This window comes from Genypterus blacodes, unplaced genomic scaffold (genome assembly GCF_046128005.1).
Source record: "Genypterus blacodes isolate CSIRO-AG114 ecotype Tasmania unplaced genomic scaffold, CSIRO-AGI_Gbla_v1 ptg000003l_1, whole genome shotgun sequence".
NCBI classification, from domain to species: domain Eukaryota; kingdom Metazoa; phylum Chordata; class Actinopteri; order Ophidiiformes; family Ophidiidae; genus Genypterus; species Genypterus blacodes.
Genome location: NW_027466817.1, coordinates 1,399,309 through 1,641,940, shown reverse-complemented (window position 1 = coordinate 1,641,940; position 242,632 = coordinate 1,399,309). Strand labels below are relative to the sequence as shown.

Here is a 242,632-nt window from a genome sequence, read left to right as displayed (position 1 = left end):
AATCATGTCAGTTTGACTTTTGGATTGGATGCTCGGTTAGAGGCACGACTGTGTCTGATGACACATAAAGGCACCACAGGCACTGAAACACAGCGTGCAGTTCTCTTTGTGCAGTACAACACCATGGTAACGGTGGGATCATGTGATCCGTACTGCAGTAAATGATCTGTCCACAAGGTGTCACTACACAACAAGGTATGTCTCGTTTCTACTGCAATATATAGAATGAAGAGGCCCCAAATTACTGTGCAGCATTATTGAATTCTTATCTGCTTATATTCCCACTCCAGCTCAGATAATATTTACAATATAGCAAAAAAGTAGTTAACAAGCACTTGGCTACAGGATGGAAGGAATTGACTACTTTCTAAGCCTGTTGTTATCTAAAACGATGCTTCCCCTACTATATTCCCACGGGAGCATTAGAAATTCATTGCAGTGGGTTTATTGTCTGCTTCAAACTCCACTGTAAGGATTTTTGTAATAATGATTTTTCGCAAAACATCACTTCACCAAGGTTAAGACCAACTTTTTGGAGTTTGAAGTTAAAGCAGGGGCACTATAAGAACTACATGCAGTTTGAAAAACACTATCTTAGACTTAGATGATAATGTCAGAATGTTGCTTCTGCTAATGAAAAGTGTAAAAGTAGTTCTCGCGATTTATTGGCGTTTGTCTTAGTGTATACTAGTGTGTAGAAGTGAACGGAACTTCAGTGTCAGCCTATGAATGTCCTCCTCCGCCAATGTCATGATACAGTTGATCTCTTGAAGGCTTTAAATAAACTCCACAGTTTATGATGGTAATTGGCACATTTGCTTTATTTTGAAAACAGACATTGAAACCATTTTTATTTTTTCATATTTTTTCTCACAAGTTTGAACTTCTTGATAAGGTTGAAACTGGACATTGCACTCACTGGAACATAGTAAAAGTATTTTTTGTTTCCTTGTTTTGTTTGAGTTTTCTTTTACTTTTTTCTTAACATCAGTGCAAGAGTAAATTTCCAATTCATATAAACTGTCATAACAACACCAAAGACATCAAAAAGAAGCCGCCACACCTCTTAAGTTTTTGTGACTGCAAAAAAGTTCCTCTCAGAGGGAGAGTTCCCATCATGCATTTGGTTCGATGGTTCATGCTACGGTTCTCACGATTGCTTGGCAGAACACAAATCATCATGTAAGAGAGCCAGTTATATCAATACAATAGCTGATTTCCATAATTTATTATATGATCATGTCACTTAAATGGCCACAGGTCCTTTACAGTATGTAAATGTGAGTAAACAGTTTGTAAAAAGGGTGTAAACCAAGCTTGAAAGACTCAAGCAGAATATAGAGAGTAATAGTCTTATTTATATGTTTTTGGGATTATTGACAAAGCTTCCCAACTGGAAATATTACACATTTATCAATACATTCTCTTCTCTATCCTGTGTGATGTCAGTACTCTACCTAATCGATGTGTTCTCAATACGCTTGTATGGTGTTGAAAACTAAAGTTGCATTTCAAAACCAGCTTGTGTTTGTGCGTGCATGTGCAGATATATACGGATTATATTTGCAAAATTATGGTGCATTGCAATGGCAATAAGGTACAGCGCATTCACAATGCATTTTAAATGTGTAAATATCCAGTTGGTAGCGTTCATTCCACCACTGATTCACTCACAATAAATAGCGACGGCATACCTAATCAATTTCTCCTCACCATTAATGTAACAATCATTTATCATCATCATCATCATCAACAACTATATCATCATCATCATCATCATCATCATCATCATCACCATCATCACCACCACCATATCCTCGTAGTATTAGCTTGAGCCAAAAAACTTCACGCTGGAAACTCCCCCAACATGAGAAAATCATTGCCACACAAAAAATGACAAACAAATAAAAACGGACCGCCTTCACATTGGGAAGGCAAAGAGCAATCTTTAGATTTTGTTTTTGTGTTTATTCTTCATACTCTTAATTTTGCTTTTTCTAGGTTAAACTTAGTCATCCTTGGACTCGGTGGCCTCCGCTGCAGCTTCAGGGGCGGCCTCCTCTGCTTTAGACTCCTCTGCAGCATCTAGAGGAGGGACAGGGGAGGTGAGGGGAGAGAGAGAGAGAGAGAGAGAGAGAGAGAGAGAGAGAGAGAGAGAGAGAGAGAGAGAGAGAGAGAGAGAGGCATAGAACAGGGGAGGGAAATGATGTCACAAAACAAAGATCATTAAAATGTGTGTGAAAAAGAAGAATTTCATATATTCTCGTTCAGAACATCAATCATGAGATCCAACCTGAAGTCCCATACTGCCTCTAAACCATAAAGGAAGAGAGTGCTCTTAATGGATCCATCAAGCGTACAGTATGACACACCTGATGCTGTGTGCTGCCCCCAGATACATACTGCAATAACATTCACAAGTTGCTTACTAAGAGGTAAATATTGCTGAATAATGATACTTGATATTTCACTGGGCAGGTTTTATTGAGTTACATTTATCTTCCAACTTCTCTGTGTTTTAATCTTCACTCTTTTATAATGCTATTTAGTGTATTATTATAATTATTATTATTATTTGTATTATTATTATTATTAGTAGTAGTAGTAGTAGTATCAGTATCATTAGTATTATTAGTATTGTTGTTGTTGTTGTTATCCTTATTACATTTGATCCATTTGGGATGACTGGCTGATCAAAGGCTTTGTTCCCTGAATGTGGTGATATCATCCCACCATGAGCTCATACTCTTTTAATAGAAAGAGTAGACATCAAAAAATGAGATCATTGCATTGGAGATGAGGGAGATGGAGTGCATGTATGTGTCTGTGTGAGAGCATGGGGAGGGGGTAGGGGGGAAGGGAGGATAAGAGGGGGCTTCACTATGGGGCTGCTTACGCTAATGTGTGCAGTGTGAGTGTGACTCAAAGCCGTGTGAGTCACACTGAGGCACTTAGCAGACATGTTGTCCGATTCAGGTAAGAGGTAATTAGCTTGCTCGCCACAGACTTGAGCATGAGCATGTCCCTCTGCACAGCCACTGAACTGTGTGAGGTAAATGCCCCTTCATCTTAATCACAGTACAAAGACAAAGTAGCACTTCACTGAGTCATACCACTGATTCAGAGTGTGTTTTTATCCCATATTTGACTCATTTTGAGGCAGAGGTGAAATTTGAAATAATTGGCAGCCTTTGTGTCATCTTCTCCCCACTGATTTGTAAATGTTTCATGAATGAATGGACTGGAACATGATCTGAATTTGAATTTGAAAGTTTTGCTCTGGCTCGACTTTGGCTTACATCGTTTCACCTAAACTGTGACTTCACTTAAAAGATGGACTCCTGAGTACTTCATTGGGCAAAGCCAGAGGATGGATTGTTCTTTGTGGCTGGTTGAATATGCGGCGAAGAGGGGAGGGGAGGGGCTACTCTCAGGACTGGGAGGAGAAACTATAGAAGGACCTTTTAGCAGTAGTTTTAGCATTTTACTGCAGGACTGGGAAAAGTAGGATCATAATATCCAATCGGTTTTTGAAATTATGAAACATCCATGCAATAAGAAATCAAAATCTGCTCCAAGAAAAATCTTGGAATTGAAGTGTGGATGCTGTTAGTCTGAATGTACATCCTAGCTGATTCCAACAAGTTGGGAATGTGAGCTGAGAGAGGACTATGGGGAGACTCTTATGATCTCAGAGTTTGCATCGGGCATATATGCTAAGATGCCATGACCTGGCACAAGCTGCACTGTGATGATGAAGTTGTACTGAACACATGACTTCTTCTGAAATGCATGATATCTTTAATGATGTTAATGATGCTCCCTTTAACTGCTTTAACTTCCCATAAGAATGCAATAGAGAGGCAATGAATATAAGGGAGGCCAGTTGCCTGTAAGCCATTGGCCTTGATAGTTCGCCCAAAGCCCCATAGACCATCATCCAAGGAAAAATTTGATTGAGTCAGAAGAATGCACAATATAATCGTAAAAGCATGCTACACCATTCCAGTGATCTAATAAATGAGACCAGCAGCCCAAATTGGAATAAGATCTTTCATCTAGAGAAATCTAGTCTTGCAAATTGGGCACTGATGGGCAATGTGAAGTTTTAATGCCAAAAGAGAGAGAGAGTAGCAGTTGCTCAGTGATTCTTTTTCCACTGACTGTGAAATTCTTCAACCAGCCAATTTTGCTACAGGCAATGCAGGTAAAACTGCTGGAGAAGCTCCAATGAGTACGACCAGTAATCATGCAGTTTGACTGTGAAATGGAGCTTTGTCTTATTGAAAGAATTTGTAATCTTATTTGAGATTTAGATTTCAAATATGGATCAATTTCTTGCCTCTGACCTGGGTCCACTGAGCAGACCCACCACTAATTCACATCTAGATCCGTGCGATGCTAGATGCAGATCCGCAGTCTTCAGAGGTTCAATCGAATGGAGGAAGGAGTTAAGTCAAGAGATCGGTGCAAAATGGAGGCCTGGGTAGCAAACAAGGGTAGCTGGGGATGAAGCCAGAGGGTTTTCTAGAGCCTGAAGGCAACCGTCAATAGCACTGAGCTAAGGTGATGCCAAGATGCTTTAGTGGAGAATCTAAGGCGTCTGAATGATCAGGAGTTGAGTTGCTGTAGACTGAGGTGTAGATCCCTTTCCAGGCAACAAAACGGTAATACAATCAGGAAACCCTGGGAGGAGACTGATTTCGGGAATCTGACTTCCATAACAGCGAGTCAGAATTGCATTTAAAACAGTTGGAAACAGAGCAGGGAGGAATATACTTAAAATTCAGACAGCAATATGATGATCAGTTAATGGAGGTCGTGGCTGTAACTGATTGGACACAGAGAATAGAGGGAACACCCAGGTCCTCCTCAACACCGATCCATATGCAGAGAGAGAAATGCACAGGAAAACTCAATCAATAGCCCTATGACCCTCGATTTTCTGTTGTGTATAGATTTATTTTTTCAGACTTTATTCTCTAGATATTATTTCACATCTACATTTACTCATTTGAGTTTGAACCAAAGCAACGTGCATAATTTATTGCTTTTATGAGTTGTATTTGTCGGATAAATACACTTTTCCCTGCTTTATTTAAATTTGTAATTTGGTTTGGCATAAGCTTTAGTCGCCATTACACTTCATCGGCTCACCTGTAACTAACTAATGGCTGTCACACAGACGATCTGTGGGGGAGAGCTGGATCACACCCTGGCTGCTTCATGCATTATTTAGTTTGATCAGAGTACCTGGTATCCTTGTGTGTGTGTGTGCGTGTGTGTGTGTGTGTGTGTGTGTGTGTGTGTGTGTGTGTGTGTGTGTGTGTGTGTGTGTGTGTGTGTGTGTGTGTGTGTGTGTGTGCAGCTCTGAGTTCTGGCTTTACCAAGTCATTTTAATATAGGTCATAAATATTCATTCGCTCTCTTGCCAGTTCAGTTAAAGCAAGTTGGTATTCCTAATTGGCAATTCTTAGTCAAGCAGTGTTTATTTATGACAGGCTTCCCTGGTGTGGTTCGTGACCAATGGGGATCATTAATCATTGATTTAAATCGGAGCACCTGTTATCCCCAGTCTGCCCCGAGCAGGCCAGCTAGCCCATGGAGTTGGTTACTATGACAACAGAGAGACAGAGCTTGCCTAGGTGACCTACTTTCCTTGTAGTTCTCCGATGGTTTGCCTACCTCACCCCCCACCTACTCGGCACTGAGCATGCTCCATTAAGTACCTGTCTGACCCAGGCTGAGAGTCCTTGGACTAGAAATATATGAGTTCATGTCAAGTGTGTGTTGTTAGAGTGTGTTCTATCAGAGTTATCGTGTAATTTCAAGGCCTTACAGTTTCATCTCAGGTTCACGTTTTATGCTGTAATTGGTTGTCAAACAGTGATTTGCTTTGAAATCTATTAGCTGTTATTTCACATTGAGGTGCAGTGTCAGGGCATGATTTAACATTTGACATGCTCTAATGTGTAACAGATTAAATAAAAACATCACCTTTTACAGTTAGTTTTGTTAGATAAAAAATACGGTAAAGGTTAACTATTGTGTAGGAATTACGAGTTCATCTGTCCTGTTCAAGAACAAGACTAAGATAGTGGTTCATCATACAGCTTTCCTCCTTGTTAATCAATGCTAATAATTTACATATCCAAAGAGCCAATCTTAACCACATCAGTATGACGTCTTCACCTAGCAGAGGCTGAGAAAAGGCCGTCTGATCTAATATCGAGCTGTGTCTCTGTTTCAACGGGGGAACAGTGGAGCTCTGCCAAACGCCTCTAAATCCCAAAGACTCGACAAAGACTGCGTGCTCTGCCAAGTCGACTCTACTAAGACTCACCTATTCTTCTTTATTAGTGATTTACATTAAGTTTGCGTCTTGATTGTGGAGAGTGTCTCAATTTTTGCGTCTGAACCCAGTGCCCTTGCAAACACGTGTCTGTCTAGGCGTTTCCATTCTACATCTTAAACTCCAAAGGTTTTGGGAGTTTATCCAAAGGAAAAGTTAGCTGTGTGCTTGTGTGCATGTAATGAATTTGCTTTTACTTTACATACCTTGTTTATCATTTGTTTGGTTAGGCTCCGCCTTCTCAGCTGTTGGGCTGGCAGCAGCAGGCACATCGGCTTGTCTAGCCTCATCCTTTTTCTCTTCACTCTTCTCCTCTTCCTTCTTCTCCTCAGCCGTGGCTGTGGTGGGACTCTTGGCTGCCGCCGCAGGGGCCTCCACCTCTTTGGGCTTCTCCTCAGCTTTCTCCTCTGCCTTTGGCTCCTCTTTCTGGGGTTCAGAGGGTGCTGTGGCGGCCATAGGAGAGGCGGCTGCAGGGGCTGCTGCTACAGGAGACATGGCTGCTCCTGCTGGAGAGGCAGCTGCAGGAGCCGGAGAGTTATCTGGCTTTTCTGCCACTGGGGTTTTGGCTTGGTTTGTCTCCTCCTCTTTCTTGACCGCCTCTCCTGCAGCTTCCTCCTCCTTTGCAGGTGCCTCCTCTGCCTCTGCTTTCTTTGCCTCCTCTCCACCTTCTGTTGCCTCCTCTTCCGCAGTGGGATTGTCTCCCTCCTTCTCTTCCTCTCCGTCTTTCATCTTTTTCCGGGTTATGTGTCCACGGAAGCTGGCCTGTATTTTAGTGGCAGCCTTGTGGGCCTTGTCCTCAGGTTTGTTGGTGGTGCCATCCTGTTCAATCTTCTGGTCTGCCTCCTCATTCTTCTCCACCTGCTATACAAGAGAAAGATACAGTGGGTTAAAGTCTATAAAGTCATGGTGAAGAATGACTGGAAAGCAGCTTGTTTTGCTAAAGACTATCAAAGCACCGTTCTTCTGTGGCGTCTTTATGTAGCTTGAGAACGGTCACATGGAGATGCTTTCTAGTCAAACTCAATCCTACAAAATGTCTTGAGTAGAAAGGTCAGAAAAAGATAAGATTATAAATAAACTATTTAGTTTATTTATATCTAGAAGTACTATAGGAGACAGGGGAAAGGCCAGGCTGGGTTAGGGTTTAAGTGAAGGACTGGATGAGGAACATCGTTAGGGAAGAGGACACAATGTAAAAGGGGGTCCATGTATTACCTTTTGTTACTGGTTCCATAGTTGTCCATCAAATTGTGGGTTGTGCTATGAGTGCTATAAATCTAATGAAAAGAAATCAAATCAAATAAAGAATGAATGATGAGCACAGAAAATGGCAAACAAAATGAACATTCAAAATGAATTGGCAAATAAATCAAGGTAGCATATTTATAGTCAACATCAACCTAATCCAATGCTTTAAAATGTGCACGTTAAATGAATGAATCAATATGAAGCAAAAACAAATTATCAAAGAGCATGCAAACAGCATTGACCAGGCTAAATGATAGAAATGTGAGAAAAACTGCAAAATGTGAACACGTGCTGAGTGTTTCTGTCCTGTCAGGCTTTGTGTGGAGAGAAGGATTCTTTCCAAATGTGTATAAATTAATCAACATTTCAACATTTAGTTGGTTGGAGAAGGCAGATTTAGAGCCATTGTATCACACAAAACAAGGAGAAACAGATGTGTAAGTGTGTGGGTCGATTGTCTCTATATAATGAATTGGATATAGTGGGATTTTAGGAGCGATAAATGACTCAAGGCGTTTATTGCATTTGCTCAATTCAGACAGGCAATTATTGTTCTCTTGATAATGTTGCAGAAAAAAAACTTTGTGAATAATTCAATCAAGCATCCATTAGTATTGTGCCCATTCTCTGCTAATGCTGTTTTATAAGTAGTGACCATAAATGTGAGCTTTTAAAAATTTAAGCTCTTTCTTCTAAATGATGAGCCAATCCCTATTCTCTGGGTAGCTTTCGGCAGCTCCATCTCTGGCTGCTAGGGAACAAGCTGCCTGCTACATTCTCCTCAGTATTCACTGCCATACCCCTCCCAACCATCAGAGGTTACCTTGACAACCAGAGTGCTAACTCATCATGGCACTGTCTGCTGGTTGGTGCTATGAAAGACTATATGTCACCCTGATTGGCAGTGCACCTGACCCCTCAGGGGAACGAGCCAATAGGAACTCATAAATCAGGTGGAGCAATCAGCATGGCTGAGGAGGGGCGAGTGTGGGTGATGGAGCAGAGGGTTGGTTTGGGGTGGGGGCTTGAGAGGTTATGTGTGTGTGTGTTAACGTTGACTGTGTCACTGAACAGGAGCATCTGGTTTAAGGTCAGTAGTTGTGAGTTGAAATGGTTTCAAGATGTGACTCAGTGGCTCTATCCATCAGTTTCTCACTCAATTGTGATTCCTTCTGGTTCTAATATGTCATTATATGGAGCATGGGGATGGACTGGACAGCTGCCTGTGTGAAGGTGTAACGTCTCTATGACATGATTTAAGAGCCACGAGCCTTAAACTAACACATCTTCTTCAGGGTCAGTGTGTCAGTCCAATATTGGAGTGGAGAGGCCAAGGTGCAGCCATATGGATATATCCAACGTCTCTGCCTTTATTCACATGCTGTCCCCGGGGTATTGGGTGTAAATCTTGCTCCAGGCCTTTCTGCTTTGCAATTTTTAATATCTACCTTCTTGTCGAGCAATATGATTTTTTTTTAAAGCCATGCTGCTATTGGCTGCACCTCGAAAGGGGATGGTTGGTTTTCAGTGGCTTTACACTGTTCCTCATTAATAAATGTAAGACTTTATGTATAAAACATGAGCCAGGGCTGTTTATATAAAGATTAAAAGACGGATTGCTTCCAAGCCTGGTGATGGATTGAAATGGGAGCGCGGCAGCATGTCACTGGATGTGAAATTATCCAGATATTAGAACAGAGAGTTAACATGGCGACAGACGGAGCACAATGACTCTGCCTATACTCTTAATATTATGCAAGTCCCTAGTGACTTATTGGGCTTTTATTATATCTGATCTCATGGGTGCTTACAATTGCCAAAATTTGACCCAAGCACTTAACTCTAAATAGAATTACTTGCTGGCTTCATGGAGTGAGTCAGAGAGAGTCAGAGCGATAGATGAGGGTGTTTGGGAATATGAGGGTATGACATCATTATTGGCGTAGAGGGGATGTCATTTACTTTAGAGAGCTGGGTGTGTGAGTGCAAATGTAATAAAATACCAGCAGAGTGCCAAGTGATCTCATATCAACGTATGATGAAGGAGGGGGAGAGAGATCTCCCAGAGGATTTGACCACAACTGAATCATCATCATTTAAAATATTGATATTTGTCTATCCATCCCCCCAAAAATGCTGTGCTGTGATTTATCTTAGGCTGACTGCTGTATTCTGTTTCCATGAACCATATGATTCACCAGTGATCTAATTTACATCATTTCATGCTGTACTGTATCATACTGATGGCTCATGTCTTATATTATGCCTACAACGCATTCACAGATTGTCACATAATCAAAGTGCTAACATTACTGCACAACCTATAAGAACTGCATCTTGAAGACACTGGGTTGTATTGAATCCCAGGTCACGTGCACGCCCACAGGCAGTCATTTGCTGTGCGGCAAACATTTTCATTCATAAATACAGCAGCACCTCCCAAAACTACAGCACACCACAAATTTCCCTCCCTTTACAAACCGAGATTCCATGTTCATTATCCACTTTGTATCCGTAATTAATTTGTGTTAAGACAACACATTTGTAATATCAGCTTAATCAAATGGTTCAATAGAATTAGCCCGCAGTTCTCTCCCTCCTTCTGGTTGCCATAGATACATCAACCCTCGAAAACCAGGTTTTCATTATTAAGCAAAAATGGAATGCTTAATATTTAAGTGTTATATATAACAGGGTAGAAAATCAATGTGCAGTCACCATAGCTACAGAACACTGAGACAGCTCAGCTTTATGTGCTGTAGCTCATTATACAGACTTTCACAAAACCTACTGCAGGTTGATGACAAATAATAACTCCTATCTTTGTGCTTTCCATACAGATGTACAATGGCTTGCAAGATGGCTTGATTAGATAGGAGAATGCCATTCACCAGAGGACAGAGTGCTGTCTGACGTTTTCTGTGTAAAGTAATAAATGGCCGTACTAACAGTGCATTATGTGATGACTGAATGTGTGTGTTACAGCTTTGCCTGTGAGCTGCAGTCTAGCCCTCTCCCCGTCTCTGTCCTTGGGTTGGCACCGACTGTCATGAGAACCACACCCCAGAGTCAATGGCTTTACCGACCGTTCCATAACCACACACACACACACACACACACCCCATCCCCCAATATGACACACATCGGCAATCCGCCACCTTCCCAGTGCCTCATTGCCAGTGCAATTAGAGGCTTGTTACAAGAGGGGGGATAGGGTGACACAGTGGATTGATGTGGTTACTACTAGTTGAATAACCACAGAACCACTACTCACACTAATGCACGCACCGGGCTTGCACATGATATATTTTTTTCATTCTGTTTCATTTAAGCAAGAGACTCGGTTTTCACCTCCTCTTCCTCCACTCTGCCCAGCCCTGAATCAAATGCGTTGCCTCTGGCAAGAGATGAGTAAAATATTAAAGATAATGTTTGAATTGCTAATGGTGGAGAGGTAGAACGCGCTGCTGAAGCTCTCATATTACAAAACCCAACAGGTGCGGCTGCTGCATTTATTTCATGTGTCACTTGAATGTGTAATAAAACACATTTTGTATATTTAAACAGATATTGTAGGTAATAAGGTGTAAAACATAGAGTACTGACTAATATGAAGAGGATGAATATATAACCTCCCAAACAGCTGTCATCAAATCACAGTTTCCAGACAGGTAGTGAGAATATTATCCATCCTACTTGTGGCACATATACTTCCTGCACTGACACAGCTCTCCTGAAAATCCCAGTATGCTTTCATCGGCTGTCTGCTTTTCTGCGGGAAGGAAAAATCAGCCAGACACCGGAAAGAAAAGACTGGCTGCAGTCTGCAACAGCTACATCTCTCCCTCGTTCTCTCTCTTTTTTTCTCTCCTTCTGCCGTCTTTCCCTCTCTTTTTTCACTGAGCAAACTGCTACCCACTCATTTGTTCTTTCTCTCCCTCACACACGCACAGACATAGCGACGCACCACACCCTTTTAGCCCACTATCTCCTGCAGAAGAGGAGAGGGGGGCTCAGGTGGTGACTGCCACAGCCCCCGCTCACATCGTTCGGCTTTGACGGCGAATTGATGAACGATGTTCAAGGATGCACCGTATTTCCTTTTTCTTTTACGATAGCCCGGGAAAGATGCTCGGCAACAACTAATAAGCGGCCATATGCCAGCATCATTACATCCTCTGGAGCGAGCTTTGATTCAATTACACCAGCTCTCTCCCTGAACAAAGGCTCCGCAATCGCCAGTGATCTCATAGGGTCCAGGGATGAGGATGAGGATGGGGCTGCAGAGTGGGACAAGAGAAAGGGGAGAGTGCTGAGGGATTTCAGTGGAAGCAGGAAGAGAAGGAGTGCATGAAATTGGGGCTATGGTTGAAGATGGACTCCGGGGACAGGGCTTTGGCTGCATGTTGAGCCACAGTATGAGTGGATGGAGCAGATCGCAGGCGGTCTGAAGGTCTGACTTTGGGATTGAAATCATGAGAAAAGACCTAATGAGACAGGAAAGCACCAAGATGGAGGTGCTGGGGAAAGAACTGACTGAATGGAGTCGGTGCTAGAGAACAGATTTGGATTTGGTTATCATATATCTGATTCAGGTTCTAGGCCAAGCAGAGAAAAAAGGCCTAAACTGAAGAAGATCTTTGATTTCCTGCAAACTGTAAGGATGAGGAAAAAAGGATGGCTGAGGATGGGGACCAATTTTGGTTTAGGAATAGAATAACCCAACTATGGCTCGACATATAGCTACAACTGCAGCTAACAGAGACTTGCATTAGGTGCTAGTGGCCACTCCCATAGTGTCGAGGTAACACTCCACAATGGCAGGGCCTAGAGCAATATTACCATGTTTTATGGCACAAATAATGTCCTCTGCTCATTCATGCGTGAAAGCCACAGTCTGCTAGGAGTCATTTGTGCATCTGCTCCTTTGGAGGATACGTATTTGTAGAGGATATATTCCCCACGGTGAGACATGCTTGTGTCAGCGGCAGCAAAAAGCCGGTGCCTCACCCACATGGCTGCAGTGTGCAGCATGCCGGCTCCTCTCCCTTCACGTTTCCCCCCCCCCCCCCTTGATCGTTCTCACCTTTGCGCCTGCTCACTTCCTCCAACCATCATCCCTCACTCCCCACCACATTTCCTCCCACCATCCAGTTTCGTTGCCACCCTAGTTTGCTTTACTGCCTCTCCCTACCTTCCCCCATACCTTACAGCCTCCCTCCCTCTCTTTGCACCAGTGCCCCACTCATACACCTACCCCTCTACCTCCTGCTCCATCACCCCCCGCCCCCCTTCCCCCTGCCTTCCCTTTTTTTCACTCCTCTGCCTCCATGTGCACAGGCTTACGCTCCACCCTGCCGCTCGCTCCCCGGCTGCCTCGCCTGCACCCTCGTCTTTCAACTGGCATGCCTTGCTTCCCTTCTCTTCCTTCCTCTCTGTCTGTCTCTCCCCATGCCTGCCAGAGCTAATATGACTCATCCAGGCTGACATTTAAGAAGCAATCAAGAGTGGTCACAATCCACAGCATTGTGAGTGCGATTAAAATCAAGATCAGGATGAGATATCAGCAGGAACCTGGCCATGATCACACACAAAATCTCCATCAAAGCTTAAAGAGTGCCACCTTCCCCTCGTGTACAGACCCACCCGGTTCCATGCAACACCTTTCCATTTTTCATTGTCTGCCATGGGTTATCATAGCCACCCAACGGCACCGTATCACACCCTTTAAATGAGTGCACACTTCATAGTAACCTCCATTGATAGCATCCACTTAAAATCCTAGAGGACTATGATAATCCATTTAGATTCATTTATTCCCATTGTATCCCCCTGAGGCCACTGACACGATGGTGCTGCTCACTCAATTCATACCCCACCCTTTTTTCTCACCGTGGAAATTTACTTTCCTGTGTCACCAATTTCTGCTCAAGATAACACAAATACAAAAGATATTAAGACGCCCTTTAGAAGCATCAATTAGAAGTGCTCTTCAGATTAGACTAATTACTCTGAATCTCATTAACAATAGTGGATTGCACCGACTTCAATGGGGGCACAGAACACCTTGGTTACAATAGCGATGCGATCGAAGAATATCAAAATACAGGACCTATCAAGTGTTTTACCAATAATCTCTCACTTTTTCAAGCGAGGGATCAATAGGAGGGAATACCCGTCTGCCCGAGATCGAGCCCCAGTCTTGTTCCTCTCTGCAAGTACAGTGTGAGGTCTGAGGGGTATTGTGGCAACATCCATTCATGCGGGATAATCACATTAACTAGGCGTGTCTGGGTTCAGTGGATAGACTTCTGTAAAGACAACCCAGAGCTCGAGTCAAAGGAAATCCCATCAACAATTCCTGTGATTATCCCTCAAGCAGGCAGATCTCACTATCAAAGAACAATTATAAAGTTTAAGAGTTGAAATACATCTTTTTAACATTTAAAAGAGGGTAAAATATGGATCAAACAAAGCAAAGCAAAGCAGGTTTACCGGTTTGGTTCTTCTTATGCAGCACAGCATAGTTGTAGTTGTAGTATCCTCCCTTTCCTTCTCTGCTTCTTTCTTTCCTTTTTTCTCCCTTTCACTTCTTTTCTCACACCCTCTCTCTCTTTCTCCCTCACTCTCTCACTGGCTTTCCTGCACACACACTCTCTCGCTCTTTCTCTCTTTCTCTTGCTCTCTCACTCTCTCTCTCGCTGGCTGTTTCAACAGCTAAGCCGCCCAGTGCATTTACTCATCCCAGTTTGCACACACTGCTCTTCAGTCGGTCTGCCTGGGCACACCTCACTCTGACTCGCTGCCTGACAATGACTACAAGCCCTCCCTTTAAACCCCTCCCTTCTTCTCACTCCCTCCATCCCTCTCTCCTCCCCTCTTCCCTTCACGTTAACCAACGCCTCTCATCCTCCTCCTCCTCCTCCTCCTCCTCCTCCTCCTGGTCTTTTCGTTCATAGTGATGAACCCCCCCACCCCTTCAGATCAGCACTCCTCTTCTCTACATTTTCTCACCCTTCTCCTCCCTCTTTCAGCCTGGCTCAAGCAAAAGCTGCGGCCCCACCCTGAAAAGGCTATTCCTCAAAGATGGACTGGATACCTCCAATCTTTCCTCAAATAGATCCTTTATTGTTCTGCTTTTTTTTTGTTTTGTGTCCCCATCATCACACCTCTCCACTATAATTTATCCCCTCCCTTTACACACAAAAGGAGGTGTCTTTAAAAGGCTTGTAAAGGGAGCCTACCTCCTCTGATTGCTCAGGCTCTCAGGCTCAGACTGTGTGTATTATACACTCTTTGGATCTCAAATCAGTGTTATCAGCCTGTGATCTCCATGCTCAAATTGCCACAGCGACACCAAAAGCATGTTTCCTGGCAGAGCTGGCAGCAGCTCTTGCCAGGAGGGACGTGTGAAAGAGAGCGGCAGCGATCAGAGATGCACAGGAGGATGCGTGCACATACACACACACACTCACACACTGTGCTCTTAGGACGCGTCACACACCACCACCCCACCGCCCGCCCCCCGCCCCCCATACCCAGCGCTCTCTGTTCTCATGGAAACACCAGTAGATAGACCAGAAGAGCAGAGGAGGTGGAGTGTGTGTGTGAGGGAGAGAGAAAGAGAGATGGAGGGAGAAAAAGGGATGAAGCACGGAGGAGGATGCTTGAGGTCGGGTGTGGCAGACAGGAAGGCGAAGCAAACTGCCTCACTTTTTCTCTCCCTCCTCCCTTTTCTCCCTCTGTGCCCACATTTGCACACAATCTTAATGACCGCGCACAATGCATGCATTCTTCCCACAACTACATTTATAACCATTAGCATACAGTGAGACGCACAGGCGCATGCTCACGCAAACACCCACACTCTGTATTTGTCTTTCATAACACACATACGCACACACGGAAACACAGACACACACGCGCACACATGCTCCCTGTGGTGTCAGAAGAGTCCCCACCCCCGCTCTGACACCAGTGAGCGCCAGCAGATGCTACAGACACAATGAGGATGGAGGGAGGGATGGAGAAGAGGAAAACAGAGGGATAGATTGGGGGTAGAGGAAAGAGTCCTGAGGGGTTGCAAAAACGCTCTTGCTATTCTTCTCTATTACAGGATTATTCTACATCCAGTTCACTGAGGGGAAATCATTACCCTACACCGAGCCATAGCCTTCCTGGAGGCCTCTCCTGCCGAACAGTCTAATCTATGACCATTACCTGGCTGCGCTACATCATCTCAATGTGTCATCATGCTCTATACTCAAATATATGACAGTATCACTGTAATGCAGGGTTGTGCTGAGTATGCATCATCGTTTTCTGCACTGACCTGCTTTACTCAGTCACATCCATACTGTAGAGCTGCAAGCTCAGACACCCACACAGTCCCACAGGGCCACACCACTGGGCGCAACTGGGAGCTAAGTGCCTCACTGAAGGTCAGTTACATACATTTGCTGTTAGGATTTACCAAAGTTGTCCAGGGTACAACTTTTCAAAGTTGCATGCCAAGAAAGTTTGATATTCTTGTATCTTTATGTGCTTTGTTGTTCCAGCAAAAATGTTCTCAATCTGGATCCTCTGAGCCCACAACTCCGCTTTTCCAATACTTGATCAGGTAAGAGAGTAGAGTTGATCATGAGTTGGCGCCTCCCAGAGATTGGTAAAACACACCTGATTAGTAGGTCGACCAGGGAGAGATGGAGAATATGCCGTGTTGAGGGTCCTGTGCTACAAGATTGAGAACTGTGGTTGTGTTCTATTTAGGTATTTGCTCATTTTCAATAAATGGCAAATGTTGCATAATGACAAAAAGGTTGGCAGCCTCCAAAGCTAAACAATAAGTGGCAAAATCCCATCCCATAATCAGCCACCCCTTCATACCTTTCTTCTCTAGCCACTTATCCCTCAATCATCACAGACGAATTATAACACAAATTGAAACCCTTTCCTGGGAGAATTGCTGAAAAACCTTTGAGAAAGGAACATTAAACAGCTGGGGGAATGCAGCCATAGTAATTGTCATTACTTCTCCCAGAAACACAGCGTGGCAGTGGCAGGTATGGGTGGCAGCACAAAGAGTGTGTGTGCAGAAAAGGAGAGTGTGTGGGAAGGTTCGGTCTGATGCATCTGTAGCAGGCAGGCCAGTATTTGATGATAAACTGACCCACTGCTCCTGATGATTTAGGTTGTCTAGCCAAAACAAGCTGCTTTATAGCTTAATGTCTCAGCATGTCAATCTTTGTCCGCTTATCTGACACTTCTGTCAGACAACATCTGCCACTGTACAAACCACAGAAATCAATCAATAACACCTCTCTAACTTGTCAGAATCCATCAGATTATATGTTTTGTCTTTTTGACACCATTAAGACCTGCTAATCGTGATTACAGGGTAAATTTTTTCCGATTACCATGTAATTCATTATTCACACATTGACACTACATTGTCTCTTTTCCATTCCTGCCAAGTCCAATACCTTTGTTTCTTTTTGAGTGTGTTTCATTCTAAGGCAGTTGTAGTTGTCTTGTATGAACCTTTACAAATTGTCCAAATTGTCATCTCTAAGAGCTTCCCATCCAAGCGACAGCAGGTTATCCAGGAATCTTAAAACCCCAAATACTGTCCCATTAGATTAACCGTAAGCAATCAATTGTTGAACTGGTATCAAGATGTGGAATGAAGCTCTTATCCCAGATCACAAGGTGAATCATGAATCCTGATGTCTTACAGGAAGTGGACATGGACAAGATGATTACACAAATCTCAAAATTTAGGCATTTGCCATAAGCGATGGCTGAGGGCCTCAGCGACAACATGCCACTGTTTAGAAGACATTTAAAACAGAAAGGAGCTTTAAAGAAAGATGGCTAAAATGGCTAATATAGGTATTTTCTCTTTGTTTTAACTCCAGTGTTGGCAAGTTTGTCTTTTATTTTAGCTCAGCTGGAGAATGTTGGCTGGTTAGTAAGCTAGGTAAGGTTAGTGAGCTTGTGTTAGCTGGCTAGCATGTGTAAGCTAGTCTAAATCCAAATCTGAAAGTGAATTGATACAAATGAAGTTGTAAATGTCCCCCCTTTACCATGGTTTAAAAGTTGGCTTGTTGTGTCTTGGTTTGTTTGTTGAACAACTTATCATATATATGAATACAAACAACAAACACTTGTCGTGCAGATATGAAGTTGCTTAAAGGAATCATCTTCAAAACTCTCTTGGTGATGCTGTCAGGACAGTCTGACATGCCAACATGCTGTGTGCTATACACACTACAAACTGATGGTCAGCTGCTGAAAAGAATAGAAATGACAGAAAAGCTTATTACAAAAACAAATCCAGACAAACAATAAGCACCTGGAATGGTCTTAAAAGTCACATTGCTATCTGAGTCTCAAAGAAGACTAAAATGGATGCTTTTGAAACATATAGATATATAGATAAGTGATTTAAAGACTATATGAAGTAAGTATATCATATTATTAAGTACGAATGAACCATAACAATAATAAGCACTATTGTTATTGTTGTTAAGTCTGAAGCTCAAACATCACACTTCTATGATGTTTGGAGACTAACATGACTCTGGTGTTAAACTCTGGGAGGAATGTGATTACAGTGTAGGACATAAAGAAAATGGTACATAGAGTTGTCTGTATGCTTCCCATTTGCAGTAAACAATATGATTATTCTCCATAAAGTGATGCCATTTTCAGTAGGAAGTGCATCAGAGGTATGATGATGGATGGATGATTCATTATTAACTGCACCAGGATGATGACCCTCTGTTCCTGTTTTTGTCTAAATGTTGGAACTGATCTCTGGTGATTTTCTCATCACTTTTACTTCATTCCATTTCCAAAATATAATGTATTGTAATTGTGAGGAAGAAAAACCGGTGTTTTCTTACATATTTCACCTTGTGTTGGATGTCTCCCAGCAACACCACAATGTTCCAAGAAAACTGTTCAGATTGTTCAAACCTGAAAGAAAGTCAGCAAAGAAGAAATAGCCTCGTATGGCAACAGCTGTGTTCGGATAGGCCAGCTGTGTCAGTAGAATCAAAATGTGCTTATATAGTTTTGTTGTTGATATAACTGTTACTGTGTTTCTCTCACTGTGAATGGAGAGAACTGTACTGGGAATGGGAATTGACAACTTTCCGTAAACAGGTGTCTGTTGATGGGACGCAGACAGTGACAGCCCTTGTAAGGAGACACCATCAGCAACTCTCCGTCTTTTTTTTGAACTGTCGAAGCTGATATGAATTTAAAGCGATATAAGAAAGAAATGATAACCATCTAAATATGGAGCTACTTAGCCAGACGTCAAACACATGAGGTCATCAGTTATCTAAATTTCCCCTGCTAGGGGTAAAGACACTTCTATGCCTCAGCAAATATTGGTGTTCTGCTTTCTCAGTCCACACTCTATGGTAGATGCTAGTTGAGTGTGTATTTCACTGTGAAGATTTGCTTCAACACTTATGTGGCACATTGCATTAAAAAGGAAAATACTGTATGGGACAGGCTCATAAAGCAGATATTTACTCACATGCCTGCATATGAAATGGTCATTATGTACAGTACTTTAGACCGAAGACTGGCATATCTCAGTCCCCCTCCCCATCATTCTATTTAGGAAATCTTGTCTTTTCCTTTATCTGTATTTTTTGCATTATTTCCCCATCTTTTCCCATGTGCTCATTGCAGCCTGACATGAGTAAGCCGTTGCCATGGTTGCTCAGCTGAAGCAAAAAATGATAATTGTTTTTCTCCGCAGCACTGTGTAAATTATTAAAACACAGAGGGCACAAATGAGCTGCATGTGAAATAGGAAAGAGGTCAGACAGAATGAGGACTGATGGTTTTCTATATGTTTCACAGGTGTTTTTTTTTATAGTACTGTGGGTGTGTACGAGTCAGATGCTCTAGCAACCTGCCCAGGAACCTCTGAGGCTGTATCCTGTTCTGGGAATCTTTTAAGGAATACTCAGCATTCAACATCAACAGTGGGAGAGACCCATTTATGGATAGTGCAAGACCAAACAGAGGTGAGAAAAGAGCAAGCAAAAGGCAAAATGGTTTAAGCAACAAATTGCCTCAGTTTGTAACAAAGACACATTACTTTGCCTATTATGGTCTTTATCTTCATATTTTTAAAAGGTCATGCTCTTCCCTTCCTGAAGCAAAGTGTAGACCAATGAGCAAAGCAATCATTTTATTTAGTAATACATGTAAAAAAGAAGCCAACTCTGTTATACATATCACACAAAATATCCACATCCATGGAAAAGCATCAGTATCGGGCAATCCAAAACTACGTATAGAAATGATACTGATTTTCAAAGTGATATGTACATATTTTACATTTATTTGCCGATGTTGCAAAAACAATGGATATATGCAAGAAATCTGTTAATTTCTGTGATGTAATGCCTGGAATCAATAGAAATAGTACAGTGCAGATGTACACTTTTCACAAATAATCTGTTGCATGCACCTTGTATCAATTCAAACGATTTGGATTAACCTCAAATGTAGATCCTGCTGATGAGGTTCGAAATGGGTCAGGAAGGCGCTTGAAAAACAAACAAGACCTCTGCATGGAAAAACAATGTAATGTACGCAGCACCTTTGGACTGTCAGGTGAGAGTGGTGAGTTGGGAGACATTAGTTATATACAAGGACACTCAATCTATGTAAATAACTAATCAGCCCAAACTTATCCTTATAGGATAGTGAGACCAAATCTGAACTCTTTTCCACCACAGCATAAAGAACACCATATTTAACGCCAGCAAGTTAGCAGCAGCAGCATCATTCTTTAGGGTTGCTTCTCATCAGGAGGGAGAGACGCAGAGGGTTAAAGATGAAGTAGAGCTGGAACTTCTAATGTGATGATAATATAAACCACCAACTGCATGGAGCTGATTCAGAGAAGGAAGACAAAAGAGCCTTAAAAAACCTGTGGGAGAACACTTGACTTATTCAGAAAGACTCCACTGGAGAAAAGAAAATCCTTTGCAAAGTTCTTGTTTTATTATTAGATATTTTTATATAATATTTTATTAAATATGTTAAATTTGTTTGTTGGTTTCAAATTCCCATTTATGGTGGAGAAGAATTCTGAGAGGACCGGATTTTTATTTCAGCATTCGCATTACAAAACTATCCACTGTGTATTAAATATATATATGTATATACACAACATCATTCTGTATAAATAGTACTAGTGATCGAAACTAATAAACAATTTATTTTCTGTCGAAATACAAAGAAAAAAACAAAGATTCCACTACAAGTCAACTAGACATTAACTGATTTCATAGCACATTGGCAATACATTAGGCACCAATAAGGCCATCCATCTCCTTCACAATAAAGTTCCAAAGTGACACATATACTATCGAAATGTGAAAAATATACGCGGCGTCAATCTGTGTGTGTGTGTGTCTGTCTAACATGATGGTACGGCATCATATAGCATAGACAGATTGGACAGTGGAGGTGCCTGTAAAAAAACAATAATAATCTGATCCAGACCACAACCATTAAACTCTGCTTTCTACCAGCTGCCTAACAATAGAACAAGCAGTAGACTGGTTGTTGTCAATGGTAGAGCGGATAGATTCTGATGATCATACAAGAAAAATATCACTTTTGTACAATACTCCAAAATGTCCACACGTTGCAATTACACATCACTGCCAGCAGGGTACTCTAGCATCGAGACTCCACATAGTCTTCATCTGCTGGAGGCCTGGTTTTTATATCGTAGTGCAAATCCTCCTCATCCGAGTCCTGAAACAAGACAGACAGACAATTAATCAGACAGCTGGAGTTGCACACAGATGCGCAAGTATCACGTATAGACAAGACGTACAGAAACCCCCTTTGAAAAACAAAAATCTATATTTTATAAACCCTCAAGTCGTGTTGTCAGACATGTAAAATTTACTTGGTGAAACAGATCTTGCAGACATGTCTCAATAAGTTATTCATAAAGAGGAAGAGACAGTGTGGTTTAATGCAGCGTGTACAGTACCATCAGATACAGCTCACAGCATGTCGCCCCCTTTTCCTTGGTCCTCGGTGGCACGTTGCCATATTCCTCTCTGGTGAATGCAGAAAGAACAGCGGAACAGGTTAGGGATGATAATAATCACACACTTGATCATTCTAATGGAATTCTGACACTGTTTTTAACATTTCGGGATTGGTCTGAATGTGAAAAAATAAATGGCGTACTATCGAAACTCATTTGAATTCAATTATGGAATGATGTTCCCATGCGTCATAGAGTTGATGTCAGACCTTGTTGGTCGTTATTCACAGTAGTTTTCTGAATTTCTCTTGTATTGAGTTTGAAGTGAACAAGCTCGTGATAGAAAAATGTGTATGATTCATTAGATTCATTGATCAGATTCAACAGAAAAAAACGTAAAACTACAGAATGTTAACTGTATTTTTTATGATATATGAGTTTACCTTTTAGTAATGCATTTTTTTATTATTAATTAATTAATTTTTGCTATTTTTTCAAATTCAAAAAATCTTAATTAAACATTACAAAATAAATTTAGTATGCTTTATACATTTATTTTACTTAATTAGCATCATTTCAGACTCCATATGCAGTGTTTCCTATGTATTATATTGTCCCAACAATGGGGATGTACTTTGTTTTTTCTCCGTATTATAACGGTGAAAAAGTCAATACAATTCCAACTATCCACCCAACGTCAAACCACAAGGTTAACCAAGAGCAAGCAGTTGATTAGAGTTGAAGTCTGCCACCCTATAAGCAGTTTTTACAGCTCAGCTGTGATCCTATTTGTATCCTCCAGTGCTGCCCTCCACACTGATTCATGGCACCTCTAGACTCTCCCAGAATCAAAGCCTTAACTCAAACTTAAATTCTTGTTTAAACCTCATCAAATTAGCAACAGAGGCAGATCTATAACCACCTAAAATCCTGCAATGACTATCATTAACCCCGAGAAAAACCACAGCAGTGATTGGATGAATAAATCTACTGACCCCTCGGTGACCTCTATGGGCGACCTGTAGGCCTTTGATTGGCTGCGTGGCTCCTTGTGACAGAACATTCGTCCAATCAGAATCAATGTGATGAGACCAGAGGGGAGGAGGATGAAAGCGAGGAGGACTGCAACATCAGAGAAGCGTACGCTGGGCGCTGAGGAGGAGTGACATTAGATACACATTAACAACTAACACACATACAAGATGCTCCCCTCACATACATTAGCTTTTATTCCACAAACAAGCGCATACACACCATTTAAGGACATATAATGGAAAGAGTGATTACTTCTTACAAATGTAATGGTGGGAACTATGACAACCACTGAGTAACAAAGGTTCTAACCCCTGAATGGAGGCATCTTCATTAATCTCACACTGGATAAACACCAGTGACTACATTGTGCAATGTGAATTTATGTCGCCAACATTTGCATCAGCTAATAAATTTGGGTAAAATCAAATTTAATGAAGCCCCTGCCTCTTACCGTTTACAGTCTGCTGACAGCAGAAGCAGGTTAACGCTGTATATGAATGAGTAATCGTGGCTCACATTAAGACGTGGCTTATACAAAACACAAAATAGATGTCTGGATTTAGCTGCCATCTAAAAATATGCATCCTGGAGCAGAATTTACAAGTGAGAATAAACGAAAGGAGAAGGCTCACATTCAGCCCCGCATCTACATATACACGTGTACAAATGGGCAAAGCTAGATGTGCGGGGTAAAAACAGGATACGTGCTGTGACGGAAGAGGGTTTCAAGTGTGGAGAAATTATACGCTGTATGTCTGAGGAGCTAAATTAGAAGGGAATGGATTGAGCAATCTGGGTTGAGATATGAGAAAAGACACATTAGTGCTCACTGTACTCGGATTTCTGTCTGTTCGGTGATTAAGGAGAAAATCTGAGAACAATATACACAATGTATAAATAGGATTCCATCACTCACAGAATAGACAGGACTCACTCAGTTGGAGCAGAAGAGGGGAGGGCGTTGCTTACACCCATTCTACAATACATGCTCGAGTAAATTCATTTGCAATAGCATAATGAAGTCCTGTTGCTCAGAGTATACCGGCGTTCATTATGTCAATTTCAATCCAATTATGATGTTTATGCAATTAATGCCTTAATTGGAGTAGAATCAAAGTGTATGTAAATGTACAATCTGTGAAGAGGTGTGTGTGTGTGTGTGTGCCCCGTCTTACCCTTGGGTGCGACGGTGAGTACGGTGTGTGAAGTTGGAGAACCGTGGACGTCAGGAGGGTTTCTGACCGAGCATGTGAACGTCCCGTTATCGTTCAGCGTGGCGTTTACCAGAGCGATGGAAGCGTCGCCACGTGCCGGTGTTCCCTGCCACCGGATACGACCACCAAACTGACCATCGGTGGGTGGGAATGCCCGTGAGGAGAAGTGGAAAAACTGTAAGGGGAAGAAGATAGGGTGGAAATAAGTTGCATTTTATTTTATGTAAGGCGAGCAATTGAAAGCAAAGCAGGACATCTCAGAGCATCTAGAGGAGCAGACTCTTCCCACTCAGAACACTCCTGTTATACCATCAAACGCAGCAATGGCGTCTATTCACTCACTAACTCATAGTGGTTAATGCAACACGGGTTTCTGTAAAAGCCGTGAGCTGCAGTCAGTGTTTTTTTTTAAAGTGAACATATACGTGATTAAATTTAATTTGACTTTGTACCCAATGACTCATTTCACACCCACAGCTGCTTTGATTTGCCTTATTAGACCTCTTCTCTGGTGTGTGTGTGTGGGTGTGTAACTAACTGTTGTACCTGTGAAGGTTGCATAACATATTGCCGTCAACGCTATTGATCATTTACTATCACTAACAAATGACTTTAGTAATATATGGGTACTGTTTCTTTGTCACACATAGAAGCTTTATGTGTGACTTGACTTTTTTCTCTTTATATATATTTATTCTCAGGCTGTGGTGTGACTGGGGAGGAACCCATGATCCTGGATGGCTTCAGTGATTGAAGTTAACAGAATAGGTGAGCTTTTCTGCCTCAGAGAGGAGAGTGTTAGGTTATGAAAATGGCAGTCCCACATCAATTGATGTTTAGTCACATCAGAGCCTCAGCAGCTCAATAAGGTGCTGCTGTAATTGACAGGTGTCTCCGAGGGGGCAGCATTACTCCCAAATCAGAGTTATCATTTTTGCTTCAGGCATCGTGTCTGAAGCAACAGGTGGTGGTGGATATAAGGCGGTAGGACATTTTCATGTGGAAATATTGTCTACAGCAGAGTGAAGCATAATCCATCTCTCAATATAACATTTGACTGAGTGAAAAGGCTAATAAGTATGTATGGATTAGTGTGTGGATACATTTTGTGTATGTGCACCGGTGTAATCAATAGGAAACACCCATTTGTTTGCAGTAGCAACTTCAATCCCTTCAGTACTCCTCACACACATCCTTCCAAGCACAGCATCAGGAGTTTAAATGTGCTTGTGTGATATGATTCAATATGCAATAAAGTCTGTTTCTCACAGAACGTGCACCAGGAGTGTGGAGTTTAAAACAAGGCTCTCCCTGAAGAAGCTACATCTATCATTGATCAGTGCTGGTAAAGTCAACCTGGTCAGTCTCTTTTCAAGAATATAAATCAAATATGGAAATTAATATTACATTATTCAATTATGCATTGCAGGTTAGAGTAGGCAGGAGAAACCAAGAGAGAGCCCCGCAGTACATGTAACTTAATCTGGACTCCTTCTAATATCCATTATAATGCACTAAATCAATACAAGGTAGCACCAATGTACCCTCTGGCAGAGGGTAATTTGAAGTGAGGGGGTGGGGCACGTGTGTGTATGTGTGTGTGAGGGAAGGTCCGTGACTGAGCAGTGTAAGTGTATATAAGCATTGTTCTTCAGACAGACATTGGATTTAAGGGTCCCAGGTTTGAGCCATTGTAAATAAGGCTAGTAGCATCTGTTGTGTTGCATCATCAGTAGCTTTTGATGCACATCCAGAGGAAGATGCACTGTGTAATGATGTCTTACACCAAAGAAGCTAAATTACTTTACTAATACTTATCATAATCATTTTCATTATATAGAACAAAGTGAAGTTATATTACAATAGGTTGTGTGTTTCCATAGCAAGAAGCTGATTGCAGAGATGAAGATCTGCTGAGCAGGGAGAGGCTGTGTCTGGTTATCTCGTTTCAAATTCAGATTCAGAAACACCTTAAACATTAAACCAAACAGGCACGAGTCCAAGTAAGATGGCCAATTATTACTCCACCTGACTGCATCTTTTTGGAGCTTCAAGAGCTAAAATGCCCACTGATCTAATCAAGAAGCCTAGTTTATACAATTTGCAGAATAAGATCAGCGCCATATCGGCATCACCCCGACACTAACAGCAGAGTAGAAGGCCCTTATCGATTTCACTGTGAAATGAATCCAACTAGTTCATCCCTTTCCTGGGTAACAGACCCAAATACTACAGGAGAGGAAGATAGTTAACTTTATACCTATTATTATTACTATTCCCTACACACACACACACACTCTTTCACTCACTCAAGATTCATTCTAAGATATCCTGCATACAGAAAAACGGGAAAGGAAAGATGTCCCCCCTCCAATTCCATTGTCTGATTTAAATGTAATCAATAAATCCATTCGTTAAAATTAAATATTGATAGACACCAATAATAAATTAACATCATCAATGCAGTACTAGTTTCTGATGCAGTTGCGTGACTTCTCCAACATTATACTGTATACAACCCAGTATGTACATTTATTGTAATGCTCAAACATAACAGAAATAGTATCGACACATTTGATAACTGCTGATTTATAAAAGAAGATAAATGTAAAATATGTACATTGTGACAATATATGTAAAAAGAGAATATAAATGCAAAATATGCAACGTTTGCAAAATACCTGTACAATGGAAATGTGGAAATGATGTATAGAATGTCAATTTGTTTTGTAAAATTTACAAAAGTAATAATCTAACACTTAATTACAAACATTTTGGCCTATATTTTGATCGGAAGAAAACTTGCATATGGTTTATAACCTTTACAGTTTACACACTAGTAACAATGTCAACAAGGCTTGCTTTATATAACCCCCAAATAAAAATCCTCACGTACAAATAGAATCACCTGAACAATCAGTGACTGCGATACCACTTTATGCTTTTACAGCCCAGATACTGTCTGGGTTGAATATTTGCGAGGGACTCAGGCAAGCTCGGCCTTTTCCCTCTCCACTGTGTTTCACCCACGAATGATCATTTAAGGAGTTGGCAAAGCTCTATTTACATAAACCAAGCTTGAAGTGGCAACTCCATTAGAGTCGGCACAGTCTGGAAACAAACCCAATGACACTGTTGAGCTCATGAGCAATAAAGCAACACTGCCAAGTTTTGTTTTAAAGCTACAAGAGAAGATTTTGAAAACACGAACTTTGACTGAATTGCATACGAAAACAAGCAAAGTTAACAACTCTAACCTAACTTATAGTTTAGATCTCTATCACAAGACAGCGTATTATTCCCCAAGAATTCAATTTCCAGATATTAAAATGATCCAATTACCACCGGCTTTCACTTCCTCTAAAAGTACAAGCTACGGAATTAATCCTCATCAAAACCGAGGTAATTATGCGAGCCACTGAAGCACTGCAGCAATTCTGACTGACACTAAAGCTTGGCAGCAAAATGATATTTCTGATGGAGCTTTTCACATGCTTATTCATGGTCTTCCCCCCCTCCCCCCCGGCTGATATACGGCCGGGGGACAGACAGGACAATAAACCAGCCAAAACTGCTAATGAAATTGGATGGAGAGTAAATGAAGCCTTCGAAAGAGAAATACAAACTCTCAATCTCAGTTCCGTCTATGGACCTAATCAAGAAACTGCTGCGTGTTATTATTTATGCGCGAGTTTTTTTTTTTGGGGGGGGGGGGGAACAAGTTTGGGCGGGCTGAGAGGGAAAATATGGGCCCTGCCTTGTTTCTCTCACGTTGTAGGTGACACACCTAACCCGAGTGGCTTTGTGTGACACGATATCTGCTGACTGGGACAGATTTGCATTATAACACTGAACACGCAACGTAACACACCCCGATTCCCGTCGCCCTCCCGCCCTCCCTCCCTCCCTCCCCTACTACAACTTAATGACTAAACCAACAGCACTCCATATCAGCAGAGCCACAAAACATTAGCTTCCACTTAACTCTGAGTGCTCCTATAGGAAATGATGGCATACAGTTGCAAATACCACACTCTATAGATTCCCATGCTACAAATGGGATTACATGCAACCACACTTGATGGCTATTTCCAAGTCCAAATGGAGCGGCTTAAATTATGTGGTAGATCTTAGTGGATTGGTCAGTGAAACTGGACCCAGAATGCACAGGGGTTAGAGGGCTGAGTGCAGTTATGGGTTGTGATACATACATTTAGAACAAGACCGCAATACCACCGGAGAGAAACAGCATTAAGGGTTCTGACCAAGCCAGGGTTTCCTCTGGATTTATACAAGAGCGGGGGTTCAAACGCAAAGGGGAAGACAAAAAGACGGGGTTTTTTGCAAGCTAAAAGTGGTTTTGAAGCTAGATTTTCCCACTCCATGACGATAGGTTTGCAGTTCCGTCCCTGTAACAATGTTATTCTAGTGGGTTGCACTGGCCGGGCAGTTCAGATAACAATGTTCAATATCCATGTAAAGCACAAAGATAAGCAAACATCTTGTGTTTGTACAGTTGGAGCAATAAAATGTCACCTGTGCAACGCCTACACTCTGATATCGAGCATTTCTAATACAATGCAAAGAATGTACTGATGCAACGAGTGCCATGCTATTGATTTAAACTTGCTCTTGTGTATTATTGATTCAGTAAGTATGTGGTACAGTCATGGGGTGAACATTGCTGTGTCAATAAGATTGACCAAAAAAAAGGTGAAAAGCCATAAATCTGCAACCAAAGCAAAGCCTCACTTTTGCAATTTAGCATTGGAGGAATGTATTAGTATTATTATTGATCCTGCAAATACCGGATAAACAAAGTAATCGATTTATATGCTTAAGTTCTATGTGAGAGTATAAAAAAATGAAATCCAGTTGTGAGAGTAGTGACGGATAAATGTGTACTCACAGTCTGTGGTGGTCCTCCAGTCTGTGGCCTGTAAGACCAGTCCACAGACATCTTGCTGGTGGGCCGACTGGTCGAGACAAATGTGCAGGACAGCGTGACAAGATCCCCTTTAGATGCATGGAGCTCTGCTGGGGTCGTCACTGTGATGGAGAGGACTGGGGAGGTGGCTGGATTTGAGAAGAGCAAGTGGTGATAGACAAGAGAGCAGAGTAACAGAAAAGGACAGAAAAGAGGAAATAAAAAGGTTTAATTGTACATTTAATTCTTACTTATTTGTAGTAAACAAAGCACATGATGACATCTGGACAGATAGTAAAGTGCAAAGTACTCAAAAAGGTGACTGGAGTAACTGGATTTGACGGATCTGTCCAGGTAGTTTGAGATAAAGAAGTATGTGTCCGTGTCCCTCCAGATGGTTTTAACTGTTATTGCTTTGTTGAGAATGCCAAGGGAGCAACGACATGGGGAAAGATATTTATGAGCTGCTCAGCTGTAGCCGCGAACAAAAACTGAACAGAGGGCTCATCTGTGGGGAGACATGTCATATCCTCAACTTAATTGGTAGAAGGGTTTCATTAAATAAATCCTTTCAATAAGCCAAAGTCTCTGTTGACTTCCATAACAACTCAGCAGAGATCTAAAGACACAGCCTGCCCGCACGCCAAGCTATCCCAATGCTCACAAACAAATCTCCCAAAGAGATTAACACACATCTATGCTGCTCTATTCCCTCTTTCAGCATTTATTTACGCCAACAAGGGTTGTATGTGTAAGTGTGTTGTCAGACACAGTTACTTAGGCCATTATGGCAGATTCATTACCTTGCACCTGTACCTGTATCAGTGTGTATCAGTAAACACAGCATGCAACAACTGTGCCAATTTGCCACAGAAGGTCAACATCAAAGTCTGTGACCAATCCATTATCTCTTAACACGCATAATATGTGAAACCTCCTGCATATGGAAACGCTGGAGACATTCAAATATTACATTACTGAAGCAAAGGCCTCAAAAAGCCTGACCATCAGCAAATATTACTGATCTTAGATCGACACTGTTGATTCCTTTAGAGAACCAAATAAGTATGAAAGGGTAATGTTTATCCCATAAAGTGATAGATTCTAATGGATTTAGCTTGGAAAGACCTTAGGTTGCGTATGTCAACAACATCAACATAGTGATTCCTTCATAAACGCAGTAGGTCTTGAAAGTTAAACTGAGCCGATAAATTAAAGTAGCAGCACAATAGCAGCCATCTTGATCATGATTCATGGATATTAAAGAGGAAGCTAATAGATTGGGTGTTGTCAATCAATGTGCACAGTGGTGCTGGCAGCTAAAGAAAAAGGTGAGTGGGTAAGCTTGTTTACAACATTAATAGTTGACATTAAAGGTTGCAAATGTTTCAACAAATACACCCTTACATGAAAATAACATGTTTTTGTCCCATTTAATTTCCCCTATTGGTCACAGTTCAACCAAAGCTAACAAGGAAAAGTCACCAACTGCAAAATGCCAAACATATAAACCACATGTTTTCATTCAGTAATTGATTTTAAAGTAAACTATTGTTCTTCTAGTGATGCAAATGAATTCACCAGCAAAACTGCTCTTATCTTTCCTCCTGCGGCAGAAGCTCAGTCTTTCACTGGGGCACAAAAGGAGCCATGTTTCTACTGCACCACAATAAGATAGTGCAATGAGCTGCCTGCGTTCCTGCACGCCTGTAGCCCTGGTTCGTCATGATTATGGTCTGTTCCTCTGTGCACTCAGGCAGCGAGCAGACTTGTAGGCTATTCTGCCTTTAAAAGCCGTAACCTGAAATAAAACCATTACTATCTCCATTTATTGTGGGATTAACTACGTGTCAGCAGAAATCGGTGAGGCGTTCACCGACTTCGGGGGTACTTTTTGTCCGAATAGTATCACTTCGTCTTCCTGGAAAGTTGATATTTATGTGTCCACCGAAACCAGGCGACATTGCAGACCGGTTTTGTTACAATTCTGGTAGATAAATAGACCGTGGAAAGTTATTGTTTGTCTTTGTAGAGAGCTGTGCTTATCTGTCTTGTTTGTTGAACTATGGTCGGACTTTTCACACACATCCAGTGGCTTTGAAAATGAAGCACGTTGACTGAAGAAATTGATTAAAACAATAAAACAACGCCGAATTAGGATGATTTTGTTATATTTCTGAATTAACATGCGTCTCTACTGTGTTTATTAGCTCACAAACATATTCGAGCAGACATATCTTTTTCTCCATTACCAAAGCGGAGCGGAGCGAGCTCAGGCCTGTTTACTCACCAAAACAAGCGACCCAGTACAGCAACAAAACGACATTCAGAGTTGTATTCCTGCGGTGCAATCCGAACATTTTCGACCTGAAAACTGGTTTGCGACGCAAACGATGAGGGAAAAAAAGAGGGTAATGTTACGTCAATATTTCGGTGAATTTCCTCCCATAGTCCGTTCTGGTCATGACTCAGTCTTTCCGTCTGCGTACAGGAGGCACTGAAATCCTACCTGACAAACAGGTGTATCAGGAAGTGGAGCTGCTGCTGCTGCTGGGAGCTCCAGTCTTAACTATGGCTACTTTAAATGTTACATAAAGTACAACATTAGAAATATAACCTAATGGAGGATCAACGTAATTATATCGAAAGACAATAAAGGTTATTTTACTGTAGGAGACAATAACGACTTTATAGTGGGATAGTGGTAAAATTGAAATGTGCCTTTTTAAAGAGGCACAGGTTGAAACAGACAAATAAAAAATCAATGATTGATTGATTGATTGATTGACTGACTGACTGATTGATTGATTGATTGATTGATTGAGGGTAGGGTGAGCCTAAAATTGCATATTCTGAATGTAGGTCATGTTTTAATTATGTTTTTACTTTAGTATATTTATAGTATAGTAGGAAATATAACACATTTAGGCCTCATATGACCTCTCTGTGTCAGGGCCCGTCTCCTAGATCTTTCCGTTATCTCTGCAGCCAGCTTCTGTATAAATCCATGGGTGTTCCATTGGGATTTTCCTGCTTTTCCAAGCGTATTCCTCCACCATCTCATCCCCAAAGGTCCTGTCTTTAATGTTGTAATTATCTCTAATGGGAGAGAGTATTTGTTTTTCCAGCCGTTGCTCTAGTTAAAATCTGGTGTAATGATTATCTCTCTCGCCACATGTTTGTGTAAAGTCCTTTGAAGTTTATTTATGCCTGTATTTGGTCTAGATTGTCAGTTACATCCTGACATCCATCTGGTCTGCCAGGAGCATTTCCGAAAAATTCAAAACAGCGATGTTGTAGTCATGTTGGAGGAGATCCCTAGGAGGAGTACCAGCGTTCTCTCTCACTCTGGGGTTTGGGAGCCGTGTGTCACTATATGATTCAGTGAGCTAACAGAAATAAAGGGTATATAGACATTTTATGGGTGTGCAAGCAGAGAGGCAAAGCAATATTAAAATTAAAAATTAAATGTACAAACTAAATGATCTCCTGTGTGTTCAAGAAATATAAATTATAATTTTGCCTTAAATATTGCTGCAAGAGTGTGAAAGCTTGACAGGAATGTTTATTCACTAAGGGCTGACTAAGGCGTTTCGGTATGAAAAGGAAAAAAAAAAGAAATTAACCGAAAAGGGAAAAGGGAATCAATTATAATAACATTTCTAATTTAATACAACTAATTTGTCTCAGATAGTACAAAGTCATGTTCACACATAAGATCTTCCCAGTAATTACTTTTGTCTAGTTAATTAACCCTTGACAGAGATCCAGAAGGGTTATTTTTACAGATATAAGGCTGCAGTTTTATATCTATTTATATTAATCGGCTGCCCGCTTTGTTTATATTAGATGAGATGCAAAATTAGATTTCATCGACATTCACTGACAGAATATAAGGATGTTGGAAATTATAGGTTTCATGTTCTCTGAGTCCATTCACAAGCACAGTGTTTGTATTGTTTCTGTACAATGTTGACAATATTATATAACAGTTCCCACCCAGAGGCAGGAATTCCCTTTCTTTGTCTAAATAGGCGCTGAGTTACAGTGCTTACCTGAGACGGTTCACAAATTCACCGTTTCACAGTGTTGCATTGCATTTACTACATTATATAATCTGCTTTACTTTGACAGAGATTCCAAATCCTCCATTGTAAGACTGTCAAAATCTTACATCCAACTTACCTGGGTACATTTGCACACACAGCAAGTTATTGTCTTATGTATTGTGTGTGTGAATACAGGACTCTCTGTGTAGCTCCGGTAATCTGGGTTGGGTTTCATCTAAAATCTTCACAGTGAATGCTCCCCGCTTACCGACTCTGCTTTTCTGGCGACATTAGTCAACAAGGGAATGGTTCTTCTGTTGTCAACACTGGTGGGAACTAATAAAGGTGATTTAAATTGGTAGGACCAGATGGTGTATCTAGACGTTATCCCTCAGCTGAGTACGTGAGAGGCCTTTTGGACATCTCATCGCTTTTTATGCGCTACATGTGTGCTGTTGAATAGTTGATGAAAGGTGGTGACTTATACAGTTCAATACCTTTGTCTCTTGAAGGTTACACATGTTGAGATACATATTTAACTGATACTCACAGACTTCGTATTAAGGTAGCTGGTTCTCACACCAGTGAAAGGAAAGTATGTCAACACTACTCGTCACTAGCAAGTATGGCCAACTCTCTATCTATAGAATGAATGGATGAACATATTGAGTTTCAGTGTAGATATTGTACAGCGTGTGTGTGTGTGTGTGTGTGTGTGTCTGTCTGTCTGTCTGTCTGTCTGTCTGTCTGTCTGTCTGTCTGTCTGTCTGTCTGTCTGTCTGTCTGTCTGTCTGAGGAGTTTTAGTACAATAGTTATGTCTAATGTACTGAAGTGCAGTCAAAAACTAAGGCGTATAATAACATTCCAGTAGAATGACTTGTTTTCTCCCTCTGTAACCTACTAAGCCAAGCCCATGTTTGTGTGAGTGAGTGAGTGTGTGTGCGCGTGATGAAATACAGTGCCTGGCCGAATTGCTGTGCCAAGTCAATCCCGTCTAAATGTGCGGAATGCAAACCACCACGAGACAGAGAGGGAGGAAGGCTGAGAACAAGTGAGAAAGATGAAGACAAAGAGAGAGGGCGGGAGGTGGAAGAGGTGACACATTATTTCCATTTCCATAATCAAGGCCCACGTTACATTATTTCTGAAATGCTTCACGTGAGAAGCAATAATAAATTGATCGTGGGAGATAATGGCTTATTCCGTTAGTCATTACCAGGGAGTGATTTAGAAAACCTGTCCCAAGAGTCTGGATCCCATAACCTGCTATCACTTGTACAGTGCATTACACGCTGATGAAGATCAACTCTATAGGTCTGCACTCACTCTGTTATAACACATTATATTATGTGATGAAGACGTTTTATTTATGTATTTATTGCCTTCCTGTCCCCTAAACCTGTGTTGTTCTCTAATGATTTTGATTTTCCTATCATTCCTATCATTCCTTTGGAAACCTCAAGAGCAGAACACACATGAACAGACATGAACCGAGACAAACCTGGACTTGTTCAAACACACAATTCACTGACATAGAGACTATAATTAATACAATATTTGTTCTGGATCTGGCCCTGCAATTATCAAAGATGTGTCAGTTACTCTACATGTTATGTTGATTTCAAGTATGTCTTCTACTTATCCATGCATATAATACTATACAGTGTTCAAAAGATTGATCACCAGTGGACTTTTTAGTTTTTTTTTTATGGTGAACCAAGGATTGTTGCAACAAAATTGAACAATCAGAGGAAGAGGCCCTGAACATGTTATGTGTTGGAGTCATTTGGAAGCTTATCTCTGAGCTCTGCAAGTGGATTTCCCTGCAGTCTTGTTAATAAATAGAGATTATCTGGAGAAACGGTTGTCCTGGAATTTGTTCATCATCAGCCTTTCTCTACAACAAAAATGTAATTATTTATCTTGTATAAATAGATTTGTCTCTCTCTCTGTCTCTCACCTACCTCCTCCCTCTTTTTAGTCTTATCCTCTGCACACATCCACAGAAACACACCCGCACAAAAGCTCTGTCAGTCAGTAACCAAAGCTACACCCAGTAGGGATAGACTTTGATCAATGCACACACACACACTCTCTCATACACACGCACACAAACACACACACAGAGCCTCACCATTAACAATGCTAACATATTCACAGTCATGACCAATCTCACCAAACACAAACATAGGTCACAAAGGCACGCATAACCATTTTTCGCCTGCAACCATTGAAACAATGCACATGCACATGATAACATACGAGAAAACAAACGGGGGCAGACACATTATGAGCATTGCAGGTAGTGCATTAAAGATAATGATGCATAATAAATGCTGGATAATAAGATTACTCTCTTACATAATAGATGAGTTATATCAAATCATGTCAAGTTGTGTGCGATTATTATTATTTTCTAAATGGGCCGACCTGTTTGCACCCAGATCCCATTTCAACTGAAGCTGATGCAACAAAATGCAGTCAAAATTTAAAGTTATTTTTATTAGAAAATCACTTTATAAAAGCTCTATAACAATACATACAAGAACATTTGAACAAAAGAATAAAATACTTCTGGCATATCTAAAAACATTAAAGAAAACAAACGAAGCAAATAAAAAACATTTCTCACTATAACATCATATGTAGACATTTCAATCAAAAAACTGAGAACACGTATTACAATCATATGTTAGTAGATGTGGTGCATTCACAGAAGTGTGGAGAAAAAATAAGGCTCTCAAGGACAATCCAGGGGTTTTCAGATCTGACTGTGCGCCTCACATGGTCTCTCTCTCATCCCAGACAGTCGTGACAGTGCGTGGAAGTGGTTGCTGATAAAAAATGTTTGGCCTTCATACTTAATAACAGCAACAACATGTTTATGTCTCTCATCTGAGCCATTTCAGTACTGATGGGGGATAAAACTGCTTTCAACAAGTGTTATCATAGTTATTATAATCTACTGAAATGTAAGATTTAACCAACTCCAAGGGATTTAACCAACAGGGCTGTTCTAAACTGCTGATCTTAACAACTTCAATACTATGTGTCTATACCATTAATATATCTTTTTTGTCCTGCTATTGACTTAACCCTGCGTTAACCTTGGACCAAACGTCAGGTTGTGGATGATTCATGTTTGGTTTGAACTGTGTTGAAACTTGTCATTTCAAACCTGCTCTCTTCAGTGTGAATGATTGATTACTTTTGCAGGAATTGCTCCAGGTTCGTTTGATTTCACCCAGGGCGAAAATTCCATGCAAACCCTTAACACATCGCCTAATGCCATGTGAGAACACTTGCCCATCTTGCCTCATTTTCATTTTCAAGTCACAACAGGAAGAAGTTAACCGTGCTAGGATTCCTTTGATAACATGGAACAACACTTGACACAGGTTCCCTATTTGTCCAATTTGTCCATACCAGCAAAACTAGCTGAATAGCTGGATTTGACTTCAAGATGATGTCAGGAAAACGGCACGTTGATTGACAACATAACGTGAAGAAGGCAGCTGGCTAGGAGAGTGGAGTGCATTCAATAACATGCCCACCTTTAAGATGTTAATCTGAAGATATGTTAGGTAAGCATGGTACATTGGGATCAATCAAAACATCACCATGTAGTTGGGTTAGAACTGTTTTGTTCTCATGCTCACACTACGAAAGAACAGGGTCCAGACCATGACCGCTTTCTCAGCAGGTTTTTGTCTGTACGACCTGCAAGTGGTGCGTTCCGATCTGCCCCAAACGAACTGCAGCAGGGGGGGGGGGGGGGGTATGTGTGTATGTGTGTATACCTTAGTGTAAAAATTGATCTCATAGGTTCAACATGATATATCAACTAGTATGTAAAAAAAAGTCAGCCCCTAAATGTCCATGTATGGCTGATTGGGGCCAAAGTATAACAATCTGACCGATACCTGCTTGCATGCCACTGGCGTGACGTCAATTGCATCTTGCGGGTGATTTGGGTATTGATTTCCTGACCTGTACATCACAAGATCCACATCTGAAACAGCAGACTCTAATTGAACATGAATTGATCTTCTGTCCATTCAGTTCTGTAACTATGGCTGCATCACAATAACATTGCCTCTTACCTCGACGGGCGTCCTTCTCCAATCACGTTTTATTCTTCCTCATATGAATGTTTCTGGAACAGACTCTCTATGGGGACAACTCTCACAAAGCAACAATCATCACAAGGGATGCTTTAATGTTCCTATTTTGACTCTTTGAAATCCAACTTTCCTGCAATCCTCCTTGCATTCTTGAACAATGTGCGTTCAAGATAGCTGCCTCTATTCCGCAGATGTATGGAACCTAATCCACATATGCCAACAGGCATCCCTCCAGCAATCTTACTGCCTGGCTTGCTATAGATGCTTCTGTCCCTCTGTATCCCGCTTCTCAGTCTGAGTCATCTTCTTCTTCTTCGTCTGAGCTCGCCTCCTCCTCCTCTGAGGAGCTGGGATCTTTGGTGCTGGCCTCTGAGATCATGCCATCTGAACTGTCAATCTCTATGGACGTCTGTGACATGTAGAGGTGGACGGCCCCGGATGGGTGGCTGGTACGCACAAGTGTACACACGGGGGACAAGGAGACACATTCAAGGGTAGAAGTAAGGGTAACATGCACGCGCACATGCATGCATGACAATCTCATGAATGATTTATGGTCATGCATGTCCACACGTATGTCACACACAATGTAAACAGGACAAATGCAAGCAGACAACATGAACACAGCAGTGGGGACATTGGGTTAGTCACACAGGGTTAACAAAAGTCATCCCAAGTTGTGAGTGGAGCTGTATCTTCAAGAGAAATCATTTCAAGAGGGAAAACTATTTCCTTCCTTTGCCAGATCGTTGATGAGAGATTGGGTTTGAAGTAAGAATAAATCTGATCATCCGAGATGAGTTGTCTTTTTCTTCATGCACCAGGAGTCTGGCACCAGGAGTCTGGTGCATGACTTATCGCACAGTTTATACTGTATGTTATTCATTTGAGCCATTAGTTACAGAGAGATCTGAAAACCCAAGAAAGAAGCTAAGACGTCCCAGAGATGATTTTGACAAAATAGCACATTGTTCAATACAGACAAGACAAGAAATAATTGTAGAATCTTCTACAAGCTATGAAGTTAAGCTGTTTTGTCATAGAAATTCAAATTGAATTATGCAATCAAATTGGATAAGTGTCTGTTTCCAACAAGTGCACCACATTTCAGATTCTAATTATTTGACAGCACCATTAGTATATCTGAAGGAATCACACAAGCAGGCTAACAACACCTGAGTCTCATTGGAGAAATACAGTGATACAACCTCAGCGATCAGTAGTGAAACAAACAAAAATGTACACCAGCATAATCCTGTGGATCCAGAATAACTGCAGTTAGGTGGATCAGACCACCAATACAACCATTCATTGATAAAAGCTTTGTCTGGGATTTTATAATATGATTTGGTAATTTGAGTTACACCAAGAATGTAACAGAAACAAGAAAAGGGATTTTTCATTGTTCCAAAGCTTTGTTAGAATATTACATCAAATATGTGGTTTGTATTGGGAGTTTGAAATGTATTAGTAAGGAAGTAAACAGCAGAAGAACACCATTATTCTACTGCTAGCTCATCAAAACATTTATTCTAAACAGGAAATGTGTTTGGAAGCCCATTTAGCTAAACAGGAAAAGACAAACAGATAACACAGTTTTGTGTTTCCAGTAAGGCACACAGTGACGTCATAAAAGATAAAGTTTCAGTTTTCTGGCTTAAGTATCTACAGCATTTTATACAACAACAAATTTTCATATAGTGTCTGGAGAATTACAGCTGATGATCAGCTGCTCCAAGTCTGGGCTCCAAAGACTGTGATTGGAGTGGAAGCAGGAAGTGGAAGTAGGAAATAGCACATTAGAGCCCCAGGCCCCCGAGAAGGACATGCCCCGATCCCCAGAGTTAGTCTGAGATGGAGAGAGAAAGTGTATAAATTCCACTCCTCTTTTCCTCTCTCTTTCACCCTCTTCTTCATTTCTCTTGGTCTTACCACACTGTCGGGTCTTTCCTCACTTTGCGGGGAGCCTCCTCGCCCCCCTCCTGGCCCTGTCTCTTCCTCTTGCACCTCCTGCAGGACACGATGATGACAAGGATGACGACCACAAAAGCGATACCGCCCCCGATGGCCAGCGCCAGAATAAGAAGGTCAGAGAAAGAGGCTGCAAGGAAGAAGAATGTAAGGAAAGTGTGCTCACTTGTTTGACAATGCAAAATCATCACAACCATTTCAGTGTGTAGATGTGTGTTCTGCAAGACACAGGTCTCAAGTAAAGACAGACTAGTCAAAGTGAAATCAATGGACCTAAACTTCGCGTTTCAAGTCTTAAACCATTTTTTCGTATTGCAGAATAATCCTTTTTACACAAACACATAGATGCTCTTTACAATATGTATGACTTTCTCGAAAAATGATATGAATTGATGTCTGTGAAGTGAAATCTCAGTCCTCCAGATGATACATTATTTGATGAAAATGGACATAGATGTGACTATGTGCTAAACTATATACTATAACTGTATTGGTATACTTTCTAATCTTTGGTTTGTGAAAGTATTTTCAAGTTAAAAGGCTGAAGTGGAACTGAGGTCACAATACAGTGAAGGTTTGTTATAAGAATCATATTTACATATATCATATTTACGTGAATCATCAGTTAAAACACTGATGCTATTTGCAGTACACATATATAAATATGTCTCTGAGCTGTATATGTCATCCAAACCCTCTGACCTGTGGTAACAACAAGGAGCCGAACCACTCCGGCATTGCCATGAACATCTGGCGGGTTCTTGACATGGCAGGTGAAGGTGCCGTTGTAGATGAATTTGACTTGGTGAATTATGATGGAGGCATCACGACCCATGATGTCACCAGCCCATGATACTTTCTTCCTGAAACGGCCCTCTACTGGCGGGTATGGTTTCTGCTGGTAGTAGAAGACCTAACGGAAGAGATTCATTAGTGTATTTGTTTGGGGGTGAAGATGGATTGCAACTGTCGGTGATACAGAAGGTCGCTCGAACTAAAGTGAGACTTGTGCTGGTGGGGAACGAAGGTAATTCAGATGGCGCTGTAACAAACTGCTGCTTCTCTCGCTCTCCTTTTCTCTCTGACACATATGCACATACACTCGCACACAGACTGTCTTAGGCGCTCCCTAGTGACTTGGATGACTCATCGACTCCTCTCTCACTTGGCTGTGGGGGTGGACGCTCCCTGATACAGTGAGATGGGGTTTGTGGTTTTATCTTGCTCATTTGCAAACAGGCACACACACACACACACACACACACTTGCTTAAACAAAGGCACACACTCACCGACTCGTCATGTCCAGGTCCGATGGGTCTAAAAGTCCATGACACAGTGAGGGTATTGGTGTTGATGGAGGCCAAACTCTGGAAAGTGCACTTTAGGCGGGCATCTGTCCCATTGACCGCCTCCACTTCATTGGACGTGTAGACACGCATCCCACTGACCTGCAGCATGCCTATATCACACACACACACACACACACACACAGCAGACTTTATTTAAAAGGTTGAACCCAGGGCATACAGAGCTAGATCAATACAGATACAAATAAATATGTTGTGCACGAAACACAGATGCAACATCAATAAATAAATAATACATAGAATAGATCACAATAACATATGTACTGTAACACACAAAACAACATAAATTCGCCCACACCACTGCCTTGTGCAAGTACGCATGCAGTGTACCACCCAGTGACCCCCTATCCTACGCGTTGACGCTGTAGGAAACAAAAACAACCTTTTATTTGTCACATAAGCATTTTAGAGCATTGTGCGCTGAAATACCAGAGTGGCAGATTGGATCTGAGATCATCTGATGGACTGCCTGCAAAAATGTAGATCTAGATTAGATCAAGACGCCAACTCTGTGACACTCTGTGACACACATGAATGATAGGCATGGATGGAATATGGAGTCTGATGTGTGTTCTGCGGATATGGCTACATCAATCTTTATGCGCTACGCTGAATGAATGGACTGGAAGAGTGGAAAGAGACATTAACAATGATTTGGTCCTTCCACATAATGATGGATGGAGCTCCACAGAAAGGGGTTGACACACATACACGGACACACACACATACACGGACACACACACACACACACACATCTACAGTATAATCGCACCATCACTATCCTGGGAAGTGACATACACGTCCTAGTGCCTGTCTGGCAGCCTGTCAACTTTAGGTCGCTGATCCTGTCTCTCTTTCCCCTGAGGTCAAAGAATTTTGTTTATCTGGGCACATCCACCCTGTAACTCTAACACACAGAGGAAAGGGCGTATATGCGGGCACGTGTATGTGAGGTTATGTTCACTTGTCTCAGTGATGGCTGGTCCCAGACACCTGATCACTCTGTATAATGTACTCTGTGTATATTAATACTGTCAGGAGCTGTGTGTGTCCTTATTAAAGTCAGTGCTCAATCACAGAGCAGACAGCATTGACAATACACTCAAAGTAGCCAAGAGGTGTCCCAATACTTTAAGCACCCACCCAGGATGACACCAAAACAAAACAAAACACTTGATAAGAGCTCTGACTATTAGAGGCACTTCAGTCTGACAGATGATCTAACTGACAAGCGTTACCTAAGTGCATGTGTTATCAGAGGACACAGTTTGTGTGTAAGTCAATTTGTTGTTGTAAATGAAAAGCCACATCCCCTTAGAATATTAATTATAAAAGCTAGATAACTATTCATTTGAATTCAAACCTTGTATTTTGAATATTCATTTAAATTGGAATTAATATATGCATATTATACACATATATATTTAACCTTTGCAATGGTCTAGTGTTCCTTTGTTGCTGTACCACCGAGCACACCGAGTGTAAACACGCTTTTAGGTACTGTCTTTATAATGCTCTCTCCCAAGATGCCTGCTCTGTTCTGATTTGCCATTGGTGTCAGGTCTGCGCTGGCAGCACACAGATTACAAAAACGTGTACTTAACAGAACAAAACAAAGCTTTGAAGGCAGTTCAGACCATAAACTAGAAACTCACACACACACACACGCACACACACGCACACACTATATTACAGTATAAAAATGTCAAAAAGCACAACAAAACCCCTTTTAATCTTGTTTCTACTGTTCAAAATGAGGATGGTGTAGTTTGTTTGTTTTCCCTATACTGAATAACAACACAAGGCTCCTGGCACTGAAATCAAACGAGTGTGTGGAGGTAAATTGAGCCATATTGTTGCTCCTGCCTTATAATCACAGTGAGTATTGAGGCAAGAGCTAGCTGGGAAAATGTCAGCGGGGGCTTGGTTCCTCAGGCAGCATGTTCTGTTCCTTATCAGGCTGGGGTGAGTTTCCTGTTGGCTTGGATGAGAGAGCGGGGCGACCAGACGGCCCCTGCACAGCATTAAACAGAGAGGCTTCTCTCTCATCGCCGGCACTGACAGAGCTCCAACAGCCTAATGTGTTTTAAATGAGCCTGATGAAACCTGGGAGGAGTGGGTACGAGTGCAATACAGGAAGAGTACACACTGCAAAAAATAACCATCACGTCAAATTAAAAAAAACCTCCTTCACACTCGTAATCTTGTTTTTTCCTGCCAGTAAAATGAGACTGATTCACTTTGTTCAATACAAAAGAAGCTTACTCTGGAATTTGCTGTATCATTCTTAATTTGCGAGCTTTCAACCTACATTAAGAGATTGCTGCTTAGGTAGAGGAAAATGTTGACGTTGTTAATTTGCAATGGAAACAAACGTATCTTCAGACACTGGCAGATATTTTCCCATTTTAAATACAAAATGCGACTCTAACATGATATCGATTGGCTCAGTTGGATTCTTTCTGCAGTGCAAAAAATGACCCTACCCTGCTCTTCTCTCCCTCTCTCTATCTGGTTTAACAGGTTGAGTGTATGGAAATGATGAAGCTGGAATATTAAACTGTATTTAGAGTATTCATTAAGCACACTGAATGAATCCCTGTTGGGCAGGACCGGAGGTGTGTATGCATGTGTGTGAGTTCTATCTACGAGGTGAAGGGTCTTTAAAACAGATTGATTCTATTTCAAGGTTGACAAAGAGGATCAAGTCTTGTTATTTTAATGCATGATTACCCAATTTTAAACAGAAATACATGTTTGTTCATATGCAGCATAGAAAGGAAACATGCATAAGTCACTCTGAGCAGCTACACTTCTGTAGCTGCACGCTTGTTTCAGGGTATACAACACATTTAGAATTCTAAAGCATCTGACGCATTTATTCGTCACACTTCATCTATCAGGACAAATCTAAAATCAGCCATGCTCTCAAATGTCATTTAGAATTTCTGATCTAACCAAAAATGACACATTGCTTCTCAATTTGCTGTACATGAATTCAAAACGGCGTGGCTAATCTAATTTGAGCAACAAAAAGTAAAAAGCTTTCAAACTAAAGCGTCTTTCAGCAGTTGTTAGATTAGGAATTTGGGTTAATTTGATCTATTTGAAGGTAAAAACAGCCTATATACAGTGCTTCAATTACAGTACTAATTTGTTCCGGAGGCTGTATGTAGAGTACATGATCAGGATTTAAGTGGTCAGGCACTAATTGGTGAGGAGGATACATGCCATTACATGAGTAAAGACATAAACAAGCTCATTTAGACCAAGATAAATAAGCAGAAATGAAAACGTAAAACCCTGTGAGTGAATAAGAGTAGGGTGATTAAGTAGGTGAGTGAGTGAGTGAGTGAGATAGTGAGTGAGCGAGTGGGAGACGTAGATGGAGAGACCGGATAAGAGAATGAGGGAAAATGTATTCTTTCCATAATTGCTGTCTGTAAGGAAGAGATAATAGCATTCGTTTGCTTGTTTGTCCATCCATCAGTCGCCCCATTCTTAAGCTCCAGAGCGTCTCTCTGTCCAGTCCAAGTCATTGTTTATGTCTGAGCATCCTGCCAGGCCAGTGCTGACCACACCCAGTATCCAGAGAGAGAGAGGGAGAGAGAGAGACCACGAGAGAGGGAGAGAGAGAGAGCTTTCACGGCTTATTAAGATGGAGCTATGCACCCCGCAGAAGAGGGCTGAGCCAGGGTGCAGTTTGAATATGAGTCCAACCTGATTATGTTTGAGATATATCTATAACAGTGTTAGACATACTTGATTTGCTGTGCAGACATTTAGTCTAAAATGTCCCCAAAATCACAAAATATGAGCAACAATTCAGAGCAACAAGTGTAACTCTACCCCCTTCTCTGTCTATGAAGGTTCTCAGTCATCCAATGTCACTGGATATCTTGTAGTTTAAAGCAACTAGACTTTGCTGTTTTGTCTCATTCACATCTTGAGCCACATGGTCACCTGGCCCAAGGTGTGAAAGATTCCCAAAGGATAAATACCAGTTTACTACCCACCTCTGATTGACGAAGCTACACAATTCATTCCATATATCCCTCTGAACATCAAAGTATCCATTAAATGATGTGAAAAAAAATGAAATGAAAGAGATATGTTCCTCTCTTCCCTCTAATTAAAAAGATCAAATTAGAGTCTTTGTGTAAAATGTGCTGCCACTTTACTATGTGATAGCCTGAAACTATCATAGGGATTATTAAACATTTCTCCCACATGGGATGTCACCTCAGGTCAGCATTTGGCAGCTATTGCACAAGCCGTAGGTATATGTGTGATGCGTGTGAGGAAGTCTGTCGATGTAAGTTCCAGCTGTTTCCATTCATTATCAGATACAGCATCGGGAACACAGTGGGTTTGCGTGCATTTGTGTATTGTGTGAGTGTGTCTCATTTTTAATTAGACGTACTAGTGTTGGTGTTGGTCCTTCAAATCTGCCAGTGCACCATTAAAAAACGAACTTGCTGAACCTTTAATCCACTTTATTCTACCTCTCAACATGTTGCACTGGTCCGCCGACTCGTCTGTAGCCAAAGAAGCCAAACCACTTTCCTTTACTGTAAAAGAATCAAACCAGGCCCACTTTACTGTGATTACGTCTGCTTTGCTTGGCAGTCACCCCAACACTGTGTGAGAGATGTTTAAAGAGGCAGGGAAATACCACAAGTGCTTCACATACCTGTATGACTTCACAGAAGGGTGTGTCTTTGTGTCCAAGGCCTGTGTGTGTTTTTTCCTAGATCACTCCAAACAAAAGGTTTTGCTTGATGTATTGAACTCTTGCCTTAACTGAACAGAAAATTGGTGTATAGAAGTAACATAGTCGACTCCTGAGCACCCACAGAAGCATTTAAGGTCAGGGTTTGAGCGTATACACACCATGATATCCCAGTGTACTTACACAATGTTTGTTATATATTAAAACCCAATGGGATTCACTCAGGACATATGTCTGTCATTATAATTATCACAGAAAGTGGATGTTTACTTGTTCACATGCATTACGGAGACTGCAGACATCATCATGATGTCATCGTCATGTCAAAACAGCTTTGTTCTTCAGAAACATCTGGCAAAAATATTAATGAATGTAATTAATTGTAATCAATGTAATGTAATTCATTCATTAGTTGATGTAAATGTGCTTAATATTGTAAGAATCTTACTCTCAACTCTTTGTGAAAAAGTGTGTATTAGGTGCTTTGGGACTGAAACTAAAGAAAGAACAAGTTTATCCAGATCTACCAGGGACAGTCCTTTCCTGCATTTTGATGATGCTTTCCCTTGCTACCCCCTTTCTACATTATGATTACGGAAGTCCTAGCTCTTCTAGGTGACGTCTTTGTCTATCTGAGCTATTTTGACTATTGCTATTAGATTTATATTGTATTTATTTCACAGTCTAAACATTTGAAAGTTCTGAAAATGCTTTTCACTTTTGTTTCAACGACTCCAAATCTCAAGAATTGCCTCCTTGTCTGTGCACAGTTTTGTGAAGTTACCATCTTCTACCAAAGTCTTGAAACCTCACTCTTGCTATTTCACACCACCTAGTGCTTACAGACAAGTATTAGAAGTATTAGGCTGCCCAGCAGTTTGGACAAGGGGAAGCTTGCATCTGACAAGCATTGCAAGCTCCAACCATCAGAGAATACTGGACCTGACTTAGAACAATGAGTCATACTACAATGGGTTATAGGTTTCTTGGCGATAAATGAAGGAAAGATGCTGAATTTCTGAAAAGGTTGACAACTCCCTGCTGTCTGTGAGGGTTCATCTCAAAATACTGGAGAACACAGCAGGGCCTGCCGATCTAGCAGATGTGGTAAAGGTCCAGTGTTCAGCTGTGTCCACATTCTCACAGTGGGAAGAGTTCTATCGTTCTAGTGATCAGGTTCTATATTGATCAGAACTGAGGAAGACTTTCGGAAGAACAACAAATCGTTAAAGTTAAATTCCCTGCTCTATCCCAGGTAGGGAGTCTATTCAACAGCCAATGAATGATCTATAACAAGTGGTTAAGGAGCGATGAGTTGATGGTAAAAGCCAAAACAAACCCTTGATCAAAAGGTTGTGGATACAAATTGAATGTTTTGGGCCATTTTTTTTGCAGGCTACAGTTTTGTTTTTGTTTTGTTTTTTTACAGTTTTACAGTTTTAGAGTCTGGGACATTTTTAGCATATGGATACCAGAGAAGTCTAAGGTTTTATCATAACCATGTACATGTTCAACGTTGGATAAATAAACATGAATCCAAGCTGACTTCTTCCAATCCTATAGCAGGTGGGGGTGTTTGATAGGGAAAAGACATTTGGGTGCCACTTTAAGAGAGGAGACAAAACTCTGTGGGAGAAATTGAGTAATTGATCCGACCCCTTGAATCAGGAAATTGCTTTCATTACATTATTTACTTGACAATGTGTTTGGGACCTTTCCTCTTTTCATTACAGCTCAGAAACAAAGGGACCATAGCAGGAAACCTGATTCTCTGTTGCACCGCTCTGAGAGGAAACACTCAGGACAGGACCTAGCACACAAAGAAGTCAGTGGATCACAAAGAGCCTCTTCTCTTCCTCTTTGTGAGGAAGAGGTTTCATAAGTCTAGGTTTGGCTTTTTTTCCCCTCTGTTTTTTTTAAAGGGCTCTCTTTCATGGAGGGGGGCATTGAGGGCTTGGAATAGCAGGTTCAGGTAACAGAGTGTTTGTGGAGCCGGAGCACACACATTTGAGGGAGATCAGAGCAACAGGGAAGCGAGAGGAAGAGGGTCGCTGTAATGGGAAGGAACTGCTGTGATCAACAACAGCAACTGTGTGTTCTACACATTTCCTCTCCTCCCTTCACTTTTTCTTGAACAAGCTCAAAGGACATGACTCTGTAGCAACAAAAGCATATATGACCATGACCTTAAACCACACACACACAGACACACACACACACACCTCAACATCAATGCTATACCACTCTCTCTCCTCTCTATGCTGTTTTCAGTGCTTCCTCTGTGAAATCCCATCATTAGCTCTGCCTCTGCGGTAATGTCTTTACCAGCATTTTGTCTGATTGTGAGCAAGATATCTCCAAACATAATGGTTGGAATGGATGATATTTTGTAGACAAATGGGGCTTAAATCCAGGCAGACTTGATTAGACTTTAAGACGGATCGAGACCAGGACTGGACAGTTTTCTTTTCCTTTCTATAACTTAACAATAAATTGAATTGGTGACATTCTTACTACTTAGCTTACAAAAACCAATGCACCCATCTTAATTCAGGCATGTGTGAGCGATGATGGACTATCAACAGATGCAGTATCACCCAGATAAAATGTAAGATCAGACAGAGGTCGCACTTTCAAGGCTAGAAACAAGATGATTGTTCCACCTGCAACGGAAAAAGAACATTTCATATTTTCTGCAGCTATAGAGTGAGTTTCTGTGCTCTTTACTACTTTACAGCATCACCACTCATGCTGACTATCTAGGTCTTTTGTGTGTCTTTTTCTGTCTTCTGAGTGCTCCAAATAACTCGGAAACAAAAATAATTTCATCAACAGAAAGACGTAAAGGTACCACAACAATGGATTTCACTGAAAGCATGTTAGTGTGAATCAAGTCAGTTGCCTAGAGACACACATAAAAGATTGATTTATAAAAAAAAAAAACACATCATGAACTGTGACAATGATTGTGCATTTGCCATGTTTATTCTGTGGTTCTCTCTATAGACGTATACAACACACACACACACACACACACACACACACACACACACACTGTCGTCTGAATACATCGCAAAGATCAGACCGACTGGACCCTGCGCATCTCTGCATCTCTCCATCTCTCCATCTCTCCCTCTTTCTCTCATTCTGTCTTTCTCCTCCTTTATTTAGCAGCGCCTGCTTCCTCCTGGCCAATTGTAATTCATCAGGCGGTGGCATACAGGAAACCAGGAGTGGGTGAAGGAGGATAGGGGGGTTTAATCCATCAAACCTCTTCCACTCCCACCACGCAGCTGACTCAACAACTTCTCCCCTGGTTTACAAACTCCTGGGGGGCCGTCTGTGGAGTACACTTCGATCTGGCTCACCACAGCCCACAGGCTCGTTCGTGTTGGACTGATGGCCCACTGCTCTAAACACTTTATGATAGTATTACTATCATGAAGCCAGACCTGTCTGTATGCTTGGTGAGTCCAAAGCTGATGATTGACGCATTATAAATGCAGATTAAAAGCCACACAGAGGAGCAGGGTCACACCTTTGGCCTTTTATTCTCAGGCTTTATTCTCGACCTTCAGCCGCACCTTCTCTCATTTAAAAGACTCAGTCAGTTATTTAACAGGCTGTGTGTCATGTGTAAGAAACATTGAGCACTGAGCAGTTAAGTAATAACATTTCAAACAATACCCTGGCTATTTGAGCTATAAGAAATATTTTTCTTCTCATTCGATTTTACTTTCCCTCAAATATTGATCTACATCGGATATCGATTGGCTTGTCTGTCTATCTGTCAGCCTTTATTACAGGGGATGTGCTGGAATCCATGGTCTGTTTTGAAACTTTGTAATGCTTTCGTTGATCCAAATCTTCTTTCCATTACTGTGTATGCACAATGATTGAAAACGGGCCCTTTCTCAGGAACAGGAACTCTCCTGTTGTTTTCTGATGGGTCAGCTGCCAGAAAGGGAAACTGTCGTCATTATTTTTGCAGCTTTCATCAGAAATCAGTTAACTTTTATCAACTTACGATGAATTTCCCGCACGCTGGTTGCTTCATCAAATGACTCAGACATTTTCTGGCAGTGCTATTTTTCCACTGAAACCCAGCGGAGGTGTTGCTTATACTGGAAGACCAGGTTGTTTACTGTATTTCTAAACACTTTTAAAGAGCGAGTGACCACATGACAGAAAGCATGCAAGAATGCAAATACACACACATACAAAGCAGGCTCACAAATCTGCTGTGTTTGTACACACAGATTGATGCACTGCCTATGCACACATGCACACGTAAATACATGCGCAGACACAAACACAGAATTCCTGAATGAATTTCCGCACAGATACTTTGTAATGAGTGGCAAATGAATTTCAAATCCCGGTTTAAGCTTGACAGCCTCATGATTTCAGTATTTTAGCTTGACGCTCCTACGCTGCACAGCTTCCTCCTAAAGCCTCACTGTCAGGGATCGATGCAACCACGTCATTATCATCTCTGTTCGCCTCCGGGCAATCCCATCAACAGACATAAAGGCCAGACGTCCTCATAGGTGCGTCAACACAGTGCACCACGCCAAAAACCACAGCCATTATTGGTTACATTCGCTATTACTGAGCAGAGATTACAGACGACACAATGGGAAATGGCTTTTATGTCCCAGTAAACCTGAAAACAATGAGCCGCTTGTCTACTGTAAACCTGAAAAAGTCTGACTGAAGCCTAAACAAGCGGTGTACGTGTCGCAGTCCACAAAAGCTGTGAGTGTGTGTGTGTGTGTGTCTGCTAGTGTGTTTCCCCCCTTTAAGTCTGAACAAGTTGCCGCACGTCAGCCAGGCAGCACGACAGACTTCTGGATGCTTCAGGAAGAAACGATTACCAGGAAGCAACAGGAGAAAACCTAAGACCAACAACAACAGCCATTTATCATCATCAACCACCACGGCAGATGAGCAGATAGTTTCATGGAAACGTTGCTTCTTGCTTCCTGTTTGTGTTTGGTCAAAGAAAGTGGAGGAATTAAGCACTCCTACTGTAAACAGGGAGAATCGTTTGTTTGCTTTGAGTGTGTTTCATTCACTAATTAGCCAATTAGAGAGTGTTAATGAGTAGTTTTGGCTCTTAGACACTCCTTGGTGGTCACACACACAGGCAAAATACTGTACATTGCAAATGTTTCATCAGCAACTAAGATCACATGCAAATTCTGCCATTTGTGACGTTTTAAACTTCAAAAACTGTTTTAAATCAAGGCTTACAGATGTGGCATCATTTGAGAAATACTGTATAATAATCTTTAGTGGTGTAATTAATTGACAATATTCATTTAAGAGTGGAATGATTGTGATTTGTTTGGAAGTGACACAAATCTTCAGTGGGGAAATCTGGATAAAAACAATCTATTTAGATAAATTAAGATGGGATGTGGATTCAAATTATACCGGAAACATCTTACAGATTTTGTTTATTTATGAGGGTTTAAAGGAGAAAGATTTAACTTTGGGTTCTTTTATCTTTTATCTTGGTGGTGGTGGGTGATTCTGTGCCTCCACATCCATTTGGGCAACGAAACACAAGAACTCTTTGTGACTTATCTTTGAAATTTCATCTCTCAAAGTGTGCTGAATGACGTCTCCGACTCCAACACTGAATTTACTCGTGATCTGACCTATTTTCTAAATAACGCAGTATTTAGGCTTTTTTTTTTTTTTCAAACATACTGCTTCCAAATGCATCTCATCACGTAACACTATCTCTGTTTTTTGTACAGGCACACAATGTAGGAGCAGCGTGTTTACAGTATCTGTGACAGCAATGACGGATTCCTACTCCTGCTTCATTTTGCGATTACATTTGCAACAAAGGGAGGAGAGGAAGATGATTAAATATGCTCTTTTTCATATCTTCTTGAAAATAAACTCTTGCCGCAACCTGCAAGTAGTGTATTTTGATGAGTGGCTATCATGTCAAAACAGTGCTGATGTGCTCGCAATAGTAAATGCTGCAGTCTTGATTTAACGTCAACACAGTGTTTCAGTTTACCTGAAGTGAGACGGGGGAATGAGAATTACATGAACATGAAGTTAAACAGGTTTGTTCCTAGTTGTACTCTTTTAAAGGCAGACGTGTGTGTGTGTGTGTGTGTGTGTGTGTGTGTGTGTGTGTGTGTGTGTGTGCGTGCCTGTGTGTGTGTGTGTGTGTGTGTGTGTGTGTGTGTGTGTGTGTGTGTGTGAGTGTGTGAGTGACAAAAGTGTGGTACCGCTGGGAGGCAATCAGCTCAAACATGTTATATCAGTCACATGCTGATACTTGTTTGTTCCACTACACCACCATCTGATTATGGAATGACAGATCCACACACACACACACATACACACACAAGAGCCATGAGTGGATCCAACACTGTCCACTGGCTGTATGATCAATATAATCCACTTATCTGAGCTGGACACAGATTACCTCAAGGTTAAACAGCCCTGATACCCAATTCATGATATTAAACACCTCCCCACTACTTAACTGTCTATTTATAGTGATTATTCCCAGTGGACTCTTGTTGTCTGCTTCTGGGCAAATTGTTTTGATCTATCTGACATACCCTGATTCTTCCCTCATACGGGAAACAGGTGGGACTTATCTGCTTTCCAGCGGGCAACACAATTGCCTCTGTGAACATAAGCACGGATGCGCATTCAAAAAGGCAGGAAAGGAATCATGTTGCTTGAAGACAAAACACAATGCGGGCCGCGGATTTAATACTGAAAAGTCATTAATTTGTCGGAACTGACCCCTGCTGTGCTTGTTGTTGTTGTAGAGCTTTCTCAGGATTTCTCCTCAGTAACCCACCCGGGGGTCTCATGTGCCAAGTTCTCCACTTCCCAATGACGCACGGCGGGTACTTGGAAGTGGAGGTCGGGGTTCCCTGTGGAGCTTTTGACTAATGGACCATCCCTGGTTTGCTCGTCTACTTTTACACTTATGGAAGGTCTCTTAAGGATCATCCTGTTTTGGCTGTTGGGACGTGGAAAACTACAGACAGTGAACTCGTGGGAAAAGCCGATCGGATATGCGGCGTATGTGTGTAAACTGAGCACAAAAAGCTATCAGGATCGAAATATGAATACGGAATTCAACTACAGAACAATCTAGAATCATACTGTCTCTCGGAATATAGGTTAAACTAAACTTGATCTCACCTGAGGCTGCTAGCCCGGACAGGATGACGAGGAAATGGAACCCTTTTACGCACATTGGATGGATAACAGGTTGTCCAATAAGTCCAAGAAGTCCAAGAAATCAGTCTCAGTCGAACCAAAGTGACTCGGCAACACAAACAACAACAACAACAACAGCCGAGAAAGTATGTTTTTTTTTAACTTCCTTTGAAAGAGACGAAAACGCGAACAAGTTCTACGCGGTCGTCTCCTTCACTTTGTCTGCCCCAAAGAACGCGTCCCAACTCGCCGCTGGCCGCATACACTTGCTTTCACGCCCTCCCACCTCCGTTTTCGGGCGGAGTAACACGTCTCGGCCTCTCTTATCTTCATCTCACATGTTCAACTCAACGCTGCCAAATTCTTAATGGTCACCCAACTGGTTCTGCCGCTGCGTAAAACACGCATATCCGAGGCGCCTGGCAGGACTGTTGCGCAAGATAATACTCTGAGATGTTTGAAGTTCCATGTTATTGGTAAGGTGTGTGTGTAGATAACATTCCTATATGATCAAGTTATGGTTCAGTAACTGTGTTTTTGATTCATTGTTTGTGTTTTAATGGGTTCCTCTGCCTCTATAAAGCAGCATTGACTTGCATTATGTTTGCTCATGGCGGCTAATTATCATAATTTAATTAATTTTCTCAATATTCATGCAATACTTGAAACTACATACGTTACACCTGACATGATCTAAGTGATTCTGATCAATGTCACTTGATCATATCAGATATGTTGCAACAGATATGTTTCATATGCATGTTATTCCTCGGGGGTTTGAAATGTTTGCATGGTATTCCAATTGAAACCTGAATGAAAGTAATAAACAGCTTTAAAGCGCAGTGAATTGACTTTATAGTAGAGCTAACACTTCAAGAATGAACAAACACATACCTAATTAGGCCATATGCAGATCAGTGGTTCTCAAACTGTGGTGCATGCATGATTGGTGGTACTTGAAGTTTCCCCTGATGCCATCCTAACTTTTTTTTTTTTTTATTGCGGACAATGATTTACAAATGTGATAATTATATTAAGAAGAAACATATCTAAATGTAATAAAAAGAAAAAATGTATGAAACACTTCTGGTTTGAGCCACTTGGGGGCAGAGCAGCACTTTGATGTGTGCTGCCTTCATGGTTCATGGTAACTTCTTGTTCTTCTTTTTATTTTATAGGAAAAGTGTCATACATTTGATTTTAAAAAGTTGACGTCTGCAGACATTATGACTCATCTGTACTAAATATGAAGATTACGAAGGTGCATTCTAATAATCTCAAACTGTAATAAGTAATTATAGTGTCACTAGTCTTCATTAGTCTAGGATATTATGACAAGTATCAATTTTCTCAAAATAAATATTTTCAGGTTAAGTTATGGGACAGTTACTTATCGTTCACATGTGAAAGAGCAACTAAAACGACTCACGGTTAATTGTACAGCAATAATATTGTACTGAAATTGCCAGATAACCTTTGTTTTGGAGTTAAAGTATATTTACTGTCTAACTATAAGACTAAGTACAAAATCAAATCAACAAACCAATTTAAAGAGCAGTCATATGAGAATTTACATTCAGTTTGACTTCATCTTGAGGTTTAACTATGAACACAGAGAAAAAAATGCTTCGTGTGTGTGTGTGTGTGTGTGTGTTTGTGTGTGTGTGTGTGTGTGTGTGTGTGTGTGTGTGTTTGTCTGATAGAGAGAGGGAGGGTGGAGAGAGAGAGAGAGAGAGAGAGAGAAATTCTTTGTCTACTGGAACCTTTTGACTTACTGAACAGTTATAAGAGAGAGTTTACTGTAATCAGCATTGAGTTGCATTTATTCATAAATCTTATCGATTTAGAGAAGAGACAGAGAAGGAAAATCAGGTAAAACAAACATAAAACAGAGGATCATATGAAGAAAATGAGGCGTTTGGGTGTCTGGGTCGTGTTTGCTGCCCTCCGGCTCATCTCTACTGTGAAATCTGATGATATCGGTAAATATAACGTTTTAAGTATTTGAAGATAATAATGTTATACTTGAAACAATGTGTTTGGATATATGAAGTATGAAATGTGGCATGTTTCCAAAGAGACTTGTTGGGTGTCCTGTTATTTCATTTACGCAGTGTGTAACTCTCTTTGTTAATGTGTTGTATTTTTCTCTGTATATTTCAGTCAGTGAGTTCAAATCACCATATCTTCCTTTATGCTTCTTTGTAATGTAATATTCAGTCATTTTTATTGTGTATGTTAAACACGGGGAGACTAATTAATTGAGCAAAACGTCTAACTGTGTGTTGTGTGTTAAAGGTGGTGTAACATTTGTGGGCGAACACTTCACAATGCGGTGTCCAGGAACAGAGGGCGTAATATGGTACAAGGATGAAACAAAAACAAGCGGTTCCGAACAGACATTGAATCACAAGTATGGTCAAAGCACTGAGGGCTCATATTTCTGTCAATACAACGAAACCACAGCAGATCCTATCAATCCTATCAAAATCAAAACCTATCATTTCTTTGTGAGAGGAAAGGGTGCGTATAAATCTTTACATTTCCAATTGCTGTTGGTCCGGTTTGTTGTTTTAACTGTTGACCTTCATCTTCCAGTCTGTGAGAATTGCTACGAGCTGAGTGGAACTCTAGTTGCTGGGGTCATTGCTGGAGACGTGGTACTGACAACAATGATGATACTGGCGATCTACAAGTGCCGCAAAACGAAAAACCCTACAGGATCAATGCAGGCTGCCAAAGGTAAGAACACACACCGTCACTTCTCATGAAGAATGTCTGACCTGCAAAGTATTGACTTATTCATGTTAGTGGAGCATGGCTATCACCTGATGTGTTCAACTAAACACTATGTTCAAACATTGTTTCCTTTTTTCTCACTTTTAGTTGCTGCTTAAATTTTGTCATTTGCCTGAAAATAAAATTGGCTTTTGAAATTCTGCCTGCAATCATCAAATGGGGCCTCAGAAATTATGCAAGGCCATTTAGGTTGATTACAGAGCGAGTGTTAAAGGAAACGGATTACGTCATAATTCTCTTGTAACTATTTTTATTTGTATTCCTCCAGAACCAACTTATAATTAAAATTTCATTTAATTTCATTTAAGATCAGTTTTTCAAGCCTTTTTCCGGTATTTGTAATTTTGTAGACAAACGTATTTCAAGAGTACTAGAATCAAAGGATCGGCACTGTATCTAGCCATGTATCTTTTTAGAGTCCAGATCTTCATAAATCAATTTCAAATCCATTGAAAAATGGAAGATAAATTACAGAAATAACTTTAAACTCCAGATGTAACAGATTATACTTAATATTTCCTGCAGTTGATAATTAGACCGAATTTGACGTGACCAAAAAAAAACTTTCACCTCAGCTGTGCGTCAATGACTGAGACTTCATTTAGATTTAAGTCTTCTGACTCAATAACATTACACAAGCCTTTTGGACTGCTTTGGACAATAAATACTTCAGGATTGACAGTGGAGGACAGGATTGTTTGGACTAGAACAGTCCTCAGTTGGCTCAGGATAATCTGGTTATCTGGAGGACAGAGGCGGCGTTGCTGCCAAGGTTGCTTGTACACCTGAGCAGATCACCATGGCATACGAAGTCCCACAGGGTTCAATTCTGGGTCCTCCATTCTTCTATGTCCTGTATATTCTATAGACTGATATAATTCTCTCTCTGATTTTGGCAATAAAGAGGAGAGATTCAAACGTTACTGCTCACCTTCATTACATGGACATAAAGATTAAAGACCAGATTAGAAACCGTTGTGTTCTAATAGACTCTGGTCCTACCTTAGCCAGTAAAAAAACAAATGATTTTACACACCCAGCAGGTCTGATCTTAAGTCCCTTTTTATTCTAAATGGAAAAACTCTCTTACTGGCCTCGGCCTTTGATGGATTGCGGCCGTGTAATCCGTTTCTTTGCTATTTCACTGTTATCTGACTTTTTTGACATTAAAAAATAATTATCATTAAGTATGTTATTATATTATATTATATTATATTATATTATATTATATTATATTATATTATATTACATTACATTGCCCTGGCTTGATTGTGTCAACTGTGATGAATGTGGTTCATGTTTTTAAATATTAATTTTAATATTCAACTAATTCCTAATTTGTCAGTGTGCATGCAGACATAAGAACAAACAAATATCACAACTATCTTTGTGTGCGTGTCAATGTCCTGTGTCTGTTATCAACCCAATCCCATGACTAAGATATCAATGGAATAGAAATAGTTTTTTATTGTTTCTGTGTTTATTTACAGCACGCCCTCATCAGGCACGCAGTAGGCCTCAAAATGACCCGTCACCCTATCAGGTCGGTACATAAAAACAACATTTTTACTTTGCACCAAAACTGGAATCAATTTAACATTTACCATTACAACACAAACTTGCATGAAACCAGCCCTGATGACTTTAGAGGTAATTGAACCAAATCTCATTAAAAGCAGATTATTTCAGTAAGGTTTACAAAGTACAATATGGTAAGGATTCACACCTTATCTGCTCTTTCCATTTAAATTACATATATTCAGAACAAAACCTTTCACACACACATTGTATGACATGGAGGTCCTCTAATATCTTTTTGTGTGTGTTTTTTTAACAGGAGCTGAGTACCCACACTCGCGCCAACGATCCTTACTCTGTCGTCAACAGGACGGGCTAGACAGCAGTCACCTGAAGGCAGCGGGTCACAGGCAGAAATACAGGGCAGATAATGGCAAACATGCGTGCACGTGTGTCATTATTCATCCTCGCAGTAACATGCCAACACTGACGTTTGTTCTTTGTGAATACAAATGTTGTGCACATAAGAACTCATATTACTCGTATCAACTTATTATTCAGATTTTTATAGTTTTTATTAGCAATTGAATTACTTTAATGTTTTCTTTCTCATTTTCTTCAAGCACAAAACTTCTCTGACTGACAATTGTTCTGACTAATGTTTAACCCAAAAACTTGTAGGTCCTGCACTGCTGCTTTCTTACCTTAAATCTAATATCCGCATCTATGTAGTCTAATTTACTTTCAAAATGAAATCCTGCTCTGTTTTTTGAGATGTTTTTGTCGTATTTTTAAAGGAGTTAAATTCTGTCGCTCTAGCAACCTTCAAATTTTGATTTGCGTCTTGTTTCCGGCTCATGTCCCTTGTTCACCCTCTGTTAAAGAAGCAATCACTTGATCCCACCGATCTCAGAAGGGCAAAACCGATTTCTAAGCTCCAACGGCCTTACAGAAAGCAGTGGCAAACTAACTACTGTATTTGATGAAAAATAATTGAATCTCTGAGATGTTTCATTCTGCTTTAGTTGCCATCATAGTAATGATACTGCTCTTTCAAAGTCTCATAGATCTTAATCGTGCTTTTCACACCATGGTATCTGAGTAGATTGGATGTTGACAGGTCTAACATGGTGATGGAACATGGTGGAGGGAAAATGCAGATGAGAATATGGAGGAAGTTATGTACTGTTTTGTTTCTACAAATGGTGCAGAATCTCATGAAGACGATGGCCTCTGGGATTGTCTTAACACTTATCAATATCTGAAATACATTGCACATAAACTCAATGGCCACTTGATTGGATATACCTGTACAATCCTAGATAATCAAATATAACACCGTTGCTATAAACTCTACATTTGTGAAGCTGTTAATGCTCAGTTTTTGTTGACATAGGTGAAGATTCAACTCATTGCTAATGGCTGCAGCTATAGTAAGTTGTGGTGCTGTTATGCTTGCATTGAAAAAAAAATATTTCCAATATTTTGTCCAACCTGACTGGATTATGATGCATTGTACAGGTGTGTCTACTAAAAGTCGCCACTGAGTGTATATAGAGCTGAAATTAGCCGTCACATAGAGGATCCTGTTTGCAAAGCTAAAGAAGAAATATTACACCCTTGGTTGAAAATTGTGGATTGTCTGGGAATATCTGCTGAACGAGCAAAGATGCTGACACACCCAGAGTTTGGGCACACAGACTTTGGAATTATCTGTCGAGATCAGGCAGCAAATTGCTTTTCCTTCAAATCTTTTTTAAAGAGTTATTTGCCTGGATGAATTGTAGTCTACCTGTTGAGTTTTTTGAGAGCTGTGTATAAGAAGTGCTCTGTAACTTAATATTATATAGTGTTTGCTATGAAAAAATAAAGTAACACACCTACCAAACTCCCTTTCTCATTTCCTGTCCTACTGTTGAGATGCTTCTTCAGATTCGTGACACATCGAGAAGCCTCAAAGCCACAACTCATATCCGCAACACACCCACATACGCTCCACTCTTATCAGTTAGTCTTCATCATTCGTCGCTCTCGTGTCGGTGACAGTTGTTGCACACGATGCCTTCATGTCTTTGGAAACATGTGACACATCTTTAAGACATTTCTGAACATTTTTCATGTGGAGTGGAAATGTTGTGCCATGCATCATCGTTCAGTTTCTCGACATTAACGATGGAGATGAAAGCACCACAGAATGTTTCTGTTCCGACCTAATGATTGATATTTGTTCTGTCTGAGAGTCTCCAGCTGTGAGGAGGGTTCAGCAGAAACACTCCCACACTTAATGCTCAGTGATCTACATCCACATCTGCTGTGTGTGTGTTTGTTGTTTGTTTGTTTGTGTGTGTGTGTGTTCTTGTGCATGTGTGTTAGTGTATTTTTGTCAGTGTGTCTTAGCAGGCAGGAGCTTGCATGACATAGACACACCTAGGTGTGCCTAGTGTGTGTGTGTGTGTTGGTGATAGATTGTCTGACACAGACACAGCTTCTTCTGAACCATGTCAAATTTCTCTCCTATTCCTCTTCTCCTTTCCTACACCTGATCATCCATGTTCAGTCTGTCTGGTTCAAGCACTGTGAAATAGAACTTAATCAGCTTTTTGGCCAATATAAAGCAAGACCTTCGCTCACATTATCTTGTAATCAGATTTATAAAAAGCTTTGTCATGCAAATCTTTGTGATAAATACTTTTGTAAACTCGTCCAAACATGTGTCCTCCTGAATCAGCATCATTTTAGCTGCAGATATGTGGGAGCTGCATGTTGCTCGCCAGTGTACAGATACACTACAAATGTGGCCTGAGTTATATTGCACCTGTTGCTAGTTCATCAAATGATAAAGGTGCTGGAATGTTTTCCATTAAAATTGGTGTCTAACACTTTTCAAGAAAAAGGCAAGAATCTCAAGAAATGCTCCATCTTGTAATGTTAAAGAAAGAGACCAAGTCGCACCTAATCATAAAATTCCATTGATATCTGTCAGTGTTCTAGATATCCTGCTAACAAACACTCATGAAAACGACACTTGGAAAGCAAGAAAGGAGAATTATATATATACATATATACATATATATATTTAAATCTTGCAAGTAAAAATGTCAGTCGTCAAAATTCTTCTTTTTGTTTTTATTGATTTCTTTTCATCAGGTGACCATTACGGCACCCTCTGGACCTACATCTGTGGAGAAAAGGACTGTATATAATGGATTCAAACACATTGTTCCGCTGAAATGTTCCCAAAATAATAGCTGCTAAATACTCGATATAAGATGCAAAGCAAACAAAGCGTCAACAGCTGACTCAAAACAGCACAATATGTATAATGAGCTACAGAAGTTATAAAGCATAGGAAGAGCAGATTTTAACACATTATGGAGGAAATTTATTCAAAATGTTCACTCCTGCAGGTCGTTGTTGAATTCCTTGTTCAGCTTTTGGTGGAGTCACAGGAAGTGTGTCGGCATCCCTCTATTTGGAGAGCACATCGTAGGTGTCTTTATCACCTTTGAGTCTCAGTGGCTGAAGGTGGGGCAAACAAAGTGAGGAAAAAGAGAAAAGACGGATGAGAAATATGAGAAAACTCAAGTTTGGTTGATAGGTAAAAGCATTTCTGTTTACCTGGTAATGGCTATTGGGATCTCTGCTGCTGCTGCTGCTGCTGTTGTGTGGTATGAGATGCTGTCTGTCCAAGCCTAGCAAGAAATATCATAATGTGACAATATAGACTTGCAGAAGTTATGAATCTAGAATCTAGAAATGTTGACAAATATAGTTCAACATTTACACTTTTATATTGATGTGCACATCCAGATGAAGATGACATGTTTGTGCAGTCCTCTGCTCTAAACTAAGGTTGATTTATTGTCTATTCTGATCAAAATAAATAAATATGAGAGGACACAAAATCTTTCAAAAAATCATTAAGTTACAGGTCAAATCCCAATAATTCATCTCTATAACATAATAAGATAGATAAGAATATGATGAATATAATGTGATAAAATGGAAATGGTAAGGGATGCAAAGAAAGACAGACAGACAGACAGACCGACAGACTGACAGACAGACAGACAGATTAGGTAATGTCTTACTCGTCGTGGTCTGACTAGGAGATGCAACCAGATAGACAGACACTCCTATCACACCTGTTGCTACTAGATTTCCGACAACCATTGCGATCACTGAGGCCGTGTCGAGCTGTATGCAGTTGTCACAGGCTGGACAGATACACACACAGACACACACACACAAGACTCAAATGTATGCTGACAGAGGGATGTAAAATGGCAAAGCTACAATGGTCGATATGTGAATTTTGTATGAATTATTATGTCAACAAGAAAACGTAAAGTTCTAACAAACACACAGTCGAGTTTGACTATCACATATCTGTTAAACTTCAGGTTTTGATGCACTTACTTCGGAATTTTATAAAGATTTTTTCTTCTTCTTCTTTCCCGTCCTTCTTGCATGCGTACTCCCCTGTGTTCTCGTCGCTGTACGCCATAGTGGGCCTTTCCCACTTATCAGCTCCTTTATAAATACTGGAGCCTTCAGCCTTACAGGTCACCTTTATTTCATCGGGGAGCTTCATTACTTTAAATTCGGATTTTGCTATTTGTTTGAAGGAAATGAAAGCAGAATTAAATGCAGTTTGCAGACGATGCATTTGTTTAATTGAAGAAAATTCCAGTAAGATGCAAATTTGAATTCAGATATGAAATCAAAATAGTCTCCTTACCGTCCACACAGCTGACAAATGCTGTAGAAGAATTTGAAAAGAACAATTATGCTTAAATGAAGATGATTTCCACTCACATACAAGACATTTGCAAGACGTGTTTTTCTCACCTCATTCCAGAAATCACACCAGAAACTTACCAGTCAGTGTGAAGAGCAGCAGCACACAGGCCAGCAGTGCGATATGTCCTCTCATTTTGTCTCTCTCCTGATGACAGAAGATATATAATGATATCATATCCAGCACACGGTGAGAGTGAACACAAAGCAGGAACTGGAGGGACGCCATTTTCTGCGCTCACTCAACCATTTTAGTGCAAATTTTCCTCCAACTGGTGATTAAAAGTAGAAATGTTGAAAAGATATATTACCCAGAGTTAATTTTTGATGACCACTAACCTTAAAAACAAAGATCTCCTGTGCGGCTGTTGTCAAAGCATCCAGTCACCTGTTCTCTCAGTGTGTCAGTGTCTCTGTGTGCGAGCAGGAAGTGAACGTCATTGGTTTGTTATCCGTCTCATCAAGCTTTGTTGACTTCTTTGTATCTGATGCCTCATGGCTTCCAGTAACTGGAGCCGTATTTTGCAATGTGCAGGCAGACAAATTCAACTCGATGGGTTTGGAATTCAGATGCATCAAAACAGGGTGTCCTATTGATTGATAGATAGATTGATTGATTGGTTAGACTGGCTGAAATTTGCTTTGGAAGTTGCTCAGGGTGATGCACAGTGCAGTAAATCACAGACCTATTTGTGTTAAAACAAGCACATTCCTAAAAGGTTCCATGCATGTTATTTTTGTATTTGGATGTAAATGAAGGTCCTCGCAATCTGTGTATCACTCGATTATCTGTTCTCAGTGCAGAAGAAGCAGCAAAGAGACGAAACGTTACACTCATAACACAACACTGCTTCCTGTATACCCTAACCCTCAACAAAGCCACAACAACTCGTGACTTAGACACCTGGCACACACACACACACACACACACACACACACACACACACACACACACACACACACACACACACTTGACATTATGACTTACAAGCTTTCATATTTTTTTCAGTTTTTCATGTATGTCACCTTTTAGTGCCCCCTGGTGGTTGCCAATACACCTGCAGCAAATCCAGTTTCAATCATACAATTTCAATATTATCTTTATTTGACTCCCTCTTTTATACACATATACATATGCATACAAATATACAGTACATGACATGTTACATGTCAATATACAAATACCTATTATATATTTCTGTACCATCATATCTGGATATTATTTAAAATCTCACATACAGTTCGTTATCTTGGACATTCTGGTTTAAGCATAGAACATTTAATGCATTCCACAATGCAATAGAAGGCGATTATGAGCATGTGACTACAGACTATAAAACATACAGGATATGGGTTATGTCATGAGTTTATACATGACATAACCATGATAGACATACCGTATCACTGTGTGAAGACCATAGTGGTAGAAGCAGAAAGAAACAGGCATTTTTCATACATGAAACATCTATATTTGTCTTTATGAATATGAAAGTAATGTTCATAGATATAGTCCAGAAAGAGTCTGTAAGATCACCAAGGACCTTCATAAGACGGTCAAGTCTATTTCCTGGTTACGTTGAGCCAGCTTGAAGGTCCCTGGAGATTGAGTGATGTGTGATTGGCAGTTGTTGTGTTTCTTGTTGGACTGCTGCACTTTTGGTGGCACCTTGATTGTGGTTGTTATACATGCACGCAAGTATGAGTGTATATTGTGTGAATGCACGTTATGTTGAGTTCAGTCAGAGCCAGATTTCCTCACTGCTTGTGCTGTTCACCTTGTAGATGTAACCCACCATTGGGTATCTGGCAAAACCTGGGAATGATGGAGAGCAGACATGTCAGAACACAACATTTATTTTGCAAAACAACAAAACATAGCAGCAAAATAAAGCATGAAAAATCACTACTGCCCCTCTATGTTCAAAACAAATACATGTGCAGTGCAACAGCGTCAGAGTGTATTTCCCTGACCTCTGGCGGCGTAGGCAAGAGATAGATCTTCCTCCTCCTCTTCCTCTTTCTTCTTACCTCCAACACTGTTCTGTTGGGCAGCCTCACGAGCTTCAAGATGTGATGCAGTAAGGGGAGCAGACACTTGAGAGTGCAAGAAACATGTATGTGTCATTCTGAGACAGTGAAAACAGTTGTGTCAATTTCACTTCTATACAATACTAATACACTTACAGTAAATGTATGTTTTGTGATTTTTTTTAATTTTCCCTCATTTTGACAGTGTAACATAGAAGGGATCTTGATCTGAATATGAGATTAAAAAGAGACACCATAAGTCCAACAAGGAAGACTATAGCGAGCACATATCTGCCATGTTATAGATGGATGGATGGATAGATGGATGAATAGATAGAAATAAATAAATAAAAACACAGTAATAATCAAAGGGCAGAAAGAGTGAAGTGTGACCTAAACAGAAACTATGGGGCAAAGCGTTCTATATTAGACAGAGTTGAGATGTTTGAGGTGTTTGCTATATGTTATAGCAAAGGTGTATTTGCTTTCAATGAAAATACTATAAGCCAAAAGCTGCAACACTAAATAAAAAGGGAAGTACCGGTAAATGTATTGCTCAAAAGTCTCAACTCTGACATCATATTAATTATGAGACATCCTTTATGATGTCATGCTCCCAACACTATAAATTTAGGACATCATTCATGTCAGGCTGCAGCTGTGACATTATCTGTGATGTCATTATAGGCTACAGCTGTGACATCATTTGTGGTGTCATCATAGGGTGCACGTGTGCAGGGTTGTTCCATTTATGTCTGTCTACTAGAGTGTGACGAGGTGTTGTAAAGGGAAGTAGCAACAGGCAGGATGTGTCTGTAGCTGTCCCTGTGACAGCGATCAGTGTGATCAATTGATGAGAGAAGGAGCCCTGCTGTCTGTCCAGTAGGTGATGGAGAGGATGGTCAGGGTTATCCATGATGGATAACAGTTTGTTCAGTGTCCTCCTTTCCACTACAGTCCCAAAAGAGTCTAGTTTGCAGCAGATTACAGAGCCAGCCTTCTTAATAAATTGTCCCTGGCTCTGATACTGCTCCCCCAGCAGACGACAGCATAGTTAAGTGTACTGGCTACAGCAGACCGAAATGTCCAACATCTTGCAGCACACGTTGAATTAGTTGGCCAATCAGAATAAACAGGGCCTTTCAGGAGGAGGGTGTTATATAGGATGCACAATTTTCTGTTTTCACACACTGTGAGATGAGATTAGAAGTCAATAAGTGTGTTTTTGCATATTGAAACCTCAACATGTCCCCTTTGTGTAGCACATTAAATATCATTGTATTGAATGGTGTCACTGTCTACAAAGCTGTTTCCAATCTCTGAGTCTAGAAGTCTGCTGCTTTCCTATTTTGCTCTTTTACGACGCTAAAGCATATCTTGACGTGAAAATGTAAAACGTTTACCTTTTTTCAAAGCACTCAGGTCATTGAGCTTCATGTTGGCAGGCACAGACATGTTCTCTCTGGGGATACTAGCCTTATCAACTTTCGCTGTCTTCAGATTGGCCGAGTTGCTATAGAAATAAAACAGTGATGAGATATTACACATGGATTAGTCTACTGGATGCACATTAAGTATTAATAAGTTCATAAAAATGCTTACATAAGTGTTTCTTTTCAATTCTGCTAAGGTTGCTCAGTAAGATGTTGCAGTAGGAAATGATCATGTGATCTACAGTGCTGGAATAGTGATACAGTGTGATCATTTGAGACACTTTGACCACTTTGTCCACCATTAAATACAGTTGCATTGACACACTTCCCCCAGATTGGCCAATTGGACATAGATCAGTCCGATTACTACATTTACCTTTTCCTGGTCATCAGAATCTCCACTGGCTCATCTGTAATAACACAAGGACATGTTGTGTTGAAAACAATATGTTTTTGGTGTTGTGTACACCAGCAATTTCCTTTTGACTGACACACACACTCACCGATGGACTTGTTGTTTTTTTGCATGAGGCAAAGTACTATCAGACTGAGCATCAAAAGGGTTATGAAGGCCATAGCTCCTCCAGTCACTATTCCCAGCATGGGCACCTCCACGCGAGAGTGCAGGAACTCTGGGAGGAGAGAGGGAACGTACTCGCTGAACAGCATTCATCACAACAATTGTAAGAAAGGCTTCAGATAGGGGAGATTCACCATCCCTAACCTGTCAGTGTGAGGTTGCTCTGCACCGTTCCGACACTGTTGGTGGCATTCAACGAAACATTCCCTGATAGGCTGCTGAGTGTGACCCTCAGCGTGTGATTGGTCAGCCAGGGGTAGCTTCGTGAGTCTAGGATGAGGAAGTCTGAGGTGTTGGCCACCAGCTGGCCAGACTGGTCCACAAAGGTGATGGTGGCAGGTGGATTGGATCGTACCAAGGCAAAGAGGACCAGGGAGAGGCCAGGATCTGAGGTTTCACTGTAATGAGCGTTTACTCCGAGGATCTCTGGTTGAACTATGAGAAAGAGAAGAGAGAATCAAGTAAATAAGTGATTTCCATCCAAAGCATCTGTGCTGTGAAGAAACCCGACAGATCTCACACACACTCACACTGGACATTGAGTGTGACTGTGGCGTTGTAGCTCTCTCCTGTCCTGGGGTTTGACGCAACACACACCAGTTCCCTGTCCCACTTCCTGGCCCGGAAAGAGAAGGAACTGTTGTGATCGCTGAAGGGTTTCAAGACCTCTGACTCGTCCGGTGCTGTCATCACTAGGCGCCCGTGGCTTGGTATGGGCTCGTTCTGCTGCTCCCCGTTCAGGTACCAGGTCAGCAGAGGCGGGGCGTTGGGATCCCAGCCGTCTGATTGGCAGCTGAACTTGCGTGTCACGTTCTCCTGCATTGTTAGAGCTGATCGGTGCCATCCATCAATTTTGGGGGTAGACTCAATTGCACCTGTTGGTACATAGGTGCATGGTAAGATTGATCCTAAAGCTAAAATATGTAACAAATGCAAAAGTACCAAGAAGACATTGTGGAAGCTGTGTAACATTTACAGTGAAGATGCAAAACTGAGTCTGAAAACTAATCTGAAACAAAAAACAAACAAAAAAATCTACATTTCAGCGTTTCCTGCTTACCTGTCCATTTTTGTGCAAATCCAACCATTATCTAGCAGTTATAGTTGTTCCTAGTAGCCTTGTCTAGAGTCCAGCAGACCTCCAGCTCGTGGTTACCGGTCTTTCATGTGTTCATGCCGGCAGTGAAGCTCTATTTCTGGGCACTCGCTACTTTGCTGAAGGCTTTACAAAGTTCCATCACTGTGAGCATGAAAGCTGCAGCCTCACGGTGAAGGTATTCCTCCGCTGGGTAAGGACACTAACTATCTCCCTTCCTATCCTTTCCAATTGCCCGATGCTACAGCCCCACACAGTGGACAGTCTATATATACATGGTCTTTATTTCAGGGAAATAAAGTCCCTTTAATCATACAGATCTTATTTTCATCAATTATAAAGTAACAATGGTGTTTTGCAGTAGCTGGGACATGTTTATGACCCACAATAAACAACATCATCATGCAAAACAGCAAATTATGGCTGAATTTGGATTAAACATTATTATGTCATGCAGTGTAAGTTGATGTTGGTCTCACCTGTGCAGGACAGAGCCAGTGTGTGAAGAAAGATCACAGCAGTGCATGAGCCCCACCGCCCCAGGCACACAGAATCCATACTGGCTCACCAGAGCATCCACACACTCACACACACACATCTACCTGGTTGGTGAGGAAATAACAATGTCTTTAAGCCACACATCTCCGTATTTACAGTTTGTTTTCCAACATAAACACGATTGCATAAATCTTAAGTTGTGATGAAGCTGGATAATGTGTTTGAAATGCTTGAGAAACAGGACAGGCACACAAACAAGTGAGGTTGTTTTGCTTTCCAAGCACAACATTAATGGAGAACACAAAGAGAGCTGGTGCGTGTCATGCCTCTGACTCATGAGTCCTCAATAATTCAGTGGCTCTCTTTGATTCACAACACAGAGACTAAATCCTTGTGTGTTGCTACAATGCAGAATACTGTGTAGTGCAGATCTTGCATACATCCATACAGCGGGGGTGCAGGGAAGTGGTAATGTCTGATCGTGCTGGGTCATGTGATCTGTGTGAGCATCTCAGACGAAAGCAGGAACTAAAGGCATCAATTGAGGAATGATAAATCATACACAAATCCAGACAAATTGTTCATGCACTAATGACACAACGTCTCACGGCGACTGGACCTCCTGCTGAGGATGCCTGGTTTGTACTGTCAATCAGGGCAGTAGATACAGTGAGGGGGAAATACATTACAGTATAGCCACTGCGCACGTACACACTACACTTTGAAAGGCTGCATGCGGATGTATGCGCTCAAATACACAAATACAACCGTCCACAGCACACACACACACACGTAAAGCATTACCTCAGCCCCGTCTGCGGACAGTATTGTGATTCAGCCTGATAGAGCTCCATGGCAGCAGAGGATAGGGGGGGAGAGGGAGGGAGAGAGCGAGAGAGAGCGAGAGTGAGTGAGTGTGTGTGAGGGAGAGAGAGAGAGAGAGAGGGAGAGAGGGTGAGAGAGAGAGAGACAGAGAGACAGAGATAGAGGGGTATAGGAAGGGGGAGAGAGCAGAGAAAGAGAGAGAGAAGATGGTGATAACAGCAGAGAGATGAGAGCCAGCCCTCTCTTCACATTCCCATTTGTGTACGATCTCTCTCTCTCCCTCTCTCTCTCTCTCTCTCTCTCTCTCACACACACACACACACACACACACACACACACACACACACACAGATCTCTGCAGGCTATGGCAGCCCCAGTAGCAACATTCACAAGCTGGCAGGCTGGCTGACGCAGGCAGTCACGCTGTCACTACTGCGAGGAGAGTAGGAGGGAAGAGAAATGAAGAACAAGAGAGAAAGGAGATGGGGAGAGGAGAGGAGAGGAGAGGAGAGGAGAGGAGAGGAGAGGAGAGGAGAGGAGAGGAGGATGATGCATCATCAATAATCTAAAGGGATTGAACATGCAGTGGTTTCGGATGGGAGATCCTGATGACAGCGTGAACTGTCTTCTCCGGGCGATTATCCTCTCCCATCCATCACTGCTGTCAATCACCAGGCACGGTTAAGTAACCCTTGAAATACATGTGCATAAACACTAGAGGGCTCACATTGTCTGAGCTCAATTACTTGAGACTGGAAAGCCTCTGCAGTGCAGCTGTACAGACCAGAGCAGCAGCATCCAGAGCGCTGCACCCGGAAATCAGAGACAAAGAAAGCTTTTTGCCAATATTGCAAAAGTCAAGCTCAAGAACCATTTAGGAAAATACAGATTTTTGATTTTTTTGATTTTTGTCCCATTTTCTACTGAAACAATTGAGTGATTTCTAGAAGTAGTTAAGTAAGAGTTATGTATTGTCTTCTAGTAAACGTATTTTGTGTTACATGCTCTGCTGAGTTACAAACAGTTGAGCTTGAGCTTGAAGCAATTTATTCATTTTTGCACATCATCTATGAAGAAAAAAAAAAAAGGTGTTGTCATGAGGAAACATCAATCACACAAAAGAAAACATTTTTATATGAGAGGTCTGGGAAGGAATTTATCACATCTGTTTCCTTGTTACGTCAGAAAGATTATGTCAACAGGCTATGACAGGAGACTTCCTAAATAACCCAAGGTGATGAGAAGAGCAGTGTGTCTCAGACTGCATCAGCAAATGCAACTTGATAGCTGGGTGACACTCACTTCATTCACACTGCTGACAGGACCGATTGGTGGAGGAGTATCTCTACTGGAGACATACAGACGACGAGTAAGTCCTGTCTTACAACCCGGTGACATCAAGGACGTCACTCACCTTGACAGTCAGTCACCTTGATACACAGACTCTGAACAGAATGTGCACAGGCTGTAAGAAAAGACACAGAACACACAATCTTACAATGCACAACTGCAGGGAGTTTGTTGAACATAGGTTGACGCATAAAGATGCATCCTGTAAAACCCTGGTTTCACTCAGTGTGCACAGGGTTGCTACATCTAGTAGTGCAAAAGTGACTTTTTGTCTCCTCCTAGTTGGCTTTACGACTGATTTGTTGATATGAAACATCCCAATACGTCAAACAGCACCAAAAACACACAAAACATGACCTTTTTTAAATTATTTCTTTATTTATATATATTTATTTATTCATCTCAGTTTGGTTGATATTCTTTTTAATCATTGTTGCACTTTAATATTTTTGTACTCATCAAAAATAAACATAGGAACATAAAGAAAACAAGACGAATGAACCAATAGAAAAAGAGAGAACCTAAGATGCAGGAGTGGAGCAGAGAGCTGACTTGTTGACTGGGGGGGGGGGGGATGAAGCTAAGACAGAAAATGGGCAAGGAAGGTAAGTCTTGTCAGTGTGTGTATGTGTGTGTGAAGCAGCTCTCTCCTCCCCATCACCTGCAGTGCTTTCCATTCACTCCAACTGTTTCTTCCCATTGCATACAAAAACTTGAAATGACAGTGCACCACAGGTTTAAACCCCATTTACAACTTTCTGGGCCCCATGAAAAGCAATGAATGATTAATAACTCAAAACGTAATATTAAACAACGTGGGGGATCAGATTCCAGTTTTTCTAAAATGTGGTTTTCTGGGCTTGTCCTCCGTTCCAGTTATTTCCTCTCAGCTGCAGTCAAGTTTTGCCATCTCAGTTTTGGTTTGGTTGTACAATACAGAGAAAACGGGAGGACAGATCTGACGGAAAGATGAGATTGGAATGGTGGAATGCAAACAAGTTTTTTCTGTCTTTTCAACGAGACTCGCACTCTATTGGGAGAAAGTGAGAAGCTGATTTTAGGTCAAATTCTGTCTGTCAACTAGGACAGAGGTCAGGAAAGGGCAGAAATACTTTTTCTGGGGAGTTTGTTTACCTCGTGAACCTCAGACAACCCCATCACAGGTGAAGAAGAGTGAATGTTGGCATACAGGAAGTGACATGATGTGAATAGAAAGCACAGGCACTGCACACATCATCATCAGCTCTCAGATTTATATAGCATACTATACAGTGCAGAGTTTATCATTCGTGCTGCCAGGCATTGTGAAAATTGGACAACATAAGCACAGGTAAGTAGACCTGGAACTTCTTTGCCCCATAGTCTCTGGCTGGCCCGATAAAGACTCAACATCCCAGGAGGATAAATTAAATTAAAAATAGGGGTCTCAAACAGCTCCTGTATCTTTCAATCATCCCCCTGTGGTCCCAAGTGTGCTGTAGCCTCCTTTTGGCTGGATTTAGCACAGCGTTGGCCACCAAGTGCAGGTCTTGGTGGAGATGTTTAGGGTGGGCACACCCTAGCAGGACCGCCAGCTTTGTGTTCCTCTGCATTGGCAATCCAATTCAAAATATTCCTCTTGTCCTCCTCCCCCTCTCCTTATATGTTTCCATTTATGATTTGGGGGGGGGGGGGGGGGGGGGGTCGTGTCCAGTAACTGCGACAGGATCCATTCGGTGATCATGAAACGCGGCCATCACCTCCCAACATCCCATCTTCGGTTCCAGGTTTAGGGGAGAGAAAAACATGAGGCAGAAATAAGACAAGGAAAACAGTAACAGATGAGAGTAGGATCGGGTGGTGGTAGTTTTCTACTCATTTGCCGTAATAGCATTGTTAGCTCAGGAGGAAGGCCCGGGTCTGTAAGGCGTCGTCAAATAAGCCGGTGCAGTCAGAGATGAAGGGAGGATCATGGCAGAGTGATGGAAAAGAGAAGGGGGTTTGTCCATCTCCACACTTGTGATTTGTAGCATGATATGTCTTTCCGTTTTACAGGTTAGTCCCTTGTTTTGTAAAGTCTCAAGTCTCTGTAGCACCCAAACTAACCCTGACAAAGCCCAAAGCCTGACCCTGTATAAGCCTGCCGCAACTACCCCTTCAACAGAAACAGGCCCAACATCAACAAGAATGACAACAGTCACAACATCAATGGTTGAAATGATACTTTAAAAAGCAACACAAAATAATTACTCTCCTCTTATTCAAGTGTCTTGATATAATATTAAAACAAACATGAACAATCCTTTTACGACGTAGAAAGAGCACCATCTCTTCTCTCTGTCCTCTTTTGGCTATAAATGTCAATAAAACCAACAAAAAGAACATGTTGAAGACATCCAAAAATACAAATGATGAACAATACAATATAAAAAAAAGCCTCCCCAAAAACATCTAAAAAACAAAAAAAAATGTCAAAAAAAAAGAAAAGGATTTGTTACAGAAACTGCAAGAGCGTTCTATACATGGCATCACTGTACAAGGAAAGAAGCGAATGTCTGGTATAACTACCCACAATGCAATACACGGTCACTGACAGTGAGGAGGATTAAAGAAGGATGGAGAAGGGAGGAGAAATGTCGGGTAAGGTGGGTTGAGAGAGTGAGCTGGTAGGACCGGAAGGAGGGATGGAAAAAGATGGATAGAGGAAAGCTTGAAACAAAAGTGCAGAATTATTTAAGTAATCAAAGAACAATGATGTCTTCCTTGCAACAAAGAACTGTTTTTCCTTTAATAATAATAATAATATTCATTTTAATAAATCTTCTTTTACAGAAAACATTAATAACAATAAGAGATAACAATAATAACCATAATGTTTACACGGACATTAGCCGTCGAAATGAATCCTACAATAAAATAAAAAATAAAAAGAACATGAATGCCAAAAAAAACAACAACAATAACAACAACAATGAGAGAGCTGGTTTGTCCTGTGCGATGTCGCTGCGCTCCGTCTTTGGAGGGAGCGGTTTGGTTTCCCTGTTGGGGAGCCTTGACCCAAAACACCTGCCACCCGGCCCCGGCAGAGAGGGCCGATACCGGCTCGGAGATTACTGCCCGCTCCGGAATGGTCTGCTGCAGGTACAGCAGGGGGGGAAGGGGGGGGAAGGGGAGGAGCAGACTGAACAGACACCCTGCTCACTGCTTCTTCTTCTCAGTCATGCACACATGGGCACACACACTTAATGTGAATACTTTGGGTTTGTGGCAGCGGTGTGTGTGTGTATGTGTGTGTGTGTGTATGTTTCTCTTTGTGTATTTGGACTCCATGTTCCTGCATGTATGACTGTGTATGAATGCCTTGGCCAATGAGGCACACGATGATGCATGCCGTCAGTTTTCGCTGGGAGTGAAAGGGGAGGTTTAGTTCGGGGGCAGCAGGTGGGCACAGGTTGGGCTGGGTTTTGTAGGGGAGGAAGTGAGGGGTCGAGGGGGGCGGGGGGCAAGTCCAAAGAGGGACGAGCGGAAACACCAAACTTGCCACAAAATGGATGTGGAAGCAGATGGCCCACGTGACAAAAACGCTGGCACTTTTGATCTTTGAACCCCAAAACCCTGCCTGGGACCCCACCCCTAAAATCTCTACACCCACCCACACTCACCCTCCCCCAAGCAGACTGCCCTCCCAGGGGCAGATGGAGACAGACAGAGAGACGTAGAGTGCCCCCGGTTGGGCAGACGGTGGTTTGGCATGATGCTGCTCAACTCAAGTCAACACAACTCAGGGTGGCTGATATGGACCTCTGTACAGAGGATACACACCTTCCTATAAGAGACACACAGCGGGAGGAAAAACACACAGACTGTCAGCTGGGGTGGCAAGGGCAAGGGCTATGGACTCTATAGTACTGAGCAGACACTTTCAACATCCATCAATAAAATCGTGTGTCAAAGAAACTCGCATCTTCCCTTTTGACATGTCTAGTTTGAAGGAAAATAAATGTAACCATCTTGAAATCATTTAGAAGCGTAAAAAGAAGAATATAAATATGTGTAACATTTTTTGAAATATTACATATATCCATTAGAAAATATAAAACTGCACTGTATTGTTGTGGCACTGTGGTTGCGTGAGTGTGTGTTACGAGATGTTACTTTAATGACTTAAAGTCACTAAAATAACTAAGTCATTTAACCATTTGAACTGTAACAACTCCAGGTACTCTCCCTTGAGCACCATATTATCTGGTGCTCGATGCACAAAGCAGCGATAATTTGGGAAAGAAAATCTTAAAAATGTTATAGTACGCAACCTCTTAGTCCAAAACCTATGTGTCCATCTGTACCTGTGCTAGACCCCAGCTTGCTCCATGCTGTACTGCAGGTCAGGGGGCTTGTAGCTGAGTAGCATGTCACTGGTGCAAGAGGAGGGGTAGCAGGCTGCGGCATGGAGCTCCCCGTCGACGTCACACGCTGCATCGGAAACACACAGGATTAAGGATACAAACATCTGCATGAATTCTTCTACCGTGGCTGTGATCTTTTGGCTGTATGATGCAGTGAAAGAACGTGTGTCTCCTACTGACCCGAGTCTTCCCGCTGGTGCAGCTGCTGGCTTCCTGTCAGTGATGTCTGACTGAGAATGTCGGACATGCGGGCAGAGCTCATAGCCTTCCCGGCCAATAGGCTCATTCCAGACATGGGGTCTGCTTGATCCTGGACCCGGAATTGAAAGACAGAGAATACTCAATAACCCTCAGTGTAAAGCTTTGTACATCAACATATCAGAACTTTATTTGAAAGACTTGAGTATTATTTCCCTGAGCCTACAAAATAGAATACTAGATAGAATAGAATCTTTATTTCTGCAGATCTAACTTCATGATTGAAATACTGTACATGTAAAATAGAAGGTAAAGATGCTCTAAGGTTGTTTGAAGTTATAACCCTGTTGTATTTCATCTAGAGTAGAAATGCTTTAAGGGTGATTGGCTCTATTAGTTTTTATACTGTTAAGTCCTTGCAGAAATTCTTCAAATGGAAAATTAACTATGACTCGATTTAGCAGAGCCTCATGCTGCAGGCCTCCTACAGCCTCTTATGATGAATATTATGGGTACAGGCCTTGTAGGTGTAATCTTTAGCAAATCAGTAGTGGAATTTCACTCACATAGGCATCATCGCAGGTCTGGATGGTATGGTGTCGCTGCAGTTGTCCACGGGACCTATAAACCTCAGCCTGAGGACCTCGCGAATAGCCCACACCATTATGATCGGGCACCTCCATGTCTTGCCCTGAAGGCCTGCACTCCACATGCTCGGCGTCTGGGAGAGAAATGTGATGCGTAAAAACACGTGCTTGAAGCAAATATGATCTTACTTTAGTTCATCTCATGTGAACTTGTTGCCTCGCTGCAAAGAGCCAAGAGACGTGTGTTCAGCAGCCTTACCTCTGCTAACGGGACCACTCCTTATGTAGCCACCATGCCTGTGAGTAGGAGAACCATAGGGCGGGGTGCTTCCTCTGGGTGGCCCTAGGAGCTCATGACCTTCCACTGCTTTGGTCAACAGGCCCTCATGTGCGTGGTGATACCCAGCTGGCACCTCATCCTCCTCCATGCTCTCCGAATGAGGCAGGCTGGGGCAGGGGGCCTGGGCTGGGACCTGCTGCGGCTGGACCTCCGTGGGTCGGATCTGCAGGAGGTGGTGATAGTGTTGGCCCACAGAGGCCCCCTGTGCTGTAGTTGGTTCCAAGCTCTCGCCCTGGCTCAGCTGACGAAGAAGCAGCATCTCTCCATACTCCTGCGGCCCGCTGCTGGGTGGGGTGGTGGGTAGTGGGCCCGGCCGGGGGCTCTGCCTCTTCAACAGGGCGGCCAAATCCTGAAGGGGTAGCCTTGGGTCTGCATGGCCTGTTAAAGAGTGACGGGGGGAAAGAAGGCCCTGCAAGGTGGGGGTGACGTGCTGTTGCGGGGGGCGATAGTCAAATGGGGTGGGGGAGAGCAGGGCTTGTTGTAGTGTTGAGGGGGGTCCATAGGTGCTTGTCCCTACTACTCCGCTCTGGTAACCTTCTAACCCAGGCACATTGAGGGAGGTTCCTTGCAGGTAGGGAGAGTAGGAGCCAACCACTCCAGAGGGCCCCCTCAAGGCAGCATCACCAGAGAATAAGTGGGGGTTGAACTGAACCTGGTCATAGGCCGAAGCAAAACGACCAAGGCTGCGACTGGAAGAACGGAGAAGAAAGATATTTAGCTCACTCCTCACTATCATCAAAATATTTCTAAAGCTCTATAAATCTATCAGCTCTGTGAATACATCTAAAACAGCTTTCCACAGTCTACAACAGTTCTTCACTGAATCACAACACATATAGAGCCTAGCATAGACTTCCGGTCTTGTCCAACAGTAAGGATTCACAGAGAGGTATTTTTTTAAGGTCAAAATGAGACGTTGTATGAATCAATTAATAATGTGATACATCCTTTCAGTGAGGACAGATTGACAGGCACAATGGGCCGCCCAAGGTGAGAAGATGATGAATCTGCTACTCGAGGTGTTGGAATGTCTACAACTATGGTGTTTCTACACTTACATACCACCACTCACCCAGCCACATTAGGGTGGAGGATTTGTTGAAGATGTCATCTCAGCAAAGTTGATTTGTGGTTATCAGTGTGCATAAAATTAATTATTTCTTATATGTTTCAAAATGATGTTAAGAATCATGACAGAGACGTACACATGAGTGAAAACACAACAAACATTTCCAAAGAAAATACAAAAAAATGAATGTGTCAGACACGATGTAGGAACAGAAAACAGCAAAACAGCAATTCAACTACATTAAAACTAGAAAACGAAGCAACGCTCCATTGGTTTTGGTTGAGGGTGTTATGCAGCCATTGTTAAGAGACGTGACTGACATGGTGGGCAGCATCACCTGTGTGTCTCTGCATTGTCTGCGCTCAGCTGTTTCCCGAGGACTCTGTGTCCACATGGCATAGACAAAAAGGTGCCCGGTCTCTGCGCCCCAACTCCCAGCTCCACCTCCTGTACCTGAATGGTCACCTGTGAAAATGATCAATAGAAGACATTTACTGTTATTATAGCAAAGTAAATAAAAAATAAATCGTTAAATAAAAAATCCCCCCACTGAATACAACCACCAAAGCTGAATAAAATGAAAAAAAAACAACAACTCTGCATTCATATTTCCCCCTTCGTCACCTTTGCTGACTGTGAAGGTTTCCATTAAAAATTATTCTCAACCTTCTATTTATATGCACTGGTAAGGGTAAAAGATTTTATCAGTTTTAAATCAATACCAGTTCACAGTTGGAAGAGAATCCAGTGTGTATTTAGCATTGCAACTACAGAGAAACAGAGGGAAAAAAAACCCTGTGGTCACCTGCTGTTGTTGAGGTACACCCTGGGCCAATGGGACGCCTGGACGAGCAGATCCTGCCTGCTGATTGGTCGGTAGGGGGACTCTAGGAAGGCCCGTGGGAGGTGGGCTGCCGTTCTGGCCCTGGTACAGTGCTGGAGTACCATGCTGGAACTGTACTGCACCTGCTGGGAGAGGCAAGACGACCAACACTGCTGACATGAAAGCAAATGAAAATACTGGCTTTGTGTTTTATCCTCAGTAACAAGCCTTTACAGCACAGTTAAGGCAGGATACTTAAAATGTATGGTGAAATTCTGTTGGGTTTTTTTTAGATTTATGTTGCAAGCTAAGATGGATGTTTATACTTTCTGGTAGACTGGGTTGGAGGAATGTTTAAGGTGATCGAAAGGCTGTTTACTGATTGAATCTTGATTTCTAAGTCATCTTTATCAAAGCAGGACATTTCCAATCAACTCAAGCTTTTCTTGGCTGTTTCATCCTTAACCCTACATTCCATACAGTTTTCCCAGATATCATGTGAAGCTGCTGATCACATGAAACAATACTGCCTTTGACAGCATTTGACTGTTTATCTAATCTCACCAAAGCAATTGCATGTGTGATGACTGAGGTCTTTTTTTATATCTGTTGCCCTAGGTCAGGGGTGGGGAACCGTTTTCCCACTGCGGGCCATTTTGATGTTGCCATACTCAATTATTGAACACAAACATTCTGTTGACGGCAGGGGTGGGGAACCTCCGGCTTTGCCCTAGGTAGTAGTTAAACAGTTAGATGCAGCAAAAACTATACCCTTTGGTATATTACAGTGTCTTTATAGGTTGTGGAATTCATACAAGATCAAATAAAATGCCTACGTAGCAAATAACAAACAAGATCTAGGCTAAATTTCATCAAAGTTTGAATTTCAACAGAATTGCAGTTCTACAAATGTGTTGAGGGACAATAACGGAAGAACAAAATAAACCCAAAAAGCTGACGGTGACCTTTGGCTAATTAATGCGTATGCACTTAAAATCTCACTACAAAAATACAACTGCACCCTCATCGGTTCCAGGATACGAAGTTACTTCAAGCCAAGCAGTAGCTAAGCACTTTTGTAACGGCATTACTTACCATGCCCTTGCATCATGGCTGCAGAGCCAGGCGGAGGGCTCTGATTGGACTGTCTGAAGAGGTGGTTGCTGGGATGTGTTGGCGGAGGGCTGGATGGCTGGATACGCAATCTGAGGGAGGACAGGAGAGAGTAGGAGAGGAGGAGAAGAGAGGAGAAGGATAAAACAGTGATGTAACACTTCAGTCGATAGCACTGCACCACCGTATCAAGTTCGCCAATCAATAGCTGATGAGTAATATCTGGTGTGTGAGTGTGTGTGTGTGTGTGTGAGTGTGTGTGTGTGTTGGGGTCACCTCTGGAGCTGGTGGGTTAGGTGACTGGGCTGGCTCTCTCCATGGCCTAAAGACAGACCCTGCAGTGAGAGAAAAATTGAGAGTTGACTTGAAGTAAATATCTTTTGTTAATGTCACCACACTCTAATGTCACCACACAAACGAAACCCATATCTATTTTTGCATTATCGTAAGCAGTGCGAAGCGTAACACATGTACACTGAATTGCAAGACTCACTATGTCTCAGAAATCCCTGGATCACTCAAAACATTGAGCAGGTTGTAAAGGGCATTTTCACACCTACGTGGTTTAGTCTGGTTCAAACTAACTACCATTCATTTCCTCCCCCACAATCGCACAGTTTGTTTGGGAAGGTCAAAAGACAGCAATCGCTCTCGGGTGTTGACCAAATCTGCAGAGACCGCTTTGAGGAAGTCGTCTCTCTTTCCTGCCAAACACACTCTGTAGAAGTTTATTTGTGGTGTGGACATGGTCCAAACTAGATCTGAACCAACAACATGGCAGTTCATTAATTAACTGATTGGTCCATAGGGTTAACGGCACCTTTGATCAATACATCATATTGTGCTTGTCTAGCACTTCTCGGGGTAGACACTGCCGTTGTTTCTGCTCTGTAAGCAATATATGGTTATCCAGATGTTTTGTTGAAGTCAGCATTACTTTGTTATAGTTTTGAGTATATCGCTAGAATGATGACAACTAGGAATGTATGCCACTTCTATCATGTGATTTATCATCTTGGCACAGCAGATTCCTTCCTGTTCCTTGCCTCAATGAACAGAGTGAGGGTTCCTGCATGTTTTTGGTCAATACATTTAGCTTCACTTGAACTAAACAAAACAAACAACTTGTCACACACACACACACAACAACTTTGTCCCTCATATCATACAAAGAAAACAAAGTGCAGGTCTGAAGACAATCCAAGTCTTATGTTATGTAATCATAATGAATTGTTGAGGCATTCGATCTGCTTCAATGACCTGGATTTGCTGGTGGAGGATTTGTTGCTCATGCTGGTAGAGGACATGCTGTTGCTGAGTGTGTTCCAGAAATCGCTCATCCTGTGGTGCAGCATACATTTTCTGGAGCTGCTCACACTCCTGTTGCAAACAGACATAAAGCCAAAATCTTAATTTTACCTCTAAACAAAGAGGATGAAAGCCAAAGTCATTGCTGTCAAGTTAAGCCTTTCTATTGGTGATGCCATTTTAATCCAGTGTAGGGAAAGGACAGTGGTCAAAGGGCAAAATTCCACCAAATATTGTGAAGTTTTGCCCCTAGAAAGAAAGCCTTGTTCGTTGACAGTATATTACACTACAGTCAATGTGAATCAATTACTCATTAAACACAGCGCTTATAAAAGCTGTGCTTATAAAATAACAATAATTAAGATGAACAACAGCACATGCACTTCTTCTGTAGTCAATAGCCTTTATTTGATGTGAAACTTCTTATCTTATCAGTTCTGTTGGACTCAATACAAAGACACCCGAGTCTTCCTATTGTTCCACTGTTAACTTGAGTGTTTTAAAGAACAAGAACCCACCCATTAAAATAGATTCCCTAACATGTTTAAGTGTTCCAGGACACCGGTCACATGCATTATCCTCTTCTAACCACAGTGACCTTTATCTTAGACACGCTGCAGCCAACATTATATTTAGCCTTTGAGTGTCACTGAGAATGACGCCATGTCTTACGGAGCTACATGCGGTACCTTGGGTCAAACATGTAATAAACTGTGTATGATTATGATGGACCTATTCTACAACTTGATTACACAAAGCAAACAAACAAGCAATGAAGCTTAGTGTGGTGATATCTGGAGTGTCCTATCCGGTCAAACTCTTGAGACCTGAGCAATTTGTGCACGTCATGAAGATCTGCCCACACTTTCACTTCACTTTGCCTAGTTTCTGGGAAAAGCCGCCTGTCCCTAACCACAGGGTTAAATATTTCACATCCTCTCATTTACAACTTTCCAATTATTCTTTCTGATTTCTGCATGTAATTTAACTGTTCAATCAGTCCCACGGTCTCCTGCAAAATCTCTGCTTACGATACGCAAGCTTCTTTCCTTTCAAACTGTGAAGTATTGAAGTCTATATCCCTGAGTCTTAGTATGCCGTTATGATGCTATTAACAGGTAAGACCTATTCCCAGATGGTCAGAACTCAGAAGTTGATAACAGGCTGGTTTCAAAGTATGTTTCATTCGATGGGAAGGGATTCAAACTTCTGTGTGTTACAACACAATTTTTGACAGGGATATAAAAGGGAATAAAGACCACAGTACGTTTCTTCCTTTGCAGCCTGCCTGACCCAGTCTGAGGGTAAATGTGTTTATACCAAATCCCCACACTGAAAGGCAGAGTAAAAAGTGGGACATCATAGAAAAAGGAAATGGGCAGTTTGTGTGTCTTTAAAATGTCAAAGCATGGATTGTATTAACGGTGGAATGGTCATTTCAGAAGAGGAAAAGGATTGTTGACTTGAGCATTTTTGTGTCTTCTGTGTTTTCTTCTTCTTTTCTTCTGTGTATTCTGCACACAATTACAAACGGGTCAAAGCACTTTGGAGAGAAATGTCCTTCCTAATTTGTTCACCTCTCAAAGTGACCAATCACTTTTGTAAATCGGGTCAATCTAGTGGAGCAGTAGAGGGGTACAGATTTTGTTGTATGGAGACCCTGTGGAACTACACCACCTGGTGTCACAATGCAGGCAGAATCCAGATTTTCTTTTATAGATGCAACATGAACATGGCATCTGGTGTATGAGAACACATTTTTGCATTTTGTAATGTAAATGTATAAATGGGTCATAGACCTCTTGGAAATTAGTGTGTTGTGCAGCTGCTTTTACGGAATTGCTCTCTACGAGTAGCTGAAAGTGTAGGAGTGTTGTGTTGTGCGAGTTCAGATCCCAAAGGACATTCAGAAAACCAAGATTCTTAGCACCTAGTGATTATTGAGTCAAATCTAACAAGGCCCACCAGTGTACATGTCAGGCATGGTGTGATAACAGCAGTTCAAACATCTTAAGTTAATGTCTAACCTGATGATGCTTGTTCATATCAAGGAGAGAGGTGTAAAAGAGACTCAGGGGTCCAGCTGCCATGCTCACTGGGTGACTAAGCACTTTGAAACACATGCTGCCCGGTGTAAAGACACTAATCCGACCCGACTACAATGAAATGGGTTCAGAATGAGTGAGCATAATGAGACAGGGTTGCAGGGACAAAAAACAAGTTTTTAGACCTGATTAGTAATGGGTTATTACTATTAACACCCAATGATAAAAGCAGGAATAAGTTCTCAAGTCCATTCCTTTTTATCCCATTTCAAAATCTCCACATGAACGTTCATTATCCCTACAGGGACTTAATTTTCGTTAACCATTTCTTGTAACACATCGAAATACTACTCACAACTACTAAAAATGTGAAGAGTACTGCATATCAAAATCAAGGAGTAGTAGTACAAAAGAGACGGCTTATTTCCACTCACACAAGTTCATTGTTGTGAATGGACTCACTTTTTCTCAAGTGGCTGGTGAGAAAAAATGCTTGTTTTTGTTTATTCTCACCTTAATTTACCAAACTATGAATGATTACTGTGCCATTTGGTGATGGTCCCTGGAGTTAGGTACCTGTTTGAGTTGTTTAATGAGGCTGCTGTTCTCCAGGTGGGCCTTGAAGGCCTGGATGGTGGCTGCGCCATCAGAGAATCGCCTGACTGGAGAGAAGCGCTCCATGGGAAGGTGAAGTGTGTTACAGTCCTTATAGCTGGATCTGGAGAGGGGACGACAGGGTGGGGAAACACGCGTGTACACACAAACACACAGACACACACAAATACACACACATAGAGACAGATGAGACAGAGAAACAGACATGTACATGAGCCCTTCAAGCCTCAAAGGACCCCTCAAGTCAATCAAAAAAAATATCTGAAGGTGATACAGAGTAGAAAATATTAGGACTATGCAGCTTTAAAAACACTGACTTACCAAGTAAATCCATGAAAATGTAATCCTTAAATGTTTTAATTAATACATCCATGTCAGTCGTAACAGGAGAAGCGATTGGTCGGGGAGGGAATTATGGCTTTTAAAAACAATCCTAATATTTTGAATATTGAATGTAGAGACTGTGTTTTGTATCACAGTTAAACTCAACCCGTTGTCTGGGGAGTCCGTGTACCTCAATTCAAGATTAAAGCTCATTGTTTTTTGACCAATTTCCACTACATACAAATGTGTTTGCTGCTTAAGAAAGTCACAATAGCTTACAGTGACAGCCATAATCTGAACGATCCTATTGTGGAAGTGGAAGGCTCAGAATATATAAATGAGCAGTTTATAGTTATTCCCTACCAGTTTATAGTTATTCCCTACCATATGATTCCCCTCGGGGATCAAAATAAAATAAATCACCGTTTATACGGCTAAGGCGCAAAAATAAAACAAAAGGCACAGCAGTTAAAAGGTAGTTTAGGCACTCTCTTTGGTGTTCAGTGCCCACTTCAGGGGTGCACAGAGGCTGCATAGGAGAGGAATCAACACAGCAGCTACAGGCATCCAGCAAGAGAGAAGTCTACACTGTCCAATAGCTATCTTCAGACCTGCAAGCTCAAGAGCAGTGAAACAGGGTACGAAAGACAAACTCTCCCTGGGGTCTCCCCCAAACTATTTTTTGGCAGTTGTGACATGAAAGTACTGTGTTCTGGTGCATTCTGAGATGAGAATACAAAGAAAGCACGTGTTCAGGAAATTCAATCACCAGGCCATTTCACTAATACATACATGTCCTTTAAATCCATGAACGTCTGCCCCAATCACACTGGTGGCAACTAAAAAACTACAAAAGGATGTAGGGAGTTGAGGCACATCCTTAGGCCAAACGTGACAACTTCTCCACTCATTCAAAGTTGTGGAATATCTTGAATTATATCACCACAATTTAAATAAACACACATTGCTAAGTTGTACTGTTATGACAGTTTTACCTGATTTAAATGTGCCCGCACTCATTACAAACATGATTTAAATGAACTTGCAACATCCCTGTTAAACAGTGCACAAAAGCTTATGTGATACCAAGAAACATAAGTGTTGACATATTTAAAAAAAAAAAAAAAAAAACTACACAATAATTCAGCTTTACGATCTTTAAAAAAACAGCTGGCTCCTCTTTCCAGATATGTGGGGAAGAAACAGTTATTTACAATCAGTTGTGAAATACACTCTTCGCTGCACTGCCAACATAACTACTGACAAACAAAAATAGTGGCCAAAGATGCACAACTCTTGTATGTGTGTGTGCATTTGTGAAAATGTGAGTTAGACAGTGACATTTTACTAAGCCCCCTCAGTGTTGGCGTGAGCCTGAGTGCAACTTTGTATGTTTATGCATGTACAGCTCGGAGCGGGCGCGTCCCCTCACCGGGTGTGTGTGTCGGGGACCCAGCCCACCCTCTGGCGGGGGCCCTGGGGCCGCTGTGACTCCGCCGAGGGCTCGCCATGCGATGTGCTCATGAGCGCGTGCGTCGTGTGCCGCTTGGAGCGGTTCGCCAGGTACCTGGGCCGCAGGGAGGGGAGGGCGGGGGTGAGGGTGGGAGACAGGAAGCAGCGCTGGTCAGCTCTCTGTCATCATTGGCTAATGGAGACGGGGGGGAAACAGGAAAGGCCTGCCCCTTCCCACCTCTGCCAATGGGTGTCATCATTCATATCATCTTAGCCAATCAGAAAAAAACAAAATATATATATCGCTTTTTTAAATTTTTAAATCACATCATAGATGGGTCGGGTATAGCTTATGGGTATTCCACAACTCCACGGCTTCCAATATGAGGATTGGATTGGATATTTGATGATTTTGATTTGCAAGCTTAAGAATTAGCAAAGCTTTGTGAGAAAAGAGAGAAAGTCGGGAGACCAATTTGGCGTTAAATAAAATAAATGACAGAAGGCCTTGGCCGGCAGAGTTTGAGAGATAGAAGGGCTTAGAAGTGGCGGCAGATTTTAGTTTGGGACTGTGCAAAAGCCAGTTGCGTGATGGAGAGAGTAGGATAGATGGGGTAAAGCACCACAGCAGAGTGGCCACCACCCATGGAAAAAAAGCAGAGCAGTCCAGCCTAGAGGCACTCACTCCCAGCAACCCAGGACACCAGCGAAGTCTGGCAGAGGTGCAGTCTGAATAGGACACTACTGTGAAGCCCAAACCTGGACTTCTGACACATACTCACACTATTCCGTATAGATGTTCAACTACCCTCATGCTATTGCTTTTATTATGAATCGTCAAAATGGTCTACAAAAAGTTAATGTGGTCCAGTTTTTAAGTCGTCATCGTTTTTGTTCCAGCACTTTGATCCTAATTTTCTTGCCCTCAATTAGATTACACAAAACCTAACCAACTCTAAACCTGATTGGTACAAGAACACTATGTGTTATATGTGATAAATATAATGCGTTATTAGCAATTTTACCTAGTCCTGCCTTATTCAACTATGACTTTCACACAGAAGTCTTTGATCTCCATTGTCACAGGTTATGGGCATTCCAGAGTATCCAGTTTAGACAGCATCTCTACCCCCCATCACCAAACCCCGTTCCCCGTTGGTTACCTCTGTACTGCCTCTTGGTCTGGCTCTCCATCTGACCCTTCCTCATCCACCGGCGCTACTGCGGGGATAGGGTGCTGCGAGACAAAGAGTTCATCAGTCATCCACAGTCGAGGGAGAATAAATAGACACAGTGGAAACACAAAGAGTGTATCTGTACTCACCGGGCTGGTCACAAGTGGTGAGGGTCCACGGGGCCTCTTGAGGAGCTGAGCATGAAGCTGAATATTGGCCCCGCCATCTGAAGCCCGTCGACCCAGAGGCCCCATGCCGTTGAGCAGTTGTAGAGTAGGTGGCTGAAGCAATGACTGCTCCTACAGGTTCAACGATCATAGGACATCAGATTTGTGTTGAGTTGAGATTTAGATCCTTCATATAAACTCAAATTCACATACAAGCGTATCTGAAAGTATTGGCATTAACTTGTGAGTTAACATAACTTAAGCCTAAGATACATGAGTTCTTAAATCACAACATGATTCAGTGACCATTATTCTACAATATCATTTTTTATGTTTTCAAGTTTATAGAGCCTGAAAAAGCACATTTAATTCTTGAGGAACATTCATAACAAAAAATACCTCAACCTTTATAGTTTTTTGTGACACTTTTACACATTTGGGCCAATTCATTCGAGAACTCAATGGAAAGACAGTGACCTCTGTGGTCAGGCCAATGATCCTACCATGTGCCCACCCTAACGCAATTGGCTGTACCTTGTATTCCAGCTGCTGTGTGGGCTGCAGGCTCTGTGTAGGCATGAGGGTGTGCATTTGGCCCATGATGGGTGCCAATGGGGGGAAGGGGGGCTGGGGAACTGCGCCACGGGGGAAACCTGGTGGCATTTTCTGTAGGTCCTCCTGCCCATCTGTCCTAAAGTGGGATGAGAGTTAATGACAGGAATAAGTCACAGGATACATTACAGGCTCTCTGCATGCAAGATAGTAGTTATCCCAGTTAAGATGTGACTTGGGACACCAGGTAAAAGCTGGGGATCACCGAGGACTGGTTTGGAAACCTCTGCTGTAGACTGTATCCGAACGCAATTGTGATTACATAAAAACAATTTCACTTTCGCTAAATCACACCATCATTTACATGGACACCCTCATGAAACAATAATTTGAGTATCCTGAATATGAGAGGCAAATCATTTCAATTTGCCTTGAAGCTATGGCTGGTGTCATGGAGAAGTTAAAATTACCTATACTCACAAGATACTGAAGCAATTCTTATAAACACACAAGACATTTGAAAAAGCGGTCACCAGAGTGCGGTCAGTGTGCGTATAAATACCACTTGTAAAATCATAGTAATCAAAGATACATCACTTGATGGTACGTTTGAGGTGTGTGGGCAGGTTACCTTTGGTCTGGTACTCCCACTGTGTGCCGCCGCATTGAAAGGTAGCGAGCCATGGCCTCTGGAGATGGCTCTTCCCCTTCATCACTGTCCAAAGCCATGCTGCCATCCGGCTAAACAAACACATATTGTACTTAGTCATGACCTTTCAGAGTGTGTGGTAGCCTTTATTTGATCAAATATACATTCAAATTTCGGTGTGCTATTATAATCTTATCAATCTATTATAGTCTACTGCAATGTGGTGATCTGTAGTTCACAGCAGTTGTGAGTCAGCTTTGAGGCACTGTATGTGCGTGCACAGGATGAAATGGGTTCCAGGCAGAGTGAACAATAGCAATCCATAGTACATCCAGTGACAACAAATTGTTGTTGATTCAGGTTGTTGATTCCTTGATAGGCTAAGGGACTCAGATAAGTCGACACTTACCATCCTTAATAAAACTCCCCAGCAAATCTCTATCAAAATCAGTGAGTTATACAGTACGTGAGTGAGCGCTGTGGTTCCAGTTCGGCTTTGGCAATTTAATCACAGATGAAGAATTTGTTTACTGCCTAAGTGGCTCAACTCAGGGATCATAAGTTCTGACTAATCCTAAAAAAGCCAATCAAGTATGTTATCATTCTTTGCTATTCAGCTGCTGTGTCATTTATAGCCATGGAGTGGCATTGTGATGATATCCTGGAACATACAAATCATTGACTTACCTCAACAATTTGGTTCTCTGGGTTGATGAGCTGGACATGGGGAACAGTCATGCTAATTGGATTACCCTGTTGATCCGTCTGCTGGTCAGGCAAGCAAGCACACGTGCACAAAGACAGAGGTCAGGTTGGGATTGCACTAATATCTGAAGAATCTTCTTAGTGCAGTGTGACTAACAGACAGAGGTTAAACCAATTAAATCCATTCAGTGGATTGGCTTGCTGACTATAGGTCATAGCTACTGTAGGTTAGACTGCTATACACAGTGCTATGAATGCGTTCTGCCTTTAGGGGAGACTAAAACTAACAAAAAGCAGAACTAGCTGCCTCTTTGATATTCACAAAATGACAAGAAAAGACGAAGATAATTTTGCACTACTGCCATTGTACCGAGTTGGCTCATAACCTTAACAAGGAAATTGGAGTCCAACTGTGGAGTTAAGGGGAATTATACTAATACTTTTTACAAATGTATGACATTCCTGTGTAGTTCATCAGTCTAACCTATATTTGCTTCACGCATGGCTGTCTCAGAGTAGTGTCATGAGATATTGTTGTTCCAGCTAGGTTGAACTTCACAGATCCACATGATGCAAAAGGCTTTTTTTTTTTAAAGTCAGGCTACATCTTGCAGGCTCTGTTGGCACCGACATCGTTGGCAGTCAGCCTTCAAACTTCAAAATTTCTAAACCCATTTCAGCCAAACACTGCTTTTAAGTCACCTGCCTTGTAAAATACAAATACCAGTGAGAGGGGGGGGGAAATACCTGTACAGTGTTGAGTGGATAACTAATGGAGCGTGGTGTGGATGGGGCGACTCGTAGTGTCTTGTGTTTCTTGAGGCGGTCAGCCAGCAGACTGTAGATGGCACTAAAGTGATCGTATGCATCTGTTTGTAAGGACTAGAGAACAAAAAATACAATCAGTCATGCTTCTGTCTGTTGTCTTCAGCAGGTACGTCAAATGTGTTTATGACACATTCATGTCCAACCTGGAGTGTGCGCTCTCGGTCCAAGCCCATTTCCGACATGGCCATCAGCACCTGTTCATTGATGAGCTCCGTCTCTCTCTCCGTCTTCACCTGCTCACATTCAACTATCAGCTGGGTGAGATCAAGGGAGGTTAAGCAAATGGGAGGGGAGGGGGGAGGGAAATGGATGGCAGAAGGAAGAGGAACAGAGTAGGAAGAGATTCAATGAATTGGACAGGAGAAATACCACTTACCAATGTACAACACCACATTATTGGTTCTGTTAAATATTGTGTATGTGAGGCTGCCCGGATGCCAGATAGACAGCGAAGTCTCACCCTGTCGAAGTCTGGGTCTGGGTCTCCCTGTCTCATCCACTTGTTCTTACAAATCTGCTCCATGGTTAACCGTCTGCTGGGCTCCAAGATTAGCATGTGTCTGATCAAGTACTCACAGTCTACAACAAACAAACAGATAATATTAAAAACAATGTTCATTTATTTGCTTCCAGAATGAAAATCATGCCCAATTTCGATTCTACATTTGACATAATGTCACATCAAAGCCTACTTGGCTCGATAGAAAGCCTGTGATATATTTTTGTTGTTAAAAAGGTGAAAGTACTGAGACATGGGACAGAGGGAGTGAGATCTCACAGTATTTTAACACTCTGCGGAGCCCTACCTGTGGACATGAAGAAGGGGATACGAAACTTGCCGCTGAGGACACGCGCTCGCAGGTTCTGGAGGGTGCTGCCATCAAAAGGCAAGGCGCCGCATACCAACACATATAACACCACACCTAAGCTCTACACGGAGAAACATAAGGAGGGAACAGCTCTGTGAAACCAAAAGCATGTCTGTAAAATCAAATTAATGTTACTTTATCTGAAATTATGGATTAAACCTCACTGATTCGCTTTGACCAATGATCAGGATATTCAATTTACAATAATACAAAATGAAGAAAAGGCAAGCAAATATTGACTTTTGTGACGTGAGAACATTTATACATGAGAACTAGTTAAGTCATGCTATTTTCACTGATGATTTTTTTGTAGAGATCATTATGTCATTCATTTTTCCAACTGTGGCAATAACAAAGCAATTGTCCATCTGAATTCTTTCCAAAGGGAAGAGAAAAATGTTAAAGGGAAGCTACATTTTTGAATTTCCAAGGCCTGAGATTGTGAGTGATTCCTGATTGGTCTGTTGGTATATACCAAACATTTAAAAGCTAGTCAGCTGCACTCAATGCTTTGCTTCCCAATTACTCTTACACATGTGCAAAACTTAACTTACCCATATATCTACTTTAGGTCCATCATACTCCTTGCCCTCAAAAAGTTCAGGGGCAGCATACGGAGGGCTCCCACACCATGTTTTCAACAGCTGGCCTCGAGAAAACAGGTTACTGAAGCCAAAGTCTGAGAGGCAGCGAGGAGAAACACTTCAGTCAATCTGATGACTTCTCTCATTTAGGTAGCTTGTCCGTGCCAACTGAGAAAGCACAACGCTAAAGACATGAAAATTACTGTGGTGAAGTGACGTTACTGAGAAATACACACACCTGCGATTTTGATATTGAGGTTGTGGTCCAGCAGCAAATTCTCAGCCTTCAAGTCTCTGTGAACAATGTTACGACAGTGGCAGAAATGGACTGCTGCCACGATCTGCTTGAACTTCTTCCTGGCATCCTTCTCCGCCATGCGTCCATGAGCCACCAGGTGATCTACACACAAACGCACACAGACTTCCAATTAGTGATGAGGGACCAAGCGTCTGTTGTGTGTGTGTTTTAGGGTAGTAGATCCCTGTTTCACCATGAAAAGAATTAGAATAGGTGAATCAATCTATGATTCTGTTCGGTCCTTACAAATCCCCACAGTAACCATGGAGAAATGGAGCAGAAACGTTATTACCTATGCAGAAGTGGATTTGAATGTTTGAGTATATCAAAGGAAATTATAGGAAAACAAAGACAAACTGGGCCACCGAAACAAATTCATTTTGTGTATTATAGTTTTACAATACAAAATGTGATATTTAGAGTGTTTGGTTTCGAAAACACAGGCACAGACTGAGTATCATAGGGAGGGGAAAAGGCATCTCCAATAATATAAACAGCAGAAATGTTAAGCAAAGAGGGTAAGATTGTCCCTTACCAAATATCTCCCCACCACTTGCGTATTCCGTTACCAGATAGATCATCCTCTCCGTCTCCATCACCTACAGGCAGGCAAACATAATACAACGGTGAGGATGCGCAGGCCTTCTGACTGGCCGACATCTAGTGATGGCAGGTTAATCTTGTTATACAACACAGTGTAATCACGAGATGACAACTTCAATGAACAGGCAGTGTTTGATGGACAGATTTAGCAAGAACTGCTTAGGGTTTCTTGCTGTTTTGTTTTGTTTTGTAGTGGGGGCAACGTCAATGACAGGTCAGCCTGATGGCAGAATTCCATACATGTAGACAAGTTTAGGCAAGGAAAGCAAATAGAATTCTCTCTCCCTGACAAGAGAGAAATTGTACAGGGAATTTTCCAAACATGCAACTGTCAGCTTTTCCACCACATATTTACAGGTGTGTTTTATGATTTGATAGCAGCCACTGCCTACAATCAACAGCAGGCATAGTCAAAACCAAAATAATGGACGGTAACAACACGGCTTGTTGAGCCAACATGTGTCCTTTCCCTACTGGCCCACGGGGCTTAGGTGTACGACATGGGCAGAGTGTGTGAGCAGCTCAGTGGGAGGGGTGAGTGTGCACCTGGTAAAGGCGGATGATGTGAGGGTGCTTCAGCATCTTCATGATTTGCACCTCTCTGAAGATCTTTTTCAGGTTCTCATCGTCCAGCTGGGTCTTATCCACTATTTTTATAGCCACCTGGAGAGGGAGAGAGATGGATGGAGGGGAGGAAAAGAATGAATGATTGGGAGACAAGAAGGTGAAGGAATGAATTTGTTGTCTAAATGCTAATTGTCTAAAACAATGTGAGATATTGAGTGTACCAATGCAAATAACACATCCACGTTCATGCCACTTACTATGTACACATAAAATAAGAATATCAGAAAAGGTAACATTTCAAGAACTAAAAATGTATGTCAAACTTTCCGAAAAACACAATGGATAAATACAAACCATAAATTCAAAAATGTTGAGACATTGCAAGCGGTGATTTGAAATTTCTCTTTTACCTATACTAAAACAGCACAAATGTTTGTACAATCAGGTGAGTTAAAGAAAGGGGGTGTGTGTGTGTGAGAGAGAGAGAGAGCGAGAGCGAGAGCGGAGCGAGAGAGAGAGAGAATGTGTATACACCACATATACTGTTCATAACATTTTATTTTATTTTCCAAACTGTGCTGTCAGTCATTGTGTTTTCTCTGGACTCAGCTAGTTTCGGTAACCTGACCTAAGCCATGACCTTCGAGTGTGACCGCGACTGTTACGTAACCACGGCGCTCTCGACAACGGGTGCCCGGAGTTGATGTGATGGTGTGTGACAGGGGCTCGCTCGGCCACGTACGAGTGAGGTGATGCCTTTAATGACCAAATCAAGCAGAGCTAATGGGGCTGCCCAAAAACATGGCTCCTGCCAAAAATAGACAAATGTTGCCTGTCCAAGTGTGTTTTAAAATATGAAAAGAATGTTGTCTAAATGTACATTACTGGTGTGTGCCATCCCCTAAGTCTTCCTTTCCTGTTAACAGACGTGATGAAGATAAGGCCATCTGACGCCTGATGAGGCGGACTTCCTGTTAGAAGGGGGCAGGAAGGGGAAGTGAGGGAGAATGAAGAGGGGACTCCTGAGGGAGCACAGAGCCATGGACAGACATATCCAAAAGTGGCATGAATCCAGATTGGTGTGTATGCTCAAACAGTTTCCCTTCAAGGGCATTGCGAAGTACTTGAAACTGTATAGATACTTCTTTCCCTGGTGTAATCATTTATAGTTATATCAATATCAGTTCATCAGGTTTATGTATGTAAATAAAATCACACTTTGAAATGTGAAATGTGTGATGTTTTTGAACATTTCAGGGTCCATTGTTGGCATTGGTGTTTGTCCAGGTTGGTAGTTGTTATCACTCCCCTCTGCATCATTTGTAGCCGGAGTCTAACAACAGGACATCTGGAAGACACGCACAGACGTTTCAGGACATTGAGTCCTTTGCAATTCAAATGGGATCAACGTAGTAAAATCCTGCTGAAATCGCAGTGGTAAAGAAATCGGTGTTTATCATTGTCTCGGGGAGTTTGTTTAATGGCCAGATGACAAGACAGACACAGAGGCACAGCTGGAGCAGACGGGAGAAACAAACTGCAGAGCCGCAGAGATTTCACACCTTACATAAGCCCTATTCACATATGCGGTATATGCCAGCATAATGGTTCCAGCATAGAGTCGTGTTTGAATGGGCAAATCACTGATATATACACTTTCTGTCCCAGCTTTATCCCAGTTCAGGACCAACTACCAATGGTGGGATAACGCTGGTATGGGTCTGTTGTGAATGAGCGAAGGAACCATGTCGTCACAGTCGCATCAAGAGATGTTTGAATCGTTGAGCGGTCACCCCGCTCTAGTAAAAATTTAGAATCGTTAGTTTTTATTTCAAGAATGGGAGCTACTCTTTGATGCGCTGAGGACAAAATAGATCGCCAGCTGTCTGAAACACTGTTGTATACGAGCTCCAATGCTCTTCCGATTCAATCAGATCAAACATTTGTCTCGAGTTAAAGATTAAATACGTTCTTCTGTTGATTTTTTTGCGGGTTGGCATCCATACTGTTGCATTATCACCATCTGCTGGACTGACAAGTGTCCCATCTAACCTGACACGGCCGTGGCATGTTTGAATGAGTGCAAAAGGAGAAAGTGGGATCATCCCAGCACGTAATTGCATGTGTGAATACTGAAAATCACCAGCAGTACCTGGAAGTTTAACCCAGCGTGCCATGAGCCATGTGTGAAAAGGGCTGTAGAAACTCATTAGTAGTCATTCAGAATAAGTCCAACATGAACACAAGGGAAGGGCGCTTGGTGTCAAGTCTGTCATACTAACAGGTACAGTCTGGGTTCAGTACTGGGTGATAGCACACACACGTTTCAAAGATTGGGTTTACCGCCTTGGCTCCAGCCAAGTTACAGTAAATGTGGTATGACTGTGACTGTGTGTTCAGTAGCTTCAGCGTGTTCCGTCTGCCTGATCCTGGCCTTCAGGACTGGAATTTCCAGTCAAAAGATCTAGGCCTGCTTGTGTGTTTGCCCATACACACCCCTGAGACCGTCTGTGTAAAGCTGAAGTGTTATGTAGCCCCTCTGATCACAAGACAGTGACCTCAACATAGCACCATTTCCAGAGCAGCTGGTGCCTAACCGAGTATGAACACCGTTTACTGTACAAGACACAAGTCACACATTAACTTAAGGACCACCAGAGTTTTGTATGACAAAAAGTAGCATCATTATTATTAAGAAAAAGGGTCCTCTATATTCAATACTATCAAACTAATTATTAAGTATATATTATGTAGAAATCAATGTGCTGATGTTCTGAGTCACATTCCGCAGATCAACAGGTAGAATAATGAAAATAATCCAATTCAAGGCTCAGACTCAAAATGCAGCAATGTTTTCATTATAGAATGTCAAAAATATTTCAACTGAGTCTTAAACCTGAAGATCCCACGTTGCCAACAGCCAATATGAAGGAGCTGCAGGAGATCTGATGCAATGCCTCGTGTATGCATTTTTCATTCATGTTCTTTAGCCAGGCATTGAAATCAGGCGTGAACATAAGGAAAGGAATCAACATGAAGGAAAGCTCTAGTGGTGCCCCATTTCTGATTGGACTCATTATTACAGTCATGGTGAGATCTAAGGTGACTGTCGTCTGTAATGCGAGCCTCCAACAACAACAATGCCCCTACCATATTCATGCGTGATTATTGGGAGCTTGTAAGGAGCTTATAAACAAGCTGACGACATTGTTACAAGAGAATGCACAGAGGAAGACACTGATGTAACTACATGCTACATTATGAATGAATGACTGTACAGTAAGACTATGAAACACAAACAGCACTACACACAATGGCATGGATTGTTTTTTCAATTTACTGCGATGCATACTTTCCCTAAGGCAGACATGAGGCTGGCTTGACATTGCTGCTGGTGTTATAAGCATACAAAATTGTGGATAAGCGAATTCGCTATATAGTGTTTGGACAGATATTAAACAAAAATTAAGTTAAAGAGGACTGTGTTTTTTGCAGTATGGTGTTGATGGCCATTCAAGTTTCTGGCACAGTGGGAAACAGGATGAGGCATGGGAAGCTTTGCAATCATATACAGGAATGTAGGTAGTGCAGGATTTAAGTAGCTGCCAGACTTCTGGTTATTAAGACTGTCAACAAATATGCCTTGTATATCATTCGGCGGTCACATACCATACCGACAGAAAAATATCTTGAGATTCCTTGATTAAGGAAGAGGATTAGGGCGTGATCAGACCAGGATTACATTATTTAAGTGCCAAATATGCCTTCTTCTAATTGGAATCCAATGGGAGCCTTGTGTTGCATCTCACAGTTACCCATGGCTTTTGTAGCCATTAGGCACTACAAGAACAACACTAAGCTCCCAATACATAGGGTTCTGGCCGAGTTGTAGGAGCTGTTTGTCTGTTTCCGCAGTGTTTTTGGTCATATATATATATATATATAACATAGCTGCTGTTGATCATTATTGCTTAGACAAGTAACTGACAGCTGATTACCCCGTTGCCAAGAAACAGCAAGACGCCTCTCATTGCCAACAGCGCAAGTGTGATTAGGATCAGAGCTGCAGGGGTAAGAACACTGTGGCGTGCCTTGCTTTTAAAAGGTATCCTGTCTGATCACACCTTTATACTCGCTGTTACCCCCAGCAACAAAGAAATTAAGTTATCTGCCCATAATATTGACGGCAAAACAGAAAGTCGACCATTTAGGGTACAGCTTATCCAGAGAGTAGGTGAGACGGAACAGGTACAGACACCTATAAACAGAGTATAACTATGAACATAAATTGAAACAAAATTACATTATTATTATCCCATGGCTCCCATCCTGTAGAAAATCTACATCTACAGCTACAAAACACATAATGTTGTCTCAACAGACCATTATGAAAAGCAACAGAATAAACAAACCATCTTCTCCTTCAACACGCAAGAACAAGACGAAATACACAGCCAAAGATCAAAGCAACAAAACAATAAATAAATCAAAACTCATCAGGGTCACTACAACTTCCAACTTTCCATACCACCCAACCACAAGTAGAAAGGAGATTCCAGTATTGAAATGTTTCCACTGTTTTATCAACAAATCGAGAAATGCGACAGAATATTCCAAACGCTGCCTGCCAAATACACTGCCAGGTCCACAAACTCAAACACTGCCAAACTTAACCAGCCGCTTGAAGTAGGGCCGGGTGATATGGGAAGAAAATATTCACGGCGACACTTTTCAATCGTTCAGCAACATTTGTGCTATTTGTTGCTTTGGACTGTCTTCGCCTCAAGCTATAACCATCTACTTATCACAGTTTGTGTTTTGCTTTGGTACCAAGTCTACACCAGTCTAATGCCACACACATGCACCCGTAAAGCCTGGAGTTTTAGGAAAATGCCATTTGTGTCAGTTTAGTTTGGTGCGGACGGGTCACACAGCCACACAACAGTAGTCGCAGGTGAGCTTGTCCTTTTCTTTACTCTACGAAAATCATTTAGTTTTCAAAAGTATCCCGACTAGTGCAGATGTAGCCTCACTCTCTCATTCCCTTGCAGTCACCAGGCAGGGCTTGAGATGTTGTTGTGATCTCACGCCTGGACTCACACGACTGTAGAGTAGCTTAACAGATCACTAGCAACAGAGCAATGAGTTGAGAATAGCTGAGAAGGAGTGTAGTGCCGTCTTTACAAAACAGTTCGTGCACTGGTGACATATTGAAAAGGAAATGCATATATAGACATTTTAATTCATTTGAAGAAGTTGCATCAGCATTCTTTTATAATTCCTTAATGTGGAATTTTGATCTAGGGAAAGGTTGTGCAAAGCAACGCTGTCACGCCACACAGCCGACACACAGGGATATGGAGGATGAGCTAACAGACATGAACACAAACAGTCCTGTCTGATTAGCAGCCTGAAGGAGGAACAGCCTAAACAAATGGGAGGTTTCAAGGACGACTTTGACAAGAACTCTCTTGAGAAACATTTGTCAAACTTTCTCAGACAAGAACCGAGATGAAAATGCCCCCCTAATTTGGGAAATAGAAGACATGGTGCCCTAGCTAACATAACCTGCACAGACAAGTTGATTTCTTCTCTGAGAAAAGGGAATTTCTATGCAGGATTCTACACGGCCTGTGTATCCAGCAGCATTTGAAAACCACGGCGCTGAAGGCCTGTGAGCACTGATACCATTGGTCTGGTTTGGCATGCTTTGACAATTGGTATTAGATCAATCCAAACAGCTAAACAGGTCCATTAGATCCCAATATATAGATGTCTGTATCAGTGTAAACTTAAGAGACTACATGCTTATAAATCACTGGGTGCGTATAATTATGAAGTCTCTAGGGAAGGATGTTTTCCTCCTGAGAAAAGCAACATCCATCCATCATCCACCAATTAATTTTACGAGTTGCACCTTTGACTGCACAATAACACCTTGTCGTTTTGCTTGCACCAATGTGACGCTGTCTGATGTTTTGTGTACTCTCCGTCTGAACATTCATCTCAAAATGGGCTCGCCGGGAATTAGGGCAGACATGTTGGCTAAGCTGTCTACGTTGGGAAAAAATATGTCGATGGGTCTGAAATGAGAAACGTTAAATAACCTGATAGATACATCACCGTTGGAATGCTGGTGTAATTGTCCCCCCCCGTCTTCATCAAAGTCAGCGTGCATTGCTGTATAACAAAGTGTTGTACCCGTGGAGCGTAACAGTTTCTTACAACTCTCCACATTCCACTTTGAACACACTCATCCATGAGTCAACCATAATAAGGCTAATTGTAAACAGAATATTGTGTCTATGGTGTAATGTCTACAGTGGAAAGCTGGGTGCCAGTGAGTACAATGTGTTTTCGCACGCGCGTACACACAAGAGTGGCAAGGTGATATGATGTGTGAAGTTAACCTCTATCAACAGGTGCCAAGGCTTAGCCCATAGCAGCATGGGGCCGACTTCAACACACTCACACACAAGCTGCTGCGATTTAGTCAAAAACATGGCATCATTGCTATATGTAGCTAAGCCTGGTCTTCACAATTACACAAGCAGTGGGTATGAAGCCAAAACTGTGGTGTGTGTGTGTGTGTGTGTGTGTGTGTGTGTGTGTGTGTGTGTGCACTTTGTGTCAGACATAAAGTCATGAACATCACACAGCGTCATACACACAAGATTAGGTCACAGCAGGTCAACACAAGTTGTATGCCTCTCTAAGTAACATGCAGACGAAAACATACAAGCAGTATGAGTCAGCAGCACCGTGTCTTTCACAGATGTCATACCTGTGTTGTTCGTTGTACTTGTACAACTTTACTTAAAAATAATTCAAACTCCAGAGCTTGTGTCAAGCTCAAAGTTCTAGGACGGTTGAACGATTTACAGCATTTCTATTATTATCACCAGGATGAGACATTTGTGCGATATGTCTTCCGCAGAGGGCTGCAATAAAACTTCTGAAATATATGACGTTAATAAAATGCGGAACCTTTGACGTGCAGTTGTGTTTCCCTACCGGCTCTCTTGCCTCAGCGTTGTTGCTGGGTGCTTGGCGAAGCACTAAGCAGCAGCTGATGAGTGTCGTCTTTATTTGCAATGTTAGTTTGTTGATGTGCATTGTACAGCGCAATCGTCGTATGCAGGTTTTGTTTAGCATGTCTCTAGATAGTCTCTTTATACTTTATATGACATTGAGTACACTGTCCAGTGCCAGTACTTTAGTTTACAGATAGAAGATAAGAAAATGGTGTATTATCTATGGCTTTATTGTCTATCCTTTCTTGCAGGCAGAATATAAACAATGGGATATGATATTCCACACCTAAATGTGACTTATCGCATCATAAAGCATTAGTGTGTCATGCAATAAGTTATCCCACATCACAATTTAGTGCAGCCAAATGGACAACACACAATTTCTCATTTGCACGTTTTAAATGATGGAGGATGTGACGATCGTGTGACATTGAGGAATGCAGAGACATTATCAGTACAATTTGGAGAGAGCACAAAATTGACATTTAATGTGATAAACAGACACACGTGTAACACACAACCATCAGTACTGCCTTGATAAAAAAGCACTTTAATGTGCAAAAGCACATGCAAACAAGCATCAATCAGGGGCCGATATGGTTCAGTATAGATGGAAAAAAAGAACTTATGGGATAAATGCACTGTTTGTAGTCATGTCACATAAAACCCACTCACACTCACACACACACACACACACACACACACACACACACACACACACACACACACACACACACACACACACACACACACACACACACACACACACACACACACACACACACACACACACACAGGACTGTGTTCTTTCTCTTTTGGGGGGTGGCTGTCTGTGAATTCACACTACTGACAATGCTGCAGAGAAGACTAGTCAAGCAGAAACACATCCTTTGTCATATTATTCAACCAAAGGCGATGTGTGCATGGGGAACACAGAATGGGATGCCGTATGATGGAGAGATGTGTGCATGAGATGAGAGCTTGAGTGAGTGAAAATTGTTGCACAGTAAATTAGGCCTGTTACCTAATGATGACCATCCAGCCTGCCCTCCTCCTACCCATCATTCTCCTCTTGCCTAAAAAAAACCCTTCACAGAAAGAAAAAAAAAAGTGGAGAAGTGAAACTAAAAAGTGAAAACAGGGATAAGAAAGAGCTGCAAGCCACACAGACAGACAGGTCAGGGTCACCTGCCACACAGTGCCATCTTTTACCAGCAGTGCTCACCTTGCTTTGGGCACAACAAGAGGCTTTTAAGTTGACATGTGCCTGTGCCTGTGCCTGTACTGGTACCCTGACAGGTACACTACTAGAGACAAAGAGAGGTATCGTGTACTCCTACAAATACTCTATTTGCTTGTTACTGATCCAAAACTCAATTGTTGGAGGCAATAATTGCTTTATGTATGTTTTGTATTTCTACTCCATACTGGGGCTGATAGTGGCTGTAGGAAGGACATACAGATCTGCCTCTGCTTTAGTAGTATATGAAATATGATATGAAATCAAGTGGAGTGATGTGTATTGAAAAACAAGACCAACTGCCTAATTAATAGGCTATCCAATTGAAGTGTATTGCTATCAGTTACATAACAACAAACTGCTCTCATGCTAGTGGAAAATGAGCTCAACACCACTGTGGTTTTTGTGAGTATCGTGGACCAGAGTCATGATGTAGTGGTATACGCATTATGGCATGTTTACAAAAGAATTTTACAATGGAAACAATAGAATTTTATGCTAGAATACAAACTCAGAGTAGTCAATGAATGTCATTGTGAAAACAGGACTCAGTCTAAGGATAAACATTGGTGTGTGCCATGTTACAGCAAAGAAGAACACAGGCCTAGAATTCAAATAGCATGAACTGCTAAAAGAAAAAAATAACCTCCGACATGTCAAGAACATTTCTGTAAGTTGTTTCTACCTGCATGATGCATTAGTAAGACATAAATAATATCTGAAGTGACTTAGCTTATCCAGTGACCAAACTCAATGACAATGAGACTTGTGAGATCTACACCTAGAAAGAGACAACCAAATCTAAAAGCAACAATCTCTATTGTTTTAACTCAAGAGGGACAAACAGAGAGTCTTCACAAGTATGAAATTAATGGAACAGTTGAATGGTGAAATAAACATTTGTCTGTAAACTGGAGAGCCCTATTGCTTCCACCATTGTGTCTGTGTGAAAGTATCAACAGTCTTACTCCTATTTCCATTTCACTTGCTGACCTTTGACAAGATGAGATGAACTTTCACTGTTACAACATCCAGTTACAGCACACTGGCTATCACCAATCACTGGCATGCACACGCACCAACAACCCTCCATTTCAAAAGGTCTTGCAGAACACACAGTCGAAATGAAAGTTAATATTCGTAAAATAATGCCTGTTGAATGTTGTAGCGGAGCAAAAGTGAGCAAACCAGACCTAGGAGGCCGTTATTTGTTACCAGTCGCTATGTGACGACTGCACTGCAGGATATCATCCAGCACTATCTAACAATGGTGAGAGTTGTTGAGCTATTTTGGACTTGTCAGCATTTCTCATTGCATCATTATAAAACCTCTGCCATAAAAACAAGTCTCCTCATCTGATGACTGATGACCAAATCCATACCCACACAGCCATGTTAAAGTATACTCCTATTCTTCTGAAACTCATGAGTAAACCCCTTGCTGTTTGGTGAAACTCAAGAGCTGACTGGTTTGGTACTCTCACCACCATCAACAGACAACAAGGCCTGTCTTTCATTCTGTCAGTACTTCTTTCGCTGTCATTTTGTCCTTCACAAGCCACTCTCGCTCTCACTCAGCCAGCCGCCCAAAACCACACACATACAGTAAACACGCTCACACACACATGAATTAAGATACAAACTGAGCTCATTGAATCTCTCACTATTACTTCACACTGCTCTGGAAAAGATTTAACACACCACTCTTCTACTATCTGATTTGCAGATGAAGACACACACTATGTCCCAAAGTCATTCAAGAATTTCTCAGACAGAGTTTATTTGCATTCACTGATCCTTTATTTTATCACTGATACTTAATATATGCCGTTAGAATTAAAGGCGTTTCATAGGGTAACTTCAAAAACACTGTAGGAGTATTTTGTGTGTGTACCCCCATTTGATGTGGTATCTGACATAGAACCCATCATAAGCGTCTCAAGGCAAAAGGAAATACAATCAGTGGAGTGATTCTAACGTCATCACCATACCATGTGTAGTTTTGGCAACACTGTCCAACAGACTGAGCAGCAAACTGGGCACAACTCATGCTGCTGTTGGCATAGCAAGAAATGAAATACAACAACCGTAATTCTTCCATTCCTTTCTTTTAAGCATATGACATGGACAGCCAACAAGCCATAGACAACATAACTAAAGTGACACCAAAATAAACAAACCCTACCCAGAGGACAATGAAGCACTGATAGGTCAGTAAAAGTGCAAAAACATTACTTGGAAAACTAACATGTTTCCTTTTTAATGTCTCAAATTAACCGTAACTAAAGCACAGATACAACCCTTATTCAGGAGAAAAACAGCCGTTTACAGTGAAATTAATGTGGACATGGTTTAGGTTGAAGAGCCAATAGTGTGCAGAAACATTAAGAATCGCTGCTTTTGTATGATAATCGTGTGTATGTGGTGGTATCTTTGAAAAGCAATGTAATGTCCAGATGTATTCTGATAGAGAAGGCTCCATCCAAATCTTAGAATATTCGAGTAGTCGATTATTAGCCTATGACAACAAAACTGGCAGACAGCCCTATTTATACTGCCATACTACAACCTAAATGGTGGCATTAAGCACTACAGTGTAAACTCGTTTTACTTATGAGATAATACAAATGTAAAGAACTTAAGTAGTAACCTTAATCATCCTTTACCACGCTTTATTTGAAAACGTGTCAATGTCCGTATTTGACTTTCGTCGCTTTTCTGAGACGTTTTGCTTTACATGGAGATAATACTTTGCCAAAGAAACCCGGCTAAGTTTGTCAGCAAATAAGCGATCTAAAGCTATCCAGCATATCGCTACAGACATCTAGGATGGTTTGTTAGGATTGTAGATATCTGCATCTAATCACACAGCTAATTAGCTAACTAGTAAGCTATGCTAGCTACTCGGTCGGAACCTCTGTCTCCTTTTCATCTCCGTCAGTACCCTTCTCTCCGTCCTCCATCATTCCGTCTTTCTAGCGTTCCTTAAAGATACTGCCACGTTATAAACTCTACATAAGATTCACATTATGGTAAATTTGTTTGTAACTGGTGGTTTATGGTGGTGCCCCGTGTCGAATGGACCCTCCAACACCGGGCAGAGGTGTCACTAAAGCGGGCTGGCCGTTGTGTCTCCAGAGCCTGAAGGCCCCATCGTCATCCCGGGTACATGGCTGATAAGACTGGAAACTAAATCGTGACAACTTGTAATTGAACGCCCCTGGAGCTCTGCATTCAGGTGCCTTACCTTTGCTTTGGTAATGATGTGCGTGGCTAGTTTAACAACCGCGAAATTTCCTTTGCCGATGGTCCGCTCGATTTCGTAGTAGCCCACTCGGGCCGGGGGGGGCCTGGTGGCCGAACTATGACCAGGATTGGTGATGCAGCCAGCGGCCGGGCTAGTGCGACTGGGGTGGCTGATCCCGGAGGTTGGCTGGGCTCGGTTCTGGGAGCCCATGCCTGCGTGGGTCGGTCGGGCAGAATGCGTAATCCCGGCCGCAGCGGACCCCGCAGCACCTCCGCTTGACACGGCCGCCATCTTCTCGCCTCTCTGCGGGAACAACAAGCAGCCTTGCGCACCGCGCATCGCGGGCACGCCCCCGCCCTGCGTCATTTTACGTGGAAAGCTCCTCCGCAGCGCCCTCTCTAGGTTGTAACTATGGCAACCATGAGCGTAACAAATGACTTCATCCACAGAAACGTAGTGTGGTTGCCTCGGTGACAGAGAAGTGCGCATTATCGCTGTGGTTCTCATGATTCGGTGATTCCTTGTAAGCTGCCGCACTCTGTATTATCACATTCATGACACTTTAAGGACACACACGGCTCTCACATTACAGCTTTTGATGTATGCGCTGATGTGACATTCATCTTCTTCATATTCTCTTAATTATGATTGGTCCAAAGCAAATAATTGACTCTTGACGTTTGTTTTTTCGGCAATGCCATAAATATGTCGAGACAAAAGAGAAGAATTGTAGCTTTTTCCATTAAGATCAAATAGTTTCGTTGGTATGATTATTAAAAAAAAGAACATATGCTATACCTAATGAGTTATCTGAAGAAACCGGTATTACTTATAACTGTCTGCTCAAAGGTGCTGACAAATGACTCTGAACTCTATTTGTTTCTTTGTTAATTCAATTCTCTGCATGATCTTTATTGCAAGCATATAGGCCCAGGCTACACAATTAAGCTCAATGAAGATAAATTGAAAATGTGATCACCATAAATCACTGCTCATGTTCTCTCCCTCCCATTCTACACGCGCGTGCGGGCGCGTGCACGCAAAGGGGAACTCGTCCAGTATATGCGTGGATACATGCAGCGCGTGCGCCCTCCTGAGCAACAGTTAGCAAAGGTTTCTGACACAGTCTAAGCAGTAAATTAATAACAACGAAATTATCGTTTTGTGTTTTTTAATGGGTAGAGAATTGCTATGTAATATCAAAAAAATTATTGTAATTTAAAAGCCGTTGACAAGTAGTCTTTATGGTACAAATCAATTAATTGTATTATGTTAATATAAGTTATTGTGAAAATGGAATGGGCAAAACTCTATTCTATTCTATTCTATTCTATTCTATTCTACAGCCCTTTCACGTGGTTGCAGAGAGCACCACCAGATGGTTGGGAAGAGTTCCTGCACCCTATTGCCAACGGTAATAGGCAATGGCAACGTCCTTGGCAAAAGAGAAGTGTGAGTATGAAAATCCTTTCATGTTAAATCAAGTTCATTTCTATAGCCCAATATCACATACAGTGTGTTAAAGTTTTTTACAGACCCACAACATCGGGCAAATGATGTTTCTCTCTAGGAAGATGTGGAAAAACTGCTTAGAAAACTTAAATGCATGAGGAAAAAAAGGAAGAAACCTCAGGAGAGGCAATTCCAAGACAGATTCCCCCACCATGAACCATAGGAACTTCCAGTGGGATTATACAAGAGTACAATAAAGCATGCAAAGCAGTACACAACAGTAACACAAACGGTCATGCAGTAGGAAATAACAAGTACGACAGAGACGAGAGAGAGAGAGAGAGAGAGCGAGAGAGAGAGATGATATATGCACGATAAAATGTAATCCTATTTGTGAGAGTCTCTCCTGATTCATGCAGGTAGGAAGCAGTCCAGATAAGCAGGTAAGCTGATGATATTGCAAGGGGGCAGTTTGGCAATGCGGATGGTAGGAAGTAAGTTATGGATGGTGACTGGGTCTGCCATGGAGGAGAAGATGGGGCAGAGGAAGGGTGGGGTGGGGGTGGGTGTTGCAAGGAGGGGGAGTAAGCAGATGGCAGAGGGAGAGGGATCCACAGAGCCTTGCAAGTTGACACACCTGGCGTCCCTCTGGGCGAGAAGATATCGTTGAGACAGCTCAGGAGCCACCGAGCTGGAAAACAGCTGTGACACCTGTGACCTCAAGAGCGTGAGGCCCATAGGCCAGAGAAATGGTCAGTCAAGTCACAGGATATAATATTGAGGGGTTAAAGAAGTATAGAGAGAGAAATCGGCTGATGTGCCCCAACTTCTCATTACACTCTACACTAGCACAAAGTCTGTCACTCCTTGAACTAAGCCTGGCTGGCTAATCTCTCTCCTGCAAAAAGGAGACTGTACTTCCTGTTCATGGGTGTGTTAGCAATTATTGAAGTACACTGAGAAGAGGTGCGTCTTTAGGATTAGAACATTACAAAATGTTGACCTTTGGCATGACAAGTAGGCCTGCGTGCTCAGATTTTAAGGTTTGAACGGGAACAGAAGTGGCAATAAGGTCAGAAAGACACACTGGAGCCAGACCATGTAGTGAGGCAGTGAGGCAGTAGCTCAGTGGGTAGAGCTTCTGCTTGGGAACCGGAGGGTCGCCGGTTCGAGCCCCTGCCGAGGTGCCCCTGAGCAAGGCACCGAACCTGCCAAATGAACATAATGTAATGTAATGTAATGTAATGTAATGTAGTATCTTATAGGTTCAGACCTTAAAATCAGCCCTGGAAGTGACAGGAAGCCAGTGTAGCAACGCTAGAAATGAAGTAACAAACTATTAAATTAATGTTTCAGCATCTAACATGGCCAAGGAATGGGTACACACAAGAAACAATATACACCTATAGATAGATACACACAATATACAATATACACCTTTTGTATGTGTGAGGTAAAATAAATAAAGACAATTAAAAGACCTGTATGAATATGGAATGTTACCATCAAGAGTATAAAAGTCATCATTTATGCTTAATAATTTGTATCTTTTGTGCCTTGAATTGCTTCTTCATTTGTGCACGTACGTGAATCCAACGTCATTACGTCATCGTGTCATGACGTCATCACGCCGTTCTCGGGTTTGTTTACTGTATGAGAGTGGAGGGGGCGCTAATGGCACAGATTTCAGCTCATAATAAACACATCTTAGCACAGAGGAAACACTGTACAATGCCCCTGCGCCGCGTCTTCACGCCGTGACAGCCGCTCGCACCGAACAGAGCCGAAATAAGAGTTACAGCAACCTCCATTTCGACACGAACCCCGTGATACGAACCGGACTTCGATTTAAAAAAACAAAACATGGAGCAGCGTTTGAGTTGACGATGCTACGTTAGCAGCTAGTTAGCAGGCTGTGTGGGTTTATGTCATTTGATTTTTTTTATTGACCAGGAAGAAGGATTGCGTGTCCGCTTGCGTCGAAACTCTCAGAGCTAGAAGATTCCGGTTTGGTATGTCAACACGACGCGGGACAAGACATTGAGTGATGTCAACATATGTAGCTTGTCAGTAAGCTGTTGCTGTTGTAAGTAATTGTTGGGGAGCAGCTAGCCTGCCTGTTAGCTGCGTGCCTGCTATTGAATGGAGGGTGTTGGTCATTAATCGTATTAGTCTATGACGTTGACAGACATAAAATGGGTTTGATAAGTTGCTGGAAATCCCGACATAAGGGACTTGCGCGTTGTTGGATCCGACCAGGATTTGCTGCTGTGCTGTGGTTGTGTGTGACCCAGTTTGGTGGCGCGGTGGGTCAGACTAAGAATGTGGTCCAGAAAGATGCAGAGTTCGATGTCACCTACAATGACACGGTTACCAGCGACAACCAGACCATCTATGCTTTCAATCACACCGTCTCCAGGAATAAGGTGAGTTCACCTGTTTGCAGCTGAGACATATTCCATAGTCTTTAACGTACTGAAATGATCAGTCCGCTTATGAAAAAACCTGATGATCTCGGTCTTTTTCCTTTATTTGGGCCTCAGACGGAGGGTGTACATGTTTCTGTGGATGTGATGTCACAGGGCTTGGAGAGTCCTATCCTCTTTGTGATCCGACAGAAGCAAGCCGTGCTGTCTTTCCAGGTCCCGCTCATCCTGAGAGGACTGTGAGTAGTTGGGCTTCACGTCGACAGGATGATCTGCTCCGTCCTCCCAAAATCAACTTAAATGGAAAAGCATTTTGTTCTATGGAGTACCAATCTAACCCCCATTCTTAACATGTCAACCGTTCAGCTTCCTCAAAGTCCCTCAGCGTTTGGATTCCTGTTGTGGACGTACATTGATCTAAATTTATTTCTAATTTGTTTAGCCTAGGATAATATTTGAATGCATGTATTCAAATTTAGTTACAATCTCAACCGTTACGGCGCTTTAAGTTGTAAAGGAGGCAGACATTAACCCCAGATACCCAGCGACCACTCTTGCACCATAGTGAGAGAATGTTGTGAAATTGAAATGTGGAATTCAAGGGGTTGAAAAGTCAACTTTCTCGTCTATTTTATATGTCGGATAATGTGTTATAGACTAGAAGTTTCCCAATGAGCTCTGCCAGAACACAGAATAGACTTATGTCTGTCAAATACAGCTTTATGTCCCTGTCACACTCACTGCACATATTAGTGATGAATCGGTATTTCTTCTTGGGAATGTCGGGCTGTTTGTGCTGCTCGTAAAAATGTCACGAGTCTTATCTGTTGTAATAGCCTTGGAGAGGAAGGTGATGTGAACAAGCTACAGCAGTTGTGATCGGTTTCAAATGTTTTGTAGATGTGGTGGGTGGAGTTGATTTGGCGTCTGAAACCAGTACTCCTTGTTTGGCTAATAACAAAGAGCTGTGGCACTTAAAGAATGTTTCTCTATTGAACAGCAGTTGTTGTTGTTGTATTTCTATTGAAGATGGACTGAGTATAATGATTTGCTTATTGTGCCTATCGATACGATCTTTCAACTGCTGGAGGCAACTACAGCTAAGATCGTATTAAAGAGACATAGTGTAGTTAACAACCACAGGCTTTCAAACTGTTTGGAAGTCCAGCGAATAATCAGCCACTGGCTAACAGCCCATCTGTGAAGTCACCTGTCTGTCCGACACTCTTGACATAACTCTGTAACGGTCCTGCTGTAGCCGGACGTGTGTGTGTGTGTGGGTGTGTGTGTCTCGTGGGCCGGTCCACTTCTGCATATCAGTAATAGACCTTAGACTTTCACTTCCCCCTTGAGTGTTCTCTCTTTTATCACATATCTGAGGAGCACACGCTTTGACTGTACTTCAAAGTTCAAAGCAGAGTTAAAAACAAGACATTCCCATCTGGTCTTGGGCCATTGAATTAAAGGCTTGATTCCTGTTCACTTAGCAGTTAGTAACGCTTCTATTGATATTTGTTCCGACTTTATTAGAACTGTGCTTTCCCTTTCTCGAAGCAATCATTATTCAGTACTTGCTTTTACATTTACAAACGTTGTCTCTCAATCACTTGCCTCTTCTATTTCTGCTCTCCCCCCCCCCTCCTCCCTCCTCCCACCCAAGATATCAGAGGAAATATCCTTATAACCATGTGGGACGGACATTGTGCCAGCCTCCGACCTTGGCCGCCTCGGAGACCGAGTACTTCTTCCTGGATGTGTCCACCCTGTCCAGCACAGGCACAAATTACCAGCTCAGGGTCAGCCGTGTGGACAGCTTCACCCTGCAGTGAGTGCTGTTTCATGTGTACTTACGTTCTGAATTGTTAGAGTAACAAGCTGTCTTTTTTTGACTCCACGATTGTCTCCTGTGAGTAATTTGTCATCTTTCCGTTGATTGCAGGACAGATAAGAAGTTCAGCTTCATCGCGTCACCGTCCCAACCTCAGGTAAACACATCAAGAAATCATGTGATGTGGTGGGGTTGCAGCTGGACAGATGTAGAAGAGCCTAGAAGAATGTTGGAATATGAGAAAGTGGAAATGAGAATGAGGAAATTCTGATTTTGCACAATTCCTATGAAAGTATGCTAGTTCTGCTCTTCCACACAACACAAGAGAGGATAATTCCACGTAGGTCCTTTCAGACAAGAGTCCTGGTCCTGCACCTAGCCAGTCTTAAGTCCACGTCTTCATCCACATCAAGGCACCAAAAGCCATCAAAGCAGCTCTGGCAGGGTGACTTGACTACTCTGTGACTACAGCGGAAGTGACATTTCAAATGTTGTTTTGCTTTAAAGGGTACTTCAATTTTGTATGACGTGACCCGCTGTATCTGGTTGTGGTTGGTAAAAAAAGAAGAAGATATGTGCTCTGGCCTGGCACATGTAAAAGTCTTTGTTGTGTTGAGTCACGTATCGGGCTGTGCTGTGGACGCATGCCAAAACTTTCACTAGTGACACAAAACTTTATGTCTCTTTGATCAACCTTAGTTCCAATGTGTCCTTCTTACATAAGGAAGGGAATGAGGACAGGGACCTGTTGAGCCACAGTGACTTTGTGTCATTTGCATCCTAGTCAAAGTTGACCAACCGCATTCCATCTTGTTCTCTTTCTCGTTCTCTTGCCCTTTTCTCTCAGTACTTCAAGTATGTCTTCCCAGAGGGGGTAGACACTGTGGTGGTTAAGGTGAATTCGGACATGAACTTCCCCTGCTCCGTCATGTCCATCCAGGACATCCAGGTACGGCATCCTTCTCTCCTTCCCCTCAAACGATACCGTTGCTGTCCTGAGGTGGCCTATGGCCTACTTGCCAGCTTGCAGTATCACCCTGTAGCCACATGAGGGTATCGTGTTGATATCCCTGGATATCAATATACTGATGTTCTGAAAAGACTCTTTTCTCTCTGCCCTCCAATCTTTTCTTGTTCCCTTCTTCTCCTCTCTTCCATTTCAGTGCCCCGTGTACGACCTTGATAACAACGTGGCCTTCATTGGGATGTACCAGACGATGACCAAAAAAGGTGCCATCACTGTGCAGGTAGAGTCGCACACAATGTAGAACACAATGCCGTTCCCTTTGTGCAGGAAAACACTGCAAGTTGTTATGGAGTATTTGTGGGGACGCTAGCAGCTCGCAGCATCGCCACACATACTGAATCATCATCATTTGGCCATTCTTCGGTCAGACCATTGAACGAATCCTCTTAACTCTCTACCATTCTGTGCAGAGAAAGGACTTTCCTAGCAACAGTTTCTATGTGGTGGTGGTGGTGAAAACGGAGGACGAAGCGTGCGGGGGTCCCCTGCGCTTCTACCCTCTCCACCCGGATGAACTCATCCACGCTGGCAACCGTAGCAAAAACATCGATGTGATCGTCTCTCCCGCCATCAACAGTAAGTCACGTTTCTGCGCCGTGGCGGTGAGAAACGCAATTCACCTGTCAACATTTTGAAATTGTCGACAGGTAAAAAAGTAATGTGGAAAATCTGTCCCCACACTCCACAGCGGAGGTGTACGTGATGGGCATGGTGTTCTGTTTTGGTATCTTCCTCTCCCTCTACCTGCTCACTTTGCTGATGGCCTGCCTGGAGAACAAGCGGTAAGATCAGTTAATGGCTCATACCTATAAGGAAGAAGCAATATGGTACACATTCACAAATGTCATGACAGCAGACGTGCGGTTGTCGTTCCAACAGGATGAAGACTAGGAGAGAGGTGTTTCAGATTCCTGCTGACACGTCGCCTGCAGAGACGGGTAACTTGACATGCATGGAACGAACCATTTATATATTTGTTGCTGTAAAGACGACTCCACACTACAACTACATTCAGCTTTGGTGGCAAATTTTGTCAACAAATTGCGCAGCAAGGTTTTTATGTCGAGCTTTTAAGTTCTGCTTCAATTGAATCTGTCCTTTACTCTCTCTGTTCCCCCCTCCATGCCAATCTGTGGTACAGCCTCTCTCCTTGGGAAGAGTGGAGATGGTATATAACGTCACAGTTACTGTTGTTGTCTACATGCTGTGTGTGGTGTTGCTGTTGCTGGTCTGCAGATGCTGTGCCACATATGACTCACTTGCCATATAAACATGGTTATGCGCCCTAGACCGCCCCACCTAGAGACGTGGGCCGCGTTGTATTCTTGTGTTTGCATGTTTGTGGTTTGCTTGTATGCCTTGTTTGGTGGAAGTACAGAGACATACAAGATGCTGGGGACTTAAAATACACACAAATACATCTGAGCAAGAAATAACTAACTAGTAACTAGTTAGCTACAACATACTTATACTATCAATACACTTATACTAATATGGCATTTTGGCTTTATAGCGGGCAGAATGCAGATACTAACAGGTGTTGCTTGTGCTTGTGTTTGTGTCTGTATAAGAAAATGGATTTGGATTTTTTTAATTGTGTGTCCACAGGCAAGACTCCAGCCTCGCCGTATGAATATGGCTCCTTTGGTGAGTTAAGGTCATTCATGTCAGGTTCTCCCAACACGGAAGTGAGTTCAGATTGACTTTAGATCAACCTTACATCTGTCTCACCATCTCTTTGCTCCTCAGCTGATAATGGCAGCACGCTAAGTTCAGAGGCCGTCACCGACAGTGCCACATCAACCGACAACAACTATGGATACATGGGTATGGACACACACAGGCACACACACACACACACACACACACACACACACACACATTGGTTCTGGCCCTTCATCAGCCCTTCATCACCCCTTCATCACTTGGCGTATGCTTCACATCCGTAGCTCTGCTCCCTCACTGGTTCTCTCTTTGTTTTTTTTGTTTGTCAGGACTCGAACCTTTCAAACGTCGACCAATCCTCAATCACCCTCACCACATAGCCGTCCGCATCGGTGACACGTGTCTTAGAATCAGCCGAATCAGTTCTTTTGCACCAATCCAATCAGCACCGCATCAATCAAAAACAATTAAAGAGTGTGTGTGTAACAGCGCAAAGCCAGATTCCTTGTATGATTACTTCAAAATAGATGACAAAAGGATACTGTGCTGTGTGTAAGCACCAATAATCATTCGCATTGTGAATTTTTTTGGGGGGGAAAATCATGGATGTTAATTGCTTTGATTAGTTTAAACTCTTGTGCATCCTTGAAGAAATTCTCTTAAATGGAATCATACCTTTTAAAGGGCTTTGATAATCCTTTCATCGGACTGAAGCATGTGTGTTCTTACTCCATCAGAGCGCTCACCGGACAGCGCTGGACGGAGCAGGCAGGAGTCTCTGAGCTCCGTAGAGGAGGACGACTACGACACACTGGACGACATCAACTCGGATAAAAACATCGTACGCACCAAGGTAAGTCTCACCTGTCTCACCACTCTCTGTCTCTCTCTCTTTGGTTCACAGTCAGGATTTGAATACGTACATATGCTGCTATAACGGTGTCTTTTCCTTATTGCAGAAATTTCTATGCGTATCTGATCTGGCTCGCAAGGACAAGAGGGTTCTCAGCAAGAAGTACCAAATCTACTTCTGGTGAGGACGCAGACGGGGGAGTTACACATACTCAGTTGACTCGGCTACAAAAACACCAAGAGCATAGATTTCTTATCGCATTTTAGATCAAATCCCCACAAATATATTCACAGTTGATGCCATTGTGTCTTAAGGATGGCATGTAAGAAGGCGCAGCTCGGTTAAACTCATAAATAAACTGCAGACGCACAGAGGAAAGCTGTGATCATGGCCGACCCTTTATACTTTCTGCAACTATGCCATTGGCTAGAGTAATATTCATTCTAATAAAAGGTTTGAATAATTAATAAATTAACAATAAAGAGAAAGAGAAAGGGCTGTGACATAATGAACCAAAGCATTCTACTGACGAAAATGTCCTCATAACTAAGAATAATGGAACAATCATCCTCTCCTCAGGAACATTGCCACCATTGCCGTGTTCTACGCCCTGCCGGTCATCCAGCTGGTCATCACCTATCAGACGGTACGCTGGGGAGAAATCCAAAATCATTCAGTGTTTTTGTGTTTACGTGGTTCTAAAAAAGCGCTCAAGGTCTGTTTTTCCTCCTCAGGTTGTCAACGTCACAGGAAACCAGGACATCTGCTACTACAACTTCCTGTGTGCCCATCCTCTTGGAGCCCTAAGGTGCGTGCTCACAATGTTTGAACACACTTGAACAGTTTGGTCACGTGCCCTTCCTCTCTGAAATGTCTGACCACCTGTCTCCTGCGCAGTGCATTCAACAACATCCTCAGTAACCTTGGTTACGTGATGCTGGGATTCCTCTTCCTCCTCATTGTCCTCAGGAGAGACATCGTCCACAACCGAGCCCTCTTTCGCAACGACGTCGGCGCACTGGTGAGAATAATTTATAGACTTCAAGCAATCAATTCTGCCTTTGTTGTCCCCCCCCATGTTTATCTCTCGCTCTCTCTCTCCTCTCCTCTCCCTCTCCCCCTCCCTCTCCCCTCAGGAGTGTGGTATCCCTAAGCACTTTGGTCTGTTCTATGCCATGGGAACGGCCCTGATGATGGAGGGTTTACTCAGTGCCTGCTACCACGTCTGTCCCAACTACACCAACTTCCAGTTTGGTAGGACTGCTTTGTATTCACACCACCACCTCTGTTTCTCAACCTGTGTAAAGCGAAACTATCCAGACTAACAAATATAACAGTGAATAGCGTCTTTTCTTTATGGTTTACAATGAGATGTGTTTGTTTTCTTGCAGACACCTCCTTCATGTACATGATAGCAGGGCTGTGCATGCTGAAGCTCTATCAGAAGAGACACCCTGACATCAACGCAAGTGCTTACACTGCCTACGCCTGCCTGGCTGCTGTCATATTCTTCTCTGTGCTGGGAGTGGTAAGCACACACACTCACTCACTCACACACACACACACACACACACACACACGGAAAGCACACAGTAGAGCATCAAAGTCTCAAAATAAACATGCTATTGTGAGGCAGCGCTACAATGTTTATTTGTAATTTTTACTACCCGTGGCGTTTGTTCATATTTGTTTGCAGGTATTCGGTAGAGGCAACTCAGTGTTTTGGATCGGATTCTCAGTGATCCACATACTGGCCACTCTTCTCCTCAGCACTCAGCTCTACTACATGGGCCGATGGAGGCTTGGTAAGATCGCGTTTCCCCTGTGTGTGTGCATGAAATCTTTTCTTTACAATCTTTTCTGTTAAAGGTAATCTTTTGAGTATTCATGTAGAAATGCAATTTAACTGCAATTTGGAGAGGTGGAATAGAATTACTTATGTTTACAGCTTTTCCCTAAGCCCTCGATTAATGTGTTTTTACAACGCTCTTCCATAGTTCAGTGCTCAATGTTTTCCTTATTGCCGCTCTTGTATTTCTCCAAACGTCACCTTCACATCTTGTGTCTCAGACTCCGGGGTTCTGCGCAGGATGGTTAACATCGTCTACACAGACAGCATTAGACAGTGCAGCGGCCCTTTGTACATTGTAAGTACTGAGTAATATGAGTAATATAACGCAGCTTGTTCTAAAGTAATATCTATTCCTGCCCAAGATCTATGTATTCTTATCCATAGAAGTATTTCTGTAGATTTTGGATCAGACAGGGATATTCATGCATTCATGTCATCTTTGCCCTCTGATTGTTAGGACCGTATGGTTCTGCTTGTAATGGGGAACATAGTCAACTGGTCTCTGTAAGTAAAGTGCTTTTGTTGAAGTAGATTTGTTGCTCGATTGTGACGTAAAGGCCTGAAGGATGATGGCATTGATGTCTTTCTTGTCGTCCCTCTCTGCAGCGCCGCCTATGGGCTCATCGTGAGACCGAATGACTTTGCCTCCTACCTCCTGGCTATCGCCATCTGTAACCTGCTCCTCTACTTTGCCTTCTACATCATTATGAAGGTGTGTTGGTGTGCATCTGTGCGTTTGATTCAGATTTAAAAAAAAAACACACATTTGGAGGATATATGAGCGTGTGTGTGTGTGTGTGTGTGTGTGTGTGTGTGTGTGTGTGTGTGTGTGTGTGTGTGTGTGTGTGTGTGTGTGTGTGTGTGTGTGTGTGTGTGTGTGTGTGTGTGTGTGTGTGTGTGTGTGTGTGTGTGTGTGTGTGTGTGTGTTTATAGCTGCGGAGCGGTGAGCGGATCCAATACGTTCCCCTGGTGTGTATTCTCTTCACGGCTGTGGTCTGGGGCTTTGCATTGTATTTCTTCTTCCAAGGCCTCAGCACCTGGCAGGTCAGTGACACACACAATCACACACTTTGTCACTAGACAAGGTGGCACATCATTTATCTGCGATGTGCGTCTATGAGGATCTGATTGCCGTCTCTCACCCGACACAGAAAACTCCAGCAGAGTCTCGAGAACACAACAGGGATTGTATCCTCCTGTCTTTCTTTGACGACCACGACATTTGGCACTTTCTCTCCTCCATCGCCATGTTTGGATCCTTCTTGGTATGCACATTTATTTCAGCAATTAAGCAACACTCAACACATGTTCAGTTAGTCATCTGAGCAATACTTGTAGACCTGCTGCTTTGAGATAAAGGCAGTAAATAGTCATTGCACTGATGTAACAACGTGACCTTCCACCTCTCCTTGGGCATTAATCACTCGCCCCCTGACTCCTTTCTTCATTTAGGTCCTCCTGACCATGGACGATGACGTCGACAACATCCAGAGAGATAAGATCTTCGTCTTCTAGATCAGATCTACTGTGACGAGCTCAGCTCTTCCTCTCTGCCTTATCACCCGTTCTCTCTTTTCATGTTGTTATAAAGCACAGCCAGCAGCCTATTTGACAGGCTGCATCTGTACGGCGGGCACGTCTCAGCCTCTCACAGCCAATCAGACAGCGAGGACAGGGCCTCCCTCCCGTGCCTATATGGACACTGTAGTGCCAATGAAGAGTTGAGCTGAACTGTTTGGTCCTATCGCTGCCGTCGTTGATATAACTGTTGTAATTGATGTTTACTTATTGCTGAAGCTGAAGACAACAATGTACACTTGCTAAAAAAAACAAGTCTGAATCAAATCATTTTATACCGTATGCATTACATTTTACCAACAAGTCAACAATACGTTCTTAAAATTACTGTTTATATGCTGTATGTGTGTGTGTGCGCGCGAGCAAGTGTTTGTACAGGTGTGTGCGAGCGTGTTTTCAGACATGAATGTGAGAATGTTGATTTCTGTCCAGTTTGTCGGTGGCCTTTGATGTTCTTCATGTTAGTCACATGCTGTAATCTGGTCAGATCCACCTGCTAGTCCTCCTCATTGGAGAATATTGCTGATGATGATGATTGTATTCTACATCTCCACTGCCCTCATGTCTTGACTGCGAAAGTATTTTTGCACTGTAATGAATGGAAAAGTGAATTTAATGTCAAACATTAAAAAGGAGCAGTTACTGAATAAAGGTCTTTTCAGATATCTGGTCTGAAGTGTTTGCAGAGATCACAGCAATGAAACACAAGATATTATATTTAATAAAAATATTTAATAGAAAAATACAGAATCTTTTTTTTTACACATACAGTACAAACATTTCTCTGGATACCAAAGTCACGACAGTTAAGTATCGTTATTGGACTGATAGGTGTGACTATGAAGGCAGATAAGTGATGTCAAACAGCTGACATGGCTTTCAGTGCCCCAGCACATAATTTGTGTGTGTGCGTGTGTGTGTCTAAAAACATAAAATGATGAGGCAAGTGAACAGCCATGATTTTACACACCTCAGCAAGACAATGTAAACTGGATTGGGAATAAACTGATCCGTAAGTACCTAAAAAGAATCTCTTATCACATCCAGTAGGAGGCGACCACCTCCCATACAACATTAAAGTAGGTTACAAATGTGGCCATTATTAGGCCCAAGTTGATCGTGTGGCTTTGAGCTGTAAACTACACAAGACAATGAAGTGCTATTTAAAATATTTTCTTGAAAGATGAGGTCACAGTCCATCCTCAGCCCCCGTCCTGAAATGTTGCTCCCTGATTTGCGTCACCCCCCCTCCTCCAATCACAACAAAGGAGGCGGGACTCAACCAGGCAATCTTAAGATTTAGAAAAAGAGTGTATAAAAAAGAGCACAGGACTCTCACATGAGGCCCTGTGTGTAAACGGTACAACACTATCTGGCATTTTCCATTCCAAAGTCCTCAGAAGAGCAACAGTACAACATGGCTGTGTGGCGTGCGATGTCTCAGTAATGATAGACTCTGATCTGGTTGTTATCATCCATGCCGAGCTGAACGAGTCCACTTTTGGCCGACGGAGCCCGATAACGTGTGAACAGAGGTCTGTGTAAAGCACAGTTAAAGACAACAACAGATAGTGTGTGTTGTATATATGTGCAAAAGAGTATAAATAGCTGTGTGTGTTGGTGTGTAAATGAGAAATATGGATTAGAAGAAGGATACATGCTGCTGTCTTTTCTCCGCATCTCCAGCCACTTCTTGTTGCCGTCGATCAGCCCCTGCAGCCTTTGTCCGTCCATCTCCACTGACTTCTGCAGGGTTCTGCTATTCTCCCTGACGCACACACGCACACACACACACACACACACACACACACACACACACACACACACACACACACACACACACACACACACACACACACACACACACACACACACACACACACACACACACACACACACACACACACACACACACACACACACACACACACACACAGTCAGTGAAGCTACACGTGAAAGCTCTCCTAACAGTTAAATTGTCGCAACTGTCATGTCATATCAGTGGTTACCTAACAGGAGTGTATGCTGAGTAAGCCGAGGTGGTCCTCATTGTGCTTGAAGCTCCTGGCTCCATACTGGCCCCTTGAGAACAGAGCAACAGAACATCATCAAAACAACAATGGTTCCAAACCTCTTTCCCATTTTTAGTAACCATTAGTTTGAGTATTAAGCGTATTTAATATTTCAATTGCACAAGCAGGCTGATATGGCTGTTGGCATACCAGGGAAGATCTGGTTCCAGCGGCTATTGATGAGTTCCTCGGAGGCCCTTACACCACTGGACATAGGCGTGGAGAACAGAGGAGGAGCTGCAGCGCTGCCTTGAGGCGCCCAAGCCCACAATGGTTCCGACAGCCTCAGTGGTGAAGGTGTGGCTAAAGAAGTGGGGCCCAGACTCTGGGGCATCATGGGTACTGAGGAGGCCGTGGAGAAGGTGGGGCCAGGGGTCAGTGGATTGGAATGAGGCTGAGACAGAGGCAGATGGAAAGCTGGGTAGGATGTGGTGCTCTGGCCCTGAGCGAGAGAACCCAATGCACCGAGTACAGTGTGAAGCTGCCCTGAGATCTGCTGCAGGGACTCTGCTAACTCTTGGACTTTAGCTGGAACGGTAGGGTGACCTCCTGAGGAAAGAGGAACAAAGAAAACAGCGTTAAGAGATGGGGTAGTAGTGAAAGAGAGGAAGAGGACGGGTTGGGTTGACAGACAGCAACTCACCTGTCCCGTCCTGAGGGTCCACAGTACTGCTGAGGTCTGACTCAGTCACGTCGAATGTCACCCTCCTCTCTCCTGCCAGCTGAGACACTCCTTCAAACAGAGGCTGGAGACGAGCAGCAAAGCACAGAGCACATGAAGTTATATTGCTAACTAACCTTTATCTTATATTATAAATGTTTTCCACCGACCTCCTCAGCCATCCTGCTCTCCAGCTGCTGGAGTTGCTCTTCTTTCCTCCGCAGGAGAGTGCTCCCTCTCTGAAAGGTCAGCTGCAGCTCTGCCACATTTATGGCCTCCTGAGAGTTCGGAGGGACAGAAGATAAAGAGATGTGGAGGAGAATGGAGAGATTTATTGAAGAGATGGTGGCTCACTGTCAACCCTACCTGTTGGAGGTTCCTCATCATCTCCTGAGCTACCTCTTCTTCCCTGCTGGGGTCCAGTGAGGAGTGAGATTGGGCCGCCTGCAGAGCTGCCTGTCTTTCCATCAGCCGGCTACTCTCACCCTCCAGGAACTGCTTGGTCTTCTGGATGGACAAGCCATGTGAGGAGATGTACCTCCTATAGCTGAATACAAAAGAATCTTTAACAGACTGGCAGTGACTTTCTCTACTTATCGCTACTCAAATTATGTATCTAGAAATTCCTTAGACGGTACAAAATGTGTAATTACTCATCCACGCTGCTGTGGCTATCAGGCACAGGGGAGAGAGGAAGGTCTTCCAAGTCGTCTACACGTAGTGATGAGTCTCTCCTGTCACTAGGGGGTGCTGTTGCCTCTGTCTCGGCCTTCTTTTTCTGCTGTTTCGGCTCTGGTCTGGGAGAAGTACCATTGTTTCTCTCCAGCTCACTACAAAAACAGATGCATAAATAACACATTTGAAGTTACATGTTGGACTTTGTTCTACTATAACAATTAGAACCATGATGTTGACTGTGTGGGAGTAGCATAACTTTAAGAGACATTTGGAGACGCATGGAATTCCTGTGTAGGAGTCCTTTACCTGACGCGGCGGCTGAGACAGTCGCATCTCTCCTGCAGCAGTGCCACCTTGCTCTCCAGCCGTTCCTTGTCCTTCTTCGCTCGCCTGCTCTCTTCCCTGGCTTTGTCTCTCTCCTCCCTCAGCCTGTCCATCTCCTGCTTGGCCTCGCTCCTCTCCTCTTTTGCTCTCTGGGCGAGTTCCCTGGCTCTGTCTTTGTCCTGTCTCAGCCTCCCCACCTCGTCCCTCAGCTGGTCTCTCTCCTGGATCAGCTGTGGCAAGGCCTGGACTCACAAACACAGGAAGGAAGAAGGAAGTAAAAGAAAGGACAAGTGGGATACAATCATTTCTATAAAGTAAAAGTGAGATTTTCTACCTCTATTTGCCTGTCCACCTCCCCCTCTTCCTCCCCAAGCTTCTTCCTCCTCCTCTTCAGATTTGCTGCCTGAAACAGTGACAACATGAGTTCTTGCAGTTGAGGTAATATCATTGATGTATTAGATGATTATGTAGAATGTGATAGAAGACCTTGGTCATCAGCATGGCCTCCTGGCTCTTCAGCTCTTTGGCCCTGAGCTCCAGCTTATCTGCCGAGTCCTGCAGCTCTGACTCCTGATGGACAAAGTGAAGAGACATTAGAGGTAGACAGGAAAAAAAGGGAACGAGCGGGAGCGATGCAGTTATGTGCATTGTATCATGGACAACTGGGCCAGAAGAATGCTGCACGTTTTGAAAGAATGAAAAGAAAGATCTCATAGCAAAATCTGACTTCACTCTGTATACTGGAAATAATGTTTACTGTTTGTTATGCAGTGCAAAGTATGGTTTAAGTCTTTATAAGTTACATTACAAACAGGCAAGAGACATAGAATATATCACAGAAAGGATAGCACTGCTCAGGACATGTGTGTTTGTTCCTTCTCACCTTGCGTGTGTAGTTTAGCTGTGTCCTTTGAATCTGCGCATCAAGCTGCAAGTGGAGTGTCTCCAGTTGGTCCTGATTTGATGCCTGAAGACGCTCTCTGTCCTCCTGTAGAGAAGTCAGCAAGCGGTCTCTTTGGACAGTCTCCTGCAAAACACACACACACACACACAAATGTAGACATGTATTTTATAGTAATTCTTGAGAGATACAATTCTTGAGCCTGTTCAATATCACCTCAGGTATCCTTGTAAAAGAAATATTGCGCAAACATTTAAGCATTTGCTGCTTACATGGATGTGTTATATTAGTGTTATGTAAATGTGCATACTCTCTGACCTCATCTTGGTATTTCTCCCTGATGCTGTTTAGCTCTCTCCTGTGGTTCTCCCTCAGCTGCTCCAATTTCCTGTCATGGTCGCGCTGCACTTCCTCCCGCACTTCCTGAAGGACATCACCCAGCTAGACAGTAGAGGACAGATTATAGCACAAAGTCTGTTCCATATCAGGTGGTATCAAATCAATAGTGTTGGAATACACATGCACGTGTGAGTGAGTCGTCCAACCTCTCGATGATACTCCACCAGTTGCTGTTCAGGTCGTGGACTCAATAACTCTCTTCTCCTTTCTGTGCTTTTAACCTTCAAACAGACAAAATACAGTCGGAAAGATACAAACAAGCTACATTTGTGTAGCTACATTTACATTGATAAGGCTCCCTCAAGTCCAGTGGCCCCATAGTCCATGAAACTGAAATAAACAAAAATATCTGCATCATTTCCAGAAACATCTCCAGTCACCTCCTGTTTCAGAGAGTTCAGTTCTTCCTCCCTTTCCTCCAAGAGTTTCTTCCTCTCTTCTTGCAGCTTCTCTTCCGACTCGGCCTTCAGACGCTCTATGTCTTGCCTCCTCTGGTTCTCCAGCCTGCCTTGCTCTGCTTCCCTTTCCTCCTCTAGAGTGACACGCAGCTCCCTCAGACCGGCTTCGGCTTCATCTCTGAGAACACGACACAATCCCAGATGTTTACTATAGGACTGTAACAATGTATGGATTGAATGCAAACTGAATTCATTTGCATGTTGTGAAGGGGTGTAGTTAACAGTTCAGAGTGGGGTGTTGTGTGAGGGACAGGGAGGGACTGAGAGGCTACACAACTTAATGTGTAGTGTTTGTGTATGTGTGTTTATTTGTGTCTGACCTGAGCTTGTGCTGCTGGCTCTCTCGTTCCCTCCGTGAGGATTCTCTAAGTTCCTCCAGCCTCCTGTCAGACTCCTCATTCAGCCTGGCTTCCTCGTCTCTCCTCTTAGACTGAAGACGCTGCTCTAGAGCCCTGAAGAGGAGTAAACAAAAAACATTTTAGTCAATTCTTTACGTCTGCATAGGGAACAGGTGGCACAGGACATTAATAATAGGATACAAGAAAATGGCTTCATAGGCAAATCAATGTTCAAATTCAATGAAAATGTATAACAGGAACGGATAGACGAAAGTGTGTGTTATGTGCCTTGATAAGATGTTGTTAAAGCCTCGAGCAAGGCAGTGAAAGTCCTCAGGATTTATTTCTCATTTTCACCGTTGAGCTCTACATCCCCTACCTGACTCTCTCCTCACTCTCCTCCTTGAGCTTCCTCTCCTCCCCCTCCTCTTCTCTCCTCAGCTCATCGCGGAGGAGACGCAACCGCTTCTCCTTCTCTCTCGTCACATGCTCCCTTTCCTCTTCCTCTTCTCCAGCCTCTCTCCTTTCCCTCTCTACCTCCTTCTGCTTCTTTCTCTCCCCTCTCTCCTCCTCCTTCTCTCTCTGCTCCTCCTCTGTCTCCCCTTCTCTCTGGGTTCTCCAGCTTGGCGTCTTTTCTAGAGGTCTTCGCTGATCTTGTATAGGGGTTTTGGATTCTTCAAGTTGGGTGTTGGAGGTTTGGCCCAGCCGGCCTCTTGAAGTCACAGGCCTCTGTAGAGCCAGAGAGGAACTGAGGCCCTTAAGATTTGGAGAGACCCCAACTTCTCTCTCTGAGTGAGAGGGGCTGGAGAGGGAATGCGAGGACTGGTGAAGGACAAGGCGTTCAACTTTTGGAGCTGGAGGTATGTCGTTTCTTGCCTGTATATGCCTGGAGAGACAAGAAAGACTAAGGGTTAATTCAGTTAATTTAGAGTTAACGTGTCGTGAAAGGGCAAACGTGATCACATAACCGCTGTTTCCATCTAATGGTAATTTTCTGCTGTGTTAATTCGGAGTGATGTTTAAAACTATGACCAGTGAAAAAGGATCTCAGTTGATTAATCAAGTTATTTAAACAGAACGTTTTGATGTGATGATGCCAGCATTCGAATGGAGCTGTGTCTCTTGCTTGCAACCTTCAAGTGCCAGGATGCAAGATTTCTTTCCATTCCTTATTCTGATAGGAAGGATGTGATTGGTCACTTAGTGATACAAAACCAAAATGCTATCTTCTGTAATCCATATAGTTGTTAGTTATAGCTAACCCTAAGAATGTAAAAAATTGAGTATTTACAGGATGTCTTCATTTCCTATACAGTATGTAGGTGATGTTGTTGGTCTATGTTGGACTATTGGTCTATAGACTGACCAATGAATTAGCCCCAGTGAATATTATAAAAATAGATAACGTGAATAATAAACATTTTAGCTGAGAGGCTTTAAATAAAAAAGGGCTTTTTATTATAAACGTACTGCGTCTACGAGACTAAGCACAGACGTAACCAACCTCTCGACAGCTTTAGGCCTCTTTGTCCTTGCCCTCTCTTCATCCTCTTCTTCTATCATTTCCTCTTTGTTGTTTTTCTCCAGTGGACTAACAGCACCAGACAGGTCGTTAATGTCAAACACCTTCTCCGACAGCTACAAGGTGGAATAAAAAACAGGTTGGCAAATAGCAACTTAATGAATGAATGATTAAATCAATATAGCTGTTAACTTTGCGTTTTGTATACATTTGTGTACACTGTATATAAGTGATGTCATTATACCTTGACATCCATGGAAGATGAACGCTCATCCATATGCTCACTGGCTTCAGATTCCTGCAATAACCCACAGATACTCATTCAAAGGTAATAGTTCTGCTTGGATGTACACAAACCCACACACACAAAACACACATAAGCTTGCTGCCTTCAAGTTTAAGAGACACAGACAGGCTCAGTATTAAGGCAGGTCTCGCATACAAAACACAACAAAGACTAGTGCATTGGCAGACAGTACAATTTGGCAGTGAGGAAAGCAATTTGTAATCAAAGCAAGCAGAAAGGGGAAATGGAAGGGGGGGGTAACTGGAGGAGAGAACCTCTGTCGTCTAATAGCTATTGGCCTAAATCAACTTTCAAACTATGAGCCAATAGACTAACATGACCCTGCACTAAGAAAGGGTTGGCGACAGAGCCAGAATTCTCTCTAATCCAATCCTCAGGGGCTGAAATACGCTGACAGATTGGCCCAGACATTTGGATTGAGCTTTGCCTGATTGAGAGTAATGTGGGACATGATGTTATCTAACCATCATGAGGAATGAGACAGCCCCTAAGGCAGAGGATTTAGATATTTGGCAGCTGCGTGCACATACATGCTTGCAGAGGTGCAGCAGAGTGTTTTGGCAGGGTAGGGCGGAGTAGCAGTGGCGGGAATACAAGCACGCACAAAGGCAACACCGGACCCTACCTCTGCAGGAAGGGAGGAATTTTTGGTCACGCTCCTCATCTCGCTACCAACTGTTTCCTGCTTTTGTTCAAGTCTCTTTAGGTCACTCTGCATCGTCGTTGGGCCCGGCTTGGCCGACTGGAGGGGAGCCGTTTCTGTCTCAACAACCTCACCTTCCTCTTCTCTCCCTGATGCTGCTTGGGGATTTTGGGCATGTGTGTCTTGCTTTGCTTCCATTCGCTCTCCCTTCGTTTCGCCTTCTTCACTCCATACACATCTCTCCAACACCTCCTCATCACTCTCCGTCAGTTGCCTCTGGCTCAAGGAGCATCTCTCCAAAGGCCCCTCACTCTCAACATCCTCCTCACTTTCATTCTCTTGCTCTTCCTCTACCTTGTCCTGCCCTCTTTCTTTAATTATGCTCTCCTGCACCTCTATCTTTTCCTGTTCTGCCTCACTCTCGTGTTCTTCACGTCTTTCATCTTTCTCACTTTTTAATTTTTGTTTCACATCTTCATTACTGAATTCCTCAAGTTCCTCTCCTGACTCATGTATCTCTTCACTGACCTCGTCTTTCTCTTCTGTAAACCTGTTCTCCACAGCCTCATCACTCTGCCACTCTTCTCCTCTGTCTTTGGTTTGATCGCCCTGCTTGTTAACATACCTCTCTTCTTTATCACTATCATCTTCCCCACCTTCTTTGCTCTCCTCTGACTCATCACTCTCTTGCTTTTCTTTACTCAGCGTCATGTTTTCTGTCACTCCATCCCCTTTTTCTTTGCATTCCTCCTCTACACTGTCACTCTCTTCCTTCTCCTCCTCTTTCCTACAGTCTTCCACAACTTCAGCTTCCTGTTCTTCCTCTTCCTCCTCTCCCTCTACACCTTCTCTGTATTTCTCAACTGCTTCCTCGTCTTCTGCCTCTTCGTTTTCTACACCTTCTTTCCCCTTCTCCTTCCCTCGTTCATCTTCCACTTCTCCTAACTCCTCCTCCTCCACCTTATCCAACTCCCCCTCTACTCTGTGTCCAGGGAATTCAGTAGAAGGGGGTTGGGGGGCGATGGGACCTACTCCTTCCTCGCTGCCACAGTTTCTGTTGCCTGCCTGAGGAGAAAGGCGGCGGTGGCGGCCCCTCAAAGAGTCCTAGGTGAAGAGGAATAAGCGGAACAGTCCATCCATCCCAAACAGAGGTAAAAACGGAGGCGTGCAGAGACACATGGTAGAGAAAGGAAGGGGGAGGGCAGGTGAGGGAAGGAGGTTGACAAAGAGATGAAAGGGCAGGGGAAGATCTTGATTCAACTGCATGCAAAACCAACTGAATGCAAGGCCAAAAATTAGTCATGTTAGGCAAGGAACATAATCAACATTGAGACAATTTGACACAGGTGAAATACATATACAATATGCATGTGTGCGTGTGCGTGTGTGTGACTTAGTATACCTGTTGGGATGGTGGTTCAGGGCTGTGGTCACCAGAAAGGGCCAAGTCCTGCAACTCTGGCTCAGTCCTCTCCTCAGCCGGAGCTCCACCACTAGCTTCACTGTCCTACAGGGTGCACAAACACACAAACACACACACAAACACACACACACACACACACACACACACACACACACACACACACACACACACACACACACACACACACACACACACACACACACACACACACACACACACAAAAAGAAAGAACAAAATTACATAGTCATATTATATTTATGTAAACCTAAAACCATTGGTGGTAAATATAATTTTTACATTACATGTTAGTAGTCACCAACCTGGGAAAAATTCCTCCTTGGTTAAGTTATGGTAACCATCTAGGGACCATTATTACCACAAAAGTAAATCAAGACACCACTACGAGGGACCATTGAGATCTATTGCCGCATTCTGGACCTCAGGGACCTATCTAATTCCCAAAACAGGGGCCGCCTGGGATGCTGAGCTCGAACTCCAACTAGACATAGACTGGTGGGACGAAGTCATACGCAATCTACATACTGTCTCGTCCTGTGCTCGTCTCGCTCTCATCCAGTTTAAGGTCGTACACAGGGGTCAATTTTTCTAAATCTAGATCGGCCGAAATGTACACAGAAGTAGAGGACAAATGCAATAGATGTTCAAATCCTGTAACCTAAGCCACATGTTTTTTCTGTTACCAATTACTGGTCCGGTTACTTCAACACATTGTCTACCATATTGGGAATGCAGGTTCAACCCTCTCCTCATATTGCCATCATCTGTACCCCATCTGACTTGCGCCAATTTAACATCCCGCAAAAGGAATTAGTCATTTTCACCGCTCTGCTTGCTAGACGCCGCTTGCTTCTGCATGGGAAATCCCTCACCCCTCCCTCTATTTCACAATGGCTGAGGGATATAATGTTTTTTCTTAAAACTCGAGGAAATCAAGTACACTATGAGGGTCACACTGATAAGTTCTATCAGAGATGACAACCATTTCCTTCTTACTTCACAGATCTACAGGCTATGCCAGACCAATAACTGAAAACCGGAATTTTTAATTTTTTTATATCCCGGGCGAATCAGGACGGGGTTATGTGAATGTGGGTTTGAATTGGGTATTTTGGGTGGGATTCCTTCTCTTAGTTTTTTGTTCTTTCTTTTTGTCTTCTTTTCTCCACCACAGCCTATGATGCAATCTGTAGTGGCCTACACTGCTGTTTGACATCATCCTGTAAAAACTGTACCTATGAGATCATCGCATCAACATCACTAATGCCATCCTGGACTAGGTGTCCACACTACTGTGCCATATTCTCGCAACCTTCGGCGTCCGTGGCTTCCTGCTGTTTCTGTTTCAATCTTCTTGAACTTCATATTGCCTATTTTACCTCAGGGTCTAAGATCTCCATTCTCTCTTTCCCTCTGGTTCCCTGCCTCTCTTCGGTAAAAGTGATAGAATAATAATTATAATTGTACAGCCTCCTTTCCTTTTGTCTCTGTTTCCCTCTCTTTCTGTTTTAAAAACAATGTCCAAAATGTCCCATAACTGTACACGCACTGTCATGTCAAATACTTGCTTCAATAAAAATATACAAAAATAAATAAAAAATAAAAGCAAATCACAGCTGGTACAGGAGGAGCACCAAGCAAACAGGTAAAACTATCACTTACAGTACAGATATAACTTTACAACACTCTCTAATTGTAAAACAGATTATCACTATTACAAGAAAACAAACTGTTGTGTCTACCTCATACTGTAGGCCTCCCCCGTGGGAATCCAGGTCCAGATGGAGGTTCTTCAACAGTCTCGTTGATCCACGAGGACTTGGCTAAAATACATGGTCAGTCAGGTTTGACAGGGACAGATGCAGAACCATACTGTTGTATTTGCCATTATTTGTTGTCGCACTGTACCTCCTTCTCTGAGTCATCGCTGTCATTGTCGTCGTCAAAGCCGGGCAGGAAAAGCGACACCCTCTCCTCCTGCCTGCTGCCCAAAACACTAGATGCTCCACTGCCTCGAAGACCCTGACAGAGAATATTTTCATCATCATTTGTATGTCTTATATGATAGTCTAGTATATTTCTTTGAGGACTTGGCAGTGCAGGTTGTCCAATACTGTTGCTGGAGATGATAAGGTTTAATGTGCTTTCCTGGTTGTTATATAAAGCATATGTACGTCTGATTGCATTGGACTGGGCCACATTCCTTGTGAGTTATGCAAATCCCTCTCATTTCTATAATCCATATCCATACTGTGTGCAACTCTCCCAAATACACTAGTTGCTAGAGTAGTGCTTTGGTCTTACTCCAAGGGAAGTCTTGAGGGGTTCCAGCCCCCCAGAGCTGCCAAGGGACCCTCGGAGAGGAGGAGCAGATCCAGGGAGTGGGCCTGGGCCAGGGGCATCCAGACCTCTAAGCGGAGCCAATACACCTAGAGGGGATGACAGGGGTCCTAAAGAAGAAGTCAGCCCCTAAAGTGCAAAAACACAGGCACTATAGATAAACATACACTGGGTAAGGTAAAACAGTATCCAGGGACGTAGCAACCGAATCCAAGATTAAAAATGTGGAAACATAACACATTCATATATCCACTCACAACAGAAGTCTTGAGGATTTCCTTCTTCTTTTTTTCCTTCTTCTCCTTCTTTTCTTTCTTCTTCCTTTCCTTTTCCTTCTTCACCCCTGGGCCTCCTGTCGTGGCAGAAACCTGGGCACGCTCACGCTCCTGGGACACAAGTCGGCGGTAGTGCTCGTCGCAGGGGTGATCCCACGTGGACTGGCCGGTAGAGAAGTTGAAGTAGTAGATGTCCCCTGTCACGTCTTGGCTGCAGGGGGAGGGGGGGGGAGAGAGAGAGCGAGAAGGTGAGAGGTCACTTCAGCACCTTCAACTAAAGACTGGTGTATCAATGTAGTGTAACAATTATAGTTTTAGTCCTTCCTTTACAATGACATGACATCTTGACATCTTCCCTTCCAAAGACACACTGATATGTAATTGAACAGAAATACAGATTTATCCTAGCCTATATTCTTTGTTTTGCCTTTTCCGTCATCAATTCATTCTCATCCTCTCAGTAAACAGGGGCTGAATGAGGTTTGAGGTCATTCTCTGTATGCTAAGGCGACAGTATTATTGATTTTGAGTTATAGGCTCAGCATTTAAAGCAGTTAAAGCATGCTGGTTTGGTCATTCTGGTTTTGTATTAAAAATCTTACACAAATTGTATTCATTCTTCTTTTTTCCCTTTCATATAATTTTGTTGTTAAATTAATTCCCAGTTAGAGTATTTTCACAGAAACAGTTCTCTTCAAATATCTATCTACACATGAACTAACACAGGCACCATGACACTGCAGTTGACGTTTCCCTGGAGACATTGATAAGTGCCGGTTGCTACATAGCACCGGCCTCAGGTGTCCAAAACAGACCCTAACCTAACAAAAGTGTCAAGCACGCACTCTTCAAACAATCCTACTGAGACAGCAGACACAGAACCGTTTGACTCTTTCCTACAGGACTTAACTAGTAGATGTGTTTTAGTATTTACAAGAGCATTTGAATCATGAAAATAAAGTCCTTGACATCAAACTCTGTTAATCCATGGGTCCTATTCAATATGCAGTTTCACAATCATCGGATATTTATGACAACTACAGCAGATCAGAGCGTTCTCTACTCTTGCTGTTGGTCTGTCGGTGACCATAGAGCTTGTGGTCCAAGTCCCTGACCTCTGAACTTCCTTACCAAGGCTTCCACTCAGGTGGCAGAGGGGCGACGATACCCTCCCTTGCCAACCACAGGAGATTCGGCTCACTGTTGGGATCAATGCCAATTTCTCTTGCATACTCGTGGATCTCTGATTAAAGACAGAGAATGGGAGAGTTATATGTCTATACAACACCTTAGAATATGTGTTTATGTATTGGAATAGTGGTACTGAATACTGCAGTCCATACATCATGCAGCTTCTTGGAAACTTTCATTCATAACACTGTTTACCTTGTTCAGAGGGTGTATAGTTCTCATCATAGTCTTCTTGAAGGATCAACTGGTCTCCGATGAGAGCAGCCGCACTCATGGTTACTGCCGAGGCAATTAAGAAATGTCAAACAGTTCAATCATGACTGACAAAAGGAGGGGAAATATAGCTTTAAATGTGTGGACAGCTGTGAGAGCCATATATGAACTAGATGATGAACAATAATTTTATAAAAAAAAACGATTTAATATTGGTAAAGATGATGATTTCATTTCATTCATATTAGTCTAAAATGCATAATGTAGTAATGTATTAGCGTGACGTCAATAATGTTACTTTGGCCGTTTTGATGACATCACTGTTGTTACCGTGCGAGATTTTAAATTAGTTTTTCAAAATCATGTAAAGGAAAGTTATCATTCTCGTCGATCGCGTAGCAGAAGCTGTTAGCTGAAACACCCGAAGATTTAGCTTGTCAACCTGCTCAACTAATAAGATTAACAACCGCCCCCTTCAATGTAAATGGATTTTAAACGTCTTCAAAGAAAATAAGTTGATTGGAAATCACATTGAAGCCCCGTAAGAAACCAGACATTTTTATTGATAGTAAATTACACTTCAAAGAATAATAATTATCGACGTGAAAACATTTAAGGCTAATTAAAAGCTTATATTAACGCATAGCCGCACAGCTACCCAACGCTCGCCTTCTATCGTTAGCTCACCTCAGCTAATTATTTGGCAAAATAGCTTGTAGCTTTGAATTAGTTTACCTTAAGCTGCTTTGATTGTTGCCTTACTAGCATCTGCAGCAGTAGCGACCAGTTTTCAGTGAGTTAATAGCGACATTATGTACATAGCGGGACAAAGATACGCTGCTCTAAACATCTCTAAGGACGCTTCCTCCACTTCCTGTTGACGATGGAACGTTGGTTCATATCGCACTCTGATTGGTGAGAATGTACATGCGGCGTTCAGGAGCGTCCGAATTCAAGCATCATTTTTGATCCGATTTCAGAGCAAAATGGAACTTTGTGATTGACTAGTGACTTTTGTAGTGTTGTAAATATCAAAGAATGGCTTTAGATTAAGAGGCACAATGACGAAAATATGAAGATAAGTACCATAAAGACATGGTGCTTTCATTTGTATTTTTTTTAATGGCATACAACCGCATCAAGTGCTGTTAGCTAAGAATTCTTATTATGTGAAGCTTTATTTCTATATAGATGGTCCCAGGAGCTTGAACGCAGCAATTTTTAAACAGTGACAGTAGGTGAAGTAAAGTCAGTAGAGAATTTTGGCTCCCAATCCCTTAAAACTGTGGGGAATGTAAGTTTATTGTGGTATAATAAAGAATGAATGGTTGAACTTTATTGCTTTCACAAGTATACTTTAAACCAAAGCAGTTCTGTGTGCCAAATGGTGCCGACCACTCATCCACACTAATGCCACTCATTACCAACAAATGGCTGCCAGCACATGCTGTTTTAATACATATTAAAAAGATAATAATAATTACACTTTTATGACATCATACCCAGTTACATACGAAGCATTTTGGCAAAGTTAGTAAGAAAACATAACCCCTTTGTTAAAGATTGAGGCAATTAATCATCATTTATACCTACTCTTAAAACTGCAGAAAGGATGTTGTGTGTGTGTGTGTGTGTGTGTGTGTGTGTGTGTGTGTGTGTGTGTGTGTGTGACGCACAGTTTCAGTTTCAGTTCTCTCCATGGAGCACAGAGTATTGAAAAGAAAACAAAGAGTTTGAGAGATATGCAGTCCTTTCTAATCTTTTCAGTTTGTCTCACTCACCCAATTGCTGAATAAATTGCAGGCCAGTGGAAAGGGGGCTTCCAACGCCTTCCACCCCCCTCCACTCCCGCCAGTGTGAGAGGATCTTCCAAAGTAAATGAAGATGTCTTGTTAAGATGTCCAACGTCCAACAAAAGGACTAAACTCAAAGGCATTCTAAATTGCCCAGTTTTATCTTCACATTTGTAGGAAAAGTTAAATGAGATGGTTAGAAGGTTAATTTAAATCGGGTGCTTTCCCAAAAAAAGTCCTACTTTTTTTTTTAAATTGAATTCCTTTCTATATATAACTTTTGTTTTTAATATAATTTTGGTGTTTGCTCTGTGGTATATTTTGCTGTGATCTAGCATCTCAATAAGAACATATATTCATTCTACTAGGGAAGGCCTTACAGCTGACAATGGACAAAGGAAAAGTGGACCTCAAGCTAGTCTAAACTGGACAAGGAATGTAAATTGCACAGAAGGTCAACAGTTTAAACCTTGGGCTTAAACAGCTGACATATAGATGACAGTTTATGGCCGTTATAAAGTGAACTATTACCCAATATGGTCATGTAGTGTTTACAGGGGTCCCAGGTGGTTTGTCAATATCCACTGAACGGGTCTTTTCTTGAGTGACAATTAACTGTATAAATACGTCTGAAAGTCAGAGTTCGGGAGCGACTCATTCTGGCTGCAGAGTCTCTCACAAGCGTTCCATGGTGCTTGTTATGATGCTGTACTTTGTATAATAAAACCCTATTATACAAGCAAAGACAGTGTCAGCGGAGATCCTTCCTTCCTTCATCTTCACATCATCGCAACCCAAGATTACACTAAAGATTCATTTCAAAACCCCACTGCATCAGTAACTACAAACAAAATAATTGACATTTCAAGCAAATCAAGGAATTTCTAGCATCATTTTGAAGAGTAAATTTGTTTGAAAAAAATTTAAATAAAATAAGATTGTAAAAACTTTAATTTCTTTTGTGTGCTTTCCTGGTTATGATCAATTTAAAACTTTATTTTAGAACCAGTTCTGCAAATTAACTCTTGGTTTATTTTATGTGAAAGCCAAATAAGTTCAGCCTGCTGCATATCATTAAAAAAAAATACCGAGCGCTATCAAGTGGTGTCACGGCGTACCTACAACCAATCGCCTCTCAAAGGAAGCATGTGAACGGGTCGCAGTGCTCTAGATTTGCCAACAGGGGGCAGAGTGGTCATGTCAATAATGGGCACGCTGTTAAAGCGCATGATTTATGAGCGAGAGAAGCCCTGAGTGTCACATATTAAACTTCTTAAACGGTGCCCAGATGTTGACGACACCGAAGTCGTATGTCGAACACTCCTCTTATCGTCATTAATTTGACGTAATAGTGCGTTTGCAATAGTTCACTTTACTCCGATTGGCATTCGAGTTTTATTAATGTTTGATGTACTTGTTAGCACTTTGGACTCTGACTCCAGTGGTCAGAGTTCAGATCTCCATGCGACCTTGTTTAATCACGTTTGGCTGAAGAGTTTCCACGTTTCATCGTCTACGCCAACTCTATATTTAATAGATCAAAGTGTCCACTACATCACGTTAAGTAAATTTGTAACCTCATATTCCTCTCATGGCATTGACAATTTTACAATTCGTGACACACTCTATTCTGTGTCATTTAGTGACCCCCCCCCCCCCCCCCCCCCTATTGCCTCTTTTTGCGCACCCCACGTGGGGTATGAACACAACAAAAATATGTGAAATCAATTATCAGTTCCATCCATTTCTTCCTTGTCTACCTACCCTGTTTCTCTTCTTCTTGCACGTAATTGCATGGATGCATGCCCTATTGCCAGCAGTTGTCTCTCAATTTTCTGTTCTTATGCAGGGGGAAATGTTCATTTCTACAAAGAGGAGCATTCTGGTGATCCATTAATTCTTCTTCTTTTTCTTGGCCAACGATTACCGGTAAATTAAGTCCTTAAGCCCAGAGGGTTGAGGAGCTCTACTAAAATTGAATAAATTTTGCTCTGTAGGATGATGGAACAGGAAAAGATATGCTTGATCAAGTTTTATTATCAAATTAAGCCTAAGCAGCCTTTCTGATTTAGGCTAATGTTGATCTTGGAGTAGATACTGAAGTCACAGCCGTTTTGCAAAGGGGAAGGTGAGGGGCAATAAAGTGCTTTGTAGTTAAATGAAATGATGCAAATAGTACTTTCTGGCTCTCTCTCAGCGGGGGGCAGCATTAGCACTGTGCTGCTAAAGGATTCCTTTGTCTAGTCTGACTGTAGAGCCAGGGTGTGAATTTAGATGGAGACGAATTATCTCAGTGGAAATCCTTTAACTTTACATTTACATTGTAAAGATAAAGGATTTGTCTGTTTACTATCTCACAGAGGATTTTCAGCATTTTAACCTTATTCAGATTACAATGATAATGCCTCATTTCAAATCATTCTCTCTGTCTATCAGGGGCAGGATTTGTGTCACCAGGCTGTTGTTTAGCAGCATTATGACACTTTCCTCTTTAGTAGTTTTGTTTTTAGAAACAGAAATTAAAAAGATAAAAATTAACAGGATAAATAATTTGATCAATGTTACGACCAATTTTGATGAAAAACATTTAAGGTAGAAATTAAGCAGTATGTTATTGAGCAAACTCAGGGTAAAACAAACAAAACTGACATTTGCTCCACAACCAACAATGACGCAAGTTCTCAAATGTCCTCCAGTGGGCATCACATGTTTCCTCCCACACTTGTGTATTACTCGCCTCTGAGACACGCTGATTATTATTTACAAGGTAGAAAACATTTAATCACAGGCATCATCCGATATTACTATTTCGTTCGATCATTTATGCTGAAGAACATTCATGAATGCTTGACATGCGTGGATTTAGGTAAAGTGACTCATATCCTCAGTGTTTGCTTTATCCGTGTGGGCAGTTTGGTTACATTACCAGGGTGAATAACCTCATCTTGGGCAATGTTGCCCTTGAAACTGAGCTAACATGTCAACACCTACACACATTTCAATCTGTGAATGAGATCAGCAAAACAATATAGTAGCCATGGTGACAACAGAAGGCAGGCAGTCATAGAATTGTAAATTAAACAATATTCACATTTCAGAGAAAGAGACTACTTTGTATTAATTGTTGATACAGACAGAAAATGGTCAATTTATTCAGCTGTTAAATTAAAAAAACCTTCAAATGAAATGTGATGCACTTTTTTGAGGGTGTTAATTAAGCCTTTCCTCCTATTAAATAATTTAAACCGAGAAATCACAATCAGACACTGTCTAATATTGAGAAGCCACTCAAGGGACTCACCAACTCAAAAACTTAAAAGTGTCTGCTGTATCAACAATGCTTGCACAACTCATCATAACACACAATCAATTGTTCATATTCTGCAGTATGTGTGTGTCTCAATGTAATGTGTAAATATGGTTCTGTCATTGCTCTGTAATAGGTCTATGAATGAATCTATCTATGTATAGGTATATGAATTTGTCAATACTTATGTAATCATATGAAATAGTATATGAACTTTGAATGTAACTGTATTAATGTATGCACTGGTATTATATGTAGGCATTATACAGTATGTAATTTAAAAAAAAGAAATATTTCACATGTTTAAATATAGGATCGTGGTTGAGTGAAATGTAAATTTTTCTCCAATAATAACCTTGAAATCTTTAATTGGCTTTTTCTAAGAGCAACTGCTTTGTTCAAGAGTAACTGCTGCATCCTGTGTTGGCAATTATGAATGAAGTCATAAAGTTTTAGTAGTGGAGTATTACATTTTTTTGTCTCTGTCATACTTAAGCATTTCACTGAAAAATATGTTCCACCTTTTGTGACTGCACTTCACATTTAACTAAATGATTGACTAACATTTAAAAAAAAACCTGATTAAGCTGCTTTATCTTTGCAGTATATTCCAGGGCAGAAAACCGCAAGAGACTCATAAACCTCAAAGATAAAGCTACATATCAGTGGCCAGAGCAACAACTCACTACATGCTTGTTGGCAGGGAAGTTGCCCTGTTGTGTCCTCTTTACTCCCTGATTACATGGACACTTGTCAGCAGTGTTCTTTAACCTAAACCAGAGCCTAAAGAAATATTTTAATCTGATTCTTCATTAACATTAGCCGGTGACTGTATTTCACCCCTATTTCATTTAGGTTATCTGAGTTCAGAGCGGATTTACTCACATTACTGTCAAGCTGTACAACCCACAGGGTGATGCAACCTACAGTGACAGGGATTTGGTCCAAATATCTGTATTAAGGCAAAAGCAAACTCAGCAGATGTGACATTGCAAAATCACATCACTCCAGCTAAACAGACTTGGCCATTCCAATTTAAACTCATATGTGTGTGTGCGAGAAAGAGAGAGCTACACACTGTTGCCGGCAGCTGAGATAACCTCCCCTGCTGATTTGGCAACAGTGCTCCATCATGGAGGCAGCTGCAACAATGATGTGACCTCTGAACCTCAGCCAGGGCCCGATCAAATGGTGGATTTACTTATTAAATATTTATCAGCTCCGGGCAATTACCCCACATCTGTCTGGATGTTTGGTGTTCACTGTAATAGTAGATGTTGATTATATCTAAAGAAATTCCCTTTCTCGGTTTCTGGGAATCAGTTACTGCCATTGCAAGGCTGAATATCACTTAGATGTACTATCAATATCTGTGTGAGATATCAGACGCAATGAGCCCTAGAATTCCTCATTTAAATGGATTATTGTCATTATTTAGCCAGGATTTTGGCTCTATCTACTTTAGCTGATCTAGTTGGATTGCCTGTTCCACTTGAAATACCACTAGGGCGCATTAGTTTGTTAGTTTACCCATGAATTACGTTTTCACCACCATCCACATGTTATAGGTCTTGAGTTGCATTTATGGTATTGCGAAACATGCAACCTTAGCAACTCTCCTGCCAGGCAAAAAGACTCAAGTCGTCTAGATAACAATTATGATGGCAGTAATGTAGATAGATTGCTGAGTGTGACTGCAGAAGCAATGTGGTGCAATGAATGCTGTCTCAAAGGTTGCTGTACCAGATAAGAGTCTGTGCCTGTGTTAATCCTGATCATCGGCTCTGTGTGATATGTAGAACACTCTTATCTCATGGACCAGGGCAAAACCCACAGGTATTGCTGTACAAAGACAGTAAAGGCTGGGGTCATTCAGCTGGGCCATGTGCTGTGCTCTCTCCTGCCTCTTACTAGGTTTGCTGAGTGTTGCATAATGTGACTAATGTCTAATTAGGTTCCTGCAGTCACGGAAATTTAAACACTAGTCTGCTCAACTAAATTAGGCACAGTTGGAATCCGAATGCACATATGAATGGATGTCACCTATAGAGATACCACTATTTTCAGTTCCCTGCTGTATTCTGCTAATTCTAAGCCTTGTGTAAAACAAATGGATGGCTTTGATAATACCAACATGAAGGGATTGATGAGGTTGACCAAGGTGTCTCTTCTGTCACCCCTCTTTCTTCAAAGCCTCATCAAGCTCAGCTTGGCTCCCGTCCTTAAAAATGTAAAATGAACAGACAACAGGCCCGGGGTGATGGAAAAGACAGAAGCCCTGGTGTCAAATGGTTAATGACAAAGAGGAATGGAAGTGGAGACGAGAGACAAGACAATATGGGATCAAAGGTGATCCACCTTTTGTGGGAACTGAAGGATTCCTTGACGTACCCCGACAGAATGAACAACTGAAACTGGAAATTATGTTTACAAATCTAACAGAACAGCTCTGGAAAAGAAAATGTGACTCAGCTGATCAATTTGGTGTATTGGTGTTCAGGAGCAGTGTGTGGAAACAACTATATTGTACAAAGGACTTTGAGGTTATGGAGGGACATGTGCCAAGTTAGGAAATAAAGAAGTAAAATACCTATTAACCCTCAAATTTCCCATCTCTTTTCTTTTTTAAAGGAGAAGGAATTCTAGCTTATCAACAGTTTATATAATAAACTGATGTATGAAAGCTTAAACAATTACAATTTGGCCTTTGGCAGGGAAAGAGCTGCATTTTTTTTCTTTACAAATGGCAACAAATGTTATCTTACTTTACAGATCTACAGGTTATACCAGACTAATGACCGGATACTTGCACACTTAATAATAGATCTGTTGTTTTTGTGTTCCTTTATTATAGGCGGGCCAGAAAAGGGGTATGTGAATGGGGGGTTGTGTGTCTGCTGAGGTGGGGTGGGGGGTATCAGGAGGGTGTTTCTCCCCTTTTCTTTTTTTCCCTTCCATGTTTTCTATTGAACCCCTTTTGAACCCCCCCGCCACCCCCAAACCTAACCCTAACCCTTACCCCCCACCCCCCAACACACACACACACACACACACACACACACACATTCGTCTTAAGATGACCTTTCTTAATTCTTTGTCTTCTTTTGGTGCTTGGTTATAAGCGATGAATTGGAATTGGTCAAGCTACATCATCTGAGGGTCTGGTGACTATTGTGTATCAGGTCAAGCATCCCATCATCGTCAAAGTTGTTTTTGAGTGGCTCAGTCAGCTGGGGCTGGATTACTGATCGGTTTACAGATCATTCTGGCAGATGGCTAGTTGGAGCCATGCTGTATGTTTGCATGACAACATGTCAATTCATTTAGAAAGAAATAACTTACAAACAACATGACCTCTTTGTCCTATTTGTAGGTAGAGTCTCAGCAGTATAGACAACTGGACATGAGTCTTCTAATAATGAGTCTTCTAATAATCAAAATAAGAGGGCCATTTTTGTGTATTAGAAGAATGTATCGATAGATAGATAGATAGATAGATAGATAGATAGATAGATAGATAGATAGATAGATAGATAGATAGATAGATAGATAGATTTGACCAGAATATATATATATATATATATATATATATGATATAATATATAAACATGTATATATAATACATATATTATTTATATATAATATTACAATACATATATTATATATATATATATACATATATACATGTATAGTTTCTATAATTTTGATATAAAGTTAGACAAAACTCCCTATTAGATAAAACATGGCCAAAGTGATTCCTATTCCTCAAATGACATGGAGCAATGGTGCACAAAGTCCAATGGTGATAGGACAACAAACAGCATGGCACACACAACTCTTTGACCTATTAATCATGATAGCACAAACACAGACACACACACACACACTATTTTTGATGATCGTAAACTGAGATAACACACACTTTATATTGCTCATTGTTGATAATTGTATGTTAAAATGGGCGTTATATTTCTTATCTGTGTAGTGACTCTTATGTAATTGCATTTCACAAAGTTGATGGAGTTTAGTCTCTTTTTCGTTTTGTGTTTGCACACTCATGATAGTTTTGTTTGCAAGCATCATTCTTGGAAGCACTGAGTGTCTTCTCCCACGCTCAACCCAAACAGATAGCACGGAAGCAAATCACACTGACTATAGCTCTGAAATCTGAATTGATTTAGAAAACATATTGTACATTAAATGCGCACGTGTCCTAGATATAAAAGGAAATAAAACAGAGCCCAGTATGGATCTCTGTGGGATACCTGTAGTTTTTTGTAAAAATATATTTTTATTTATATCCAATAGAAATAAATATCCAATATTTTATTTTTTTCTTGTCTGTCCTCTGTTACCTGGTGTTACCTTCGCTAAACTTCCATTCCTTCCACCCTCTTTCTTTCAGTTAATAAGTTAAGTTAATTCTCACTTTCTATCTTACCCTCATTTTCTTTTCTAAATTTTTGGACGTGGCTCCGTCATTGCCTAAATTGTCACTTTCACATCTTCTATGGTGACAGGAAAGGCCTGTAACAAGCAAATACCCCCATCCAGTCCCCAAAAACTCCCCAAACCACCAGTTGATACACAGTTTTACCCACAAAAGCAGCATTTGTTAGTGTGTGCTGACACTTCACTGTATAATCTCCTCCCAGCAGGTGACCATTGAACCCTAAACCCGATCCCCTGCTGAGGAAGATGGCTGGGGGGTGAGGTCCACCTCCACGAAGACACCTTCCCCCTCCTTCCCAACAGGCCCCGTCCCTCACCCAGACACTATAAAATCTCTGCTCTGGCTGAAGTTCTTCAGTCTCTGCAACCGCACTACCAGGTAAGATCACTTCTTCTGATTGTAAATTGGACTCTCGTTTTGTGAAATAGCATGCATAGGATAACTTGAGATTCAATCAGGTTTTAAAAGTTGCATCTACCAGTATAAGTTTTCAGGACTTTTCAAACTCTTAATCTGCGGACAGTTTGTGATAATAAGAACTTTTGAAGCAGGAAAATAAGTGTTAACTGTTGGGACTTAATGTGGGACTTAATGAACAAACATTTAAAACCTGTGTAGTTTCATTCTGGGTTCACTTCATGTTAAAACAGTTCCAACTCTGATGTGTTGTGTCTCAAATTAGTAACCATCGTTGTTAGTCTGACCATTAAAACCTAGATTATGGATGAGCTGCTAACCCAAGGACTAATCCTCTTGAGCCGTGTACACAATTTTGTACCTAGGATTTATTTTACCAGATTAGAGGCTCTTTTAATAGGCTGGGAGATGTGTAACAGTGAACTAATTTGGAACAGTCATGAAGTGTTTGTGGTATGAGGGTGATTCTGATGAAGTCTGCTGGCTTTGATTTAGCTAGAGGATCCAATACCATATACATGTACAGTTTTGCCTTATTTAATCCTGGTTTGTTCATTTCTCTGCTGTTAGTAATTAAAAGTTTAAGTAGAATTGTGAATTATGATGAATGTGATGATTGTGCTGTATATTCACCTACCTTTACTATTTATTTCCTCTGTAGACCACCATCATGAAACTCCTGGCTCTTGCTCTTGTCCTTCTCCTGGCTGTCGGTCAGTACTAAAGTTACTCGTGCTTGCTTTGAGACAATATACATTGTGAAATGCTCAGGATTAAGTTCCACTACCCTTTCCTTTAATCTCTTCTCCACTTCTCACTTGTTCCTTTCTGTACAGGCTCTCAGGCCACACCGCTTCAGGCTGATGCACCCACCCAGCTGCAGCAGGTCCGTTCTGCTGTAGGCGTCTATGTGCAGCAGGTGAGGGATAGTGCTCACAGGGCTCTGGACCAGCTCGATGACACCGAGTACAGCGCGTACAAGTAAGGCTACATTCAAATTCTGCTTTACTAAACTGATTACATTTTGAAGATTATTTTATTCACCTTTCACCCCAATTTTCTTCCAGGGCTCAGCTGAAACTGTCTCTGGATAATGTGCAAGCTCAGCTCACTGGATTGCAGACTTCTGCTTCTCCCTACACTGATGCCATTTTTGGTCAAATCATGGAATCCACTGAAGCTCTTCGTGGAAGCCTCTTAGCTGACGTTGAAGCCGTGAAGCACGAGCTGGCGCTTTCCAACCTGAGGGAGATCATTGAAAGGCACGGGGGCGACTACAGTTCCCGGCTCGAGCCTGTCATGAGGGAGTACTCTAATATGCACAAGGCTGAGATGGAAAGCCTTAAGGCAAAGCTGGAGCCCATACTGGCAGACCTCCGTGCGAAGTTTTCTACCAACGTAGATGAGACCAAGGCCGCCGTCATGCCCATTGTGGAGTCTGTGCGTACCAAGTTGAACGAGCGCCTGGAGGAATTGAAAACAATGGCCAGCCCCTACGTGGAGGAGTACAAAGACCAGCTGAAGTTGGTCTACCAGCAGGCAAGGGAAAGGGCTTCTCTCCTCAATGCTGAGGAAATCCAGGCCCAGGTGACCAGTCTGAAAGAGCAAACTGGACCTATCGCTGCTGACTTCAGGGCTAAGATCGCAAGTGTCTATGAGCTCTTGATGGCTTCCATCAACAAGCAGTAATTTCTCTTTCCTGTCAGTGTAACTAACCTCACTATCATTCCTCCATTCCACTGTTGTTTCTATTCCTTCTCTCTCACACACATGTGCAGACCATCTCTGAAACCAAAGCCAAAGCCTATGCAATGCACTTTCTTGGGGTGAGACTCTTGCTCTCTACCAGAAAACACCTTGAGGCAGGCACAGCTCAAGCACATGCAAGAAAAAACATATACTCATCACACATGCTTTAGTTTTAACATGCAATGGTAAACCAAATTTTGTGAAGAATTGTATGTAACTATTCACAAGTGCCTGAACATCTGTGTAATGCTGCTTGACTGATGAAAAAAGTGCTTTGATGAAATGCAGCTCAATAAACATCTGACTGTTTATACTACTCAGTTTCCTGACATTTATATTTTGACTGCAACATAGATATGTGCACCATGCATATCTTTTTGGACACATTAAGTAAAAAACACCTTTTTCAAATCTATAAATTGACTTTTCAAAGAAGAGGGGCAAGAAGATGTTTTAGAGTATACTTAAGGGGGATGTAGTTGGCGAAGAACATCCTAATATATGTCCACTCCATTTCTATGTAAATCAAGGTCTGCACAGCTATATAAACAAGAACTTTCTGAGACACATATTGCAAATATACTGAACGAATGAAATGAACAAAAACTAAAGAATGATATAATAATAATTCTCAAAATCCCCATGCCCTTGCCAATGAGTTGAATTGAGGTTAAAAACAGGTGAGGGCTGTAATGCACCTTGGTACCCCTTGAAAAAAGCCTTTCTATATCAATTGATATGTGAAAGGTAGTTATTTCTAGTGATTGTTGCAGCTACTCTGAGAGCAGAGAACTCATAAGGTCATAGCACACAGAGATGCCTTTGAAAGGTCATGATTGATCACAAGAACCATTGGAAAAGCACAATACCAATAAAGACAGTTCGAAGCGGAGCTTCGAATAACATATGGGATCCCTCTGCCTGTGGTCCGGTATGCTGTGATTAATGGGATGACTAGGGGACAGAGTTGGCCTATTGACAAACTGAAGTCTACTTGTGCTTTATTTGGAGCTATACTTTGGATCCCTCAGGCTGGTGCCCTTCATCACTATCCCATCGTAGATCCACACGGCTACACACAGACACACCACCCAACAGTCCCATCTACATTAACACTTAGATACAACTTCTGATTCAAAAAGTCCTGTCCCATTTGCGACTTAATTTGGCCAAAATTTTAACTCTGTCACCCTCACAGTGCAAAGACACATCTAATTTGGCCTGCAAGGCCTGGCAACATCCACTTAAAACAGATGTATGGAATAACAGACTTTCCAATTAGGATGGTGTTGAAATTGTGAATCACAAAATGGGCTATGAATAATAAAAACAATGTGTTGTTGTCTGTGTCTTTCCACAGTGGGCTGATTAGAGTGTTATTAATGCCCTACTGGTTGAACCAGTCAAACCCACTTTAGCCTTTAGGCTATAACAATTAAAAGGTCAATCTTCCTGCAGAGGATAGATTTGTAGATGCCCCACATAGGGTTTATTAGTGTGAGTGTAAGTGTGCATGTGCATGTGCATGTGCGTCCATGCATGCTTGGGTAGTTGTAATTATTGCATGTCATTGACACAACGAGTATTGTAATGGATGAGCCAGGCATGGTGGTCCCCAGTGAGGCTCATGGTGTATAAAACCTTGCTGCTTGTTCCTGGCCAGAAGCAGCCACTCCAAATACTGGATCTACATACACCAAGGTAGCTGCCCGGGGAGGAGGAGGACCACAGAGATTGTTTTCATTCTACATTGTATTTCCGACTTATACTTCCAACTTGCTTTTCTGATCTTCATGTGGTGACAGGAGTCAGAAGGGAAGCTACAGACTGAGTGAAGAGAATAGAATAGAAAAAACAAAATTAAGCTAATTTATTACAATTACTCATATTGTTGATAAGCTACACAGGAAACACAAAGCCCACTGAAGACATGGATGGTAAGGGTTTTATAATCAAAGGTGTCTTAATCTTTTTTGCTTAATTGCTCAGACTTTGGAACTGAATGGGACTTATCTTCATACCAGTGATGAAGATTAAGGATGAATGACAAGGAAAGTAATGCATCTATCGCTCCAACCCCTCTCCTCTCCTCTCCTCTCCTCTCCTCTCCTCTCCTCTCCTCTCCTCTCCTCTCCTCTTTGCAGGTCCACAACTGTCCCACAGCTGGGACGAGGGGTCACCATCGAGCTCAAAAGCCCCCCAATTGAGTGGGGTCAAAGTTCAACTAGAGATGCATGCACTATGGCAACAGTTTGATCAGCTGGGCACAGAGATGATTGTTACCAAAGCTGGGAGGTTTGCATAGTTACATATACATTCACCTAAATGACACATACTCCTTATTCCTCATGTTCTCTTTTCTTGGCTTTTTCACATTGTGTTTTTCTTATATATGCTATGCTGCAGGAGGATGTTTCCAACATTTCAGGTGCGTATCTCTGGAATGGACCCTTCTGCTGAATATGTCCTCCTCATGGACTTCATTCCTGTCGACTATAAGAGATACAGGTCAGACACACCACAACAGTAACACGTGGAATGAATAGTGTTTGACAGAGTTATAACTGGACTTAAACCAGTTTAAATGTAAATTCTGACCTCTTTTGTGTGTGTGTATGCGTGTGTGTTAGATATGCGTTCCACAGCTCATCCTGGTTAGTGGCAGGGCGTGCAGATGTTGCCGCTCCCAGCAGGATGCATTTCCACCCAGACTCACCAGCCCGTGGAGCTCAGTGGATGAAGCAGACTGTGTCCTTCGATACACTCAAACTCACCAACAACCTGCTAGATGACAACGGACATGTCAGTTGAGGATTTAAGAAATCCACACCAGCTCTTGAATCCACACACACGTTCACTATTAATATTTAACCGTGGCACATGCGGTATGAACATGGCGTTATGTGAATTGTTTATTGAGTGTGTTGTACTTCCTCTCCTCCAGATGATATTGAACTCCATGCATCGCTACCAGCCACGCTTCCATGTGGTGTATGTGGATCCAGATCCCAACAGCCACTTAAATGCGTTCAGGAACTTTTGCTCCTTCTCCTTTCTGGAGACGCGCTTCATAGCTGTCACTGCCTATCAGAACCATAGGGTAAGAAACCTACAATTCATGGCATCAAACCTATTGAGACATACTCTCAAAATGTAATACACACACTCTGATTGAGAAAGATTTTATGTGCATTAATCAAAGGTTGAAATCCTTTCGGGATGTTCAAATTCATAATTTATTCCTCCTCTCATTTCTAGATCACCCAGCTGAAGATCGCCAGCAACCCATTTGCAAAAGGCTTCAGAACTACAGAACCCCAGGATTGGTCAGTGTCAGTATAGCTTTCCTTTAAGCAATCAATCATTCAGTCAGAAGAAGAACTCAGATCTGAAAGCAGTTTGCATGGAAAACCCAGTCTAATAATCCACTGTGTATCTCTGTCACTCTTATCAGCTGGTAAACAGTGATAAGTCAGCAGCCTCACTGATAGTTAATCTTTGACCTTTGTATACTCACTGGAAAAAGAATGACTGGAAATGCTCTCATTTAGGGCATGTATGGTGATGTGTGTGTGTGTGGGGGGGAGGGGGTGGGGGGGGTACATTGTTGTCATGTAAACATGGGGTTGTATATTGCTAAACATGATTTAATTCTGGACTTCATTCATAAGGTTATAGCAAATAACATGATGTTATAAGCAGATTCCCAGCAATCCCCTGCCAGAATCTATAAACATTTTTGCTGTGTTAAAGTGTGCATGTTGGAGCTGTGTAATGATGAAAGTAATTTCAGTAAATTCAGACAGATCTCTGCTAACACACCTGATATCAGCAGTTAATGATATTCCTCATTACCGCACTTGGGTATAGGTAAAGACTACTGATGCCAGAATTTGATCAGATATGCCCATAGATTTTTCTGACAGAGGACTGCAGCTATCTGGACTCTCCAAGAAAATTACAAAACAACTTGCAACATACTTTTCAAAGTCAACTGTACACTTTTATCTGTGTTTGTGTGTGTCTGTGTGTGTGTGTAGGGTGAGTAATTCCACGGCCCTGACAGTATGGCATCCACCAGAGGGCAAAGCTGAGCATCACACTGCCAAGGGTCAGAGACAGTGGGACATAAATTCTTCATCAAGTGAGTTCCTCTTTACATTCAATGTTATTGTTATGTCAGTTAAAAAGAGTTTCATCCCTAACCATTCTATTTTTAGTAATTCACCAGTACCTATTCAAGTGGTATTCTACAGTCACTTATGAAGAAGTTAGATAGATGCATAGAGTAAGTTTGATGGGGAAGTTTGGCACAGGGGAGTGGTTTGGCACAGGGGAGTGATGCTTTAGAATTGGGAGATTAAGCTTGAAACTATCATTTCCTGAACGCTGATGCTGATCCAACCACATGTTCCTACATCTACAGCACAGGAGGACACAAACCTGCAGCAGGTGGAGCATTGTGGACTGTTTCAGCATTGTAAAGACTCTGTAGGATATAACACAGAGAGGAAAAACAGTGATGGTTTATTAGCACCTTTCCTCCCTCTCCCTTCCTGCTGGGACTGTCCAGGATCATCTCAAGATAGAGGCAATCTGTAAGGAGAGAGCAGCTAATCAACTGTGTTTTCAATTTGGATTTAACCTCATATTACAATGTACGGTTTGATTTATAATAACTCCATCTCCATTGTGAAAAATCTATTGCAATCACTATTATAAAGGAATACTACGTTAATGTCTGATTATCATGAATATTGTAACAATACCATGACATCAATAAATGCATTGTAACAATTGTATTGTGCAGCAAATAAAAAGAATTCCCTGTTGCCACAACACTTTGCAAATGGGGGTTTCAATGGATTCATTCATAACAAAGGACCCTAGGGTTCTCAAACTGTTCCACTAGACTAGTCACTACTTCGCACCTCTGGTAGTATGCACAACTAAAATGTGTTTCTAAGCATAGAGCCAAATTTGTAAGAACAAAACCCTGTCAGTTCGGGGAGTTGGGTACCAGTGCCACTTCAGCAGCCACAGCCTTTAAAAAAAAAAATAACTCAATCAGTTAAATAAATACCCATATGAATGCTCATTAAATTTCGAGCAGGCTATTCGTAGCAAACGCGTCTTATTTTGAAAGCACTTCCGGGAAGTCATTTAGATTTGTTTTTTTTGGTACTGTAGCTTGAAGGTGATGCCTCCCCGTTTTGCTCTGCCTCTGAGGATGCAGCGGGGTGGATGGAGGAGAAGGAGGAGGTGAAAGACGGGAAGGCCAAGAGTAGAATGAACGGGTCGGGAAGGGGAATTGATGCGGATTAGCCCGTCAGGCAGCCTGCCTACCGACGGATGTGTTGGTCGTCTGAGTGAAGGATGACGGAGAGCAGAAGCCTTTCGGGTTGTTGACACACAGAGCGCGAAGCGATGAGGCTGTAATTTACCGTGTCAAATAAGCGATAGTGATAATTGCGTTACTTATTTGATTCCTAATGCTTTTCATATTTCTGAGTTATTTTGTCACGGTTTGTGTTCTTCTTTCGAGTGACCCCGCCGAGCTGTCCTCATAGGCCATCATGGTGTTAGCCGTCATTTGCACATCACCACAACCTGCTCCGTTCTCCAGTACCGCTGCAACCAAGATGTCAATCTGAACGGAAAGCATCGTAGAGTCGCAAACTAAACTTACCGAAATAACAGTAGCGTGTTTCTAACATGGAGGCGTCAGTGTTTCACGTCCGCTGCCTGGCCGGTGCGTTCATATGGACCACTCTGTGTCTGCTCGCTAGCGGTCAGCTCGCGCCGCACGCCTCGGGCCAGCCTCTCGCCATCCGCGTGCCACTGCGGCAGGGCGCTCGCGCTGAGCAGTCGCCGCCGGTGACACCTGCGCCCTCCGCCGCGAGGAGGCACGCCGCGCGCAGGAGGAGAGGAGCGGTGGCGCGCGGCATCAGCTTCGTGGACATGATCGATAACCTGCGTGGGAAGTCTGGCCAGGGCTACTACGTGGAAATGGCTGTGGGCTCTCCCCCGCAGAAGGTAAAGGTCTCTCTGTCTCTCTCTCTAATTGTATAAATCATTTACAGCACAACATTCTGTGCAGGTAGGTCAGCTTGAATCTATATGAGTCTGTAGAGGCCATAACAAGTGTCTGCCTCTCACTACATAATTCAATTTTCATCTTTGATAGATCACTCATGTCTCATCCATCTCAATTGAATGTACTTTTCTTGCAGCCACGTTAAATTTAAGAAGAACATAAATAGTTTCTACCCTATGCTGTTATCTCCACTACCACATACCATTGAGTGCTTAATTAGTTGGGCTTTAATTGCACAAGTCTGCAATTAATGATGGATTTGATAGCAACACCTTTGATGACCCCTGCAGTGACAGGGTGAGTTTGTTTTTGTATGTTTCTGAGTGTGAGAGGACTGAAGATAATGGAAGCATTAATTCTTCAGAGTAAGGAGTGCCAGCTGGGTGCAGCTGCAGGGTACAGGCTGGCACACAGAGGGCAATGAATATAGACGACGGGGTGGGGCGGGGGTGAGAGCGATGGGGACGTAGAGAGGAGGATAGTTGGTGAGGATAATGAGAGAAAACGTGGGACAGAGTATGTACAAGAAAATGCAAGTGTGAGATGAAGCATCATAATAAGCAAAAGGGACGAATGAGGGAGGAGGAGCAAAGGCAGTGATACTGATTTTGAAGAGTAGCCGCCCTCCTAAAATTAGGTAATAGAGGAGATGGAGAGAAAATTCAGATCTTCTGCAATGCACAGGTGACATTGATCATATCAGGTCATGAGCGAACTCGACACAGAGACGTCCTCCTTGCATCATACGAGTCAGGTTTATGTGTCCAATACAAGGGTAAATAATTACTAATAATGATGGCTGCTTTCCATTTAGTATGCTGGATCACTCATATGGTGTTTACATCTAATTATGACAGCCACGGTCAACATCATTAGTTACACTTGTGCTTTTTCATCTGTCTACAAATGTGAAGGCACAAATGTGATAACTCAGACAGCCTCATTAAACACTGCATGATGCTCAGGACATTTTGAATGGATGTGTAGTTGTGTCAAAATGTCTTTCAGGGCCCACAGATGTCTCGTGACCTTTAGTGACTTTGGCGTCAAAATAGACATTTTCTGACAGTGGGCACGTTAGGTTATTAAAGCAGTAAAGGCAACAACACCCCAAAATATAGGGCAGACATTATTGCTAGTAGTTACACGTGTGCTTAACAAGTCACAGTGCCCTCTGTGAATAAGATCTGTTGCCTTGCCGTGGGGGGTTCAACTCTCCACGGGTGGCTGCACACTGATCTTTGATCTCCCTGTGAAAGAGAGAGAGATAAATAGAGAGATAACTTTATTATAACAAGGCTTTTACGTATTACTTTGATGCTTTGCTACTTTGGAGCTCACAAAAACACACAGAATTGTCAGATGTTGTTGTGTTGTAAATTATTTGTCCTTTATATGAGCGCATATGTATATATATATATATAATATGAGTGTACGTTGAATTGAATGCTTGTTTCTAATAAGCTCATTCCTGTTGAGAATAGAAAAAAATCATAACAAATAATTGAACAAAATCTATACAAATTGTCCAGTTTTGATTAGAAGTCGTGTGAATTTCCCTGTTGGGGGACGAATAAAGGATTATCTTATTTTAAGTCAATCCAAGACATCTTTGGAGCTTTGTAAGGCCGCTTATCCAGACATTCACAATGTAAAATTCAGAGATGATTGTGGCTTAAAGTAACCCATAACAGCAACATGTAAGAGGCTGATGGCCAGATGTACTTAGGCTTTTGCAATGGTTTGGGATTTGACACATTCTGCTGTGTGTTCCGTGTGTGTTATGTTGCACACAGGCCTGGAAACACAGTATGTGTGTCAGCTCTGCAAGGTGTGCTCCTGTCCTTCATGCGTTTAAGGGACACAAATAACGGGCAGGGGACTCTCTTTCATGTATGTACATCTGACCCTGAATGTGTATGAAGGATCCAATTCAATTCAGAGCGGGATTTACTCGGTTCAGTCAGCGATATGAAATGATTTTAAATGCTTTGTACCTTATTTGAGATGCCTGGTAGGTACCAAGTCCTGGAAATTACCTGAACTTATTTACAGTAAGCTTCAGATGGGTTCCATTTTGTTCTGGCAACCACTAGATGATTTATCCTACATAGTTGAGGGGGGGAAGGGCAAAGCATGGCTGGAAGAGACAGGCACACTGCCAGGGAGGACAGGAAGACAGAGAGATGAGGTCTCAGTATGTCAGGATGCAGCCCTTAGTGTGTGTTTGTGTGTGTGTGTGTGTGTGTGTGTGTGTGTGAGAGAGATTGTGTCCAAGGCCAGGTGACACTGTGTATGTGATGAGAGAGATGAGAAGGAAGCAGCCAAGACAGATTCATCCTGAGCAGTCAGCAAATTGTGGTCCAACAGAGGAAGAAGACAGTGTGTACAGTTTTATTGCTGCTGGCAGTGGTGTGTGTCGATGTAGTGCTGTAATGTGGGCTTCTGTGGGTATCATGGGGATGATATTTGTGTTTGTGTGTGTGTTAGAAATAGGAGGGATGAGAGCCAGTATATATTCTGGGCTTTTAAAGTCCAGCCCTTGAGACAGTGGCTGTCCTCTGGATATTTAAAGAGCGAGTCCATTACTAAACAACCTGATGTTCAGCCTTCGTTTGTCTGTTTGTGCGTCTGTCTGCCTTTTCTTTACCGTCATCTGCCAGTGTGTGCGCCACTCACACATCCATTCACTGTTTTGACTGATGGAGCAGAATACGATACTCACAAAGAGATGCAGACACATGAGAAGGGGGTGAACAGTCTTGGGGATGGAGGGGGGAGAGGAAGAGAGAGGCAGTAGAAAGAGTGATTTCAGAGGAGTGGAGGGGACAGAAAGTTATTCAGGGCACTATGGAAAAGCTCAGTTCATTACAAGGAATGCCAATGGGATATGGAGAGTGGCTGGGAATCAAGGATACACATTACATGCATCTTTTACCTGCATCAGTCAGTCAGTATGGCCCAGTGGTGACAACAATGAGGCAAGGAAACTATTCGACTGCACCGATCTTAAGGCTGACGATTTGTTGACTGTGAAGTGCAAACTCACGGCTTTAAAGAGAAAATTCTGCCTTAAAACCCGCCCTTAAGGCTTTTTAAAGCTTCAGCCCAAAAGATATTGGTATCCGTGTTAAATGTCAAAACCACGCAAATAAATCGAACCCCGCGTTTTCACCCCTGCAGGGGCACCAAAGGATGTCTGTCTCCAAGGAAGCAAAAACAATATGCAGATTAAACTCGCCCTTCAGAGAGAATAGAACTTAAATCAATTTCATAATGTAACCCAAGTGCCAATATTATAAACCTATTGATCGCTTCAAAATGCATGTAGCTAATAATATGTAAACCCTTTCTCTCTTTCTCTCTTTCGCTCTTTCTCTCTTTCTCTCTTTCTCTCTCTTCAGTTGAACATACTGGTGGATACAGGAAGCAGTAACTTTGCTGTCGGGGCAGCCGCTCATCCCTTCCTGCGCAGATACTACCACCGTTCACTGTGAGTGGGGTCAACGCTAGTGGTACTATTGAGTGCATTCTGAAAACAGATTTGTATGTAAAATATGACAAAATGCTTGTTTTTCTATTTTCGCTAACACTTGATTTCTCAGTGGCTCACAACCAATTTCCCCTCCTCTCTCTTGAACCCTTCTGCTTTCCTCCTTTCACTCTATCCATTCACAGCTCCGGTTCATACCGCGACCTTGGCAGGAGCGTGTATGTTCCCTACACGCAGGGTCGCTGGGAGGGCGAGCTGGGCACCGACCTGGTTTCCGTCCCGCACGGCCCCAACGCCACCCTGCGCGCCAACATCGCTGCCATCACCCAGTCAGATCGTTTCTTTATCAACGGGTCCAACTGGGAGGGAATCCTGGGTTTGGCATACGCTGATATAGCTCGGGTAAGATTGGCTGTGTTGAAAGAGGGACGGTGAGACTTGAAAGCATCTATGATTAGTCATTTAAATGTCATATACCTAACCAAAATCTTGGCAGCAGTAATTCCTCACACTGCATATCTGCATGTTACGTTCCTCTGACACCCTGAACATTGGCGAGGTGCACCCTAGCATGCATTCAAATTTTTCATTACTTCTCCATGGCAAGATCAGGGGAAACTAAATAGGTTTGCTGTCACCAATGTGCTGGTCATCCCTGAATTTGTTCTAAGAATACTTCTAATACGCCCTCACGAAGAAAGTGAACTTTTTTGCAGTTCCTAAGCTTTCTGCATCCCCAAGCTGGTATAACAATCTGATGAGCATGATGAAACTGGACCTTGGATGATGTAGGATGTTGTTTTCAGACAGTTTATTGAAAATTGAACCTAATATTTCCCAATATATCGACTTATCAACAGTTCAGCCCTGCTGCTTGTATATGAGTCTGTCTCCCTCTTCTTCCTTCTGCAGCCTGATGAGACATTGGAGCCTTTCTTCGATTCTCTGGTTCGTCAGACTCCTGTTCCCAACCTCTTCTCCCTACAGTTGTGTGGCGCTGGCTTTACCCAAAACTACTCCCTGGGCAGCGCTACTGTTGGCGGCAGCATGGTGAGACCCCCCTCACCCCCCCATAACCACCACTGCCACTAACAGACACAACCAACCGATGTCACATTTGGAGCCTGTGGTTGATCATCTATTTTCTTGCGCACTCAGATTATTGGAGGAGTGGATCCGTCGCTGTATGTTGGAGAGCTTTGGTACACCCCCATCCGCAGGGAGTGGTACTACGAGGTTATTATTGTGCGAATTGAGGTGAATGGACAAGACCTCAATATGGACTGTAAAGAGGTGAGATTTGATGGATGGGTGGATAGATAGATGCAGAAATCAAAGAAAGAAAGCTTTGTGATTCGTGACTCGTTTCTCTGTCTTCTTCAGTACAACTATGATAAGAGCATCGTGGATAGTGGCACCACTAACCTTCGCTTGCCCAGGAAAGTATTCCAGGCTGCCGTCAAGGCGATTGAAGCAGCCTCCTCTGTAAGTCCTTACTTACCACTGCATACTGTAGATACTTTGTGTGACTGTAACATGCTTGTGTCTATGTGTTATGAGCTGTTCAGGGAGTTGTTAGAATAATACTCCTATGAGTGCCTCCCTCTCTCATGACCAGTGGATCCTGGGAAAAGTTTTAAGCTCAGATCAAGACCCTGATTTGGAATGAACACATACAGGAAAGGTGTTTTTCAAAAATCCCCCCACTTTCTTTTTTCAGACAGAGCAGTTTCCCTCTGGGTTCTGGCTGGGGGAGCAGCTGGTATGTTGGCAGGCCGGCACCACACCGTGGCACATCTTCCCAGTCATTTCCCTCTATCTGATGAGTGAGAACCGCAACCAGTCCTTCAGAATCTCCATCCTACCCCAGGTAATTACTTCTCTTTCTCTTTCTAGTATCTGAATCTAGTGTTAGGGCCTCGTGGTGGTGGCATAAGCCGAGGTTCATTGGCAGAGTTGTTGGACGCCGCTTTAAAGACGAGCATCAAGGACGCGTACTTGATGTCCATCTTGTCAGTGGTTGAGCAGACTATTCAAGAGATTTCCAAATATTTTGACTTTTTTAATTTTGCTAATTAAAAAAATTATCTATTTGCTATTGAAGAAATTGTGGGACAAAGTTATCCAAAGTTTGCCAAAGACCTTTGAGACTTTGAGCTCTGAAGTCACTTCATTTACTGCCTACATTCATGAATAAATGCAGAATCGTCATTGACCTATGCGCTCAATTTTAAAGTATTATCCTTGTGCAGCATTTTTTAAAATCCTGAATAGATTGACGTCTGTAAAAGTACTGTGAGGAATATAATTACCACATTTTCAAAGGGAATAATTTTTAATTTAATATACAGTATTTTCTAAAGCTTTTCAGAAAGCTCAGATAAATCATTAAATGCTTTCATTCAAGAAACTCTAAAAGACCTTGGCAGTGCTGGAATGAATGAGATTTTACAATGAGATAGTAGAACTGAGGAGCCGTTGAGTTCGCCAGTGGGAGGCTAGTGACCTTAACAACAATGACAAAATGAAAAATAAGAGAAAACATGTTCTTCTTTTTTATCTTTTCTCTCTTCTGCACTGATTTGTGATGCATTTTTTGCAGTACATGGTGACACGCTTCTGAAACGCAAAACCCAGACAGACACAGATTTGTTAAAATGACAAATGGACCAGTACACACATAACAATAACTCACAAATTCCACTCTAGTCTTTTATGTAATAATTTTTTTCTAGCTATTGAAAAAGTCTTTTTTTTTATCTCTGTTGCCATGCAGCAATACCTGCGGCCAGTAGAGGATGTGGCCTCAGCCCAGGAGGACTGCTACAAGTTTGCAGTGTCCCAGTCTAGCACTGGTACAGTAATGGGAGCTGTCATCATGGAAGGCTTCTATGTGGTCTTTGATCGTGAGAAGAAACGTATCGGCTTTGCTGTTAGCACCTGTCACGGTAAGGAATAGGAACACGTAGGAGGGAGAAGCAACCTAGAGAGATGTGGAGATTAAAAAGAAGACAATGAGGACACTACAATACTTCATGAAAGTATTTCAGTATTTATTGATCAAACGCATTCCCATTCTCCCCTTTCCAGTGCATGATGAGTTTCGCACAGCGTCAGTGGAGGGGCCATTCCACGGTGTAGACCTGGAGGACTGCGGCTACAACATCCCCCAGACAGACGAGTCTACACTTATGACCATAGCCTACATCATGGCAGGAATCTGCGCCCTCTTCATGCTGCCGCTGTGTCTCATGGTGTGCCAGTGGCGTTTCGCCCGCTGCCTTCACCCACACGGGGACTTTGCAGATGACATATCTCTCCTGAAGTGAAGGGGGTGATGGTGTCTGGAAACACAAGGTGTCGTTGAGCCCTAAAAAGTAAAGGTTGATTAAATTAAAGGGCGTTACTGCATATACAATTTCACAAACTTGGTGCTTTTGAAAGAGAGCTCTGAAAACTCCTACAGGAATATAATACATAAAACATAGAAAATGCAGTCGGCCCAACTGCTCTTAGATGGAATAGCATGATAACTACAGCAATTACTGACATGAGGGGGGAAAAGAGAAAGTCTGTTTCAGCTGCAAGTTGAAGCTACATACAGTATGCAGATCAGCCTGGATTGGGAAACAGAAGTGGGGAGAAGTGACACAGGCAATTGAAACGGCACTATGTTATATAAATAGTGTTTTAATTGATCACGCAGATTGATGGATTTAAGGCATGAAAATAGTCTGTTTTTGTAGAGCGGGCTATAAAGTCATTTGGGTTTAGGGGATGAAGAGTGTGCAAAAACAGCATTTAAAAAACATGGAATAATGAGGAAATACTTGACCCGGATGGGATGTCAGTATTAGACAGGAATCCATGTGGGACCAGACATGGTTAGCTAGGTTGTGTCACGGTGTAAGATGTGTATGCATATATGCACATTTGGCTTAATGTGTGTGCTTATAAATCTATGAAGTTGTATGAGTAAATGAAAGGATTTTGATATGTGTGAGTGAGCATGCCTGTGTGTGTGTGTGCCCTGCTGTACTGTAAGTGAAGAGTATACACAGAAGGATTTAATGAAAACGATCAGTATGAATTACATCTATTGAATTACACTATTTTTCATCAACCAGCAAAAAATTCTGCAATGCAAATCAAGTAAGCATAATGAGGCTAATTTGTCCAAATATCAAGATTGTAAGAGCAGTTATGATAAGTCTTTGCTCAATGTTAAACTGAGACAACTGAATACAGCCACTATTAGATGTCACTATTTCCTTTTTACTGATAGCTTAAATGTATCTATTGTACATGAAATTTGTGCATTTTGGATCTGTATGCATAACTTTGTGTCACGCATTGCTTATCCTCCCCAACTACCACTGCACCGCCTGATGATTTGCACATGTAACAACACATTACATGTAAAGACTTTGTAGGGCTTCTTTCAGACACAAAAACTAAACTAATCAACCACATCTTTGAATGGGGACCATATGCTTGGATGAGCAAGACCAGCCCAAAGTATGCTGTACAGTAAAGAACACACATGTCTACAAAGGACTGTTTGCACTGTCTCTTGGCAAGCTGTAAATAAATAAAACTCAACTGTATATTTATCAATAAAGTACCTATTGTAAGTGTTACATCTAGTGGGACATTGATTTAGTCACGGTTTAGCTGTTCATTTCCTTGATCATTTTAATTTGATGTATTGTTAATTCTTATATCTATTTGAAAACGACCTTAAGGAATGTGACAGTCTTTATTAGGACAAAGAGCTCATACATACATAAAGGATACAATAAAAAAAACATACAATACAAAATGAGAAGGAGGGAAAGGTTTGGAGAATGCGCTCCAATGTGTTCTCAAAATAGTGTGTCAACTGTGACATCATTCATTATTCTCGAAGTAGTGACTCACAATGGTTATTTTTTTAATTCAAATAAACAATAGAATAAAATAATATAATGGGATTGCCAGACCCTAGAAAAATGTGTCTAGCAAGTTTGCAGGAGATTGGAGGAATGGCGCGTGTTGAATTGACAGACAGACAGACAGACAGACAACACACACACTCCAATTTGCTCTCCAATTACTGTAGTAGTATTCAATAATGTCAAACAATTAACTTTGGTTTGTCAAATTTATTTTAATTATAAAAAATCTACATTTATATACTCATCTACTAATCTAAACTAAATCTTCTGTTAAATAACTGTCGTTTATTAAGTGAAAACCAAAAAAACGATTTGCATGTACTACCGGGTAGGCTAAATAAACACCTATGCCTTACGCTACAGCTCCAAACCAATCAGGTGACACATACGACTTTTAGCACTACCAATACATAGGCCGCCAGCCGCGTTTTCCCCACCCGTGATCCGACACGAAGGCGGGCAGTCTATACGTCTGTAGCCAATAGGAAAGAACCAAACCGATCAATATCAATAAAACCAGATTTTACTATTTAGCGTGAGATTGATTATTATGGTTAGGAATAAAACTAGGGTTATGAAGCCTGAATTTAAGACCATATCACCATATTCTAACAAAACTGATCAAACAGCATGACATGTTGGTGTCACGTGATAGCGGTTGACCCATTACTTCTATGTTGTCGGAACTCGGGTAGGGGAAAAAACAACGCTCTTTGCGTAAAGCCTCGTTATTGTGTCACGGAAATGAAATGACAACTTACGCTTCAGCAAGCAATTCAAAAGAAGCAAGTAAGGAGAACGAATTCAGTTAAAAGGTAGGGCACCTGTGTAAAATCACAAGTTTACGGCTCATTCGTATACGTTTATTCCACAGTAAGAGAGCGATTGCAATCTTCGGTCGCTTGTGTCTCTGTGTAGCTAGCTGTGACAACAAAGCTACGGGTGACACTCGAGTCCCACGTACGAACACGTTGTTGTACGCGTAGTTCTATTGTTATTGGTTCTTGTTGACCTGTTTATTTTCACCGTTGTGTTAGAGTGCAGGGGTCTAGTGTTATTAATTAATTCACTGTTTTGGGTTCGCCTCTGACAGACGTTAGATAGCTGTTCAACCGGTTAGCTACGTAAATGGGGCTAACTAAAAACAAGTTGTCAGCACATTTTAAAAGAGCTAGCTTTGCTAACGACATTAAAAGGGATTTGTAACAATTACTGTCAATACGAGTGTAATTGTCAATGACTGCTCAATTTAAAATGCGTTTCAAGTGTTCAAGTTACCCAAACATATTCACGCAATTCAGCAGTTAGACATTCTTATGTGTCTCTGGCTGTCATAGGTTGGTCAGTACTCTATGTAGGGTTCAATGTCTTGCTCCAGGACAGTTCAGCTGTGGGACTCTGAACCTAGGACATTGTTTAATAGTTAGTTATTTCAATTGCCTGCTGGGACATCATTAAAGGATTTAAGTTTATTACCCAAGTACAAAGAAGTCTACACATACAGCATTAAACACATAAAGATACCCCAAAAAAAGTGTATTAAAGACAAAATCTAAATAAAATACAATCTGTTACCTTGACCTGGTATGCAAAGTAATATTACTGATGCAACAGGTTACCGAGGTAACCTTACAGTCAGTCCTGATAGGTTAGTATACTACACTGTGTGTTTTTGGAGACTTGTTTATTATTTTAAAAACTCATTTGTAATGTTTTTTACGCAGCTGATTATCTAAGAGGGCCACGATTTCTACAATGCACTGCAGTTGTGACATCAAGGTCGTGATCAAACCTGCCCTGTAATATGAGTCATACTAAGGTGTGTGTTGTATATAGAGTGACGCTGGCAGTGCAAGCATAGATAAACAGTCTCATGGAGAGTATCCTTCTCTTCCTATGGGTATGACGAATTGCACCTTGAAGGTTACTTTGCTTTTCATAGACTGTTCCTATTGCTTATATGCTTATGGTTCTTGTATCCGTATCTGAATAGCAGCCTCGTCACCATGTACGAAGTGAAGCAGAATGGGAATTTGTGTCCTTTCATTTAATTTCAATGCTAATCGCACTGCCTTCATCAGTGAACATGCCAACACATGAACCTGAGTTGTTAAGTAACCACTGAGTGTTATTGAAACGTTATTCAACCACATCTCTGTGAACTGGCAGAGTTAACATGACGCCGCCACATTGAATCATCGGCCTCTGAATGTCACACAGAGTTGAGGAGCAGGCAGTCTCTCAGATTGTTCTCACTACTAACAAGGCCTTCTTTGCTTCTCCCCTCCAGGTTGCAGTTCAGATGAAGAATATCTGCCTGGTTGACCGTCTGCGTCAGCTCCCGTTGCCATGGCAACAGCATATATCCGCCCATTCGTCCTTCTCCTTTTTCTTTCGTCCATCTCCTTCTTTCTTCTGACCCTCCTGCCTTTTGTAGCGCCCTCGTTTCCCTTTTCTTCCTCTCCTCCGTTACCTTTGCAGTCACACTCCTGTGGTCCTGGGCTGTCCTGGGCTGTCCGGCTACATGCTGGCCCTCAGCAGGAGGAGGAAAATGGGGAGCACAGCTCTGTTGACTTGGATGTGGTCGCCGACAGGGTAAAGTATTTTGTTTTGAAAAATGTTATTGGTTTGTTAAGGTTTCGCTGTCGCCGTCAAATGCGGGGACGGACTGTGGATGTCCCTCACTTGAAATGTCCCTCCCTTCTCTCTACATTGACTCGTAACTGATTGTTGCTCAAACTGGATGATATGATACATTAAATACAGTTTGACCAGAGCCAGTGTCTTTAGTTTTTTACACTAGCACAATTATTGGATGTAGTGCCGAAATTGTGTGTTGTTCTGTTTTTAGTATGACTTGTAGCCTATTTTCAGTGACTGCGACAATCTCATTTTCCCTAAAGGGGTTATTGAAGTACGTCTCTTTTAAAGTTGCCTAGATCAGGAAAAAACGAAGTTGTCCAGGTTTAGAAATGCTGTCCTAGTTTAATTTGTACTTATCAGCTATATTCTCTCTGTCCCAGGTAGCAGAGCAAGCAGGACTGCAGAGCCAGGGCCAGATCGGACAGCTTGAAGGCCACTACATGCTTTGTTCTGCTGAGCCCGTTGCTGGGTCTGACAAAGTTCACCCTGTGGAAGTTCTGGCAGCCCACCCGCATGTCCTGTGGTATTCCCAGGAAAGAGTGCTCAGCCGCTCAAAGAGATCGCTGGCTTTCAATGACCCCCGCTACCCTAAACAGTGGCACCTGGTGAGGATCTTGTGACCATCTTGTTGGTTAAGTAGTTGTCTTGTAGTAGGTCTCGCTTTAGATACGTTTGTGGAAGGGTGTGTGAAAGCCTAATCATTTAATATACTGTATGTTGTGGCTCGAATCAGATAATCGGGTCGGCCATTGCCTAAGCTGGTCACACCTGCAATCAATTGAATCATCCATGAAGCATTCAGAGTGGTTTGATTTTGATTTGTCCAGGTTAGATTAAGGACTTTGAAGATAACTTTTCTTGACAAGCCACTCAAATGTTATTGTCTCACAAATGTGTCAGCTAGTACTCCATATTACTTCATTCAATTCTATGCCTGACTAAAGCGATTTTGTGACTCATATGATGAGTAATCTAACTCCAATTAATGCTGATTTCACATAAAAACATGTTTTTATTCCCTAAATACGAGTATAATCAAAGTTTTAACATGTATGCAAAAATACTGACTGGTGTTGCAAAATAGAGTAATGGCAAAACAACATGCCATTTACCTTATCTCATTCTTTCTTTGTTAATTGCAGCACAACGACCACAATAAGGGTATGGACATCAACGTGACAGCAGTGTGGGAGCGCAACATCACTGGCCAAGGAGTGACTGTGGTGGTTGTCGATGATGGAGTGGAACACACCCACCTGGACATTCAGCCTAACTATGTAAGTGTGGGACAGAGATTTCATTGTTTTGTAATGCTTATGACTGGATCAGAGGCATCTTGTTAACTGTTGCTCTCATTGCCTTGGCTGAACCTTTCAGAAAGAGATGGAGGCTGGATGTTTCCCAACAACATTGTGTTAATCCTATTACACATTTTGCCAATCTGCTAATGGATGTTTGTGTAAAAGCCAAGTGTAATACCTGTGAGGCTGACGCAAGGCAGACTGCTTGGCTTTGCTTTAATTAGATATAAGTACTTTTGCATGTTTTTTGTTGTTTGGGTTTCTGTCTAGTCATGGCAATACAGGGATCACAGCAACAGCCAGAAATAAGTAGATGAACTATTCAGAAAAGGGATTTGAAAGTGCCTGCACTCTTGTATGATTGTCATCCTGTAAGAACTGAACCTACATAGTCGTTGAACTAACAACACTGATGTCATCCAAAACGCTACAATTATATTATTGTGTCATTTCAACATAACCTTTGCTGCTTATGGCCCTGATTGTCATCCCATTGTCTTAATTAACATGAACATGATTACACAGCCTGGCTCTCCTTATGGTTTTAGTTCTTTAGTTCTCTGTTCTCTCTGCCTCTGCTTCTCTCCCCCCCTGTATGTAAAAATAGATCTGTATATGGCAATTTGTTACACACATGGACCCAGCTGAAAGAACTATCGCTCTGGTATCACTCTGGCATACACACCCCGACTGTATTAGTCATTAGCTGGAGTCACAGTCTCCTCGTCTCCTTATACATTTAGTCCACATGCATATCACATTTCCTAGGTCCCAATCAATATCTGTTTAATTTCTCGTTTCTTCCTTTCTCTCTGTATAAAAAACAATCTCAAATATGTCCCATAGCGGTATGCTCGATGTCATGTCAAAGAAAAGGGATTTGATTATCAGCGATTACAAGTCCAATCCTGTCACATTCTTAGGTGTAGCCTTGTACCTCATCAGTCAAAACAGACTTGTAACCTTTTTCTCTCAAGCTTTCCCTTAACTGTAAATGATGCAGACATCCACTGATAATGCTTTTGTGTCTCTATTCAGAGTCCAGAAGGCAGCTATGACCTGAACTCCAATGACCCAGACCCCATGCCGCATCCAGACGCACACAGTGACAATCACCACGGGACACGGTGTGCTGGAGAGATTTCAGCTGTTCCCAATAACAGTATCTGCGCTGTGGGAGTGGCCTATGGCAGCAAGGTGGCAGGTACAGGGGGAGAGAATTACATTTGGCCTTGTTGTTCAAAACTCTGATGTCCCAAATGTTTTCACGGCTCTTCCAGACTTTGTAAGTTTGTGATGAAGGATTTTTATTTTATTTTGTGTTAAGGTATCAGAGTCCTCGATGGCCCACTGACAGACAGCCTGGAGGCCATCGCTTTCAACAAACACTACCAGGTCAATGACATTTACAGCTGCAGGTGATGACAATTCTCTAGCCCCACTCCTGTTCTTCAAAATAGATGTAAAAGTACATTTATGAGAGAACAACAGAACCTCACACTTTGTTTATCAATGTCTTCAAGTTGTCTTCAAATTGGACTGATGTTGTTATTGTTACACTGCTTTACACCAATACAGAAACCATGGTCAAAGTGCATTTACTGTACTTAATTTTCATATTAAATGGCCATGAAGTAAAATGTTGACAGTGCATGAATTTCATAATTAAGACTCATAATCAAGTCTTGATTGCTTTTGGTCTCTCTTTCCTAGTTGGGGTCCAGATGATGATGGTCACACCGTGGATGGACCCCATCCCCTGGGCAAGGTGAGCGACAAACCTCTTGTGTGCACGACTCTTTTTTATCCAGCAGGGGGCAGTACACTATCAACTGAGCAGTTACAAACGAGAAGACAGAATTGTGTACACAGTACCCATGGCCAGATGTACTTAGCAGATTTGACGTGTTATAAGTGGGGTTGATTATTTCTTTCTTTGAATTTACTATATTCTGGCAATGAGCCAGGGGTCGATATTGCATGAAATGTCTCTGTCTCCGGAGAGCAGGCGCACATTAGCGAAGGTGTGTTAACATTCTGCATATTTGTCAGACACTGTCCCCCAATGCTAAATGCACGGTTAGGGTGGACGGACAGATACATTTCCCCACATCCAGGAGTATATTCAATGCTCTAAATGGCAGTGACATTTCTGAGCCAGAGGTTGTACTCACATACCACTTGCTCCCATGCCCTTCCATCAGCAAACATATTTAGAGGCATATTCCATGAATGTGCAAGTAGTCTGTGATGTGATGTACAGAATCACAAATGTTGTTGGCTCTGTCCATCTTCAGGTACAGCAACATCTACCAAATCATTCAAAGAATTCATTTCATTATCACTGAATTTGGATTTTGGTTTATTTCCCGGCTTGTCGAGGGCTCCATGTAGGTCACCCATTTAAACTTTCATTCCTACCTAATGCGCTCAGCAGGTGGGCACATTCACTGATTGCCTAATTAGCTGCAACCCTTAAGTAATTAGATCTTTATTTCATGCTAATTTTGAAAGCACAAGGACACTCTCATCCGGCCGCAATCTGCGCTGCCTGATTCATGTATGTACATCTGGCCCTCAGTTTAGACTTTTTTCTCCCCCGCTGTGGTGGTTTGATTGCATGAAAAGCATGCTCCTTCTCTTTGCTTTTGAGTAGTTGAATGTAGTGAAGCAAAACGTTTGTTTCTTGCCTCCACAGGCAGCACTGCAGCACGGTGTGATTGCAGGAAGAAGAGGCTTTGGCAGTATCTTTATAGTTGCCAGCGGCAATGGAGGTCAATTCAATGACAACTGCAACTATGACGGCTACGCCAACTCAATCTACACCATTACAATTGGTAAGAAGAAGCAGCTCTCAGATGATTGGTTTTTTTTTGCAATTTGTTTTTATTGAAGCAAATGTTGAAGCAAACGTGCGACATCGCGCATACAGTTGTAGGATATTTTGGAGATAATTTTTTATATAGATAGAGGAGATAGAGAGAAGGAAGGAACGTTGTATTATTGTTACTATTGTTGTTAAACTTTATACATAGACCCTGAGGTAGAGTACAAGTAGATTGGAATTGCAATGATGTCATAGGGTACATACAGTTCTTACAGGATGATGTCAAACAGCAATGTAGGCAGGTACAAATCGCATCATAGGTTGTGATAGAGAGAGAGGAGAGAAACAGAAAAAAAAAGAGGACATCCACCCAGAAACCCCACCCAACGCCACAGTCACACAACCCCGTCCTGGCCTGCCTGGGATGTAAAATAAAATGAGAAAATAAAATAAAAAGGAACTGTTTTCTGTTTTGGTAATCAGTCACTGGTCTGGCATAGCCTGTAGATCTGTGAAGTAAGAGAGAAAAGGTTGCCATCTCTGATAGAGCTTATCAGTGTGGCCCCTCAGTGTACTTGATTTTCTCCAGTCTAAGTACATTGTATCCTTAAGCAATTGCGAAATAGTAGGAGGGGTGAGGGATTTCCAATGCAGGAGCAGCTCTCAGATATGTGAGATCTGTTGTCCACCTGTATTTTAGATGTGGATATGAGTGCAATGGGCCATAATTATTTTGTGTGTGTGTGTGTTTGCAGGTGCAGTAGATGAGCACGGCAGAATGCCCTTCTACGCTGAGGAGTGTGCCTCCATGCTTGCTGTCACTTTCAGCAGTGGGGGGAACATGCTGAGGAGCATTGTAGGTCTACTCTCTCTCACACACATGCACAGACACAAACACACAAGTAATTTGACAAGAAGACGAAGCACTGGAGTGATGAGGACAGGAAAAACAACAAAACCAACAGGGTGATAATTGCAGCCTTTCCCAAGCCTAAAATAGACTGGTTCTCAAAGCTGTTCCTTGTGTTAATCACAATTTGAAAGGCACTAGTCTTAAACAAATGAGCACAACTGATTCAGTTGATTTGATATGAGTAGAGGTTGAAAATATGCCGATGTCTTTTTCGTTCCACTATTCACCGTCCACAGAGCTGACATCACTGTAATCTGTCTTTGTTGTCTCTGCAACAATATACAATACAATATGAAGAAATAATGTCAACGCTGAAAAGTGTAAAAACAATTCTGAAAAAATGGATTTGTATGGTAACAAATGTTTTAAAGCTTGGAAACAACAACTACACATTAAGAGCACAATGTCTTAATCCGAAATGATGACCAGTGATGACAGGAGTAACAGAGTAGTGAAGCCTGACCTGTATTTGTGGCCTTTATTTGCCGATGTTTGTGGACGTCACCATGGTAACATAGCTTGGACTAGGCAGCCATCTAGCGAGGTGCTTAGCCCCGATTGGTTCCCTCTAGAGTACACTGATCCATCACCAACAACCACAACATGCACAACAGGCAGACAGGTTTGTTCAGGATTAATACTTCCAAGATTCTGGGTAAGAAAGAACAGTGGCTGACCATGCTGTTGGTGTTTGAGCCATTTCTTTGAAGAGATTCAGTGCGAAGCATAGACCTGTCTATGTACTATGTCTAGTACTTGTCTCCTGATGCTTGTATACTGTCACCACATAGACAGCTGAACATGACCAGCCTGCTGAAAATCCCAGTGCATACATGAAAATGTGCAGTAGCTTGAGAAAGTCCACATGGCCGTGACAGCTGTTGGAAAAGACCCTAATGCTGTCTGCCAGCAGAGGCCTGGGAATTCCTCAGCAAACACACAGATTGCCAGTAATGTGTGTGCTGTTTGTGGAAATATTACCATATTTCAAATGACTGTCGAAGAATATTTATAAATGGCCCCTCATAAAGTTAATTTCCTCTATAAATGATTCCTCTTCTACCTTCATGTTTTCTATCCACTATATATCATCATTTTAAGCTCCTCATTTCTGTTATCTCTGTATTTACATTTGTACTTTTCTACTCTGCGCTTAATTGGTTTAACTGTTTAACTCGCTCCCCCTTATATCCTTTCATCTTCAAAGCTGATACTCCTCTGGGCTTATCCGCTGTCAATCACAGCGTGTGTATTCCATTAACTATATACAAACTGTGTCAAACTCAAGCTCCCCACAGCAAATGTGGGGAGCGACACTGGCGCCTGGGTGAAGTGGTCTTTACTGCTAATCCATGTATGCAATGACTTGTATGATCGTGCTTAACATACACTGTCACGTTATGTGTTTGTGATTTTTTGCCAGTATATGCAAGCATATACTTGAAGTGCCTTTCAGTAAGAGCTTGTGTTACCACCCATACACTGTTTATATACTGCCCAAACTCAAGCCTTTGTTTTCATTCTCAACCACTTGTCTATGTCTGTAGGTGACATCAGACTGGTCCATGCTGCAGGGGACTGGCTGTACCGAGGGCCACACTGGCACGTCTGCTGCAGCTCCCTTAGCGGCAGGAATGGTGGCCCTCATGCTGCAGGTAATGGATTGAATTAGATCTTACTTAACAAATAGGTTCCATACACCTAAATAGAATAAAATAAATAATCCGTATATGGTAATGTGCTTCACACCAAACTAGCAGATGTGGGATAAGGTGACCTCACTAGCTTTACTTTGACACTGAACACAACTATTTATTTCCAACAAGGCTGTTATAAACAACCCGACTGTACACTTGGAAGCATGTGAATGGGCTGGGCTGGGTCGGTTGTTGGGGCCCCGAAGCCCTATGTGACATCTTATGCAATATTGGGCTATGCAAATAAATTTGATCTGATTTTGAATTGATTTGATTTGCAGGTCCGACCCTGCCTCACGTGGAGGGACATCCAGCATATTATTACCTACACTGCCACCAAGGTAGGCCTTCAATGGTTCTTTGTCAATTGGTATATAGGGCCCTATCAAATCTGTTTCATTGTGTCTGTTTTATTTGTTTCCAATGTCTGGTTGAATTTTTATAAGGTTTTGTGTTTTCACGATTATTTTCTTGAACAGAAAATTGAATGTTTTTAAAAAATTGAATGTTTTTAATCTTTGTATACAAAATACTGTGCTTCACAACAAAGCTGTAAAAAATGAATGAATGAATTCGCTTGATTACAACAGAGAACAGTGTGATTTGGGTCGTTTCATCGAGTACATAGCAGAGTTTCCTCCCACGGATCTTTTGTTGGACCGCTTCCATGTGTTATTCACACACCAGAGGAAGAGTTTGACGAAGGCTCCTTTCCTTCTCTGTCGGTGTTTCTCCCTGTTTACAGGCCTGGAGGAGCGTCTTCAATTTTTTTACCCGCATGTCAGACCCACACAGCTACCAAGTCCTCTACAAACTCAAGACTTGCACCTGATGATGTTTGTCGGTTGTATAGTACTTTGAACGTGTAAACTTGTAGCCTGCCTTGTTATGAGGGGTGTTTATGATATTATGAGGTCATCACAGGTATTCCTTGAGTCCATTCAGCAGTGTAGTGACAGAACTTGCAGAAATTGCTGTCTCACTGCTCTGTTCCCTTTGCAGTTACATAATGCTGAGTTTCTGCATTTTTTTGTGCAGACACAGTTAACTCTGATGACTGCACTTATCCTCTCAACTCCTGTCTCTCCACACACACACACAAACACACACACACACACACACACACACACACACAAAACTCTCTAAATCCAAAACAGGGTTTCTCTGCTGCTTTCACAGGGATTTAAGAATGTTTTCGTTGCATTTCATCCAGAATCCCAGATTCCGCAAAATCCTGAGTTTATTAGTGAATAAGATTTTAATGACTGGATTCTACAGTTCTGCCTGGGTTTTATGCTTAGTGAAATCAAAAGGACCATAGGTATGTGCTTATTTCACTTGGATTCCTATGTCAGCTCATCTTGAAACTTTACTCACGGTTACTCGTACATTCTCCTCCTCATCAGTTTATGTTCAATTGTCCATGTTCAATGGGGTTTGAAACTTAAGTTGTGATGCAAGTGTCTCCTTCCTCTAGTTCTACAACAGTTACTGGTGTTTTATGTTTCTCAAATGAGCTTGTTACATTCACTTGTTACACAGCTGTTTGGTCTTACCTTTTTTATGTTTATTTTTAACAGTATGACAACAGTGCAGACTGGAGATTGAATGGAGCCGGCTTCCACCACAGTCACCAGCACGGCTTTGGTCTGCTCAACGCATGGAGACTCGTCAATGCTGCCAAGGTACATACTAGGGCTGGGTAACATTATTTGGACTGTGGAATGATCTATTATGTGTTACTTCAATGGATAGTTTACTGTAGAAAATATTCTTTTAAACATTAAAATGTTGTGACCAGCTGTCTGTCTGTCTCTGTCTCTGTCTCCTCAGGTATGGGAGTCGGTGCCATTCCTTGTGTCCTATCAGAGTTCATTATTGATGGAGGAAGCACCCATCCAGACCTATCCTCAGGAGCTGATACGCACCTGGAATGGTAATCTGGCCTGCTTGTCTCCCATTCTCTCTCTGCTTTGGCTTTCTGCTTCACAGCTGATCGTCATGTTACGCACTGCTCAATGTAGCTGGTTCCCTCCCTCCTTCGCTCCCTGCTCCTCAGTCAGTCTGCCTCTCCTTATTAGGTAATGTTCTCCTGTTTACATCTCCTCACATAGGGGGAGTTCTTTTTCTGACTTTATGCCCAGTTTCTGTCTGCATTTCACAACTCATCTCTGTTGTTCTTGGTAGTGTTTAATCCCTTCAGCTCCCACCACTCTTTTTCTTTCATACGGTATTACACTGTCTGAGTATGACACTCGCATACATACACACACTTATGCAATCGTGCACACAGTGACTTCATTTCTGCCGAAACATTTCCTCCTCCTACTCTTTCCCTCCTCCCTCAATCCATATCTCTCCCTTTTTTATGGCCTCGTGGTAAAGAGCAGTGTGTGTGTAGTCTCTCATACAGCATGAGTATTCCGCTTACAAAGCAGTTAAGCAGAGTTGATTAGAGCAAACACTCACATATGGCGGATATGAATTTCCAACACATATTTAACATAATCCATTTATGTTATTACACATTTTGACATTTAAACCTGCAGTTAATCACTCTTGATGCAAGATTTTTCTCACTGACTTTGTTCAGGTCTCCCTGTTTATCTTTCTACTTTCTGTGTGCTTTGGCTGATGTCCTGCCCCCAGCATTTCTAAGTGCTGCCTTCCCATGTGAACACATTCACTGTAGATATGCATGTTATGCAGCCCCACAATGAGTGGCTTCGACCTGATAATAACTGGTCAGATGGCTGAGGTTAACCTGCAATAAGGGACGACAATGAGCAATGTTGGGTCTACCTTTACAAAGGAGGTTATGCACTCTGTACTCTGTCCTGTTGGTCTGTTTTTGTTTGTCTTTTTGATAGCAGGATATCTGGTTTCTATGAAATGAGGTGGGAAGGCCACAAGTCAAGTTAGCAGTGAGTCATTTTCAGTGCGGCTCCAGATCGATAATTCCCAAGTTACTGCAGCAGAGCATTTTTAGTCCTGATTCATAGAGTGTGCGAGGGCAAATCTGCTCTAGATTCTTTGGTCCAAGGCATATCTATTAGACAGATCTATAAGTGCAGGCTACACCCCTTTCCAACCAAACATAGCCACTCCTTCACATTCCTTACTGTCTCCACTCAATTTAGTACATTGCATGTTTACATTTGCCTTAAATGTTATCTTTGTATTGTTTTGGGCCATTGCAACCACATTTACATGGCATAAGCACACACGTTTTTGCCCCATAGTCCTTCTAATATTCCCAGATTGAGTTATAGATATTCTCCAAAAAATCATGGTGATCATCATTGCTGGTCATCCAAATAGATTTTCCCTCAGCCAAAATGTTTTTGTAATTAGAACAGAGAAATAGCAGCACAGTTGGCAGTGGAGATTGTTAAGGAAAGCATCCTGAAACAGGGCTTCCCTCATTAGAATATAACATCGACATGCACATGAGGTCCCAGAGAGTTAAGTCTCCTCCTGTGGGAAACACTGAGCATCATCTCAATAGAAGCATGTCACTTTGTTTGAACCAGATTACACAAATCCTTTTTACTTTACAAATCCTTTCCTTGATTTCCCCTGTCCATCATTTTCTCCCATTCTCCCATTCTCCTGCCCCTCCATTTTGTCTCCCCCTTTCTAATTTCATAGCCACTGGAGTCGCTCTCTCGTTGCCGCCTCCCTGTGTTCCTACCATTCCTCACCTCCCTGTTGCTTTGTATTTACAGTATGCTTTCACTATGTCTCCTTTTACACATTTCATCTGTGACTGCCCTCCCTCCCTCTTTCCTTTGCGTCCCTCCCTGGCCTGAGGATGTGTGCAGCCCTACATGGTCAGGAAGCGCCATGGCTCATTAGTAGCCAGAGCCAAGGAAATGCCAAGAAATGGCCAGGCACTCTTACTGGAATGGTTGGGGACAGTGAGGAGAGCTGATAATAAAATTCTGTGCGTGAATTCAGAGGAGAAATCCAGAGTCAGATGGCGAGACGGTTAAAATCATATCTGAATTATAACTCGTTATTATATGTATTTGTATGAATTTTGTTTTACATTTTAACACACACACACACACACACACACACACACACACACAGAGTAAGCAGTGCTCCTCTCTCTTCCCTCAGTCACTGCTGAGGACCTGAGCCATTCGGGAATGCAGAGCCTGGAACATGTGGCCATCACCGTGACAATATCCCACCCTTGTCGTGGCAATGTGGAGATCATGTTGGTCTGTCCCAGCGGTATGACATCACTCATAGGGGCGCGACGTGCCATCGACAGGTAGACACATGCACACAAGCGTTTGTATTGCTTTTATTGCAGTTGCAGATATTGTGGTGAAGAAAGAGCAGAACCACATTTATACACTATAATAATTTGAATGGATAGGAAAAATAGCTTTTAAAAATATAATAGCCATATGCCAATGTTTAAAATTAAGCACATCAGTTGGTGAATGGCCTATTAGTCTTTTTGCCTCTTCTGTTCACTTTATTTGAGTGATTTTTTTCCAATTTTTACACCCAAATATTCAAATAAGTTCCAATAAACCACCACCACCACCACACAGTTGACTCTGTGTATGTGTATGTGTGTGTAGGGACTCCGCAGGCTACCAGGATTGGACTTTTTCCACTGTGCGATGCTGGGGAGAGAGAGCTGAAGGCCAGTACCGCCTCCAGATATCTGACCACAGTAAGGCACTGCAGCACACACTGACAAGCATGAGATGGTAATGTCATTAGGGTAACTTCAGCTTCTGGTACTTGAGCCTGAACTCTTTCATTGGTGCACCTTAATGCGGTGGTCCTGGGAGGCAGCAGCACGGCATAATTTTCTCTCCCTGCCCACACACCCACACACTGGTCGGCATAGGCAGGTGTGTTGACTTGACCAATAATGGTGCCTGCCAGATCTTTATTGGCATAATACACTCAATTTAGCCAATCAGGTAAGGGCAGAGTAGGAGATTTTGACAATTGACAACAACTACTTGCTGTAATCTCTGATGTCTTGCATGTCAATGAAACAATATTGTTTTAAAGCTTAAACATAAGCTTGAGGCACTGGTGTCTCTTCACATAACATTGACACTGTATCATAGTCATATAAATCGTGTTCTACATTGTGGCTAAATGTGCTCACCTGCCCCCCATAGAAGAGCCGTTGTCCGCGCAGTGTGCTGCAGTGGGCGTGCTCAAGCAGTGGAAACTGACCCTGTATGGCTCCTCTATGACCTACGGCGAGGTGAAGGACAGACAGAGGTAAAGAGGCATATTGAGATATTAATGATGTTTCCTGTCATGAGGCTTCTACTTTTACTCCAATTGTTCATTTTACAAAAATGTCTTCTGTCTAATTTGTCTTTTAATTCAATACCATTCTCATGTTAGCTGTTAGTACTTCAGAGGCAGATTTGTAGTTATTTGTGTTTTATAGATTTACTGTTTTTTAGAATTTGACAGAAGTGACAATAAGTATGCATACATTTTCATGTAATTCAATCTTTTCAGTGCATGACGCAGTGTGTTTTGGAATTTGTTGTATTCAACTCTTATTACTGTATTTCAAGTACTAGTAGAAGTATTGTACTTTGTTAGTTTAAGGTCTTTACACGCGTGTGCCAACAGGATGTTTTGTGTGTTGATTGTCTGTGTGATGATCGATTGACAGGTTGGTGGAGGAGGCTATGAGTGGCCAGTATCTGGACAGCAGCTTCTCTTTGCCCTGCCCCCCTGGTCTGGACATTCCTCTAGAGCTGGTCGACCCTTTCACCTCCAAGAGCCTCAAGGTAAAAGCTAACTGTACACAACCAAATTCTAACCTCACAGTTTTCCACTCTCTCCTCTGACCTGTGTCTATCCTCTGCCCTCCTACCCACCAGTTTCTGTTGCTGCTGGGCTGTTTTGCTCTCTTCTGGTCTATCTACTACACACTGGAGGTCACCATGGCTCACCTGGACCTCAAGGGCCTTTTCTGCCCACGTCGTAGACAGGCAGGTCCCCGGGTCAAGAGGGGACGCATACATTTGGAGGATAGAGAATTTGGATTGGAGGAGGTGGAGTTGGAAGAAGGACAGGAAGAGGAGCGGGACTCGGGGATAGAGCTGCAAGCAGTGTTGGACTCAGAGGTCCAAGTGCCTCTTCTGAGTGGAGAGAGGACAGCGACATAGTAATGAGCCAGAAGATGAACCTAAGACCTCACTGTCTATGCTCATGGGTCTTCTCAGGCTTTGACCCCCTCCCCCTGTCTGACCCGACCTCTTTTAATCCTTCTGCTGCCCAACTCTGATACAAGTCAATTTGTGGTGGTGGGCGGTCATAGAGTGGACTGCACATGAACCGGACTGAAGAGAGGACTCTTTGTCCTTCTCTGCATTCCCCAAACACGTGGCCTTGCTTGCGCATCTAGATGGGCATGGGTGAGTGGGTGTATGTTGTCGTACTTCTGTCCTAACAAATGTCCTGGCTGTTAGTATGTTTACATGCACAGTATAACTTTGATTCTGTTCTGGCAAATTTCTTTCACAAATATCACAAATAATTGATTTTGGCTCATGCTGAGTAACGGGGCTGGACTATGTCACTACTCAGTGCTCTGTTGTCTTCAAATCAGTCCTAACAACAAATAATGTATAATTGGTAAATAAGGGAATTCTATTAATTCAAGTTATGTATATATCTAACTATAGTTTTGCCTTAATTGCAGTACAGAAACAAATAAAGAGTATAGTGTGCAGATAAACATGCTGAAGGATAAAAGATGAGGAAGGTTCTCCAAAGCAAGCGTTTTTTCCCTGTCCTAATTCGGTGTTAGGGCTTGGGTTTATCAGGATTAGGTTTATGTTTAGTGTTTGGCACACAGTTGTGAGGATACATAATTGTGTTTGTATGTGTGAAAGGGTGTATAAAGTCGTGTGTGTAGTATACTAATTACACAAGGGCAAATGAGGTTACAGATTTGTGTGTTGCACTTAGAATTACACGCCAATGAGGTCATTTACATAAGAGGAATATGAAACACTACCGTTGATGGGTACAAGATGGAAAATGACTGTTGTGTGTGTGCTGATATGCGAGGTCTACCATGACAAATGCTAGATAGGAGTTTTCAGGAGTGTATTTGTGTATGTTTTTTTAAAATCAATTTATTTTCAGGATATTTTATTTGATGCGTTTGACTTTCAGATCTGGGGTGGTTTATAAGTGACTACTGACATAATACTTGAAGTGGGCTTTTCCAGTGTGGGATTTGCAAATGTATTTTTTAGGAAGTGTAATATACAGTATAAACAATGTGTGCCTGCTGTACAGATATAATTGATAAAATTGTTTTTATGAATGTTTGAAATGATATTAAAGATGTCTATGTTTTGTATTTAAAGGAGTGTTTGGAGTTATTTTGCAAGCTGTGTTTTGCTGTGCAAGTCACACATGGGCTGACTGGTAATAAAGGACTGTTAACTGAAATCTTTTTTCACCTTTCACTTTTTAACTTCATACCCCACCACAATGCACACATATACAGACAGCTATTTCACCATACAATTCGGTCCAAACTCACAAAGTCACAGTCAATTCAGTGATGTATGTCAAAGTCATTCTTTAATAAGACAATGTACAAAAATATTGGCGCTGATACAGCAGGCATAGCATTCTATGGAAGGTTGTAAATATCAATGAATATGGTAACTACAATTGATCACTGCGGGTAGCACATTTATTTTTTGTTATAGGCACTAGGGAACTGCCGCAGGTCAGCCATGTATTATCTACCAGAGATGCAACTGCTTATGCAATTTAACTTCGGCTTTCTTTATCTCCGTTTCATATTTATGTAGTGAAATCATTTGATCATCTGGGAATTGTCATCTATGGTAATGAGCTATTGTCTGATTTTGGTTAGTAGCTACCCTCAGTTTTAGGGCATTTTTTATGGTTGATACGAACTGCAATCATTAGGACAAAGGAGAGTGAGCTTTGTACTGTAACGGTTATCAGTGTAAGCATCTACAAGGGGTTCAGGGCAAAGGTTAAGACTAGGCAGAAGTACTCCTAAGTGCTGAGCATAAAGGGGTTTAAAGATGAAAATGTGATTTAGTGGATTGTCTTGCCCACTCTTCATCTCTTTCCCATTTGCATGGATAGCCGAGTAGCTACAGGTTTCGAGTCCAACCAAAACCCTCACCACTTGAATCCACTGATAAGCTCCAACCCCAATGAGTGTGTGCTGATCTTTGAAATCAGCTGATGTGTTGTTTTTGGTTAGACTGAAAACCTGCAGCCTGTCGGTTGTCCATGGCACATGGATTGGACAAGACATGGTTTACAGGCTCTAAGGGAATAAGGGGCATCTGGTTTGAGGCATAGTAGAGGTTTTGGGTATCTGTGGCACAGAGATTTTAGAGGATCTGTCGAGGTCTTCCATAGCTCATGCCCTCCTGCGAAGCTCCCTTATTGGATCCCATCTGTAGGCCAATCACATTTTTCCCTGCTTTGATCTGTTCATCGCTGAAGTCCCGCTTGTTTTCCTGTGCTTTCCTGCAAAGACATGATAGGTAATGTCAATCTCTAACATAAAGAATCTATAGTTTCTCAATAGAATCACTCAAGTGAATTATGCCCCTGCTCACGCATTGGACTCACTTGAAGAACCAGTTAGGGTCTCCGCTGTAGGTGCCTTCATCCTTGGTAACTGCCAAGCTGCCTAGAGCTGACAGAGTCCTCTGGACAGCTGCCATGTCCTTACCTGTCCAAACACACACAAGCCAAACAATTTTCCAAGTTACATTACAGATCATGGGATAACTTGTTCCCGCGCCATATTAGTGCTAACCTATCTCCCAAGTGTAACTGTCATAATCACAATAATAGATCAGAATGAACTCTGACCCTGACCCTAAATTGCCAGATGAGGAAGAATGAGTATGTGGGACAAAACAAACCTTGTGAATGTAAGTGCCATGCATCTTTTTTTTTTCTACAATGCATGTACATTGGATCAGGAACTGTCTGTTGTGGTGGGCCTGTAAAGCCCTTTGAGACATTGTATGTTGGCTATACAACTACATTTAACTAGACTTGACCAAATACTTTATTTAATTTATGCCAATGGTTCTCATCCAAAGTTCCAGAAGTTGTTTTGTGCAGTTATTCTTCCCCTTGTGTTTGCAATAGGCAATGAATTGTAACCCTGAAAACTACAAAATGCCTCTTACCCTCCCACAGGTCCACAGTCTGGAACATGTCGGTCTTGGTAACGCCGTACTTCTCTGCCCCACTGAGGAACTGGGAGATCTGTTCCATCTGTTTGAATGCCATAGATGAGCTCTGAATCTTCTTCACTGGTTTCTCTGCCGGGAACAGAGAGTTGATCAGCTCACTCAGAACCTGGAGAAATGGGATGGAGTGACAAAGTGACAAGAGAAGATAGGGAAGAGGAGAGGGAGAGCAGAGGGTAATGATAACTGATTAATCTTCACATGTTGTGACCAGATTATACATATACAATCAAAGGCAAGGACATTTCCACAAGCTACTTAAATTGTTCCTGTTAGTGGACAAACATCTAAAAAATAGTTGCATCTTCAAATGAATCAAACTCACACATCCATCTTTCAGCCAGGACTGGAAACCCAGTTTGCCTTCCTCTGGCTTGCTCACACCAGCACACTGACGGCTGATCCACTCCACCAAGATCAGCTCCAACTCAGGGTCATATTTGCTGTCAATCTTTTCCTGAACCTGCCGGCTCATCCCGAAAGCTGGACCTTTGTTTGCCATGCCGACTCCCTGAGGTGAGTTTGAAACGGAGCAATGGGAGGGAGGGGAGGGGGATTGAGAGGAATAATAAAAAATAGAATTAGCTGGGTGATACCAAATAGGAGGACAAGAGTGGAGTGATATGAGCAGAGAATTACTAAAGTCAAGAGAAAGAAAAAAGGTGTTGAGAACTTTAGTTTCATTAACAGTTTGAATCCTTACCTGCATTCATTACAATTACTGTATAATCTTGTAAACTTTGTGTAAAATCTTATACACACCACATTATTGTTATCAAGGCTCGAAATTAAAGATGTCCTGCTGGGACAATAAATTGTATTTGTGGCACAAAGTTACTTGTGTCTGGGGCACTTTGGCAATAGAAAAATGTAAATCATTACAGTGCAAGTATTCCAATTAAATTAAATGAGCATGAATTCCCCGACGTGTGGACTCTAAAGTGCATTGTTCTGTTAGGTAACCAGCATGCACGAGCTCTGTGTCGCAGAAACAACAAATTCATTGGCAGAGGCATGAACACAGACGAGTCTGTCCAAATCTCCTCAGGTCCTGTGGCGCCATTGAGGCTTAACCAGCTTGCTAGTTCATGTTCAGGTGGCAGAATATAGGCAAAACTTTGGAAAGTACAACTGAAAAATGGCCGCAGAAGTCAGCCAACCTATAATGAGGACGATGTTAGCATCTTGTTAGCAGACAGTAGCTACGTAGATAGAGGCTACCGACTGACACTTGGCAGCTACATTCAGTAATCCTCAAGGGTTAATGCTGTTGGTGTCCAAACAAGCAAACGTTAATGGTTTGTGACTAACTTTGCTGAACTGTGAGCAACATTTCCTCATTCACCACACAAGTCAACTTTAAAGTCTACTTGCTAAACCAGAGGCTGTAGGTTTGCTAACATTAGGAGTAAAATGTCAACATACAGACATAGAACTCTCAAAGTCTTAAGTTAAACTAACTGATGTATTTTGGGACAACTGTTGTTAGTTTGGGACAGTTGTGGGACACTTAGGATAACAGTTAATTTCGAGCCCCGGCTGCTGTACTGTTCAGACTGTTACCCAGCATCGCTTCCTATATTCCAAACATTTGTCTCATGTTTTACAGCTATACAGCCTAAACATATGCACAAACATGCGTAGGCGTGTGAAAACCCTCAAGACATATGAAGCCAGACACAGTTATACTGTAAAATATGATCCCTGCTTAAAGCAAACGTTAAGAACATGCATGTAAGCGCGTAAACAAACACGGTACACCTTTCAAAAATGGTGTCAAACTGCATTAACAGCATTGTGTCTCCAAATGTACACCATGTAGCTTTACCATGACCTCTGACCTGCACAGTGGTGTACAATGGGAGCTCTGTACCAGCCAGATGATTGTTGCATATACCTCCTTTGCAGACACACGCACACACACACACTTTTTCTTTCTCTCACTTTCTCTCATGTACACAAATCAACATTATTGCCAGCGCTCTTTAGTTGAAGCCACTGTATTGCTTATAGACCAACAGCCAAGTGCAGAACCCCATATCAAAGTGCTGTCTGAACCATCCAACCTTTGTTGCCATCTTGATGTCAGGTCACTTGAACTTCCTGTTCCTGAGGAGGGTTCAAAGTTTAAATGTTAAATGTTAAACCCAGGAGTTTATCTAAGGAGTCACATGTCTGCATTTATGAACTTTTTATTTATGAACAGGACAGAACTCTGTTTGGTGCCTTTATGATCACATAACCCAAGCAATATGCAAAATGCTTCATGTCTGTCCCATCATATATGCAACAATACTGATGTACTGTTCTGGTCGCATGTTAAAGTCTGTGCCAGTGGCATTACAGCGATGGACTTAGCTTTCCCTTTGGTGCTTTTCCAGACCTACACGCTAACTTAGGTTCAGATATTTTATTTTACAAACACACACACACAGTCAGTCTGGTATGCCATTAAGTTGTCACTTCAAATCACCTTCAGTTCTTTGCCTCATAAACTCTTATATGTGGACCACGATCGCATATCATACACACTAGAGTAAAAACAAGTTCTGCAGAGAAAAGAGAAGAGAAGAGAAGAGAAGAGAAGAGAAGAGAAGAGAAGAGACAAATTGGTGTGTATTGCATACCGACCTTACTAATATCACATAATAGCTTTGGAGGGTAAATTAGTCCTTCAGGACCTGGTTTCCATTTCTAGATTTTATATGCGGCAAGGGATTTGTTGTTATGTGTGGGAGTATCTGCTAAAATGATCTTGTGCTCTCTTCACGTAGAGACATGTGAAAACTCAGGAACACTACATTTTCACAAAATCTGATTTTGCTTGTCTTTATTTCCAATTTACTCTGTGAGCAACAATTAGGTGACTCACACTGTATTGCTGTAATGGATACTACAGCTACTGTCTATAAGTGTCCCACAAACATGACATAATCACCTCTGTACACCATACATCCCTCCATGTTCTGTTGTCCTGCTCTGTTTCTTTATTACCATGGCAAATCTGCCTAATGACAGAACAGGAGTCCAGTATGAGGGCTGTGGTTGCTGTGGCAGACTGGAAGGATGTGGCGTCATAGCTCCACTTCAGTTAACTGGCTATAGAGTCATTTCAAATCAAAAACCACACAGGATCATTTTAAATCTCTTTTCAAATTAATATCTCATCAATTCAGTCATTTAACAACTCCTTCCACCCAAGTATGTCCTCAAAGTCTGAGCCCTTTTATGACAAGGCTCTCTGGTTTATGTCTGCAAAGGGCATTGTACTGCCAAAGGTTTAGTAGCTCAGAATGGGTTTCCTGAATCAGCTGCCAGAATCCTTCATGGTTCTGATTATTCTGACAAACTTAATTTCTATTTCGTGCCTGTGCTGCTATATTACACTGATTCTGAAACATAGATACTGCTGTCTGGTGCCAGAATCCTGTCATGGCTACTTCCTGGCTTCATAAACCCTGGTGCCATTCAATTCTGCTTTGTTTATATGCTGGTGTTATCAGCTGCTCCTGGTACTTCCCCCAAGCTACTGGCTTTACTGGACTTGTTTGAATGTTTCAGTAGTTATAACACATATAATCTTCACACCCATATTCTTGAACACTTACCTGTAGATTGATTGTGTCATCTATGGAAAGTAAAGCATATTATATGTATCCTATCATGTCTAAACAAAGTCTATAAACGCTCCACCTTCCAGTCTGTTGAGGCAACTCTAATGTGTCTACTCGTCCACATTAGGAAGTGGGACTACCTTTCAAGCCTTCTGAGGTCAGAGGCTTCCATGTATGGAGTTGGATAATGTGCCTGTGCAAATAACGATATGTGCATGTGCAGTAGATATGTGAAACAATCTGGTTCACATGTATTCTGTCTACACATAGAAAACATACAGCACAGAGAATCAAATAATGTAAGGTGTTATATGTGAGAGTCAGGGTATATATTTGCAACAATATTTGATCATTCAGATATATATCCACTAGTCTTCACACATTCACATGAACTGTAAAAACGGCTAAATAAAAAAAGTTTAGTTTTTTAGATTATTTATAAGTTTATCATTAGAATCTCTAGATTTAAAATAAGAAAATGTTAAAATAACAATATTTATCAGTGATACTGATAGATCACCATGTTTTTCCCAGTTACACAGTAAAATATAAAACTTTTTTTTAAATTTGACCAAGTACAATAATATTTTAAAATAAAGCTATTGTAAATTCTGAAGGAAACCACATATAACATATTGATTTGCCTCTGAGAGTCAAACTAGCAACAATGCTAATATCCATAGACTTAAATGTGATTCAATATAAATTAAGCATCAATTACATTTTGAAAAGTGCATTTAACAGAAAATGATAATATAATGTAAGTATAATTACCATGATTCACTGTAATGAAATGACAGCTTACACTTTTCTACACAATTTTGTACCGTAGTATCTTTTCATATCTTATCATATTTTGGTCGAATTCCGGCAACCACAGCTGCCAGTGTTTTGACGTAAATTTGACAGGATTTTGTTTTGTGACAACTGTGACAGAAGATGTTCCGCAGATATGTATGTTAGATATGATAATACTGTTTTCTTTGTTACAGACTTTTGAATGGCTGAATTGTTCCTAATCTCTGCTATTGTCATCAACAGATAATTGACTGACTGACTGACTGACTGACCAAAGGTGAGATGGTCAGACTGACCTCTTGACTAACTGAATGACTACTGGTAGCCGTCTTCCTTGCTCAGACTGTCAATTTGCCCCATTAACTGTCCAAAATTCAGTAGCTACAGTAACGTCAGCCTATGGAAGAACACAAGAAAACCATACTCACTGTATGAAGGAAAGGATGAGGATGAGTTACTTCTCTGCTGGCTACTAGTGCAGCGTGAGGGGTGAGTGAGGATGCTTGACTGAGTGTTATATGGTTTGCAGGGACCTCCCTCCCAAAAATGCCTGCTTAAAAGGGGTAGATGAGACAAAATGACTTCACTGTTCCACTGACATGAGGGAGAAATGGAAGGGCGAGAGAGGGGGAGGAAAAAAGAGGAAACCTCATCCTTAAAAGGGCATGGCCTTTCAGCAGCTCTCTCTCTATCTCTCCCTCTGTCTCTCTCCCACTCTGTCTAGTTAAAAAGCCCAGCCTTATTTGGGTAGAGCTGTTCCATGTCGAGGAAAGAAAGCAGCCAGACAGCGTTGGTTTGGTCAGTAGGAATTCTCTGAATACTTTTTACCACAATCCTGCTCACTTCAACTGGCTGCAAGATATGAGGGAGTAGGAGGAGGGAGGGTTATGGAAGAGAAGACAATCAAGCTAGTGGTCCTAATCATGATGGATCATTGAAAAGTGTTAAGCCTGTCACATAAGAGAGGCTGTAGTAGTTATTCAAGTGTTAAGGGATAGACAAAAAAGACCTTTGTTAAAAGCAGACTGTGCTTTTACTTACAGTCTGCAATCCAGGATTAGGATTTAGATGATATCATCACCCACCATACTCAAATCAACCTCCAGAGAGGAGAGGAGAGGAGAGGAGAGGAGAGGAGAGGAGAGGAGAGGAGAGGAGAAGAGACGAGAGGAGAGGAGAGGAGAGGAGAGGAGGGGAGGGGAGGGGAGAGGAGAGGAGAGGAGAGGAGAGGAGAGGAGAGGAGAGGAGAGGAGAGGAGAGGAGAGGAGAGGAGGGGAGAGGAGAGGAGAGGGTTACGGAAGGGAGAGAGATGTACTAATTCATATCATTCAATCAGAGATCACCATGTAAGTCCTTGAAGGTCCTCAGCAGCTGCACTCCCAGTGTGTATGTGTGTACGTGTGGGTGTGGGTGTGTGCCTGTATGCATGTATAAACTCCGCCACTACTCACTGTGGCAGATTTCTATTCCGTTCCATTTTGTAGGTATGTCTGGCACAGTGCTTGTTTGAATATACAGTGGCTTTGTGTGGAGGTGCTGGAGTGCAAAGTGTCCTATTCCGTCAGTGGAAAGTGGGATCTTACATCAGAGTGAGAAAATCTAACAACCCTCACCTCAGTACTGAAATGGATTTCATGTAGAACAAGAACAATTTTACATTCAGATGGATAAGCCACTAAGTGACAGAAGATATGCAAAACAAGCTGGCTGGCACACCTTTGTGACATATTATGTAATGCCTTATAAAATAGTATACAGACATAAAGAAAGCATGTAAACTCCACACAAAAAGAACTGAATGTGATCTGAGCTGTCATGTGGAGTTGTCAAGCTTACAAATTAAATCATTAGTATGTCTATCGTCTCATAGGCGTGTTGTTGTTTATATGTGCTCCCATATGTACTGTATAATTTTGCTGCGTGCTGAGGATTGTGTCTGTGTGTAAATGTGTTTGCAGCATATGTGTAAGCTGCCGCTTCACTGGTGTGTGTTTATTTAATTGAAGAAATCTGCTTAGTACCTGTCTGACTGTGGTTTATAATCATTTGTATTTAGCTTCCATGAAAGGCTCTTTGCAGTATTACATAATAATGTTCTGAAGCAGCACTATGGCACCGGGCAATTATCATTCCCAAATTCCTGAATTACATAACTGGCTGTGACTACTACTTATTTGTGTGTGTGTGTGTGTGTATGTGTGTGTGTGTGTGTGTGTGTGTGTGTGAGAATATGTACAAGCATGAACGTACATGACCATTCAATTCAAATTTTATTATGTTCTAATTAACACAGTTTCACACATTTGCAGTATGCAGGTCATCAAGTTTTAATGTTCAGATCTCAGCAAACATATCACTTTTTTCCCCTGTTATCCAATGCAAAAATACTTACTTGTGCTGTTGATTGATTATATACATGCATACTACACACCAGTCTATGTGTGTATAGCTCATCTTTGTTTCTATAAAAGCAGATCTTTAGCTATCAGTTTTGTTTGAAAAAAAAGATCAGCGTGTGTGCTGGATGATCAAATGTTATATCATTTAGTTTCTGGAGTGACAAAGATGAAGAAGAAGCTCTCAGGCCTGTATTATTCAGTAAGGGTAGACCAGGTAACCAGTAAAGACGTTGTTTTCGTCTCTAAAGTTGTTGCACAGCCACCTCCCAGCCACGAGCTTCATGTAAACCTGACTGCCCTTTTCCATGTCCAACAAAACGACCTGTAAACACACACATATCATAGAATCATGTCAAAGTTGTGTTATTTCAGTCTTTTGCTATTTCTATTTTAGCTCTAATTGTAATCTTTAATCAGTGAAATTGTTTGTTTCAACCATAACATGTACCAGCTTCCACTTGTACTATACCTGTGTGCTACTGTCTTGAGAATCTTCCCGATTGTCCTCCCACATACTAGCCACTGCGGTTCCATCCTTCATCATCACGACCTATAAAAAACAACCACATCCAAAACTGACTGGCTGGCTGTCGTGTAAATTTTATTCTGATATGAAATTATTTGCAAAGACTCTCTGGTTTGTTCACCTTATGGTAGAGCCTATGGTGAAAGGTTGTCACATGGCTGTACACTGTGGCGGAAAAGAGGTAAAGGCCAGCACGAGGAGCAGTAAAGACACCTGGAGAGCAAATCAAGAGGTCGTACAAATGCAGCCAAATGATCACAGAAAGAGAACAATCCCTATTATAACTTGGAGAACATTTAGAATTTTCTGTTTCTTACTTAGAGCAGAGTTGTATCCAGAGCCGTGATTAAGGGAGACCAAGGAGTATGGGATGGACAGATCGGTATTGAAAGGGCCAAAGCATCTATCTTGAAGCACCTGTGGGTCCATAGCGGCTTTAAAGGCAACCTGGGTATGATCTAAAAGTCAAAAAGAAGTTTTGATGTCCAAATCTGGCGTCTGCAAAACATGTGCTGTGTGTGTGTGTGTGTTTTACAGTGTATTCCACTGACTGACTGACTCATATATTGCCAAATCGTGCATCTGTGTGTAAGATGGTTTACCAATCAATGGAGCTAGAGTCAATTCTAAGTCCAGTTTCTTGTGCCACAAATCCACCATCTTCTCAAAAGTCTTCTGCTCCAAATCGAACATATCATTTGCTGCGCAGCAACAGCTACGCTGGCGGTTGAAGGTGCAATCACAGTCCCACCCATCACAGACCATCGGGCCCTTCCACTGAACTGCAGAGAGGTGGAGGGGTGGAGAAGAGGAGAGAAGAGGGGAAACAGTAAAGAATGTGATTGGAGAGAAAATGATCCCGTGTGAATTTGGAGGAACTGAATGCATTAGGAGGACTATTTGAAGTGAATGGATGACTCTCTTCTACTACAATCGTCCAGCTGCCCTTAAGCTAGGCAGCTGCCAGTCGCAGCAGCTTTATGTCAGAATAAAGTAATACAATGCCATACACTTGTGGTAGTGAGTGTGGCTTACGTGCAGCTTCTTTCAGTATTTGAATGGAGCTGCTTATCATAGCCTCCACAGAAACAAAGAGACACAGTGCCCCCCACAGGCATGCAACAGATGATTTAACCATCTTCGTGAGCTGGATAACACACAATTAAAGATAGATTAATAACAATATCGATATATATTCTTACATAATTGCAATCATCTGACAGTAAAATACATCTGAAGTGATTTTTGAACCAAAGTATTAACTGCTTTGACATTTAGAGCCTTGTGTGCTATGCTTAAACAATCAATAGTTTAATATGATAATAATTTATAATTGCATTAATTAATGAATTAAAGGAAATGAATGCAGAGGTAGGTAACATGCTTAATGTACATGCTTCATCTAACCATATTATGTTCTGAAGAAGACCTTCAAACTCCAAAAATGTCAATGTGCATATCACACCAATTGGTTAAATGGGGTCACATTTTAGAAAAAAGGCAAAAAAAAATCACTATATTTCATCAACCTAATAAGCAGTACCAATATCTGAGAGAATAAAGAGAAAAATAAAACTTGGCACTGAAAATACGCATTAGTTAGAATTAGAATTAATCAGTTGCATTTTAATGTAATTGTCTGGTTTTTAGGTCAAACACATCCTTAAATTGTGAAATCACCACATGTCTTTGCATTGTATTTCAGTTTTTTCCATTTAAATACAATTTAGGATAATTCTATGAAAGGATAGTAACATAAAACTTACTGTCTGTGTTCTTCTCGCTCCTTGTTGTGAAAGACTAAAGTGAAATGAGTTTATGAAGCTGAGAGTGGTGAACGCTGTAACTCTGGGTTTTATGTGGGAGGGATGTTTTGATATCCGCTTCAGGTGATCCTCCCCTCGACAGCCAGTGTCAGTAAGTTCCACCTCAGAAAAAATAGCCCAATGCCCTCACACATACACACCTGCAGGATACACAGCCAAAGCACTGGAGCCCATTAAAAGGGGCACGTCTTTGAAAATGGATGGTGTTTCCTCAGATCATTTCATTATTCTTTTAAGAAAACTGTTGTTTGGACAATAATAGGATTTTTCAGGACATCGGTGTCTGGTTACTGTCTTTTCAGAGGACACCAGCGACTCAGAAATGGGACCGATAGGTAGGACATTGTTGATGAGTCAACAGTGGACGGAAGGTATAAAGAAGAAGAATCCGATCTGAAAACATTGTCAATCCATCTTAAAAGGCCCAGTTCTGAAAACAATGAAGAGTGTTGCCTAGTTCACATACTGAGGGAGGTGGAAGGAGGTCAGAAATGATAATTATCACTTATTCTTTGCATACTGTGGGAAACCCAGAAGCACTGAGGGGCCAGGCCAAAGTGAAATCCATATCCACGTCTATCAGAAGATTTTGTGTTGTTGCAGGACAATATTAATGATGAGGTTATGATATTAATGAGGTCACTAAGCCAAACCATTGCCAGTAATGTGCTGTCCTGTTTGTGTTCTTAAGTTACCATCAGAACATTTTTCTTTGTTGACCTGCAATGAAGGAATCCAAGGAAGCAGGACAACAACTAAGACATTCCGGTTGTTTGAATCTAATGAGATTGAGGGCAGCAGCACACAGATTTAGGGTTGTGGGCTGAAATCTGAAGTACATGCACAAAAAGAAAACTAAGTAATATTTTATGAACGAAAATAGTAACATTCACAATCACATTTAAATCTGACAAAATGTTTTCTTTCTCTCACAAAGATGTCTGGGAAAATGCGCTCTTTGTCATTTTGTGGACAAAACATAAATGTTGTGGACGACATGCATCAAAGCATTACTTAGTCCCGTGAAAATATACAATTCATGTCATAGAGCTAATTTCATATATGAAATCTTGTGCATTACCTTTGGAGCCCCATATATCCAAGTAGCCTCTCCTGTATCCAGCATTTTTCCTCTGAGAATCATCTTCACCTTGGGCCAGTAGACTCTGGAGTCACAAGGCTGTCATGTCAGGGTGGAAGTACAAACTGCAACTGAAATCAGGGGGATAGAGTTGTTGGATAGCATCTAGCTATTTTGTGCTAAATACGCTAGGCATTGCACATTCTACAGATGATGACATTTTAGTCCTCTTAGATGACAGGGTGTTTCCTATTTTGACGGTAACTTCTGAGACTATCTTGGCCCATGAGACGAGATATTGTTAGTGTTGTGATAAAAGCATGCATGGGCTACCCAGCCAACTGTCCTGGTTCTTCACACGTTCTTCTTATCTTCTAGATCAAGGCCAGGGTATATCGGGTGATTTGTGTGTGCTTTGGCCTTTTCTGACCCAAACAAAGCAGTCTGAGGAACATAACAGCACACAATAAGAGTGAGTCTGCTGAGCTCTGGTTCTAGTTCTAGTTGATGCTCTTATTTCACAAATAGATTAAATGCTTTATTTTATTTATTATTTATTATTTAAATACGATGCAAAATTAATGAGTCAGGACTAACTAACCAACTACGAAAAGGAGTCTGAAGTTTGATGGTAATATCAGTGAGAAGGAGGATTCATGGGATGCACTCTTACTGCACATTACAGAGTGTGGAACACTTTTTAATTGTGACAGTAAATGCTTTTATTCTTTGCCTGTTTAGAGTCCTAAGTTAGCTTTTCAGTCTCAAGCAGCTGCATTTTGAAGAAGAGGGTTTCCTCTTTGCAACTGCATGTTGATTGATGATTGACTATGTGGTTGTATTATCGGATCTGTACCCATGTGTTTTAAGGTCAATTTATACCTCAAAACAGAGGTGGACACGGACTGTAGTAGACTGAACGATAGACAGAACTACATCCATTGGATGTGTACTCTTTTCTGTTTATGAGACATTTTGGTGTCTGCTGGGTGGACACATATCCCACATCTTCAGATTTACAGTGCAGGCTTATGGAGACGACTGTTAAGTTTATGTTAATTTGATTACACTGACAGACGAACTCTTCCACTCATTCACACAATCCAGAATTGGACTGTGGGTGTGATTGGAAGCAATGGCCTGCCTGATGTGTACCCAAGTGGAGAACATATACCGTAATTGCTTTATTGTCAGATTGTTTTTATTGTTGGTAGCCTTTAACAAATACTCGAAATGTGTTTATTAATGTGATTGCTGTGATTAATGTGAACTTTATTTATAAGGGATTCATTGATAAGATCACATTTAATGTGACAATGATGTACTGAAGTGATCATTTTTCAGTAGAAAGGCTGCACCATCCACAAATGTAACAGTAAAAATAGATAGTTGGCAGTTTCATGTTGTAGGGAATGAAACAAAACAAATTAGAATGCCACTACTTTATTTTTATTTTCAGGTCTTTCAGGTACATATATGTTCAGCATATTTCCATCACAATATACCATGACATCAGTAACTATGTTGGACCATGAAAAAGTCCATAAGCTTTGTAAAATTATTGGGTTGGAGACTAATTGACAGCAGCTGATCTTGAGAAGGAGACAACAGGAACAAGTGGAATAAGAATTACAGCATTGATTTGGTTTAGGTTACAGCAGACAGAAATTGATGGATTCAAGTTATCACAGAAAGACCTCAGTCATCTGTCTAATGTCAGTTAGACTGTCAGTGGGCATGGAGTGCTACAAAACCCGGGGCAGATCTCCTCCCCTAACTTATTTTCAAGGGTGTGATTTAGTCAATAGGATAGAGCAGGAAGACACTGAAAGTGTTGTAGTGGCCCCTGTCTTCTTCACACAGTTCACAGTCTTCAATAAGAAGGGCAGCCACCTGGTCTCCTGCGCTCAGCTCCTTCGCCAAAGTAATCGTGCTGCTGTCCTGTAAGTCATTGGTCATTCTTTGTTTGGTCAAAGCCACCATTTCCCCATTCACAGTTAAATCAGCACATGACTTTAAGTCTTTGTGAAAACGAACAGCTTTGTAGATGGTGAGGGAGATACTGTAGACACCAGTGTGGGGAGCAGTGAAGACACCTGTTTCCACATTGTAGTTGTTTCCCAGGTTTATGATGACATAATCGAACACGATGATCTGTGCCTCAGGACCAATACACTTGAAACCCTCGTGTGATTTTAGAGAAGCAGAGAAGGCACTGCGGCTGGCTGGAGGGGAGATGAAGGGATAGTGAGGTTAGAGTATATCTGAGTGATGTATCTCTTTAATTGTGTTCTGTACTTACTCGTAGCAACAGCCTCCTACCTTTGAAATTGTCAAGGACCTCTCGTGTAGATGTAATTTCCATATCATAGTTAGAGAGGACTGTGTCCCAATGTGTCCTAATACCGTGAAGCTTTTGCTGCATCACACAGCAACTGCATGACGCCTGGTCCAATCCACATGCTTCACACACATTCACACAAATACAAACACAAGGCTGAGTCTGTGGTCACATGTGCCCACATATAAGACAGATTTGCTTATCCATGATCTTATTGCTTACGATTGACTCTGGTGGGGTATGTAGTTGCATAACTCCCTGCTGGTGTCGGTCCATTCCATGTATAGGCTAATGCGCCTGGAAATACAGCTTCCAGCAGACACAGGAATACAACAGCTGGGAAGACATGAGAAGAAACAAGTGCTGTACCTCCTGAATACAGTTTGTATTAGATGTCTGAGATAGAAAGCTCACGCTGAACCAATGCAACCCTGAAAACATGTAAAGCAGATATTGTATTGTTACTGATCAACTTGAAACTATTCAAAGACTTTGATTTAAGCGTACGACATCGAACTTCAACAAAATTTTGCCATTGGCACCACATAGCATATAAATCTATCTAGTCTCACCTTTCATGTTGATGCTGGTAAATCGTAATGGCTTCAGAAGGATGGAGGATTTTAAATGCTGAAGGGAAACCAGTCATTTATTTATATTTTCTAAGAGCTCCTCCCTTGATGCCCCACAATTTTTAATCCACTTTGTTCTTTATTGGTCCTCCCTGTCTTTTTATGTTTGTTTTCCCCTTTATTGGCTTTCATAGTGCACCTTATCACTGGAGATGTATTCATTTCTTCACCAAGTGGGATTCTCACTTTTTATTGTTACACATCCTCCAGGGTTGCATGTTCTTAACACATGCCAGGTATCATTTACTGTGTGTGTGTGTGTGTGTGTGTGTGTGTGTGTGTGTGTGTGTGTGTGTGTGTGTGTGAGAGAGTGTGTGTATGTGAGTGTGTGTGTGTGTGTGTGTGTGTGTGTGTGTGTGTGTGTGTGTGGTTCAATGTTTTTTACAATATGTTAAAATAGCAGTATTTATCAGTGAAAGATGTATGTTATAGAAACGTAAGTTGTGTTGTGTTCCTGTTAATACTGCTTTTAATATTTTAACGGCCAATAAATTGAATGGGATTTGAGCAAGATTTGACAGTAAATGAGAACTTTTTGATATTGTTTGATGTAAATTTTACAGTAAAACCCTTTTGTCAAAATATAGTAGCATCCTCGAGGAGGAAGCAGTGAGAGAATCTCCCAGCATGCTGTGCAGCAAGAGACTTAACATTTTAGCAGTTGTGAAGTTTAACCTGCACGTTCCTTTTTATATGTGTTCTCTAATGTATATGTATGATTACCCTGCTTTTTATACTTTTAAGACTTGTCATAAGTTGTGTTGCTACCCTTGTTGTGTTGCTACCCTGAGTGAGACTATATGTCTGATTAAACCGTTTTCAGATCTGTAGGCTTTGGACCACTCAGCCTTTAACTTCAAAATTCCCTTTTCATAGCAATAAAGTATAAATTAAATTTACATTTTAAAGAAACTGATAATGGAATGAATGCATTGTGATGTTAATTTTACAGTGAAACCATATTGTTGTTGTCATTGCTGTCAATATTGGTTTATTCACTGTGATTTACTGTAATCAAATGTACAATAATTCTAACTTTGTAATATCATTGTTGTGTTTGTGTTGTATTTTTCATGGTTAAATTCTGGCAATCACAGGTAAACTACTAAAATTTACCAAAATTTGGAGTTTCAGAACTTTCCTTTTTTTTAAAGTGGCCTTAATCCTCTCTTCTACTTTTGCTGTTTTTTTTATTCACAATGAAATCTATAGATATGTTGTAAAGTATAACTCATTCTAAACACAGCTTATTAAGCATCAGTGGCTAGCACTCTTGACTCACAGCAAAAGGGCACTGGGTTCGATCCCCGGCCGGCCCCTTCCTGTTTGTTGGCGTGTTCTCCCTGTGTTTGTATGGATTTCCTCCAACCTCCAAAGACATTCAATTTAGGTGAATTGGAAACTCTAGTCTTAATTCTTTAAAATATCTTTACTCAGACATCTTTTAGAAAGCAGCTAGAGGGGCAGGCTGTTGAACAGTTATGAATTCAAACACCTGACAACTCCACCATGCCCCTCTTTAGTTATTGCTACAATTTTCAAATTGTCAAAAGACTGACTTGACTGTTAGATAATGGCCTGCCTCAAAAACCTAAACATTTCAAAAGGTCTCTAAATTAGGTGTTAATGGCACAAGTTAAGCTTCAGCTTTTGCCTCAAACATATTTAAAAGTGGTATTGGTGCATAGTTTGTGATAAATGTGATATTTCCAGATATTAAAATATGTGATATTGAGTGATATTAAATGTGAAATTTCCAGAAAGTCTGTAGAACTCTCTGAAGAATACTCCATGTATGTGTGTATGTCATAACAAATGAGCGTGCTTATCGGCCACCCTTTCGTCCTGCTTGAACTGATGCCTGTATCACAGGCTTCAGCTCTTCGGCCTCACTATGTAAAAGGCGTATGTATAACGCTGACTTTGATAACTTCTCACCTACCCATGCCATAATGCCATACCGGAGACTTAAAGCTTATGTTTTTATCGTTGTGGCCGCAATATGCATTGTTCTTTTTAGTGATATGTATTTGCTATTTATCCAAGTATCTATAAGTAATGTGTTTATTCATGAACCTTTTTCAACAGAAGCTCTAGCTCAGTTTGGGGATAAGGCATGAAATTCACTTCAAATTCATTATGTTTTTGTCAGGCTTTAGGTGCATTGTAGTAAACTGCATGGTTGAAATATTTGTGTTTTCAAGGAAAATATATAACCTAAAATGTCAAGCTTATTTTAGCCAAAAAACATTTCAGAAAATTTTGACAACCTTGAAGATGGACTTGTGGAGCATAAAACAAAATAAAGAATAATGACAATGTCTGTGTTCATAATGGTCATTTATTAGCTGTGTGTGGGCATTAAGCATATTTCTATCACAATTTACATTAAGTCTCTTTAGTGAGTAAAAGAATACCAACAATTACAAGAACAAAGATACACTGCGTCATATCAATCAAGTGTAAGGAAAGTCAGAGGACAGAAAATATAAAGACATAAAAAAAGATTAGACACTACATGTCACATTGGTCACGACAGAAAGATCTCATTTATCAGACTCTATCCAAGAGCTGGTACAAAACCCTTGACTAACTTAGTCAGTAGCATACAGCAGGAAGATAGTGAAAGTGTTATAGTGGCTATGATCATCACTCAGGAAGCAGCCAATGGGCAAGATGACATCCACTCTGTTTCCTGCCTGCAGCTGTACGGCTTGAACAATAGTGCTGCTGTCCTCTTGGTCGTTTGCGTATCTTTCGCTGGGCCCGAAAAGCACCGCACCGTTCACCCGGAGGCTTGCACAGGCAGCCAGGGTGTTACCTCTAGCACCAGCATCAGCGTAGACAGTGAGGGCAATGTTGTAGACACCAGAGCGGGGAACTGTATAGACACCTGAGTCTGGATTATAGTGGTTTCCGATGTTGATGAAGACGTGTCTGTAGTGGATGACTGTCTCTTCACGGAATGGGCCAATGTACACCAATGTACGCTCATTGTTCAGAGAAGCAGAGACGGCACTGCGGCTGGCTGGAGATGGAAAGGTAAATTGACAGTCAGGTTAGAAGTATGTCTGAAGTGAGCATGGGAGGTTTTTATACTTCAGGGTGCTTTGCATGTTTCATGGACGAGTCTTTCACCTCTCAAATTGTTGATTACAGCCTTTGTGTTCTGCAGGTCCACCTCCAAAGCATTAAGGGTTAAGTTAAAGTACATCTCCATTCTGTTCATTTGTTTCTGCATCAGACAGCAGCCGCATGATGCCTGATCCGCAAGACAGACTTAACATACACATGTACACACACGAAGACATCAGCATGAGCCTGTGCATGGGAATACGTGCCCGAACATTGACTATGTAGTCATAAAATGATTTATTGACATAATAAGCCCTTACTGTTGTTGTTGTTTGTGGTTGGTTTTTGAGTTGGAGTTGCCTGGTTGGTACGTTTAGGTATTGTCGTGGTTTTTCGATTCCAAGAGTACTGGGCAAAAGCTGCTTCCAGCAGACACAGAAATACAACAGCTAGCAACAAAAGAGGAAAAGGCTGTATTACTACCAGGGGAAAAAAAGCTTTGCACTTAATGCTTCAGAGTTCCAAAGAGCCATTTCAATATTACGACAGAATAAAAAATATATTGCATCAGAATATTTGTGACCCCAAACCTGCTGCAGCATGTCAACTACAGCCTAGTTTCCTAGGCTCATTTACATGTCATTCCAGACACTCTCTCTCTTTTCCTAAATATGTAGATCAAGCCATTTCCAACATGTTATGCCAGTTGGAAATACATCTCATCTCACCTCTCATGTTGGCACTGGCAACTGAAGACAGCTTCAGATGGATGGAAGGTGTGATCGACTGATGAAAGCAGGTAAGCCACGGTTATATATTTTTCCCCCACTTAGAAATGGCTCCTCCCACTTTTCCTCCATTGTCTTCTGATTTGTTGCCTTTGTACCTGTAGACTAAGACTCTAAATACACCACCCAGAGCTTTGTATTGAAGATGTAGGCCAGGTATCACCTATCCTCTGAATCTGCTTGTCAATGTTGTTCAAACTGTTCCCATCAGCAGACAAAGATAGTTTCCTTTCTCTGTGTTTACAAGCGCAGGCAGGCCTCCACCTCAACATTGTGGACAAATGTGTATGTAACTGAGATCATGTTTTATTGTGAGAGTGACCTGTAAATATGTGCAGCGCTACAGCCACTGTTGATATTTCTTGACATAAACTAGAGTAAATGTTAAAGTTAAACCAACCAAACAGAGCAATCATTGATGTGAGCGGGTAACTTAGGTTTGTGTGTGGATAGTTGGATGATCACATGTGCAATCATTCTTATTAACAGCAATTTATGACACGTTAAACATTTTGATATTGCAATATCCTTTTTTCTTGCAGCAGTGCACTTAGAATGATGCCATGTCATGAGCGGTTACGGCCAGGGTGGGTCTGAGTCTTATTGTCCTGCAGTGAATAACAAGTGTAAGATTACGGCAGTAGATAACATGTGTGGATGACAAATGCAAAAGTCTACATCAAACAAATCTCTGATCTAAGAAATCAAGGAGAAAAGAAGAGGACTATTGGAATACTGGAGATAGATACTACTGATAACAGACACAAGAAGGAGGTTGATCATACAGGTCAGTTTGGCTGGATATGCAAATGCAGGATGATGTTTAATGAAGTTACTGTGGTCATATGAGGGGAAACTAATGCATTCCCCCTCATTTCAAAAATACAATATGTGAGCAAAAAAGATGTGCAAAGGATTCAATTCATTATTCGGGATCTCATTTATTCAGAACAAAAACATGTGTCGAACCTTTTCATGGTAAAGCTGAGTTGAATGAAAGCAAGTGAACATCCATCAGAAAATAGGATTTTATAATCTACAGTACATTAATCAATCAATCCCGTTCACAAACACTGACTGACGCCCCGACACCAGCCCAGAACCGGAACCCTGGGTATAGTGGTCCGGTGAATTGGGTCTGGTGCCGGTAAATGATGTGGGCCTTGTTGTTGGTGATGCGGTAAAATGACATAAAGCCTGAATGCTGATCCAGATAAATGCCAATCCGCCGAGCCTTTGGTGAGCCCAGAAGCATCTCTTGGCCTCCGTGCCAAAAGGCAAAGCCTGTTCCAGACCAGTACAAACTCCAGGACAGGGCGTTGTGGCCCAGACGACTTTGGTCATCAGAACTCTTGCGTTCCATCTCCTTGTAGGCCACGCCAATGGTGATCTGCACGTGAGAGGGGGATTACAATGACATGGAGCTAAAGAGTACATGTCACAGTTGGCAATAGTAAATGAATCGTGTGTCATTCTAAAGGCAGCTCAAATCTTGGTGGCTCCAAATATCAGTAAAGGTTAAGTTAATTTTGACTTCAACACACAGGAATCACGTAACAAGAGACAGTATTAATAAGTGTCTGTCTGACTCTTTACCTTCTGGCCAGTCCACTCCACCTCCCAGTAATAAGGGCTCCCTGCCAGGGACTCTCTGCAGAGAACCTGTCTCCAGAACTGGAAGCGCTCTGGTTCATCTGGTGGGTTCAAGTTCTCAGCCCGCAGTGTGGCCTTACGACCCCCATCTGATAGCAGCAAATGGCGATACGCTGTGTTGGGATCCATGGTGGGTTCAAAATGAACTGAAGGGAGAGGATTAAATCAGGGACTAATTGTCAGCATATGCATGTCTTAACACTGTGGTCTAAAAGGTAAATATCCTCCTCATCCACAGTTAAAAATAAGTTTACTTCTGTTCCATATTGAGGAATATGATGTACTCACATTTCATCATTTCTTCTCTAGTTTCGGGTTCTGGATGCACAAGTCCCATTGTTGTTACAGGATCTATTGGGAAAAAGTAATTTAACAAACATAAATAGCTGCACTTGTAACAAACCAAACTTAAACAAGGACAGTTTTGCCCTTGTCTCAGCCTCTCAGGCAGGACCTTCTTTCTGACTGTGTGTACCCCAATCCTACTGATGGAGACATGATTTGTAATAAATCAAAGGAAAGGAAAAATAGTCTCCATGGCACCTAACATCAGCAAAACTTAATCCATGTACTGTAGCAAATGTTCTTATAGGTTTACCTTGATGGTGTGTGAGAGGGGGAAGTGTAGCTGAAAAAGAACGAGCACATGAAGCACAACATTAACTCACTGGTGGTTTCCCTGCCAATAGGACATACAACTAAAACAAATGTAAATGAGCATCAGTTTCATCCAAACCTTGAGGTCGTGGAGGTGGTACAGGTGGAGGGGTTTCTTTCAGTTCATACACTACAAGAGAGACCGAAAGCCAGAAAGCCAGTTTTGGAAAGGGATACATATGGTTTGACAGCTTTCAGGTAATGTCTTCATCTGTCATTACTGAAAACACATCACATCTGCACACTTTTATTTGTTACTTTGAGCTTATTTATTTCGTTACATTGGGCGATTGTGGGGCAAGTGCCTGTACCTGGGTTTTGTACCATGGCCTGACTTCTGTTATCAAGTGATGGAGCACCACAAGCCACTGAAGTCACCGGGCCATCATTCACTACAAAAAAGAGCAATGTCATAAAATTTTGAGAAAGAAGAGAAGTGAATTAAAGAGAAGAGACCCAGAATACTTCTGTGATTATCTTAAATACTGACCTATTCTGAAAATCTTGGCCAGACTGGCTTTGCAAAGGTCCTGTAGGGAGTCGCTGAGCTCTGCCATGGCCGAGCGAATGGATGCTACCACAGCTTCCTCCTGTCCCGTCAATGACTCCGCTGTGGCACCAGTCTGACCCAGTGGTTCCATGAGCAGGTAGTTCTGCAGAGCAAACAACAACAAAAATTAAAACTAGTGCCAGCTTACTAAGCTCTAAGGCACCACAGCTTGACAGTGGTGTGAGGTACATTTTAAAACGAAAAACCCAGTTGTATTTATCTAAGTCGGTATGAAGCTGTCCAAATAAAGACACCAGAAACCTCTGGACATAACAGATGACATGCATGTGCCATGTATTACCTTCAAGAAACAGATATGGTCCTGCATGTCTGTCATTCTGCTCATCTCTTCACCCTTCCAGCTAAGCTGTGCCAACTCTTGCTCCAGCCTGTGGATCTGACCCTCAGCCATGCTGCCCAGGGAGGCCTCCTGGGTGCTGAGAAGCTCACCAACCTGGGTGCCTGTGACATTAACACTCTTGACCAGCTCAGAGAACACGTCTGCACTCTCTGTCTGAAGAGCCTGGAACAAGGCCTGAGAGTGGCAAGAGAGAAAGGAGGGAACCACGGTGACGAAAGGTCAATACATTGAATCAAAATGTTTCTTAACTTAACTAAATGAATTGTTCCTTACCTTGTGCTGGCGTGTAACGTGTGGTATTTCGTCAAGCTTTTTCTTTGTCTCCTGCACTCTCCCCTGTACATCTGCCTGCATCTGAACAAGTTCTTTCTTCAAACACACACAGAGAGAACATGGGAGATAACATGTAGCAACTTTACCATTACAAAACGAAATCACACACCTGTAGCAGCAGCAGCCTGAGCTGTTGAGACCATATTTGGTCATTACTAACTAAAGCTAAAGCTACAAATGACCAATAAATGTAGCCATATGTGTAGGCCATATCTTCAAATGAGAACTGGGTATGAATGTAGGTCAGATTGCTTGTTGTTTTTTTGTTTTTCAAGTACTTCTAGTTTGGCTACATTTTGAAACTCCAACATGTGGCAACACAGATCTAAATTCGCCTGCACCACAGGCTTGAGTATCAGGAATTAAAGTTATGAAGAACATTTGTATATGATAATATTAACATAAGGTTAAAGGTCAAATTGTCTTAGACATACCTGTCTTAGTCCCCTCTCGTCCTGTGGTTTGACAACATGATGCCCATTGTGTCCACTCTGACAACACTCCACACACACACACTCCTTATGCTCGCGGCAAAACAGGTCCAAGGGCCGCTGGTGCTGTGGGCATGTCCTGGGGGCCACTATGGGGAGCTGAGGGTACACACTCCCCTGCCTCTGAGGTCCCATATCTGGTAGGATCTCCAGATAGATGGGCATTGACGGTGGAGCCGAGGAGATAGAAGATGGCGGCCTTTGCTTCAAGCTGCTGGCTCTCAGCTTCTCCATAGCTTCTACTAGGACAGTGCTCTTGCTCAACGAGGGTCGAGGGTTGAAAACCTGCCTACACTGGGGGCAGCTGTACTGACCTTTGGTGTCCCCCTTGTCCCAGTGAACCTGGATGCAAGCCAAGCAGTAAGAGTGTCCACAGGGTAGAGTGGCTGGGTCCTTTAGGGTTTCTAGACAGACTGGGCAGACAAAGGTGTCCTCTTCAGGCCAGGCTGAGGCCATGGTGTAGGATGGTGCTTGTAAGGTTGTGTGAGCTCGGTTTCCTTGTTGAGGAAGGCTTGTAGGCAGATATGCATAAGGATGGCAATGCTGAAATGCCAGTTTCCTTGTTTCACATGTTGATTTAAAGAAACTCGGGCTTAGGTGTGTCTGGTTAAACAGGTAAAGCAGGGAGTTTTCTTTATTACGTCAAGGTACTCTCAGTCTGTCACAACTTGGCATGAACCACAACAGCGTTTCACAAAGATTTATTTAAGATCTCATTTAAGATTTTAAATTTAAATATTAAATAGACTGATACATCATTTAAAAAATACTGAATGAAGCACCACCAGCAAACACCAAATATATACAGTACAATATACACAGTGACATAATGAGGGGTCATATATATGGTTGAAGCACTGAATAATGTAAAGTAAGACAGCGTAGTGAGGGCACTGAGCTGCCCACCGCCATATTGACTACAGGCACTGGCAGCCAGCTAGCTAGCTAGTTGAGCGGCTAGCTGTCCGGTGATTCAGCTTTCAAGGTGAGTTTTCAACGTTAAAACGTTATTGTAGTTTATTAATATAGCACTAATATGTCTTCTGACTTTATATTGGATATATATGACCCTTCGAATTTACCACATGCTGACGTAATAGTCGGGACACTTATAATATTAAAGTAGTCCGCCGACTTTAGACTAATCTGTTGAACAGCTATTATGCTAGTCAGACTGGTGACCCTCAAGCGTTAATAGTAAACGATAATGACACCTAAGTGCACGTTTGTAGTTTTAATATGAAGGCGGAAACCTGTTGGATAAATTTAAAGTTTAACGTTTACCTGCTTTTACAATAGATATGACGATATTAACACGAAGCTAGTTAGCCTAGCGTCATCGCTAAATTGGCGAAAGTTTGGCAACAAGCAGGTTAGATAAACCTTCTGTTGAACTCCATAAATAGTAACGTATGGATTCACAGCAGCATTGAAAAGCAGTTATAGTAACGCCATGCTCGATTTCGACGTTTACCCGAGGCGTTTCAATCACTATGGGTTGTTTTGATCATTAATCCACAGCTATGTTGAATAAACAAAAGCTATGTATTTCTTTCTCCAGATGTTTAGGGGTCCTCAGATCCTGACAAGGCCATTGCTGCTGGGTGTGAGTGACCCCCATCTCCCTGCTTTCTGTGTGCATACTGGTGCCAGTGGATGCCATAATGGTCAAATTCAAAATAAGTGTAGAAGTGATGAGATCGTTGGAAGAGGTAGAAGAAAGGCAGGGCTGTCATTAGCCAAAGAGACTGGTTCCTTCTCATCATTGTTGGGCCTGTTAAGTCTGGGCCCTGGACACGAGTCATCAAAAAACCTTACAAACAGAGATCATAGACTGCGTCAGGTGTCTGCTTCCACACACTTGAAATTAGGAGAACATTTAGCTGAAGATCCCAAAGCTATGAGCACTTACCGTGACTGTCTAATCAATACTGCTACTTCTGGCCTTCAACCCCTTCAAGGAAGGTGTTGGAACTCTGACCACCCTAACCTCAGTTTCATCAAGAAGACAAAATGCAATCTTCTACAAAGTCGCACACTTTACAGATCACACTTTATTAGACCCTTCAGCTCGTCAATGACCCAAATGGCGTGTGTTGTGACCCGCTCGCACAGTAGATTCCCACATTGCTGCTGCTCTTTTTACCAGACGAGAGCTTTTCAAGCTGAACCTTGTGAAGTAGCTCCCTTAAAAGGTTGTCTGTCTCTGGAGAACGAAGAAAGGTGTCGTCACAGCCTGGGGCCCAACTTGAAGCTCTATGAGGTGGATAAGAGGGCGAGAGGGGTAGGACAGAACCCGGGAAGAGGCCAGGGCAGATGGGCCTCTGTCTTGGTGTCTCTCTGCTCTGTTGATGGGGAGCCGGCGTTCCTCTTCACCCTGCGATCCAGCACACTGAAGGGCAGGCACAAGGGAGATGTCAGGTTAGTATCAGGCAAATTACACATTTTGTAATAGATTTTCTTTGGTACAAACTTTTATTGAAAAAATGCTGAGCAGTTTGTATGCGTGTCCTCATTTTCCTTTATGTTTAGCTTTGCTGGTGGCAAGAGTGACCCATTAGACAGAGATGTTGTGGCCACAGCACTGAGAGAAGCCCAGGAGGAGCTGGGTGTCGACGTGGAGGCAGAGAGGGTCTGGGGCGTCCTGAGGCCCCTGAGAGACATGGTGAGGGGGAATTGTTATCAACTTTTCAGTGTCGTGGTTGAAGTGGTGAGCTAATGAAGGTGATGCACGGATTGTGATATTGTGCTTCACTGAACAAGTAACAAACCCAACTTTTTGAATGCATTGGTTGATGCTGTCTGGAGTCAATTTCAATCAGAAAATTGATCTCCTTAGCATCGAATCGTCCCAAATGTCCCAATTAAACCTGCCGATGTTTACGTTCATGTATTGCAGGCTGCTATCTCACATTCAAGTTGCACTGAATGCTTGAAAATATAAACATATCAATCAAGATATTATTGAGGCAACTAACATTTTTCTGCACACACTAAACACAGTAACAGAGACATCTTGGTATTGATAGAGTGATGAGTTTCTGATCTTGTCCTGTCATTTTTCTCCCCAGTCAGGGATGATGATCGCGCCTGTGCTGGCTAACCTTGGGCCCTTAGAGGCTCTGTCCTTCAAACCAAACCCTGCAGAGGTACGGTCAGCCTATTTCTGCTAATACTACATGCTCTATTGTGTTCATGTTTCAGTGGAGACCACAGTGGGGCAAACACGACAGAAGAAACAGAGAAACAAAACTTAACTCAAAAAAACTTAAAATGTGTCTGTTTTTTATGTTGGACAGGAACCGTAATAGAAATGCATTGCCTTCTGTGGGTAATGAGGCATGCTGAAACTAGTAAATGAGTTGAAAGTGAGTAAATACTCAGGACTAAAGAGCTGGCTGATACCTAAAAGGCAGCCATTTGATTTTGTGTGATCAAAAATATAGATCAGTACAAAGGTTATGGTTGGATTTGAAGCTGGAGACCGAGATGTACAAGAAATGAATGGACACATATGGCAAATCAATCATGAATGAACCTATTCTTTCTTCTATGATAGAAGCACTTAAATGAAATGTAAGAATAACATGTATTGGTGTTCTTTACCACAAATGTGCCAAATCCAAAACCGTGACACGCTTTGTCCGTTTCTCCTGCAGGTGGACGAGATCTTCACCCTTTCCCTGTCCCATTTATGCAGCCCTCAGAACCGCGGCTACACACACTTCCGCACCGGCAACAAATACGGATACACAATGCCAGTGTTTCGCAATGGGAAGCATAGAGTGTGGGGTCTAACAGCAGTGGCCCTAGAACATACCCTCAAACTCATTGTCCCACCGTAGCAACAGTCAGTGTTCACAAAATATATAAGTAAAAATGATAGAACTTCACAAATGTGCTGTCAGTCAGGGCTGGTGTAGCTGCAGTGAATACAGAGATTTTCATCCACCGCTCTCAACCAGGAAGGTAAATTAATTTGTACCCTTGTATAATGGAGTAAGGGGGAGGGTTTGAGGGTTTGATTTTCACTTTCTGCACTTTCTGAGCCTTAATGAGTCGGGGGAGAAATTTTAAATTATTTGATTGTTTTTATTTTCCCTTTCTTTCCTGAATACGAATATTATCTACCTCCTCCTAAATGCCCGCAAACTCCTTCAGCCTCAGATCTTCTGCACCATCAGTAACCAATTATGTGGATTTTTAAGTTCAATTAAGGCAGTATTGATGTAACTAAGCGATCAGAGTTGCACATGGATTGTTACACTTTATCATTACGGCACAAACAGATAAAGAATTCCTGTGTGATACAACCCTTCCCATTTCCCTTCCCACTAGATCAAATGATGACTGTTTCACACTGAAATATGAGCAAGCCATACTTTGGTGTGTTGAACAATGCAATAAAGTTTGTTTTAAACACATGATTTGTGTGTTGTTCATTCTTCCTTTGCAGTTGCACAATCTCTCTTTTACATGATTGACACGAGCAAAGTGTAAGAAGATAATTCACATCAGTTTGATTGCTATTGCAAATTCAGAACTTTTATTTAATTCGTGTTGTGTAATCAACTATCACCCGACAACCTAACCTAACTCTTTTTCATACCCATGCCACAGCCAAGTCTACCTGCATTCTTTAACAAATCTCTGCAGCTTTGGTGAGCTGCTTGTTTGTCTACAACAGAAGTCCAGAACAGCAGAAAAAAAGCCTGGGCTTCAGATGTGTGAGCTGCAGTGCTTTCAACCCTCCAACACTCCCATGATGTAAATCTGGAGTCCAGGGATCATCATCTGTGTCTCTAACTTGAATCCATTGTTATTGTAGATGCATCAAGGCAGCGAGCACTCCAGGGGGTCCTGTGAGTCCGGCAGGAGGTGGCAGTTGAAGGGCCAACTAAACGACAAGAGATCCAGGGCATGGCTGCATTGCTGTTCGGCTGAGGTGCAGATGGAGCGACAGGGCTGGAGGACACCACCCTGAGGGCTGCACTGAGGCAGGAACAGCCCACACACAAGCTGCTGCAGGGCTTCGAAGCAGGCAAGCTCCATCAGCACCTGTATTACAAAGCAGTGAGGTGGAGAGGGAGGGAGGGAAGGTAAAGTTAAATTGAAATACTCCTCTCCCTTTGTAATGTACAACGGTAATATTGATTGTGTGTTTACCCGGTACTGTCGCAGCAGTGTGGCAGCCTCTCTCTGATCAGCAATAGAGAGCCAGATGTTCGGGAAGGAGGTGAGGTTGTAACTGAGACCCTGACACATCTCTACCTCTATCAACTCACATGATGAAGCTGCTGGGGTAGAGAGAAATGTAAGTCTATAACTGGAGAAAGGCTGCAAAAAATGTAAATTACCACTGATGGAAGAAGAGAATAAAACATAAGCAGGGTATATTGTAGGTAGCCATTAAGTGTTTTCTAAAAAAAAAAGGTCAGAGATAAGACAAACGCACTGAAGGGAGGATATGTGGAGTTGGCACAGCCCTGTTCATCTGCGCCGTCAGAGCAGTCATTCCACCCGTCACACAGCCACTGTTGCTGAAGGCACTCTCCTGTGCTGCAGGCAAACTGGTTGGGACCACACGTCCCTTCAGAGAGAGAAAAGTGTTATATGAAAATGGAGAGACGGGATATTAGGTTATATAATGAGGTTACAACCTGAATAATTTGTATTCATTTATCGCACTTTCGTAATAGTGTTGTAGGGAAAAACATTCCCTGTAACCAAATCTGATCAGATTTGGAAGAGGCTTGACCTGTCTTATTCACAGCTGAAGAACTTATCTGCATGTTTCCTAGGGGAATTGTGGTAACAAAAAACTCACTATCCAACAGGGACACGGCATGATATGTTGCATTGAAGCCGATGTCAGCCACTCCTTCATCAGCCACAAACACCACAGTCATATGGGGGCCAGAGCTGATCAGATCAGGAGGGAAACTTGTACCACAAAACCTGAGAAGCACCACAAATAGGACACCAGTTTTTCTTTGTCCTCTGGGAACAAGATTTAATCACGACCCCTGAATATTCAAAATAGAGTCACTCTTCAAGAGGCTCACAATAAGGTCAGTAGGCCACTTTAAAATTGGTTACAACACACACATAGAGGCATCAGTGGGTCTTACCTTCCCAGTACCCGACCGGCTCCAGAATTGGCGCTATCGTGCACCTCCACATAGTCAAACTCACAAACATCCTGAGTCTCCAGACTGAAGTTTCTGAAGCTCAGCGTGATGACGTGACCCTCCGCAACTGATATATGCCATACACACAACTGATGACAGAAAACAATACCAAATAAGACACCAAACCAAAGATTTCTACATCTCTAACAACTAGTTTTGAGTTTGATTAAGAGTTCACCTGCTGGTGAGGATAGGGCTTGGGGTGGTTTGGACTTGCCAGGTATCCATACTGGCCATTCTTCTCCCCACCGCATTCTGATGGAAGACACAGGAGGGTAGATGATCACTTGTATGATGCAGGATAGTAAAATGCAGAAAAAAAGAAATAAAATGTTTATATCAGTCAAGTGGTTAAGATTGAAGGAAGCCTTGAGTTTGCATTCTCACCCTTGTGTTTATGGCTGCAGTTTGCTTCATCTGTTTGATCCTGGCAGTTTGGTTGGCCGTTACACACGGAGACAGGCAGCAGACAGCGACCTCTGTCACACATGAACTCTTCTCTGGAGCAACTCACTGAGAAACACACAGGTATTTGTCACTGACAGGAATCCCTCACCTGTCTCCCCCACCATGACCTCACACTGTAATTACTGCCTACTGAAAGGTATCCTCAGGTTTTGGCTCCATAAATACAGAAAAACAACAAATTACACAACTGACACATACAAAAATGCATATACGTTCTTGTCACGCACCCATATCTCATACACACATTACACAACACACACACATTACTAACTGTGTCCAGGCAGTATGGCCCTGTACTGTGCAGTAAAGCCGCTGCCTGCGATGCTGCTGTCAGAACGGAAGGTGACCCACACATTACTGTTGTTAGTGTTGATTGTTGGTGGTGCTACATTCCCACAGAACCTGTAAACCACGAGAAGAGTAAAATTAGAAGGGATAGTTCTGTTGTGATTTGATGGCTCTCATTTAAATGATTTACCTCGCTGCTGTAGTGTTTCCTCTTGAATTCAAATGTCGGCTTTAAATTCTTACAAGGATTTATGAGGAAGTGCAACATATTTCATGAATCAGCGTGCAATACACTTAATTTACTAACAATCCAGTTAAGGAAAGTACATGTAAGCGTAGAGGTCGTCTTTGCACAAAGGTTTAGTGCCATCTACCAACATTTAAAGGTAATGACATGTTTGTTTCATAATGTCACTCTGCAGTTACAGCTGAATGTTTTGGACCAATGAATACATACAGTACTTTGCCTTTTACATCTTATTGGTTTTAAAGAAATGATTCTCCAAACAGAGGAAATGAGTATTCCTATGTCAGCAGAGCCAAAGCCAAAAATAGCAGCTAAGGAGCAGAGTGACAAAACTACTCTGACTGATGTTGAAACTAGTTTGTTTGTTAATCCTTTATTTAAGAGATCTTTGCTCCACTGTCATTCAGAATTAGAAACCCTAAAAGGAACATATGTAGAGATGATATTAACAACAATATGAAGACAACAATTAAAGCACATACAATATCAACAACAAAAATAAAGATTAAGAAAAATTGCAATATTTCTGACTCTTGTAAGCATTAAATCTGACTGCAATTGCTTTTAAAAAATCATATTTGCGAACCATTACCTATGTGGATAACTATATTTTAAACTGTTTTTATCAAGGTTGGATTAACATGCAAAACAACAATATTTATGTCCAGTTATCTGACATACTAATTCAAGACAGGGAGGCAGTAGCTCAGTGGGTAGAGCTTCCGCTTGGGAACCGGAGGGTTGCCAGTTCGGGTCCCTGCCGAGGTGCCCCTGAGCAAGGCACCAAACCCTCAATTGCTCCCCCTCTGCAAAGGGTGGTAATGTAATGTAAGTCGCTTTGGATAAAAGCGTCTGCCAAATGATCGTAATGTAATGTATTGAAGACTAGCCAAAATCAGAAGAGAAGAGATTTATGTAAAGTAATCGCCCTTGGGAACTCTAAAGTGTTTAACATAGACACTAACACGGTATTTGTTACACAGGTGTTATGGCTGTAGAGATAGCTGCGATCTGACCAACCTGGTGACCACAGAACTCTGCTGTAGCTGCTCCTGCACTTCCAGCCAGTCAAACAGACAAGGAGACGGCCCCTCTACGCTCAGGGAGGAAACGTGGATCTGGACCAAGGATGGGGGCTGGACCTGGATCGCCCACACACACTGGGTGTTGGGCGGGTAGGAGCCAGGGTGGTTAGGGGAGCTGAAACTGCCTTCTGTGTCGGTCAATACACCTCCACAACCTGAGGAACACGGGCAGACATAGACCTTATTGCAAGTCAGTATATTATCAAATTATATAGGATACTGTCCATGCATGTTCCTCACGTGTGTCAGATGGGTAGAACCTGGCAGGCTGTGAAGTGGTTGCACTCTCCCACTGACTTCTGTTGGCAGGGATTGTGGGTAAACTACTGGACACTCCATCACCAGCAAGGTCTGGGGGGCTGGTTGAAAGCGTTTGCTCTTCCACAGCCTGGTCTTTTATCTCTGGACCAAGGAGAGAAAACAGAGATGCAGATGGGAGAGAGAAACTCGGCTAAATTGACAAGTTGAAGGTCTGCTCTTAATTTCAATGAGGTTACTTTCGAATTAGAATACTATTTTGGGTCCAATGTGTGAATTACACTAAATTTAAGTCCCTGGTGTTTTGATAGTGAGGGCTGAGGTGAACTTTGGACACACGTGTGAGGATGAGGGCCAGGGCCAATCCAAGGGCCGCAACCAGGAGCAGGACAGCAGCCGAGAGCAGCACCACCCCCCAGCCACAGCCTGTGGCCTGCAGACGCTTCATGCAGACTCCAAACAGACACCAACGTAAGCCTGAGAAGTAGACACCGGCACACACACATACACACACATATGTGGCTGAGTTACAGGAGACAGAAGAAGCTGGGTTTTGTTTACAGTCACAGTTACAGTTTTATGATTTTTAATGAGCCCCTGCTGCTAAAACATATCACTTGTTTGTTTACGACAGGGTTACAGTTAATCATTGACTCATACTTTCATTGCAGTAAATACGACAGTAAGCGAGGCAATGAAGTTCTTGGTAGAAAGTTTATACAAGTAGTCTACACAGTTCAAGATCTGGTGTAGAAAGCAGGAAGTTGATTGACTGACTCACCAGCTGTTGGTGGTTTGATTGGTTCAGGAGTGGATGAGGAAGTCCTGAATCCTTCCACCTTTTCCTCCCGCTCCCCCTCCAGTTCAAAGGCAGGGTTACAGAACACATTCTGAGAAGAGGCGAAAAAACAGGGACATGAAAGAAGCTGTCATGTAGAAAAATCTGCACACGACAACATGTGCAGTATGATACAAAAGGTCAAAGGTTTGATTCTGCACAATCCGTGATAATTTAAGTGTCACGGATGAAGAAAAAAATGCCTACATCTTTAACTTCAATTCAAACATCTATTAACGCTCTTAATTATCAAATGTATGTGTCTTCCCTCACCTTATAAATATCTGAGGACTCTGAGTACACTGCTACTTGGCTGAGGTCAGACATGTTTAGTCCAATAGACCTTCCTCAGGGAAACAAGAGGTTTCAAAGAGCCTGAGGTTACGATAAACACAACAGGAATTGCATTGTGATGAGTGCTGGTCCTTGATGTCAAAGCTGCTCAAATTTATTGAACATTTGTCCCGTTTTGTTCTGGTTGTAAGCTCCCAGAGAAGAGTAGACCGCTTTTGGACTCCGGTATTTCAGAGCAAACCTTCAAGAGAAATCCATCGAAATAATCCCGAAAAAATGAAAACAAAATGTATTCCACATTTATGAGATGTATATTCCACTCATCGAAAAATCCACTTTTAGTGTCATCTTCCGACCCTTTGTGTAGTTAAGGATAAGCATTGCAGATCTGCGTTTCTCTGCTTACTTGCTGGTAGTGTGTGAGTAGTTACAAGAGTTTTACAAACTCCTTTACGGTGTTAAACAAAGCCGAGTCAGCTGAGAGGACTGAGCACTGAGAACAAGGGAGGGGGGACAGGAGAGGATAGGGAATGGGAGAAGGGGTGAGGTTGAAGGTGGGGGTCCCACTTAAATCTCTCTTAATACCCATAATGACCTTTTAAGCTTATATAATGTTTTGTTCACGCACGCACAACGGCCGAAATACTTCAGAGGGCAGGTGCAAAAACATGCATACCATTTTTTTTAAAGCCAAACAAACTCTTGAGTCTTTATTTATAATTCTGAGTAATTAATTCTAAATCCCATGACAAGACTTTCAAGACTTTTTTTCTCAATTCCCGTTACTCTACATTTGTTGAATAAATGAAAAAAAAAGCCAGACAATAAATAGACTTTCGAGAATCCAAATGCTTGAGAAACAGGTCAAATTCCGGCTATGGAAAATGAAACCTATTGTAATCTAAATTGCTCAATCCCTCCTTCCCGCTTCTGTTGTCACTGTGTTTAATGGATAGTCAGTAATCAAATAAAGCTGCTGACTTCTTGTTGATACAGACGCTATCGCCGTTGTTTTAGTAACTCCACAACACCAACCAATCTGAGCCAGACTATGATCATGTTTGGTTCATGGCTGCCGTGGATCTTACTCTGCATCGTTTTCCAGAAGGGTGAGCAGTTCAGTGCAATGCAATGAAACTCCTTTTGAAATGTTTACACACAACTTTTAAAATTTGGTAAATTTGGTAAATTTCTTTGATCTACGTTTATATGGCCACATGTGTACCTTGTGCATATTCATCACTTACACGTTAACTATATGTGCTCCAGTGTACCTGCAGGAGGAAGAGTACGACTATTATGCAGTGGACTACATGAATCCTCCACCGCTGAACTGCTCAACCACAGAGGGAATCAGAGGTGGACATGTCACCTACTCACAGGTACACACACTGTACACCCTCACAGCTCAGGGTTAAAGGGTTAGGTACAGTCAGTGGCTATTTTGTACTTTGTTTCAAACCCGTAGTCATGAGTATGTACTGTATGTTTCTTCAGGTCTGCGGCAGTGCAGTAGAATATGGTTACAAGTTACAATTTCATAATCAAAGCCATCATTTTGGAGCTTTTTGGTTTGTCTGGAATGTTTTGTGATAGATTTAGGGGAAACCATTGTGACTGTCTATATGGAGGACTATGAGAATATTTGTATTTTGTAATTATTAGAACAAACATGGACATATGAATGCAAAACTTGTACAGGATGTTTCTATGTTGTTTTTTAGGTTTTCTTTATTTATTAGTTGCTGCTAATGTGAACTGTCAGAAGTCTCTTATGTATTTTAAAATGTATCATGTAAAGCCATTATTATCACGACACAATGCACAAATGAGCCATAGGGAAGTTTTCAAAAAGGAAGGAAAGCAATATTACATCATAGTAACAATTATTATAAGAATATGAACAAAAATAGTATTCAAGCTTTTCTTCCACAGGGGGGCCTGGAGGGCAGTGTGCTGAGGCATCACTGCGGCCTTGGAAAATACCCTTTCCCTGTCAGCCAGAGGCTCTGTGCTGCTGATGGGGCGTGGTCTGCTATGAGATTACCCAATGGCAGACCCATATCAGCGGCCACATGTAAAGGTAATGTTTTCAACGATGATGAATGTGTGAGCAACAATATATTTATCTTACATTCATATCTCAATGTCAAAGGTTTTCCCTCCCCATTTAACCCACCCCTAACTCTCTGTTCCCCTTTTTCTCCCTCTCCCTTTCTCAGATCTGTTGTGTCCAGCTCAGCTCCAGCTGGACAATGGAGACTTCTGGCCCAGGAATGAGTGGTTTCGTGTCGGGGCAGTGCAGAGCTTCTCCTGCCACGAAGGGTTCACTCTCTCTGGGTCAGCAGAGAGGAACTGCACCCTCACTGGGGAATGGACCGGGACTACTCCTATCTGTGACAACGATGGTGAGGAATATATAGTTTGTTTGTTGTTACAATGTTTGTTCTTTCTTTTTAATTGGTCATAATACGTACAAAGACCCATGCTTGCCTGTCTAGATTATGATTATGATAAACATATTTGATTAAGTCCCTCTTAAACCATGGTACAGTACTAGGCTAATTGAGAGATTAACCATTTCAAATGCAAATGAGTGCCCTGAATGCAGTATTAGAGCCTAGGTTTGAGTGTTGCATGAACATGCACTGCTGAGCTCACGCTTGCTTGGGTTTAGTCAGTAAGTAAGCTTTTGATGAGCTCAAGTAATTATCCATTTAAACAGATTTTCATATTATAGTTTACAAAAGTAGGTCACTGGCCAAATTTTAATACATTTTTTATTTTAATGCTGTGACACAACCACAAATATTACCTATATAATGGATAGAACCCCTAAACCAGTTGATTTACTATTTATGTTCTGCATGTTTCCAAATGCAGCTGATGCCTGTAGGAATCCAGGGATCCCACCAGGGGGCCTGAGGACACCAGGTCGCTTTCAGACAGGAGACAAGGTGGTCTACCGTTGTCAGTCAGGTTTGGATCTGCTGGGATCGGCTGAGAGGGTTTGCCTGGAGGACAGGGAATGGAGTGGCTCAGCACCCTGGTGTCACGGTGGGTTCTGACAACTTTGTATAAAACATTATTGCAGCGTGATGAACATAACAACACCCAGCCACAACAAGGCATGAGACCATATTATCACGAATCACCATTATTTTTCTGATTACATGCAGGTCCACACACTTTTGACTCCCCCAGCAGTGTAGCCTCAGCCATGGGAGGATCACTTGCAGGCATGATGGATATATTCTCACCGCAGTTCAAACAGAAAGGTTAGTGTAACGTTAATAAATGTTGTTGCATAATTGACAGCATCATTTTGGAGTTAGCTGTGAAAGTTGCTGTTTTTCCTTTTTTAAATTTAGAAACGCAACATGGTCGAAAGCTGATTATGACTGACGGCAGCCGAATGAACATCTATATCTTAATGGACACATCGGGCAGCATATCGAAGGAGGATTTTAAATCATCTAAGGGTGCCACGGTTGCTCTCATCGAGAAGGCTTGTACCACCTTCTACTTGATTTGGAGCAGAAGCAGTGGCTGGAGGATAAAAAAGAGATTTCCATTCTATTCGCTGGCTCGTTTTTCATCTTTGTGAAACTTACACTTCTCCTTCACTCTCCTTCTAGTTGAGCAGCTATAAGGTGCGTATGAATTTCCATGTGATGTCATTTGCCAGCGAAGTTAATGACATCATGGACATCGCCGACACATACAGAAGTAACAACCCTTCCATTGTCATCAGGAACTTGGAGCAGTTTGATTATAATAGTAGGACGTTCTTTCATTTATTTATACATTTAATGGCTATAACCTCAAATGTTAGTTAAGGCACACTGCAGCTGTATTGCACCCCTGAATTCATTCATGACTGACTGACTCTTTCCCATCTGTGCTCAGGCCATGCACAAAAGAAAGGCACCAACCTCCACGCTGCACTGAGACGTGTCAGTGAGAGGATCAATTTCTTTCGACAACGCCGCGGGACAAACCATTTTAATGAAACTCACAACATCATCATCATAGAAACAGATGGTAACAGCACTTAAGTTAAGATAAGATAGATGGGATTAGAAATTGGAACAGCTAAAGAGCCTTCTGAAAGTAAGAGTTCAATGCCCTGTTCTTCACCCTGTGTCTGCAGGTTACTCCAATGAAGGCGGCAATCCTGAGTCTGCTCTGAAAAGTATCCGACACTTACTGGGTTACAACATCGAAACACAGGACCACACAGATGAGACACGGCTGGGTAAACACAAGAAATTATACAGTGTTTCTTTCAATTTGAGGTATCTTTGACATTCTAAGATGATTTGATCACTCAAATTGCATTCAAGTATAAATCCAGCATGCAAATCAGTATGTTTTATTATTAACGTCCTGGCTTGTGTGTATATACTATATGAATACTTGTAACACATAACGTGTGCTTTGTAGATGTCTATGTATTTGGTATTGGGAATGACGTGAACAGAGGTAAATTGAATGCCATTGCCTCAAAGAAGCGTAATGAGGAGCATATCTTCATCCTGAAAGACTACGAATCACTGGGAAGCGTCTTCAACAGCATGATCAGTAAGTTGGCTGCTAACTTGTGTGACTCCTGGTGAGGTTTGCAGTATAAGCAATGCTCACTGTGACAAGGGAACAGCTGATCTTGCAGCTTTCTTGTTTACTCTAAAACAGTTGTTTTCCGTGATTGTCCTTATGTTACACTGAAGTCTGTCAGCACTTGATTCTATGAAAGATTCTTAATGAAAACTTATTAAAACAGTGTTGACGCTGTTGTGTGTCAATCGCAGGTGACGAGAGTGTGACAATGTGTGGGGTAGCTCAGGAATACATTTCCTCAGAGGATGACGGGTTTGCCTTCACCAAACCCTGGCACGTCACTCTGTCAATGGTGAGATCTGAGCCAAATGAAGCATTTACCCATCATTTTGATTTGGCTTTCCACAAATTCAATACACTTTCCTTTCTCTAGGTTGGTCGCGGGCCATGTGTGGGATCCATCATAAGTGAGGATTGGATATTGACCGCTGCTCACTGCTTTGCCAGAGAAAGTACAGAAAAACTCACTCATCAGGTGCAAATAAAGCACGGTCAGTGTCAGCAGGCGATACAATTATGAAGATTTACAGCTCAATATCACATACACTTTCTGAAATGGCTTTACAGGCACATCGGCAGTTCTCAAGCAAGATTTATAAGAACACAGGAGAGCTGACAATTTTGATGTAACTTGTACCAATTCTGGAAGAAACACAATTACAACCCTGGAATCATGATCCTCCATCAGGATCTTAAAAAAAAAGTCATCAATAATGTGGTAGATTCAAACTAAAAGTCAGTGGAGTTGTCTCTTGCAGGGATCAAACAACAAACGCTGACTCAATTCACTTAGATATAAGACCATATGGGTTAAAACAGCATTAATGGTTGGAATTAATGATTAAGCAGAGAGTCTCTGTCCGACTGTCTCCACACCTGCAAAGCTGAAATAACAAGCACCCACTTTGTCCCCAGGTGAGGGTGTGGTGTTTTCCAAGAGGGTGATCATGCACCCCAACTACAACACCAACGCACTCAAATCCAGAAACGTGTCAGAATTCTACAGCTATGATATAGCTTTGGTGCAGGTGAACAAGAGCATCCCACTCTCTTGGAAAGCCAGGTAGGACAACCTGACATATTCTGATATGAGCCATTTGATCATATCAGATGAACAGACATGCTAATGTTATGAGATCTGATACTGTCTTCATTCAAAATACCGGTGATGCTTGTTCCTTGCTTTGAAACTTTATATTTGACATTTGGTTGTGTGCATAACCTCTGCTGTTTAACAGGCCTATCTGCTTGCCATGCACCGTACCAGCCAGCCGCGCCTTGAAGATGCTCGACTCTACCTGTGACCAGCATAGTAAGAAATGACCTGCTGACCTTTGTGTTTTGACCAATAAGTATGTCGGTTAAATTGTATTCAAATTGACTCAAAATGCCTTCACATAATATACTAAATGTGCAACAACTTCATTGGTGTGGGCTCTTTAGCAAGGTAGTGTATTTGTGTGTTTGTGTGTGTGTAGGGGAAGAACTATTGTCACACAAAGACACTGCTGCATTCTTCATCCACAAGGACTCCACACGCAAACAAACACATATTCACCTCAAAAGTCAGGTGGGTAATTTGGATTGACAATAGTGGAATCATTTATAATAGTTTGTCGTGATTTGGTGTTATGAATAAAGTTGGAAGTTCATTTCCTTTGATGTGCAGAGGCCCGGGTGTGTAGAGATGGCCAGGAAAACCCTGAAGGAACCCACAGATGTGACTTTGGATGAGTATGTGCCTGACCTTTTCCTGTGTTCTGGAGGAAGCTCAGGACACCGGGACTCCATCACCTGTAAAGGTCCGTATTCAGCCACTAGATGGTGAGTTTTGCGTTACAGGTGACATGTTGACTTCTTTTTTCCTACTGCTAGGTGATTCTGGCGGATCTCTGTTCCTTGAAAAGAAAAAGCGCTACTTTCAGGTCAGTAAGTGAAGATTGGTTCTACCACAACAAGCTTCACATTACCTGGTTTAATGTCGACATTGCTCTCCTGTCTGTCGTCTCCAGGTGGGAGTAGTGAGCTGGGGCACTGTGGACGTCTGTAGTAGTGATATGAGACAGTACAACAGTGACATGCCTCATCCTGATGCTCGTGACCTCCACATTGATGTGTTCAAGATAATACCCTGGCTCAGACAGCATCTGGGTGAGATCCAGTTCCTGCCTGTGGATGGCTGAGACCTGGATCTATCTGCTTAGACTAAGTCATAGGTTGGAATGACACAACGCATACATTGAAATAATCCAAGCCAGGCAGAATTTAAATATGTTTCCTGAGGTTTTATTGTTAATGTTCTGACTGATATCACACAAAATAAAAAAGCATTTTGTTCTTATTTTTCCTTCTAATAATCTAAAACATTCTTAACTGAAAATAAATCTACACATTTAAAGGACAACACTGACTTCATGATTCATCTCTGTAATTTATGAAGTCTGTATTGACAACCTGCAGTCTAGCCAATCAGCTCCTTCAATGGCATTAATCTATGACAAAGGCGTTAGAGGTGTTTAGAGAGCCGCCAGTGCTATCAGCCTTCAGAGAACAACCTGAACAGGGCTTCTGATTGGCTGTCTTTGAAGTCGGGCACAAAGTGGATCTGGAGGATCTCGGAGAATCCCTCAGAGAGATCAGGAGCCACAAAGTGTTTCCTGGCAAGAGAGACTCCTTGATTAGTAATAAAGAAAATGTAGAAATCTTCATTCCTGCTCGACCTCACACCTGATGGAGCACATACATATACACACAAATCATCCGATGCTGAAACTTACTTGTAGCTATGGAAGACCATGTCATTGACCTTGGCGTGCTTGGTGTCTGAGGGAGCCATTTCACGGAACTGGGAACACAAAGCAAAGCCAGGGTGAAACAAAGAGTAACAAAGAGACAGCGAGAGGGACACTGAATAGAAGTAGAAGTAGAGCAGATAGAGGTGACTCATACTCTGTTGTTGTGTTTGGCTTGTTCAAAAGAGGCTGTGAATTGGAAACATCGACACAACACTCCTGCTGCTTTGGCCACATCCACATATCTGGAAAATACACACAATGGTTTCAGGCGTGATACATACATACAGCAAACACTATTCAAACTATTCAAATTTGATCATGATATGTAGCTATATGACTGTCTCTCCTCTTAACAAAAACAAAGTAATAAACAGAACTTTAGAACAGGAACTGACATCTATTGGACTGGCAGCACCTTTCCACTCTAAAGGCTCCGACAGACAGCCACAAAAAAGTAACCATTGGGAGAGAAACGGGAAGAAATCCTTGGTTGTGGATCAAACGATCAGGCTCGCATTAAAATAATAGATTGTGCCCCAATTGTGTCCAAAGAACTCCTATACCAACAACAACAACAACATTATTAAAATTAATGATTAAAGAATTACGACGTCTTCAAGCTCTCTGTAGCCTTGAAAGAATATGAATGTGTATAATATAAACATAAATGTTCAATACATAACTGTGCTGTGCTGCCTCTAGCTTTTCTCTGTGTCATGGAACAATTCCCACCAACATCAACCGTCAGTCAATATTTCACAGAGGCTTAAATCTGTAAACGATCATGTGGAGTGTTTGCACAGCATCACGCTCTATCTAAAACTCTCTCACAGTCATGGCTGTTTGCGTATGGTGGATCTAATAAACCCATGTAAATATGGATGCTGTTAACGCCTTCACCACGTGCGGTTTTACCGTTTGCGCGACTCGGGGTCGGGGTTGGTGTTGTCTACGGCGACGCTGCGGCCTTCCTTCAGGGCGCGCTGGCATGCCGTCACACAGCTCTGCCATGACCCAAGTGTGTCCTGAGAAACGCACAAATTAAACAATAAAGGTTCATCAATTATCAGGATAACCATCATCATTATGATTCTAAATGAAAAGTTGGAAATTGCATACAAAAGCAAACAAATGAAACATTTGGCTCAAGATATAATTGTTATCAGTTATAATTTTCCTACCAATATTTGGTTCAATTAAAAAGTAAAAGCAGAACTCCATCGCCGAGTGCGGTTGTCCAACGGGTTAAACATCCACTCACCCTGTTGACATAAACGTAGCCCTTTGGAATGATGTGGGTGTGGAAAAACCGGGATTTACCAGCTGTGGAAGAAGTGAAGAGCAACGAGTGAGAAGGGTGTGTGTGTGTGTATGGGTGTTGGGTGTGGGCAAACCTGACAGACTGAAGTCCAATCTCACTCACACGCAGGGAAACCCACAGCCACGATGACTTCTGCCTGGGTGGTTGTGAGCGAGGCAGACGGTGGGTCGTACAGCCTGCCAGTGGAGTCCAGCTCCCTCTGCTCACACAGATACACACCAAACGGGTATAAAACACACACATACCCACGTCTACACTGCAAAACAAAGATGTCTGATGGCTAAACGGGCTACGATATAAGACTAGTGCCAACGTTTTACTCACCGGGTCAAATTTAGGAAAGCTGTAGGGGGCACTCTTCCAGCCTAGGAAATACTCCTCAGGGGTGTGGAACTCTAATCCGATATTCAGAGCAAACTACAGGGAGAGATGGCAAATGTTTAACACAGAGCTCATGTCTACACCTTTTCTTCCAAACGCACACACAACATTGAATTTCTACCTGTGTGTGTGTGTGTGTATGGGAGAGAGAGAGAGCGACATTATCATTCATCAATTATGCATAATTCTAATATGGAAACTATTCTGTCAGGTTTGGCAAAGACTCCCTGGTAGGTGCTGGCCTTATTACTAATCATAAATCTCACATTTTGGCACAGAGCAGAGCTGCTGTCTCGCTGGGGAATGAAGTGGAACTGAGCCTTTAGGGGGCAGAGGAGAGCCTCTTACCAGTCTGTCACTGCAGGAGAAGTCCTTCTTCTTCTTTCCTGGAGCCCAGTTCTCGGGCCTCCCTGCTGCATCTGGACACAGAGATACAGATGTGTGTTGTTTCAATCTGGGTACAAAAGTGCAACTGCATATATCCCATCTGACTAGATCAATCAGGTGTATTCACTTCACAAGTCTTTACTCAATGTCTTCACATTCTGGGCCTCAAGAGTAATAAGTGCAAAAACCTCCAAATGAGGCTATTTTGGTTGCGTCACAGTTTTACCAAGTTTATTCTCTGAGAGCAAGAACAGAAATGCATCAGATTTCCCATTTATCTGTGTGGATGCCATCTTCTCCAGGCCTCAAAAGGTGAAAAGATTGTGCAATACGTCCCAACAAGTAAACTCCTATAGCATTGAGAATCCCGAATTACCACTTCTTCGTTTTTAATTTCTAAATTGGCATTCCGCAATTGCCAACACCACTCAAACGCAGCAGGGTGAGGTCGAGTGCCGACATTAGACCTAAAATGAATTCAGCATATCTTCAGTTACCAGGTGAGATTGTAGGTTAGTGAGCAGGTTTAGGGCCAATTTCAGTGCTTTCATTTGAGTGAAGGTTCCCACAAAGAGAGAGGAACAATTATCTGTCAATTATCACGTCACTTCAGCTAAGAGGTTGTAAATACGGCTGGTTTGCCATCTCACTCACCTCCCACGTAAAAGCTCTGAGACTTGTCCACAGCCACGCCACCATTAGCCTGAGGACCAAATATGTGAAATTACAAGTTAAAAGTGGATCACAATTGAAACACTAACAACTTTGCTTCTTGCCAAACAGGTACAGAGCAATCACAAAGAGCGGAGAATGCTGAAGGAGTTTCTTCCCATGGATGGATCCTTCTGCAAACGTACCTGCTCACACAGGTGAGTCCACATCCCCACCACTGGCTTCCTACAGATTCCAGGACCAGTTGCTATGAGCACCTGAAAACACAAGACATCCAAACTTTTACACACGGGTGCGATATCAAAGGCGAGTGCTGAGATTCTGACCTTGCGACATGACCGACCTGCACTGGCAGCTTCAGCTTGGTGAGGATGTCCTCCACTTTAGACTGAAAGACTTCGGGTTTCAGTTTGCCTCTAGCGATCCCCATCTGGTTAGTGAAGAACACCACCTGAAAGGAGGAAAGCAGGTATAAACACAAACATTCTGGTCCAATATTTCGGAATATTTCCCTTGGTGTAGCTCCTTCCTCACCTTGTATCCTTTCCTAAGCAAGCTGGCCAGTCTGGGCTGAATCTCAGGATACAGAATCCTGTCAAAACGCACAAAACACAAATATTATCAGTCATAAACCATAAGGAAAATATAGGAACAGAGAGAGAGAAAGAGAGAGAGAGCAAACAGAGATTTGAGTGGACGTACTTCCAATCACTTGGTCCAGTGGAAAACACTTTGCCAGATATGGTGGTGATGATGCATCCGTCTATATCAAAGCCAGCAATCTGGAGAGGGATGGCGAGGAGGGGAAATACTGAGGATCTCACCAGCTTTAAAACTTTAAAAACTTCCAAAACATAGAAATTCATGCATTGCTACATGAAACATTGTCTCTCTCTGCCATTAATACACACAATATGGAATCTGTTTCTTTCTTTCTAATAATGTATTAAAACTTATCTGATACCCGGCAACCTAACATTCTTATGTGCGATATTAATTATGCTTTCCAGACAAACACAATAAACATTCTTCACCTTGTCGCTCCCTTTGACCCCAGCAGCAGTGTAAACCATCAGCCTGTCTAGCTTCTGCCAGCTGCTCTTCAGGCAGGCCGCCGAGGAGGCAGAGGACGGTGAGGTAGACGAAGGCGGCGGGCTTTTGTCGCTGCTCTCCTCCAAAGTCTTCTCTGCCATCTCCTGCAGCCGCCTCAGGTTTTCCTGTGCTGCTCTCTCCTCTTCGTCCTCCCCTCCTCCACCTGAGGCCTCCTCGCCTCTCCTCTGCCTCTTCACCTCTGGGTGCCCCCCTCCCGGACTCAATGGTCTCTTAGACGACTGAATGAATGAAATGAAGGAGTATGATTGTAACAATGACACTAAAATGATTTCAACTTAATAACAAACAAATGTTTTACCTTCATAGGCGAAGTCTGGAAGAAATCTGTTATAGAGCGCTTGGGTAAAGGACTCGACTTTGCCTCTCTGTCCCGCCCTCCTTTTGTCTTATCTGTGGCTTTCAGTCTCTTAGGTGCTGGGCTGATGGCGTTTCCGTTGGAGCTCTGGGTGCAGTGCAGTTTAAAGGGGTGGCTCAGGTTCACCAGGTAGAGGGTGCCTTCGTCACAGAGCTTACCAGAATGGCCCCGGCTCAGTTTCTGATCGTCTAGGTAACTTGGGTTAGGGCCAAGCTGCGGAGGCAACCAAGATTTGTGCAGACAGTCAAATGTGTAGCAACAATCACAGTATGTAGATTAAAAACAGGGTGTGTCCGGGCAATAAAAGGGAGAGCCGTGCTGACATCAGACCAACACTAGCTTGAGGTTAACAATTTTTTGCCATACCTGAGTTACAACCACATTCCGGTCAGCAAAAGAAGCCACCACCTTCACTGTGGAAAATAAGGAAATGATTTGATCAATGTTGTAGAGTTTTCATCTAATTTCTGCTGACCTGTTACAATCAACAATTTACACATTTCTACCATTTTCACTTGTATATCTAACATGAATGCAGACGGAACTGGCACCACTACAGCACAGTTCAAGTTAGGGATCGTAATCACAAATTTGATTTCTTTGAACAAATGAGCAAGTAGCAAGCAGCCTGGCCTACTTAATGATGCTGAGCAGGTCCAGACGGATGAAGATGACAAGAAAGGAGGTCAACTATTGGGGGGAATGGATGACTGGAGGTTCAATCACAAAGACTACTGAACTGGCAAGTAGTGGATTAAGTTGCGTCTGCATTTTGAAGTGCACATTTGATGGTTAAAATGCAAAACTAAATGCATGCAGGAGGATGCAAGAGTTGTTCTAGTGGCGAAACACAGTACTATATTATTATTATTTATTGTGTTTCATATACAGTGTATGTCGTCCTCACCCTGGTTCCTGGAGCATTTCTTGTCGTCGACACCGGTGTCAGGACCCCGTCCCAGAATCACAGCCCGCCCGTCCTGCAGAGAGATTCGGGCACCGGTGGTGGCGCTAACCAACGCGCAGGCCATCTCACTCTACTTTCTACGTTTGTTTTCGTCTCCTCAAAAGAAACGGCAGAAGTAAGTAAGTATTTGTATTATTGCAACGGTCTGCGTTTTGTGGAACTAGCGGAGCGTGTTTAGCTTTGCACTCACAGTGCATCAGAAAAATACACACGTTTAGAAACACGCTCTGCTTCTCAACCGTTCCGCTCATACGCTGTCGGTCGAAATATGAAGTACGGAAACTACTAAAGGAACTTTCTAGAATGAACATTTTTTTCCTAAATGTAACTAAAATAATCTAACAAGAGGGCTGTAACAAAAACACGAATAAACCAAAATACCAAAAATAATATTTGTATGGTATTTTTGTGGCACACACGCACACACACACACACAAACTGGGTAGAGGGAATGAACAGTGAATTCTGATACTTTTTTTACTTTTTCTTTTTCAAACCATATTTTTGTCAGTGTGTCTGTTCACACCCTTTCTCCTGAACAAGCCATATCATTGATTCCTGTTGTACCTGAACAGCAGCAACTGGGTGAGTCATTGACAGCTTCTCTACCCAGACTCACACAGGCCACTGAGCCTTAGCAATCCTTCAGTAATCCTTAGCACTGGAAGATAAAAGATGATACATTCTCTACGTTCTTGAACACAGCTTTTTTTCCCCCCCATTTTTTTTAAATTGCATTTAGACAGCAGTGGTAGGAAAACTGGTGCAGCTGGGGCCTTTTCCTGCCCTATAAGGTACCTGGTGGATGCTAAATGTTCAACTTGGAAAACCAACAACAAACAACAAATGCTTGCCACCATGCAAATGAAAGATGAACTGCTTTTCATTGTGAAACTATTTCCATACAGACTGGTGTGGCATAACAAACATGAACACGCCTTCCTGTTGTGAGGCAAACTGAAGTTATTTTAAGATCATCACACCACATATGTGAGGAATCATGAAAGGGCAGTTAGGTATAAAATGTAATACAATATTTTTTACTTTACTGTACTTTTCCACTGTGAGATACAGGTAATGTCCATCTTCACATCCTTGCAGAGTTTGGGTCTTGTATCTTGTGTGTAAGTTTTAAAATTCCTTATGTGAACCTAACTAACCTTACTTTGTATCAATCAAATAAGATGGTTTTGAATATCTCCATGCCTACTCCCATCAAACATCATTTGCACATTATAGTTATTGGCTCAAACTGCAATATCAGCAATTTAACAGCCTGAAGCTTCCCTTAAGGCATCCAAACAAATCTCCATTTAGTCTGAATATCAGCCATAGAAATCAGATGTGCATACTGCAAAGAAGCAAATAAAATAGTTTTTAAGCATAACCTCTAATTCAGGATAAACTCTGTCAGTGTTCTTTCTCCCTGAAAGATTTATTGAAGCAGAATTAGACTGGTTCATTTTACAACATTCACTAATATTGACATAGATGAGCTGTTGAACAGGTCCTTCTGATGGTCTCATGATGTCTGAACCAACATACTGACAATAAACTTGATAGAGAATGTTGGCAGACAGGTTGGCAGACCTTATTATAAATAAAAATAAGGTCTCAACTACCCATTTGTGTGATCTCTTTGCTTCTCTATTAAAACATTGTCCACACAAATGTCCTTCCCCTTTTCTGTTTTGTTCCCTGTAAAACAACTCCTGCTGCTCTTGCTATGATTTATTTTCCTTCCTCCTCTCAAGCTGACTGGCTGGATTGTTGATACATGTGCTGATATAAACAGGACCCACATGACATTGAGGTAAGGATTTCACGTGCTTATACTGTATGTAGTAAACCTGCAGACTCTTGGACTTTGATGCCAGCTTAATTGACTTTCTATCTTAGAATCTCTTCATTGACATGTTATATTAGGTACATGTGGGTTTACTGTTCTAGACATGTGATAGCTATTATCTTTTTTTTCACGCAGCCTTGCTTTATCTTATCTCGAGCCCTGTCATCTCTCAATATTTCCACTGGACAGCCTGGGTTGACAGAAGACACCTTCCTCCATCCTGGTTCTGCAGTTAAAGATCACGTTCTTCTCCAATCCATCCAAAACATTTGACTCAGCATACCTCTCTGCTGCCACTCTGCCCTCATACATTCTCTCTCACAATCTTTCTCACCATGTCCGAGAATACCGACCTATCCCACCTCAAAGGTGCCTACGACTCCCTGATGAGAGGCTTGAAAGAGTTGGACCTTCGGGCCCCTGTGTTCCCAGCAACCTGGTGCTGATTGGAGATTAATCCTTCCCTCTAGCAATGAACAGCCAAGGCCAGGTGGTGATGGCTGCCTCCCTGTATGGCAGTGGAAGGATAGTGGTCCTAGGCCATGAAGGCTACCTGACCACCTTTCCGGCTCTGGTGGAGAATGCCCTGACCTGGCTGAGAGGGGATGGATCTGACAACCTGCCTGTAGGGATCCATAAGAGTGCAAAGGCGGTGGCTGATAATCTCAGTGCATCCAGCTTCCAGACCCAAGTGGTGGGGGCTTTTAACAGCAATCTCAATGTTGGAGTGTATGTGACAGATGCCTACAGTATGGGTGCAAACACAAAAGAGATTGTGGCATTTGTGAAAGCTGGTGGAGGAGTGCTGATTGGAGGGCAGGCGTGGTATTGGGCTTCAGTTTACCCTAAGGAGAACACATTGCTTTGCTTTCCTGGGAATAAGGTGTCCGGTGTGACAGGAATCTATTTCTCCAACGATAAAGCTTTGGCAGAGTGCCTGCCCGTCTACCCTGAAATCCCAACCTCATGGCTGGCTGGAGCGTAAGTGTTTTCTCCTCTTTCTAATTTTTCACTTTATAAAGCCAATTTCATTTGTTTACCCATTGCTATAAGCCTTTAAAAGGTATAAAACAATGTCAGCATTGTACAAATAGTGCTTTGGATTATTTATTTGTAACATTGCTTTGGCTTTTCTAATAGTGCACCTAACCTTTGTATGTTAAGTTCTCATCTATTCATCTTTCCTGCTCCATCTGTCTTCCTCTTTGACTCTCTTTCTTCTGCCCCCTGCTTTCCATACAGAATTTGTAAAGATTATGAAGATGACTTGGAGTTTTTACTCCATGGGGTTTCAGAGTTTGACCGCCCTGGCCAAATTCTGGCTTCTGAGGCTCTGGTCCATGGTCCACTAGCCTTCCCTATTGGTACCACACGGGAGGAAAGGGCCTTTCTGGCAGGATCCTACTATGGGCAGGGACGAGTGATTGCAGTAACACATGAAAGTCTTCTGGGACAGAAGGTGCAGTTCATTAATATGATCACTAAGTATATCACATTTGTTTGATTTCTTTTGTTAAATGTATATTTTACTGGACAAATATTTTATAAAATGACTACTAAACTACTGCTTCTGTTGGATAAACTGCTTTCATTTCAGACATTGGAACATTTTTGGCACAATGCCGTTCACTGGTTGGATGAGGGACGACAGGGCGTCATTGGGGTCTTGCCAGAGCTCAATGACGCATTTCACCTTCTGGGCAAATCTGGGTTAAAGTGTCAGAAGACAAACTTCAGGAAAGACCTCAGTGTGTTTGTGTGCACAGCGTACAGCGATGCTCACGTAGAGGAAATCCAAAGCTTTGTAGCAGAAGGAGGAGGCCTGCTCATTGGTGGACATGCCTGGTACTGGGCACAGACACACCTTGATGAGAACCCAATGACTGATTTCTCAGGTATGATAATGGGCCATGGGAATTTAATTCTATGTAACCTTGTTTGAGCCACCTTGATCAGTACAAAGACATCACAATTGACTTGATCTTGCAACCTTGCTGAACATGCATATAACTATTATGAAGCATGGGCGTGACATAAATTGGATTAGTAAATAAAACTTTGAGGATGTTCTTGGACAGAGAGCTGTGGACCACCAGAGCCGAGAGAAAGAGATTTGTTGCATGGTCAAACTAAACCTTGAAGCGAGGTGAGAACAAAACAGGTTGAAGAAAGACAGAGCCTGGCAGAAACTCTTTAGGTAGAGGCCCAGGAAACAGGAATTTCCTTGCCGCACAGAAACACAAATATGCTCAAAAGAGAACAAATACAGATGTTTTAGGCATAGGGAATGTAAAAGACCCTGATGACTGTAGGACTGTAGGACTGGTAGACTGACCTACTATAGAAACGGTGCAGGCAGAACATAGTCTGGACAGACTGCGTATTATGTTTTTGTAATTGTTTTTACACATTACGTCTACTTCATGACTGTATGTGTTACCTGCTTTTGCATGCTTCATTCATCATCCGAAGTTCCTATGTTACACCATGGCGTTTATAGGGAGAATCTCTCAGCTTTGGGCTGGGTCAGAATTTCCTAATGTTAAGGGTCTGTAAAACCCTTTGAGACAGCTGTGGACATAAACTTGACTTGACTGGACTTGACGTACTCACATGCAACAAAAAAAAAGAGTTCATCGATTGGGCGATTACAAGGTTGCTTGATAACGGGCAGAGCAGGAGAGATCAGGATATTGGCATAATTCAGCTGATGCAGCATGGCAACTAGCTAATAGCTTGTTTTCGGGTGTACCAGATAGCTACTGGGGAGTTCAGTTTCTTGTTTGATAGCGAGCTAGAAATGAGGAGTCTGAAGTAAATTATTTGGGCTGGCTGGGGATTTGGTTCAAATGATGGTATTGGTCTTCAAAAGTTGGTGAAACCCTTTAATATTAGACACAACCATGCAACACAGCGGAGCAAATAATGTTGTTTCTGTCTGTGCTACAGGGAACAAGATCCTGAACAAAATGGGCTTGAGTCTGCTGAGGGACACATTATCAGGAGGTTCATACAAAGCTCCAGTGCCTATCAAAGACAGCTACCACTTCCGTCAGCTTCTGAGCCGCTTTGCCGGTCATGTTACCACGGGAGACAACCTGACAGACCATGAGGAGGGGTGTCTAAAAAGCTTGGTGATGACTGTGCCAACTTCCTGCACATGAAAGCTAATGGCGGTGCAACCTACACTCAGGTGGTGTCCACCCTCACAGGCATCTTGAAGAAATCAGGGATGCCACAGGTGAGAAGTAAATGGCCTATTCTTTGCAAGTTTTTACAGGGAAAAGATGGAAGGTTAACGGTGAACACTCAAGCTGAAGGAGTTTTTCTATGCTGCCACTACTCTGCAAAGGCGTTTCACCCCAGCTGTTGTAGTTTTTATTCCAAACTGTGTTTCATAAGCAACCTGTATTCTAATCATTCACTTACTTTAAAGGTATGTCACAGCTGCCCTGTGCGGTGCCCAAAAGACCACCTACTCCTTAATGTGGGCTCAGAGGTATACAAGGTGTGTCCAGATCCTGATGCCCTCCTGCCCTTCCTCATTAAGGACAACCCCATCATGCCTGTTGTCAGAAACTACAACATCAAGATTAATGTTAACACAGCAGGTCAGACCTCGTTGCAGACAAATTTGCTAACAACTTAATTACATGGTGTCACTTCTGTTAAGCCTTTGGAAAACCAAAATGGTTAAATGACGTAAGCTTGTCATTTTGCTAAGTGTGTTTGTGTGCATACCTGTGTGTTTGTCTGTGTCAGGAAAGGAGGAATGGGTCAGTACCGGTCTCTACCTCTCTCCTGGCATGAAGACCTATATTGCCATACCAGCACAGCTTGTCAACAAGGGATGGAAGGTACAATGGACGAAATATTTTCATCATTTCATACAGACGTACTGAGCAGTATTCAATATTCCATGTTTTCCTCAGGTCCAGATTGGCTGTCAGGCTGATTATTTGAAGTCCGAGGAGTTGAAGAGGGCTCCATGTGTCCACGAGCGATTCCCTGTTACCAAGGAGATGATGCAGGTGTGGAACCTGTGGGGGGGACTCCTCTACCTGGTGGCACCACCCAAGACACAGGTGGCAGGGGCAGAGGTCAAAGTGCAGATGGCTGTGCCTGCACCATATTATAAGTCTGGTGAGTGGTTGATAAAATGATGTCATGAGTGTGTGTGTGTGGATGTAAGGTGTGATGTGAGGTGGGTAAATAACTACACATACACAAAGTATTTCCCAAATTAATTTGTAAATATATGTTTATGTTTTCATACATTTAAAAAAAAATTCAGAACTCAGTTTTGAATCCACCACAACCTGTCTTTTCTCTCCAGGTGTGACAACTCCAGCTCAGTGGTCATTGCTGCGGACAGCTCCCTCACCCTGGGCCGAGTTGGAGTTTGACAACATCATCCTCACTGTATCATCTGATGTTATTCGAGACTAGGAGCGCCCTGATTTGGTGGCGGCACTCTGGGACAAGATCATGAAAGGCATCGCTGACCTTGCTGTCATCCCACACAAATTTCCCCGCAAAGAAAGATTTGTAGCAGATGTGCAGATTTCCCACGGTAAGTGTGTTGTGGCTGTCATCACTGTTTACTTATGTCATATTATAAACAGTATTCACCAATTAACAATAATAAAATATTATCCTTTTGTTAGAAACAAACTCAAAACAATATCAAGTTTGCCCTAACATAGTAACTGAGTCTTAAATAACATTACCTCAGTACAATAGAGATCTGTAACTTGCCCTCCTCTCCTCATTTGTAGATAAAATATCCCATTTCAAACTAAACCAGCTCACTCACTCACTTTACTCAAAAAACCAAAGGACATTGTTACATGTATAAATGATTAATAAATATATTCATTATTAAAGGAAATGTTTTGTAGAATCAAGCTGAAAGAGAGATACCAAGTGCATATGCACAACTCCATAACATTGTGCAGTTCTACCAAAAATCTGTGTCAACTTTCATCTTTGACCTTTTTTTGAGCGGAGTGTGAGAGCAGTTTTGTTTAATTGTGGAATCGTCAACTTAAGACTTCTGGTTGTTTGCTGTGACCTTTAGTTTCTTCTTCACTTTCTTCATCATTGCAAGTTACCATCTGTACCAACGATACAGTCCTTTAACAATGTATTGTCTCCATCTCGCCATTCAGGTTGGATGCATGCAGGCTATCCTGTCATGTTGCATTCGGCAACAGCACGGGAACTGGTCGTCACTGACCCCGCGGAAAGTAAAGACATGTGGGGCCCCATTCATGAACTGGGCCACAACCAACAGAAAGCCAGCTGGGAGTTCCCCCCAAATACCACAGAGTGTACATGCAACCTGTGGTCAGTGTACGTGCTTGAAGAGGTGTTGGGCATTGACAGGACAAAGGAAGAGAAATTTAGATTAATTGTGAACAGTGTGATCAGGTTATTTCACACTAACCCCAGCTTCACATCCAATGTTAATCATTCTGTTAATGCTTGTTTTAGGCACAGGACTGCATGGCTGTAGAAAGAAGAAAGAGCCGTGCAAAGGAGTATGTTTAGGGGGGCAGGAAGATGGAGGACTGGGAAGTGTGGGTGGCCCTGGAGACATACATGCAGGTCAGAGTCTCTTTATTAGATTCTGTAGAGAAACAATACTTATGTCACATTGGAGTCTGCATTTAAAAGTGAGCTAACTGTCCCTACAACACCCATGCAGCTCCTGGATAAGTTTGGCTGGGATGCCTTTAAGAAGGTGTTTGCTGCCTACCACAAGATCACCAAGTTTCCCAACGACAACAAAGGCAAGATGAACCTGTATGCTGAGACTTTCTCTAAGATTGTGGGGATGAACCTAGCTGGATTCTTTAAGGCCTGGGGCTGGTCATTAGAAACAGCCACAGAGGGGAAACTTTCCAACCTGACTCCCTGGAGTGACCACCCCATGGTCCAGTATGACTGAACTACAGAGCAAATTGCAGGAATCAACATGAAAAAGCGGAATCAATGAGTACCAAATGGTTAAGGTTATCTTTCTGTACTGTATATAGTATTGCATTAGATGATTTGAAAACTGTTTGAAAACAGTAGTAGTATAGTATAGTAAATACCTCAATTGCAATATAACAGAAGTTTAAATGGGCATTTAGGTACTGATGGGTGGAGTCAGAGCTAATGGAATTCTTTGCTTGCATGTCTAATCTTTGATCAAGTAGAACAACTGTTGACAGTTGTTGACTTTGGAAGTGATATTGGGATATCAAATAAACCTGACTTGACTCAACAAGGGCTTTGAATTCAAATATTGTTTACAGATGTCCTAAATCCACTGGAAACACAGAGTGGAGAAAACATAGCCCTGAATTTGGAAGAGGCTTTGGCCAGCTGGAGTTTGTGTGAACACAGGCTGGGTTGCTTCATGACTGAAAAGTCAATTCAAATCTGTTTTATTCACCATGTACAGATGTACAAGGCATTTCACATGGTGTGTCATGGGAAAAGTACAACACAAGGACACTATAAAAGCAAACTACATACAAAATAAAGCAATACAAGAATAAATAGGGTAATGAGTGAAATAACCCTATGTGGATATAGGATGTGAGGGCAAATAAAGTGCATAAAACTGACGACCTCACGTTATTCAGTTGATACCAAAATCCACTCGAAATTGCAAACTGTGGTGACATATCATGTCATTTTCACATTTTTATGCGACCTTAAAAACTATTTAAAATAAATAAATACAGTGGTGGCTGGAGCGTTCTGTTGGTCCGGAATGGCTACAGCTATAAACGTCCTTACTGTATAAATAATCAAGCGCAATGATGATGGTAGTATTTGTCAAACATGAGCTAAAACCGAATCTCGGTTGAGCCAAGCAACAGGGTTACATCTTTGTTAATTTAGTTCTATCTCTACGGCAGCTGCGCCACTGTCGGTAGCCATGGGAACTGATGCTTCCGGCTTTTCGGAAAGCAGGAAAATCGGTTCCCATGGCTACCGGCAGTTTTTAGGGCGCGCCACAGTCCGTGTTGTATTTATAATTCCTTTGGTGACGAGTGCTCTTTACAGCAGCCAGGGTCACGTCACACTGAGCCACACCCCACTGGGAATTGGGAGTGGAATATTTTCCTCATGCCGACTGTCCATCAGAAAACTCCGTCCGTTTAGAAACACGCTCCCCAGACTGTACAATAACAAATGCGTTTCCTGAATTCAACTCTTGCTGAGTCATTCGTGTAATCTGGCTTTTACTTTCACTCTAACAAATTCACAAATTCAAAGGAGCTCAGGTAAAGTTGATATATATCTAATTTTCTTCTCACACCGTACTTATGTAAGGCTCAGTAAGGAAATAGCTGGATGGGTCACCTACTACTTGGAGAAGAAAAGCAAACTTGTTGACACTCCGTAAAACGTCAATAACTCTAGCTCTTTGTACTTCAGACCAGTTAAAATGCAGGACTGGACAAATGCTTGATTTAGTCTAATTAGGCCATCTGTAATATGTCTTGCTTATTGTCAACAAATGCCTATTTAAATGCGCTTATTTATGGTGTGATGATGCGAGTTATATTATATGAATAATTTGTAAAATAGAATAACTGATAGTTCTTCTTGCTGTGTCATGTGGGTTGTTCCATGTCTAAATTATGCAGAGCTACAGTTTCATTTTACAGGATTGAAGCCAGATCAAAGTAGAGCCAACATTCCCCCAGCAAGCACTTGGCGATAGCAGCATGAAAAACTCCCCTTTTAACGTGAGGAAACCTCAAGCAGAATCTGTCTAGGTGGGCGGCCATCTGCCTTGACTGGTTGGGTTTATATAGAAAGAGGGATGGAGAGAGAGAGAGGAAGAAAGAGAGAGAGTGTGAAAGGGGAGACGCACACAGAGGGGCACAGTGACAACGATAGTAGTAATAGAAGCATGACAAATAATGTACATAAAAGCAGAATGCTTTATCAAACAGGACATTTTTAAGCCCACTCATAAATGTAGAGAAGATGTTTGCCCCCCAGGACTGTATCTAGAAAATTGGTCGACAGGAGGAGAACTGAAGGCTCTGTCTCCCATTCTACTTTTGGAGATGTTAGGAACCACAAGCCTGCATTCTGCAAGCACAGTGTTCTCGTGATGTTGACTTTATTTAGCTAGATAAACAGGTGTGTTTTATTGTCACATGGTGTTGGCAGTTTTAATTCTGGTCATGTTGACAGATATTGTTTGCAGACCACACTGTCCATTTGGAGATCATTCCTGTAATAACAGTGATCATTGCGTTCAGCTCACTGATAATCCACACCCTTTCTCTTTTGTCACACCAGCTCCTGCTCTCCTCACAACTTGCTGGGTGTACTCTCTTTGATACATGTAATGATTTAAGTTAAGATAGATAAGATAGAACTTTTATGTATTCCAAGGGAAATTTAAACAGAGGAACAACATATCTTTAAGGTAAAAACAAATAATTGCTTTCATAAACTGTTGGCCTGAGATGAAAATGTCGAATTTTAGACCTTAATGAAAGCTCATTGTAAATCATGGATTTGTTTTGTGTTCGTGTGAGTGATTTGTTTCTGCACTTGTTGTTATATAGACCAGATTTTTATATTATCGAATAAGAAATTCTTTTCAGTCAATGCGTTTTTAGTTGAATATTTTTAGTGAAGAAAGCATTTGACATAACAATGAGCATACAGTTGTGGGACTTTTCGGAATTTTTTTTATACAGAGAGAAGGGAAAAAATGAGAAATAAAGAGAAAAAGGAAATAAATATTGATTGGGACCTAGGAATGTGCTACACATGTGGACTAAATGCATAGGGAGATGAGGAGACAGTGACTCGAGCTAATTAATTATACAGTCGGTGGTGGATAATAGAGTTGTTGGTAATGGATATTTGTGTTCTGTACCAGGGTAACACTAGTGATGCCACATTGGCACGGTTCTGTTTGTTGGGCCCATGTGTGTAACACATTGCCAAATACAGATCTTTTTGAGAACCAGGCTGTGTAATGTTCATGTTAATTAAGACAATTGGATGACACACAGAGGGATATTAGTTAGCCACAGACAGCAAAGGTTATGTTGACATGGCACAATGATGTGATAAAAAAGAACAAGGGAAGAAATTCCACCCAAACTACCCGAACATTTTAAGCTGTCTCAATTCTTGTTCTATTCCAACAGGATTACGAGTGTGACAGAACACACCTGAGTCTTGATACAATTATTCAACTTCACACACCCTCCACCCTCGGCAGTCCATCAGGCTTTCTCACCATGTCCACCAACCCCACCCGATCCCACCTTGAAGTTGCCTACGACTCCCTGATGAGAGGCTTGGAAGAGTTGGACCTTGAGGGCTCCTGTGCTCCCAGCAACCTGGTGCTGATTGGAGATGAATCCTTCCCTCTAGCAATGAACAGCCAAGGCCAGGTTGTGATGGCTGCCTCCCTGTATGGCAGTGGAAGGATTGTGGTCCTGGGCCATGAAGGCTACCTGACCTCCTTACCTGCTCTGGTGGAGAATGCCCTGACCTGGCTGAGAGGGGATGGATCTGACAACCTGTCTGTAGGGATCCATAAGAGTGCAAAGGCGGTGGCTGATAATCTCAGTGCATCCAGCTTCAAGACCCAAGTGGTGGGGGCTTTTAGTGCCAATCTCAATGTCGGGGTGTATGTGACAGATGCCTACAGTGTTGGTGCAAACACAAAGGAGATTGTGGCATTTGTGAAAGCTGGTGGAGGAGTGCTGATTGGAGGGCAGGCGTGGCATTGGGCTTCATCTAATCCTAAGGAGAACGCATTGCTTTGCTTTCCTGGAAATAAGGTTTCCGGTGTGACAGGAATCTATTTCTCCAAGGATAAAGCTTTGGCAGAGTGCCTGCCTGTCTACCCCGAGATCCCAACCTCATGGCTGGCTGTAGCGTAAGTGTTTTCTCCTCTTTCTATGCATGCATAAAGATATTAATTCTCAAGTAGCTTTTTTGTTATGAACACAATTCTTTTTTTTAAGCTAATTTTAATTTTGTCACCTTTTTCTATAAACTATTGAGAGAAGAAAAGGAAAATTTATGCGTTGTACAACTAGTGCTTAGAATTATTAATTTTTCAAAGTTTTTATATTGCACAACAACCAATGTATGTTAAGTTTAGTAAGATCAATTCTCATCTATTCATCGTTAATGCAAATCTAAATGATAAAAATACAGCTGTAGGAGTTGTTGGATCAACAAATCAAGTAAGCTTGCTCAGTTTTGTGCTCGTTTATTCACATTCGTCATCCATAGCTCCCCCTTGTAGAGATCGAAGTGAGCTGGCTTGAGTTGGTCCACAACACATGATCTGGCTTCCCACCAATGTCCACCACAAATGTTTTGTCCTCAATCCACCATGATGAGGAAGTGTGTCAACATGTGGGACGGCAGAGGTCCCACCGGGTCCACAAGTGAACACACAGAGAACCAAGGGGTGTTTTGGTGTGGCAGCTTAGAGTGTTGACACACTACACAGGTCCTAGCCCATGTCTGCACATCTTTTTTTACACCATGCCACAGTAACTTGGCTGCCACCAACCTCTAAGATGGCTTCTGGCCTGGTTATGACATTTTCCTACTCCATCTGTCTTCCTCTTTGACTCTCTCTCTCTTTCTGCCCTCTGCTTTCCATACAGAACCGGTAAGGACTTTGAAGATGACTTGGAGTTCTTACTCAACAATGTTTCAGAGTTTGACCTCCAGGGCGGATTACTGGCTTCTGAGGTTCTGGCCCATGGTCCACTGGCCTTCCCCATTGGTACCACACAGAATGCACGGGCCTTCTTGGCAGGAGCCTACTATGGGCAGGGACGAGTGATTGCAGTAACACATGAAGGTCTTCTGGGACGGAAGGTGGAGTTCATTCAGATTATTAATATGATCACTAAGTATATCACATTGTTTGCTTTCATTGCATTTCATAATTGCATGTTTCTACTATTCTATTCTAAAATTACTACTAAACTTTTGCCTCTCTTTGATAAACTGCTTTCCTTACAGACATTGGATTGTTTTTGGCATAATGCCATTCACTGGTTGGATGAGGGCCGACAGGGCGTCATTGGTGTCTTGCCACAGCTCAACGATGCATTTAATGTTCTGGGCAAATCTGGGTTTAACTGTCAGAAGACAAACTTCAGGAAAGACCTCAGTGTGTTTGTGTGTACAGCGTACAGCGATGCTCATGTAGAGGAAATCCAAAGCTTTGTAGCAGAAGGAGGAGGCCTGTTGATTGGTGGACATTCCTGGTACTGGGCACAGACACACCCTGGGGAGAACCCAATGACTGATTTCTCAGGTATGCTAATCACCATCATCAGTACAAAGACATCATAATTAACATTTTGCAACCATGCTGAACAATTAACTACTATGGCGCATGGCTGTGACATAAATGGACCATTAGATAAAGCTTCAAGGATGTTCTTGGACGGAGAGATGTGATCGCTGAAGAAGATTTCTTACAGGATCAAACTCAACCTCAGCAGATAGCTAATAACTTCTTTGTTAGTATACCAGAGAGCTGCTAGGGAGATCAGTATCTTGTTTCATATCGAGGTAGCAATCAGGAGTCAGAAGTAAATGATTTGGGCTGCCTGGGGATTTGGTTCAAACCCAATAATATTAGACTCAACCATGCAACACCGCAGAGTAAATCAGGTTGTTCTTGTCTGTGCTACAGGAAACAAGATCCTGAACAAAATGGGCTTGAGTCTGCTGAAGAACACAATATCAGGAGGTTTGTACAAAGCTCCAGTGCCTAGCCAGGCTATCAAAGACAACTACCACTTCCGTCACCTTCTGAGCCGCTTTGCTGGTCATGTTAGCACGGGAGACAACCTGACAGACCATGAGGAGCGGTGTCTAAAAAAGCTTGGTGAGGACTGTGCCAACTTCCTGCACATGAAAGCTAATGGCGGTGCAACCTACACTCAGGTGGTGTCCACCCTCACAGGCATCTTGAAGAAATCAGGGATGCCACAGGTGAGAAGTAAAAGGCTGTGTAATCACTGTTTATGACTAGATTGTGTTTAAAGTGGGCACCCAGTTTGTGTTATGTTGATCAGTCACCAGTAACGCCGTATTCAGTACCATTGTTTTATGTATACAGCTTTCATATTGCTTGTTCATCCGGCTTTGTAAGCTTTTACAAGGTTTAATTCCAAACTGTGTTTCATAATAAACCTGTATTTCTAATCATTCACCTACTTTAAAGGTATGTCACAGCTGCCCTGTGCGTTGCCCAAAAGACCACCTACTCCTTAATGTGGGCACACAGATATACAAGGTGTGTCCAGATCCTGATGCCCTCCTGCCCTACCTCATCAAGGACAACCCCATCCTGCCTGTTGTCAGAAACAACAACATCAGGATTAATGTTAACACAGCAGGTCAGACCTCGTTGCAGACAAATGTTTGGAATTTGCTAACAACCTAATTACATGGTGTCACTTCATTTCTGTGCAGACTTTTCTGTTAAGCCTTTGGAAAACAAAATTGGTCCTCAGACTTAAGCTTGTCATGTTGCTAAGTTTGCGTGCATACTTGTGTGTGTTTGTGTGTGTCAGGAATGGAGGAATGGATCAGTACTGGTCTCTACCTCTCTCCTGGCATGAAGACCTACATTGCCATTCCAGCACAGCTTGTCAACAATGGATGGAAGGTACAGTGGACACCATCTTTTCATCATTTCATACAGACATGCCGAACAGTATTGAATATCCCATGTTTGCCTCAGGTCCAGATTGGCTGTCAGACTGATCACTTAAACGCCGAGGAGTTGAAGAGAGCTCCATGTGTCCACGAGCGATTCCCTGTTACTGACGAGATGATGCAGGTGTGGAACCTGTGGGGAGGACTCCTCTACCTGGTGGCACCACCCAAGACACAGGTAGAAGGGGCAGAGGTCAAAGTGCAGATGGCTGTGCCTGCCCCATATTATAAGTCTGGTGAGTGGTGATAAGGTCTGATGCAAGGGGGATTAAAAAAAATTCAGGATTCCGTTTTGAATCTACCACAACCTGTCTGCTCGATCCAGGTGTGACAACTCCAGCTCAGTGGTCATTGTTGCGGACAGCTCCCTCACCCTGGGCTGAATTGGAGTTTGACAACATCATCCTTACTGTACCATCTGATGTTGTTCGAGACTTGGAGCGCCCTGATTTGCTGGCGGCACTCTGGGACAAGATCATGAAAGGCATCGCTGACCTGGCTGTCATCCCACACAAATTTCCCCGCAAAGAAAGATTTGTAGCAGATGTGCAGATTTCTTACGGTAAGTGTGTTTTGGCTGAGTCATCACTGTTTGCTTATGTCATTATGTGTTAAATGTTACATTTACACATTTACATTTACTCATGTAGCAGAGTTAGTGCCAAGAAGCTAGGTTCTAGTTGAACAACAAGACGTAGGTGCCAAGAGGTGCTTGAAGACCAGAGAAGTTACTGCATTCTGGTTTGAATGCACATGCCGGTAGATCGCCCAGTAGGGCACAAGAGCCTGTACTAGGAGCTGTGTCGCACTCTCAGACAGGTAGGGGCTGATTTTTCTGATTATGTACAGTCTAGAGACTGGGGCAACATGTCCCTTGAAGTTGAGTTGGTTATCAATCCTCACACCCCACAGACTTTGTGGGTTCAACTGGTGAGGAGTCAAGCTGGATGCTGATTGTAGGTTGTAGGCAAGAATTGGCTGGGATTACAAGGTGACCACTGTGCACAGTGAGTGGGGACAGTCTTAGGAGGAGTACCTATCTCTTACCACCTGTACCAATGATACAGTCCTGTAACAATGTATTGTCTCACTCACCATTCAGGTTGGATGCATGCAGGCTATCCTGTCATGGTGCACTCGGCATCAGCACTGGATCTGGTCATCACTGACCCTGCTACACCAAAAGCCATTTGGGGCGCCATTCATGAATTAGGCCACAACCAACAGAGAGGCTGCTGGGAGTTTTCCCCAAATACTACAGAGTGTACATGCAACTTGTGGTCAGTGTACGTGCATGAAGAGGTGTTGGGAATCAACAGGGAAAAGGTAGAGAAAATCAGATTTGCAGTCGACAATGTGATCATATTACGATTAACTTCATGTCTAATGTTAATCATTGTGTTCATCCTTGTTTAAGGCACACCCCTGCATGGTGTTAGAAGAAAGGAAGAGTCGTGCAAAGGAGTATGTTCAGGGGGGCAGGAAGCTCACCAGCTGGGATATGTGGGTGGCCCTGGAGACATACATGCAGGTCAGAGAGAATCACTCTAGATTACATTCTGTAGAGAAACAATGCTTATTTCAGAATGGAGTCTGCATTTAAAGCTGAACTAACTGTCCCTACACCACCCAAATTAAGCAATGTGAATGGAATTCACATGGCTAGAATTAAAAAAGTATATGAGGACTGTTTATTCCAATGTATTAACTAAACCTCACTTGTACTTGGGCATCTAACTGCCCTTTCTGTCTACTCCTTCAATGCAGCTCCAGGACAAGTTTGGCTGGGATGCCTTTAAGAAGGTGTTTGCTGCTTACCACAAGATGACCAACTTTCCCAAAGACAACAAAGGCAAGATGAACCTGTATGCTGAGACTTTCTCTAAGATTGTAGAGAAGAACCTGGCTGGATTCTTTAAGGCCTGGGGCTGGCCCATAGAAACAGCCACAGAGGACAAACTTTCCAACCTGACTCCCTGGAGTGACCACCCCATGGTCGAGTATGACTGAACCACAGGCTGATTAATATGCACAAATAAACATCACCCAGTGCCAAATGATTCTCAATGTATTGTAATGTAATGTCTATCGAATCGGCACATCAATCAAAATAGTACTAATGCATAGACTTACAAAAACACAGGATTGGACCAGGATTCATTATCACTACCAAATTGATTATCGTTTAAAATAGGAATCATGAGAAATCGAAAATATTATGCTGATCATTTTCAATTTTCATTTATACATTTGTTTTTTTCCTAACTAGCATTTTTCACGCCACGTATGTTGTCATTTTCCATTGAAGAAAATTAAATTGTAGCTTTTTCTTTCACCTCAAAACTTTGAAAAAGAGAATGAAACAGCTGCTCACCTTCTTCCTGTATTGAAGGACAGTGATTATTTCAATTCGAGCAGGAATCTTTAAACAGGACCAGAATGAAACCTAGCAAGTCTGAGCAGCTGGCCAGCCTGTCCAGTCTCAGCGTTCTTGAACTGACAGAGATTGTTGATCATTAGGTATTAAGATGAAAGCACATCAACTACTACATCTGGAAAAAACTAAGAAATCAATGTGAATCAGTATTCTAAATATTTTAGTAACAAGAAGGAAAAATGTGTGATTTTGAAACCATTACCCATACATCTGTATGTTCCAGACTTGATTATTGTAATTTCCTTTGGTCTGGTCTTTCTACTGTTTCTACTAGTAATTCTCATCAGCTTGTTTAGAATGCTGCATGTAGAGTCTTGCCCTATTTGGCCTCTTCAGAAGTTACTGGTGCAAGCCAGAACTCATTTTAAGGTTTTGTCTTTTAACTTATACAACCTTGCATGGACTTGCACCACTTGACATACCCAAGCCTACTACACCATATACACTGGCAAGCCCTCTTCGCTCTCTCTCCATGTTGGTCTCCTTATCATTCCTTCAGTTGACAAAAAAGTTGACTTCAGAGTATTTTCCTACCGTGTCACTTATCTATGAGGCACTTGCACTACCTGTCAAATAAGCACTTTCAGTTGAAAGCTTTAAATCAAGACTGATAACCTTCTTTTATTCACTCATTACAGCCTTATTGGATCATTCACCATTTTAACATCCCTTAAATGTTGATGTTCTTGATGTGGCTGTTTTATTTGAATTGTTATTATTTTATGTGCTTGCTGCATATTCTGTCCTATGTATTGTTTTCAATTTTATGACTATGTTGTTACTATTTTGCTTAGAATAAAATTGATTGATTAGTTGATTGATTGATTTGCGCGCGCACACACACACACACACACACACGCGCACACACACATACACACACGCGTGCGTGCGTGCGTGCACACACGCATCTATTCAGTACATATTTGGCTATACCTTCACTTGATTATCCCAACATTGTCTATCAGACCACTGACAACACACATTTCTTACCTTGTAATGCTCCCTTCAATGGTATCTGCAGAATTTTCACATTATTCTTTAGTTGTGTCTGTGTATGAAATGGAACTGAAGATGAAATTTAGATTAATTAGCCTGAGGCCAACCCAGGTGCAATGCATCAAATGGTACTATTTACTATTGCAAAGAAAGTAAATAGATACCTGCTCTCTTAACTGTCTGTATTCCATTATATGTTGAACATTTATCTTGTGTGGTGTGTGTATGTCGATTGGCTGGGTAGGAAATGGAGAGGCCCCATGGTAGGTATTCTGTGTACTATTGTGTGTCTGTGCTGTATGTTACAGTATGTGTATATGTGTTTCAGATTGTTCAAGCTTAATTGAGTTCCCAGACTCGTAGCATAACACACAAAGATCCCACAGCAGAGACCTTACAGGTGCCTCCGTGCGGGAACTGGGTGTATTAGAACCTTTATCCAGTGATGGATGTCATTTTCCCATTAAGGGATTGGTCCCTTAGAGTGTGTATAGCAGAAAGATTCAACTAAGCTTTCAAAAACCAAACTCTCAAACCCTGCTTATCTGCTAGAACAAAGTTTGCGTTTTATCGGTACCAGGCTCTAGCCACTCTGTTGAGATAACTGAGGGTGCTGTTGTGTTCTGCAGACAGTAGTGACATACAAGGTCGAGGTCCTACCAAAGCTTCACTTGTGCAAAGTCTGGAAAGAGAAAAATGTGATTCCCATGTCTTTATTGCTGAGCAGTATCCCACTGTTAAATGTGTTTATTTTGATTTTCTTCGACAAACACCATGTCTTGATAAACAGGTTTGTTTTGTTATAACCCGGGGTCTCTGTCTCTTCCCGCAAGGTATGTTTATCTGCCAACATAAAGAATGTTGACAGACTGGTGCAACTCTGCTCACGCCTCCCCCTTGACTGTTCTTTCCCCCGGATATAGTTGCTCCTGTACTTGCTTCTCTTTCCTCCTCTCAGACTGACTTCCTGCATTGAGTGCAAACTGGTAGTGCAAGTGAGGCCACAAAGAAAGGATCAACTCTAATTTGAGGTAACTTTGTGAATGTATGTAGAGACAGGCTGGGATGAAAACCAGTACTGACTCTTGGACCTTGATGGTTGCTTAAATATACATTTGCTTACTATCTCATCACTTGTTTATTGTTATGCTGTCATATATACATAGCTTTAGGTATGTACTGTCTATTGTCTTTCATAATTTTGGCATTTCATTTTCATTTTGAGCTCTGGCAACCCTATTATACTGCTATTTGACAGTGGGGTGGTTTTGGAATGTGTTTACAGAGAAAACAATGTAGCAGATTGTGCTGATGCCCAGTTGGCAATTTTGTGTACCTCTGTCCAATTGCCACAGTCGCTGCTGATTTATAAGACAGTGATCTATTTTATCTCCTTTCAAAGATACAGCTGGGCTGCCTGCTGGATGCTCCCAGACAGATAGACTAGAAAGCTTTGATTGTTTAGTTGTTTAGTTTAGTTGGGAGGGCTGAGAAGCTGCTCCTTTATTTTAGTTAGGAAAGCTGGATAGTCTTATCTATGTGGCATCATTATAAATTAATAAAATTCTAATATGCATCCTTGTTCTGCAGATTTGCGCGTTTGTGTCTCTGTGGCGTCAATGACTTCAAACCTGTTACATACTTTTACTCTTCCCACAGGACAGCTTCTTGTGTCATTCTTCTGCAATCATCTTCATACAATCAGTCTCTCTCACCATGTCTACCAACCTATCCCACCTTAATGACGCTTACAACTCCCTGATGAGGGGCTTGAAAGAGTTGGACCCTCGGGGCCCCTGTGTTCCCAGCAACCTGGTGCTGATTGGAGATGAATCCTTCCCTCTAGCAATGAACAGCCAAGGCCAGGTGGTGATGGCTGCCTCCCTGTATGGCAGTGGAAGGATTGTGGTCCTGGGCCATGAAGGCTACCTGACCTCCTTACCTGCTCTGGTGGAGAATGCCCTGACCTGGCTGAGAGGGGATGGATCTGATAACCTGTCTGTAGGGGTCCATAAGAGTGCAAAGGCGGTGGCTGATAATCTCAGTGCATCCAGCTTCCAGACCCAAGTGGTGGTGGCTTTTAACAGCAATCTCAATGTCGGGGTGTATGTGACAGATGCCTACAGTGTTGGTGCAAACACAAAAGAGATTGTGGCATTTGTGAAAGCTGGTGGAGGAGTGCTCATTGAAGGGCAGGCGTGGTATTGGGCTAAGGAGAACGCACTGATTTGCTTTCCTGGAAATAAGGTTTCCGGTGTGACAGGAATCTATTTCTCCAAGGATACAGCTTTGGCAGAGTACCTGCCAGTCTATCCTGAGATCCCAACCTCATTGCTGGCTGTAGCGTAAGTGTTTTCTCCTCTTTCTATGCATACATAAAGATATTAATTCTCAAATTGACAGCTTTTTCATCATGACAACAATTTTTCCATCTTTGATTGTTAATGTGATTGGAAGTACATACAATTTAAATTCATTAAATTGCAATACCTTTTAGTGAATTATGTCCATGTGTCACGACATAAGCCCCCCCTGAATTTACCCCAACTTGTAAGGAAGTCAACGTGTTCTGATGTGGGCTCTGATCACCCACGGATTACCATTAAGGCTCTGTAGCACTGGAGCAGGGGCCGGGATCTGGGGAGCCCTGAGGTCCCTGCAACAGCATGGGGAATGGTATAGATCGCAGTGGGCTAACATCAACACATGCTCTGGCTTCCCACCAATGTCCAACACAAAAGTTTTGTCCTCGGTTCACCATGATGAGGATGTGTGTAAACATGGGGGAGGCAGGCTGAGGTCCAAACAGGTCCACATTGACATGGTTGAAGCTCCTTTGCGGCACTGAGAACTGTTCTAGGGGTGCTTTGGTGTGGCACCTTAGAGCGTTGACACACTACACAGGTCCCAGTCCACTTCTGCACATCTTTTTTTCAAGATGACTTGGAGTTCTTACTCCATGATGTGTCAGAGTTTGACCTAAAAGGCGAATTACTGGCTTCTGGCCCATGGTCCACTAGCCTTCCCCATTGGTACCACACAGGATGCACGGGCCTTCCTGGCAGGAGCCTACTATGGGCAAGGACGAGTGATTGCAGTAACACATGAAGGTCTTCTGGGACGGAAAGGTGGAGTTCATTCAGATTATTAATATGATCACTAAGTATATCACATTTGTTTGATTTCATTTGTCAAATGCATATTTTACTGGACAAATATTATCTTAAATTACTACTAAACTACTGCCTCTCTTGGATAAACTGCTTTCATTACAGACATTGCATCGTTTTTGGCATAATGCCATTCACTGGTTGAATGAGGGACGACTGGGCTTCATTGGTGTCTTGCACCCTATCATAAGTCTGGTGAGTGGTGGATAAAGCACTGCTATGAGTGTGTGGAAGTATTCATGTCAGAGGGATTAAATAATTGTACCTACACAAGATATTTCACTAATTACTTTGTAAATTAACACATTTCAATAATTGACCCAGTTTTGTATCCACCACAACCTGTCTTTTCTCTCCAGGTGTGACAACTCCAGCTCAGTGGTCATTGTTGCGGACAGCTCCCTCACCCTGGGCCGAGTTGGAGTTTGACAACATCATCCTTACTGTACCATCTGATGTTGTTCGAGACTTGGAGCGCCCTGATTTGCTTGCGGCACTCTGGGACAAGATCATTAAAGGCAGCGCTGACCTGGCTGTCATCCCACACAAATTTCGCCGTAAAGAACGTTTTGTAGCAGATGTGCAGATTTCCCATGGTAAGTGTGTTTGGCTGTCAGTCATCACTGTTTGCTCATGTCATATCAATTTGTGTTGTGTTACTGTAATGAGATGTTACATTTACACATTTACATTTAGTCATTTAGTAGCTTTTATTATACATATACAACACAAGTGAAGATTCCTTCAAGAGAGAGCAACAACAGTATGTGCCATGACAATAGGATCTAGTTCATCAACAGGATGTAGGTTCTAACAAGTGGTTGCAGACCAGAGGAGCTGCTGCATTCTGGATGTAGCAGTTGGAATGCAAATGCCAGTAGACCTGCCAGTGTGAGATGACATGAGCCTATACCATTAGCTGTGTCACATACAGGTGGGGTCTGATCTTCCCAAGTTTGCACAGGGTATCTGCATGACCAAGAGACTGGGGCAAGATGTTTCTTGAAGATGAGTTGGTTATCAATCCTCACACCCCACAGACTTTGAGGGTTCAACTCGTGAGGAGTCAAGCTGGATACGGTTTGTAGGTTGTAGACAAGAATTGGCTGTGATGACAAGGAGCTCAGTCTTTGATATGTTGAGCTGAAGATGCTGGCCTTTCATCCAGACTGAAGTATTTGTGAGGCATGCTGATATCCGACTGTACCGTCTTCTGGCGGGAAGGACAGAAAAGGGTTGCATTTTGTCAGCAAAGGTATGGTAGGAGAAGCCATGTGAGATAATGATTGCACCATGTGAGTTTGTTTTCCCCCCTCCATGACAGTCTAAATGATCTCCTTGAGAGATAAGAGTCAAACCACCACGAGAGCCGATCCCAAGAAATCAAGCTCAGAGAGGGAAGAGTGGAGAATTTGATGGTTGACTGTGTCAAAGGCAGCCGATAGGTTAAGCAGTATGAGAACTGAGGATTGGCCAGCAGCTTTTGCTAATTGTAAGGTCTTCCCTTGAGACAAGAGGGCAGTTTTAGTGGAGTGACCTTGCTTGACCTGCCACGTCTTAACACCTGTACCAACGATACAGTCCTGTAACAATGTATTGTCTCACTCTCCATTCAGGCTTGATGCATTGCGGCTATCCTGTCATGGTGCACTCGGCTACAGCACGTACTCTGGTCATCAGTGACCTTGCTGCACCCAAAGACATGTGGGGCCCCATTCATGAATGAGCCACAACCAACAGAGAGCCAGCTGGGAGTTCCCCCCAAATACCACAGAGTGTACATGCAACTTGTGGTCAGTGTACGTGCATGAACAGGTGTTCGGCATCAACAGGGAAAAGGTAGAGAAAATCAGATTTGCTGTCGACAATGTGATCATATTTTGTTTAACTTCATGTCCAATGTTAATTGTGTTCCTGCTTGTTTAAGGCACACCCCAACATGACGTTAGAAAATAGGAAGAGTCGCGCAAAGGAGTATGCCATGGGTGGCAGGAAGCTCACCAGCTGGAATGTGTGGGTGGCCCTGGAGACGTACATGCAGGTCAGAGAGAATTACTCTATATTACATTCTGAAGGGAAGCAATGCTTATGTCATAATGGAGTCTGCATTTAAAACTATGGCCACCCAAATAAAAACCCAATAACCCAAAATAATATCTCATTAGGACTGTTGAAGTTTATTCCAATGTATTAACTTGACCTCACTTGTACTTGTGCATCTAACTGCCCTTTCTGTCTACTCTTGTTACTCCTTTCATGCAGCTCCAGGACAAGTTTGGCTGGGATGCCTTTAAGAAGGTGTTTGCTGCCTACCACAAGATCACCAACTTTCCCAAACACAACACAGGCAAGATGAACCTGTATGCTGAGACTTTCTCTAAGATTGTGGGGAAGAACCTGGCTGGATTCTTTAAGGCCTGGGGCTGGCCCATAGAAACAGCCACGGAGCGCAAACTTTCCAACCTGACTCCCTGGAGTGACCACCCCATGGTCCAGTATGACTGAACCACAGGCTGATTAACATGCACAAACAAATAACACCCAGTGCCAAATTAATTGTAACGTCTGTCGATTGGGCACATCAATCAAAGGAGAACTTAGATAGACTTACCACCGGTTTTCAAAACACAGGATTGGACCAGGATTCATTATCGCTTCCAAATTGATTATCATTTATCATTTTCTTTTCTTTTTTTATGTAAATTTGTTTTTTTTCCTAACTAGTATTTTTCATGCCCTATATGTTGTCAATGACCATTGAAGAACTGTAGCTTTTTCCTTCACTGCTAAATAATGACAGAGAGTGAAACAGCTGCTCACCTTCTTCAGGTAGTCAAGGACAGTGATTATTTAAACACGTTTGAGCAGGAATCTTCTTTTCAGCACATATTTGGTCCTTTTGAGCTGCTGTTTAGAGCAAACCAGGATTGTGCTTCTCACTAAAACAAGTTTATCCAGACCCTGAACTTTTGCCCCTGAATTTGGCTCCTCGACATAAAGAGCAGATCTTTAATTCAGCACCTCAGCTCTTTAACTCCCAAACTACTCCTACCTATACTTGATTATGCCAACATTGTCCATCACACCACTTACAATACACATCTTCCTCGTAACCTTGTAACGCTGTCTTCAATGGTATCTGCAGATTTTTCACATCATTATTTTGTAATGTATGGGTGTATATGAAATGGTACTGAAGATGAAACTTAGATGAATTAGCTTTATGCTAACTCTGGTACAAATTTACTATTGTACATGGTCCCTTACAAATATCTGCTCTCTTAACTGTTTTTATTCCATTATAGAGTATGTTGGACACTGTGTGTAGTGTGCATATGTCGATTGGCTGCTGGAAATGGAGAGGCTCTACTTGTGTACTATTTGGTGTCTATGCTGTATGTTACAGTATGTGTATGTGTGTTTCAGATAGTTCTTCTCTATTGACTGTACTTTAACTTTAAAGGCTGTGATATTTTACATTTAACAGCTTTACTGGGTCCTCGGACTCATTCCAGTAGAAGCCAGGTAGGAACCCGGTAACTGCAGCATAACACACAGCAAAGGGATCCCACAGCAGAGACCTGCTAACATGGGATCCCAGCTAAGGTTGCTGTTCTGCTCTGAGGACAATAATGACATACAAAAGGTTGTAGTCCAACCATAGCTTCAGTTGTGTAAATATTGGTTGAGGCTTATGCATATGCATGCTGAATAATAGCCATTGTTTCACTTGTGCATACTTCAATGAAGCAAACAAAAATAAATTGTAAATTGTAAAATTGTTGACCTTTTTCTGGTGAAATGTGTGAGGACGCCTTTTTTAATGATTGAATGTCTTATCAAGCTCCCACTGTTAAATGTGTTTTTTTGATATTCTTCCACAAACGCCTGGTTTGTGTTTTATGTCAAATGCATGATTTGATTTGAAAATGTCTTGATAAACAGGTTTGTTTTAAGATAACACAGTGTCTCTGCCTCCACCCATATTTGGGTATGACGTATGCTAAGTATGTTGATCTTTTGATACAAGGTATGTTGACAGACTGGTGTCTCCACTGCCTATTGGTGTCGCGTGTGGTGCTCACGCCTCCTTCTTGACTGTTTTCCCCTGATATAGCCGTTCCTGTACTTGCTCCTGTTTATTCTCCTTCCTACTCTCTGACTGACTTCTTGTGTTGAGTGCAATCTGTTGATGCAAGTGAAGACAGAAACACTGGACCAACCCAAATTTGAGGTAACTTTCTAATTTTATGTAGAGAAAGGCTGGAATGAAAACCTGCAGACTCTCTTTGAAACACTTGCTGTTATATGAACGTAGCTTTAGGTATGTAATGTCTATTGTCTATCATTTTGGCATTTCTTTTTCATTTGGAGCTTTATACGATATGTGACAGTGGGGTGGTTTATTGAATGTGTTAACAGATCAACAGTGAACAGTGTGGCAGATTGTGCTGATGCCCAGTTCGCAATTTCGTGTACCTCTGTCCAATGGCCGCAGTTGCTGCTGATTTATCAGACAGTGATCTATTTATTCTCCTTTCAGAGATAAGATAAGATAAGATAAGATCAGATAAGATGAAAGTTTATTATCCCGAAGGAAATTACTGTGCAACAGTGTCAGGTCTGAAACCTCGTTTCAGCGGACAAATGATCAGAGTCAGCAATTCACAGGAGAGTAGTCTTACTTCATGATT

At 42.1% G+C, this 242,632-nt stretch overlaps 23 protein-coding genes and 2 pseudogenes across 32 annotated transcripts in view; 12 read left to right on the top strand and 13 right to left on the bottom strand.

Annotated features, from left to right (window-relative positions):
* Positions 1 to 901: 901 nt before the first annotated feature.
* On the bottom strand, positions 902 to 14,378 carry gap43 (growth associated protein 43). Its single transcript, XM_076143470.1, has 3 exons — positions 14,096 to 14,378; positions 6,559 to 7,210; positions 902 to 2,085 (listed from the first exon to the last, which is right to left on the bottom strand). Exons 1-3 carry the CDS (start codon positions 14,123 to 14,125, stop codon positions 2,009 to 2,011), a joined length of 759 nt encoding a protein of 252 aa, XP_075999585.1. The 5' UTR covers positions 14,126 to 14,378; the 3' UTR covers positions 902 to 2,008.
* Positions 14,379 to 19,800: 5,422 nt separating this feature from the next.
* mpzl3 (myelin protein zero-like 3) lies at positions 19,801 to 31,343 on the bottom strand. Its single transcript, XM_076144197.1, has 6 exons — positions 31,111 to 31,343; positions 28,803 to 28,969; positions 23,855 to 24,068; positions 22,640 to 22,796; positions 21,645 to 21,714; positions 19,801 to 21,400 (listed from the first exon to the last, which is right to left on the bottom strand). The coding sequence occupies exons 1-6, from the start codon at positions 31,178 to 31,180 to the stop codon at positions 21,320 to 21,322; spliced, it is 759 nt and encodes a 252-aa protein (XP_076000312.1). The 5' UTR covers positions 31,181 to 31,343; the 3' UTR covers positions 19,801 to 21,319.
* Positions 31,344 to 35,351: 4,008 nt separating this feature from the next.
* Positions 35,352 to 52,559, bottom strand: LOC142993444 (myelin protein zero-like protein 2). Its single transcript, XM_076144186.1, has 5 exons — positions 52,261 to 52,559; positions 40,257 to 40,426; positions 39,668 to 39,878; positions 38,927 to 39,095; positions 35,352 to 37,440 (listed from the first exon to the last, which is right to left on the bottom strand). The coding sequence occupies exons 1-5, from the start codon at positions 52,313 to 52,315 to the stop codon at positions 37,284 to 37,286; spliced, it is 762 nt and encodes a 253-aa protein (XP_076000301.1). The 5' UTR covers positions 52,316 to 52,559; the 3' UTR covers positions 35,352 to 37,283.
* A 1,408-nt stretch (positions 52,560 to 53,967) lies between these two features.
* On the top strand, positions 53,968 to 58,447 carry LOC142993435 (T-cell surface glycoprotein CD3 epsilon chain-like). Its single transcript, XM_076144175.1, has 5 exons — positions 53,968 to 54,260; positions 54,577 to 54,801; positions 54,877 to 55,020; positions 56,568 to 56,620; positions 56,915 to 58,447. Exons 1-5 carry the CDS (start codon positions 54,179 to 54,181, stop codon positions 56,972 to 56,974), a joined length of 564 nt encoding a protein of 187 aa, XP_076000290.1. The 5' UTR covers positions 53,968 to 54,178; the 3' UTR covers positions 56,975 to 58,447.
* Positions 58,448 to 59,700: 1,253 nt separating this feature from the next.
* Positions 59,701 to 61,873, bottom strand: LOC142995408 (T-cell surface glycoprotein CD3 epsilon chain). Of its 3 annotated transcripts, none has more exons than XM_076146441.1 (7): positions 61,735 to 61,873; positions 61,477 to 61,543; positions 61,337 to 61,357; positions 61,015 to 61,215; positions 60,687 to 60,812; positions 60,214 to 60,287; positions 59,701 to 60,114 (listed from the first exon to the last, which is right to left on the bottom strand). In XM_076146441.1, exons 2-7 carry the CDS (start codon positions 61,529 to 61,531, stop codon positions 60,064 to 60,066), a joined length of 528 nt encoding a protein of 175 aa, XP_076002556.1. In that variant the 5' UTR covers positions 61,532 to 61,543; positions 61,735 to 61,873; the 3' UTR covers positions 59,701 to 60,063. The 3 variants fall into 3 exon arrangements, with proteins under 3 accessions (XP_076002556.1, XP_076002566.1, XP_076002575.1); XM_076146451.1 differs by having other exon boundaries at positions 61,015 to 61,209; XM_076146460.1 differs by lacking the exon at positions 61,735 to 61,873 and having other exon boundaries at positions 61,015 to 61,209; positions 61,447 to 61,543.
* Positions 61,874 to 62,512: 639 nt separating this feature from the next.
* On the bottom strand, positions 62,513 to 70,797 carry tmem25 (transmembrane protein 25). The gene is made up of 10 exons (XM_076142373.1): positions 70,638 to 70,797; positions 69,270 to 69,320; positions 67,012 to 67,095; positions 65,967 to 66,311; positions 65,581 to 65,871; positions 65,360 to 65,488; positions 65,233 to 65,266; positions 64,827 to 64,936; positions 63,367 to 63,456; positions 62,513 to 63,208 (listed from the first exon to the last, which is right to left on the bottom strand). The coding sequence occupies exons 1-10, from the start codon at positions 70,795 to 70,797 to the stop codon at positions 63,135 to 63,137; spliced, it is 1,368 nt and encodes a 455-aa protein (XP_075998488.1). The 3' UTR covers positions 62,513 to 63,134.
* A 59-nt stretch (positions 70,798 to 70,856) lies between these two features.
* sik3 (SIK family kinase 3) lies at positions 70,857 to 102,299 on the bottom strand. 3 transcript variants are annotated; one of them, XM_076144143.1, is made up of 26 exons: positions 101,983 to 102,299; positions 90,441 to 90,557; positions 89,827 to 89,890; positions 89,232 to 89,393; positions 88,964 to 89,088; positions 88,347 to 88,470; positions 88,001 to 88,119; positions 87,684 to 87,794; positions 87,460 to 87,594; positions 86,695 to 86,775; positions 85,990 to 86,099; positions 85,341 to 85,497; positions 84,789 to 84,938; positions 84,628 to 84,701; positions 83,445 to 83,579; positions 81,650 to 81,791; positions 78,981 to 79,100; positions 77,997 to 78,055; positions 77,703 to 77,812; positions 76,590 to 76,753; positions 76,122 to 76,249; positions 74,635 to 75,404; positions 74,355 to 74,509; positions 73,771 to 73,900; positions 73,531 to 73,657; positions 70,857 to 73,010 (listed from the first exon to the last, which is right to left on the bottom strand). In XM_076144143.1, exons 1-25 carry the CDS (start codon positions 102,271 to 102,273, stop codon positions 73,536 to 73,538), a joined length of 3,855 nt encoding a protein of 1,284 aa, XP_076000258.1. In that variant the 5' UTR covers positions 102,274 to 102,299; the 3' UTR covers positions 70,857 to 73,010; positions 73,531 to 73,535. The 3 variants fall into 3 exon arrangements, with proteins under 3 accessions (XP_076000258.1, XP_076000266.1, XP_076000275.1); XM_076144151.1 differs by having other exon boundaries at positions 86,695 to 86,772; positions 101,983 to 102,284; XM_076144160.1 differs by lacking the exon at positions 83,445 to 83,579 and having other exon boundaries at positions 101,983 to 102,284.
* Positions 102,300 to 105,080: 2,781 nt separating this feature from the next.
* On the top strand, positions 105,081 to 115,328 carry sidt2 (SID1 transmembrane family, member 2). 2 transcript variants are annotated; one of them, XM_076144120.1, is made up of 26 exons: positions 105,081 to 105,860; positions 105,978 to 106,099; positions 107,521 to 107,685; positions 107,800 to 107,845; positions 108,536 to 108,637; positions 108,852 to 108,935; positions 109,126 to 109,291; positions 109,404 to 109,497; positions 109,595 to 109,653; positions 109,857 to 109,883; positions 110,324 to 110,362; positions 110,465 to 110,542; positions 111,118 to 111,233; positions 111,340 to 111,413; positions 111,813 to 111,879; positions 111,968 to 112,041; positions 112,131 to 112,254; positions 112,370 to 112,487; positions 112,625 to 112,761; positions 112,930 to 113,038; positions 113,304 to 113,380; positions 113,543 to 113,589; positions 113,692 to 113,797; positions 114,019 to 114,129; positions 114,237 to 114,350; positions 114,538 to 115,328. In XM_076144120.1, the coding sequence occupies exons 1-26, from the start codon at positions 105,630 to 105,632 to the stop codon at positions 114,598 to 114,600; spliced, it is 2,550 nt and encodes an 849-aa protein (XP_076000235.1). In that variant the 5' UTR covers positions 105,081 to 105,629; the 3' UTR covers positions 114,601 to 115,328. The 2 variants fall into 2 exon arrangements, with proteins under 2 accessions (XP_076000235.1, XP_076000244.1); XM_076144129.1 differs by lacking the exon at positions 109,857 to 109,883.
* An 87-nt stretch (positions 115,329 to 115,415) lies between these two features.
* On the bottom strand, positions 115,416 to 129,296 carry cep164 (centrosomal protein 164). 2 transcript variants are annotated; one of them, XM_076144100.1, is made up of 28 exons: positions 129,162 to 129,296; positions 128,409 to 128,492; positions 128,154 to 128,265; positions 127,005 to 127,233; positions 126,712 to 126,876; positions 126,316 to 126,429; positions 126,150 to 126,230; positions 124,369 to 124,473; positions 122,949 to 124,070; positions 122,261 to 122,314; positions 121,999 to 122,132; positions 120,874 to 121,380; positions 120,477 to 120,608; positions 120,079 to 120,274; positions 119,845 to 119,919; positions 119,618 to 119,740; positions 119,282 to 119,425; positions 118,885 to 118,968; positions 118,733 to 118,801; positions 118,381 to 118,640; positions 118,050 to 118,226; positions 117,763 to 117,943; positions 117,567 to 117,674; positions 117,379 to 117,481; positions 116,886 to 117,284; positions 116,673 to 116,745; positions 116,321 to 116,431; positions 115,416 to 116,200 (listed from the first exon to the last, which is right to left on the bottom strand). In XM_076144100.1, exons 2-28 carry the CDS (start codon positions 128,485 to 128,487, stop codon positions 116,104 to 116,106), a joined length of 5,034 nt encoding a protein of 1,677 aa, XP_076000215.1. In that variant the 5' UTR covers positions 128,488 to 128,492; positions 129,162 to 129,296; the 3' UTR covers positions 115,416 to 116,103. The 2 variants fall into 2 exon arrangements, with proteins under 2 accessions (XP_076000215.1, XP_076000224.1); XM_076144109.1 differs by lacking the exon at positions 122,949 to 124,070.
* A 9,022-nt stretch (positions 129,297 to 138,318) lies between these two features.
* On the top strand, positions 138,319 to 140,461 carry LOC142993387 (apolipoprotein A-I-like). The gene is made up of 4 exons (XM_076144073.1): positions 138,319 to 138,357; positions 139,058 to 139,109; positions 139,233 to 139,377; positions 139,464 to 140,461. The coding sequence occupies exons 2-4, from the start codon at positions 139,067 to 139,069 to the stop codon at positions 140,083 to 140,085; spliced, it is 810 nt and encodes a 269-aa protein (XP_076000188.1). The 5' UTR covers positions 138,319 to 138,357; positions 139,058 to 139,066; the 3' UTR covers positions 140,086 to 140,461.
* Positions 140,462 to 142,294: 1,833 nt separating this feature from the next.
* On the top strand, positions 142,295 to 144,949 carry LOC142993378 (T-box transcription factor TBX1). The gene is made up of 7 exons (XM_076144062.1): positions 142,295 to 142,440; positions 142,552 to 142,653; positions 142,776 to 142,947; positions 143,090 to 143,245; positions 143,404 to 143,471; positions 144,186 to 144,289; positions 144,572 to 144,949. The coding sequence occupies exons 1-7, from the start codon at positions 142,376 to 142,378 to the stop codon at positions 144,745 to 144,747; spliced, it is 843 nt and encodes a 280-aa protein (XP_076000177.1). The 5' UTR covers positions 142,295 to 142,375; the 3' UTR covers positions 144,748 to 144,949.
* Positions 144,950 to 145,353: 404 nt separating this feature from the next.
* Positions 145,354 to 154,355, top strand: bace1 (beta-secretase 1). Its single transcript, XM_076141771.1, has 9 exons — positions 145,354 to 146,181; positions 149,647 to 149,735; positions 149,921 to 150,137; positions 150,648 to 150,785; positions 150,894 to 151,028; positions 151,119 to 151,220; positions 151,456 to 151,605; positions 152,512 to 152,683; positions 152,826 to 154,355. Exons 1-9 carry the CDS (start codon positions 145,861 to 145,863, stop codon positions 153,062 to 153,064), a joined length of 1,563 nt encoding a protein of 520 aa, XP_075997886.1. The 5' UTR covers positions 145,354 to 145,860; the 3' UTR covers positions 153,065 to 154,355.
* Positions 154,356 to 155,221: 866 nt separating this feature from the next.
* Positions 155,222 to 171,523, top strand: pcsk7 (proprotein convertase subtilisin/kexin type 7). Its single transcript, XM_076144013.1, has 18 exons — positions 155,222 to 155,487; positions 156,963 to 157,267; positions 157,696 to 157,920; positions 158,458 to 158,592; positions 159,655 to 159,820; positions 159,944 to 160,034; positions 160,330 to 160,384; positions 161,315 to 161,453; positions 162,199 to 162,299; positions 163,904 to 164,011; positions 164,335 to 164,394; positions 165,634 to 165,738; positions 165,887 to 165,989; positions 168,179 to 168,335; positions 168,655 to 168,749; positions 169,213 to 169,318; positions 169,728 to 169,845; positions 169,939 to 171,523. The coding sequence occupies exons 2-18, from the start codon at positions 157,022 to 157,024 to the stop codon at positions 170,224 to 170,226; spliced, it is 2,298 nt and encodes a 765-aa protein (XP_076000128.1). The 5' UTR covers positions 155,222 to 155,487; positions 156,963 to 157,021; the 3' UTR covers positions 170,227 to 171,523.
* Positions 171,524 to 171,639: 116 nt separating this feature from the next.
* tagln (transgelin) lies at positions 171,640 to 178,346 on the bottom strand. Of its 3 annotated transcripts, XM_076144037.1 has the most exons (7): positions 178,175 to 178,346; positions 175,808 to 175,883; positions 175,401 to 175,443; positions 173,660 to 173,845; positions 173,272 to 173,443; positions 172,700 to 172,802; positions 171,640 to 172,594 (listed from the first exon to the last, which is right to left on the bottom strand). In XM_076144037.1, the coding sequence occupies exons 3-7, from the start codon at positions 175,410 to 175,412 to the stop codon at positions 172,456 to 172,458; spliced, it is 612 nt and encodes a 203-aa protein (XP_076000152.1). In that variant the 5' UTR covers positions 175,413 to 175,443; positions 175,808 to 175,883; positions 178,175 to 178,346; the 3' UTR covers positions 171,640 to 172,455. The 3 variants fall into 3 exon arrangements, with proteins under 3 accessions (XP_076000152.1, XP_076000143.1, XP_076000165.1); XM_076144028.1 differs by lacking the exon at positions 175,808 to 175,883; XM_076144050.1 differs by lacking the exons at positions 175,401 to 175,443; positions 175,808 to 175,883 and having other exon boundaries at positions 178,175 to 178,344.
* Positions 178,347 to 180,201: 1,855 nt separating this feature from the next.
* cbln18 (cerebellin 18) lies at positions 180,202 to 181,809 on the bottom strand. Its single transcript, XM_076142362.1, has 6 exons — positions 181,707 to 181,809; positions 181,274 to 181,453; positions 180,989 to 181,129; positions 180,793 to 180,884; positions 180,615 to 180,695; positions 180,202 to 180,467 (listed from the first exon to the last, which is right to left on the bottom strand). The coding sequence occupies exons 1-6, from the start codon at positions 181,807 to 181,809 to the stop codon at positions 180,342 to 180,344; spliced, it is 723 nt and encodes a 240-aa protein (XP_075998477.1). The 3' UTR covers positions 180,202 to 180,341.
* A 7,336-nt stretch (positions 181,810 to 189,145) lies between these two features.
* Positions 189,146 to 190,361, bottom strand: cbln20 (cerebellin 20). The gene is made up of 3 exons (XM_076142350.1): positions 190,355 to 190,361; positions 189,690 to 189,830; positions 189,146 to 189,579 (listed from the first exon to the last, which is right to left on the bottom strand). Exons 1-3 carry the CDS (start codon positions 190,359 to 190,361, stop codon positions 189,146 to 189,148), a joined length of 582 nt encoding a protein of 193 aa, XP_075998465.1.
* Positions 190,362 to 191,335: 974 nt separating this feature from the next.
* ftr86 (finTRIM family, member 86) lies at positions 191,336 to 195,017 on the bottom strand. Its single transcript, XM_076143974.1, has 10 exons — positions 194,403 to 195,017; positions 193,909 to 194,004; positions 193,576 to 193,809; positions 193,215 to 193,377; positions 193,036 to 193,116; positions 192,804 to 192,854; positions 192,666 to 192,695; positions 192,356 to 192,418; positions 192,011 to 192,213; positions 191,336 to 191,804 (listed from the first exon to the last, which is right to left on the bottom strand). Exons 1-10 carry the CDS (start codon positions 194,913 to 194,915, stop codon positions 191,469 to 191,471), a joined length of 1,770 nt encoding a protein of 589 aa, XP_076000089.1. The 5' UTR covers positions 194,916 to 195,017; the 3' UTR covers positions 191,336 to 191,468.
* A 126-nt stretch (positions 195,018 to 195,143) lies between these two features.
* On the top strand, positions 195,144 to 198,881 carry nudt8 (nudix hydrolase 8). The gene is made up of 5 exons (XM_076143988.1): positions 195,144 to 195,444; positions 196,021 to 196,880; positions 196,992 to 197,124; positions 197,531 to 197,608; positions 198,119 to 198,881. The coding sequence occupies exons 2-5, from the start codon at positions 196,021 to 196,023 to the stop codon at positions 198,302 to 198,304; spliced, it is 1,257 nt and encodes a 418-aa protein (XP_076000103.1). The 5' UTR covers positions 195,144 to 195,444; the 3' UTR covers positions 198,305 to 198,881.
* mfrp (membrane frizzled-related protein) lies at positions 198,743 to 204,631 on the bottom strand. The gene is made up of 13 exons (XM_076143961.1): positions 204,108 to 204,631; positions 203,778 to 203,886; positions 203,336 to 203,473; positions 202,979 to 203,140; positions 202,674 to 202,893; positions 201,390 to 201,520; positions 201,038 to 201,163; positions 200,829 to 200,905; positions 200,591 to 200,739; positions 200,287 to 200,417; positions 199,915 to 200,049; positions 199,626 to 199,756; positions 198,743 to 199,517 (listed from the first exon to the last, which is right to left on the bottom strand). The coding sequence occupies exons 1-13, from the start codon at positions 204,159 to 204,161 to the stop codon at positions 199,293 to 199,295; spliced, it is 1,788 nt and encodes a 595-aa protein (XP_076000076.1). The 5' UTR covers positions 204,162 to 204,631; the 3' UTR covers positions 198,743 to 199,292.
* Positions 203,381 to 211,152, top strand: LOC142993321 (complement C2). The gene is made up of 20 exons (XM_076143936.1): positions 203,381 to 203,467; positions 205,125 to 205,237; positions 205,398 to 205,510; positions 206,064 to 206,211; positions 206,351 to 206,536; positions 207,012 to 207,185; positions 207,308 to 207,406; positions 207,500 to 207,636; positions 207,767 to 207,908; positions 208,038 to 208,172; positions 208,282 to 208,386; positions 208,575 to 208,712; positions 208,940 to 209,040; positions 209,122 to 209,239; positions 209,664 to 209,811; positions 209,987 to 210,060; positions 210,227 to 210,318; positions 210,418 to 210,550; positions 210,624 to 210,673; positions 210,761 to 211,152. The coding sequence occupies exons 2-20, from the start codon at positions 205,180 to 205,182 to the stop codon at positions 210,929 to 210,931; spliced, it is 2,322 nt and encodes a 773-aa protein (XP_076000051.1). The 5' UTR covers positions 203,381 to 203,467; positions 205,125 to 205,179; the 3' UTR covers positions 210,932 to 211,152.
* A 113-nt stretch (positions 211,153 to 211,265) lies between these two features.
* pnkp (polynucleotide kinase 3'-phosphatase) lies at positions 211,266 to 216,818 on the bottom strand. Its single transcript, XM_076143949.1, has 17 exons — positions 216,680 to 216,818; positions 216,139 to 216,185; positions 215,716 to 215,985; positions 215,339 to 215,635; positions 215,007 to 215,086; positions 214,839 to 214,896; positions 214,648 to 214,755; positions 214,490 to 214,561; positions 214,287 to 214,335; positions 213,594 to 213,664; positions 213,189 to 213,281; positions 212,967 to 213,063; positions 212,805 to 212,866; positions 212,459 to 212,568; positions 211,698 to 211,785; positions 211,526 to 211,593; positions 211,266 to 211,405 (listed from the first exon to the last, which is right to left on the bottom strand). Exons 1-17 carry the CDS (start codon positions 216,801 to 216,803, stop codon positions 211,285 to 211,287), a joined length of 1,815 nt encoding a protein of 604 aa, XP_076000064.1. The 5' UTR covers positions 216,804 to 216,818; the 3' UTR covers positions 211,266 to 211,284.
* On the top strand, positions 216,767 to 224,842 carry LOC142993355 (TRPM8 channel-associated factor homolog; annotated as a pseudogene).
* An 807-nt stretch (positions 224,843 to 225,649) lies between these two features.
* LOC142993299 (TRPM8 channel-associated factor homolog) lies at positions 225,650 to 234,552 on the top strand. 2 transcript variants are annotated; one of them, XM_076143922.1, is made up of 12 exons: positions 225,650 to 225,874; positions 227,774 to 228,513; positions 229,259 to 229,475; positions 229,623 to 229,920; positions 230,305 to 230,606; positions 230,839 to 231,013; positions 231,191 to 231,285; positions 231,361 to 231,571; positions 231,661 to 231,897; positions 232,438 to 232,661; positions 232,753 to 232,866; positions 233,103 to 234,552. In XM_076143922.1, the coding sequence occupies exons 2-12, from the start codon at positions 227,867 to 227,869 to the stop codon at positions 233,343 to 233,345; spliced, it is 2,763 nt and encodes a 920-aa protein (XP_076000037.1). In that variant the 5' UTR covers positions 225,650 to 225,874; positions 227,774 to 227,866; the 3' UTR covers positions 233,346 to 234,552. The 2 variants fall into 2 exon arrangements, with proteins under 2 accessions (XP_076000037.1, XP_076000039.1); XM_076143924.1 differs by lacking the exon at positions 225,650 to 225,874 and adding an exon at positions 226,901 to 227,037.
* Positions 234,553 to 235,695: 1,143 nt separating this feature from the next.
* On the top strand, positions 235,696 to 241,743 carry LOC142992057 (TRPM8 channel-associated factor homolog; annotated as a pseudogene).
* A 303-nt stretch (positions 241,744 to 242,046) lies between these two features.
* Positions 242,047 to 242,632, top strand: part of LOC142993283 (TRPM8 channel-associated factor homolog) — an 8,086-nt gene continuing 7,500 nt past the window's right edge. Inside the window, exon 1 of the mRNA XM_076143920.1 lies at positions 242,047 to 242,172. The gene's annotated coding sequence lies outside the window, so the exon portion shown is untranslated. The remainder of the gene's footprint in view (positions 242,173 to 242,632) is intronic.

Bases quoted from the DNA above. Each gene is read 5' to 3' on its own strand.
- gap43 (XM_076143470.1), bottom strand. From the start codon at position 14,125: ATGCTGTGCTGCATAAGAAGAACCAAACCG. The intron at 7,211-14,095 runs GTAAACCTGCTT...CTTGTATAGCAG, and splicing joins GCATAAGAAGAACCAAACCG to GTGGAGAAGAATGAGGAGGC. The intron at 2,086-6,558 runs GTATGTAAAGTA...TCCCTCCTCTAG, and splicing joins CCAAACAAATGATAAACAAG to ATGCTGCAGAGGAGTCTAAA.
- mpzl3 (XM_076144197.1), bottom strand. From the start codon at position 31,180: ATGTTCGGATTGCACCGCAGGAATACAACTCTGAATGTCGTTTTGTTG. The intron at 28,970-31,110 runs GTGAGTAAACAG...TCTCAAATCCAG, and splicing joins GTACTGGGTCGCTTGTTTTG to CCACCTCCCCAGTCCTCTCC. The intron at 22,797-23,854 runs GTAAGACGGGGC...ACTCCTCCTCAG, and splicing joins ACTCACCGTCGCACCCAAGG to CGCCCAGCGTACGCTTCTCT.
- LOC142993444 (XM_076144186.1), bottom strand. From the start codon at position 52,315: ATGTGCGTAAAAGGGTTCCATTTCCTCGTCATCCTGTCCGGGCTAGCA. The intron at 40,427-52,260 runs GTGAGATCAAGT...TGTGTGATATAG, and splicing joins GTCCGGGCTAGCAGCCTCAG to GCATGCTGCAGGTCAGTGGG. The intron at 39,879-40,256 runs GTGAGTGTGTGC...CTCTTCCGTTAG, and splicing joins GACCTGGACATGACGAGTCG to GTCTTCTACTACCAGCAGAA.
- LOC142993435 (XM_076144175.1), top strand. From the start codon at position 54,179: ATGAAGAAAATGAGGCGTTTGGGTGTCTGGGTCGTGTTTGCTGCCCTC. The intron at 54,802-54,876 runs GTGCGTATAAAT...TTCATCTTCCAG, and splicing joins TTTCTTTGTGAGAGGAAAGG to TCTGTGAGAATTGCTACGAG. The intron at 56,621-56,914 runs GTCGGTACATAA...TTTTTTTAACAG, and splicing joins ATGACCCGTCACCCTATCAG to GAGCTGAGTACCCACACTCG.
- LOC142995408 (XM_076146441.1), bottom strand. From the start codon at position 61,531: ATGAGAGGACATATCGCACTGCTGGCCTGTGTGCTGCTGCTCTTCACA. The intron at 60,813-61,014 runs GTAAGTGCATCA...GTATCTGTCCAG, and splicing joins AATCTTTATAAAATTCCGAA to CCTGTGACAACTGCATACAG. The intron at 60,115-60,213 runs GTAAACAGAAAT...CCCCACCTTCAG, and splicing joins ATCCCAATAGCCATTACCAG to CCACTGAGACTCAAAGGTGA.
- tmem25 (XM_076142373.1), bottom strand. From the start codon at position 70,797: ATGCAGAGGAACACAAAGCTGGCGGTCCTGCTAGGGTGTGCCCACCCT. The intron at 66,312-67,011 runs GTGAGACCAACA...ATGTACCAACAG, and splicing joins ACTGGCTCTGTCCTGCACAG to GTGCAATTGAGTCTACCCCC. The intron at 64,937-65,232 runs GTAAATGTAGTA...TTATTTCTATAG, and splicing joins ATTCTGATGACCAGGAAAAG to CAACTCGGCCAATCTGAAGA.
- sik3 (XM_076144143.1), bottom strand. From the start codon at position 102,273: ATGGCGGCCGTGTCAAGCGGAGGTGCTGCGGGGTCCGCTGCGGCCGGG. The intron at 90,558-101,982 runs GTAAGGCACCTG...CTCCCTCTCCAG, and splicing joins ACATCATTACCAAAGCAAAG to GTGGCTATAAAAATAGTGGA. The intron at 88,471-88,963 runs GTAAGTTAAGTT...TTCTCCGTGTAG, and splicing joins GACCTAAAGTAGATATATGG to AGCTTAGGTGTGGTGTTATA.
- sidt2 (XM_076144120.1), top strand. From the start codon at position 105,630: ATGGGTTTGATAAGTTGCTGGAAATCCCGACATAAGGGACTTGCGCGT. The intron at 109,884-110,323 runs GTATATAACGTC...GTGTGTCCACAG, and splicing joins CCTTGGGAAGAGTGGAGATG to GCAAGACTCCAGCCTCGCCG. The intron at 112,255-112,369 runs GTGAGAATAATT...CTCTCCCCTCAG, and splicing joins GCAACGACGTCGGCGCACTG to GAGTGTGGTATCCCTAAGCA.
- cep164 (XM_076144100.1), bottom strand. From the start codon at position 128,487: ATGAGTGCGGCTGCTCTCATCGGAGACCAGTTGATCCTTCAAGAAGAC. The intron at 127,234-128,153 runs GTAAGGAAGTTC...CTCCCCCTGCAG, and splicing joins CCACCTGAGTGGAAGCCTTG to CCAAGACGTGACAGGGGACA. The intron at 122,133-122,260 runs GTATAATGACAT...TCCACCTTGTAG, and splicing joins CATCTTCCATGGATGTCAAG to CTGTCGGAGAAGGTGTTTGA.
- LOC142993387 (XM_076144073.1), top strand. From the start codon at position 139,067: ATGAAACTCCTGGCTCTTGCTCTTGTCCTTCTCCTGGCTGTCG. The intron at 139,110-139,232 runs GTCAGTACTAAA...CTTTCTGTACAG, and splicing joins TGTCCTTCTCCTGGCTGTCG to GCTCTCAGGCCACACCGCTT. The intron at 139,378-139,463 runs GTAAGGCTACAT...ATTTTCTTCCAG, and splicing joins ACCGAGTACAGCGCGTACAA to GGCTCAGCTGAAACTGTCTC.
- LOC142993378 (XM_076144062.1), top strand. From the start codon at position 142,376: ATGCATGCACTATGGCAACAGTTTGATCAGCTGGGCACAGAGATGATT. The intron at 142,441-142,551 runs GTTTGCATAGTT...GCTATGCTGCAG, and splicing joins ATTGTTACCAAAGCTGGGAG to GAGGATGTTTCCAACATTTC. The intron at 143,246-143,403 runs GTAAGAAACCTA...TCTCATTTCTAG, and splicing joins CTGCCTATCAGAACCATAGG to ATCACCCAGCTGAAGATCGC.
- bace1 (XM_076141771.1), top strand. From the start codon at position 145,861: ATGGAGGCGTCAGTGTTTCACGTCCGCTGCCTGGCCGGTGCGTTCATA. The intron at 150,138-150,647 runs GTAAGATTGGCT...TTCCTTCTGCAG, and splicing joins CATACGCTGATATAGCTCGG to CCTGATGAGACATTGGAGCC. The intron at 151,029-151,118 runs GTGAGATTTGAT...TGTCTTCTTCAG, and splicing joins TCAATATGGACTGTAAAGAG to TACAACTATGATAAGAGCAT.
- pcsk7 (XM_076144013.1), top strand. From the start codon at position 157,022: ATGGCAACAGCATATATCCGCCCATTCGTCCTTCTCCTTTTTCTTTCG. The intron at 168,336-168,654 runs GTAGACACATGC...ATGTGTGTGTAG, and splicing joins GCGCGACGTGCCATCGACAG to GGACTCCGCAGGCTACCAGG. The intron at 168,750-169,212 runs GTAAGGCACTGC...TGCCCCCCATAG, and splicing joins CCTCCAGATATCTGACCACA to AAGAGCCGTTGTCCGCGCAG.
- tagln (XM_076144037.1), bottom strand. The intron at 173,444-173,659 runs GTGAGTTTGATT...CCATTTCTCCAG, and splicing joins CCTGGCTGAAAGATGGATGT to GTTCTGAGTGAGCTGATCAA. The intron at 172,595-172,699 runs GTGAGTCCAATG...ATGTCTTTGCAG, and splicing joins GACCCTAACTGGTTCTTCAA to GAAAGCACAGGAAAACAAGC.
- cbln18 (XM_076142362.1), bottom strand. From the start codon at position 181,809: ATGGTTAAATCATCTGTTGCATGCCTGTGGGGGGCACTGTGTCTCTTT. The intron at 180,885-180,988 runs GTAAGAAACAGA...TTTGCTCTCCAG, and splicing joins TGGATACAACTCTGCTCTAA to GTGTCTTTACTGCTCCTCGT. The intron at 180,696-180,792 runs GTGAACAAACCA...TGTTTTTTATAG, and splicing joins ACCATAGGCTCTACCATAAG to GTCGTGATGATGAAGGATGG.
- cbln20 (XM_076142350.1), bottom strand. The intron at 189,580-189,689 runs GTGAAAGACTCG...TTCCATCTCCAG, and splicing joins TGTAATCAACAATTTGAGAG to CCAGCCGCAGTGCCGTCTCT.
- ftr86 (XM_076143974.1), bottom strand. From the start codon at position 194,915: ATGGCCTCAGCCTGGCCTGAAGAGGACACCTTTGTCTGCCCAGTCTGT. The intron at 194,005-194,402 runs GTATGTCTAAGA...GTGTGTTTGAAG, and splicing joins ACGAGAGGGGACTAAGACAG to AAAGAACTTGTTCAGATGCA. The intron at 192,214-192,355 runs GTGAGTACATCA...CTCTCCCTTCAG, and splicing joins TAGAGAAGAAATGATGAAAT to TTCATTTTGAACCCACCATG.
- nudt8 (XM_076143988.1), top strand. From the start codon at position 196,021: ATGTTTAGGGGTCCTCAGATCCTGACAAGGCCATTGCTGCTGGGTGTG. The intron at 196,881-196,991 runs GTTAGTATCAGG...CTTTATGTTTAG, and splicing joins AGGCACAAGGGAGATGTCAG to CTTTGCTGGTGGCAAGAGTG. The intron at 197,609-198,118 runs GTACGGTCAGCC...TTTCTCCTGCAG, and splicing joins TCAAACCAAACCCTGCAGAG to GTGGACGAGATCTTCACCCT.
- mfrp (XM_076143961.1), bottom strand. From the start codon at position 204,161: ATGTCTGACCTCAGCCAAGTAGCAGTGTACTCAGAGTCCTCAGATATT. The intron at 203,887-204,107 runs GTGAGGGAAGAC...GCCTCTTCTCAG, and splicing joins AGTCCTCAGATATTTATAAG to AATGTGTTCTGTAACCCTGC. The intron at 203,474-203,777 runs GTGAGTCAGTCA...TCTACTTCTCAG, and splicing joins AATCAAACCACCAACAGCTG to GCTTACGTTGGTGTCTGTTT.
- LOC142993321 (XM_076143936.1), top strand. From the start codon at position 205,180: ATGATCATGTTTGGTTCATGGCTGCCGTGGATCTTACTCTGCATCGTT. The intron at 207,909-208,037 runs GTAGGACGTTCT...ATCTGTGCTCAG, and splicing joins GGAGCAGTTTGATTATAATA to GCCATGCACAAAAGAAAGGC. The intron at 209,240-209,663 runs GTCAGTGTCAGC...CTTTGTCCCCAG, and splicing joins TCAGGTGCAAATAAAGCACG to GTGAGGGTGTGGTGTTTTCC.
- pnkp (XM_076143949.1), bottom strand. From the start codon at position 216,803: ATGGCCTGCGCGTTGGTTAGCGCCACCACCGGTGCCCGAATCTCTCTG. The intron at 214,756-214,838 runs GTGAGGAAGGAG...TCCTCCTTTCAG, and splicing joins TGCTTAGGAAAGGATACAAG to GTGGTGTTCTTCACTAACCA. The intron at 212,867-212,966 runs GTGAGTGAGATT...CTTCTTCCACAG, and splicing joins GGCTGTGGGTTTCCCTGCGT to CTGGTAAATCCCGGTTTTTC.
- LOC142993299 (XM_076143922.1), top strand. From the start codon at position 227,867: ATGTCCACCAACCCCACCCGATCCCACCTTGAAGTTGCCTACGACTCC. The intron at 229,921-230,304 runs GTATGCTAATCA...TCTGTGCTACAG, and splicing joins CCCAATGACTGATTTCTCAG to GAAACAAGATCCTGAACAAA. The intron at 232,662-232,752 runs GTAGAGAAAATC...TCCTTGTTTAAG, and splicing joins TGGGAATCAACAGGGAAAAG to GCACACCCCTGCATGGTGTT.